General features: G+C 41.1%; 5 protein-coding genes and 1 long non-coding RNA gene across 8 annotated transcripts; 2 read left to right on the plus strand and 4 right to left on the minus strand.

Moving 5' to 3' along the window:
- Positions 1 to 2,528: 2,528 nt before the first annotated feature.
- Positions 2,529 to 49,699, minus strand: DCAF10 (DDB1 and CUL4 associated factor 10). Its single transcript, XM_068553268.1, has 7 exons — positions 48,450 to 49,699; positions 34,671 to 34,784; positions 21,451 to 21,648; positions 11,922 to 12,124; positions 10,144 to 10,257; positions 7,656 to 7,801; positions 2,529 to 6,727 (listed from the first exon to the last, which is right to left on the minus strand). The coding sequence occupies exons 1-7, from the start codon at positions 48,998 to 49,000 to the stop codon at positions 6,359 to 6,361; spliced, it is 1,695 nt and encodes a 564-aa protein (XP_068409369.1). The 5' UTR covers positions 49,001 to 49,699; the 3' UTR covers positions 2,529 to 6,358.
- Positions 49,700 to 49,757: 58 nt separating this feature from the next.
- Positions 49,758 to 57,161, minus strand: LOC137770538 (uncharacterized). The gene is made up of 3 exons (XR_011075186.1): positions 57,022 to 57,161; positions 51,361 to 51,670; positions 49,758 to 49,899 (listed from the first exon to the last, which is right to left on the minus strand). It is a non-coding gene; the product is annotated as an uncharacterized lncRNA (long non-coding RNA).
- A 114-nt stretch (positions 57,162 to 57,275) lies between these two features.
- EXOSC3 (exosome component 3) lies at positions 57,276 to 61,999 on the plus strand. 2 transcript variants are annotated; one of them, XM_068553271.1, is made up of 4 exons: positions 57,276 to 57,617; positions 58,367 to 58,516; positions 60,407 to 60,558; positions 61,643 to 61,999. In XM_068553271.1, the coding sequence occupies exons 1-4, from the start codon at positions 57,294 to 57,296 to the stop codon at positions 61,842 to 61,844; spliced, it is 828 nt and encodes a 275-aa protein (XP_068409372.1). In that variant the 5' UTR covers positions 57,276 to 57,293; the 3' UTR covers positions 61,845 to 61,999. The 2 variants fall into 2 exon arrangements, with proteins under 2 accessions (XP_068409372.1, XP_068409374.1); XM_068553273.1 differs by lacking the exon at positions 58,367 to 58,516.
- A 1,757-nt stretch (positions 62,000 to 63,756) lies between these two features.
- TRMT10B (tRNA methyltransferase 10B) lies at positions 63,757 to 77,522 on the minus strand. Of its 2 annotated transcripts, none has more exons than XM_068553269.1 (9): positions 77,463 to 77,522; positions 73,988 to 74,190; positions 73,422 to 73,530; positions 72,672 to 72,796; positions 69,959 to 70,111; positions 68,719 to 68,797; positions 68,001 to 68,068; positions 64,714 to 64,837; positions 63,757 to 64,117 (listed from the first exon to the last, which is right to left on the minus strand). In XM_068553269.1, the coding sequence occupies exons 1-9, from the start codon at positions 77,470 to 77,472 to the stop codon at positions 64,011 to 64,013; spliced, it is 978 nt and encodes a 325-aa protein (XP_068409370.1). In that variant the 5' UTR covers positions 77,473 to 77,522; the 3' UTR covers positions 63,757 to 64,010. The 2 variants fall into 2 exon arrangements, with proteins under 2 accessions (XP_068409370.1, XP_068409371.1); XM_068553270.1 differs by having other exon boundaries at positions 73,988 to 74,185; positions 77,463 to 77,508.
- Positions 77,523 to 82,119: 4,597 nt separating this feature from the next.
- FRMPD1 (FERM and PDZ domain containing 1) lies at positions 82,120 to 127,365 on the minus strand. The gene is made up of 15 exons (XM_068553086.1): positions 127,265 to 127,365; positions 113,010 to 113,167; positions 112,055 to 112,157; positions 108,457 to 108,502; positions 105,019 to 105,126; positions 101,286 to 101,381; positions 96,840 to 96,965; positions 95,636 to 95,755; positions 94,647 to 94,783; positions 93,492 to 93,618; positions 93,253 to 93,348; positions 91,297 to 91,479; positions 90,318 to 90,465; positions 87,267 to 88,073; positions 82,120 to 84,503 (listed from the first exon to the last, which is right to left on the minus strand). The coding sequence occupies exons 1-15, from the start codon at positions 127,363 to 127,365 to the stop codon at positions 82,120 to 82,122; spliced, it is 4,740 nt and encodes a 1,579-aa protein (XP_068409187.1).
- A 102,704-nt stretch (positions 127,366 to 230,069) lies between these two features.
- TOMM5 (translocase of outer mitochondrial membrane 5) lies at positions 230,070 to 233,790 on the plus strand. The gene is made up of 2 exons (XM_068552789.1): positions 230,070 to 230,282; positions 233,452 to 233,790. Exons 1-2 carry the CDS (start codon positions 230,162 to 230,164, stop codon positions 233,484 to 233,486), a joined length of 156 nt encoding a protein of 51 aa, XP_068408890.1. The 5' UTR covers positions 230,070 to 230,161; the 3' UTR covers positions 233,487 to 233,790.
- Positions 233,791 to 240,340: the final 6,550 nt, after the last annotated feature.

The following is a 240,340-nucleotide window of genomic DNA, read 5'->3' on the forward strand; positions in this document are numbered from 1 at the left end:
ACTCCCTTAATCTAGCCCCAGGTGGTCTCCTAATCTTTTTTAAATTTATTTATTTTATTTATTTATTTTTGGCTGCTTTGGTTCTTCGTTGCTGTGTGCGGCTTTCTCTAGTTGTGGCGAGGGAGGGCTACTCTTCGTTGCGGTGCGCGGGCTTCTTGTTACAGTGGCTTCTCGTTGCGGATCGTGGGCTCTAGGCGCGCGGGCTTCAGTAGTTGTGGCGCGTGGGCTCAGTAGTTGTGGTGCACGGGCTTAGTTGCTCCGCGGCATGTGGGATCTTCCCAGACCGGGGCTTGAACCCGTGTCCCCTGCATTGGCAGGCAGATTCCTAACCACTGCAATGCAAGTTTGCCATCAACCTTTTAAATAGGTTAACCACACACAAAAAGTGTGGCAAATGTTTCAAAGTAGCATTTATTTTTTAAAAGCACATTATGAGGTAGACTTAAATTAAAATATTCAGTGCATATATTAATAAAAGGTTTATTAAAACCTTAAAATTGTATGTAGGTATGTATGTAGATAAATTCACCTACAATTCTACCATCCATTTGAAAAACAACTCAATTGAAAAGGTAAAAACTTGTCACATTTTTAGAAAGCTTTTCTAATTCTGAAATAAAGAACATTTGATCTGTTAAAAAAGTTTGTGGGAGGGAGGTAGTTTTGTTTCAGTTTTAGATTTTAGAAGTTATTTTACTAAATCATTCACTTTATGGCTAGTTTTCAATGAATGTGAATATCTTTACTAGAAGGTAGGTAAAAGGTACTATAATGCAATTAAGAATTTCAAGATGGCTTCAGCAGAGCATTAAACCAAGCATGGGGCTTTTCTCAGCGCAGGCCCTCAAATGACTACATAGGTCACATACCCATGAAGCCAGCCCTGCATCTAAGTCTATATCAACTGCAGTTATAGGAATACTAAAACCTTAGTTATCTTTGTCCCTTGAACTCTAGACTAGGCATCTAGTAGGGAGTCACATGTTTGTTGAATGAAAAACTGAGTCTTGGCAGTTTTCCAAATCAGTGAGAAATGCTTAGTTTTTCTGACCTATGGTCAGAACAAAATCTTACTCCCATGAATAGTCTGTTCATTATAATAAATGATGGATTCCTGTAGTACTGAATAATTTGCACATCACAATTCTGGCTTCATGGAAATTTGAGGCCACATATGGTGAAGATTCACTTGATTCATTCAACAAAAATTTATTGATCCTGCTGGGCACTGGGAATAGAAGAATAAATAAGAGTCCCTGCCCTCAAGGAGCTTGCAGTCTGGCATGAGAATCTAGTGAGAAACAGCACCTCAGAATCTAGAGAGAAAACTTTCTGGTGTCTGGCATATTATCTGGAATACTCCAAATGTCCTGAAAATGTGAATCTAAAATTTATCAGAAAGCACAATTTGGAAATGGAAGATGCAATGAAATTTAAAAGAAAATTCAAATATTCAACTTCTAGTGTAAAAACCATGAAATCTAAATGAGGAAAAAACTCGGGAAAGCTGAAAATTCTATTTTAAGTACTTTGGACCAGATTTAAATTTTTAAAATTATTTTATTATCTCTGGCATTTTCATTTATAGTGACATTTATATACACATGTATAGAGGAGGTGTGTGCATGTGAGATGTATTCCCTGGAGCTTTTGATAAAACCCATTTTTCTATCACTAATTCATTTACAACTAAAAAAGCGGCATACAGGTAAATTTGAGACTTTCCTTTTGATATTAATTTCCATTATCATTTGAACGGAAGAAATTCTTAAGAATTGTGTTCAGGGTATAAATTTCGGTACACTCTCATTTTGCACTGAGACTTAACTGTGTCTTTGTACAATGTGTGATAATTTAACCATATATTTTATTTTTTAACCATATATTTTAATAATTACTGACAGTTTAATGGCATCAAAAATACTCTTAAGTCTATCTGGATTTTCACTGGTTTTTTTTTCCCTCTGCACTCTTCTTTTTTCTTAAAAGCATGAAAGACCCCTGTGCAACTACAGAGCCTTTGTTTTTGCTTCCTTGTACTTTGGTACATTGCTTCTCCTTAATCTAGCAGCATCCTTAGCTTGTAGTATTTTACTTAGTGGCAACTGAAAAAAATCACTAGCTTGGGCTTTAACTGGGAACTATTATCCAGAAGGTTATTGTGAACCTGTCAGGAAGTTGGTGAGCAACCAAAAGAGCTGTCTCACAGACTGTGCACCCAGAGCTCATCCAGCCCATTAGAAACTAAGCAGGCTTGGTTATCTCACGTCCCAGCTCATAACAGATGAACACAGCACATTAGAAGGAAGTGGGGAACCTGTTAGAGGCAGGTATATTGATAGTGTGGTAGGAGACCACTATATAAGCAAAACAAACTGCTTAGCAGATACAAAATTTTTTAAATTAAAAAAAAACAAAAACCACACCAGGAATCTGAGGCAAATGATTATATATACCTCAAGGCTGAGGGAATCACTTTATAATAATTAATATCAATTTGTTATAGCCCTTTACAATTTATGAATTATTTTACATACATCAGAGCTCATTAGATATTTGTAATAACACATGAATATAACTTTTACTTTCATCATGAAAAAGTGAATTGTACTGAGCATGCTGTTTAAGAAGAAGGCGGGTAGGTATACTGACATATCTGAAAGACTTGCATCAAAAATAATTACAAGTTTTAAATTTTGGCACTTAAGATATATGCATTAATTATCCCAACATTAATATATATGCTTTCCTTCATGACCAACACTGTGTTACTGAATTTTCTTAGCTCTCAGTGACTGCTGGTCATTAAATGGGGATGATTGTCATCAGTAAGTTATCAGACCATTTCTCCTGTTAAACACAAGCTTAACAGATTCTTATGGATGCCAACACCATATATTCTAATATGGGAAACACTAGGCTCCTAAAAGAGTCTCAGAGCGTTTTTGCTATATTGCACTTTCTAGAAAACAGCCTTAATGATATGATGTGATCTTGGTTCTAGACATAGGAGTGAGGAATATGTGATTTACCTTTTCCATGCTTGTTTTCCTAAAATTTTTGGTATAGCCTCTTCTCAGGGATGTAACAAGGAGAAACAAAATATACATGCTCTTTGGGCTTCTGAGAAAAAAGACCACAGACATTTTCAAAAGATAAAAGTAGAGGTCTCTTCTGCATCAGCCACTTCATTTTCACAGTTGAAAATAAGGAACTACTGTATATTTGATGTTTTTAAACTCATTCAACATAGCTTTGCCATAAATATACTGTTCTGCAGAAAGCTTTTTAAAACAGATGTATAATTTATACTATACTTACCAACAATTATATTATCAATTATAATACATTTACCAATTATCATGAATAAAAATGACTAAATAAAATTTTAGAGTTAAAAACACCAGATTAGATTTTATACACTAAGTGAAATGGGATCTTGAAATTTTAAGTGTAATCTCCTCCAATAGTATGGCATTCCTGATGCCCCTTAATTCCTTGATTAATATCCCCTGATGACTTTCTAATCATGACAATACCTCAGAGAGGACAAAGGTTTTGTTGAGTTTGCTATTAATTTTTAATTCTTATCTGTGAGGCTCTGTTTTTGTATAAGGCTATTAATCCTCCATTTTTCTTTATTTTATAGCTACTTACCCTACACGAGGGTTTTTAGTTAGGAACGGACCGTGTGTGTGCCCTGCAGTTTATGGCATTAATTCTAATGGAAACTGTCTATCTTGTAAATGTTCTTTTGCGTGGTGCAGAAGATGAGCCAGCTCTGAAATAAACCACTTCCAGAGGGTGTTAAATAAGTAAATTAACAGGCCAGTTTACCAGCCTTTACAAACTAAAGGGCAAAATGGTAGAGTAGTAAGCACAGGCTTGGAACTAAAACAAACATTGAGTTTGAATCTCAGTGCTGCCACCCCATGCCAGCTCTGTGACTTATGGCAAATCAACCTTTCTGACCCTCCATTTCCCCCAAAGTACATTGGTGCTCATGCCACCTACCTTGCAGTTTTTGTGAGAGTTAGTAGTAAAGTATGTACATTATTTGACACATGATAGATATTCTAGAATCATGGACTGAAATTTATTAGAGTTGGGCAACATTTGGGCCTAGCATCTGACGTGGAGTGCTCTCCCAAGGAGATGCGATATATGGAAACTTCTTTTGATTATCAATACAACCATTGTACTTAGTAGCTTATTTTTAATGTCAACATTAGGTGTTTTTGTCTCCAAAACTTTATTTTCTTTTAAATATTTGTTTTTAAGAAAGTTTATGGCAAACCTGTGTTTTCACTGTGGGTACTTTTTTTGATGACTAAAAAATTTCCAAATTTTTTTTAATATCCATGGTAAGAAAAATCTAATTTTTAAAATTGGTCCCAGAGCCAACATTATCCAAGTGAGATGTAACCTCTGTACATGTGTGAATGGCTGTCTGGCAGGTTCTACAAAAAGTGTCATTTTTATTCATGTATTTGGGTTGCTTAAACATTTCTATAAGATTTAAAACACTTTTCTTCTTATGGCTGGAATTCTCAGCATTGATACTCCCATGCCTCCCTTTTTCAATCTACTGGCCAGTTTAAAGGTATTCACAATAATACAACTTAAAGACAAAAAAAAGTGTTCATAAGTCATTGTTTTAACAGCCAGCATAATACAGTAGAAATTGCCCTGAGCAAGGAATTAAGAGACTTGAATTCAAGTCCTGGCTCTGCCACTAATTTTGCAGGATGACTTTAGGCAAGTCACTTAACTTCTCTCATTCATCTAATAATGAGATTGAGTCCATTTCAAGTTACTTTCTACCTCTAAAATTGCTTTTATTTGCTTATTTTTTTAATAATCAAAACACCTTCTGGGAGTTGTGTTAAGCACCTGATGGGTACAGAAATATTTACTGATGTTTAAGGTAGTAATATTTGAAGCTGTGATCCAGGAACCACCTGAATACAGATTACTTGGGGTTCGTGTTAAAAATACAGATTCCTGTCCTCTCCCTGGCTGAATCAGAACCTCCTAAGGTGAGGGCCAGGTTTCTCTATTTTTCACAAGCTCCCCAGTGATTATAATGCACCCTAATGTTTGAGAACCACTGGCCTAAGAGAATGTGTTCTAAGAGGGAAAAAGCTAGCATGTGGCTCAAATTACTCCAGCCTCTGGCAAATCTCTTCTAAGGACAGTCCCATTCAAAGTGGAGGAGACTAGAAAAAAGCTGCTTACTTTTTTCAAAAAAGCAGAGTAGTCAGCCTTATGCCTGGCCCTGGCGTGATGCTTTTTACTTGCTGTGTTCCATAACAAAACACAACAAAAGGTCTTAGTCATGACACCCAAGTCACGGACCACCACAGTTATGACAACAGCTTGAAGACAATCACAGTTCTCCCTTCATTAATGGTAAGAGAGTTGAGCTCAAGGAAGATGAGAAAAACACAACGTCTTTACTCTCGATTTTCCGTCCACCTGTCATCCTCTGTGATTCAAATAATCTGGCAGAGGAAACAGAAAATCTAAGCCACATTGTTCTCATCACTGTGTGGCCAGATAGAGAGTATAATCTAATAAACAAATCCTCTTCTATACAATAGAAATGACCAAAGCCCATTCCTTCTCTTTTCCTTTCTAATGCTGTTGACAGGAACAAAATACCAAGTAAGGACACATGCTACAGATTTAAAAATTCATACAAATAAACTACAAAGAGAGGTGGTAATTTTTTTTCTAGAATTTCACAACAAAATCCCTCTCACGGTGAAAAATATGTATAATTTTAACAGGAAACTTAAAAGACATTTTGCTGCAAAACTATAACAGCTGTAAGAATAATGCCATTATCTGTGCTCATTATAGAGAAACAACAGCAACTTTAAAAGGCCAAGTATACTGATAAGATGAAATTTCTTTTCAACAACCAGTATGCCAACATCAAACTTCTGGGTTTTATTCAACACTAGCATCACGAGTTTCTCCTAATCCAACCAAAACTCCTGCCAAATGTCCACAAAATTCACACCAAAATCAAAAAACAGAAAAGAGAATTAAAAGAAAGAAATTTGACAAGAGCTACCATGCAAAACAACCAGCAGAACTGGAGTTCAGTGGCACAGATCAGCAGGAGCCTAGGAATGCTGCAAAAAGATGGTGCTGCCTGGAGTCTAACTTGGCGATGCCCCTGTGATGCTGGACGACCAAGTACTCAGGTCACAGGTGTGTTCATGGACCCATAAGAACTAGGATCTTGACCCAAACTTTTAAGATCTTCTAAAAAGAAAATACTTCACCTAAATTGAAGTAATATATAATTCAAACACCAGAAGAGTTCCTTATTTGATGTAAGTTGTGCCTAAAACTTTGGCTGATACAAAGAAACCCGTCCACTAAGGCACCCGGAGGCGATCTGACAATGCGTTGGAGAGAACTTTGTCGTCAGTACCACATCATTATGAGAGTACAGAGAACGGATCACCCGCAGGGGACTGGCTTCTTTGGGCAAACAGTCAATAAGTTCACTGCACTGTTTGTCAAATCCCAACAAGCGAATCCCGTAGCCATGTGGGGAAGAAATCATTCGCCCATCAGGGCTGAAGCAAAGTTCTTTGATATAACCCCTGCCTACATTGGCTTCTTCAATGTAATGAGTCAGTCGTAGAGAACAGCGAGGTGAGACTGGTCGCACGGGGGCTCCTTCTTGGAATTCATAGACACAAGTCCACTAGAGGGAGAGAAGAGAGATAAATCATAGAGCCTCATAAATGGAGTATAACCTTTAAAAATTGTGAATAACTGTACTGTCACCTGAAACTTATACAATATTGTACAGCAACTGTACTTCAACTAATTAAAAAACAAAAAGTTACAGAGTCCCAAACAGTGCTAAGATAACCTTTTTTTAAAAAAAAAGCTCCACAGAATGCCAAAGCTACAGAGTTGTTGCAAGAAATCATTCAGATGAATGCTACCCCTCTCCCAACTAACAAAACTTGTAGGTCCCATACTGTCTTATCTACATTCATATCAAGGTTATTCTGTACTATGACACTTTAAAGCCTTTTATTCCCTGAGGCCACTGTGACTTCTGAAGTAATAATTCCCTTTTCTGAGAGTAACAAGAATCTTGATATTTTAGGGTTAAGACATCTAAGCCCTAGAATACCTCTCCTCCTACACACTTCAAAGACTCTTCTCTCCTTCTGTTAGCTGTGGCTTCGAGAGCTAGTGACTAGCTAGCTAGCTAGCTAGCTCTGGAAAGACTCCTGCTTTCCAGAGTAAGGAGAATCATAAGGTCATATAAGATCTTTTCCCCTAGTTATCAGTTCAGTCCCTTCCTTTCCCAAAGCTTTCCCTGGTTTTTAAAAAGAGGAAATCATAATACTCCATTGGCTTATAGCAAAACCTCCCATTTAGCCAGCTTAGCTTAGTCCTATGTTTACTGTATAAGGGGTTTTTTACAATGAGATGAAGGAGACAAGAATTAAGCTGGGCTCAATCTGAGCTGATGACTCCTTTAAAGTACTTCCTGCTTGCCACACACAGGCCAGAGAGGAGGAAGGATTTTGAAGGGATAAAGACACCATGAGCACACATGGCAATGGCAGTTTGTTCAGTCAGCCCCATTGAAGGTGGAGTGCTGCTGCCCATACCTCCTGATCATCAGTGTTGCTTGAGCACCGAAGAAGAGTGGCCCAGCCTTTTGGGTGCAGCTGTAACGATGTGATGCAATTTCCACGGTCTCTCTCACCAGGAACTTCAGGGGTTAAGACTTCAAGACTGTTTCGTGGTGAAATTCCTGAGATATGAGAAAATTAGGATGTGGAATTTGTATTATCAAAGGACTAAGGTAGCTCATCAAAGCTTTGATTTCTGGCAGCCACCCTCATGCCTTTATTCCTTCATCTGCCCCTTATGCTACCACATGTAAAAAACCATGGTGCCCCTCAACGTATGGGGTATGTGTCTTTGGGGTGGGTATGGGGGAAGGGGTATGATAGAACTGAAGAATCCAAGTTCCTGCAGCAGGAATCAGTAATAACCTAAGGCTAAGGTGTTAAAGCTGACTAGGAATCCTTTTGATTTGGATCTACATCTCAAGTTATGTGACATGAAAGGAATCTGGAAAAGTAAAAGACAACAATTCTCATCTCAGAGGACCTGATGCTCTCTAGTCCAGAGAAGGAAATACCTGGAAGCCATGAGGACTGCCTTTATATAGATGAAAGATGTGTGCAAGGAGCAGGACTTATGGCCCCCAAGGACAGTACTATAAACAACAAATCAATGTATAATTTTGGAGGTAAGAGAGGACAACTCACACAGAGACATGTCAAAACAAGGGGTGGGAGATACTGCCAATTGTACATATTCCTGGTACTCTGCTATGGCCCATCATTTCTTTCTACCTGGCCCCCAATGAAATTGACTGCTGTAGTGAGCCATTGTTACAAATGGGAGTATGTCATATCCCTCAAGTATGTGGAGAACCACTTTCATACACATTGTAAGGAAGCAGCTTAGAAATTTATTATCAAGAGAAATATTTCAACACTTCTCTGCCTATAGAAGGAGTTGCTTTAAAGATAATGAGCTGCCTCTGTCAGACCCTTCATGAATTATTTCGCACTTAGATGTGTTATCTTCTTTTAAAAGCTTCCCTTTAGATTACTGTAGCATTGACAGAAACCTGTGACAATCTAAATTACATTCTCACAACCAAATTATACCTAAATAATTATTTCACATGTGATTGAACCTTAACAACAATTTTAGAAAAAAAAAACCCTATTTCAAGAATTTTGAAAATCTATAACAAAAGCAGAAAAGAAACCCATTCTGAATAAGTAAGCAGTGGTTTCTGAGCTCTGCTCCTTGGAGGTTGCTCAAGAGCTGGCAAAAGGGGGAAACCATACAGGGCCAGGGTGGAGATGGGGTAGGGAAGACTGGAGGGTCAAGGGCCTCCTTAATTTTACTTGAACCAAAGTTACTTCACTTTTATTTGTGCTACATCCCTAAGAATCCACAGGAGAAATGTTACATATGTGGGCATAAATCTCTAAGAGGAGGAATATTTAACCTTAAAATGAGACATCATAGTCTTCAACATCCAGAGGACAGGATGGTGGATAGTCTATAGGTTTAGGTTAGGAAGGTCTCTCAAACCATTCTTGGAAGTAGTCAGGCAAAGTAATCAAGAATGCATTTATTGAGCACTTACCAGATGAGGCCCCCCAGGGAAAACACTAACTAGAAGTCTAAGTATAGTCCTGCCTCTAAATATCTAGGTAGGAGATATGCTTATCTCCAAAAGGTGACCCAAAATTATAAAAATATATATATCTGGCCATCAGTCCATCAAGAGGAGAACAAACAAAAAGTGCTATAAGAGCTAAGATGTGAATTAGTACGGAGAGGGATGATGAGTGAAATTTGCATAGGTAGAAAGCATTTCAATTAAGGGGTGGATAGAACAGATTGAGCAGCTAGTTCTCCCAGACTGGCTGGGGAAAAACTGGCAAAAGTAGAGTGGGGCCAGATTATAGCTCCTTATCCCACAACGCCTCTGAGGCTGCCAGGCATTGCTGAGATAAGGAAATGGCAAAGCAAAAAGCCTGCTGGGCTGGAACCAGGCAACTTTCACAAGCACCTGATAAACTCATCCCTTTATATTTACATAGCACTATCACATGCATAGTCTCATTTAATTTCTATAACAACCTTGATTGGAGTCTATATCTCCCAACTATTCCCTCTCCAAACTAGACCAAACTAAATCCAGAAAATAAAACTAAAGTTCAAATTCCAACAAAAATGTAAGCCCAAGATATTCAACCCTAGAGACTGGTTAGCTTTTTGGGGTTTTGTTTGTTTGTTTTTTGTTTTTTTTGGCCACACTGTGTGGCATGCGGGATCTTAGTTCCCCAACCAGGGATTGAACCCATGCCCCCTGCAGTGGAAGTGCTGAGTCCTAACCACTAGACTGCCAGGGAATTCCCTGGTTAGCTTTTTGAAAATGTTACTGAGGAGCAAGGAATAGCCTCATCTCTATTGGCTTTTATTTTTAAGGATTAAAATCAAACCAAAAAAAGCTATTTTAGAATCTATATTCAAGATTATGAAATCCAACTTTTGACCTACCTTCTCTTTGTGAGGCTCGTGACATGTGTTTCTCAGAAGATGAATTGGAATCACTATGATGAGAAGGTGAACCAGAAACTCTAGGACCAGATGAACTCGACAAAGTGGTAAGATCTTGAAAATACAAAACGTTCCGACAGTAAAGCTAGCAAAACTCTGGTAGTGTCTCTTAACTTTTTAATCATCTACTTGAACCATATTGTTAAAGTTCATCTGAAACATGGCAAGTACATATCCACCTAAAAGTGCCCTATAAAAAAGACTGAGGTGGGCAAGATAGCTCTTTGGAATGTCCAATCTAAGGCCTTTACATCAATGACTTCCTTAAGTGAAATAAAAATGAAAAACCAAATAAACATAGGAACATCTTAGGTTTCCCATCATTTCTGTAGTGAAATGGAACAAGAAAATTCAGCAAGAATGAAAACTGAGCTGTTCAGCCTGTTGTTTTATGTTAGAATGGCATCCAAACAACAGGTCCATTACCGAGAACATGAACAGATCCTTCTTAAAGCATACCAACAACTTCTATCATCATTACTGAAATTATGTGAATACTATCTTTGAAATGCAATACAAACTTAACATTGAAATCTGGGAAAATAAAATGAATATCAGATAGGTGAGTCTGATGTCTCACTCCAAATAGCAGTCTCTATTTCACACTTTTCTTGTGGCCGCACATTTCTGTGGGGACTTCTTATTAATCTAATTTCTTTGGATCGTATTAAGTATCAGAATTACCTTTAGAAGACAGAAAACCTTCCTGGTTTTTAAGCAAAACATGCCAACTAGACCTTCTAAATCACTACTTCTCACTAAGCTAAAGTTGATTATTAATGTTTAACCTAAAAAAAATCTGAAATGAAAAGGACTGTACTTGCATATTAATGAAATCCCTTGCTTGCAAATAAGTTGGTAAAACTTAAATTTCTACTTTTAGCAGTGAAATTAGGCAACTGCAGTACAATGAGGCCTGCACATTCCCAAAGGAGTCTTCAGAAGTGGCCCTGTGCATAGAGAAAGATTCCAACCATTTGAAGTTGATTTTAAACAATAATTTATGAACATTATGTTTTCCAAATGCTTAAGTATTTTTTTTCTGAGTTCTTGTTCATAAACACAATACTATAACTAATGAGTATGTTCCTATATCAGCCCTCTTCTTCCTAAAGGTTGATATAATATAGTCTCTATCATGTAATGTAGTACAAAGTTTTCCTGAGCCCCCATTTCGCTTAAGTCCAATGGAATTGGCAACAGGAAAAGGAACAGGGCTTTAGCAAGAGGATGTTTATAGGTCATGAGATAAGATGGCACCAACTACCTGTGTCTGGACATCTGAAAGTCTAGGATGCAATACAGACTTAAAATTAAAACTCTATATTGACTATAACTTAACAGCTCTGCTGGGTTCCAGAAAAACTTAAAAAAGATTGACAGTACTTTGGGCCATCACTAATTTTTGAGATAATGATGATCTACAAATACTGATGAAGACTTTCTGGCTAGCAGAGGGCTAAAAAAATTTTTTTTAGAGTTAGAAGTTATTCTTCCTAGATCATTTGTGATACAGAGGCACAAATTAATACTATGTCAGAGATACATGTAGATCATTATACTTCCTTGGGAAAAAAGCTATTACTGAGCTTTCCAAAGAATATCTTTTAACTTTCTTCCCTTCTTTCTGCTATCATTCTCAGAATAGAAACATATACCATCCCCATGTCTGAGATTATTTAGAAAAAACTTTCTTTAATCAAAAAAGGAAAGCTTACCTGAACTTGATGTTGTTCTTCTTGCTCTCAAAATGGGATAGCTGCCTACTTCTAAAGACTTGGTTAAGTCAAGATCATGCAAAATCAAGAGATATCCAGAGGACGTTGAGATCAACATTTTGGAACAATCTGGTGTTAATCTCATTCGCATGAGAAAACGTGTGTGAAAGAATTTCTTATGTGGACACCCATCTTCTGTACACCTACAAAAGAAATCAAACCAACAAAACCTAGAGTTATCATAAATATAAGCGTTCAGTGATAGTCATATTTTTACCCTTCAAACTAGAATTTACACTTGATGTATACTCAGACTTATACACATGAAAAATTTTTGCTCACCATTCCTTCTTCCATCTCTAACTTATTTTTAAAGATTATTATTTCTTTCTGAAGTATATTAAAATTTTGTTGAGATAAACTCTCACTTTTTATTGTTCTGAAAATCTTTATTTCACTCTTTGATTAAGGGTTTAGCTGAGCCTATAACTTTAGGTTGATAGTTACTTCTTTCTGAATATTGAGGATAATATTCCAGTGAGTTCTGGCTTCTATTGTTGCTATTTTTAAGCCTACTATCAGTCAAATTGTTACTTTGGATAATTTTTTTCCCTTTGGTTGATCTTCTCCTTGTTTTGGAGTACTGCAGTTTCACTATGACGTGTAAATTTGGATTTCTTTTCATTTATCTTCATTGGGATTCATTTGACTTTCTAAATCTTAAGATTCATATTATTTATATATTCTGGAAAATTTTCCATCATTATTCCAATATTGCCTCTCACCTATTTTCTCTATTCTTTTGGAGCTCTAGATAGATATTTGAAACATTCCCATTTGACTCTCCTTGTCTAATAACTGCTCTTTCATGTTTTCTATCTCCTCATTTGCATATGTTGCCATCTTGTTAATTTTTCAATATCTTTCTTTTTTTTTTTTAATTATTTATTTATTTATTTATTTATGGCTGTGTTGGATCTTCGCTTCCGTGCGAGGGCTTTCTCTAGTTGTGGCAAGCGGGGGCCACTCTTCATCGCGGTGCGCGGGCCTTTCACTATCGCGGCCTCTCGTTGCGGAGCACAGGCTCCAGACGCGCAGGCTCAGTAATTGTGACTCACGGGCCCAGCTGTTCCGCGGCATGTGGGATCTTCCCAGACCAGGGCACGAACCCGTGTCCCCTGCATTGGCAGCCTGATTCTCAACCACTGCGCCACCAGGGAAGTCCTCAATATCTTTCTTATACCTGTTTTTTAAGCTGTGTCTGCTACTTGTTTTTATAAACTTCAGTAGTTCTGTTTCCTTACTTTAAGTTCTATTTGGCTCTGTTTCAAATCTGTATGATCTTTTGAATAGATTTTTATTCCTTGTCTATGTTTTTTAGTCCCCATTTTATTTCCTTTTTTATTATTTTTAAAACTGTGAACTTTGTCATCCCTACAGAAAAGTACATAAATAAAACATATGTAGAGTTTAAAGAAAAATGAACAGCTGTGATTCATCACCCATGTTAAGAGGTAGAACAATACCAGTACTTTAAAAGTTCCCTCTGTTTCTCTCTTCTGTAGCATCCTTCAGTCAGCATGCAGTGCTTCAAGCATGCAATAACTTTTCCTATCTCTCTGAGGATATTGATAGGTTTTTAAAATTTTAAGTTTTCTTCTCCCTATGTAGTCTCTACTTTTTCCAAGATATCTCCCCATTTGTGTAAGTCTTTTCGTAGAAACTTTTGTCAAATGTCTGATTATGTTTGGCTGTCTGCTCATAATTAAGAGTGGGGAACTAAAAAGCTGACTGGGAACTCTGAGTGCAAGGGTAGGCTTGAGCTTCACTAAATAGGGTGAAGCCATTTTTTGAGGAACTCCTAATGTCAGTACCTTTAGTTCATTAACCGAAAGAACTTGTGAGGATCTCTAAATTCAATATTCAGTGTGCGTATGGTCACTCAATCCCCCTGATTTTGGTAAGGTACCCAAGCTTTCAACTGTGTCTGGCATCCTTTAATACAGATATTCTCTATTTTACCTCTTTAGAGAATAAAATTCAAAATTCCTGCTGAAATGCGAGGAGGTAAATAGCCCAGCAGTGTGGATTAAGGGAGGAGATATAAGTTCTTAAATATCTTTCATTTGAATCCTTATTTTAGCTACCCTTTCTGATACAGAGTACCGAGAGTTGCCAGTTCCTGTGATTTTTGAGGATTTTGTATAAATATTCTTAAGTTCTTAACTTTTTCCCACTGCCAGTTTAGGATTCAGCTTTCTTGTACTTACTAATAAGTAAGTTTAAGTGAGTTGCTGAGTCGGTTGCCACTCATCTTCCTGCCTTCCAGATTTTAAAACTTTATTGTCATTGCTTCCTTTCCTATTTCCCCATCTTATGAGTTTATACCCTTCATTTTAAAATTTGCTTATATTTAATTTTAGAGGAATCTTCTCATCCATAGATTCTACTTAGGTCTTACAATAACTTAAATGAAATTTTACAGTTTTCTCCATAATGGTTATACAGATCTTCTGTTGCAATTTATTCCTGTGTACCAACTAAATTTTTTTAAAGAGCATTTATTTATTTATTTATTTATTTATTTATTTACTTACTTACTTACTTACTTACTTACTTACTTACTTAATTTGGCTGTGCCACACGGCATGCGTGATCTTAGTTCCTCCACCAGGGATCGAACCTGTGCCCCCTGCAGTGGAGTCATGGAGTCTTAACCACTGGACCACCAGGGAAGTCCCCAACCAAATTTTTTAATTACTAAAAACTATGTACTTAAAAAAAATTTAAGTTGTTTGTAGTGATGTATAGGAACACTACTGATTTTTACATTTTGATCTTGTATCTAACAATCTTAGTTAATGCTGATTAATTCTGATAATCTGTCAGTAGAATTTCTAGGGTTTTCTATATAGACCAGGTGTCTAAAAACTGTGGCCTATGGGCAAAATCTGGATCACTGCCTGATTTTATATAAAAAGTTTGTTGGAACATAGCCATACCCATTCATGCATTGTCTATGGCTGCTCAGAGACAATATAACAAAGCCTAAAATATTTATTACACAGTCCTTTATAGAAAGTTTGCCAGCCCCTAATACAGACAATCATATCATCTGAGAATGATATTGTTTCATTTTTTCCTTTCCAATCCTTATATATTCCAGTCCTTATTTATTTTACTGCACCAACTAGGACCCTGCCTCCCTCCAACCCAAAACAATAGTGAACAGCAGTAGTAATGGCAAGCATGTTCTCCTTCCTGATTTTATAGAGAAAACTTCTAAAGTTTCACCATTTAAAACTGTGCTATAGGTTTTTAGTGCCTACTTTTGATCAGTTTCCTTCTATGTCTAGTCATCAATACAATCCAATTTTAGAACATTTTCATCACTCTAAAAAATCACTCTTGCCCATTAGCAGTCATTCCCTTTCCTACTCCCAGCCACAGATAACCACTAATCTACTTCCTGCCTATTGCTGACATTTCATATAAATAGAATCATACAATAAGTTGTCTTTTGGTTTGGCTTTTTCACTTAACTTTTTTGAGGTTCAGCCATATTGTAGCACATAACAGTACTTTGCTCCTTTTCAGTACCACATAGTATTCTATTGTATAGATATACCACATTTTGTTCATCCTTTTACAGTTGATAAGTATTTAGATTGGTTCTATTTTTTTGCTATTATGAATAACACTATTATAAGCATTCTTTGTGTGGACATATGTATTCATTTCTCTTGGGTAGATATCTAGAAGTGGAATTGCTGGGTCATATGGCAACTCTATGTTTAACATTTTAAGAAGCTGCCAAACTGTTTTCTAAAATGGCTGTACCATTTTATATTCTTACCAGCAATATATGAAGTTCCACTTTCTCCATATTCTTGCCAATATTTGTTGCTGTCTTTTTTGTTAAAGCCATCTTATTAGACGTGAAGTGGTATCTCATTTTGGTTTTAATTTGCATTTCCCTTAAGACTAATGATGTCAAACATCTTTTCAGGTGCTTATTAATCATTTGTGTATCACCCTTGGTGAAATGTCTATGTCAATATCTCGCCCATTTTTAAATTGGGTTATCTGAATACATATAAGTGAGTTAGAAGAATTCTTTATTCTGGACACAAATCCTTTAGCAGATGTGATTTACAAATATCATATCCCATCCTGTAGTTTTTCTTTTCACTTTCATTTGTTGAACAGACTATCCTTTCCTGAACTACTGAATTACTTTAGTACCTTTATTGAAAATCAGCTGATCATAAATATAAGGGTTGATTTCTGGACTCAATTCTGTTCCCTTAATTTACATTAGACATCTATCCTATGCCAGTACCACACTGTCTTGATTACTATGGCTTTGTAGAAATTTCTGAAATCAGGAAGTGTGAGTCTTCCAATTTGTCCAAAAAAAAGGCAGCTGGAATTTTGATAGGGATTGCCTTGAATCCATAGATTAATTTGGAGAGAACTGCCATCTTAATGATATTGAGTCTTCCAATCCATGAGCATGGAATGGTCTCTCCATTGGTTTATATCTTCTTACATTTCTTACAGCAACGTTTTTGTTTTCAGCGTACAAATCTTGTACTTCTTTTGTTAAATTCATTCCTATGTATTTTATTCTTTTTTAATGCTATTAGTGGAATTTTGTTCTTCATTTTTGGACTGTTCATTGCTTATGAATAGAAATACAATTGATTTTTTTATATTAATCTAGTATATCTTATGACCTTGCTGAACTTATTAGTTATAGTAGTTTTGTGAATTCAAGATTTTTGATATATAAAATCATATCTTCTACATATGAAGATAGTTTTACTTCTTTCTTTCCAATCTAGATGCCTGTTATTTTTCTTGTCTGTACTTCCAGTGCAGTTGTACTTCCAATATAATGTTGTATAAAAGTGGTGAGACCAGACATCCTTGCCTTGTTCCCAGTCTTAGGGGGGATGTATTTAGTCTTTCAACATTAAATATGATTTTAGCTGTAGGTTTTTCATAGCTGTCCTTTATCAGGTTGAGGAAGTTCCCTATTATTCCTAGTTTTATCACAAATGGGTGTTGGATTTTGTCAAGTGCTTTTTCTGACTTTATTGAGATGATCAGATATATGGGCTTTGACCTTTATTAATGTCATGTATTATATTGATTTTTAGATGTTAAACCAACCCTATCTATATTCCTGGAATAAATTCCACTTGGTTGTGACGTATAATCCTTTATATATTTTGCTAGGTTTGATTTGCTAATATTTTGTTGAGGACTTTTATCAAATTTTTGGGAGAGGGATATTGGTCTGTAGTTTTCTATTCTTAATGATGTTTGTCTGGTTTGGTATCAGAGTAATACTAGCCTCATAAAATGAGTTGGGAAGTGCTCTCCCCTCCTCTATTTACTGTAAAAGTTTGTGAAGGATTAATATTATTTATTCTGTAAATGTTTGGTAAAATTCACCAGTGAAGCCTTTTGGACCAGGGCTTTTCATTGTGGGAAGATTTTAAAATTCAATTTTAAACCAATTCAATTTCTTTACTTGCTATGTAGGTCAGTAGATCTATAGATTTTCTATTTGCTCTTGAGTCAGTTTAAGCAATTTGTGATTCTGTAGGTATTTGTTTATGTAAATTGTCTGATTTGTTGCCATAGAGTTGTTCATTGTATTCCTTTCTTTTATTTTTTTATAAGGTTGGTAATGATGTCCCTTCTTTTTTTAATTATGAACAAATGTTGAATTTTATTCTTAAGTTGAAACAATCATATGGATTTTTCTATTTAACCTGGTGTGATGAATTATACTAATAGAATTTCTATTGATAAGTCTTTTCATTTCTAGAATAAACCCAACTTGGTCATGATATTTTTTTTTTTAAACATCTTTATTGAAGTATAATTGCTTTACAATGGTGTGTTAGTTTCTGCTTTATAACAAAGTGAATCAGTTATACATATACATATGTTCCCATATCTCTTCCCTCTTGCATCTCCCTCCCTCCCACCCTCCCTATCCCACCCCTCTAGGTGGTCACAAAGCACCGAGCTGATCTCCCTGTGCTATGCGGCTGCTTCCCACTAGCTATCTATTTTACATTTGGTAGTGTATATATGTCCATGTGGTCATGATATTTTGATTAATATCTTACAGGATCCAATTTCCCTTTTATAGAATATTCACATCTACATTCGTAGTACAGACTGACCTTTCATTTTGAGTTTGTATATCAAGGTCATACCTGAGGTAAGAATTCTATTTTTCTGGAATCTGAACAGTTTAATAAGATTGGAATGTTCTGTTTCTTGTAATATTTGGTAGAAGTCACCTGTAAAATTGACAGGCTGCTGTTTTATTAGTAGATAGGTTTTTTTTTTTTTTAATATTTATTTATTTATTTGGTGGCACTGGGTCTTCGTTGCTGTGTACGGGATCTTCATTGCAGCATGTGGGCTCTTTTCTTTCTTTTTTTAAAAAAATCTTTTATTATTATTATTAATTTATTTAGGCTGTGCTGGGTCTTAGTTGCAGCATGCGGACTTCTTAGTTGCCACACATATGTGGGATCTAGTTCCCCATCCAGGGATTGAACCCAAGCCCCCTGCATGGGAGCGTGGACCACCAGGGAAGTCCCAGTAGATAGGTTTTAATTGATTTTTTTCATTTCTCTAATAGCTAAGGCAGAAGTGACATTCGAAATATTTAAATAACCAGCCCTGCATGAAAACTAACTAGAGCTGATGCAGGTGGCAGTGCTGGAACTGGATCCTGCGATTAGTCTGCTATGTAAGGGGGGCTTCAGCTACTAGATCATAGGGAGAGATCTTGAGGAAAGTATCTCTAGAAGAGGTGCCACAGTACCCAGAAGGTGCCAGGATATGACACGTGGGGATGATTCATGACAGTGACTATTTATCAATTAGTATGGAAGAAGTTCAATCTTTTAACAACCTTTTCAGCTGAACCAGTGCATAATGGTTAAATATCAGTCCTGGTAATAAGTCTATTTCAGGTTTTCTATTTCTTCCTCGATCAGTTTTGCATAGGTGTATTTTTTTGTGTAAACTATTTCATCAAAGTTTTCAAGTATATTGGCAAAAGCTGATCTTATTATCTTACTCTATAGTTTTTATTGTCTTCTTTCTCATTGCTAAGATTGTGTCCTCTCTTTTTTTCTTAATGTATCTTATCAGAGAAGAGCAGGCTTTTAAAAAATCTTTACTGTATTTCATTTTCTATTTCATTAATTTCTGCTTTTTTAAAAAAAGATATCATTTCCATACATCTACTTTCATCAGGTTTACCCTTTTTTATCTTTTTCAGACTTTTTGAGTAAGATGTTTAGTTCATTAATTTTTAGTCTATCTGTCTCCTGATTTCACTATGATTTTTTTCTTTGAACCATGAATTATTTAGGAAGTAAGTTTATAAGTCTCCAAACCTGGGAATTTTTATTTACCTGTTGTTCATTAAACTGTACTGGGATCAGGGAAAATGGTTTGTGTGGTAACAATTCTTTGATATTGGTTGAGACTTACTTCATAGTCCAGAACACGCTCAATTTTTGTACATGTTCAAACTTTGCTTTAGAGGATGTATTCACTATTTGGGAGCAGAATTCTACATATGCCTACTAAATCAAGCTTATTAATAATATTAAAATCTTCTATAGACTTACTAGTTTTTTGGTCTATTTTATCTATTAGTAAATGAGAGAATGATGTTAATATTTTCCACTGAGATGGAGATTCTCACTTTTTTCTTGTCTGTCCGTTTTTGCTTTTTATGGTTTGAAGCTATGTTATTAGGTACACACAAGAATTTTTATGTTCTAGTGAAATAAAGCTTCTAATATAGTACCTTTTTAAAAATCACTAATAATGCTGTATGCCTTAAACTCTATTTTGTCTGCTATTAATGTAGATGATATAACTATTTTTCTTTGATTTGTATTTATCTTTTATTTTTTCCCATCATTTTACTTTCAAACTTTCTGTGTTTGTATGTTTTAGGTATACTCCTTATGAAGAACACAGAGTTTGTTTCTGTTTTTTAATCCATCTAGTACTATCTAACAACTGACTACATTAGTCCATATATACTTATTCTTTTTTTTTTTTTTTATAAAGTTGGGCTTATCCTTTTTTTTTTTTTTTTTTTAAATTTATTTATTTATTTTATTTATGGCTGTGTTGGGTCTTCGTTTCTGTGCTAGGGCTTTCTCTAGTTGTGGCAAGCGGGGGCCACTCTTCATCGCGGTGCGCGGGCCTCTCACTATCGCGGCCTCTCTTGTTGCGGAGCACAGGCTCTAGACGCGCAGGCTCAGTAATTGTGGCTCACGGGCCCAGTTGCTCCGCGGCATGTGGGATCTTCCCAGACCAGGGCTCGAACCCGTGTCCCCTGCATTGGCAGGCAGATTCTCAACCACTGCACCACCAGGGAAGCCCCATATATACTTATTCTAATTGATATTCGATTATCTACCTATCATATTTTTGTGCTTCCTAATTTACCTGTCTTTTTAAAAAAATGATTTTCCCCCCTTCTTCTCTGCCTCTATTGGATTGATTGTATTTTTTAGCTTTTATCCTTCTACTAATTTGGAAGTTATTTATATTCCTATTCAAATTTTATTTCTAAACTAAAAAATAATTAGCCCTAAATTTAAACAGGTACGCTTGTCTTAGTTTAAAGATACTCAGTAGCTCTATGCTTTGCTCAAACAATATGAATAACTAGAAATCTTTAAGAATATCCCCCTAGTTTTACATATGAGCTCTAAAAAGAATATTTCAGAAACATTCCTGGTATATTACTGTACTGTCATTTTACCAAAGCTAGCAACAGGAATATTATAATTATTTCCCAAACTTCAACTCTTTCAATTCTCTATAAGGAGATAGTCTACTGAAGTGTTTCACAACACAGGCATTAGTGACATTTTAGATGGGATGACTGGTCCCCTGTGCAAACTGTCCCATGCACTGCAGAATGTTTAGAAACTCTGATCCCTGCTGACTAAATGCCAGTAGAAATCCTCCTCTCTTCTCCTGTAGTGACAACTAAAACTGTACCACACATTATTTCCAAACATTCCCCTAAGGATCAGTACCACTCCAACTGAGAAACCACTCTTTTAATGCATGAAAACAAAGTGCAAAAATTACAAAATAGATTTAGAATTGAAGGACCAAAGAGTGAAAAACATTTCAGTTCCACAAAGGAAATAATAACAAAAATATTTTTCCTTAAATTCCTTAAATTCACGAAACTCATCTTATAAACCAGTTTTCATCATTAACTATATTACTTGGTCTCCTTTCCACATAATTTTCTCCAAGTTTTTTAGTCACAATATGTGACTAAGTGCAAGGAATAAAAGATGGAATCACTTTCTGATTGTTTTTTCCCAAAGCCAGTTTCTTTCTCCTAAAGAGATATGAGAGCTAAGACAGAACACTGAATTTGTTTACCATCTTAAAAACATTTTTTTGTTGTTCATAATCCTAACATGATCTCCTATTCACAAACCTGTTGGTGTCCCAAATAATGACATTTCCATCAAATCCTGACGTTACTAAGAGTCTTGTATTAGTATCATATTCGATGTTCTTCACCCAGCTAGTGTGACCATGTAAAGTGCATACTTTGCTGTTCAGTTTTCTCAGATCCCATAGTGCTATTGTAGTGTCATCAGAGCAGGTAGCAAACAGCCGGTTATCAAGAAATCTACAAAGCAGAAAAGAAAAACTAGTTCATTTAATCTCTTATTAAAGAAAAACTGAGAAGCAGTCTCTGTATTAGGAATCAAGAAAACAAATCAAAAAAGGACTACAAACTCACTGTATAAACCCAGTGATTCTAATATATAATAAATAGTAAGTATAATTCACATAACCACAGAGAAGGATATTATGATTTAGTGAGGGCCATGTTGCAATTTTATCTGTTTTACATTATTGCTTTTTATTCAAAACTAGAAGTAGGGGTGGGTGTTTAGAGAACAGTGCTAGAGAAAACGAATTTTAGAATCTGTATAGGAAACACAAATGGTGAGAGACAATTTAATAGGAGACAGGAGATTTTGAACACTTAATTGCAAGTGAAACATGTTAAGCATAAAGTGTTCAAAATTATGAGAAATATTTACTCTGCTACCAATAACATCTCTATTTAGAGTACATTTCTCTTTAGAATACATTTACATACAAAAATTGCTACTAAAGTGCCATAATTTTTAATCTATTAATTCAAAGCCATTCCCCAAATAATCTCACTTCTAGGACAACCAAGAAGAAATGGAAAAATTCTTAAAAAGGTACAGTTTCCCAAGACTGAACCAGGAAGAAGTAGAAAATATGAACAGATCAATTACCAGCAATGAAATTGAATCAGTAATTTAAAAACTCCCCACAGGGAATTCCCTGGCAGTCCAGTGGTTAGGACTCTGCGCTTTCACTGCCGAGGGCCCAGATTCAATCCCTGGTCTGGGAACTAAGATCCCGAAAGCTGTGTGGCGCAGCCAAATAAATAGATAAATAAATTTTCTTTTTTTTAATAAATTTATTTATTTATTTATTTATTTATTTATTTTTGGCTGCATTGGGTCTTCATTGGTGCACGCGGGCTTTCTCTAGTCGTGGCGAGCGGGGGCTACTCTTCATTGTGGTGCGCGGGCTCCTTCTCATTGCGGTGGCTTCTCTTGTTGCAGAGCATGGGCTCTAGGCACGCGGGCTTCAGTAGTTGTGGCACGCGGGCTCAGTAATTGTGGCATGCAGGCTCTAGAGCGCAGGCTCAGTAGTTGTGGCGCACAGGCTTAGTTGCTCCGCGGCATGTGGGATCTTCCCGGACCAGGGCTTGAACCCGTGTCCCCTGCATAGGCAGGCAGATTCTTAACCACTGCGCCACCAGGGAAGTCTGATAAATAAATTTTTAAAAGGTAAAGAGTAAAAATAGGGCTTCCCTGGTGGCACAGTGGTTAAGAATCTGCCTGCTAATGTAGGGGACACGGATTTGAGCCTGGTCCAGGAAGATCCCACATGCCGCGGAGCAACTAAGCCCGTGCGCCACAACTACTGAGCCTGTGCTCTAGAGCCTGCGAACCACAACTACTGAGCCCATATGCCACAACTACTGAAGCCCGTGCACCTAGAGCCTGTGCTCCGCAACAAAAGAAGTCACCTCAATAAGAAGCCCATGCACCACGACGAAGAGTAGCCCCCTCTTGCCGCAACTAGAGAAAGCCCGCACGCAGCAATGAAGACCCAACGCAGCCAAAAATAAATAAAATTAATTAATTAATTAATTAAAAAAAAAACAAAAAACAAGGAACCTGTGCTACTCTATAGCACAGGGAACTCTACTCAGTACTCTGTAATAACTATATGGGAAAAGACTCTGAAAAAGTGTGTATATATATATATATATATATATATATATATATATATATATATATATATATATATATATATATATAAAATTAAATCACTTTGCTGTACACCTGAAACTAACAAAACTAACAAACTATACTCCAATATAAAATAAATTTTTTAAATTTAAAAAAATTAAAAAAAACGACTTAGGGTGGGAAGCTGTTGTTACTTAGTGATTATATATATTTCAAAATAATTTTATGGCTATGCATAAATTAGTTTGTAAACTACATTAATAAATTAATAAGATTTTTAAAAAAACTTAAAAGCTTTTGTACAGCAAAGGAAACTATTGACAAAATAGTTTGAAAAGACAACCTACTGAATGGGAGAAGATACTGCAAATGATACAACTGATAAAAGGTTAATATCCAAAATATATAAACAGCTTATACAACTCAACATCAAAAAATACTTTTGGCCAACCGCATCATTGTGATTAAAAAAAAAAATACTAACAACCCATCCTTTAATTTTTAATTTTTCCAAAGAGAAAATGCAGATGGCCAAAAGGCACATGAAAAGATTAAAAAACCACAATGAGGTATCACCTCACACCTGTCAGAATGGCTATCATCAAAAAGAACACAAATATCAAATGTTGGTGGGTATGGGGAGAAAAAGGAACCCTCATACACTGCTGGTGGGAATGTAAATGGGTACAGGCACTGTGGAAAACAGTATAGAGGTTTCTCAAAAACTAAAAATAGAACTACCATATGACCCAGCAATTCCACTCCTGGGTATATATCTGAAAAAAACAAAAACACTAATTCAAAAAGATACATGCACTCCAATGTTTACAGCAGCATTATTTACAATTGCCATGGTATGAAATCAACCTATGTGTCCATCAACAGATGAATGGATAAAGATGTGTTATATATATACAATCGAATACTACTCAGCCATAAAAAGGAATGAAACTTTGCCATTTGCAGCAACATGGATGGACTTAGAGGGCATTATGCTAAATGAAATAAGTCAGACAGAGAAAGACAAATACTATATGATATCACTTATATGTAGAATCTAAAAAATACAACAAACTAGTGAATAAAACAAAAAAGAAGGCAGACACAGATATAGAGAATAAATAAGTGGTTACCAGTGGGGAGAGGGAAGCAGGGAGGGGCAGGAGAGGGGTAGGAGGGAGGAAAAAAAATGGGGTTATTATGGGATTATATGAAATCATCTGTGTGAAACTTTTGAAAATTGTAAAGCACTACAGAACTTTAAAAAATCTTTCATTCAGTAAAAAAAGAGAAAACATACCATCATTTTTTATCTATTAATTCAAAAGCATTCCCCAAATAATCTCACTTAGCAACATTTTATTAGGACCAGTCAAGATTACAAAATAGGTAATTAACAGTTTTCCAAGGCAATAGAAATAAAAGCAAAAATACATAAATGGGACCTAATCAAACTTATAAGCTTTTGCACAGCAAAGGAAACCATAAACCAAATGAAAAGACAACCTATGGACTGGGAGAAAATGCTTGCAAACGATGTGACCTCCAAGGGCTTAATTTCCAATATATACAAACAGCTTGTACAACTCAATAACAAAAAAACAAACAACCCAATCAAAAAATGGGCAGAAGACCTAAATAGGCATTTCTCCAAAGAAGACATACAGATGGCCGGTAGGCACATGAAAAGATGTTCAACACTGCTAATTATTAGAGAAATGCAAATCAAAACTACGATGAGGTATCACCTTACAAAATGGCCATCATTAAAAAGTGTACAAATAACTAATGCTGGAGAGGGTGTGGAGAAAAGGGAACCCTCCTACACTGTTGGTGGGAATGTAAATTGGTATATCCACTATGGAAAACAGTATGGAGGTTCCTTAAAAAACTAAAAATAGAATTGCCATATGATCCAGCAATCCCACTCCTGGGAATATATCAGGAAACTCTAATTCAAAAAAAGACATGTACCCCAATGTTCATTGCAGCACTATTACAATAGCCAAGACATGGAAGCAACCTAAACATCCATGGACAGATGAACAGATAAAGAAGACATGATATATATGTACAGAGGAATACTACTCAGCCATAAAAAAGAATGAAATAATGCCATTTGCAATAACATGGATGCACCTAGAGATTATCATACTAAGTGAAGTAAGACAGAGAAAGACAAATATGGTATGATATCACTTATATGTGGAATCTAAAAGATGATACAAATGAACTTATTTACAAAACAGAAACAGACTCACAGCCCTAGAAAACAAACTTATGGTTACAAAAGGGGAAAGGGGGGTGGATAAACTAGGAGTTTGGGATTAGCAGATACAAACTACTATATAGAAAATAGATAAACAACAAGGTCCCACTGTATAGCACAGGGAACTATATTCAATATGTTGTAATAAACCATAATGGAGAGAATATGAAAATATATATATATATAACTGAATCACTTTGCTGTATATCAGAAAATACAACATTGTAAATCAACTATACTTCTATAAAAACAAAAACAAAATAGACAATTAAAATACTCTATAATTCAGATTTTTAATTATTTTACACTAATTTCTCAATCCTTAGTGAGAATACATTGTATACAAACACTTAAAAAATAATAACCTACCTATCACATTTTAATTTCTGCTTAATTCAACATTAGGATGCTTTCTCTAACATATTCTTTTATATATAACTACCCAATCTCTCACAGAAGAAATGAATTCTGGAGTTTCTTCTAAGATGTATATATATATAATTATTTTGAATTATTATTATTTAGAATTATATATAATTATTTTGTCTCAGAAATCAATCTCAATATCCACAACACCATAATGGCCTTCCTGAAACTAACACGATTTTAAAATCCCAGGCTTTTGTACAGGCTGTTTCTGCTACCTGAAACCACATCCTCCCTACCTCTTGACCTGGATAACACTTGCTTTCTTTTTAATAGCCAGCTATCATCCCTTCCAGGAAGGCTTCTCTCTCTATCCAGCCTGGGCCAGATTTACTGATCTTCTATTTCCCAAAGCACTCTACAGTTCTATGGTAATACTTAATGTTACAGTGTAAGGAATAAATTTACAAGGCTATAAACTCCTTGAAGGCAGGGGAAACCTGTCTGCATAATTCATGATTAGATCTGCAGTACCCAACACACACAGTCCCACTCACAAATATTTATTAAATGAATGAATAAGATAGAAGTTCACTGCCTAGTGGAGAAGACATTATAAATACATAGTTATACAAAATAAATGTGTGGGGAGTAAGCAAAGAAAAGAGGATGGTTAGGACAGGTTTCATGGTGGTGTCATTTGAACTGACTTTAAAAAAATGAGCAGGAACCCTAAGTGGCCAAGGGGTAAGCAAAGGTACAAAGGTGTGTACGGGGATGGTGTACTCTGAGAGGCAACAGCAGTTAGAAGTGCTGTGTGTGGAAAAGTAGAGACAAGTAGAGAATATATCATGGTATTATTCTATAGTGGTTCCCAATAACTATTTCTTAATTATAAATACATGCCCATTGAAAATATTTTTTTAAATGGAAAAAAATCCACCACCAAAAATAACCACTGTAATTGATATTTAGCCTAATTCATGTATTTCAAGCCTAATACTATTTCATAACTATTTTGCCATGTCATTAAAGATTTATTGACAAAATAATTCTTTTTTTTTTTTAAGGAATTCCTTTATTTTTATTATTTATTTATTTATTTATTTATTTTTGGCTGTGTTGGGTCTTCGTTTCTGCGCAAGGGCTTTCTCTAGTTGTGGCGAGCGGGGGCCACTCTTCATCGCGGTGCGCGGGCCTCTCACTATCGCGGCCTCTCTTGTTGCGGAGCACAGGCTCTAGACGCGCAGGCTCAGTAATTGTGGCTCACAGGCCCAGCTGCTCCGCGGCATGTGGGATCTTCCCAGACCAGGGCTCGAACCCGTGTCCCCTGCATTGGCAGGCAGATTCTCAACCACTGCGCCACCAGGGAAGCCCCAAAATAATTCTTAATGGTTGAATAGCATTCACCGTATGAGTGAACCATAATCTTTTCTCTTTTTTAAACTAATTTGCAATTTTTGGATGTTTAGATTGCTGCCAATTTATTACTATTCAAAACACTATGATGAATATGCTAACAGCCAAATATTAATCACATTCCTAGTTATTTTTCTAAATACATTTCCAGAAAAATGTATTGTTAAGTAAAAAGGGATTTTTTTAAAAGGTAAGGCTTTTGCTACATATAGACAAATTGTCCTCAAAAGAACATACCAATATCTAGTTCTACCAGCGGTTACAAGAGTGTCCGCTTCTCCAAACTCTTCCCACACAGGTATTTTTTTAATAGGAAAAAAATATCATCTTGTTTTAAGTTGAAACTTACTTTTAGTAAAGTTGAACTTTTTTCAGATTAATTGGAAGATTATATTTCTTTGGGGAATTGCTATTCATGTTCCTTGCTGATTTTCCTCTTGCAATATTATTTTTATTGAGTTACAAGATCTGTTTATAATATGACTAATATTCTTCAGTTTTTCAAATACAGTATGTTGAATATGTTTTCCATATGTTTCTATCTTTAAATGTGGTTCACATTGAAATTTAATTATTATATTGTCAAATCCATTTTTTCCCCTTATAGTTTTACCTTTACTGATGAGGCTTTTAAAAGTAAAAATATTTCAATGACTTCCACACTTGACAGGAATTAGACGATTTAAAAAAATATAAAATAACAAAGGCTACTGGAAAGTCAAGTCAGACTTTTAAAATAAATTGATCATCATCATAGAAGCATCTTTATATATTTGAAAAATTTAGGGAAAAAAAACACTAAGCTATTTTATTTCGTACAGAAAATAATGCACATATGGATTCAAAATCCCAGTGGGATTATATTGCTGTAGGCCGCAGTGGTCCACCCTGAAGGGTTTTAAGCAAGAAAGTGACATGATTGGTTAAGACTTTCAGAAGGATCTCTGAGCTGGCTAGGTTCCAAAACTATATTCATAAAAAATAAAATAAAGGGAGGGATTGGTTTAAAAATTTTTGTCAGTAAGGCCACTGAAAAAAATTACTATTGTTGCATGGATATTTTAATATCAGTAATTCATAAAATATAATCATGGAACAAAAGTTAATAATTTTTAATTGAATAAGTTTACTTTAATGAAAAATTCAATACTTAGACTTTAGTTTTCTCATTTTTGCCTCAAAGTATTACCTGTTAAAAATTTTGGTACTGGAGAATCATTGGTAAAGAGAGTAGATAAATTATAGAAAATTAAGAATGTAGACTAGGAGACCAGTTAAAAAGCACCCTCAACAATTCTTATCCCAAAGTAAGCAGACACAGAAAGTGTAAAGTGGTAGGTAAGTCTTGGAGGTCTGGCCCAATCCTCTCAAATTAAAACTTAGTCTACCTAATAAGTTAATAATTATAAAGTATTTTTAACTACATGGTCTCTAATAAACAAGAGACACTCCTTCACACACACTGAAATCTCTGAGTTTCTGAATTACAGAACTTTTCCATATGTCTCCATTAAACTCCAATATATGACTATAACAGCTCTGGATAAATTGAGGTCTTCATTATCAGAGGATGATTGGTAAAGGATAACAGCAATTGAAATTGAATTTTCTTAAAACAGGTACCAACATTTCATTGTACAAGGGAAAGAAAGTGTTGTATATTAAAAAAAAAAACTAAAAATCATCAAAAAAGGCCTTTTTAAATTTATTTAACTATATGCAAATTCTTAGAACAAGAATAAATTAAATGTTTGGGTTTTTTGCATAATCTTTCCAATGAAATTATGAAGCACAATATGACATCCTTACTTCATATCTGAATTTTGTACTATAATAAAAAGAGGGCCATTTCTGTATAACATTCAAGGTCTTTATCAATTTTCCCAAAGGCCTTTCCTTAGTCCTGTGGGATAGTCACATAATTCTTTGAAGTTTCTATCATGTCATCATTTCTGTCGTTCTCTTTTCTCTAATTGATAACTAGTCTAACTCGGTCAGATCCTCATTTGCCAATGATTTTCACCAGTTCTCTAACATCACTCTCAAGGCCTTGCAAAATTTTACATCCTTTGCAAGATCAGAAATTTCATGTTCCCCATGATAAGCACTGCTCCTACATTATATTGTTTGAAATGTAACAATCAGGAAAAGACCAACAAAGACAGTGGGAGGGAAAAGCAGATCCTGGAATATTTAAATGGGTACTAATTTTTTAACTGCCATATCACTAAGTAAATATTCTTAGGATAACCTCAGTTCCCCCTCTAACCTCATAACTGGGGGACCTTGATTATTAAATGGACTCTTAAATCTTCATACAGAGTCCTCATGAATGAGAAGTAAGGCTGTGTATTGGGCTTAAGAATTTAAATTACATATTTTTTCCCTTACTTTCATATGAAGCAACAGAAAATACTCTCCACAACTATCAATATTTTTATTTTACAATATAAGCAAACCTCAAAACTAAGAAATGAACAGAAGACATTACTAAGTATGTGGAAAATGACTATCTAGAACCAAACCAGGAAATGCATACCCATATCTCTGAACAGTACAGTGAGGTGGTCTAATGGAACTGAGTATGAATTCCAGCTCTACCACTTCCTATAAAAAGACCCCGGGGAAATCTCTTTATCTGAGTTGCAGTTTCTTCATTCCTTAAAATGGACAATATCTGTCTCACATCGGGATACTGTGAGGATTAAACAATATAATGTATCAAATGTGCTTCACAAAAGGTTTGGCACATGGTAAGCACTCAAAAAATTAATAAGTAATACACAATTAAGCTCATGCTAGAGGACCCTTCAGATCTTACTCAAAACATTTAAGTGATATGTACTTCTAAATAGCTTCAAAATCTGTTTTTCTAACAAACAGATAAGAAGCAAATTCAAATTTGTAGGTGTGGGGTACTAGGGCAGGCACATTGATAGCAGCAAATGAGAAATGACATTGAAAAAGAACACAAATTCTAATAGCAAATTAGAGGTCATTTTGAGTAGGGGCAAACAACTTGACATGTCTTTTTGAGATAAGAAATTTTTAAATTGTAAAATATTAGAAACATAAAGAAAATTATGAAGAATATAACAAACATCTGTGATACCCACCACCCAGCTTTATCAAATATTAACATTTGGTTATATTTCAGATTTTTTTTGAACATTACAAACACAATTGAAGACCCCTGTATATCCCTCCCCAATCCCACTCCCCTCCCTCCCTCTCCAGGGGGAACCACTATCCAAAATTTGTTGTTTGTCACTCCCCTTGCAAGTTTTTAATACTATGAATTCATAAGTATGTATCCATAAGTAATTTACAGTTTTGTTTTGCATTCAACTTATTCTGTAAATATTTAATGAGCACCCACTATGTGGCACAGTTCTAGGTGCTAGGGATAGAGCAGAGAACAAACAAACAAATACATGCCTTCATCACGTTTATGTTTATTTATTTTTAAACTTTATATAAGTGGTATCACACTGTACAGCTCATTCTACAATTTGCTTTTCTGGCTCGACCTTGAATTTCTGATATATCTCAGATGCTGATGCTTCTAGTTCATTTATTTTAACTGATGTATAGTATTCCATCGTATGAGTATACAATTCATTTATCTTCCTCTTGATGGAGATTTGTTTTCAACTTCTATTACTAACGATGCTGTAATGAACCTTCTTTAGACATTTCCTTGTTCACATGTGCTTTAATTTATTTTAAACAATCGATCTTCAATTTTACCAGATATTGCTAAATTGCTCAAAATAATTTTACCAATTTATATTCCATCAATAATGTCTAAGAGTTTCTATTTCTCAGCATCTTTGTCAATATTTGATATTTCTTCATTGTTATTTTTATTTGCATTTCCATGATAACTAGTAAGCTTGAAAATCTTTCCATATTTATTGCTCATTTTAGGCATACTGGAGTAAATAAAATATATTATTAAAAATTAATTTCAGGGGCTTCCCTGGTGGCGCAGTGGTTGGGAATCCGCCTGCTAATGCAGGGGACACGGGTTCGAGCCCTGGTTCAGGAAGATCCCACATGCTGCGGAGCAGCTAGGCCCGTGTGCCACAACTACTGAGCCTGCGCTCTAGAGCCCACGCACCTAGAGCCGGTGCTCCAAGACGAGAGAGGCCACTACAATGAGAGGCCCGCGCATGGCAATGAAGAGTAGCCCCTGCTCACCGCAACTAAAAAAAAAAGAAAGCCCACGCACAGCAACAAAGACCCAACGCAGCCAAAAATAAATAAAAACTTAAAAAAAAAAAAAAAAGAAATGTATTTCCAATAAAAATTAAAAAAAAAAAAAAACTTCTAAAAAAAAAAATTAATTTCATGTCTTTTTTTTAATGTTACTAGACAATTTTTAATTTAAAATTATAATTTTATTGGATAGTGCTAATCTAGAGTTTTCATTTTAACTTTGTTTTAAATGCACCCTCCCCCACAAAAATCCTAAATTATTATCTTTCTGCTATTAATAATTAATAACATTTACAATTTCACTGAATCAAAATTCTTTATTCTGGAATAACAATTTACCTGGATATGAAATGGTATTAAACATTACTTTGTCTTAGTATTTAAGATATTACTCCTTTTTCTCCTAGCATCAACTGTTGTTGATAAGAAACCAGTCAGTTTAATTATCGTACCTCTGTAGGTAATCTGGCCTCTAACTTTGGTGGCTTTTAAGATTTCCTCTTTATCTGATATTCCAGAATTTCACCACAACCTGTCTAGATGTAGCTTTATCTTTGTTTAACCCACTTGATTCTAGAGTTTACTTTTTTTTTATTAATTAATTTATTTATTTTTAAATTTTTTTGGCTGTGTTGGGTCTTTGTTTCTGTGCGAGGGCTTTCTCTAGTTGTGGCAAGCAGGGGCCACTCTTCATCGCGGTGCGCAGGCCTCTCACTATCGCGGCCTCTCGTTGCGGAGCACAGGCTCCAGACGCGTAGGCTCAGTAGTTGTGGCTCACGGGCCCAGTTGCTCCGCGGCATGTGGGATCTTCCCAGACCAGGGCTTGAACCCGTGTCCCCTGCATTGGCAGGCAGATTCTCAACCACTGCGCCACCAGGGAAGCCCTAGAGTTTACTTTTGATTCAAGGATTCAGGTCCTTCTTCAATGCTGAAAATTCTCAGCCTTTGTGTCTTCAAAATTTAGTTCTCCTCCAATCTCTGCAACTTCTTTCTTCTGTAACTGAGATATTATACATCTCAATCAATCTCTGGGTGAATTTTTTAGTAATATTTTCTAACCCATTAATTCATCAGTGATGTAAAGGGTAATATTTATCCCGTTTATTAAGTTTTTTGATATACCAACTATATTTTTAATTTACAAAAGTTCTAGTTGGTTTTTTTCCACATTAACCTATTTTTTTTCCATAATTTTGAGCTCTCTATTAATGGGAAGTATCCCTTAACTTATTTCTTTGAGCATCCTAAAAATGCTTTAAAGTTTCTTCCAATCAATGGAATAGTATGCAGCCATTAAAAAGAATAAAATCATCCCATGGGTACAAATATGGAATGATCTTAAATATGTCATTAAGTGAAAAAGCCAACGTATATAATAGTATGTGCAGAATGCTACCACTTATATAAAAGTTTATGTATATGTGTGTACATATGCTTGTACATGCATGAACTATCTCAGAAAGGATAGCAAGAAACGTAATAGTGGTTGCCTCTGGGGAGGGGAACTGGGTGGCTAGGGGACAGAGGTGGGAGACAGACTTACTTTTCACTGTTTACCCTTTTGTACCTTTGAATTTTGTACCACGTGCATGTATTACCTAGTCGAAAAAAAATAAATAATTCATTTTTTAAAATAAAGTCTTTGTTGGACTACTCCAAAAAATTAATTTCATCCAGAGAAAATGCCTGTTCTAGTTGCTGGTTTTGTTATGATATTAATATTAGATATCTTCATGAGTTTGGGAATTTTGGTTATAGGCTTATTTTGAGCAAGAAAGATTTAAAAATTTTTTCTCTCTCTTTCTTCCTATTTAATGGTTTTATAGTTGCCCCCACTTGGATTTCTGGAACCAAATCCACTACTAGGCCTCATAATGACATTAAGGCCTCCAGTTTCATGATAATATTGCAGCTATCACATATATACCTTCAATCACTGACTCAACAATGGCTTCATTCAATTCCTGGTCATGAAGCTGTATTTTTATCATCTGAAACCTACAGCCCCAGGTAACTAATAGCTTTTTCCTTTTTTCAGCCTCATTCCAACTAAACCCCTGGCTTCATATAGTAATTCTGGCTCTGGTTCCTGCCTCACATGAAACAATTTTAGCATTTTTGATTCCTGACAGGAGCTAAACTACTATATGTCAGTGCCTGACTGAAAACCCAGTGGGCTTATGGTTTCAACCCTGTAACAGCTTTGTGTCTGTGTTCCAGTCTGGCCATATGGCCACAAAGACGTTTATGTTGTTTCAGAGCCTGGCTGTATCTTTTGTGCTATTTAATCTATTGTTCTGTATGTTTGGAGCCAGAGGTTACATCAAAATTCAATATGTCACCTTGACTGGAAGTAATTTCCTCATTTTTTTTGAACATTAAAAGTAATCATTATGAAACTCATATAATCTCATTATATAAAGTTTAGAAAATAGAAAATTACTCATAATCCATTCATTCTAACACATCCACTGTAAGCATTTAAAAATATTTCCTTCTAATCTTTTTCTTCTGCATCATGTCATATTTATATAATTTTTATGATTTTAACCTGTACTATCGCAAGCATTTGTCCATGCTGATATGTAGTCTCTGTAACCATCATTTTAATGACTCCATATTAGTCCACCAAGCTATTCAACTGTTATTTACTTCCCACATTATTGAGAATTTAAGGAGCTTCCAACAATGCTATAAAGAAGTTTTTCTGTGCATATGTGTTTTTTTCCCTCAATAGTATGAATTTGGGGGCTGCTAGTGAGAGAGGCTAAGCAATGGGACTGCCCAAAAGCATTACAGGACTATTATAATACATGGCTGAGATTCATAATGATGACCCTAATACACAAGGAGAAAAGGTGAGATCATATGGAAGTGAAAATGTATTTCAGAAAGATTCCAATCCAAAATGGTTAACAGTAAGTTTTGTAATTAAAGGGATAAGTTTCACAATTCCAAATGTGTATCACTTAGTACTGCTGGACAAGGCATTATAAATTTTCATTAACTTCCAAAACAGAATATTTTGGGTCACATTAATAAAGTTCACTTTTTCACTACAATACTAACCTTATATTATTTACACAGTCTTCATGAGCTTCAGAAAGTGTTTTTATGTGCTTTGAAGATATAGGATCAAAAAGCAGAACTTCAGTCTGTTCACAAGCAACTGTCAGCACTGACCTGGAAGCAAATGACACATTTCTCTTATTTAGTTTTTTAGCATTCTCTGGTTATTGATATTCAACTATTTATAACTACACAAGTTATAGATGAATAACTTCTTTTTGTCCACATTAGTAGCAGATATTTAAAAGACTGACACTATTCACTGTTGAAAGTAGTAGTAGGAAATGGTACTCTCATACATTATGGTGAAGTGTAAACTGGTGCGGCTTGTGTGGAGAGTACCAGTATCTATCAAAATTTTAAACATGCATACCTTTTGACTCAGCAATTTTTTTCTGGGAATTCGATCTAGAGAAATAATCATTTCTAAATACAAAGAAGCACATTTAAAGATATGCTTCATTGTAGGGAGAAATTGAAAGTAACCTAAATGTACATAAAAGAAGGAATGGTTGATTATATAAGCCATAGTATATAATACTTTACAATATAGTACAACATTTAAAAAGAAAGGGATAACTTTATGTGGATATGAAGAACTCTAAAACATATTTTTAAATGAGAAAAGCTGGTTGCAGAAAAACATGCATAAATGAGGCAACTTAGGAAAAAAATCATATACAACAAAATTAGGTATTTCTTCATCAGTATCTATAAAAATGCACTGAAAAGGTCTAGCATATACCCTACCAAACCAGTTTGATATAGTCAAACTTAACCTTTTCCTTTATGGATTTTTAGTATTATCTCTTGTTTCAGCCCTTTCCTATTACAAAGTTGTATTTTTATAAACCTTTTATAAACCCCATTTTGATTTCTGAAAATCTATTGTCATTTATTTTGCCTTAGTTTTCTGTAGGCGCTGATCTTTCAGATTCAGACCTAGCAGATGAAATCCTGAGTCTTTGAAAGTTCAGGTCTTCTCAATTTATAGTTCCAATAACAAATGGTATTTTTACACTTTAAGATGAAAGTGCATAAGATGGAATTTTAAATGGCCAAATTTTTCTATTCAGAACAAACTTTTTAGATAAAGTGGGGAGGGAAAAAAATCTACTAAATTGAAATCTTTTCCATATGTAGTAATCATGAAATTATCCTTTAAAGGGTGTCTGCATAAACCCTTTTGTGAGGTATCTGGATTTCAAAAATTTACTAATATGTGAAGGATTTTTGTAGGATTTTTGTGCTAGTTGACCATCATGAGGAAAAGTATTCAAATTAATATATGTAATTTTAGAAGATGTATAAATAATCATTTCTTTTTGTTGGTCAGAAGAGTCATGAAATGAAATTTTCTCCTTTTTGTGCATAAAAGTAATGAATCAATGATTCTGGGAGAGTCTTAATCTTAAACATTGTACATAACAGACCTATTAAAAAAAGGAGAGAGACCTATAAAACTGATAGTCTTTTTTTTTAAATTAATTTATTTTATTTTATTTATTTTTGGCTGTGTTGGGTCTTTGCTGCTGTGCGCAGGCCTTCTCTAGTTGCGGTGAGCGGGGGCTACTCTTCGTTGCGTTGCGCAGGCTTCTCATTGCAGTGGCTTCTCTTGTTGCAGAGCACGGGCTCTAGGCACGCGGGCTTCAGTAGCTGTGGCTTGCGAGCTCAGTAGTTGTGGCTCGCGGGCTCTAGAGCACAGACTCAGTAGTTGTGGCACATGGGCTTAGCTGCTCCACGGCACGTGGGATCTTCCTGGACCAGGGCTTGAACTCGTGTCCCCTGCATTGGCAGGCATATTCCTAACCACTCTGCCACCAGGGAAGCACCATTTTTTTGGTTTTAATACCAAAAAATCTATTACAATAGATTACAATCTATTTTTGTACATGGCATGATTTGTAACTTTTTAAAATGGATGTCATTTGTCCAAACATCAAAGCCTATACTTTTCTAAATGCCACCTTTATCATATACAAGTTTTTTGGGGGGACTCTATATTCTAGTCTATGCAATACCAACACACTATTTTAATTTCTAAAAGGTTTGACAAGTGGCAAAGCAAGCCTCTCATTGCCCTAATAAACATTTTTGGGGGGTGCTAATGTCATACTTTCTCTTTCAAATGAATTTTAGATATAGCATTATCAGGTACTACTAAAAAATATTGTTGGTATTTTTATTGGGATGCAGTAACTTTACAAATTAATTTGGTAGAATTTATATCATACAGTATTGAATCACCCCATCAGTAATATGCATAGTTTCCCACATATTCAAGATTTTCTTAGCAAGAGTATTGTAACAATCCTTGGACCTTTGAACATCCTTATACATTTAGAATTGACTTAGGAAGTTATGTGTACACACACACACACACACGCACAGATCCACATGTGGATTTTTTTTTTTTTATTTCTTTTCTTTTTTCTTTTTTTTTATTTTTGGCTGTGTTGGGTCTTCGTTTCTGTGCGAGGGCTTTCTCTAGTTGTGGCAAGTGGGGGCCATTCTTCATTGCGGTGCGCGGGCCTCTCACTATCACAGCCTCTCTTGTTGCGGAGCACAGGCTCCAGACGTGCAGGCTCAGTAGTTGTGGCTCACGGGCCTAGCTGCTCTGTGGCATGTGGGATCTTCCCAGACCAGGGCTCGAACCCGTGTCCCCTGCATCGGCAGGCAGATTCTCAACCACTGCGCCACCAGGGAAGCCCCACATGTGGATTTTAATTGAGATTGTAATAAATCTAAAGAAAAGTTTGCATAGAATTGACATCTTGACAATATGGAGTCTTCCAATCCTTGAACATGTCATATCTCCATTTACAACAGAGATTTTCTCCATATGGGTCATGCCTATCTTTTGTTGTATCTATTCCTGGGTACTTGAGATTTTTTTTTGATGCTTTTCTAAATGTTCTTTTTAAAATTGTTTCATTTGTTGCTAGTGTACAGAAGAGCAACTGATTTTTAAAATATTATTTATCATCAATCTTGCTATTTAATACTTTATCATAGGTTATTTTAGGTTTTGTCAATAATCATATCATCTACATACAGTTGCTTTGTTCTTTTTTTTAATATAAATTTATTTATTTATTTTTGACTGCGTTGGATCTTTGTTGCTGCGCACGGGCTTTTCTCTAGCTGTGGTAAGTGGGGGCTACTCTTCATTGTGGTGCGTGGGCTCCTCATTGCGGTGGCTTCTCTTGTTGTAAAGCATAGGCTCTAGGCACATGGGCTTCAGTAGTTGTGGCATGTGGGCTCAGTAGTTGTGGCTTATGGGCTCTAGAGCGCAGGCTCAGTACTTGTGGTGCACGGGCTTAGTTGCTCTGTGGCATGTGGAATCTTCCCGGACCAGGGCTCAAACTCATGTCCCCTGCATTGGCAGGCAGATTCTTAACCACTGTGCCACCAGGGAAGTCCCTGCTTTGTTCTTTTTAATACTTTTTTTCCTTGTTGCACTGGCTAGGACTTTCAGTACAATGTTGAATAGAAATGTTAATATAGCGTGCACTCTTATCTTGTTCCTTATCTTCAAGAATACATTCACCATTTCATCATTAAGCACAATGTTTGCTGTAGGGTTTATTTGTTTTGGTAGATTCCTATTATTGGATTAAGGAAATTAATTCTCTTCTACTTCAAATCTGCTGAGTGTTTTTTTCCATTAATATACATTAAAGTATATAAAACATTTTCTAACACTTATTGAAATTATCCTATAGTTTTCTTTTTAATATGTTAATGTAGTGATTTACATTAATTTATTTTCTAATGTCAAATCAATCTTTCATTTCTACCATATTGCTAGATTCAGTTGGCTAAAACGGTGGGTTCACATCTCTGGCTACCCTCCATTTGCAGATCTTGGCCCTGCAATTTCCTCATTGCCTCAATTCTCTAATCCCTTCAAACATAACTTTTTATATCTTACATTAGATACTTATGTTTTTCTCTAGCTTTTCTAATTATTCTCAGTTGGAGGGTTGGTCCAAACCATCTACTCTGCTACTTCTGGAAAGCTACAATCTCTACTTCTTGTATCAGAAATTATGTCCCCCTTTCATTCTGAATATTGTTTATTTGGGTATTCTCTTGATCAGTCTAATGAGTGTTTTTCATTATTCTTTGTCTTTTCAAAGACAGATGTTTCTGTTGAGTATTTCTACTTAATTTTTAGAATTTCACTAATTTTACTCTTTATTGCTGTATTTCTTTCCTTTTACTTTCTTCAGATTTACTTTACTATAACTTCACTATTTTTACTATTTCTTGAGATGGATACTTAGCTAACTAATTTTCCTTGTCTTCCTTTCTAGTTTATTAAAGATTATAATTTTCCTACTAAGTGAGGATTTACTTATATCCCACAACTTTTGCGACATGGTACTTTCATTATCATTTAGTTCTAAATATTTCTAATTTCCATTATCATTTCTACTTTGACTTATGAGTTATTTATAAATGTTTCTTAACTTGAAAATACATGAGGTTTTTCTAGTTATCTTTTTGTTATTAATTTCTAGCAATCACATTATACTGAGAAACTACTTAATGATAATCTTTTGAAACATGTGGCCTTACAAGAGAGCAATTTTTAAATCCTTGTATGTTTGCAAAAAAAAAAACCATGAGGCAGCTGTTACATATAGTCAAATGTGATACTCAAAAAAATATTAAATATTCAATAGTAATATAAATTAACATGAATAAAAATTTTAAAACATTAAAAAATTAAACTAACCTATAGGTTATAAAAATGCTTGCCAAGTGGTATTAGTTCTAACTCAAATTGTTCATCAAATTATTCTAGTAATTCCCGATCATTTATTAATTTTTGGAAATTGTACCCATAATCGTTTTTTTGACCCAAATGCCTTTGTCTGAACCATGAACTGCCACAGGAAATTGCATAAAGCCCCTCCAAGAATTTCCACATTAAATAGGTAGTCATTCATATAAAACACACTTATGGTTACCAAAGGGGAAAGGGAAGGAGGGACGGATAAATAAGGAGTATGGGATTGACAGATACGAAAAACAGGTAAGCAACAAGAATTTACTATATAGCACAGGGAATTATATTTAATATATTGTAACAACCTATAATGGAAAAAAATCTGAAAAAAAATATATAACTGAATCACTTTTCTGTACACCTGAAACTAACATAATATTATAAATCAACTATACTTCAATTTTTAAAAATTCCTCATAAATAGGTAGTCATCAAGTAACCTGTAGACTTGATAAGTAAAAAAAATCACTCTTAATAGCAACAGAATTGTTGATGGGAGCTGAATTCTCTTTTCAGCTTTTGCTGCAGTTAACAGTAAGTATACTAAAAATTTTTTGGCCCTTATAATGCTTGCTGTTAATTTTTATATTCAATTATATTAATAACTAAGTCACAAAATAATTTATTGATACATCATATTTAATGATATCAAACCTAATCCCTCAGCCCAAATGAGACATAATGTAATACAGCAGTTAACAGCATAAACCAGAATACAAATCCTTTATGTTTCATGACCTTTCAGCTTCTCAGTTCTCTCAACTAAATGTTTCTGGTAAAGAGACTACTTATGTTGGCAGTCAAGTTCATTAATAGAGTGTTATTAATGTCCATGGTGGGCATGTATTCAGTGGCTTTTGGCAAACTTATCCCACTAAATAAAGGTGAAATTCAGTTAAGAATGATAAAATTAGGGAAGTACATCCCAGGAGTCATTCATCCATAAACCATCCTCATAGACCTCATTCACCTGCCATGGATTGTATCCTGCAATGGTCATGCACACTTTGCCAAGAGAATTAATGTTTGGATGGTGCCTGCAGTAGTGCCATTACTCTCATCTGACTGCTCTTTTCATCTCTCTGGATCTCCCCAGAGGCTGCAGTTCCCACAAATGACCATGTGAGAATGACTGGGAGAGTGTGTGAGAAAGGCAGGCAGCCCCACACTAAGGGGAGCCAAATGGTCGCTCAGCATTTGCCTATGGATTTTTTTTGTGTGGGGGAGGATACCTGGCATGGGGAGAAGAGCTTAGAGTGGATGCTAAAGCTCTCTAGTGAGATGTTTCTTGGCAGCTTGCTGTGCCAGTTCTTAAATCTTTAGCTGCTATATAATGGGTTACTCTGGGAGATCCTATGGAAGGTGCTTAAGCACTAGGAAGGCACTCAGTGAGCTTGGAGCAGTAACTAACTACTCAACCACCATGGATATATATTAATATTTTAACAACTGGTACAGCTGAACCAATGTGTACTAGCTGAATATCAGGCCTGAATGCAGTATTCTATACATGCCCTTTAGAGCAAGATTTTAAGTGGTGCTGTTTCTATCTTGTGTATCCTTATGTTTGTGTCTGCCTGTTTAACTGAGGTATGCTGTGTATTAAGATCATCCCCTATGATGATAAATTTTTCTCTTTTCTCCTTGAAGTTATCAATTTTTGATGTATATAAATAAAAAAAACTCAATTTCAGAACTGTTTTATCTTCCAGGTGAATTGAGCTATTATCATTATGAAGTAACCTTCTGTCTCTAGTAATTTTTTTTTTTGCCTTAAAGCCTATTTTGTATATTAATATAGCTCACCAGCTTTCTTTTGTTTAGAATGTGTTTGATATGTCTTTCTCTATCCTTCTAGGATGTGTTCGATATATCCTCTCTATCCTATGTACAAGAAGTACTAGTACTTCTATATTATAATTAGTAATATTTGGATTTATTTTCAGCCATTCTTTGTGCTTTTTGTTATACCTTTTCTACTTTTTTCTCCTTTCCCTTTCTTGACTTCTTTTGGAATTATTTCTTCTCATTCCAAAATTTTTCTTCTACTAGTCTGGAAATAATATATTTACTTGTCCTTTGGTGGTACACACACATTAAAGCCTAAAGTTAATATATCACAATTCTCCCTCAAAAAAAAGAAAAAAGGAATTTAGAGCATCCCTTCATAATTTATATGCTATTGTTGTCTACTATTTTAGCTACATCTTTGTTAATCCCAAAAGAGAAAATCAGATTTAATTTTACATACAAATTTTCCACTTCCTTTGTTCTTCATTCCTTCTAATATCTCTGACCTTACAGTTGCGATTGGGTGCATATGTATTTATTTCATCTTTGTTCTTGACAAGAACAAAGAACCTATCTTTGCTAGGTACAGACATCTAGATTGGCAGTTTTTTCCAGCATAGTAAAAAATAATCACGACTGTCCTCTAATTTACATGATTATTGATGACTAATTGGCTTTCACTCACATAGTTACTCCTTTGAAGGTTTTTTTCTCTAGCTTTTATGATTCTATATTTGTTGTCCTGCAGTTTCACTACATGGCTAGGAAGAATTCCTGCTTGGGGTGTGCTGGGCTTCTTAAATCATGGTTTGGTACCTTTCTTCAATTCTGGAAAGCTCTCAGCTATTATTGCTTCAAATTTGTTTTACCCTATTATCTATCTCATTTTCTTTAGGAACTGACCAAGTACATGATATGCATTTTCTCTCTACGCTTCATGTCACTGAGCCTCCTTCATATTTTCAGTCTCTGTCTCTCTTGTCTGCATTTTGGATAACTTCTTCACTTTTATTTTCCAATACACTAATTTTCTCTACAGCAGTGCCTAATGTGTTCTCATAGAGGACAGCCTAAGAAAGTCCCATATTATCTAATCTATTAACATCATATTTCTTTTTTCAAAATGTCATTTTTAGGAGGTGACAGATTTATATTGACAGTGTTGCTATTGCTTAAAACATTTTTGGAATTCTTTAGAAATTACCCTCTAGTCCATGTATCCTTTCTTTTTTTTTTTTTTAAAGTGCCAAATTCTAGTCTGGTCTCTATCGAATTTACAATTTTAATTCTTACCTTCTGTATCACCTCTTCTTTTTGTACTGAGAAGTCCTTGTGACAGTGGTTACGGTATCCAGTAAGCTGATTTAACTCATATATGACTGAAGGATATGAGAAATCATTTCATTTAACACAGTATGTCATTTTCTATAAAACCATTTTTAGTCCTATAAAAATTTGGGGCGTATTAGTAGATGTAGTCAAAAGACCAAAAAATTAAAACACTGAACCATTTTCACCTACCACCTTGACATAAATGAAAAAGTATGGCAATGTGCAATATTGGCAAGGGTATGGGAAGACAAGCACTTTCATATGGGACTGATAGGAATAAGAATTGGTACAGTCTTCACAGAGGGCAATTTAATAATAAGTATCCAAAATCTTCATAACCTTTGACTCATTCTAGGGACTTACCATAAGGGCATACACAAATCTAAAATATTTGTTTAGAGAGAGTTTATTTAAACTAATGAAAAATTTTAAATAATGTTGTAGAAATATATTCATTAACATAAATAATTTGCAATATATGAAAAAAAGCAGGCTACAAAATAGTTGATTCTATTTTTATGTTAAAATAAACATACACAGGGAGTTCCCTGGCAGTCCAGTGGTTAGGACTCGGCACTTTCACTGCCATGGCCTGGGTTCAAACCCTGGTCAAGGAACTAAGATACCACAAGCTGCACAGCGTGACCAAAAAAAAAAAAAAAAAAATTTTTTTTAAATAAATAAAATAAATATATACAAGGAAAAAATTTCCTTAGATAGCCATTCAATCTCTGGGATCATAAATGATATTTAGCTTCTTTTAGTTCATTTACTGCCTATGTTTTCTGAAGTAAGTATGTATTAATTGCATAATTACACATTATCAAATTATTTTAAGTACTAGAGTACCTAACCACCTTTTACAAAAATGTTACTATAGGAAAATGTAGCCCAGATTCAAACAAGAACTATCAGTAATATACTCCTCATTCTAATAGAACTGGCAATGAGAATTCCTTCTTCATAACTCATTCTATCCCTCTCACCCTCTACCTAAAATCCCACCTCCAAAGAGTAGAAACAGCTACTTCTGAAGGCCAGGGGTTGGGAGGAGAGGAACTGGGATATGTTGAAGGGAGGAACTGAAGGGTTATGAGGAATAGACTCCTGGTATTTTGGGAGAAGCTTTAGGAATAGGGCTTGAGGAAGGAAGTGGGGAGAGGAGGTTCCATGGATAAACTTCAGCAAAATAGTTTCTCCCCTCACCAATTTTCTCTGTATTCAGGTGCACAGTCACTGTTACAAGTCAACTGCTATAGGCAGAAACCCCAGAGATCCCAGAACTGAGTCTGATTAAGAAAAAGCATTTGCAACAGTGAAAGGAAACAGGGTGTACTTGCTCAGTGATTCCAGATTCTGCTGCTTTGCTCCTTTGTTAGCACATTTTATGTCTTTCTTCAGCACAATTTTTTACTTTGTTAACCTATCTTCTTTCAGCTTCTCTAACATGACATGCTGCTCCTCCAACCACAGGTCCTTTGACATACCAGTTCCTCCATCTAAAGTATTTCTATCCCCTTCCAAACACTATCTTGACTAATTTATCTTCTACTCATTTTTCCAATCCAGCTCAAGCGTCACTTTCTCAGGGAAACCTTGAAAACTCTAATCCACAAGATTCTTTCAAGCCTGTATCACAATTTGTAAATATACATTAAGAAATGATTTAGTATGGTTATTAATGTCTAGTTGAACCAATAGGTCCCAAGACCAATGAAAGCGGTGCCATTAGCTGGTTTGCTCACCATTGCCACCTCTGCCTCTGGAGCACAGCAAGTGCTCAACAAATATTGGGTTGGCCAAAAGGTTCGTTCAGCTTTTTCTGTAAAATGGCTCTAGTAGCCCTTAGATGTCTTTAACTTCATTCAAAACAATTTTGTTAGATTGTATGTGACAGCTGTCATATCAGTGTGCATTTTTTAAAAACTTATCAAAATTGGTGAATTTTTGTGTAGCCATTTTATTATTGAAGATGGAAGAAAAAAGCAACATTTTTGGCATATTATGCTTTATTATTTCAAGAAAGGTAAAAACACAACTGAAATGCAAAAAAAAGATTTGTGCAGTGCATGGAGAAGGCGCTGTGACTGATCAAACGTGTCAAAAGTGGTTTGCAAAGTTTCATGCTGGAGACTTCTTGCTGGATGATGTTCCATGGTTGGGTAGATCAGTTGAAGTTGATAGAGATCAAATTGAGATATTAATTGAGAACAGTCAACGTTACACCATGCGGGAGATAGCCGACATACTCAAAATACCCAAATCAAGCAATGAAAATCATTTACACCGGCTTGGTTATGTGAATCGCTTTGATGTTTGGGTTCCACATAAGTTAAGCAAAAACACCTTCTTCACCGTATTTCTGCAGCATGCGATTCTCTAATTATACGTAATGAAAACGTTCTATTTTTAAAACAAATTGTGACGGGCAATGAAAAGTGGATACTGTACAATAATGTGGAACGGAAGAGATCGTGGGGCAAGTGAAATGAACCACCACCAACCACACCAAAGGCTGGTCTTCATCTGAAGAAGGTGATGCCGTGTATATGGTGGGATTGGAAGGGAGTCCTCTATTATGAGCTCCTTCCAAAAAAAACCAAACGATTAATTCCAACAAGTACTGCTCCCAGTTAGACCAACTGTAAGCATCACTTGATGAAAAGTGTCCAGAATTAGTCAACAGAAAATGCATAATCTTCCATCAGGATAACGCAAGACTGCATGTTTCTTTGATGACCAGGCAAAAACTGTTAACAGCTTGGCTGGGAAGTTCTGATTCATCCACCGTTTTCACCAGATATTGCACCTTCAGATTTCCATTTATTTAGGTCTTTACAAAATTCTCTTAATGGAAAAAATTTCAATTCCCTGGAAGACTGTAAAAGGCACCTGGAACAGTTCTTTGCTCAAAAAGATAAAAAGTTTTGGGAAGATGGAATTACGAAGTTGCCTGAAAAATGGCAGAAGATAGTGGAACAAAAGGATGACTATGTTGTTCAATAAAGATCTTGGTGAAAACAGAAGGCACTTTTTGGCCAACCCAATAGTTGCTGAACGAGGGAGGGAATGAATAAATGAATGAATGAACAGCTAAGCAAATGACTAAGAATCCAGAGGCCTTGATGGGGTAAGAGTTGTATTATCTATGTCCGCTCATGGTGGAACCATGTGTAAATTTTTTCCTTTGACTGCTGTTGAACTTGTTCCTGTACTCACAAAACAAAGTTTAAAAAAATATATATCACTTTGAGCCTCCCGCTCCAGCTCCACGGCCCAGCCAGCTCCCTCCCTCCCTCCCCTGCAGCCCGCTGCCTGCCCTCCCCACTCCGCACCCCCCCCCCACCCAAAGAGCAGCTGCAGGCAGCCGCTGCCTTTGGAGGCTGAGTCATCACTAGAGAGTGGGAAGGGCAGCAGCAGCAGAGAATCCAAACCTCAAAGGTGGTATCACAAAGTACCTTTTCTCCAAGTTGGGGGCTCAGAGGGGCACCATCATGAGCGATGTTACCACTGTGAAAGAAGGTTGGGTTCAGAAGAGGGGAGAATATATAAAAAACTGGAGGCCAAGATACTTCCTTTTGAAGACAGATGGCTCATTCATAGGATATAAAGAGAAACCCCAAGATGTGGATTTACCTTATCCCCTCAACAACTTTTCAGTAGCAAAATGCCAGTTAATGAAAACAGAACGATCAAAGCCAAACACATTTATTATCAGATGTCTCCAGTGGACCACTGTTAATAGAGAGAACATTTCATGTAGACACTCCAGAGGAAAGGGAAGAATGGACAGAAGCTATCCAGGCTGTAGCAGACAGACTCCAGAGGCAAGAAGAGGAGAAAATGAATTGTAGTCCAACTTCACAAATTGATAATACAGGAGAGGAAGAGATGGATGCTTCTACAACCCATCATAAAAGAAAGGTAGAAAAGAACATCTTACTCCCCTCCTCAGCACAACATTTATGTGTGTGGAAGAAATATGTTAACAACTGCCATTTGCAAAAACTGTTAGCCAATTATCTTATGATATGCTATTATATTGGTGTGGATGGTTTTTAATCAGGTGAATCTTAAACCTGTCATTGTTTAAAACCAAATAATTGAAACATCACTTTATTTCAGTGTTTCAGCAATTAGCACTGAATGTTGAAAGGGCTTGTTAAGAAGTTGTGATTGCTGTGCCGTCATACTACTTTATAATTTGCATTTTTCCCTTATTGTTTTAATACTATTTTAGAAACTTGGAAATAAAGTGTTTTCCCTAATGATATGGTCCTTTTCTATTTACCATTCTATGTTCTCCTGAAAGCAGAAGCTGAAATGGCTCTGGTGTACTTCATGCTTGGTGCCCCAGCCTCACTAATGTCAGCAGGAAAGCCAACAATCTTGGAAGTTATAGCTTTTTATTTTAGTAGCTGCTTCTGAGCCAATGAGGGAAACAGATTTTTTCTTCCCTCAGTGCTCCAGAATAATAAGCGCCAATTTATATATTTATGAGAATTGTAAATTATGTTTTTCATTGCTACAGAAAATTGAAAAGCAACTCCCTATTGAAAAAGTGGTATTTTAAGATTAACAGTACAAGTATTCAAAATAGATGAACATGCCATATTTAATGTTAGAATATATTTGTTATAATAGATTTTAAATTAATCTTCAGGTAGGAAAATGCTAATTCTTAAGGTAATTATCCATGTAATTTGGTATTAGTACAGTGATTATGAACTCTTTGGAGTTAGACTGCCTGAGTTCAAATCCTCTTTTTCCTATGTGCTAACCATGTGAACTTGGTGAGCTTTACAGTTACAACTTCGATTTAGTTAATCATCTTTTCCTTACCTGTAATTTCTATTCTAATTAGAATAATATTCTATACTTGATCTTGGCCAATTTCTGAGAACCCTGTATGTCTTCCTTGAAGACTAATCCTCTATTTGTTAGTTGAGTTGTATCCCTCTTTTCTTTTGAGTCACCTTAACCACGCTCTGCCCTTGTTCCTCAGTTACTGCAAAGAGAAAAACACAATCTAGCTTTACCACCTTCTCAGAGAGAAAAAAGCTTCTTTTGCTCATGTATGTGCACATGTACAAAATTAATTTGAAATTTGACTGCGCTCATAAATATAACGTCATATCCTGATTATTCTCACCCTTTGAGTAATAAACTACCTCGTTCAGTAAAAAAATATATATATACATACATATATCATTTTGAAAATTCTCCATAGCCCAAAGTAAACCGAGGCCAAACATGAAATTTTAGTCAGCCAGGAGAAAGGCTGGATACCCTTAACAGAAGAATGTAGTCTAGCCTGGAACTTCACAGATGTCCCACATCACAACATACCTCTCTGCAGTGTCTTAGTATCTTACTGGAGCAAAGGAACGACGGACCGCGCACTTGTCCCCTCAGGGCAAGTCAGCACAGGGAACAGGGAGTCTGCAGGCTCCGTACCCTTGACCAAGCTTAGGTGGGAAAAACACAAGCCTAGTGTGACAGGGAAAGAACGGGCATTTATTCAAAGTGTACTTATTGAGCATCTACGGTGTGCCAGCAAACCCTAGCTCTGGACTGTCTCCGACAGACCTGTCGGGGGGGCTTTTGGCACTTCTCCTTCACAGAGCGCCGGTCCTGAAGGGGAGCAAACCAGTCCCGGGCTCGCCTACCTCCAAGGGCCGGACGGAGCCTGCAATAGCGACAGAGCGCTTCATAAAGAGCCAGGGGCACGAAGGCCGGCCGCCCCAAACGGACTCGCAAACCCCGGCCCGGGCCGAGCGAGCGGGCCCCGGGCAGCCGCCCACCGGCAGCCGCGCCACGCGGAGGCGGGTCCCCGCCCTCCGATGGGCCGCGCTTACCCGTCAGGCGAGTACTCGAGGTTGAAGACGGCCCCATGGGTGCGGGTGCTGAGGTACACCGCGTCCGCGGGATGGATGGAACCATAGAGGTTAGTCATGGTGCGGAAATTGTCTCGCGCCGGATCCACGAACAGCCCGCGGCCCAGGCTGCGCTCTCTCAGCCACCCGAACAGCCGGGCGCCAGAGCCGCCCAGGCGGGCGCTGAGGCAGTGCCGGCCCCGGCTCCCGGCCCTGCAGTCAGGCCCGGGCTGCCGGCGCGGCGGGGAGGGCGGTGACTGCTCTCCCTGGGCGGAAGCGGCTGAGAACTCTAGAGCTCCGGGCGGCCGGAGCTCCCCCGCGCGCCCAGCCTGGGGCTGCGAAGGGGCGCAGGGGCGGCGAGGGCTCCCGCAGAGCGACGGGGGAGGGGCTGCGTCAGCCCCCGGCTGTAGCGACGGAGGCGGAGAAGGGAGCGGCCCGGCAGCTCCCCCCTGTCTCGCATGGGGTGCCGGCTCCTCAGCCCCGGCTCCGGCCGCCCTGTCCCCTCCGGGGCTACCGGGCCCGAAGGGAAACATGGCCAACGCCCCGACCCCCGGCTCTTGGCTGCTGCCCCGCCCGCCGACACCTCAGCGCTCCCGCCCCAGCCAACACTTCCGGCGTGCGGCGGCCTAACCCCACCGGCTGGGAAACCCGAGCCGCCTCTCGGCCATCATCCGCTGGGGACCAAGAAAGCGGGGACACCGCCCGACTGTGGGTACCGCGTGCCGGAGGGTTGGAGGTCTGGAGCGACTAGCTGCGTGGGCGCGCAACTGAGGATGCCCAGGGCCTGGGCTGCATGGAGTAACGTTAGCATCTGGGCACCGCTTGCGACATTGTCAGTATGGGGTTGTCAGTGACCAGACTGTGTCCTTGGGGATGACAGGGCCTGACTAGTCAGTCCAAGAGGCTGGGTATGATTATGTACTGTTTACATAATCATCTCTACACTGAGACCAGCGAAGGTAAGAAATGACCATATTATGGGCTGCTCACGCATAGTAAGTAGCATGGTGTACTGCCTACACAGCCTGAGAATCTAGGGACTCGGATTAACTTCTGCACTAAAAAGCCCTGGTTTGTACAGTGCCTGGAAAATGGGGCTTACTGGTGCGCTGGAGCTCTACCCAACTCCCAGCTACTTGACCTACTAGGTCAAGACTTTATCAAGGCCAAAGCCTTCCTCTCTGCAGGAAGGAACATATATCCAGTCAGGAGTCACTGAAGGGAGCTGAAGACCTGAATCAATTCAACCTTACAAGCAATAGAGCCCACCGTCAGTCCTGCTTACCTCTGCCAAGCAGGGCATGGAGGGCATAACAGATGCAAGGCCCTTCACTGCTGTTGAAGATAAATACATAGGACTTGTTTGCAGAAAAAGATTAACGAACTGGTGTGCTTCTTCGGGAGGGAAGGAGAGTCTTCAATGAAGGGAAGCCTGAGGTATAAGAAGAGGTAGGTATAAGAACTGACAACCCTTCTAGGCCTTGATCAAGACCTGAGTTATAGAAAGCTCCCATTTGGTGACTGTTTAGGATAGTCTGAAAGACCTCAGAAGTAATGGAATGAGATTCAGAGAGGGCTGAACATTCAGCAGTTCCTCCCACCAGCAAAGTTAGTATTCAACTCTCCTGTCCATAAGCTGACTGAAAAATGGCAAGAAGCAAGTGTCCAGTGTTCAGAGAAGATCAAGGCAGCCATTACTCTGGAGATATTCCCCATGTTAGGGGTAGAGGTCTATTTTATAATTAACAAATAATGTCCCTTAGTGACCTACAACTTCTGGCTGCAACAAATAATAAAGGCCCTCTACTTGATTCCCGAGTTATGGCCAATGGCTAAAATTATTTTGGTGTATAAAACCTTGACCATGATATATTCACCAATGTTATTAACTTTCTCAATAAGTAAAATAAAACTCAATTTTTTTCCTTTTTTTTTCTTTTTTATGCCCCTGCCTCCTCCCCTCAAAAGTCAATTTTAAAAGGTTACATATTCCAAGGTATTTAAGATATAGTTCCAACAGAAAAACACAAGCTCTGCAACAAGAGTTGTGCTGTCTCAAGATAACCAGGTTTCACTGTTCAGGCAATTCAAAATTAACTCACTATTGCCCTCAAACTGATTAAGAACTATTCCCTGGCAATTTAGAGAATCTAAAGTCAAATGGAAACAAAAACATTTTGTAGGTTTGCATGTACCTCTATCAGATAGATAATGAAAATGACTCCTGAAAAGTTAAGACAGCCACACACTTAAGGCAGTGGTGATTGTAACATGCAGGACGAGTCGCTTAGTAATGTCAGGGTCGGTTTTTTCTTACACTTCTGCTTAAAATATGAGCACCCTCTTGTTCCAAATAATTTTTACTAAAACCTAAAATAAGGATAAACTACATAAGGACTAAAATTCTATTGAGATGACCATGATTTAAACAAAAATCACTGGAGGTTAATGGAGAAGGCACTAAAGATAGAACAACTTGGTGCCTGCTTCCATTTACCCACTGCCTTTCAGAGCCTTTATATATCACCATGTTAACACAGAATTGATTTCAAACCACAGTCTATATAGACCAATTTCTATGTAACACTATTTTTAAAAGCTAAAATATGTTCAACTTCAATTGCTGAAATTCACAGATATCAGTTCATCAGAAATGCCTAAAGCATCCTCTGAACTCCTTTGTCCCTGATGCTCCTTTCAGATCACAACAAAAGTAAAAAAGTAAAAGGTTTCCCCGAGGCCCAGATATCACATGTCCCTTAGGATCTATCTCATCAAGCAGGCAGGGAACAAATTTATTTACTTTCTTCCCTATCCATTGACTAAACATTTAAAAAAATTACTTCCCAACTGGTGTCTTATAATGCAATGTTCTGGAAATGTAAACACTGGCCTTTCTGTTCAGGCTTTTATACTTTGGGAGCAGCAGGTTCACTCCTGATGTCTTTGACATCATTGGTTCTGCCCATCAAATAGAATTCTTTGTTGGGAACAAGATTGACAAAATGAGCAAGGCAGTTGGACATGGCATAAAAAGCTGAAATTGCAGCTATATCCCAGGCATCTTCTTGGTTGAAGCCATGCACCTCGAGCTTTTTGAAATGGTCATCTGTTATGTCATCAGCTCGGGAAATAGCAAGTGCAAATTCCAGCATTGCCTTTTCCCAGGCAGGGAGGTCAGACTTTCTCCAGTTCACACAGACCTGCAAGAAAACACACAGTTAGAAGCAGAATCTCTGTCCATCACAATACAGCCAATAAAACACAAGGCCTAACAGAATAAGCATTAATGAAAACACCCAAGATTAGAGTACAGAGGCAAAGTCAGGCCAAAATAAACTTTCCAGACAGGTAAGTATCTTGGTCAAGTTTAATATAATGCAAACCTGGAACTCTAGCTCTGCCGGGAAATCTTCTTTGCTCACTCCAACTACTTCTTTCTCCTCTAAACACCCATTGCATCAAAAACCTCAGAAACAAGACTCAGAGACTCTTAATACATAAGCACCCCCAATTAACAACCTTTTTGTATGAGAAAAGTGAAGCTTAGATAATTATCCCTTTGTCCCCACTTAATCCTAAACAAGACACAATATTTGCAAAATTAATAGCTGATACTTAAGCAATGAATATGTGCTAAGCATGTACTCAATGCTTCATATTCACTATCTCATGTAATTCTTATAAAAATCCTAGGAAGCAATGCTTTTTATTACTCCCCATTTTATTGGCAAAGAAACTGAAGCTCAGAGAGGTCACACACTTCCCCAAGGTCACACAGCTAGAGAGTGACAGAGCTGGGATATGAGTCCAAGTGTATTTGATTCCAGTGACTATACTAATAATCATTACCCTTGCTGAAGCAAAATACTGGAAACCATTAACCACCTAAAAATAGGAAGAATAGTTCAGCAAACCACGGTGTGACAGTATATCCTATGGTCATTAGGGAGACAATGCTTGAGAGATTGATCCTGGATGAGCAAAGGTCTGGCGCGTAGGCAGGAGGATCTCAACAGGGAAAAGGGGATGATGCACCTATCTCGTTTAGCTTCTGGTTGGCAACAGAGGCCCTCGGAACGATTTTCAAGGTCTCCACTCAGGTGGGGTCAGGAGGAAAGGCTGGGGGATAGGAAGACTGAATCTGAAAGTCAAATTAAGAAAACACTCCCATTTACCATTACAACAAAAAGAATAAAAAATCTAGGAATAAACCTACCTAAGGAGACAAAAGACCTGTATGCAGAAAATTATAAGACACTGATGAAAGAAATTAAAGATGATACAAATAGATGGAGAGATATACCATGTTCTTGGATTGGAAGAATCAACATTGTGAAAATGACTCTACTATCCAAAGCAATCTACAGATTCAATGCAATCCCTATTAAACTACCATTGGCATTTTTCACAGAACTAGAACAAAAAATGTCACAATTTGTATGGAAACACAAAAGACCTCGAATAGCCAAAGCAATCTTGAGAACGAAAAACGGAGCTGGAGGAATCAGGCTCCCTGACTTCAGACTATACTACAAAGCTACAGTAATCAAGACAGTATGGTACTGGCACAAAAACAGAAATATAGATCAATGGAACAGGATAGAAAGCCCAGAGATAAACCCATGCACATGTGGTCACCTTATCTTTGATAAAGGAGGCAAGAATATACAGTGGAGAAAAGACAGCCTCTTCAATAAGTGGTGCTGGGAAAACTGGACAGCTACATGTAAAAGAATGAAATTAGAACACTTCCTAACACCACACAAAAAATAAACTCAAAATGGATTAAAGACCTAAATGTAAGGCCAGACACTATCAAACTCTTAGAGGAAAACATAGGCAGAACACTCTATGACATAAATCACAGCAAGATCCTTTTTGACCCACCTCCTAGAGAAATGGAAATAAAAACAAAAATAAACAAATGGGACCTAATGAAACTTAAAAGCTTTTGCACACAGCAAAGGAAACCATAAACAAGATGAAAAGACAACCCTCAGAATGGGAGAAAATATTTGCAAACAAAGCAACTGACAAAGGATTAATCTCCAAAATTTACAAGCAGCTCATGCAGCTCAATATCAAAAAAACAAACAACCCAATCCAAAAATGGGCAGAAGACCTAAATAGACATTTCTCCAAAGAAGATATACAGATTGCCAACAAACACATGAAAGAATGCTCAACATCATTAATCATTAGAGAAATGAAAATCAAAACTACAATGAGATATCATCTCACACCGGTCAGAATGGCCATCATCAAAAAATCTACAAACAATAAATGCTGGAGAGGGTGTGGAGAAAAGGGAACCCTCTTGCACTGTTGGTGGGAATGTAAATTGATACAGCCACTATGGAGGACAGTATGGAGGTTTCTTAAAAAACTAAAAATAGAACTACCATACGACCCAGCAATCCCACTACTGGGCATATACTCTGAGAAAACCATAATTCAAAAAGTCATGTACCAAAATGTTCATTGCAGCTCTATTTACAATAGCCAGGACATGGAAGCAACCTAAGTGTCCATCAACAGATGAATGGATAAAGAAGATGTGGCACATATATACAATGGAATATTACTCAGCCATAAAAAGAAACGAAATTGAGTTATTTGTAGTGAGGTGGATGGACCTACAGTCTGTCATACAGAGTGGAGTAAGTCAGAAAGAGAAAAACAAATACCGTACGCTAACACATATATATGGAATCTAAGAAAAAAAAAAAAAGGTCATGAAGAACCTAGGGGCAAGATGGGAATAAAGACACAGAGCTACTAGAGAATGGACTTGAGGATATGGGGAGGGGGAAGGGTAAGCTGTGACAAAGTGAGAGAGTGGCATGGACATATATACACTACCAAACGTAAAATAGATAGCTAGTGGGAAGCAGCTGCATAGCACAGGGAGATCCGCGCAGTGCTTTGTGACCAGCTAGAGGCGTGGGATAGGGAGGGTGGGATAGGGAGGGTGGGAGGGAGGGAGATGCAAGAGGGAAGAGATATGGGAACATATGTCTATATATAACTGATTCACTTTGTTATAAAGCAGAAACTAACACACCATTGTAAAGCAATTATACTCCAATAAAGATGTTAAAAAAAAAGAAGCCACCGCAATGAGAAGCCCGCTCACCGCAACTAGAGGAAGGCTGGGCGCAGCAACGAAGACCCACCGCAGCCAAAAATAAATAGATAAATAAATAAATTTACAAAAAGAAAATCAGCATGCAGTTCATTTGTAATTTTTAGAATCCAGTGAACTAAAAAAATTTAAAGATTCATTCAAATACTACTTCCTTCAGGACCCCTATCTTGACTCCTACCTTCCTCCCACATAGAGGCAAACATTTCATCCTTTGTATTCTCAGGGCTGACACCCTAATCAGGTTGTTACAGATATCATAACACTTGGTATTTTCACATGGTGACAGTGAACTCCCCCAGGGCATGGATGGTGATTCAGCTGAATTTCTGGCTCAGAGCAAAAGCTCAATTAGTCTTGTTGATAGAAAGTTACAGACTTCACCGGTCAACAAAGAAAAGGAACCAAGAGATACCACTTTTCCAACTTCTCAAGTAGCACAGAGTTCTAAAGAGGAAATTTTGGGAAAGAGTCCAGAAGGCCGTGGTCCGGCCCAACCTCTCCGAAGGGCAATTCAGTCATTTCCCCGAGGGAAATACTGAGAAATGGTAAGGTGTATCCCAGAGGCAGTCGAGGGCAGCACCGCCCCTGCTGCACTGGCTCCAGGCCGTCAAGCCCCCCAAACAAGAAGCGGTCCTAATCCCCCCGGGGGGATCTGCTGGGAAGACCCCACGCTCTGGCCGAAAGCAAGGCGCAGCCTCGACGCTGGAAGGCGCGCCGCCGACTGCACTGGCCCGGGCCTCATCTGCATTCCCCAGTCACAGCGGCCACTTTCACACCAAGAAAAGGCTGCACACGCCGTTCCGAAACGCGAACTTCTCAACCGTGGCCCAATCGGACCCCAACACCGCACCGGCGCGCTGCCTTAGTCCGGGTCCGCGGCTCGGAGCCGGTCTCCGCACACTTGCTTGCGGTCTTGGCTTCCAGCCACTTGCACGTGGACGGACCTCTGCATCCCCGGGCCTGCCCGCCACCCTGGCCTCGGCCATGTGCGCTCACTCACCATCGGCCGCACGACTCCAAGGCGGCAAAGCACTGACACGGCGGCACGCGGCGTGAAGGCCACGTGGCCTTCCCAAGTGCCCAGCACTCTGGGCCCGCCGCGTAGGGCACCGCCTGCGATATGCTTTCAACCCAACCCCTCCACGCCTGAGCTTCAGGGCTCAGGTGACTACTCTTCTCCAGGCCTCTGATTTCATCTGTGGACTTGGGAATGAGCCAGACAGATGCCCACGTGCCGCCCACAGAAGTGCCCTTGATAGGCCTCCTCAGCCAGGTTTGGGCCGAGTTTCTGACAGAGACTCCTCTATTGACGTGGGGGTGCCTGAGGGACAATCCAGGGACCATTTCCTGACCTCTCACTCTGGCCCAGACCCGACGTCATTGAGTACCATACAGGCATGGCCTTGGGTCAGCCGCGATCAAGGTAGTCTTGGTCACCGAATACCTGCTGGATCCAGACCCTCTGGAACTGGGTTGGAGTGGGGAGGAGAGAAAAAGAATCTATGCCATCCCTTCTGCAAAGGTAACCGACCAAGAACAGCTCCTGCGATAATCTGACTGCAAAACAACAGTTACACTTCAGTTGGCCTCTATTATCTTATTCAGTTGGCTCAGCAGCATCTTACAGAATTTCGAGGGTATGTTAGAGATCGTCTGTCTTAAACATCCTAAAAATCTAAAAATTAAGGTTGGAAGCAGATACCTCAGAGATGGGCAGAAGAAATGGAGGACAGCTAAAAGCCATCGGTCTGAGCCAAGCCCTTCCAGTCCCCAGGAGCTCCGACTCCTACTGGATTATCTGACTGAGTGCTAATTGGAGGTGCCAGTTGACAGATGAAACTGTTATTTCAAGTGAGAACCCTGAAACTCAGAAGGGCAGACCTGACGTGCTATTGCTTTGCAATTCAGCTGCTTCTCACATAGGCAACTAAAGCGTGCTCCAGGGACAGCAGCAGCAAGGATTTAACTGCAGTTACTGATTTTCCCAGGCCATGTAGGGGTAGCTCAATTATGTGGAAATATGCATGTAATATGTATATATTTGCGGGGGGGGAAAAAAAGCCTAGGGAGAAACGCACATCAAAATGTTAACATTCATTCATTCACCAGGTATTATCTATTTCGTGCCAGAACCTGCGCTACCAAGAATGAGAACTAGCTGACAGCCTAGCAAGGGAGACAAACGGGGCGGCAAGACTAACACGTTTCATTTTCTTTTGATTCTTCTCTGTGTCTTCCACAATGTGGATAGATACAAGTTTCCCACTGAAAAAGAAAATACTTTTCCTGGCAAAAGGTCAGCAGTCCTTCTGAGGCCGGAGTCAGAGGAGAGAGCCAACTACTGAAGGCCCTCTGCTACCTTCCCAAGGTTCCCACGGAAAGAAAAGTGGCGGCGTCTTGTACCCCACTGTGCGATCCAAGACACCGGAAGTGGGGGCTCCGCGACTGACTCAAGCTGCGCGTTTCTCCTGCGGACCTGCGTACAGACTGCCAGACAGGCGGCCGGCTAGAGACACAATCATGGCCACCTTGGGGGAACCCGCCGGCCCAGAACTATCCGGCTTCACAAACAGGTTCAAGTCCCACAGACCTGTGCTGCCGGAAACGGAAAGCCTGGGGCGGGCTGGCGATTGGACGCGGAGCCGGAAACCGGAAACTGTGTGGGGACGCCCGCTATGGCTGAGGCGGCGGCTGTCGTTGCGGAATCCCTGGCGGGCTACAGGGCTCGGGCGGCGCGTGCGGTGCTAGAGCAGGTGGTGCTCCCGGGTGAGGAGCTGCTATTGCCTGAACAGGAGGACGGAGAAGGCCCAGGAGGTGCAGGGGAGCGACCGCTGCGCCTGAACGCCGGGGCGCGCTCCCGGGGGCGCGTGGTGTGCGGCCCGGGCTTGCGGCGCTGCGGCGACCGGCTGCTGGTCACCAAGTGCGGCCGCCTCCGTCACAAGGAGCCCGGCAGTGGCAGCGGCGGTGGCGTTTACTGGGTGGACTCGCAGCAGAAGCGGGTGAGCTGAGACTCCGGAGGGGTTGTACGGCTGGGAGAGGGCTGGGAATACTCTTCGGATGAAGCACGGAAGGGCCCCTGGAGCCCTCCTCTGTTAAAGGCTAGCCAAGAGCCACCGTAGTCCTGTGCTTACCTCTGCATCTCCTTTAGAGGGACCGTGAACAGCTGGAACGTGGCCCGAGACGGGCGACCAGGAGAGAAAGGAGTCTGGGAATCTTGGCATGTAAGGGGATAAGGGCTGTGAGACATAGTTATTGTCTTCAAAACCCCATAGGCCAGGGAGCAGCAGACTTGTCTTTCGGGGTCCCAAAGAGCCAGGCTTAATGAATAGATGTCACAGGGAGCTCAATTTCTCTTAGAATAAATAAGAACTTTCACATAGGAAAATATTGTCTGACAATGGAATGGCTTTCCTTGGTTGTAAGGACCCCCTGTGTCACTGGACTCATATGCAAACAGAAGCTAGGGAGTTTCTGATAAGAATACAGAAGAGGTAAGGGATAGTGACTTAAATGAACAGACTGTTAGAAGCTGGAAACCCGAGAGTTTATCATGTGATTGTTTTCCTTTTACTGAAAGTGACATAATCAGGTTTGTTGTAAGATTTTTATTGATTTGTAAACATGGATTTCAAAATATTTTCTAAATATTTACAATGACAAACATAAAGTAACCACTAAGGACTTGGTGAAGATGTCTTAAAAATGATTGTCATTTGTGGTTGTGCTCTCATTCTGTTTCCTTTTGTAGTATGTCCCAGTGAAAGGAGACCATGTGATTGGCATAGTGACAGCTAAGTCTGGAGATATATTCAAAGTGGATGTTGGAGGGAGTGAGCCAGCTTCTTTGTCTTACTTGGCATTTGAAGGTGCAACCAAAAGAAACAGACCAAATGTGCAGGTAATGACAGGACCTTTGGTTTCAAAAGTAAGAGAAATATCCGTCCCCTAAACACTCAAATATCCAGAAGGCTACCGGAATGATCCTGTTTCCCTAGTTGTATAGGATGATCTCGGAGGATCTGTGTAATCACTCCAGGCTTCAAGGGTTCCTTCAGATGCTCCAGCTCTGGGACCGGAACCACATACTTATTTTACATTTGCTATGTTGTTGGATGTTTTCATCTCTACTGAGTTGGAAGGTTATATGTGTTCTCTCTTTTTTTTGTTATGTCCATATACATCAGACAAGGAAGTAAGCCATAGGCTCAGAGAGGAAGAAGAGTGGTGGAAATTGCCATATCAGCCATCCATCTATCTTGGATGTGGGTCCCAGGACTGGCATTTCACAGCTTCAGTCACATCACTGTTTCCCAACAATCCCTTTTTGCAGCTGACAGAGGAGCAGTCTTGTTACCTCAAGTTTTCAGTTTGGGCTTTTCAGGTAGCATGGCCATACTCTTCCTGTCCATCCAAACAAGCCAGAAATTTGGTGGTTTCTTTGCCCTTTCTCCCTCACCTCTCTTGTGTCTTTAGTTGCTTTATCTTACTGATCCTTTTTTGAGCCTCTCTGATCTTCCACATCCACCCCTTTATTTCCACTTTGCAAGTTCAGGCCTTAGCTATCCCTTGATTGGATTTAGTCACTGACCTCCTTAGTAAAGCCTGCCTGTACACTTTTGCCCCTCCCTTTAAGAGCTGACAGCCTCATACACCCCTTTCTCAAAAAAAAAAAAAAAAAGTTCTTCAGAGTCTACATGTTTCCTTGGCATTATGCTCCAGAGGTCTTCCCTCATCCGTAATTATATCCTCCATGTGGCACTGCCTGAACCACACCAAACTATTTAAGAGCACTACTGAATTCATAATTTCCTGCCCTTGTACCTTTGCTCATGCTGTTCCCTCTGCTTGGATTACTCTTTCCCCTTCTTAGCCTGTGGAATACATGCTTGTCTTTCAAGACCCAGGCTGAGCACCACCACCTCCATAAAAACATCCCTAATTTTCAGTCACTTTTCTTATTTACTAGATTCAGCCTTGAATGAAGTTTGTTTATATGTACATCCCTACTGCCCTCCGAAACCAAATGCTTCTAAAGGCAGAGAATGTTTTGTTCCTCTAGTTTCTTGAGGAACTAACAATACTAGGTACTTAACAGAACAAGTTTACTCTCCCATTTCCTTAGTTTTGTCATTTTGAAGTTCAACTCTTTGAGGTTTTTAAAGTAAAATTTTTTTAAAATTTATTTATTTATATTTATTTTTGGCTATGTTGGGTCTTCGTTGCTGCACACGGGCTTTCTCTAGTTGCGGCGAGCGGGGGCTACTCTTCATTGCGCTTTGCGGGCTTCTCATTGCGGTGGCTTCTCTTGTTGCGGAGCACGGGCTCTAGGCACGTGGGCTTCAATAGTTGTGGCGCAGGGGCTCTAGAGCGCAGGCTCAGTAGTTGTGGCTTGTAGGCTCTAGAGCGTAGGCTCAGTAGTTGTAGCACATGGGCTTAGTTGCTCCACGGCATGTGGGATCTTCCTGGCCCAGGGCTCGAACCCATGTCCCCTGCATTGGCAGGAAGATTCTTAACCACTGTGCCACCAGGTAAGTCCTATTCTCTGGCTTTGAGATGGCTCCCAGTCTGGGGATTTTTCTGGTGGGGGAAGGGTGGGGGTACATGCGTTAATTTTGCCTTCTTTTAAGGCACAACTCCAGAGTGACTGTGAGAATCCTGGAGCGTAGTCAGTCATTTAGCCACAGAACTGCAGGTGGCTGGCATTGCTGCCTATGGAAAAGAACCAACAGCAACACCTATAGCATGGTTTGCTGAGAGGAAATGAACTGTTTTTTAATTATCATTGTAGGTTGGAGATCTCATCTATGGCCAGTTTGTGGTTGCTAATAAAGATATGGAACCAGAGATGGTCTGTATTGACAGCTGTGGACGAGCCTGTGGAATGGGTGTGATTGGACAGGATGGTCTGCTTTTTAAAGTGACTTTGGGCTTAATTAGAAGGTAAGTCCTGATGCCTTCTGGCTTGCCTGTTGTCTTTTGTATTATACCTTCTTAGAAAGCTGACTTATCTGTGGGATTTAGGTTCTTCATAACAATGGCTATAGCTCCTCAAAGTTAAAAACCAGTATCCATTTTAGCACAGTAGTAAACTCATGCATTTAGTCCCATCCTCTCAATGTGAATACATCAAATTTGGATGTATTTGGCATTATAGTTTCTGTGTTGATATGGAGTCTGGATTTCTCTGCTGGAAGGTTGGTTGTTCCTTATAGCTGATATACTCAGACCAAATGTGAAAACTGGCCTTCCCCCACTTCTTAGTCACTTGTATACAGGTGCAATTTACTATTGTACAAAATCATCAAATTTCTCTTATAATGGAAGCCAAATGAAGCTAGGCTGACATGATCCTCAAGCTTATACAGACATTCACAGAAAGCTCCTGCTTTTCTGTCCTGGTAGATTTAATAGTTCCCAGAAGCAGATTCTCTTTGTTAAGTTTAGACCTTTACCTACCCAAAGCTATGCCCTATTAAAGGGCTTTACTCCTAGAGCCACTGAGGTTCAGAGCTATCTTGCATATCTCTTTGCTACTTATTCTGCAGATTTGCAGAATTAGTTCAAGACATTAAAGAAGTATGTTATTAACCAAGCAGCACCTTTGTGTTTTGAAAGAGTCAACACTCCTCTCCAAGTATTGAATTTAGTACCAAGGAATAACTTACATGGTCAGGAAAATAAGGTTAAGGTGTTCTCTTAGCACCATAGACAATAAAAAAGCTACAGTTTGAAAGTCCAGAATTAAGGTGTTCTGACAATGTGGAAGAAGAACTTTATACATTTTTTGTAAAGGTGACATAGGGAGTTTGATTTCTTTGTAGAGGATAGTCCACCGTTGTGACCTGTGGTAAGCTTCTTGGAAGATAGAGGGCAGCAAACGTCGTCATGTGGCTTGTTCTTGGGATGATGTTGGTGGAGCTCTGAATAACTGTGGAGAACTGCTCAGAAAAGGAGACTTCTAAAGGAAAGTCAGGTCACACCCTGCCACTTTATTAAGTTTCATTTTCTTTTTCTTCCTCACCAGGCTGCTAGCTCCAGACTGTGAAATCCTACAAGAAGTGGGAAAACTCTACCCACTGGAGATAGTATTTGGAATGAATGGAAGAATATGGGTTAAGGCAAAAACCATTCAGCAGACTTTGATTTTGGCAAACATTTTAGAAGCTTGTGAACACATGACAGCAGATCAAAGAAAACAAATCTTCTCCAGATTGGCAGAAAGTTGATCTATGTGGGCTTTTTTATGGGTCAGTTGAGCCAAGAGACTCTGGGTTTTCCTGGGGGGAATGTTTCTCAGGTGAACCTCTCCCCATTAAATCTTCAGAAGACAAGATGTCTTATTAATTAGAGTCCTAAATAAAATATTTTTATTAAAAAGTTACTGGCTGCCACTCATGTTCTTGTGGGTGAGACAAATCATTATAAAGTAATGATGTAGTTTTTTGTTTTTTACAATAAAGTTTACTAAAAGTTACTATTATGGTTTATTTGATGTTCACTCCCTTAGTTTTGCTAGAGTGCAGCTTCTATAATAAACTGGAAGTGAGCATTAAAATAACAGTTATTTTCTGATGATAGTAAAACATGTTCACCAAAGAAAATGTAAACTACATAGAAAATATAAAGCAAACAAAAACCACCTGTAATCCTGTTGTTTAATGGGTGAGTATGTAACAGCTAACAATTACCGTGTGCTTACCACGTATCAAGTATTGTTCCAAAAGTGTTCTGCATGGATTAATTCATTTATTCTTAGTAACTGCAAAGACACTTAACCTCCCAGTTGAAGAAACCGAGGCACAGACTTTAACTTGGCCTACATTCTCAACTACTATTTATGAATGTATATTTTTCAAATTAGAACTACAGGATTATACTTTATATACTACTTTGTTACATACTTTGCTTCAAACATTTAATATATTTCTTTCACGATTGCTATTAAAAATTCAATAGTATAATATTTCATTTTCATGTTATAGGATATTTTGGACATGTCTAGTTTTTTGTTGTTCTGTAGAGAATACAATGATTAGGATCTCTGATTCCAAGTCTAGCCAAATCTTAACTTTGTTAGGATCATTTCCAGGAAGCCAAACAAAAGACTACCTGCCTGGGTTTTGAAAAAATAGTAGAGGTTTGTGATGGAGTTGGAGAGGAAATTTGCATTTTAAGCAAAGCCTTTAAAGGTGAAAATGAAGCCTGACAGATGATCCAGGTCAGTCGTTCTGGGGTCAGAGACCTCCCTGAGAATATATATGATAAGAGTTACAGACCCTGAAGCCTATCTATAGGAGGTCCCTATTGGATGACAGATTATAGAACTCATTCAATATGTTGATAAAGACCAAGCAGCATTATGTATTCCTAAAGATGTTTCCTGAAGACTGGGCCATTTTTAAGTAGTAAACTGATATAATTTAACAAGTGATCATAGCTCTGGAGGGAATAAATTGTGAAGGGGAGGGGACAGAGCAGAGAAGTAACCTTTTGGCTCTTCTGAGATATAGAATACATTTTCTGAATTTGCTAGCAGCTTAGTTATCAAGTTTACTAACCCAAACTGGCCAGAGTAACTGAAGCAACTCTACCTGACTAGGACATGAGAAAAGATCACTGAGATTTAGGTTACCTAACATGCTTGTGTCAGATGCAATGTATTTTCTGGCTCTTTTCAAGTTAGACTTACCAATACTGTGTTTTTGCTTTTCATTTTGACCTGTTAATCACAAGTATATATGAAGAATCTAGTTTGTACAAGGCTCAGAAGGATACAAAGATACTCCCACAAATTGTTAGGAGGCTACTTGTTCAGAAGAGAGAAGCCCTCCACGCTCATACTCAGAATAGGGGAGACAGAGTAGGAGCCATAGATGGAAAAAAGTGCTATGGGGGGCTTAAAGCAGGGCTAGGTAAGGAAAGGCTGATCCTGCAAAGCCTATGTACAACATACTACTTGAGTTGGGGAAAATCAGCATGATCGAGATGGCTGGAGAAAGTCATACAACTTTATGATGCCCGTGTAGTGAAAATTAGACTCAATAGAGTAATACTTACTTGATTATTTAAGCTACCTCTAAAGAGTAGGTATTTCACAAATAGATGTACAGAAGATGAATTAACACATCCAAAGCCATGTAGTTTTAGGGCTAATTCATTATTATGTAAACTTTTTAGTTAGTCAACATATATCTGGGCACTTCCTGTGAGCCAGGCACTATGGGAGATACAAAAGAGCATAAAATATGGTCCCTGTTAGTAACTCCTATCCCAGTGAAGAGCCAAGATGTCAAGTAAAGGCAAATGAGTACCACCACCATCCTCTGATCTGTTCTTTGGTCAAGGCAACTCCAGCAACTTCGCCTCCTGCAGCTGCAATCTTAGGCTGTCCATCATTCCACTGAGTTCTGAAGAGTATAGCCTTTTCTGGAAGAAACTCCTTTCTTCAATGCTTCAGGCCAGTTTTGAGTCTCAAAGTAAGTGGACAGGATATCAAACACTGTTAGAAAGGTAAACAGAAAACATAGTGACCACACAGAAGAAAAAGAACTAGTAAATGACTAATGAGGAAAAAAGTGTTCTGGAATATTTCATTCAACAAACTTACTCTACCACACATGGTACTAGATCCTGGGGAGACAGAGGCAAAGACACAGGCCCTGCTTGCCTACAAGGACCTCAGCCTACACTGAGAGATACAGGCCTGTGAATGGACAATGCTGCAACAGAGAGGAACACAGTACAGCTGGAACAAAACAGGCCCTGACATGGCCTGGGATGTGGAGGGGAGCAGCCAAGATGCCTGTGAACTGAATCCTGAAGGACAAACAGGAATTCACTGTTCAATGATAGATTGAAGGCATGGCATTCTAGGACAAGGGAACAATTTCAACTATCTTTAACATAGTTGGGAACCAGGAAGAAAATGAAAACTGCTTCTGAGAGGCCAGAATACATGTCACAAAGCACATACAATAAAGTCCAAGCACATCAGTCACAGGGGAGACTGCTTCAAGGGCCGTTTATACTGAAACACAATGCAAAGAAGCAGCAGCAGAACTAATACACGTTAAGCATGGGCCATGTGAGCAGTACCTTGATTGATGGCCAGTATCTCTGAATGATAGTTTTTCCCATTCTGGCGTCTGACCATGTATTCCTGGATTGGTAAGCGAGCGGTCTTGACAGAGTGTTCTTGGGCCTTTTGAAATGTCACCTTCTGTAAATCACAAATATTTTTCTTATAAAAATAATACACAAGGATAGTCTCATTGTAATATGCAGAGCAAACTGTAAGAATCCTCATGTACCACCACCCCAATTTCCATCTGTAATCATAATTAAATGATAAGTGTATTAAAATTAAGTAGCCTATGGTAGAATGGAAGAAACTGTAGATAAGGAAAAATGGCTTGTGCAGCAACACCTCACTTATTTGGGATTCATTTATCTGCTGGCTTCCACTCACTGCTACTTACAACCAAGAAGGAAATAAGTAAAAAGAGGCACATCTGCAGCCACAATCTGCATCCAAAAATCCAAGCCGTCTAATCAATGAGAGGAGAACACTCCTAGCCCTAACTCAGTAAGACCCAATTCTGGACATCTGGAGTTTTCAGTCATAGCCAATTGGTAGCAGCAGATCAGAAATAAGGGAGACAGGATTCGAGTCAGGTATACCACCAGCAACAAGACAGCATTAAGGTATGAGAGCATATAGCCCAATGAAAAGGAAAGGCTCTGAAAACTACAAAAAGAAGGCAGAACTCAAAAAATCCAACAATCTGAGGCCATTTAGCGTCAGAGTATAGTAACTAATGTCCCTTTAAAGATGTCCCTGAGTCATGGACTGAAGTTTAAGTTATACTCACTACCTTGTAAGAAGCTCTGGGAAGGTCCTCTACCTATTTGTAATTTCAGGATTAAAGGTTTAGATTACTGAGAAAATTAGCATACTTAGGTTTGGAAGGGACCTCGGTAGTTAACTATTCCACTCCAACCACCCATCCAATGTTTGTCTATCCTCTATGAACTTTCTCCCAGATGGCCTCTGGCTTTAAATGGACAACCCTTGTGACAGGGAGTTCGTGCATCCTAGGGTAACCCATTTCAATTTTGATAGTAGCAGTTAATAGGAAATCTTCTTGATATTGAGGCAAATTTTCTATTTTCCCTGAGACTTCCAGTCATCTGTCCTAGCTCTGTTCCCCCAGGGTCACACCAGGCAAGTAAAATGGCCCTTCCACAAGACAGCCATTCAGATACCTGAAGGCAGGGATCATGCCCTATGAATCCTCTCGTCTCCAGACTGACAGCCTCAGTTCTGTTGACTTTTCCTTGACTATGATTTAGTTTTGAGTCCCTTCATTATTCAGGTCAACCCCTTCTGAACTTGTTCTAGCTTGTCAATGTCTTTTCATTTACTGTCCCATATTGACTGGCCACCGTGAGAATGGTCTAACCAACTGGAACAGTGTGAAGCAGGCCTAGCACCTTCTTTGTTCTGACACTGGACTACCTGCCTCTCAGATTCACATGAAACACAATTCCAAAAGAGAAGGTCCAAAAATGTTTTACGTGATGCAATTCAGATGGGATAAAGGTACAGCTACTCAAAGGACTTCTTTGAAGGATAACAGTCCTTTGCATATATGAGCTATGATTATGTTTTAAGTCTATTCCTTTATAATCACTTTGAACTGAAGTACAGAATTCAAAGTTAGTAGGAAACTTGGATGCTGCCCTGAAGGAGTTTACAGTCTAGTTTCTGTTCTCTGAACATTTAAAGATAAAATGACTCCCCTTGAAGAAATCTTGTTCTTAGCATATTTCTGTGAAGAAGCCAAACTCTTAAGTAACAACTAAACAAATCTTTGTGCCAGTTATTTTTCAGTTTAAATGTTGGTGGAAAATAAAAAGAGGACAGTGTGTTAAATTTGCACATCTATAGATCATACACTGCTCACTGGCCCTCTAGAATTGTCTGCTTCAAAAAAGGGGATGTCACTCTGCTGTGGAAGACTGTATTTGGTTGTTATGTCTCTTTAATCTCTTTTAACCTTAAATAGCCCCCATGACTATTTCAGTTTTCACTACATTGACTTTTTTGAAAGTCTGGTCCAGGTGTCTTGTAGAATGTCGCACATCCTGGATCTGTTTATGATTAAATTCAGTTTAAACATTTTCTAATAAGAATACTTCACAGGTGAGATTCCATCACATCAGGAGGCACATGTCACTACTGGTGATTCTAAGTTTGATCATTTGTTAAGATGGTGACCTCCAGATCACTTTATTGTAATGGTACACTTTTGTGGGCTGGTACTTTGAGACCACTTGGAATAGTCAGTTCCCTCACAACCTTTCGTTCAGTCAATTCCCTGAATCAATGATTACTCTGAGAGTGACAAAATGATGATTTCTCAATTCTATTATGCATTTCTCATTTATTAGCTGGCATTCTTTAGAGCTCTCTCCTCCCCCCACCTCCTGCCCATTTTTTAGATTATCACTATGGAGTCATGGAACTCTGACTTTTTTAGAATAAATGCAATTCAGTTAAGTATCATCTGTGTCAAATATGTGTATGTATCTCATATATACATGAAAAAATACACTCACATATATTAAAAAGTATATATATATAAAATATACCCATAAACACATACTTGTGTGATCACAGACTATATCAAGAGGGATACACAAGAAAACCATGGTTGCCTCATGCAGCGGATACTGGGTGACAAGGATGAGAGGTAGACTTACTTTTCACTGTGCTCCTTTTTATACATTTTAACCATTATATCATTATTTATTAACTATGCAATATGCTACTATTAAAAAATTATCTCAACAAATATTTGTATAAGAGAAACATATTTCAAAACTCCAATTATTCCAATAAAATTCCAATTCAACAAAAGAAATCTGGACGGTCCTACTAAGGTAGAGATTATGGGATAAGACTTCTGTCAACAGGGAATATGGCCTAAGAAGGAACAAACTGCTCTTTCACAAAGAACAAACAGCTGGTAAGAATGCTGAGTCAAAGCTTCCTTGGTCAAGATCAGAGTCATCCTTGCAGAACCGAAGAGAGGAGAGAAGAAAGGAATTCAATAATGGTTATTTATGTAATTACCAAATACTTCCCATTCCAGTCCCTGACTGGATTCTGTCAGGTCAGTGTTGCTGACATTGCTGATGAGAAGAGAGAGAAGTTGGCAAGTAGGAGGGCCAACCTAGGCAGAATAGGCTCCTACTTCCTATTGCTTCTGAGCTTTTAGGCCCTTTGGCCTAAGATTACGACAGGGCAAGGATTTCTTTCTCTAAAAGAAAGCGCCACTTTTCAAAATGCAGTTGTCAGGCCTAAAATGTACACCTACCTTCTGAATGCTTTCGTCCACAAGTCCACCAAGGATGTAAACTTTGTTTAGATCAACATCTTCAAGAGCTAATGAAAAAATGAAGGCCACTGAGGTCAGTCTGTTTTATAATTTCTAAATCCAAAGACTGTAAAAGGAAAGAATTATTAATGATAAAAGTAGAAATTTAATGAAATAGAAAACAAAAAGATAGTAGATTTGCTAATTAGATTTGCTAATTCCCTGAAAAGATCAATTAAATGTCAATTAATTAGACATATCTAATAAGATATGCAGACTCAACACCATTAGGATTCAGAAAGGAGGCAAAATGTCAAAGGAAGGTTAAAATTGAAGAGAATACTGAGATCAACTTAATACAATAAAATTGAAAATTATGCAAAAATAGATGATTTTCTGGGAAAAAAAAAATTTATCTAACATCAATCTGAGAAGGGTCGATGTGAGGAGGTGACAAGGAAAACTCACGAGGATTACCAGGTAACTCACAAGCTCCAGCTGAGGAAGGAGACCCTAAATCTGTGCAGCTGTGTGCACATGGCAGGACAAATATGAAGCATTCAGTGAGGTCTCTGTCCATAAGAGGTGTGCAATTAACGTCCATTCCTTTTTTTCTTGGATACACCTTGGGTGGCTTTAACAAACTCTGACCCCGGGAATAATGAAATAAAGGGCTGGATGCAATGTGCTACATGAATGCATGCAGTAAAGTACATACCATGTTCTGAGTCAGGAGTCAGGTACACAAGGGTTTCCAGAGGAAATAAACTAAAGCAGTCTTCTTCTGTTATGTCTAGCTGAAAAATGTAAACAATCCAATGTAGTGTGAACTAGGTTAAGACATAGCCCACGCTGCAGCAACTAGTTACAGGGCGTGTAGTTTCTATCAGGCATGGCTCCAGGTACATCAAGAGGATACATGTCTGACAACCTGTTCTCAGAAAGTGCTCAGCTGGGTAGCGGAAGTAGAAAGGTACAGACATTCGACCCTACAAAATGAGACAGAAAGTGGTATGAGGCCCTAAGAGACATATAGGGAGCATGCCCCAGGACTACAGAGAGGGAATGACAACACCAGGGACAATGTTCTAGCAAAGGGAATGCTGGAACTGGGTTTCTGAAGAGGTGAGATTGACACACGTACAAAAGGAAGAAGTATTCAAAGTGGACAGAATCACCTAAGAAAAGCATGAAGACAGGAAGCAAGGGGACTGAACTGCGTGGCTCTTAGGGTGGATCTGTTTGGCTCACATACAGGAATCATAAAACACATACAGAAAAGTAAAGCTGGGAATGGCTGTGTTACAGGAGGGATCGTTAAGGTAACAGCAACCATGACTAACTGTGCAGCACCACACAGGGCGCTTTTCACACTCGGTGCCTCTGAGGACCTCCCTGGAAAAGGCCACACTATCCAGTCTCAGCTACATAATGCAAACACACAAGGGCACTTTTAGTGGCACTTCTTAGGCACTGATCTGGATTCTTGCCTGTATATCAATCACTACATTTAAGAGATCCTAGGGAAAGTATTGAAAGTAACTTAGTACTCCCTAAAACTCATCTTAAATCCATATTACTTCCATAAGGATTCTCTCTCTTTCCCCCAAAATTCATGTTCCCTAATTCTGCACTACTAAGAACAAGAAAGGAATCATGGCATGTCCCTAAAACATTCCTGGTACATAGTCTAGCATACAATACACTGGATACAAAATACAGCCCTAGATACTGGTAATATTAGTTTGCCAATGCAGTGGAAGGATGAAAATTTTAAAACATAAGAACTGATGAGAGGTTCTAAATTTTTAAAGATTGTAATAGCGAAAACATATAACATATACACATAAGCATATTTTTTTTACATTGAAATGTGAAAAAGTAAAAAAAATTTACTATTACCCCCTCCAACCTACTTTTCACATGACAATTTAAATAATATGCAAAATGAGGCTTACCAGATAACTAGAAAATCCATCATTCATCCTCAAACACTCTTCATACAGGGGACTGTCTGTGGTGAATCCAGTGAGGCAGATCCAAAATGGCCTGTCAGCTTTTTTATTTGAACCATACAACCTTCGGATCTGTCCAGCCAGTCTACTTAATTCCTTCGAAGAAGTAAGGACAACTTATGGTAGGAACATGCCCACTCTTTCTAAATTCATTATCAACAAATGGTTACTCAGTAAGTTCACTGAATATTACTCTGGGAAAGCTCATGAATTCAATGGCCCTTTTACTCCAGGAGTGAGTACATGCATGTATGCACGTGTGTTACATCCCATGGTATCACACCTTATAGATGAAAGTTAAGGTAATGATACTAGCCCAGAAAACCAAGACCTCTCTCTCCTTCTGGATCTGCTGATATATATGTATATATTTATATATATACATATATGTATATATACATATATGTATACATATATGTATATATTTATATATATGTATATACATATATATGTACATGTATACATATGTATATATGTATACATATATATGTGTATACATATATATGTATATATGTATATATGTATATATTTATATATATACATATATGTATATATAAAATTTATATATGTATACATGTATACATATGTATACATATGTATATATGTATATGTATATACATATGTACATGTATATACATATACATATACATATGTATATGTATATACATATACATATGTATATATACATATGTATATATGTATATGTATATACATATACATATGTATATGTATACATATGTATATATGTATATGTATATACATATACATATGTATATGTATACATATGTATATATGTATATGTATATGTATATATGTATACATATATACATATATATGTATATGTATACATATGTATATATGTATACATATATATGTATATATGTATATATATGTATATATGTATATATACATATATGTATACATATATGTATATATTTATATATATACATATATGTATATATAAAATTTTTCTTTTAGCTTTTACCTAAAATCTTACCATGTGGGTTTCCCTGGTGGCACAGTGGTTACGAATCCGCCTGCCAATGCAGGGGACACGGGTTCGAGCCCTGGTCAGGGAAGATCCCACATGCCGCAGAGCAACTAAGCCCGTGCGCCACAACTACTGAGCCTGCACTCTAGATCCTGTGAGCCACAACTACTGAATCCCACGCCTAGAGCCCATGCTCTGCAACAAGAGAAGCCACTGCAATGAGAAGCCGTGCACTGCAATGAAGAGTAGCCCCCGCTCGCTGCAACTAGAGAAAGCCCGTGCCCAGCAACGAAGACCCAATGCAGCCAAAAGTAAATAAGTAAAATAAATAAATTTATATATTAAAAAAAATCTTACCATGTGATGGTTACTGTTTATTAAAAAGAGACTAGATTACTGTGCAGACATTTTTATACTCCATCAGTTAAACTTGGCACCTTCTCCCTAACTTCAGGAGCTGTCATAGGTTTGGAAGTTTTAACTTTCCATCCTGATTTAGAGACATCACCCGTATAGAAAGGTAATTTCACAATCTGGCCTGATTTGGTTCAGTGCAGGAAAAAAAACAAAGCTTTGGATTTGATTTAATCTGATATCTCAATTAATATAAACATTAGAAAATTCTTAGTTGACCTTTTCAGAGGGATATAATTAGAGGTTCCATGGAAGAATCCCAGATCCTAATTTCTCTGAAAAACATGCAAACACTAGCATGTATAACAGGGACGTTGGAAAACACAGATTTCTTTTGTGGTGTAAGGCCTAAAATCAAGGCCCAATATTGTGTGCCGCTTTGATATCTGGTGAAAATGAGAGGCCTTGAATGGCCTAACTGCAAGTTCCCCTCCCAATTCTGCTCCCATGGGTAAGGTTCACTAGCTAAACAATTTTTTTAATTTTTTAATCAAAGGGATTCCTTTGATAAAGGGTTCCTGCTATCTCTGAGTAGTGGGTTTCAATTCTCTGCCAGCCCATGGAATTATTCCAGCAAACCAATCACATCTTCCTGTAGGAATCTAATTTCTTGATACTACAAAACCTACCCCCCACGGCCCCTGGTTGTTCATTCTGTTCCCGAGTGCAATCCCATGTGGCCCTGCATGATATCCAGTGTCATCCTCCCCTCGGGCTGAGTATATGTGACCAATAAACTGCTATCGATCTTATCTGTCCAGTGTCGAGTGTTGTGTGTTCAGCCATCCCCAGAATCATAGGGTGAAAAATCCCTCCTTCACCAACAGGGTAAATGGGCGGCTTTTAAAAACACACACACTGTAGAAAGAGCTCCCACCAGGTAATCTCCCCACAACATGCAACCAGGCAAATATTCCTCTCCCTGGCAGAAGGCCAAAGATCTCACCTCTGGAGAATTAAACCTGAAAGGCTCCATCTAGACTGGGGATACCATAAGCACAGAGGCAAAGGCAGTGGGCTCAAAACAGAAGATAAAGGAAAAAATTTTAAACTAAACCATATGTCTATTCTCTTCCTGATTCTTTACAACAGCCATCTCAGAACTTAGTAGCCATGTGTAGAAAACTAAACACATTTGCTGGTTTACTAGAGAATCACAGAAGCTGGAGCTGGTCATGTTCTTTGTGAAAGCCGTTCCCACCTGGACCTCCCTCATGTGAGCAGGAATTCAGAGTTCAGTGGATGTTTTACCTTCTTAGACATGTGGTGGGTCATACTCAAATCGATACAGAGTCTTGGTCCTGAGTGTTTGGCTTCCAAAAGTCTTTCCTTGGTTAAGGATCTCAGAAAACGTTTGCTGTGCTGGGGGTAGATGCCTAGAGTAGAAATATCAGAAAGGAATAAACATGGAAAAACTGAAAAATGTTATTCAGTAAGAAATAAATCTCCCCAGCCAGGTGAGTACTTTTTGCATATGAAGAGAAACTGGAAGCTCATGCAAGGTATTCATTCATTAGGCAGTTTAGGTATAGCAGAACGGTGAAATGAGTGCTCTGGAGCACACTGCTGGATCTAAGAAGAGTTCAGTTTGTTCATTTATTACCTATATGATCTTGGGCATGTTATTTAATTTCGTTGATCCTCAATCCCTTCACCTAGAAAATGAGGATAATAAAAGCACTTACCCTTATGGTAATCCATGTAAAATTCTTAGCACTGAACCTAGCACACAGTACTGAATAAACATTGGCTGTTGTTGGTATCATTCTTTCTACTTCTGGGCTTATAAACACATACATGCACTAGACAGCTTATATTTGAAAGGCAGCCTCAAATGTTGCTCTCTTTGATACTTTGATTCCAAGCAAAATAGGCTAATAGGTCCTATCTCCCAGATGTTTGTTTTACTTAAAAACACTATCCCTACTCTCCTAGGAACAGGCAGATACCGGTTTGCTAAGAAATAAATATAATTACACCAGCAATCTGATTTATTGTTACCTGAATTTTCTACACGGTTGGCTTTTCTTCTTTCTTTCTCTTGTTTTCTCTTACTCTTCTTTGCTGCAACTATCTTTTCCCAGTGTCTCTGTTTTCTTTGGACATTTTTCTTATGTTATCCAGAAAACAAAATTGTTTGAGAACTTCATAAGCACCAAAAAGGAAAATGAATATTAGAAATAGTTACTTAATTATTTTTTAAATTTAGATTAAAGTTAGGAGAGAAAAAGGGTATTAGTCTTAAAAACAAAAATGGACTAGATTGCGTTTAGAGAAAGCAGAACCCCAGAAAAGAGATGTGACATGCCCAAGGTCACAGTAAACTTATTAGGGACAGAGTTGAGATTTCCTGACCCTTCTGAGGTGTACAAAAATTCCTCTTAATTTTACTTACTTTTTCTATGACTCAAATGGAACTGAAACCTTAAACCAGGAAACTCATCCCTGGGAATACACCTAACTCATTCCCAGTCTTTTTTTTTACCAATATCTATCCTTAGAACAGGGGTCTCTGGGACATTCTGTCGTCTCAAAGCCCGTGACCATAAACAATCCACTCCACTCACCGAGCGCCACACTGCATTGCTTGTAGGCAGGGTCATCTCTTCTCGATGCTCACATTCCACGTCAATCTGTAGAAGCTGGAAGCTTTCAGAGATGCCATCTTCACCTGTGTCCTCTAGGGTGACTTCTTGCTCCTGCAGCACGTGTGACTCTGTTTCCTGAGCGCTCCCTTCTAACTTCCAGTCCATGTGCTTAGTCCTCTGTCCTTTTCACCCAGATTAGGAAAAGGTACAATTATGTGAGACATTACATTATTGAACTTGCAGAGGTATTTCCCTATATCCAAATGACAAACAGGGTTACTGCGTTACTTAAGGAGTAGAGAAGTGTGTAAAATACTAACACAGATTAACTGAACTGAGAAAAGCATGTGTGTCTTCTAGAGAAATAAGTCAGCACAGAAACCTTTCAGGAGTAAGGAAGCCAAATTCACTTCTTAGAAGACAAGCACAACTCCTGACAACCCCAAGAAATCAATGATTATTCACTGCTGCAGTGACACAGATAATGAGTTCATTTATTGTATTCTTTGAAATGCACGTATGAGTTGAGGGCAAGACAGAGATGGCAAAATCCACCTATCCCATTATGTTTCTGTTTATTTTCAAAACCATTCCTTTAGCAAATATTTACTGAGCACCTACTCTATGTAAAGTCCTGTACTAGAAACATCCTGGGAGGTTTAGAGCTAGCCAAAAATTATGGTAAAGAGCAGCCCAAAACCAATCAAGAATTCTAGGTTGCACATATTCCCTCCCCCGACTCAGTATCACTGCAGCAGAAAGCCACAGTCATAGTGGAAACGGCTAATATCCATCAGAAGTGCCAAGGTAGAAAAATATGAAGAACCATTGTTACAACACACTTAACTAATGTAATAATTTCAAAGTGGTGTTCAAAATCCTTGAGGAAGATATGACTAAGAAGTGTTCTAGTCTACAGCTAAGTGTCACAGACAAAGAATGGTATAACCATTGCTCACAGCTGCTCCTCTGAGCCTAGTGTGCTACCTACATATTAGGAAAAGTGTATCTTTGAAAAAGTAAATCTATGTAATATGATCCATGCACATGGTAAAAAGACCTAGTTGTAAGAAAAGTAATGATCAATTCTCTGACCCCTTCCACCTCTAGGGGGCAACGCTTGTTAACCAGGTGTTTTTAGTTCTTCTGGTAATTTACTCCTTAACCTGAAATCATATGCTTACATCATTACTTCTTTTTTCATCATTACTTCTTGATTCATCAACTTTCCCTATGAAACACTAAAATTCAAATCACTTTAATTAGCCCCTTTTATTTTTAGCTCTTCTCTTAGTTACCTTGACCTTTAAATTCTTTTGAGGTATAATTTATACACAATAAAATGCCAAGATTTTAAAGGGTGTAGCTCAACAAGTTTGTGTCGGGAGGGATGGTGGGGGGGGGGTTTGAAGGTGTGGGAAGTGAGGGATGGGAATATACCAGCTCAATGAGTTTTTGACAAGTGCATAGGGCCTGTATTACCCACACCCCATCAAGATATAGAACATTTCCATCACTCCAGAAAGTTCCCTTCCTTCTGCACTTTCCAAGTCAATCTCCATCCCATTCTCACTGCTTTCCAAACGCAATCATTGCTCTTTTTTCTATAACCATAGATTAGCTGTGCCTTATAAAATGTTATTTAAATGGACTCAAACAGTGTGTACTCTTTTGAACTTGACATTTTGCCCCACAACTTGTTTTTGAGATTCATATATATTGCTTCATGTATCAGTAGTTTGTTCCTTTTTATTGCTGAGCAGTATTCCACACATGAATATACCACAATTTGTTTATTCTCCTGTTGACAGACATTTGAGATTTTTCCAGTTTGTGGCTTTTACGAATAAAGCGGCCAAGAAATTCTCATACAAGCGTTTTTGTGGACATATGTTTTCATATCTGTTGGCTAAGTACTAACAGAAGTGCTGGGTCATAGGATGGGTGCTATTTAACTCGTAAGAAACTGCCATCAGTTTCCCAGAGTGATTTAACATTTCACACTGCTGTCAGCAGTCTGTGAGAGTTCCAGATGGTCTGCATTATCCCCAACATTTGCTGTTGTCAGGATTCTTAATTTTAACCATTTTTGTGTAGTGGAACCTCACTGTGTTTTAATTTGCATTTGTTTGATTATTAATGATATTGAGCTTTTTTTTCATACAACTTATTGGTAATTCATAATATATCTCTGTGAGATACCTGTTCAAGTTGATGACATTGAAATTAAAATGGAGTAGTAGTTCAGGAATACAAAAATGGGGTTGGGTGGCCATTGAAGATCTGGTCTCAGGCACGTCTGCATCACTGAGAACTTGAATTTTCTCTGAACTGTACCACACCCAAGGACACCATCAGTCATACTCAGAACAACACTGGCCAGCTGCAATATTACGGTCTCAAGGTCTCCCCTTGTAACTATGCAACCATTTCAGACCCCAACCAATCCTTACTTAATAAGCACCCTTACTTCTTGCCAGCTCCAATTACAATTCTTGATAAATAACCCATTTAACTAACTGTAACCTTGCAGTTTTTGCCTTTATAAGCTTGCCCCGCTTTGTAGCCTGAAGAAACACAATTCAAGTGCTTCTTGAATCTGTGTCTCCCATGCTATAGTCCTCAATGTGGCCAGAATAAAACTCTTTTCTATTCCTATTATAGATTGCTTACTGATTATTTGTCTGGACACTTACAATGGCCTATATTGATCATTAATGATCATCCATTGTTCTCTGCAATATCTGGTCTACCTGCTGTTGCTGTTCCTTAAACATACCAAGGATATTCCCACCTTAGGGCCTTTGCACTTGCTGGTCTTTCTACCTCAATCCTCTTCCCCTAGATAATTATATGACTACCTTCCTCACTTCATTCAGAATTTCATTATCCAACATGGCACACTTCTTACTTATTTTTTTTGTCTGAACTTTCCCCTTCCTATAATGTAAGCAAGTGTTCTGTTTGCTTTGTTCACTACATCCTCAGTGCCTGGCAACGAGCTTCGTACATAACAGACGCTCAATAAAGACTTGCTGAATTAATAAATCCTCCACTCCACCACCTCTGCGTTGACAGAGGCCTCAAAACTTTTTTCTAACCCAAGTCCCACCTGATGAGCATATCCCTGGGCGCTAAGTGATGGAGGCTTCTCTCATCTCCTCATTCTAAGTTTTAGCCACCAAAGCCGGCTCCACTCCTCTGTCACCTTCAGCACTAGAACACCCTGACCCCAATCTCGAGTGTACCCCGCGTGCAGGCCCAGCCTGGTCCATAAGCTGAGGGTACGACGGGAAGCAGGAAGGAATAGCGCCAAGAAGGTGGGGGACATGAGGCCACACGACTGCTGGGCGGGCGCCTGCTCCCCAGGCGTCTGGCCCGCCCGCGAACGAAGCGGCACTCCCAGGCCGGACCCCCAGCCCCCACCCCTGCCGGCAACGAGGCCCCGGCGTACCTGAACCCATCACCTCACGCAGCAGCAGAGGAACCTACCAAACCCCGCCTCCGACTTTACTTCCGGTTCCTGCCCCTCTCCGAGTAGCATTCTGGGAGTTGTCGTTTTCAGCCTAGCGGCTGTGTGTTCCGCGAAGACTTGGGCTTCGGCTGCCGTGCCCACGGTGGTACTAAGGAGCTGCGTCCCGTCAGAAGCTTGCCGCGCCTCACTGAGCCTCCGTTTCCTCGCATGTTAGCTGGGCATACAATCCCAGCCGCTCGCCGACCGCACAGGGCTGCTGCAGGTGACCAGGCGCTTTGATGGCTGTCAAGGGCTGGACACGGCGAAGGTGGGCTGAAACCAGACTCGAACCACCCCTCATCTCGCAACCTGGGGGCCTTGCCTTCCCCTGGTCTCCCTGGGCTTCCCCACAACCAGAAGAGCCCACGAGCTGACATAGTTCCCCTCACCACTAGCTGGCCATCCAGGATCATAACAGATATCCCGGCTTGGGCAGATCACGAATGAGTCTAGCCTCTGACCACTCTCCCTCCTCTTTCTCGCCTCACAAATCCACGGGGAACCTTGTGTCTCAGAGACCTGAAGCGACTTGTCCAAGCCTTGGCCTGATAAAAGCTATCAACCACTCTTCCCTTTATTCCTGCAGTCCTAGGGGTCTCACGCTTTCGAGAGACCCTACCATGAATGAACCTGAAATACTTCCTGCCCAAGAAACCACAGCCTTGTTGGATCCGTCCTTGGCCTCACGGTTTCCCCTTAGGACTTTTCTTTCCACAGCTTCTCCAGCACCTCCCACCCCATCCCCAGTCCATGCTTTAACCCATCCTTTATAATCTGCTACTGGAGCAACTTGTAAAATACTAAAACTAAACATGCTTTCTTCCTCAAAGGGCTTTTTCGGAAACCCAGCTGTCTTCTCTGCTCAGAAGCTGGCCTTGGCTTTCCACTCAGCAGGACCTGCAAAGTGGCTCAGATGGTCTTCAGTTGCTCTCACCACACCTGCCAGTCCCTGCACCTTGCACTCAGCTGTACCGAATACCTTTCCTCCCTCCCTGCCATTGCTCTGGTGTCTCTTCACTTTTCAATGAGCTCATGAAGCTCGTTCAAAAGTGGGGCTTTTCCCCACAGAAAAGGCCACCTAGCTGGTATCACTGCCCAGCCCCCTCCGGCCTCCATCCATTTACCGAATGATTATGTGTCTCCCTTACTCCAAACCCCTCAGTGGTTTCCCATTGTAATTGGATGTAAAATCTAACCTCCCCAAGGCCTTGCATGGCCTGGTTCCTGGCTGACCCTCCGACCTCATCTATCACTCTTCCTCCAGCTTGCTGTGTTCCAATCGCACCTGTCTTCTTGAAATGCTTTAAACACAACAAAAGCCTTTGCAGTTACTGTTCCCTTTTCTCTCACTTTTTACATGGCTGGCTCCTTCTTACCCTTTAAGCTTCTGCTTAAACCTTCCCTCTTCAGAGAGGCCTTTACTGACCACCCCGCCCCCCCTCCGCCCCCCCGACCCCGGGGAAGATTGGGTCATCCCAGCCCCATCTTGGCACTCTTCGTTTTCTTTATTTCAATCTTCACCTATCAGTAATCTTTTTTTTTCCCTATGTCTTTCCTGCTGATAAGTTCCTTGAGGGGACTTACATCTATCATGTTAGTGATTGTATTCCCGGTGCCAATGCACAGTAAATATTTGTCAACAGGATAAACAAACAAGTGATTTTTCTCCCTTCTTGAGAAAAACTTACCTTCCTATCTACCAAAATCAGGACCTGACACAATAGCTACTCAATCAATACTTCTTTTTTTTTTTTTTAAAAACTACTTTATTTTTATAAATTTATTTATTTATTTATTTATTTATTTATTTTTGGCTGCGTTGGGTCTTCCTTGCTGCGTGTGGGCTTTCTCTAGTTGCAGCGAGCAGGGGCTACTCTTCCTTGCGGTGCGCAGGCTTCTCATTGTGGTGGCTTCTCTTGTTGCGGAGCACGGGCTCTAGGCACGCAGGCTTCAGTAGTTGTGGCACACAGGCTCAGTAGTTGTGGCTCATGGGCTCTAGAGCGCAGGCTCAGTAGTTGTGGTGTATGGGCTTAGTTGCTCCATGGCATGTGGGATCTTCCCAGATCAGGGCTCGAACCCGTGTCCCCTGCATTGGCAGGCGGATTCTTAACCACTGTGCCACCAGGGAAGTCCCGAATCAACACTTCTTGACATACTAGTTCTAATTAATGCTGCCTCCTACAGGAAGCCTTCCCTGATCACCACTCCCCCCCAACACCCCCAAATTACTTCTCTCCTTTGAGCTCTCACAGCACCTTATCTGTTCTCTTTGGTGGTCCTGAGCACACCATGCCTTAGGTGGGTCTCTATCTCTACATGTCGTCTTACCTCTTGGACCAGGAGCCCTTGCAGATAAGATTCTCACCCAACTATTTACATCCATAATCCTACATCAGGCACCCTGGCATGGGTGTACCATAGATGTTTGTTTAAAGAAATAAATCCGCCAATATGACGGTGGGTGCAAAAATGAAGGAGTGTAAATATCCAGTCGTTTCTCAGTAATTAAACAATTGATTCTTGTGTTGGGGAGTAGGCAGTCCTGTCCTGCTCTCATGTAGGGAGCTGTGTATCTCAGAGAAAGTGCTAAACATGGCAAACCCCCTGTACTTTAGCTTCTCAACAAGCAGTGAGGGGTTGCTTCAGAACTTCTGGGACTTAGTACACCTCATGGGGGCTCAGAGCAAAAATGCCAGCTCCATACAGTAGCAACCCAAGGAAGCTAACGGATTTGAGGGGAGAGGAAGCAAAGGAAGAAGGAAACAAACATCTGAGTGCCTGTGCCTGAGGCTTCACAGTCTCCATCCTGCCTTCCATGAGAATTTATTTCTCACAATAATGCTGAATGTGTATTATATAACAATCTCTAGTTTAGGGTGTTGTGTTGATAAGAAAATGTATTCAAGTTATCTAAATAAGGCATCTGGCACGTTGTAGGCCGTCACTGAATGAGACGAGTGTTATTTCCTTTTGTCATTTGGGGAAAATGAGGCCCAGAGAAGCAGCTATAACAACACTGCCAGGATTCAAGCTCTGATTGAGTTGAAGTCCTGAGCTCCTTCCCTAAGCTTGTGAACACAGTAAAAGTATTCAAGTCCTGTTTAGCATCATACAATTTTTAGTATTTGGGTGTCCTATTGTTCCTATTTTCCATTGTCATGAAATCACTTTAAATCTGTTTTCAAGAGCCTTATTTAAATTTTATTCAAAGTATTCTGTGAAAAGAAACAGGCCTTTAAGAAAATAAATCTTTTCCTGGCACTAGTACTGGTTAACTGGCTACTAGTTAACAAGTAACTGGTAACAGGGGATGGGTAGATTCTCTTCTCTTCTCCCCAAATATTGCTTTCCTTCTGATTGGCAAGAGCTTGGGTGTGTCACTTAACACCCTCACCTTTGCCCTGCTTTTGCTGGGTGAAGGAGAGAAATTAGGGAGCTTTAGAGGAGACAAATTGCAGAGGAAGCACTGAGCCCACAACTGATCAGGAGCCCCAGAAGGACCCCTTGAGTAAACTCTGATAGCCCAAAGTGAGTGTCTAAACCACCTTTTGCCTGGACAGAAAAGCCAGGGGAAAAAGGCCTCCCAAGGCTGTCTTCAGGTCAGTTTTCCTGGAGTCTGAAAACAAAATGCAAGGAAGGGTTTCAGACTAGGAGAAGAATCCATAAACTTTGGGGATTATTACTAACTTTTATTGAGTATTTACTAGATTTCTACCCTACAAAGCAGGCACTAGTATCCCCAATATTCAGAAGAGAAAACCAAAGCACTGAGAGGTTAAGTAGCATGTCCGACCAAGGTCCCACCAAGATTAACAGGGATTAAGTGGCTCTACTGGAATTAGAAAGGTACTGAATATATTTCTTTTGCTCTAATATTATTCTTAAAAGGGCAAATCTAGTTCAGGGTTTTAATGTTTGCCTTTTTAGATATTTAAAACGGATAGAGGGTGGAGTTAATTTCAGGTAAAGCACAGAGCACACACCTGGATATGGGGGGCCATGCAACTAAGGTGCTTACTGCCACCTAGTGGCAACCTATGCTTATCGCAGCGAGGCCGCCAAGAATACCAGGCCTCCAGGCGCAGGTGCTGCAAACCAAAACTTGTGAAGGTGGAATCTATCAAATATCCCAAGTGTTCACTCCTATTTGCAGAGGTTATTGCCAAATCAGTGTGATATGAGAAGTCAAGACAATTTTTCAGTGACTCCACCTTCCTCCCTCATCCCTGCCTTCTTGGGACAGTTTGTGACTTCTTGCTTCCACACTCGCAGGGTATGCTCCTCCTAGGGTACACACATTACTGATGGCAATCTGCTTATCTGTACCCACTCAGAGGGGCTGTGAGCATCCTGGCCAGGGGCAGGGGCTCGTCTTACTCATCTTTATGAATAAGCCAGTGAATGTTTGTTGAACAAATATGAGCGGATGCTTTTGACCCAAACTTGTCATCACTCTGTATGATTCAGGCAAAGATTAAGCAGCAGTTTATTTGAACACTCTAAATAATAAACATTTGAGAGAGGTGGGCAGAGGAATGGTAGGAGCTGCTCAGGGAAGTGTCCAGGGCAGGGCAGGGGGTCTGGGCAACTGGCCTGCTCACAGGGCAGTGGAGACCCAGAACTTCTGGGTCAAACAGAATACAGCGGCTGTGAGGGCCGTACACTGACGGGCCAAGAGTTTCACACTCAGGTCATGGTAGCCTCTCTCGCAGGTGAGCTTAGCGGCCTCCACAAACTGGTGGTAGGTGTACACCACATCCCTCAGGTTCCCTGCTGCCTCTCTGTGTCGGGTGGAGCAGCGGCTACAGGCTGTGAACTGGAAGCACAGGCTGGCCAGCTGGACCAGGTGCTGGAAGGTGTCGCGCACAGCACCCTGCATCTCCTCGGGGGACTGGTCCATTCTGATCACGTGCTGACAGCTCAACAGGAGCTTTTGGGAGCCCACGCAGAGGCGGCTCCGGCTTTCAGAAAAGTGCCAGGTGCACTTCTCGGAAGGGTGCGTGTTCCCATTTCCCCAGGAAGCTTCTAAAATGTCCTGTAATTCCAGCAAGCTCTCCGTGAGTTGGACGAATCCCTCGGGGGTGCTGGCAGGGGCAGCTTTCAGCTGTCTCAGAGCCCTGGCGCAGTACTCTGGCCAGATGTGGCTGTTCCTCGAAAGGGGCTCAGTACTGCAGCTGTGGGCCCGGGCAGGCCTCCAGGGCAGGGCCAGCTGGCCTCCTGCAGAGGGTGGCGAGGTGAGGGGGGCTGTGGGGTGTGCTTCCAGGCCCCTGTCTTCCTCCTCCGTCTCTGGCTGCAGGCCACGGAAGCACGTGGCATAGGAGAACTGGCAGCTGCACTGCTCCATCCCAGTCCTAGGGGCCACAGTCTCATTCACGCCTGCAAACCCCGAAGATGTGGCCGTCCTGAGACTGGCAGAAACTTTAGGATAGCTTTCTGGGGCAAAGCACAGGAAAGACTTCTCATTAGGAAGGCACATGCTAGGGCTTTTATCTTTGCTTTCTGGCAGTGAACAATGATTTGAACCTTCTAAGTGGGGCTCCTCTTGGGAACACGGTAGTGGCTCTGGCAGAGAAGGCCCTGGATTCAAACAGACCTGCTGAGGAGTGTCCCTAGGGGTGGTATCTTCCCCTATCACATGGTTAGGTGCCTCTGCCTTGACCTCCTCCAGAGGGAAAGCTGATGAAATGGTCTGGTCCCTAAGCAAGAAACCCGGGTCTAAATCCAGCTCTGCCAATAGTTTTTGTTCTTGGGCCTGGCAGGCTTGGCCTGGGGTTTCTCTGCTTTGTCCTTGGGGGTCTCTGGGGGAATGTGGTGGGGTCTGTTCAGTCCTTGTTACAGGAGTCTCCAAGGAGAGGGAGGCTACCATGCCACCAGCTGGAGCACTGACACCAATAGTCTGTGGAACAGCATTCAACACGTCACCCTTGGGGTCACTTGGATCCTTCTCAGATTCATCACGAAATAAGTTGGTGCCATTTTTGTTTGTAACTTCTCTATCATGTTCCAAAGATAGTTGTCCTTGCTGCTCCTCCTTCGTAGGGAAAGAAGCCATCTTCTCTTCTGAATTTATTCCACATTCACCACTTCTAGGCCTGTCTTGAGGAGACAACAGAGACCCTGTGTCCTGGGGGGCAGTTTCTTGCATATGATTTGTAAACAGAGATCCCAGTCCTCTTTCTATCTGGACCCCTCCCAGCTCTAGTGTGTCTCCTTGAGAGATATTATGTGGCCCTGGGCTGATGGTCAGGCAGATTCTGTCTGGGTTCAAGTCAGCACTGGAGAGGGAGGAGATGCTGTCCCCAAGCTCCATGGCAAGTTCTCGGGGGGCACTGCCATCCGAGTCCTGAAATGGAGATAAGGTCTGGGGAAGCCCTAGCTGAGCCGTATCTGGGCCAGATGAGCCTGGGTTGGGACTGTGAGGAGTGTTTGCTGGGGAACTGGCAACACTGGCGGTCAGAGGGGCAATCCCAGAATTCTCCTTATGGCTGGGGTCAATCCGGAGGCGAATGGCAGAAATAGAAAACACTCGAGAGTCGATTACCGACTTGGTTTCCATGGTCTCAGGCTCCATCTCCATGGCCCGGGTGGCTGGGTTTTTGCTCTTGGTCTCCCTCAGGGGAGCCAGCAGCCCCAGGGCCTTGGTCTCCAGGAGGCCAGGCTCACCCTGCACGTCTTGCAGACAGGACACAGTTGGGGAGGGTGCACTGAGGGCCAGGTAGGGCTCCCGGTCATAGTAGCACACGTCGTCCACGCTCTCCAGGGAGGCTGATGGCATCAGGGGAAATGAGACCTGACAGGTGTAGTCGGTCTGTAGGAAAGACCTTCTTTTCCTCAGGGTCTTGGCATACTTCTTCACCCCTCCCCTTCTGCTTGGCTCTCTTCCCCCTGGCCCAGGATTCAGGCTGTCCTCAGGGCTGCAAGTGCTGGCCTTATTCTGTGAGCTTGTGGCACTGGTGTCTGCAGCAGAAGCAGCTCTGAGCCCTGAGAATCAAGAAAGGAAAAAGAACATGAAAAGCAGAAAAACAAAGAGACTTATAGATCTTGGGCTCAGGACTCAGGATTGCCTGGGTTCAAATCCTGGCTGGGCTGTGTAACCGTGGGCATGTTAAATCTTGAGCTCCTCAATTTCCTCTTCTGAAAGATGGGGATGATCACCGTGGTAGACGTTTTTTGGTTCTCGGTTGCCCAAGATCCATTGCCTTATCTTTTGGTCACAGTACCCCAACTTCCTTTTGGGGAATGACATCTCCCCAATGGTTACAGTCTGCTGGAACTATTAATGAAGGGGCCCTACCCACATCAGCCAAGTGGTCAGATTTATGACCTAGAAAGTCAGTCACAAAATTTCCTAAAATTTCAAACTCAAACACATTGATTAAAAAAACAAAAACCAAAAAACAGTAGAGCCCATTCTTTGCAGCCACAGTATCCTGACAGTACAATTAAGAATCCTGCTACCCCACCCCCTGATCTGGTTGCTGCCTGTGTCTGAACCAGGTCTTCACCTCTGCTGGCAATTCTCTAAGCTATCTTACATCCTTCCAACACTTTCTCTCTGTGCTTACATTAACCCAAGTCAGTCAATACCAGTGGTGTCAATCAGCACTGCCATGCTGGTTAGATGACTTAGTACGTATCAAGCTCCTAGCACAAGGCCTGTGCTTAATGGGTGTTCACTAAAGGGAGCCAGTACTGTCATTGTTATGATTGTCACTACATGGGTGAGGGTTCCAAGCGAGCTTTCTTTTGACAAAAAGTGGCTGTGACTCTCAGTCATGGGCATGAGGGGTCTTGTGCATACCAGGATGGATCTTTCTGCAAGGAGACGCACTTTTGTGAAGAAGTCCTGGGAATCAGCCAGAAGGAATTAAGATCACAGGCTAGCACCTGAGAATCAGAGGGCTCTTAGACCAGTTTTTTGCACCCTGGCTGAACTTTATTAAAAACTTCATCAAATCCTAGGCTGCTCCTCAGACCTCCTAAATCAGAATCTCTGAGGCTGGGATCTAGGAATTTACAGTATTTTAACCAGGTCCCTTGGGTGATTTCGATGTTTTGGAATTCCAGCCACGTTTTGGAATTGCCGCTCTAGGCCACCTACAGCCACTGACCAAGGGTGTTTCTGAAGCCTAAAAAGGGAGAGGCTCCCACAGTGAGTCAGGGGCCAGACCAGACCCCAGGCTCAGGAGTCCCAGGTCTGGGCTGTCTCCCCAGCACCTCACTGGCTCTCTGTAAAAGAGGGAGTATCCAGTGTGGACCTTATATCCCTGACTGGACTCCCATAAAGGAAGGCCTTGACTGATGGTCTGTCTCACGCCCATCTTGCCTCTAGCACAATGGCTGACCCAGAAGGGCAAGGCTGGGGGCATGGATGGCAGTTGGCTGGGTTCTGTGGGAAGCAGGGCACAATCTGGCCATAGATTTCTAGGTCAGTTAATGAAGTCAGGGTAGATGGTGGAGAGTGCATTCATTCATCCATTTAGCAGCAACTGCCAGGCACTATGTGCCAGGACACAGAGATGAGTGTGAAATGCACAGTTCCCACACTCAAAGGAGTTTTCGGTTTAGTGAAGGAGAGAAATGTCAATACAAAAATCACAGAAATAAATATGCAACTACAGGCAGTGCTAAGTGCCAGGCAGGAAGCACCCAGGGTGTGTGACAGGGATGGGGAGACCTGCCCTAGTCCTGGCAGTCTGGTTAATATTCCCAGAGGAAGTGAATTTCCAGTCGGGGCCTGATAGATGGATGGGCATCAGCAGCCAAAGATCAGGGTGAGGAATGTTTCAGGTGGAAAGAGCAGCATGCGCAAAGGCTGGAAGTAGAAAAGAGCTGGGCACTTTTAAAGAATGGCAAGGAGGTCTGTGTGGCAGGAATGCATGGAGAGGACTCAGGGGGAAGGAGAGAAACAGGCAGAGGCCATGTCACAGAGGGCCTCAAGAAACCTTGCGGGGGCTGCTAAGAAGCTGGCCTTTCTCCCACGAGCAACGGGAAACCACTAGAGGGCAGGGAGCAACAGGAAAGGGCTGGAACAAAGAAAAGGGCTGCAGCTTCCCCAGCTCTTAGTAGGTCACCCCTAATGTCTGTGTGCTATTTTCCAATTTTTTTCTTCAGAGTGCAGAGTGAGAGTGTGTGTGTGTGTGTGTGTGTGTGTGTGTGTGTGTGTGTGTTTGTGTGTGTGTGTGTAAATGTCCCGCAAGGATCTCAGGTCAGCTTAGGAAGTCATTCTGTGTGGAAAGACCCCCCACACTCTTTGTGGAGGAAGGGATGAGGATCCTGAAAGAAACATGATCCCCCTGCCTTATGTCTGGGTCCCTTCAGGGCCACCAACAGCCTGTCAGTTAGGTTCTTTTTGTTTCAAGGCCTCATTTAAAGCTTTGGGGTCAACAATGGCACAGCTGCTTCCCTCTGCTGGGCTGTCAAACCCTTTTCTTTCTGTGTAAATTCTGTCCATCTTACAATGCCTGGCCCATTTGCTGCCTCTTCTGGGAAGCTTTCCCTGATTCCCACTGTTGAATTAATGCCACCCATCTCTGCCTGCCCACAGTTCTCTGAACCTCCCTTGTAGCCCTTACTTGAAGTCGGGATGCCCGTAATGTGATCCACTGAGCCCAGCTGGCCCACCTCAAAAGAGAACAAGGACCGTGCTTTACCTACCTGTTTTCCCATCAAGCTTGGCCCGGGCCCCCGGTGGGTACTGAGGAGCTGCCTGCACAATCTGCAGATCTACGAGGGAGGGCTCACCTGAGAAGGCATCTGGGGGTGTGAGCTTGTCAGCTGCATCATAGTATTCCTCATCCGAACTGCCATCCTCCAAGGCCAGCGGCAGGCACGGGGCCAGTGCTTGCAGCATGGAGCTGGGCTGGGCCTCAGGCCCGCCCTGCTGGGCCCAGGCTGCCAGGCCCCGACCCTGCCGGGAAACTGTGCTGTCCGAGCTGTCGCTCAGGTGGCTGGTGGGGGAGACATTGGTGCACAGGTTGTAGTAGTCAATCTGGCTGCCCTCGTACATCCTGGGGTCCAGCCTGACCGCGCTCAGTTCCGGTCCCCAGCTGAAGGTCTCAGGAGCGGGACTCTCAGAAAACTCTGTCTTCTGGCACTCAGGGTTGGCTCTCTGAGCCAGGTCCAGGAGACAGAGAAAGCCACTGGTTTCGATCCTGCTTCTCTCCTCTTGGCTGTCAGAATCAAGATTCTCTGGGAAGCCTACTGAGCCCAGGTGGAAGAAGCCGGACCTGCTGGAGGAGCAGGCGTCCAGGTCATCCTCTTCCAGGGCATCCATGGACTCGCTCGAGCCACTGGTTCTGCAGCCTCGGCTCTCAGTGTTGGCCGAGTCCGATGCCTCCGACTCAGCACTGTCTGTTTTGCTGCTGGCCCCGCAGATGCTTGGGCCTTTCCCGGCCACCTCAGGCGTGGAGCTGTCCCCAGGAGGCTGCTCCTCTTCTACAAGTGGTCTGCAGGGGCCCAGCTTCAGCAGGTGTCTGTCAGAGAGGGGCTCCAACACGAAGTCCACTTCAGAGGACTCCTCGGAGTCACTGCATGCCCTGGATTCATAGCCTGCAACACAGGAGACACCAAGGGTTACAAAACAGTATTTGGGGACAGGCAGATGCTTATGTGTCCTCCCGCCCCCCTCTCTGCCTGCCCTCCCAGTTTCCAGATGTGAGAACTGAGGTTCAGAAGGGTGACAGGCCCAGATCATGCTACACTGACTGACACAGCGTCCATGGGACTCCAAATTCCATGTTCTCCCCACAGTGTCAAGTCTCCTTTGCCACATCTATCTGAACAACCACTAAAGGACACAGGATTACCTCCATCTCCAAGGAGATCTATCTGTCCATGGAAACATCTGGGTATTTAGTTGGTTTGCTAAGCCCCTCCTAAAACTCTCAGCTCTGTCCTGACTGGGCATCAAAATCAGATAGGGAATCATATTAAAAAAAAACAAAACAAAACAGATCCTTGGACCTAGCCCTGATGAACTGAGTCTGATATCTAGGGAGTGGGGCCCAAGAATATGTATTTTAGCAACTTTATGGGGACTTCTGAGGCTGCTAGGCTGGCACCATTCTGAAGCCTGGCCTAGGGACCTACTGGTGCTATAGGACTTCTAGGAAAGTGGAAAGTCATCCACTGCTGGTACTTGGGAGGGATTCATGGTGAGAGGGTTGGGGGCGGGCATTGAGCCAGGTCTCCAATTTCTCATGCACCGTAAGCCTCCAGGTGTGATCCTTCTAAACTTCTCTCTTATCACATTACACTCTATTTAAACCCTCTTTTGGTTTCTCTTGTCTACAGGGAAGCACCTAAGCTCTCCTACTAAGGTTGGGGCCTCTCACAGGATGGCCCTGATCCCCTCAGCAGTCTGGTCACCCTCTAACAGGATGGCCCATATCTCTTCTCAGCAACTTTGTCACCCTGTCACAGTGCGGCCCCCAGCCCTTCTCAGCAGCCTGGTCACCCGCCGCAGCCTTCCCATGCTCCAGCCACTACAGTGAGCTTCTCACACGTCACGACCTTACCCTTTGTGTCATGCCTCCATTGTGTCCCCTCTGCTTCAAAGGATCTCTCCTCCCTTCTTTGCCTGGTTAACTCCACCATGTTCTTCATGACCTCTTTCAAATACCTCCTGCTCTGGAGGCCTCCTGTGACCACTGCCGCCTGCCCTGCACCCCCAGCGGGCCTCCACAACAGCACCACTCCATGGGGTGCTGTCTCCCTGACCATATTCAGAAGTATCATCCCTTGTTCATGAATTGTGTCAAAGACAAAGGTAACAAGCACACAAAATCTTCACTTCCTAATTATTTTACTTTAGTATCATCCAATATCTATGATTACTTATGCCTATTTTATCCACATGGAGGAAATGCCATATAACGGTGCGCTACTGAGCACCTCTCCCCACCTTCATGTTCAGTGACAGCACATCGGGGGCTTGAAATTAGTCATGGTGGGAGTGTTTATGCCATGGAAATAGGCAATTGCTTCAAATTAGAATTCTGTTTTGTTTTGTTTTTTCCCTGCAGAGACAGTTGTTAAACATTTATCAGCAAACCACTGGGAAAATGCTGCATCAATAGTGCTGAAGCACCAAGGGAGGAAAGGGGGGATGGGATGAACTGGGAGATTGGGATTGACATATATACACTAACTAATATGTATAAAATAGATAACTAATGAGAACCTGCCATATAGCACAGGGAACTCCACTTAGCTGCGCGGCAGAAACTAACACAACATTGTAAAACAGCTATACTCCAATTAAAAAAAAGAATAGCACTGAAGCAAAAGCCTGGTAGAAACTGGGAGTTGGCCTGGGAAAATGTTCATCTCATCTGGCCTCCCCTACTTCATTCCTTACATCATATGATTTTCCCTTCTATCTCCAGGTATCCCCTTCTTCTAAACATGTGAAGTTGAGAATTTTTATTATAATTCAAGAGAATGCAATAGAGTACCCAGGAATGGGATGAGAAGCTAGGTCAGCTGTATTTTCTGAACAAATAAGTGACATCTTGTTTTACTGGCAAAGAAAGATAAAATACAGTGGATCTTAGAGATGATTTTAGAAAATACTACAGGGAATCAGAGACCTTCCATAGCCTTCTTTGGCTTTAGGGGACTCTCAGGTACAAAGAAAGCTTCTCTATTTAGGAATTTGGAAAGATCAACTGCTTACTTCCACTTGAGTGGGAGTCTCAGCTCCATTCAGTGCACCACCTCCTTTTAGGATGCCCTGACCTACAAGGCAGTGAAATGGGCCTGTCCTGACTGGGGCAAGCCTCAGCACCTCACCTTCTTCAGCGGATACCCGGTGCACCTGTTGTTTGTTTCCCGGCCAGAGGAAAACGGAGGTAACTGGGTCGACATATAGCCTGTAGTACCCAGCAATCAGGCAGGCTAGGTCTTTTGCACTGTTGGATTCCAGCAGCAAAGTCAGAACCTTTGAAGGTAAAGAGAGCTCTTATGCTTATAAAGGGCTAAGGGATAGTCTGAAGACTGGCAACAAGGCCATGTGGCGCCAGTGAGAGATTCCAACTAAATCCAGCCATGGTCCACAGGCAGGCCCCCTGGTGTCCCATTTTCTCATCTACAAGACTTGAAATGAGTGTGCACACGTGTGCACACCCACAACCACACGTGCATGCACACACACTCACACATGCACAGTGGGTTCCTCCCATCCAACCTCCACAATGTCTCCTGTCCCTCTATCCCAACCACAGCCCCCTATCCCAACCACCCTACCCTGCTCATTCATACCATGGGGCCCCTTCAAGACCTGACCTAGAAAAGGAAAAGGAGCAGGAGCAAGTAGAGAAGGAGGAGAGGGGGATAAGAAGAATCAAGCACCATCCCTGAGCATGTTGGGATTAAATCAAAGGAAGGCAGGATAACTGTAGGACCTTCCAGAGAGGCTCAGGAAGTACCCCACACCATTTACCCATTTTAATTGCTGCCACCCAAAATCTTGGGCAGCCATTCTGGTCCCATGCATGTAATAAAACCCTCTGGTGCTCCCATCTAAGTTTCTGAACCCATCAGGAAAGTACATGGTCCAGCTCAGTTTATATAAAAAACCTTCTAGGACCTGTCCAGGAAAATGCACCCTGTTCATCACTTTCCCTTTGATGGGACAGGATGGACAATTCCACCTCTTAAGCAAATGTTGGACATTAGACTTTCTTAATATCCAAACTCATATAAACTACCCTTGAATATTTAGCCCCAGATTCCAGAAGCTGAACTCAAAAATCTCTTCCCCATGTATTACCTTGATGTCCTGAAGATGCACTTTGACCATGCTCACTTTCTCAGACTCTTCTGTCAGCTCTACACGACTGATGTTTGCAAACTCTGCCAATGTGGACATGATGTTGAGTTTGCTGTTGATAATGTGGCTAATGCCATACTTGGCTCCAACTAGAAGGGCAATGTAGGATTCTCTATCCTGTAACTGCAGAAGGGGGGAAAGGGAATTAGTTTCCATTCACAAGCTAGAGAAAAAATACATTATACATGTAGGACATGATACAAAACCCCTTGATTCTTATTTCAGGTCCTCACCACCACTCCCCTAGACTACCAAGTTAGGTGACAGCCTAACCTGGGCCCCATCTACAGAAAAATTAAGTATAAATTTATCTCCCATAATACACTAAACAATAGAGAATCAAACCACAGGACTTTGACCTGTTCCATAAACACAACCATATACTTTCACACCTATGTGCCTATATTCATGCTGTGCCCTCCTCTTGGAATCCCTTGCCTGTCATCACTACCTACTGAAATCCTGACCCTTCTTTAAAAGCTTCCATCAGAACCTACTGCCTACAGAAAACATCGGCCTGACCTGCTCCTCAAACCACAACAGTCCTTTTCCTCTGTGTTGTTTTCACACCACATCCTCTGCACTTCTCTGATAGCACTGAGGTAAGACTTCTTACTGTAATTTTTTGTATTTAAGTCATATTCCATGCTAAGGTCCCTGACAACAGAGTCTGCATGTATCTACATTTGTAACCCCCAGTACCCAGCAAGCACCCTGAGCTAGTTCAACGTGGTTGGTTTCTTCTCCCACTACCAGTTCTTTCCTTAGACAGGAAGGGTAAAGAGGGGCTGGGGATGAGATCTAGACAGTTGGCAGAGGTCAGGTTTAGCCCTTGGGAAAAGTGGGTAGTTTTTCTTGTACTTTCAAGTTTCCTTGCTGTGATCTAGTCTCTTTTCTACCATTTAGTCCTCTACTTGTACAAAGACTCAATCTATTTTTCCCTTCTTCTGACTATCTGATGCTCTTCCTTTCTCTCAAAACACTGATTCTCTTTTTCCATCTACATTGTTAGGTCAGCAGTCTGATTAAATTGACCCATCACTGCCGTAAATGACTGAGAGGCACACCAAATCCACTGAAAGGAGCTTTGCTATTATATATATTTAAAAAAAAAATATATATATATATAAAATTGGTAAATTGTCTGGCTTTGTGCTGGAGAGTTCTGGGGCTGACTGAGTGGTGAGGGAGAGTTCCCTTAGGCCACACCCCCCATCACTGACTGCAGCAAAGCACATAGCTCTAGGCCTAGGCTCCAAAAAGCAGGCCAGGGGAGGAATGGGTAACACAGCAGGGGGCTCTTTTGCTTCTCTTTTCCCTTCTCACCCTTCCACCCCTCACTTCTTCCCTTCTTCTAAACAATCGGGGCCCCAGCATGGCAGTCAGTCTAACATTCTTATCTTTCCTTCGTGATTTCCATTTTTTCCTCTTTACCTTCATATACCCAAAGCTCCAGGGTAAACTTCTTACAGTACCCTGCCCTCAGAACACCTTTCCTCTGTACTGAAATCTGGCCAAATCCAACCTTCTTGCCTTTCCTTAACCCCTTCTTCCCCACTCAACCTGAAGCTAGCAGTGGTGGCCTCTGTCATCAAACCCCACAGCAATGGTCCTGTGCCTCTTGTGGCTTTGCTCTGTCTTGTTGGATGCCTTGCTCCATCATTTTAGGGTGGGAATCACGTCTCATTCAGCTCTGCCTCCCCCAGCATCTGTCAGAGGGCTGGCTCTAAGCAATGGCTTGACAGACACTCCCCAATGGCGTAATATTTAGTTTCCCAAACAAATTCTAGTCCATGACCCAGTCCTCAGGAATTTTAGGCTAAAAGATACATTGATCTTCAGAGAACCTCTTGCATCCTTTATAAGGGTAGGACCCCACAGTTGTTTAATACGTACCATTAAAGTAGCATTAAAGATTTTCCCACCGTATGTCTTGAGTTCCCCAAGGATCTGTAGGTAATTTAAACGTAGCTGGGCAGCAGAAATAAGTTGCTTAAGTAAGGAAAAAAGAAAATGAAAAAGACTGTTGAAGTCAGAGTTTTCATTTGCCTAAAATGCAGTCAATGTTGAAAATTCTTTCCCTGAGGTTTCACAACAGACAGCTGTGTGATCGACAGGGGCCGTGGCTACATTACCTTCTGTCTGGGTTCCAGCAAATTCTGGTTCCTCTTCATGTGGAAGCTAATGGCTTTCTTGATGTCTTTTCCTTTCATGTTTCGTAGCAAAGTTGGAGATATAAAGTTCTCTATTCCCCAATCCTTCCTGCCACAAGACATTGGAGACAAGGAGGCCCATTTTTACAGTGTACTTGACTCTAATGAAGGGCATAATTGTATTTGATTCAGTACTTAGTGTTCTAAGAATATTGTAATTATGAGCTTCTTTCTCAGCAGAAGATATATATGGCTGGTTTTGTGGAGTGTATGTAAATATATACATGAAGAGTGTGTGTTTGTGTAATATCTATCTATCTATCTATTATCTATCTATCTATCCATGGATTCAAACACACAAACACTCCACAAAAACCAGCCATTCAGGAATTAAACCCCATGATTATTCTAGGAGCTCATTACTCATCACACCTGTATAGCACACTCTCATGGGGCAACACACAGCACCTGTGAATCCCTGAGGCCATGCTTCAGAATGATGCCAGCCTAACAGCCTCAAAACCTCCCAACAAACTCATTAAAAATACAGATTCTCAGGTACCACTCCCTAGAGATTTGACCTAGTATATCAGGGGTAAGGCCAAGGATTTGTTTTATTTTTTTAAATATAATTCCCCATCTGATTTTGATGCTCAGGCAAGAGGTTAGCAAATCGGGGTGACACCACACACAGCAAGGTGAAATTTTAAGCTGAGAATCAGGAGGTATCAGAACCTCAGGACTTGAAACTACCCTAATAGGAATCTAATGCAACACAACTGGTTCACACCAAATGAATTTTCAAGGCATTCCTGCCCTCAGAAGAGCTTTATGCTGAAGTTGTCAACTGATTTCCCGAGACATCCTCCCAGGAACTGGGAAATTACAAAGGGATCCTGTGTCATTCCATCTGGAGTTGGTTTCTGCCCCAGAGGGAGCAGCCAGGTTCTGATATCTGGGGAAGCCAGGCTGGGTTGGACAGGGTGGAGAGGGAAATGAATGGGAAGACAACAGACAGATGGGTAGGTGGGTGACTATCAGCTTTCTGTGAATCTGGCCATCCTGGCCCAGGGCCAGCCAAGTTACAAATGCAACACAGCTGCTGCTGGCGGGACACAGAAGTCCCCTGCCACTCACTCTATGTATTTCAAAGAGATCTTCTGTGGCTGGGCACATGCGTAGATCCGCTCCTGGATGTGCAGGGCCGCGAGCCGGAGCGCAGAGCTGCATTTCATTTCCACGGCAAAGCGCTCCTGGAGCACATCGCTGCAGCTCTAGGAGAGATTAGATCAGAGGAACTGGGAAACAAGAACAGATTGTGTTCCTTGTTCTCTCAGCTGAAAGGCAGCTTTGAGACCTGGCTCTGCCAATTCTGGGCTGTGTGACCTTGGTTACTTGACTATCTGCGCACTGGTACTTCCCCTTGATAAACGAGGATCGTCACATCTACCTTATATAGCTTCTCTGAGGTTTAAATTAGATAATGCATTTGAAAGCAGGTATAGGGACGCTGTGTTATTCAAATATAAAGTACTGCTGCTGTTGTTGTTATTATTTGCTGCCACCATTTTTATAAGACTTTGGGCAAGTCAATACACCTAGTTATCTCATCTGTAAAATGGTGATGTCTCCCAAATGATTTTTTCATCAGAATAAAAATGACATAATAAACCTCACCTAAGGAAGTACAGCAGGTGGAACACCAGTCCAGGAGATCAAGGAACCCATTTTTGGCTCCACCACCAAATGGGTGACCCAGGCAAATTATGTGACCTTTCCAAGACTCAGTTTCATCATTTCTGAAGTAAGGCTCTGAAGCACTAATGCCCCTTTTAGCAATAAAAACTGTAACTCTGAAGATCCTAAATGGTATTAGAAAATGTATCATCTACATTGAGGACTAAGCCTTAATTTCATTAATATATTGCAAATCTCCTAACACAGCAACTCAGTGATAAAAAGGAATGCTGAGGGATAATCAGGCCCACTCTCCCTCAGATAAAGATAAAGATAATCCCTACCAGGGAGTTGCTTAATTGCCTTGAGCTCATGTTCAAAATAACCCACTGTTATAAATAACCCACAAGAACAACCACTGTTATTTTAGGAAGGGCAGACCGGGTCACCTGCAAATAGAGGTATTCAAAGGCTATGGGGTCTTCTTTCAGGAGGTCCAGGGGGTCCTTGGGAACAAAACACACCCTGAAGAGGCAGCGGTAGTCATGTGACTCTTCCCTTTGTACCACCTGGGATGCGTAAGAGAGACACCATTCATCTTCTGCTTTTGTTCTCACAGTTATTCCACAAAACAACTTTAAAAAAAGACAATGAAAGACAGTCCCCGGAGATTTCAGTTTTAGTGCTTCCCAAGTCAGTGCAGACCTTTGCCACCAATTTAACTTTCCCATGGGTATAAAATGTAAAAGGCTCAAAAGAGCAAAGTTTCCCACTGATCCCATCAACCCCTTTCCAGAAGAAATCTCTGTATCTGGTTTCTTATATACTGTTCCAGAGACAGTCTATGTGTATATATGCTCCTATAAATGTACATTCTTTTCTTTTCCACAAATAATAGTATATTATACATTATATATATACATATGTGTGTGTGTGTGTGTGTGTGTGTGTATCTCTCTCTCTCCTGTACCTTACTTCTTTTTCACTTCAACGATCTTAGTGATTTAACTTGATTTCTTTTTCCAATGCTAATGGAACAGAAGTGATTTTAAAAAAAGTTTGTAAGCAGCAGTATTAGAAGATGAGTGACCATGGTAGGAATTCATCTGCAATGAAGAATGCTCAGAGCGGCTTCCATGAGCTCATGCCTTGCTCATGCTGTTTCTCTTCTTAAAAATTATGGAACTGACCTGTGTTTGGCTTTAAAAAGCTGGTATGACAAATCACTGAATGGTTGAAAGATTGAGTGGTACAGGTGGACTGACTGTGTTAGCCCTGTCCTGCCGTCAGGGACAAGCTCAGAGGGCAAGTCTCACAAAAAGGGCTTAGACACAGCAACAGATGCTCCCCTGACATCTCAAAGGCAGCAGGTTCAGAGGAAGGTCATCAGAATTGGAAGCAAAAGATAGAGCTCTATTGGCTGTGTTACCTTGAGTAAGTCACCTTACTTCTCTAAGTCTCTGTCTCCTTATCTGCAACATGGGGGCCTGCCTACCTCATACAAAAACCAGGCTGAGTGAGCTCTGTGCCTTCTGGGCACAAGAAAGCGCATCAACCCTGCAGATGCACTCAGCCCTATACCCAAAGGTTCTGGCTGAGGCATGCAGCTTGCCCAGCCCAGATCTCCTCACCAGGAGCAGGAGCAGGTGGTACCTGCTGGATGAGCTCCTCCTCGTGCAGCAGGTGCAGCCGTGAGATGTTGTACTGCTCCTCCAGGGCCAGCGCAAAGTACTCCATACTTCGGATCGACAGCTTCTCCTTCACCGTGAGGATGATGTCCTGCAGGCACAGAGGCATAAGGGTCACCGAGGAACAGGCCAGCCCTCACGTTCAGGCACAGAGCAGGGGGGACTCCCTTCACTTTCCCTCTGCTCCTCGGTGCAGCTGGGGAGAGAAAGGCCTATACTGACTGGGTCCACTGCCAACGCAGGCAGCCAAATCTTGACGGGCCACATGTGGGACTTCTCATTGCCCCTCAAGGTCCTACACCCACCGCTCCCCTTCCCTCAAGGCTCCAGCACCACCCATACGGCCACCCTCTCTTGCTTTACTCCAAAGGCTGAAGCTATCCTTTGGGGCCTTATGCCTCTCTTCAAGGTCTCCAGATTCATCCTCTCTCTGGAGTCTGCATCATCAACTGCTTACCAGACAGAATCACACCACCTACTCTCTATGCAACTATGGGAAATCAACCTGATGCTTCTGAACCTGTTTCTTCCTATGAAATGGAGGATAAGGATGCCTATTCAGAGGGGTTGATGGGATGACATGATAATTAATACTGTGCCACCAGAGTTGCCATGCCACGTTTTCCTCGTTCACTACAGTGGCCCCTTGTCTTTGTTGCCTCAGGGCATTCACAATGCTGTTCCCTCTGCCTGGCACACTCCTCCCACACTCTTCACAAGGCTGTTTCTTTCTCTTCAGAGAAAACTTCTCTGGTCGCTGTGTCTAAATGTGATTGTCCCTGTTATTCTCTGTCCCGGGTCCTGTTGACTTCCTTCATCATTACTGGATATGATTTTCTTCAACGACAGCTCTGTTCTCTAGTAACAGATAAGACAGTACAGTAAAGTTAAGTGAATGGGCTCTAGACCTAGACTTCCCCTCACTAGCTGTGTGTCCCTGGATAAAGTGCTTACTCTCTCTATGCCTCAATGTTTTCATCTCTAAGATGGTCATAATATTCACACCTCTCTCAGGGGTTGTGTGCAGTAAATTAATTTCCCCATATATGGCATTTAGAATCGCACCTGGCAGATGGCAAGTGTTCAATACATGCTAGCTGCTGCTATTTGTTTTCTTGCTTATTGTCATTTACCCCGCTAGATGCTAACCTTCCCCAGAATGTGAACCTTGCTTGTCTTGTGCTCCATTATATCCCCAAAGCTTGGCACTCAGTGATGCTCAATAAACTTGCACTCAGTGAATAAACAATCATCATAGACTCATCATAGATGTCCTGCCAGAATCTCAGATTTAGTAAGTGCCACACCATCAGGTGCTACCTGCTCCTCACAGCTCCCAATTCTGAATCCTCTCCCCACTTGCTCCATCGCCCTCCATACTGACCAGTGACTAAGTCCTGAAGGGTCTATCTGCTTCTGTAACCCAACAACATTAATTCAGTGCCCACTGTGAGCTGGCCATGATGGAGAGCCCCTCACTTGACTCTGTCCCCTCTCTCCATTCTCCATTTGGCTTGAGTTCACACATTTCTCCTGGCTCTGCTGAGTGGTGCCCTAAGGACCCCACCCCGCTACCCATCTGACCTCCACCTTGCATCTAGAGCAGGGGTTGGCAAACCATCACCTGTGGGCCAAATCTGGTCCACTGCCTGTTTTTGTAATTAAAGTTATATGGGAACACAGCCATGCCCATTCTCTACAATGGCAGAGTTGAGTAACCATGACAGAAGCCCCATGGCCTGCAAAACCTAGAATATTCATTATCTGCCTCTTTACAGAACAAGTTTGCTGACCCCTGATCTAGAGGAACTTGTCTAAGCCTTGTACTTCTCATGCTCTCCCTGGCTCAAGAATATTCAGTGGTCCCCATGGCCCACTAACCCAAATCCAAACTCCTTAGCTTAATATTCAAGGCTCTCAAGTATCAGGTGCCAGCCCACTTCTCCCACTTTATCTTCTGCTGCTTCTTCCAATGCACCCTGCTTGCAAGCCCCATATACTTGCCAAACTTTCCCATCACTGGATCTTTGTTGGTGTCATTCCACATGCCCGGGAAGCTGTCTTCACCTACCACTCCTGACCCATTCCTGTCCATCTTTCCAAGTCGGCCTCATAGGCCATCACATCCTGGGGGCCTTTCCTTGCCACCCAGTTGGAAGCTCTCTCTTCCTCCACACCATTTTCACATCCCGATTTCCTGGTTCTGAGCACACTGTACCCACCACAGTCTCCTTGTGAAATAACCCCAGGTCTCATCTCCTCACCCCAGCCCCATCCCAAGACTCTAGGCTCCCTAAGGGAGTGACCCGGGATAACTTATTTCTGTATCACCAACAGCTTTGCCGGCACACACAAAAGAGTCACTAAATGTTCACTGGGTCAAATGACATGTTATTTTCCTTGATTTAGAGAAAGAGGTTTTCTAATGTAAGAAATTTGCTTCTCTTGATAAGGGAGTGGGGAAGAGAAGTCACTGATGAACTGACAGTGGTTTTTCCCTTTTTTACCCATTTGGGGACTTGTTTATATCCCCCCCTCTTTCTCTGTCATAAAGAGCTAAAAGACTTGCTTTTTAAAAATTTGGCTACTACAGATAAGTAAAATTAACTAGTATTATACCAGCTAACTCCTTGCCCATTTCTCCAACTCCATCTGTCATCTTGGCTTTAATTCCCCTGTGGTGTGTGTAAATCATCTCAAAGTCTTTTTGGCCACCAAAGGGGGACTCACTTTAAATAAATCATCCCCTCCATTCCAATGCACTTTGCTCAAAGATGACAGAAGTAGACACCTTGTCTAACGCATTTACACAACTTTCATGCAGAATGGCAGCGTGGCCACCTCCAGTGCAGGGTTCAGAGACAACAGACCAAGTTGGAAGCCGGCTAGAAGCTAGCTGACCTTGACAAGTTTGGGATCTCTTGGGCCAGTGTTCTCATCTGAAAAGTAGGTTAATAATTGTCACTTTACAAGGTTACTGGGGGCATTAAGTGAGATAGTGCACGAGGAAGTACCCAGGGAAGTGCCAGACATGTAGTGAACACTGAACAAATCCAAACTCTCCTTTGGGTTTGAGCTTCCCAGGGTCAGACAGGTTTTCTCCAGCTTCTCCTCAGTCACACCAAGATAAGAATGGGATAGGGCATTTGCGGCAGGCCTAGGAACTGCCAAAGGGAGGTGCCAGGGAACACTGGTGTGTGTGCGTGCATTGAGTATGCACGTGTGCACTCAGGTGCATGTGCACATGTGTGTGTGTGTGTGTGTGTGTGTGTGTCTATCTTGGCTACTGTCCGGTACCTATAGCTGCACATGCCCACCTGAACCTGCTCTTCCCCCAGTATCAGAAGAGCTGGGCTCAGTGTTGACTCTTACACGATTTTTAATGTTTGAACAACTCCTTTGTTTGCTTCTTCCCTGGTGCCTCCCTCTAACACTATTTGCTTCCTTGTTCAGAAACTATAGTGCCATCCCTTATTGTCTATGGATAAAATCCAAACTCCATTGCCTGCCATTTGAGGCCGTCCCCAGCCAGCCTGTGCTGTCTCCCACTCCTCCCATGAGAAAATGGCCTGTGTTCCAGCCCTGTGGGATGGTTTACTACTTCCTCGGCAATGTCGGTCTTACTGGCTCTCCGCCTTAGTTCATGGGACTTCTTCAGATTGATGTGCATCCTCTAACCCCTCAAAAACCCCGTCCCCACCTGTGCTTGTTGAAGTCTGAGAAACCCTTCAAAGCTCAGCTCAGGTCCAGCTTCTTTGCAAAGCCTTCTCTGACATCCTGACAGGACAGAACATGGTCAGAAGGAAAGATGGTGCTCTTTCCCTTGCGTGCTGAGCACTTCCTTGTCCCTCTCTTTACAGCCCTTACTTCGTCCTGCCCTGGACTACTGGGAGCTCCAAGAATGTCCATCTTCCCTCAACTAGACTGCAAGCTCCTGGGAGACAGAGACCACTTTCTACCTCATTCTGTACCACCTGCCTCAGAGTATCTCCTTTGGGGGAACTTGTTAAATGTAAGTCAAACTGACTTCCATCCAGAACAGAATTCACAGGGGTCTGGACCTGCCCGCACACCTTGCCTGGGATTTTAGCGACTCTAGTCTTTTGGGTAGTAGGTGGAGTCCCATACAAGAGGCAGGGAAGCCCAGTGGTTAAGGGTGACCGCTTATGAGTTGTATTGGGTACTTCATCTCTCTGAGCCCTGATTTCCTCCCCTGCAAGATGGTGATTAAAATACCAGCTTGCTGGGTGTTTGTGCAACTAAATGAGATAACACAGTGCTTGGCTTACTGCAGGTGCTCAGACCATGGTGGTTGTGAGATCACCAAGGTAGCTGCCTGGCAAGATGCCCCCGGGGTCCTGGGAGCCAGCAAATTCTCACTGGGAAAGAGATTCAAGTTTATTCCGAATACCTTCACAGTCGTGTGTGCCTCAAACTTGAAAGCTTTGGTCTGTCCATTCTCCAAGTACACCTTGAGCACGTTGGGCATACACAGCAGAGAATTACCCTGGAAAACACAAGAGTAGTGTTGAAACTGTCCCTTCCTGTCCCTGGGTGTGACAGATCCTCAGCTTCCCTGGCCTTGCCTGGTGCGGAGAGCAGGATTCTCCCCAACCTCCTCACCACATTGTAGATTGATTTTTGACATTTGGAGATTTCTCCAATGGATGAGGTCTATGCCACACAGATACAGGCGTGCTTTGTTCCAGGGATAGCCACTAGAACTGGAAGACGGTGAAGAGTGAGCCCTGCCACGAGCATACTGACAGCACTGTGCGAGCCTGTACGATGTCACGCGGCCATCAGCTGACACTTCACTGCTGGCTGCCTCCCTTATGGGATGCAATTTGGCAAGTCAGGTGACAAGCAGGCACAACGTCCCAGATGGGCCTTTCTGAGATTCTTGCACTGTGCCTTGTGGGGTTGGGTGAAATGGGGGGTAGGAAGCTCCCTCAGAGCCCCCTCAACATTTTACTGCTTCATTCCCTACAGTAAAGCAACACCAAAGGGCAGAGGGCTGCTCTCTGCCTCTACTCATCCCAACCATCACTCCGGATTTATGCAATCAACTGCCCCCATCTCTAATCTCTGCAAAGAGTTTGGGTACAAAGCCCACCTGGGTTAGAAGCTTACCATCTTTCTTCAAAAACCTGACAGCCTTTTTCAGATGAGAATTTTGTATCTTCTAAATAGAAGGCCACTTGTATCGTTTAAGCAAGACTCACATTCATCACTCTACATCACTTTTTTTTTTTTAAACCACAGTACTTTTATGGAAGAAAAAGGAATATGGTCATATCCCAGTGCCGTTTCACACTCAGTCAGGGATGAGGGATTTCACACCACTCATGTTGTCATCTCACTACTCTGGTTTAGGGTATTTAGAAATCTTAATCTTTGGAATTCCCAAGTATGACATGCTTTCCTTGATACTTTATTATTTGTGATTTACCAAAAAATACATCCATAACATCATCACATAACTAAGGCTTTTCTCCAAGGCTTCTTCCAATTTTTACCTATACCTGTAAATAGCTTTTAGAGAGCCGCACTAATAGAACATGCACTATTCTATGTGCATTTTTACTCAACACATATACACTTCTTCATGTGGGTTTAATGTTTATAATTTTAATGGACTTATAAATAGTCTGTTGAGCTGAAATATCAGAATTTCTTTAACCATTCCTCTGCCCTAGACATTTAACATTTTTTCAAATTTTTTGCAATTTATCTATCAGTAAAACAGATATCTTTAACTACATGGATTTTTGCATTTAAATTATTTTATAGTCTTAAATTAATGAGAATGTGATCCTTGGCCCACTTTTTTTTTTTTTTTTAATTAATTTATTTATTTATTTATTTTTGGCTGTGTTAGGTCTTCGTTTCTGTGGGAGGGCTTTCTCCAGTTGCGGCAAGCGGGGGCCACTCTTCATCGTGGTGCGCGGGCCTCTCACTGTCGCGGCCTCTCTTGTTCCGGAGCACAGGCTCCAGACGCACAGGCTCAGTAGTTGTGGCTCACGGGCTTAGTTGCTCCGCGGCATGTGGGATCTTCCCAGACCAGGGCACGAACCCGTGTCCCCTGCACTGACAGGCAGATTCTTAACCACTGCGCCACCAGGGAAGCCCCCCCTTGGCCCACTTTTATGGCATTCATTAAGTTTTGTTTTCTTCTACTCCCAGAGATTAAATCAATTTACAAAGCCACCAATTAGTACATGAGTGTAGCTACTTTCTTGGCATCAGGGCTTACATTTTTCTTTATTTGTGTTCATTTACTAAGTATAAAGTAGCAGTTCTTAATATTTTCCTTTGCATTTATTTAACAGTTAGCAAAGTTAAGCATATTTGAAGTGTTGGTTTCCTTAAGTCAGACAGAGAAAGATAATACTGTATGATATCACTTATATGTGGAATCTAAAAAGTAAAACAAACTAGTGAACATAACAAAAAAGAAACAGACTCACAGATATAGAGAATAAACTAGATGTTACCACTAGGGAGGGGGTGGAGGGGCAAGGTAGGGGTAGGGAATTAAGAGGTACCAACTACTATGTATAAAATGAATAAGCTACAAAGATATATTGAACAGCACAGGGAATATAGCCCAAATTTTATAATAACTATAAATGGAGTATATAACCTTTAAAGATTGTGAATCACAATGTTGAAACTTGAAACTTATATTGTGTATCAACTATACCTCAATAATAAAAAACCCCCAAACCCCCAAATGTTGTTTTCCTATTTCAGATTCTTCTAGGGCCTTAGTATGTTTCAAGGGAGAAAGTTTAGCAACTGATTTTATCATCTTTTAAATACTTGAGAGGATGAAAAAGTCGGTCGCAATGATGAACTCTCGCTGGTTTGGCTGTCTCTGCCTCACGTGGCTGATACAGAGACTCGGTACCCTGATCTGCAAGTCTCCCCAGGGGATCTGGTTCACATCTGCAGAACCCTTATTCTCTACCTGTTCTGTTAGTTGGTTCTAGCTTCTACTTCTCTTTACTATGTACTACTCTTAAAAACACACGTTGAATCAAAATTTAATTTGCTGAAGAGGTTTGATCCATCTTCACAAACATGGACACACAGAGACTCAAATACTTCAGACTGACAGGATCTCAGGTCTTTTCTGATTAATACACTAGGCCTCCCACCAGACCTTCCTGAACAAATCCAACTTTTACTCTGAGGTCTAACGGAAGGTGGAGTCTGTTAAGCAACAGGACAAGAAGAAAATAAGGGCTCTCCAGATGTGAACCAGATCACCTGAATCCTGTGTTAAAATGGCCGTGACTCCCCATTCACTGGTCTCTATGCTAAGAAAATCAGATAAGGACAAACTCTGATTTGAAAGTTTCAAAATCTATTATTGATCACTGAATTCAGAATGGTAATAGTTACAGACCATCGGGTGGAAAATATTTAAATTATGAATATATGAGTCTTTAACAGTCCACATTGAAAACATCAAACTCTAGCCAATATTTTCCCTTCACAAACTTGTCTTCTGAACCCTCATGTCCAACCACACCAATCCTGGGTATTCCCATATCAAAAAGAACTAGACAGCATATCACAGTGGAAAACAGAAGAACTGAAGTCACACAGACCTGTGCTCCTGTATTTCTAGCTATGGGATCTCAGAGGTTAATTCTCTTAACCTCTCTAAGCCTCTGCTTCCTCTTTTGTTAAACTACCTCCCATGCAGGATATGGTGATGACTAAGGATTATGTACCCAAAATTCACGCAATAGAGGTTCAACAGATGATGAACTCTTTAAAAAAACCAAAGCCCCCCGCCCCAACCCGGCCACCATCACTACTATCAATATATCACCTTCAGAGGAAACACTAAGTTTGAAGATTTAGAATGAGAAATGAACAATCGGAATCTGTTGAAATTTCAAGGGCAGAAAAATGGAGTCACAGAATGACAGAGCCACACCCAGTGCGTCTCTCCCTGTCCACCGTTTGCAGGTGCCTCACTAAGGGGGCACAGAGCCTCCAGCAAGCCCGCTGCACTCCCTCTGCATCCCCTCTGTGCTGCAGATTCCAGAGTCTTCAGGAGATACATGCCAGGAGGCAGCTCACCCACTTCATGAAGAGTCATTTCAACCCCCTGACCAGTGACGCACCTGGCTGTGTCCGCTGACGAGCACTTCCTCTGCAAAGTGCACCTTCACGGGGTTAGTCTTCAGCCTGGCTCGCTTCTCCTCCGTTAGGAAGGAGGACTTGGGGACTCCCTGCAAAACATTAACACGACACACTTTAGAAAAATGTGGGACTTTCATAAAAGCCATGTACATCTTCTCATTTCTTAAAAACAAAAGCAAAAGCTTGACAGCTGTTGAGAATTCAATTAAAACCCACAGAGAAGGACGACATCCCATTAAAGATCTCTTCTCATAAAATTTAGGGATCTCAACCCAATGTTCTTATGCGTCTGAGAACAGCTCAAGATTCAATACAGTGGCCAAAGGCTGTGGTATGATGAAGACAAAGAGAACTGGCCTGTGAGCAAAGAGACCTGAATTCCAACCCAACTTCAGCTACTTAACAGTTCTGAGAACTACCTCAAACACAAATTGTTATGGAAGAAAACCAGTTGTGTGTTTGTGTGTGTGTGTGTGTGTGTACACACTCCTTTCTTTGGCCTTCAGTCTTCTCTTCTGCACAATATGGGAACTGGACCAGGAGGCAGAAACAGCATCATGCTAACGAGCATGGGTTCTGGAGTCTAACTACCTGAAAAAAGCCCAGCTCTACTGATTCCTGCATGTGAGACCACGTGTCTGTGAGGCTATAGTGTCCTCATCTGTAAAAGGGGGATAACCAATATATCTACCTTGTAGGATCTTCTTTTGGCACAAATTAAATAAGACATTAAATATTAGTATTAATATTATAATAAATAATGTATTATAAATAATTAATAGAAATACAGATCTATACAATTAAACCAAAACATATTTTAATCATAAAATTCTATGTCCTAGAGAAGCAGTAATTAATATTCCAACTTAGGATTTTATAATTCCTAATAAATTTCAAATCATTTGAGGACTCTAAGAATCCACTCGGACAAAGATGAGCATTCTTGCTGAAGTAAAATATGTATGATCATTTGTCTTACAATCATATAACTTCTGGTGAGAGGCCCCAGTGGGCTAGACAATATTCAGGGCGTTTCTCAGGGGCGCAGGGGCCATCACCTGGGCTAATATCAGCTTTCCCTGCAGGACCTCCAAAGTACAGTATTCATACTCCTCTTTTCTTGGGAACCTCATAGGAATCTTAGGAATGGTACTGGAACATGTTAATTTTCCTCTCCCTATACTTTTTATTTTTTAAAAGGAGGCAGCTATATGCTGTTTCCCTCTCTCCTTACTTAACAAGTGCTAGCTTTTGCTATCATTTCTTGGAAATAGAGTAGGAAAAGAACTACCTAATTAAGATTAAGATGTTCTCCACTGAGATGATAATCAGCTAAATGAAAACAATCTCTCAACACCTGCATGATCATTTATAGCGATTAGCTTTCAGTATACTGTTATTTTACGTATTGGTTTCACATTATTTCATAGATAAATTCTTCTATTTAGAATAGAAGAATCTCCATTTATCTGTGCATAAAACACTTGGTCTGTCATATTTATGGCAAACATCCTAGTCCTATTTAGGTGGGGTTTTTTTCCTGTTCTACTTCTAAGAAACAAACAAACAAAAAATAACACTTCAAATAAGGAGAGGAGGCAACAATTTCTTTGCTTTTTAGTGTTATGAAGTTTTTGGACCACAGAAATTTAATTTTTTCCACATAATCAAATAGCTGTTTGTTCCACTGTACCTTCTCCCACTCCCTAAATGCTTAGGAATTCTTTCTGCAACTTACGACTGGATAGACACCCATCCATACTGTTGACATTTTTATGGTTTGTTTTTTATATTTAAGTCTTTAACATCAAATGGTGTGAGATATGTCCCAGTACAATTTCTTGAATAATCATGTTTTCTCCCACTGATTTGGGATGCCATATTTATCATATACTAAATTCTTATACTGATATCTATTCTTGGACTTTCTATTTGATTAGATTGATATAGCCAACATTTCATCAATATCACACTATTTTAATTACTGCAGCTTTATTAGTTTTAAAATCTAGTATTTCAAGGCCATTCTCATTATTCCTTTTAAAAAAGATTTTCTTGATAAGTCTCACCTTGATATACTTTGTCAAAATCCAAATAAAAGTCCCACAGGGAGTCTGAATTTTCCTTAAGCATATACATTAACATGAGAAAATCTGACACATCAGTAGTCTTCCCATCAAGGAACATACTATGTAACTCCTTTTATATTAAAGAAAAATTTTACTTCCTTCAGTATTATTCTAGTTTCCTTCATGTAAGGCCCACATATTTCTTTTCCCTAAAGTTCTCCTATTTTTAAATTTTTTCCTGTAAAGAACTAGCCCTTGGATTTATTTATCAACTTTCCAATTTTTTCTGTTTTCCAAAGCATCATTTAGATTTAAATTTTTATCATTGTCTTTAATCTGCTTTATGCTTGTTTTATTAGTCTTTTCTTCCTACTTCTTGCACTGAATATTTACTTAACCTGTTTTCTTGTTAAATAATAAAATCACTTTTAAGGTTATGAATTTTTCTCTGAGTATAGCTTCAACTGTATATAATAAGTTCTAAGAAGTAGAGTTCTAAATTTTAATTATTTTCTACCTAGTCTATAATGGTAATTTTTGCTTTTCCATTTGATTTTGTCTTTACTTAGGAGATTGCATTTTTATTCCAAATGACTGGGTGGTTTTAATTAAGTTTTTGATAGCTATCAATTTGTGTTTTATTATATTCTGGAAAAGAGACTTATACAATTGTTTCTTTGGGGAATTTAGTTTTTTTGGTGGTCTGGTATGTGGTCAGTTGGATTAGATTATTAAATGCATTATTAAAATTCTCTATGCCCCTATTTATTTTCTTGTCTATTTGTGGCCAAGGCTAAGAGGTATGTACTAAAGTCTCTCAGAATGAGAATTTTCTGTCAACTTTTCCTCCTTGGTAGTTTTCTCTTACAATCTGATTATATACTTTCCTCTGTATCATATATAAAGGACTCCTAGGCCTACAGTGGTTTAGGATGGCTGGTGCCTTTCTGTGCATCATCTGTGCCACACCTTGCCTTGCGGCCGATAAAACACGTTCACATTCAACACATTGTTGGGTCCTCAGAACAACCCATTAGATAGACAAGGCAGTTATTGTCCTCATCTCTGTTTTACAAAAGTCAAAACTGAAACTAAATGACTGCTCCACAGTGATATCACTCAGACCTGTCTTGAAACTCCTAGTTTGGTACCCTTGTCATCCCACTCTGCATAATCACAGGTCTGTCTCCTTAGCTGGACCATGAGTTCTTGAAGCCTGGACCCACATCTGTGTCCTCCACAATACTGGCATACAGGCTGTTTATTCTACGGGGGATATTCTGCTGGGGGTACAGGGTGTTGGGGCCAAGAAGGGTGAAACTAACACACAAGACATAAAAAGAGATATACCGATGTGCAGCGAACAACTGTGATTGAAAGAGAATCTTCAGCTTCCCTGAAAAAAAAGAATAAAGGTAAAAAAAGTCATCATTCTGGGTGATACACGTGTGTGTGTGCATGTGTGTGTGTGTGTGTGTGTTAGGGTCAAAAAGACTGCTAGAGGGTTTCCCTGGTGGCGCAGTGGTTGAGAATCTGCCTGCCAATGCAGAGGACACGGGTTCGAGCCCTGGTCTGGGAAGATCCCACATGCTGCGGAGCGACTAGGCCCATGAGCCACAATTACTGAGCCTGCGCGTCTGGAGCCTGTGCTCCGCAACAAGAGAGGCCGCGATAATGAGAGGCCCGCGCACCGCGATGAAGAGTGGCCCCCACTTGCCGCAACTAGAGAAGGCCCTCGCACAGAAACGAAGACCCAACACAGCCATAAATAAATAAATAAATAAATTAATTAATTTAAAAAATTAAAAAAAAAAAAGACTGGTACAATTACAAAGCAGCCTCTCTTGCCTCAGCTTCTTTGGCTCAGCAAAATTGAGAAGGACACTGAGAAAGCAGTGATCTGTGAAGGAACTTAAGCTGACCCAGATGCCACTGCTACCTTAAGAAAATCTTCAGATACTTGCCTCTACCATCTAGTCCATACCTACAGCCACTAAATTAAGTCACTTATCTTTCTTTTTTTAAATTTTATTTTATTTTTGGCTGCACTGGGTCTTTGTTGCTGCGTGCGGGCTTTTTCTAGTTGCGGTGAGCGGGGGCTACTCTTTGTTGCGGTGCGTGGGCTTCTCATTGTGGTGGCTTCTCTTGTTGCAGAGCACAGGCTCTAGGCGTGCAGGCTTCAGTAGTTGTGGCACATGGGCTCAGTGGTTGTGGCATGCGGGCTCAGTGGTTGTGGCACAGGGGCTTAGTTGCTCCGCGGCATGTGGGATCTTCCTTGACCAGGGATCAAACCCGTGTCCCCTGCATTGGCAGGCGGATTCTTAACCACTGCACCACCAGGGAAGTCCCCACTTATCTTTCATTTAGTCTATATGATGGAAAACTCATCCGGTTGCTATGACCACTAGCTAGGTTTATGTCCAAAAAAAAAAAAAAAGAAAAAAATTTTAAGAGAAAACAGAGCAATAACACAGATAACTTAGGTTGCTATTTCAGAAAACTGGCTAAACATTCATGAAATAGAATAAATGAATGTGGATAACCATGATCAGATAAAAGCCAACAAGTTTACAGTGTTTGGGCACACAAGGTTGGTGGGCCCAATCATTTAATCAAATACTAGACATTTTTGTTTTGTTATATAATCTCTTAGGTTCCAAAAGTGACCAAATCAACCAGATAAGTGCCAAGCTTCCACTTTGCATTAGAGGACAGAACTGAAAAATCGATTCATATTTTCCTTTATCTCTGCCATTGCTAGAGAAGCAGTTTGCAAAATAATTTCATTTGATTTCTTGCAATATGAACATTTAGGCCAGCTGCTGCCAGTGTGTTACTTCCTCTAATAGATAAACTCAACCTGAGGTTTCTAAGTGCCTGGGGATTGCCTCTTTTCCATTTTATATAAGAACAGGTCTTTTTCAAGAGAATTCACAACAAACCAACGTCCAAGTACTCTCAAAAGGACAGTTTGGCCTCACAGATAGATAATCGGAGGAATTAGAGAGATTTTGTTGGTTTTTTGTTTGCTTGGTTTTTTACTTTTATAAATGGCAATGACACTGGGAACTAAGCTAAAAAAGTAAGCAGTTCCGGGATTCCCACACAAGGCACGTAGCTGAGAGTGCAGATGCAAGCATACATCAGGTCACATCCCCGCTCACGAGTCTTCAGTGGCTCAGTCTTCCAGGAGGAGAATAACCCCTGAACTTGCTGTGTCAGCACCAAGACCCTCCATCATCTGGGCCTCACTTCCCAGAACTTTTCTCTAGGTATCCAGTGCCTTAGACAAATTGAACCGCTCAGTGTCCCCTACTCCCCAGCCAGTCACTCCTCCTTATCACTTTGCATGCATCATCCTTCACCTCCGTCTTTGTGGCCCAAATTCCACCCAGCATTAAAGGTAGAACTTGGCCAGCTGAAATACTTCTGTACTCTCCTCTGTTTTGTCAGACCACAACTTCCCCACAAGTTGAAGGAATCTCCAGCGTTTACAGCCCCTTTCCCCTGCTTCTCTTGAGGCACTGTCTGCCCTCAATCTTAGCGGGGTATACACGAGCTGTCTCTGCACTACCACCCTGTAAGTGTCTGGGGAGTGGAGTCCCTTTGCCCCCCAGGGTTCCTTGCCCATTGAACAGATCAGGGTTCAATGTTACCTAAACATCCAAATTTTGGTCTACTGTTTTAAATTGTGAATACTTTTGTTTATTAGTCAGAGTTTGATCTATCTAGCCTGGCAGAGATATTAGTAGCAGTGAAAATCTAAAATTCATTTGCTGGAATTGAGAAATTCTTTGAGAAAACCACCCGGCAATTGGGAAAGCAAACTTCATGATTTCCATAACCATATTTCATTTTTTAAAATGAAATAATCAAATCCTTTCCTGGCTGTCCCACCCACTCACCTTATTCCCTGGCAATCTTGAAGCAATATTGGGCGTGGTTGAGAGGATTCTATTTTCTACACTATGATGGATTCTCTGTAAATCTTATGTCTCTCCGCAGCGAGACTGTGGACTTCCTGAGGTTGGAGACTGCATCCTGCATTTTCATTTTCTCTTTCTCTGACTTTGTTATTGTTGCCTGTTATTCAGTGTGTGCTGCACACGATAGGCCCTCAGAAATGAAAACCACCACTCACAAAAAGGCACAGACTAAAGTACAAACTTGAAGTATCTTCAAGCTGGCTTTCCTCTAACTCTATTTCTCGTTTCCCTTTATTTATATTAAAGTCATTAAAACAGTGTTGGGTGAAAGTCTTAAAAGACAAAGGCTGCACGTGCCTATAGAACATCTGTCAGGCCTCCTCACTCCTGTCACTCACTTCCTCTGTTTTAAAACCAGGGTCACCAACTGTCAGTGCCAACCACATTCACTCATTCCACTGAGCACCCACTGTGTGCCTGGTCTTAAGGAGATCATGGTCAAAGCAGAAAGTGAGACATTTACAAAAATCACCATGACACCAGGTAGAAGTTTGTAGGTGCCATACCAATGGAACTACATATATGCCTACCAGGCTGCACCAAGAACATTTAGGAAGAGATATTAAAAGGGTTAAAGAACAATAAGCAGACTTAGTGTCTAATTTTTGGCATATGTTACAACAACCCTATACATCCTTAAGGGGTAGGGCCTATGTATTATTCATAATTACATTCCCCGCAGCGCCTAGCACAGTGTTTTGGGCATTGCAGGGGGGTGATAAATATAGCACCCTGTGCCTCCCCATCACTTCTGTAGGCAGGTGAAAGACGGCAGATAGTAACCGAGATGGAATTCTAAAACAAGGCTGTTATTGCTGCTTTAAAGGAGCCTGGACTTTACTTAAATCCCAGGGATATCAGTTATGCCCTTTCTGTCTCCCATCCTTGCTCTATAATAATCTGTGCAATATATATAATAATATATATAATAATTCTGTGGATGACGGAAGACAATTTAGTACCTCAGAATATCCACCGCTCGTTCACAGGAAAGGTCTTCAGCAGGCTCGTTGTTCATCTGGAGGATCTGATCACCAGGGAGAAGCTTGCCATGAGCGGAGCCTCCTGTTGAAGAGAAAAGAAGTAACGGGTGTTCATGCCAGAAGGGCCCAGACCTCATGTGTCACAGCAGCTCACCTGAATGGCAGCCTGATCCAGTCCCCAGGGCACCGGCTCACCTCCCCCCTGGCCAGACTTGGGCTCACGTGGATTTCAGTTTTCCTGTTTACAAAGCATGGATAACGTACCTACCATCCATCACCTTCAAAGGATGTTAGGAGAGTGTCCAGGGAAAGAAGACTAGCAGAAACTCCCTGAATCAACAGAGCTGGCCAGTGAATCTACTACATTCATTGCTAAAGAACTCTGGTGTGTGTGTGTGTGTGTGTGTGTGTGTGTAAATTCAAATTAATAGATTTTAACTAGTCCCAGATCTCACATCAATACATAGCTGAAGTATGACAAAAAACACTACATATTCCCAGCCTGCTCATCTTCACCCTGATACAGCCTATATTTTACAGAGACTCAAGTGAAAACAAATCAATAATTTCTATTACTGTCTGCCCAGAAACTCTCCCCAGCTCAGAGCATGCAGGGTTCAGAGAGGAGGGCCTGCTGGTCCCAGTACTGTCACTGTCCCTGAGACTGGCCGGGGGCCACGGGTGGGCAAATCCCTGGCTGAGGCCAGTGGACCTGGGGTGCAGATCAGCAAGTGCACTTGGAGCTCCTCCCTCCCAGCACCACAGGAAGGCGCAAAGCCCTAGACAGAATTAGGTCGAAATTAGATGTGCCCTGTCTAGCTTTCTGGGGTAGCATTTTCTACATTATGTTATAGCACAGAGAGATGGGAAGAGAACAAGGGATATTTCCCCCCAAGAAGCCAAAATCCTTTCTTGTTTCCCAGTCAGCCCCTACCTGCTGTGACGGCCACCACTGTGAGGGGAAGGGTCTCAGAAATGTGAAATCCATAGTCCTGGAGGAGATCGTCTTTGTCTATTTTTACTGTGTGTTTCACAGGGATGATGGTCTGGGTTGGGATCCCAGGGGGTCCATCAGCTGCAGCATCTTTAGCCCTGGAAGAGAAGGAGTGTGTCAAAAAGACAGAGAGGGGAGTCTAGTTGGTGGCCACAAACTAGGTCAGCCCTAGGCATTCTGGAGGAGGAAGATGCAGAGCTGAGTGGACACCAACTCTCCTCTTGAGAGAGAGAGACGACACAAACGTCAGTAGATAAGGCAGCAGGACGTAGCACCGTGCTCTGAAAGAGAGGTCGTGAAGTGCTGTGGGTACTCAGAGAAGAGGTAGAGCAGTTTTAACTTTGTGGGCTAGAGGAGAAGGAATCAGGGAAGCATTTGCTACCTAGAAGAGGTGGCATCTGAGAGATGTCGAGGGTATATCTACACAGCCCAAATCCTGGCACACAGAAGATATTCAGTAACTGCGGCTGAGTGGATGGATGCATAGATGCATGGATGGATAGATGGATGGATGAATGGATGGATGGATGGGTGCATGGATGGATGAACGGATGGATGGATGGACAGGCATTCCAGGCAGGGGGCACTGCTTCAGCAGAGGTACAGAAGAGGAAAAACATGGACTGTGAATAGGAACAAGGAATTGCTCAGTTTAGATGTCTAATGATGACTAATTTTTATAGGTGAGTTGTTTCTTTGGTGATTTTTTTCTTTTTTGCTTTATAATGAACATTGCTTCCCCTTCAACTTTGTAACTGTGAGGATTCCAATATAAAATCTCAGATACTGCAGACTCCCTCTATATTAATTGTTAAAAACATGTATGTTCTCTATATATCTAAAAGCAGGTAAGTTGAAAGTTGTATTTTCTATCTCTCAATACCACAAAGCAAATTTATGAGCTATTTTTCATTTGTCTGTGGCAAATGATTTTTTTCCTTCTAAGAATCAGTGGTTCTTTCTGAAGAAGGTCAAATAGTGATGGGGTAAGGTATTTACTGTCATTATAAACAACAGAAATGTGGAGGAGTAACAGCTCCCTCGGGGCTCTGCAGCTAAGGTTTATCATTTATTCTCATCTATTTACCAAACACTGTCAGGAACTCTGCCCAATGCAATAGGACCTCGGTTATCTGAAAATCACCTCTCTGTCATTTATAATAATCTCAAGTTTCAACAAGGACCAGGAAATATTAAAAAACTACTTCGTGGAACCAAAATGCGGTGACAAGTCCCAGCCTTATTATGCACATTATCCATCAAGGAGCTCTCTTAGGAGTGAGGAGAGGATTTCTCCTAGGTGAGCATATGGGTAATACTGAGAAGTGTTAGAAGACAGACTTAACAAGAGGGAAGAAACAGAAATCTCTGATAATTTATACTGAATAAAACCCATAGTTATTCCTGATTTAAAAAAAAAAAGAAAACTTTAAAGCTCTGAAAGGGCCTTTCTAAGTAAAATAAATAATATAGTGCACTGAAAGGCAAAAATCAACATCTGTGGTCCTTTGAAAAAGCAACAGGAGGGACACCCTAGACACTACTCCTATTTAATGTGGCAGGAGAAATGCCTGGAATACTTATCAGAGAAGGAAAAATGATAAGAGGAATAATAAGCATACCTTCTTTTTTCCAAACAGCTGATGATCTACACCTAGAAAATGAATTCACAAAGAGAATTGCTAGTGCTTGAAAAATAAGCTTAGTGGAGTTGCAGGATAAACACATAAAACACAGCCACAAAAAGCATCCAACAATTCATTAAAAACAGAGTAGCTGAATGTGTATTAGGCGCTAGGCATTCTTAATAAGCTGATGCAATAAAGGAAGACACAAGTAAAACTGAGGCTGGATTCCTGGTTGGGAAGATTACATATTGAAAAATGAAAGTAAGTACTGAACGAAAATATAAATTTGATGGAATACTGGTTAAAAATCCTTCCAAATTAAAAAAAAAAAACTTGATAAATTGATGACAGTAATAGTAGCAGTAACAACAACAACGATAATCATTTGTAACATTTATTGAGCACTAACTATGTACCAAGGAGTGATCTAACTTGTTTTCATGGCTCATTTGACCCTTACAACACACTTGTGAGGTAGGTATGATTATTATCCCTATTTTATAGATAAGAAGACTGAATCTTGCTTTGAGAGACTTTAACCTGCTTAAAGTCACATAGCTGGGGAGGGAGTTTCAAACTGGGGCTACTTTCTTCAAAGGCACTGCAGCACAGCTGTATAATGCAAGTCACATTTGTAAATGTAACTTTTCTAATAGGCACCTGAAAAGGGGGGAAGAAATGAAAAAGAAACAAGTGGTTTTTAATATATTTTTATTTAACCTTATATATCCAAAATACTATCATTTCAACATGTAATCAATAAAAAAATTATTGATGAGCTATTCTGCACCCTTTTTTTCATATTATGTCTTCAAAATTCAGCGTGTATTTTATACTTACAAAGCATATCAACTTGGATGCTATATTTTCAGCAGAAATTCTCAGATTTCATAAAATTTACATTTAAAAAGTAAATTTTCAGGCCCAAGTCCTTCCGAACATACTTAAAATTTTCCAATAACTGAATGATCAGTCTTTACACCTAAATTAATTAAAATCAAATAAAATTAAGTATTTAATCTCTCAGTCATACTAGCCACATTTTAAGGGCTTAACAGCCATCTCTGGATAGTGGCAACCATATTGGACAGCACAGATCTAGAGCCTATGACAATGTATGAAAAATATACGAGACTCTCATATACAAAAAGAAAATTTCTAACTTCAAAATTGTATTAACAGATGTTAGAGCAAATACCTTAAAAGGTACTTTATGTCAATTTGTCAAATCTTATATAGTTATATAAAATATTTGTTGTGAGATGTGGGTACATTTTAATGTAGAGTGGGTCTCCAAAATATGAGAAAACTTGAAGCCTAGAAGCCTTAAAAGAGTTGTGCTTGAACCTAGATTATTTGACCTGGGAGCCTGGGCTCTTGAACACTAAATACTGCTGCAAGAATGAGGGTAAACAAGATGTGCAAGCACACACTCATGTGTGGGTACACTTGTGTGTGCATACACCCATCTTCCTCTCTTCTATAGATCACAGTCTTAATCTGCTCCTATCAGACAGAGGCGATGATCAAAACTGCATGGCGTGGTCTTCACCAATGAAACGGAATAGAAACTTTAGAAAATCTTTTAAAATATTTGGTGGCTAGCCAGAAATAACTCAACATGGTGACATAATCACCACACTGCAGTACTAAACACCATACAAAGTATTATATTTCAAAAAGGTCAAAAGAGAATTATAAAAGCTAGAACTAAATATGGACCCTTTATGCCAGCCTCCGGAGAGGAGGCACATTTTTAAGGATTAGAAAATTAGAGACAGGCATAAGATATAAGATGGATGGTTTGAATGTGAATTTCAATAGCTAATACATAAATACAAATAAATAAAAGATTAGATAACAGAATAGGACACAAGGAGAAATGTTAAGTGATAAAAGTTTATAACTTCTTCATCTTGTACACAAAAATTAACTCAAAATGAATCACAGACCTAAATACAAGAGCTAAAACTATACAACTCTTAGGAGAAAATATAGGAATAAATCTTTGTGACCTTGGTGTCATATTAGATATGCACAAGCAACAAATGAAAACATAGATAAACTGAACTTCTTCAAAATTAAAAACTTTTCTGCTTAAAAGGACATCACTGTGGACTGCCCTGGTGGTGCAGTGGTTTAGAATCCGCCTGCCAATGCAGGGGACACGGGTTCGAGCCCTGGTCCGGGAAGATTCCCACATGCCGTGGAGCAACTAAGCCCGTGCGCCACAACTACTGACCCTGTGCTCTAGAGCCCATGAGCCACAACTACTGAGCCCGCGTACCACAACTACTGAAGCCCGCATGCCTAGAGCCCGTGCTCCACAACAAGAGAAGCCACCGCAATGAAGAGTAGCCCCCCCTCGCCACAACTAGAGAAAGCCCACACTCAGCAACAAAGACCCAACACAGCCATAAATAAATAAATAAATAAATAATTTTATTAAAAAAAAAAAGGACACCACTCAGAAAGTGAAAAGACAACCCACAAAATGGGAGAAAATACTTGCAAATTATATATCTAATAAGGACCTTGCATCTAGAATACATAAAGAATTCTTATAATACACTTAAACAAAAAAGACAAATAACCCAAATAAAAACTGGGCAAATAATTTGAATAGACATTTCTCCAAAGAAAATATACAAACAGCCAAGGAGCACAAGAAGAGATCATTAGCCATTATGGTAATACAAATCAAAACCACAGTGACATAACACTTTACACCCACTAGGATGGCTATAATCAAAAAGATAGGTCAAGTGTTGGCTAAGGTGGAGAAAATGAAACCCTCATACAGTCTTGCAGTTCCTCAAAAGACTAAACATTGAGTACCATATGACTCAGCAATTCCACTCCTAGGTATATACCCAAGAAAACTGAAAGCATATGTCCACACAAAACTTGCATGCAAATGGTCACAGCAACATTATTCATAATAGCTCCAAAGTGGAAACAACCCAAGTGTACATCAACTAATGAAATGACAAAGACAATATTCCATAGTAGACTATTATTCAGCAATAAAAAGGAATGAAATATTGATATATATTATAACATGGATAAACCTTGAACACATTATGTTAAGTGAAGGAAGTCAGCCACAAAAGACTACAAATTGTATGATTCCATTCATGTGATATGTCCAGAATAGGTAAATCTATAGAGACAGAAAGTAGATTAGTGATTGCCTAGGGCTGGGGAAGGAGGGTTTTGAAAGGAAATGGAGAGTGACTACTAATACGTATGGAGTTTCTTTTTGGGGTGATGAAAATCTTCTAAAATTCATTGTGGTGATGGCTGTACATCCTTGTGAATACACTAAAAACCAGTGACTTGTACATTTTAAGTGGGTGAACTGCATGGCATGTAAATGATATCTAAATAGAACTGTTGAAAATAAGTAAATCAATTAAAAAAATAAAATCCTAGAGGGAAAAAGCTTACAATAAAAATATATGCAGAATGGGCACAAATACATGCAGTAAATACCCAGATTTCACATGCTCAAAGCAAGTGAATTGACAACTTGCACATGAAGACATAAAGCTGGTAAATAACAGAAAATGTACAACCTTAGTCATTGAAGAAGCACAACTGAAAGGACTACAGAGAACTATTACATGTCTACTAAAGCACCAAATATGAATAAAAATAATAAAGCCCAACATGTGTGGGCCCTGGTATTTAAGGCTGACTGTATAAATTGGCTATTCAATCTCTCTGGAAAATAATCAGGGAAATTATAATATGAATTTAAAATTTGATCATTTTCTTTGACCTTCTGTTACCATTTTGACTGACATTCCTCAAAGTAATAACTTCCCTCCCCCAAAATAAAATATTATTTGCACTAGACTATGAATTCCTAGAAGATAAGGGTGACTTTTATTCATCTCTGTGTTCCCTGTGCCATAAAGTCCTAGAACAGAGTACGAACTCAAAAGACCCTAGCTCTTGAATATTCAAAAATATTTACCATAGCTTTGTTTAGAATAGTGGAAAAACTTGAAACCACTCAACAGAGAACAGATAAATCAAGCACAGTAAGGAATTGCCCCAAGACTCTACATCAATGAAGTACCACAAGCCTGTGAATCTTAGACATACATGGAAACACAGCTTAGAAAATACCCTTCCAGAGCATCTTCTAAACTGTGGTTCAAACCCCCTTCTTAAGGGGTAGATCAAATTATTCTGTCCCCACAGCTCCCCATCACCCACAGGATAAAAGTTAAACTCCTCAACTTTACTCTCATGTTCCTTTGTCTTTAAGTTTCAGGCCCTGGCCAACATTCCCTACCCACTCTCCTTCCCAGGCCATCACTCCAGCCTAATCTTACCTGCTGCACCAGTTTTGCATCTGGGCCGCAGTTCATGCAGCTACCTCACAGGAAAACGTGAGGCCAATCAAAGCCCAGCTCAAATGCTGCCTCTTCCAAATGCCTTCTCTGATTTCCTAGCTAGACACAAGTTCTCTCAGCTCTGAGCTCTTCTGGCCCACAGCACCTCAACTTCAGTGATAACTGATTCCATATATCACCACCCCGAATAGACTGTAAATTCTCGGAATGCAGGAACCACTTTTTACCCACCTCTGTATTTCTCACCGTACCGAGTGAAGAACTTTGCCCACAGAAAGCATCTGTGCTTATTAGGTGAATACATGAGCAAAATACTATATAGAGAGAGCATGATGCAAAATAGTACCTCTAATATGATTAGCAAAGGTGGAAATGTATATTTAACCACTAATAAATAGCAGACAATTTGAATGTAAGTGACAGAGTTCAATGTTTGTCATTTGTCCTTTGTTTGCTTAATTTGAAATATAGCTCAGCCTTATGACAATCGTCCTAATCAAGACCCATCTTTTCCATGTCCCAGAGATCAGTAAATGGTATCAGGACGAGGCTCAGTTGCTCAAGCCAGACTCCTGGGAGTCATCTTTGACTTTACCCTGCTCTCACCCCTAATATCCTATCCGTCAGTACTACAAAAGATCTCCAAGATGTCCACTTATCTCTATCTCCATGACCACCATTCTATTTCAGGACCCTGTTACCTGTCCTGAAGAAGATTTCTGTAACAGTCTCCTAGCTGGTCTCCCCACTTTTCATTCTTGTCTCACCTGAATGATTCTCCATCCAGCAACCAGACTGATATTATAAATGCAAACCTGCTCATATATCTGCCCTGACTAAATGGCCTAATCCAAAATCCTTAATATGGCTTAATACAGTGCCTGCCCACCACTGAAGCCTCTACAATGAAGCCATTTGTTCTCTCGATATTTTTGTTCCAGCCAAACTAATATCCTTGGAGCTCCCCAAATACACAAGGTCTTCCCTCTGCCTAGAATACCGCCCAACCCCTAACATAACACTCTTTAGAAATTTCCCAAAACACCCAACCATACACTATCTGCCCAGCTCCTACTCGATCTTCTGATTTTGGCAGAAATAGTCCTCTCCCTCTGCTGAACCTGTACACAGAACCTGTACATCCCTTTTTGAAACACACATCATATTTGAAATGACCAGTGTGAAGTCTCTTGTCCTTTCTAGACAACAGCTCATATGGCAAAACCATGTCTTTCTTGCCCCATGTGCTGAACTCAATGCTAGGCATAGAGCACGGCTTAATAAATGTTTGGAGACCAAAAGAAAAACACAGACCTTACCATGTTTAGAACAGAATCCATTTTGATGCTTTTCAAGTGGGTAGGCTTCATTAATCTGACTTTTCCATTTGGAATGGTGTGCTCCTCAACAATGGTAGACAAATGAAGCCCTGCTGTGTTGACTAATCCCTGGATGGTATCAGGAACTTTGGTCCAAAGTCTGTTTTTTGACATTTTCCCCAAAGGCCACATTTCAGCTTTTGTTTGGAAAGGGATTGCTTAAGAACAGGACCAAACCGTGGCCTCTCCTCACAAAGAATGTTCAATATTTGACAGAGAACTGAAGGAAATGATCTCTGTAGCAAAATTTCCTCCTCTGAAGAACCTTATAAATATCAAACTAAGCGCCGACAATCCAAAAACCTATGTCTGATGCCTCTGTAATGGTTTCAAATCATAAATCTGAGGTCATTGCTGTGATTTTACTTTGGAACAGCATAAGACCTGGTGACACTAATAGAATTCCTGTCAGATAACTGGATCAAGCCTAAGGTAGAACTAGAAAAAACATGTAAAATTTATCATGAAAATAGCCTCGTGTAGACTAATTCTGTATTTTATGGGTCATAAGTTCATACTGAGCTGATCAATAATGCTGAGAAGAAAAAATAACAGAGATAGATTAGGTTTCAAATATTCTCTGGCTTTTTATCTGCTCTCTAATACGTTGGAAAATATATTTTGCCTCTATCTTGTAACAACAAAGAATTCACCTTTGAGTTCCAGCAGGATGTGGAGAAACTACTTTGAATCTATGGTTAAACACTGTATTATGTTCAGCTTGAGTGATTTTAAAAGCTAATGTCTGGTATAAGCTGGCTTTTTAATCTAAAGTTTATTCAAAGAAAGAAGAAATAGAAGTAGCAGCCTGTACCAGAAAGAAATTTATCATGTAGTCATAATCATAGGACTATGCTTGTGGCTGTGAAAGTTTCTAGGGGACCACTGAATGTATATATTGTAAGTACAGTGCAAAGGCCTACAGTTGAGAGGAGGAGAAATTATTCCACTGTTACTTTAAAAAGGAGGTTCAGGAGACAATGGCAACCCTGCAGATGCAGCACAGGAGCCTTCTAACCTGTTCTGTTTGAATCTTTCTGCTTTTGCCCATGGGTCAAAAAGCAATAAAAAATTGGTACCTGAAATGGTCTTTCTACATCATTAGGAGTATTATAAAGGTCAAAGATACCATCCCTATAATTAGTAAACAGACTATGGTTATAATGAACAAGTAAATTTGTAAAGAGTGCAAAACCAATAGCCAGGGCTCTGATACAATGATGCCATGATGCATGTGTGTGTGCGTGTGTGCATATGTGTGAATATGTATGCCTGTGTGTACATGTGGGTGTGTGCACATGTGCGTAAACATGTGCATGTGTGTTCACTAGTATTAAGATTCAAGATAAATTGAAGGAAAGAAATCTTTTTAAACCCTGAGGATAAAACCAAGCACCAAGAAGAAGGCATCAAATTCATCAAGCTCTTTATTTTTTTTAAGTCTTGCTCTATAAAACTATTTCTGATTAAGCATAAGAGAATTCAGTAAATCTTATGCAAAATTGTTTTAATAATACAATAAAATTATTCTAAAGTTCACATGGAAGAATAGGTAGGTAAGAGTAAAAAAGTGGAAAATGAAGGGTGATAAAAGTCTAGTTTAATAGATAATAAATGTAAATAGTTTTAATACAGGTGTGTGAAAACAGGCCGTTAGATCAATGGAACAGAACAGCTAGTCCAGGAAGAGATACAATTTCCCACTTACAGACACAAGAATTTCATATATAATAAAGTGAAGAAAGGAAAGATCACTCACAGTTAATGGTGATGCAAACATTACTTATTTTGGAAAAAACCAAGTTAGATCTACATCTCACAACCTATACGAAAATAAACTCCAAATTTAAAAATTGAAAATAAAATATCTTAAACTATCAAATTGAAAACTAATTAATTAAATTATTTATTGGGTGAGGATTTTCTAAGCTTAGAAGCAATCAAAGAAATCACCAAGAGAATATCATTTATATAAAAATTGAAAATTGTAGGAGACAAAAAAATGGCATAATTAAGTGGAAAAGTATTCTATAACATGTCATTCTCAGTTTATCACCTCCCTAGTTATACAAAGCTGTTAAGAAGATTACAATTTAGTTCAAAGCCAAATGGTTAAAAATTAGTTTATAATGTAATGTCACTATGTTGCAGCTTTTATTAAGTAGTTTGTATTACACTATTTTTACAGAAATTCAAAACATGTCACAGAGACCACTTGGGGGGTTAGTTACTTCTAAAAAAGCATTGATACTGTAAATGTTATTTTTATATTGGAATGTGAAATTAAGTGGTAAGAGAGTAGTCATCTTAATAATATCTGAGTAATTCTGTGTTTCTACAATTATAGGTATCACTAGGCTTCCAATCTACACAAGCACACACATACATTCAAACTGAGTGCCACTATCCGAATTTGACTAGTGATTTTAACAATAACCACCCACTGAAAATTAATTTAAAATTGAAGAAATCAAAGCAACTTTAAAAGTTGACGCTCTTCCCCAGAAAAACATCCATTTTAAGATGCATTATAAAGCTCTAACATTACCAAGGTTCATAAAAGTTAACAATTTGTTTAATAATGTTTGGAAATGGAAATTGTTATTTTTGACTAATTTCCTCCTAGACAATTCAATTAGTGTCAGAGATAAAGTTTAACTTTTATGGAAAAAATGGCAATTACAAGTGAGCAAGTACAACTGGCTGAAATGAGTGGAAGCTTTTAAAAGTCTGAAAAAAAAACAGGATTGCTAAAAGATGCATGTAAAATTATATGACTGCAGATTAACTTCTGTTTCCTTTTATTTAAAATTTATTTTATTTATTATTATTTTTTTATTTTTGGCTGCGTTGGGTCTTCGTTGCTGTGCATGGCCTTCCTCTAGTTGCTGCAAGCCGGGGCTACTCTTCATTGCAGTGCATGGGCTTTTTATTGCAGTGGCTTCTCTTGTTGTGGAGCACAGGCTCTAAGCGCGCGGGCTTCAGTAGCTGTGGTACGCGGGCTCAGTAGTTGTGGCTCGCGGGCTCAGTAGTTGTGGCTCACAGGCTCTAGAGCGCAGGCTCAGTAGCTGTGGCGCACAGGCTTAGTTGCTCCACCGCATGTGGGATCTTCTCGGACCAGGGCTCGAACCCATGTCCCCCGCACTGGCAGGCGGATTCTTAACCACTGCGCCACCAGGGACGTCCCTATGTTGCCTTTTTTCTGGACTATAAAAAACACTTCAATGTACTTCTTTCATTTCTTGACCTGGCTATCAGGAAACTCAGAGCCAATGTTAGTACTCAAATGCTAAATCCTACATCTAATTGGTTTGCAATCTATTTACAAAATTTCCAGTCTTTATTTAAAAGTTTTTATGAGTTTTAAAACTATAAGCCATCAAAAATTCCTCTTGGAAGAAGAAAGGATGTAAAATTTAAATATATTTTAAATAAATATAAATAAATAATATAGTCCCTTACTATGAAAGCCCTTAATCAATAAAAATTCATTGAACATCTACTACATACTATGTATGCACTCTTCTAGGGCTGAAGATACTTTGTAAGACAAGGCAGTCATGGTCTTTGGTCTCATATGTGGCAGGAGGGTTGGAGGAGAAGAGTCATATAATAAACAGGTGGGGGAGGGTAAACAAAGAACAAGTAAATAAATGGATATGTTATTATAAAGTGTGGTGAGGCGGGTAAGCACTCTGCCAAGGAAGCAGGAGGAACAAGATGAAGTTGGAGAGTTAGACCAGGAACAGATCATAAAGGGACTTGCAGGCCGTGGCGCAATGGCAGGTGGGCCACTGAATGGTTTGAGGTGGGGTAGAGCCTGGGGCGAGAATGTGGGACACGAGCAGTTTGTATCCCGAAGAGTCCACTATGGCTTCAGGGTGGAGCAGAGAAAGAGTGAGTGACCACGGCAGTGCCCTCCAGGGACAGAGAGGTGGACAGATCGGAGATATGTTTGAAGGTGAACTGACAAGAGTTGCTGATGGGGTGGAAACAGAGTGTGAGGAAGAGAGGAAAATTCAGTTTGACTCACGGGTCTCTTGATTAAGCAACCGGGTGGCAGGTGGTACCATTTACTCTACTCCAGGGAAACTGCAATTATTTATGCTTTCCAGTTCTTGATCACTTTCAAGTAATCTGAGGACACCAAGAACCCAGCCTGAATCAAGGTTGCAGGATTAGAGATGAGAAACAGTTTAAATAAGGTTACATGTGATTTATCCTAGAAACACAGAAATGATGTCTTCCATGGACACTGCCAGGAAGCTTTCCCTCTTTTTCTGCTCTCTCTCAAGCACTTGGAAAACAAACTTCCTACTAGACTCATGGAAAGATGCTCAACATCAGTAGCCATCAGGAAAATACAGATCAAAACCACAATGAGATACAGTACCACTTCACACCCACTAGGATGTCTATTAAAAAAAAAACAGATAATAACAAGTGCTGACAAAGATGTGCAGACATTGGAACCCTCATACCCTGCTGATGGAAATGTAAAATGGTGCAGCCACTTTGGAAAACAGTCTGACAGTTTCTCAAAAGGTTAAACATCAAGTTGCTAAATTACCCAGCTATTCCACTCCTAAGTACAAACCCAAGAGAAATGAAAACATATGTTCAAAGAAAAACTTTTACACAAATGTTCATAGCAGCATTATTCATAATAGCCCCAAATGGAAACAACCCAAGTGTACATTAACTGATGGACATAGAAAATATTCCATAATGGAATATTATTTGGCAATAATGCTACATGCCAAACATGCTATAACATGAGTGAACCTTGAACATTATGCTAAGTGAAGGAGCCAGGCACAAAGACCACATATTGTATGGTTCTATTTATGTGAAATGTCCAGAATAAGCAAATCTATAGAGACAGAAAGTAGATGAGTGGTTGCCTAGGGCTGGGGGAGGGGCAAATGGGGAATGACTGTTAACAGTTATGGGGTTTCTTTTTGGGGTACTGAAAGTGTTCTAAAATTAGACTGTGGTGATTGTTGCATAATTTTGTATATATACTAAATATAAACTGTATATACACTAAATAAATCTGTACATTTTAAGTGGGTGAATTTTATGGTATGTGAAACATATCTCAAAATAGATGTGAAAAAAAAAAAAGCTTCCTAGAGGCCAATGTTGACTTTTGTTTACATTCTGTGAGAGAAGCTAGATATTAGAGAGTTCCAAGGTCAAATATTCAGGCAACATCAAGTTAAAGTTACACAGGTCTTTTTCTGCAGGACTTCTCAGAGCCTTTAATGTGCTAAAATGCACTATGAATCACCAAGAGTGGGTGGGTAGGAGTGGGATATAGGCTGTATCACTTCCTAAATATATCTAGCCATGGAACATTTTTTTAGTAGAGAGCATCACACAGGACTAGGTTTTGCAGAATCCACTTTAGAAAACAATGTACCTAGGAGTTTTCCCATTCATTCACCAAGCACTACTTGACTACTTGCAATCTCCTGGAACTCAATCATCTCTGGGCTATGAGATGTGGCCGGTACTTTCCCTGCCCTCCATAGAGCTTGTGGTCTAGAAGAAAGAAAAGGGATGTGCTCAAATTTAAGTTGAACACACCAGAAGAAGCACAATGCTGATGCTACAAACCAAATACTATGGGGCCCCCTGGGAGAGATTAATTCTGACTGTGGGCTGGGGAACACTTCATGGGAGACCCAGCATTTCAGCTAGACCTTGAACTGTGAGTGGGTTCTCGACACATGGAGATGGGAGGAAGGGATGTGGCACAGAAACCCAGGTCTAAGGGGTGGAAGGGGAAGTTGGGTGCTTGTAGTAGGGGAATAGCAAGTAGATCATTTCAGCTGGAGTATGATGTTAATGAAGCAGAACAGTAAGACAAATAGCTGTAATGGATTGTGGGTCAACCATGGAGCACCTTGAATGTCTAACCAAAAAATGTTTAAATTCATACTATAGGAGATGAGGACCCATCAAAGGTTTCAGAGCAGGGGGTGGGGATGGTCATAAACTAGTCACTCTCTGAGCCTCGGGGTTTCACCTGTAAAATAGGGCTAATTCTCCCAGCCTTATCCCATCCTAGCGTCTGAGGATCTGAGCACTTGGCCAGAGGGCAGCGCAGCCCTGAGCAAGGTTTATTGCTCAGCAGCACAACAGCTGTTTCCAGTTCCTTTGGAAGAATATGTGTCTCAGAAACACCTGACACGTGATATTTCATCTCTGTGTCAGCGCCAGATGGGAAATCTGAGACTGAAAATGAGCGCTTTGAAACAGAACATATTTTAAGTTCTCTTGTAGCAGTCAAATCAAATCTGTATTTGATTTCATTTCATTTTGTTTAGAATGAAATAGGGACTGCAAGGAAGGAACAGCTGCTGTAAACAAAGACAGGGCAAGAGTATAAACAGCAGATTGCCTGACATCAAGTACTATGACAAGGGGCGTGTGTGAGACAGCCAGAGACTGGGACAGTGATCATGTGTGAGTGTGGATTCAAAACAGTGTGTGTTCCAGAGTGTAGGCACATGTGTGCGAGTGTGTCAGTGTGTATAAGTCCATCTGTGTGTGAACGTGCGTGTCTCTGTAAATGCATGTGTGAGTATCTCTGTGTGTCTATGGGTGCCCCTTGAAGGATGCAGGGGGAGGGACAGAGAGAAAGGCACTCCAGCGAAATTGCTGACCCATTTACACTTCTTCCATCACAGGGTGTTAAGAACAAAGCAAGCCGGAGACAGTGATCCCCAGACGCTGCCAAGACTGCAAAACTTCCTCCCACGGGGACACCGAACCCTTACAGACAGAAATCTCTGTCAGCCCAGGAGCCTTACCGGGCCGAGCTGTCCCGGGAGCGCCGGAGCCACCTTGCCACCATTTGTTCTATTCTGTGTGCTTTCCGTGTCAGGAATAAACTGGTCTCCAGCACTTCCATTTACCTAAAAGGAAGAAGAGTTTTCTTAAGAAGCTAATCAAAATATTTGGAAGAGGATTCTGACAAATCACTATGATGCTTCCTGTATTTGCCAATTTTAAGACATGCTGATCAAATAACTAGGGCTCTCTTTCTATCTGAAATTAACATACACAGATGCTCAGTGTCTACAGAGAGAACAACGTTAGCAGCCCTCTGCCCTAAGGAGTCCACAGTCTTGTGGTACACAGATAGGCTTTACATCTTAAACGGTTCAACATAAGGATTAGGGAATAAAATAGATAAGCCTTCTCAAACTGTGACTGTGACCCATTGTCAGAGACACACCTTCTGTGTGACACTGCTCCCCCCACCTCAACTAAGTGTGCATCCCTGGACGGCACAGCTCCATTTTGCCTGCATCAGGAACTGCATGGACATGGAAGCATTCTAATCACATTGTGCCAACTCTTCTGAGTGCTGCTTCTTTTGCTCAATATTTTATATCTAATTTTTGAATAGGAAATTTTGAATTTGTATAATTCAAACCCCAGATTGTAAAAAAAAAAAAAAAAAAAAAAAAGGATACACAGTTACTGTATTGTGCACTTAAAAATTTGTTAAGAGGGTAGATCTCACGTTAAGTGCGTTCTTACCATAATAATAAAAAAAACATTTTTGTACAGTGAACTTTCTCCTCTCTATCCTTCCCTGCCCCCAGCCACTCAGTTCCCACACCCATACATAATCACTCCTCTCCTACTTGAGATATTTGTCTTTCCGGAGTTTCTGTATGCCTATACAAGCAAATACAAATATAGATTTTATGTGTCCTCTTCTTAACACAAAGGATAGTACACCATACACATTGTTCTGCACCAGGCTTTCTTCCTCGATATCTTTCCACATTAATACAAAGAATGCCTCTTCATTCTTTTTGACAGCTGCTGAGCATTACATTGTATGAATGTACTGTAATTTAAAGAGTAGTCTTCCCTTAATAGACATTTGGGTTATTGCCAGTCTTTTGCTATTGTAAATAATACTGCAGTGAGTTATGTTGTACAAATATCATTTCTGCATATATGCAATTATATATTTGGATAAGTTTCCAGATTCTGAATTGCGAGGTCAAAATTTATAAGCATTTGTGCTTTGATAGATATTATCAGGTTACCAAGAAAAATAGTATATATGCTTGAGATTAAATTTTCCTAAAACAATATATATTTATATTTTTCTATTTACTTTTTTAAATACTGGTCTCAACTCACCCAATTAATTTCACAACCCAATAAATATCCACACAAAATAAGATATGACATTGTGAAATAACCATGGATAGAGAGAAAATAAAAAAGAATTATAAGAGATTATGTTGCTTAACACTACACAAACACATTTGGAAAACTTAATAACACGGATGGTTTTCAAGGAAAATATAAATGATATAAGATGACCCTAGAAGAGATAGAAAATCTAAAAAGACAATTATCATAGAAGAGAAAGTTGTTAAAGAGCACACTCCAAAAAATTCCAGGCAGACAGGTTCAAAGGTGAATTCTTACAAATCTATAAGACATAGCTCACCCTGATAATTTTTTTGTTTTATTTTAAATAGAAACTTTTAATTTTGGAATAATTTTAGATGTGTAAAAATGTTGCAAAGATAATACAGTGAGTTCCAATATACCCTTCATTCAGCTTTCCCTAATGTTAGCATCTCACATGATCATTGTAACTTTGTCAAAACTAAGAAATTAACATGGGTACACTAATATTAGCTAAGCTATCAATTTTATTCAGATTTCATCAGTTTTTCCATTTATGCTCCTTTTCTGTTCCAGGATCCAATCCAGGATATCATGCTGCTTTTAGCCAGCTTATTTTATCTTCCCCAATGCTATGTTAGCTATCCTAGAGCATAAAGAAGGAAATCTTCCAAATTCTTTTTAATCAGTCAGTATAACAGTGATACCAATTCTGATAAAAACACTACAATAAGGCAAAAATACAATCTCCCTTATAAATATTAAAGTAAATATCCCAAATAAAATATTAGCAACTAGAATCTATCAGTAATCAGCAGAATAATAGTGGGATCTATACTAGGAGTGCACTAACCATTTTCATATAAAAATGAAAGCAGGACACCCAAACTCATCACTTTAGAAACCCGGAGACTTACACTTTTTATCAAATGGCAGCCAAATACAAATTAATGGGTGTAAAACATAGGCTGCAACCAAAAATAAATTCTATTTAGATCAAGGGATGTGTCAGTCTAGATTTTTTCTCCAATGGGGACAGCAGACCTGAATACTGTCTTCAGTTCTGTACAGCTCACTTTTTAAAATTATAAAAATGAGAGTAGATTTCTGGATAAACATGGTGAATTGAAACAATGTCTTAATCTCTTTTCTTTCCTAACCTTATAAATTAAAGGAATAAAAAGGGGATAAACCAACAGAATAAAGAGAACAAGAGAGAAGACCATAGACGAGAGATGTCAACAATGTCTGGAAGATAGAAATTGTTTGGAGGAGATATAACTGAGCAGAGCAAAGGAAACAGAAACAATGTGCTTGCAGAAAGGGATTCTGATGGAAAATGTGCTCATTTGCCCTATGATGGCTCAGGAATTAGAGGCAGCAGCTATAGGAGAAAGCAGGGATGAGGCATAGGGCTGAAAACGTGGAAACAGGTCTGCATAAAGCAGCAATTATATTCACAGGCCCCATCCCACTGCACTTGCCCACCTAGACAACCATCCCTTCCCTAGCCTTCTGGGGGCAAAAGACTTATTCTTTAGAGAATCCTCAAGAAAGGCTGCACATTTGGGGAGACCAGGCACAACAGAGAATACAGGAATGAAAACAGAAGGATTAAGAAAAATTCTTCTTACTAAATGACAAGACCTCCTTTGCCCAGTTCCCAGAATACTGGCAGCTAGGAATTTCCATCCAAAGTAAGAGACTAGAGAATCCTTTTGTGGAGAACTAAACAGCACCAGAGAAAAGACCTTCAGATATTGATGCTTATGGCAACTTGCTGCCAGATCACCCTGCCTTGAAATCTGTCAGTGACCTGTCAGTGAGCCCCACCCATCATACAAAGCTTCCAGTCATTTGTTTTTAATGCTTCACTCTTACACATGAATGGATATTTGAGGAAACTTGTATTATAAAAATCAGATCAAAACAAACAGAAGGAACAGAGACAATGCAGGAAACAGAAGAAAAAATGTTAATCTACAATTCAGATCCTCAGAAAGATAAGGTATTACATCCATGAAACAAGAAGAGAATTTTCTTTGAAATAGAACAAACAGAGAACCTGAATTTGGAAACTAAAAATAAGATAGCTGGAATAAAAATTCAGTTGAAAAGTTGAGAAATGTAGTCAATGAAATATTATAGAAAAAGTAACCAAAAGCCAAAGACAGGGAAAAAAGAAAAAATTAGAAATGTATAGTTATCAATCCAGAAGGTCCAATATTCATCCAACATGAGTTCTGTAAGGAGAGAGTAAAGGAAATGGAGGTAAGGAAATTGTTAAATAAGTCAGTAAAGTTTCCCTGAGAAGCCTGTTTCCAGATTAAGAACATTTACTAATTGCCCAGCATAATGAATGAAAAAATACTCACATCAAGAAATAACGTTGTAAAAATTCAGAAACTAGAATAAACAGAGAATATCTTCAAAGCTTTGAGAGAAAAAAATAGATCACATACAAATAATTGAGAATAAAAACGGCATTAGACTTCTTAGTAACAACAATGGAGGCCTGAACACATGGAAGCCATGCCTTCAAATTCCTGAAGGAAAATAATTTTCAATCTAGAATTCTATACCAAGCCAAACTACCAATCAAATAGTAAAGACATTTAAAAATGTTCAGGTCTCAAAAAATTTACCTCTCATATACACTTTCTCAGGATGCTACTAGAGGATGTATTCCAGCAAAACAAGGAAGTAAATAAAGAAAGAAGAAATGGGATCCAGGAAACTGGGGAAGAAATACAGACAAGAGGCAAAGGGAGCACCCAAGATGACCGTGAAGGGATGTACTATGGTATGCCTGTATATAAGACCTAGAGAGCAACTTGTATAGACTGGTGCATGAAGACACAGGTCTTAGGGAAAAGAAATAAGAATGGATAGGTTATCTAATGTGTTTCTGCAGAAAATTTCACTGAGAGGCTGTTGGAAGGTGTGAAAAAGTATTAGCAATAAGTATGTGGAAAACTAAGCAAATCAAAACCAGGGAATTATGAAATCCAAAACAAAAAGTTGTACAAGAGAGGAAACAAAATTACAGTTCACTACTTGGCTCAGCACTGAATAATATTTACATTGCCATAATAATTTAAACACTGAAAAATGATTTCTCAAAAACAGTGACATAATGATGCTGGGAGAACATGGTAAAGGAAAGCTAGTATAGTGGTATAAGAGTTAAATTCTCATCTACCATAAAAATTAGATAATATATAAAATTAATAAATTAGGAAACAGTAATTCAAGCATATTTCTCAGATATATGGAAGAATAAAACAGAGGAAACAGCTAGAAGAGCTGTAAGAGGTTGCTTCTAAAATAAGAAATTAGAAGCTGAGGAGGAGTGGGGCAGGGACTGCTGATTTCTATTGTAAGCCCTTAGTACTATTTTTTAGAACTATTTAACTACTTTTAATTATTTAATTTAATTTTAAAAAGTGAATATATGCTTGTAGTAAAACACACAGAAAACTATAAAAATAAACTCTCCTGTAATTCTACCACCCAGAGTTATCAATTGTTAATTTTCATTCTTTTTCTACATTTATACATGCTATATATTTTTATTAAAATGAGATATTATAGATTTCCCACTTAATATTTCATGAACATAATTCCATATTAATTTAAGCATTTATATCATTTTAAATTGCTACATAGTATTATTTTCTTCGGCCATATCATAATTTATTCAATAAGTCTATCATTGGATGTTTGTGCTGTTTCCAATTTTTCACTATTATGAAAGCTTTACAATGAATATCCTTATTCATGGTAAATGGCTACTTCCCAGGTATTTTCTTGGGATAATTCCGAGAAATGAAATTACTGGATTTAAGCATATGTTCATTTTTAAGAATTTGGAATGTGTACTGTCAAGTTGCTTCCAAGAAGGTACCAATTTGCACTCCTGCCAGGACAGACCTTTGTAAATACTGAATACTATCATTTTAAAAATATTTGCTAACAGGATGGAAAATAGTGCCTACGTATGATTTAAATGTTTATATTTTGAAAAATACAGAAGACAAAAGTAAATACAATCCACATTCTCATATATATTGGATATTTTTTTTTTAAACGTTTCTTTAATTAATTTATTTATTTATATTTATTTTTGGCTGTGTTGGGTCTTCGTTTCTGTGCGAGGGCTTTCTCCAGTTGCGGCGAGCGGGGGCCACTCTTCATCGCGGTGCGCGGGCCTCTCACTGTGGCGGCCTCTCTTGTTGCGGAGCACAGGCTCCAGACGCGCAGGCTCAGTAGTTGTGGCTCACGGGCTTAGTTGCTCCGCGGCACGTGGGATCTTCCCAGACCAGGGCTCGAACCCGTGTCCCCTGCATTGGCAGGCAGATTCTTAACCACTGCGCCACCAGGGAAGCCCTGGATATTATTTTTAAAATATTTGTTAATGGGATGGAAAGTAGCATCTAATTATTAGTTTAAATATATATTTCTTGAGAAATATAGAAAACAAAAGTCAATGTCACATATAATTCCATCACATTAAAAATTATATAAATTGAGTAGCTTTCTTCAAACATCCAATCCAGTTCCCAGAGATTATCACTGTTAACAATTTGGTGGGTATTCACTCTAACTTTGCCCTAAATCTATAGAGACCTATATTACGTATATTAAAATATATAGGCCACAAAAATACAATCATGCTATGCTCAGTGGTCTGCATCTTGCATTTTTTAACTGGTGAATATATCACGGACATATTTCCAGATCAGAGCTCATTATATCAATAGTTTTGATTTGAAGTTATTTGATTACTTGTATATCTGGACATTTTTTATGCACTATGGCCATTTATGGTTCTTTTTTGTTACTTTTTTATTTCTGGTTTTTCCTTATCTTTCTACTAGACTGTCTGCCTTCTTGTTATTGCAAAAGCTCTTTTATAATAAGGATTATTTAATGTCCTTTTGCCAAGGACACAAAACCACATCATATTTCTGTGAGACTTACTAGGGAGGGTCAAGAATGTAGGTTCTAGTGTCCTGACAACACAGAGACTAATCACAAAGGATACAAAAATAAATGTCCAGTAAAGCCTACAGCATATTGTTTTCAAGTATCAATTGCCTCAGTCAGGCCCTTAACAGGAGTGAGTCAGCTAGCAATTATAGGATATGGAGGTTAACTTGGTTTGCCTTATGTCTCAGCATCACACTTTCAGCACCTTCCTGTAGGGGTCTGGGATGCTAAGGACACTTAAAACCAAGTCATATAAAGACTCACTGAAAAATCAGAGAATGTTTATTCAGCAAAGATTTGGAGGTGGCCTATATGATCATGGTTCCCAAGTGGCCAAAAGACCACCAGGTAGAAGAGACATATGCCATATGTTTCTGGGGTGCAGAGCCAAGATTAATGGGGGAATGCCACAGAGAGGGAGACTCCAGCTCAGGCTAAGGCTAGACCTCTCTAGTGTTCCTAGTGATCCAAGAACAGGATGAGTTTTCTCAAGAATTAGCAAGATCCTGGTCACTGAAGGCAGTCAAGCAGAGGCTGGATAACTAACTCTGCATGGATGTAGAAGGGACCTTACAGTGGAGTTCAGGGACCAGATGACTTCTGCAGTTTTTCCATCCATGTGACTTGAGGTCTCTACTAGATCTAAAAAGCAGACAAGATGATATTTGTTGTGCTCTGTCTCAAAATTCAAAGATCCACATCCCCTGGCGTAGCTGGAACTCCTGAAGTCACCACATCTCTGTAAGATACAAAATCTCTGACCACTATGTTGTTTCAATCTCCAAATGATCGCAGTGTTGCCAAGGATCTCAGACTCATCCATAATGATTTTCCATTCCTTTCGAAGGTCATCAAACTGCAGTGGTTACTTACAGAGGATTATTAAAAACACAAATACAGCTTAGCTAATTGATTTCTGTAAACATATATGGCTCTAATTAAAAGAATTAATTTGCATTATATATCTGGACTGTGGGTAGGGACATGCCTTCATCTAGGAATCCCCGAAGACCAAACAAATGACATCACCCAAGCCATTATAAGTGCTCCCTGACTCAGCAAAGCCTGAGCAGGACAGTTTAAAGTCAAGAAAATGACCTGCTAATGGTTTTAATATTTGCCTCTGGATTGCTGAGCCAATGGAAGAAAATAAGAGCCTAGATAATTCCCAAACATTTGAATCTTCTCTACAATCCCATTGCCAAGAAGTCATCCGGCCTCTAATTGTTCTGTCATTCATTGTTAGACCAGCTGCTTTACAGAAAGCTAAATTCCACACCTCCGTCTCCGCAGCTTCAGTCCTCCACAGTAATGTTGCGCTCCGAGCACTCTTCCTCGCCCCACCACCAGTGCACCCTCCAGAATAAATCATCTCCCTCTTCTATACATCAGACTTTCTGGACCTGAACATAGCAATCTTGCCTCCTCTGCCCTGGACTAAACATCCTCAGTTCCTTCAGCAGGTCTTCATAAGACAGGATCACTTTAGATCACCCTCCTGTGGGCACACGCTAATTTGGCAAAATCCCTTAAAGAGCGTAAATCCTCAAACGGAACACACTTCTGGTTGTCTGGAACAAAGTACTAAGAAGAAACAAACTCAAAATATTTTGCAAATGGAGAAGAAGACCAAATACATTAGGGTGATAGCTATCTTACAAACAGACAATTAAGGATATAAACCCTTCAAAAGGGATACAAGAGGTGATAACAAAGAACTTCAGGAAACCATTAACTGCTAATGAGAAATGAAAAACATCAAAGGAGGCAGCAATGGATAGAAGAGAAAGTGAAGAGTTAAAAATCACTTACACTAAATTGAAATTAAAAAAAAAACAACCAGATAGCAATTTAAGTGAAACTGTCAGAGCTACAATCAGATTGAGGATATTCAATTTACAAATAATAGGAGCTAGCAGAGAAAAGAGAAAAGGAATGCACAAAATTGTAATCAAAGAAATAGTTAAAGGTAAATTTCTTGAGCTGGAAAATATGTTTCAAATATGAAGAGCACAAAAAGAAGCTCTCAGATATATGCCTCAAGGAAGGTTCCTTACACATCAGCTCAAGTTCTTAAATGTCAAAGACTAAGGAATCAGCCTTGAAATCAGTTTTACAAGGGAAAAAACGGCTTCCCTGGTGGCGCAGTGGTTAAGAATCTGCCTGCCAATGCCGGGAACACGGGTTCAAGCCCTGGTCCGGGAAGATCCGCGGAGCAACTTAAGTCCGTGAGCCACAACTACTGAGACTGCGCTCTAGAGCCCACGAGCCACAATTACTGAGCCCACGTGCCACAACTACTGAAGCCCATGCACCTAGAGCCCAGTGCTCCGCAACAAGACAAGCCACCGCAACGAAGAGTAGCCCCCCGCAACTAGAGAAAGACCGCGTGCAACAACGAAGACCCAATGCAGCCAAAAATAAATAAAAATAAAATAAATTTTTTTAAAAAAGTAAAAGAGGAAAAGAATATGATAATTTGAAAAAGATTAGGTTCATATGCTTTGTAGCATATTATTTAGGTACAGATGTAGACTCCGTTCATTATTTCTCTCTTTGGGGAATGTAAAAGCTTTACAAGAGTCTGTTCTTGAAAGATATCCCTGGGAGTCATTCTGTGATTTTTTTAACCTACTAGTGAAGGTCTTTTGTCAGTTTAGTGGTTTTTTTCTTTCACTATTTTTCCTCTTATACTGTCATAAACTTGAGCATAGAGAACATGTCTTATCCCTTTTAATTCTCTCTCAGGACCTGTCACATAGGCTCAATAAATGTTTGTTGAATGACTGAATGAACAAAATTAAAATAAAAGCAGAAATAAACTGGAAAATTAGAATAAAGTTTCACTTAATAAAGAAAATTAATGTGGGTTCTTTTTTTTTTTTTTAAAAGAAGACTGTTTTTTTTCACACACACACACTGTATTTTATTTTTACAAGAGATAAATAGACTGACACCAAGCATTGTACATGGATGACCACAACAAAAGCAACAATGATTGCAATTACCAAACATGAAACACACTCATACTATGTCATAATATTGACATTCAGTCCAGTAATCCTCCACTGTAACAGCTCCCTTACTTTGCAGTGAAAATTGATTTCTATATTCTTTGCCTCTGAGTCCTTGTGGGATTTTTTTTTTTTTAATTCAAACAGAAAGTCACAAAAATTATACTCATCCTCATCAGTTCACTCAGTCCCATGTAATTAATTTTTTTTTCATCTTGATCTTTTGTTAGCACTTTTATGAGTTCATCAGTTTTTCATTAGAGTTCTGAAAATGCTTATTCATTCAGTGGGTTCTTAAAGATTGACAAAAACAGTAAGCCACTCTGATACAAGTTATTATTAACAAAATGAGAAATGAGCAAAGACAAACATTAGGGAAAAAACACTAGGGAGTGTCATACATGTTGTACACAATTTAGATAAGCTAAGTAATATGGGTGGTTTTGGAAGATATATTTGGAATGCATCTTTCTAGAGTCTTCCTGTTAAGTCCTTCAATTTTCCTGAGGGGCAGACTCCTGGGTAACAAGGTCAGCCTCATAGAATGGTGTCTCCCAAGATTTCCATATCAACCCTTTGGTATATAAGTGCATTCGTACCTGTGAAGGGATTTTCCTAGACCAGTTCCTTGGGCATAGTGGAAGAAATACTTTCCACGTAGGGTGTTAAAAGGAGAAGATTCTAATACCCATACTGAAAGATGAAAATAGGATTCTCACCAATGAAACACCCTGGTTGTAGCCTCTGGAAATCCAAGATGTTGATCTTTCCTGGATGTGCTGAAGATTCCATTTACTTAGAAATAAATCTAATTCACTAAACACACATTCATTGAAAAAACACTCACAGGGAGATCAGCTTGGTGCTTTGTGACCACCTAGAGGGGTGGGATGGGGAGGGTGGGAGGGAGAGGCAAGAGGGAGGAGATATGCAGATATATGTATATGTATAGTGGATTCACTTTGTTATAAAGCAGAAACTAACACACCATTGTAAAGCAATTGTAAAGATGTCAAAAAAAAAAGAAAAAACACTCAGTGCAGGTGACCAAGAATGAGCGATGAGTAAGATGCAGCCCCTACCTCAGGAAAGGGTCAACCCCCTTTCTGTTCTCTGCCTGCTGGTATGAGATGCTTGGCAAGGTGGTCAGTGTATTTGGCTCATTTATTCTATGGTTTCCACAAATTACTTCTATCTGCAGCTATCCTAAGGCCGATCAGCTCCAGGAAACTGAGGTACTTCAACACCTTTACCCCCCAAAGCAAAGAACCAGAACTAAAATTAAAAATTTGAGTAAATCTATAACTGCAGAAGAAATTTTGAAAGCGAATTTTTCAAAAATCTATTAAAAAATCCACACAGAACTTGAAGGTTGTTGTGTTTATCAGAGAATTATTTCAAACTCTCTCTCAAAAATTAATAGACAATATTCTTCAACAAAGAAAAATGATAGCATGCTACCAAGTTCTTCTAATAATGCAAAGGTAGCCCTGAATTTAAAATCTTACAAAGCTTACACTAAAAAGTAACATAGAGGCCAATCTCACTCACTAAATACAAAATTCCTAAACAAGATCCTGGCCAGAAAATGTTAATAATTCTTGAAGCTAGGAGATGGGTATTTAAACTTCATTTTACTATTCTCTTGACTTTTGTGTACTATAAAAATTCTTCTTAATAAACTCATTTTTTAATTAAAAAAATTACCTCCAGCAAAATCCAGCAACAACACATTACAAGGATAATACACCATAATCAAGTTGGATTTAACCTAAGAATGAAAAGTTCAATTTAAGGAAAACTATTAATATGTTTTAGCTTACAAATAGAGAAAATAATAAAATAGGTGAGCATATCATAAGATGCTGGAAAATCATTCGTTCTATGTAGTTTAGTCTCCTTGTTTTGATTTAAAAAAACAGAAATACCAGGCAGTTCAATATCATTTTAGAATGAAATATAAAAGCATTCCACTTAAAGGGAAAATAAAATTACAGTGTTCATCACTACACTATAGTAGCCAGCAAGTGTGATACAACATGAAAGAGAAATGAGAGATAAATACAGCAAAGGAACTTAAACCACCAGTGCCTACAGGTGACATGATTGCATATGGGCCTCAATTTCAACATATCGGAGATAATAACTAACCTGGGCAAAATTGTAAAGTTGTGAAGACTTAGGAGACTTTACAGACAATCACAAGTATTGAAAAGGACTGTATGTGTAAAAGGAGTCTGGACTTGTTCTGAATGAAACCTAAAGTAAAAATTTATCTAAGTTCAAGAAGACAAATTCAATTCAATGTAAACAACTTTTCTCTTTAATTTTTCTTAAGGGAAATTTTAAAGCATACACAAATCAGACAGAATAGAATCACGAATCTCCATGCACCCATGGAGTTAGCTTTAACATTTAACCATTTTGTCCATCTTGTAAAAGACTTTTCATAATCAGAGCTATCAAAATGGCACTGGGCTACCCAGGTGAAGAGAGAGCTTTTCATCACTGAGGTGTGCAAGAAATATAAAAGATATTAGCAGGTCAGGGATCCTATAAGGGGCAGTCAAAATTGGCTGGGGACTAGATCAATATGTGCCTTCCAAGCCTGGGAGTCTATGATTTAGGAGGTGAAATGAATCCAAATTGTGTGCTGGCCTGGACCAGATAATAAACAACTTGAAAGCAGAGTTTCGTCTCTTAGTCATCTTTGTATCTCCAGTTCCCAACATAAATAGATATTCAATAAACTTAGTGTTTGTTAAATGAATAAATGACAAATGAATGAATGGAACACAAAATGCAATGGTGGAACTTCTACACACCAGTAATAAACAAACTCTCTCTCTCCCTCTATATATCTTCTTATAACATTTAATCTCCAATATACCCAAGGTCTGAGGATATAAACCAACTGATGACACAAGGAAAAAACCACGAACAAGAAACCAAAATGCATGGCAAACATCCAGCCTTTCGAATAATGAGAGAAAATAAATTACCAAACTAGCATTTTCTCTTAAACTAACATAAATAATTGTTAAAATGTCTTGACCTTCCTCCCTTGGCTCCTGTGACATCTGTCTTCTCACTCTCCTCCAGCCTCTCAGGCTACACCTACTCAGCTACTCCTCTTCCCTCCATCATCTAATTCTAGGTTCTAGTTCTCAGCTCCCTTCTTAGCTAATTAAATGTGACACCTATTATTTCTAAACCAGTAGTTCCCAAACTTCATGGCACATTAGAATCACCTGGGGAGCTTTTAACAATCCCAGATCACACCCTAGACCAATCAAATCAGAATGTCTGAAGGTGCAAGCCAGACACTGGTAGTTTGGCTACCAGTTGTGGTCCCCCACAACCCTGCCTGGTGATTCCAACGTATAACAAAGTTTGAGGTTCACTGCTCTAAACACTCTCCACGGGCGATGTCATTTACTCCCCCAGTTTCAGCTGCTTTGAGAATCATCTGCCTCTTTAGGATCTCTACCAAGATGTCCCATAAGCACTTGAGTCAGTCATATCTAAAATAGAATTCACCATCTTTCTTTGCTCTGCTCCTCAAATCCTCTCCTCCAAGGTGGAACATCTTGTTGAAGGAGACCACCATTTAATTTTCTAACTGCCCAAGTCAAAAATCATTCTTGACTCTTTCCCCCTGTTTCATGCCCCACATTGAGCCAGTCACCACGTTCTATTGACTTTGCTACCAATTACCTTAATCTCTCACCAACTCTCTTTTCTTAGTGCTACAGCCATTGTTCAAACTTTGATCCTGTCTGAAATACTACGATAATCTCCTAGCCAGTCTCTATGCTTCTAGACTTACCCTCCATCAATCTATCCTCCATATGGCTGCCAAAATGATATAATGTAATTCTAATCATGTCACTTTTATTTTTAAAATCCTTTAGTGGTTTCCCTTCATCTTTAGGATAACATCTGAGCTCAAGAATTACAATAATATTAAAAACCCAACTACATTAACATGCTATCATTTACTATGTGCCAGACACTGGGCTAAGTAATTTATATGTGTTTTCTTATTTAATGCTTATTACAATCCTCACTTACAAAAAGGAAACTGAGGCATGAAGAAGTTAAGTAATTTGGCCAAAAGTACATAGCAAGCAAGTGGCAGAACTGGAATTCCCAATCAGATTAGCTTGCTTGTCTCTGGAGCTAGACTCAACCACTCCCTCCCACTGCCTCCCTCCCAGCCTTGGAGCAGCAGTCAAAGCCTTTTGTGACCTGGCCCCTGCCTACCTGTCTGTCTCATCTCCCTCACACTGCACACACCATCAGATCTGAATTATCCACTGTTCCCCAAACAGGCCCTGATTTCTCACACTGTCATGCCTCTGTAGATGCTGTTTCCTCTGCCTAGTCCACATGCCCTGCCTGTCACCCACCAAATTCCTACTTGCACTTCAGTGAGCGGGCACAGTAGTACACTGGTCGAGTACCAACACTCCCCTCTCTGGCTTGTTTTCTCATCTGTAAGAACAATTACAATGATCCCTGCCCAGCTATGTTCCAGGGTTGGTGAAAGGTTTACATTCCATTATGTTGTGACAATTCTTTGAAAACTATAAAGTTCTATGCAGATGTGCCCATGAGAAACCTCTTTTTCTGAGGTAGTGTAAAGCTAAGTTGTATGACCAAATCTGAGACAAAAGTTTGAAGTATAAGAAGTTTATCTCTGCCATAAAAAGGAATGAAGTCCTGATACGTGCTACAGCATGGATAAACCTTGAAAACATTACACAAAGTAGAAGCAGCCAGTCACAAAAGGCCACACATTGTATGATTCCATTTATACGAAATGTGCAGAATGGACAAATCCATAGGGACAGAACATTGATTAGTGGTTGCCAGGGGCTGTGGGAAAGGGGAAATGAGGATTGAGTGCTAATGGGTAAGGGGTGTATTTTGGGGGTGATAAATGTTCTGGAATTAGACAGTGGTGATGGCTGTATAACCTTGTGAATATATTAAAAACCACTGAATTGTATACTTTAAAAGAGTGAATTTTATGGTATGTGAATTATGACTCAATTTGAAAAAAAGAAGTTTCTCTCTGGCACCTAGCTTAACCCTTCTGCCCCCTTTCCCCTGGTGGTAAGTAATATCCAACTCCAATAAGGAACCTGTTTTTCCTCATATCCTTCCCCCCATTCTTTCTTAGTAAAACCCAGAACACTGGTTCCCTAAAAGCATTAGAAGCATCTGGAGGGCTGGTTAAAACACAAATTGCTGGGGCCCCAGAGTTTCTAATTCAGTAGGTTTAGAGGGCCCAAGAATTTGCATTTCTAACATATCTCTAGACAAAAGCTAGGGACTCTTTTTTTCTTTTTTAATATTTATTTTTATTTATTTATTTATTTTCTTTATTTTTTTGGCTGCGTCCAGTCTTAGTTGCGGCACACAGGATCTTCGTTGTGGCGCTCAGGTTTCTCTCTAGTTGTGGCGCGCAGGCTCCAGGGCATGTGGGCTCTGTAGTTTGCGGCATGCAGGCTCTCTCGTTGAGGTGCGCGAGCTCAGTAGCCCTGCGGCCTGTGGTATCTTAGTTCCCTGACCAGGAATCGAACCCGTGTCCCTTGCATTGAAGGCAGATTCTTTACCACTGGACCACCCGGGAAGTTCCAAAGCTAAGGAATCTGAAAAGACCACTGGGCTGAAAGTCAGGAGACCTGGATTCTCTTCCTGACTTTCACCCTAATTAAGCCTGGAATTGTACAAGTCTCCAAACCTCTGGTTATCTCTTTTATCTTAACATTGAATTTCTCTAAGAATCTGCCAATTCTAAAATTGTATCATCTCATCAGTTCCCTTCTTATGTCCTCCAGTGCTTCCCATCTCTAATATCCAACCTCTGCCCAGATGTCCAACTCAATTTCTCACCTGACAAGTTTGGAAAAGGAAGGGAACTAACATATGTATAACTGATAGCATGTTATTTACTTCTCATGACTGTCCTGCATGGTGGGAATCCATAACTGCATTTTGAGGACCAGGAAGCTGAGTATTCTAGAGGTTAAAGAACGTCCTCCGGGGCTTCCCTGGTGGCACAGTGGTTAAGAATCCGCCTGCCAATGCAGGGGACACGGGTTCAAGCCCTGGTCCAGGAAGATCCCACATGTCGCACAGCAACTAAGCCCGTGTGCCACAACTACTGAGCCTGCGCTCTAGAGGCCTTGAGCCACAGCTACTGAAGCCCACGCACCTAGAGCCCGAGCTCCGCAACAAGAGAAGCCACCACAATGAGAAGCCCGCGCACCGCAGGGAAGAGTAGCCCCTGTGTGCCGCAACTAGAGAAAGCTGCGCTCAGCGACAGAGACCCAATGCAGCCAAAAAATAAATAATAAATAAATAATTTATTTTTAAAAAATTATTAAAAAAAAAACTTCCTCCAAGTGGCCAAGGGGACCCAAGGCCCCATCCTCCTCCTATCACGTTATTTCTGTTCCAATGCTTCTCTGTCCCTCAAAACAGCCCTAGGTGGCCACTCCTGTGCATTTGTTCATGATATCCTCACTTTCTGAGACTTATTCGAATCCTATCTAACCTTCAAAACCCAGCTTCAGCTCCACCACATCCAGGGTGGGTTCCTGCCTACCGGTGTACCATGAACCACGTGGTTCCCCAATCGCAGAGCTATTGTGTTGTGTCTTACCCTCCATTAGCCCCTGACCTCCTTGTCTATGCTCTTGTCTTGTGTTTCCTAACTTCATATGGATTCAGATCTTGTTTTTTGCCCCCTACATAGTGAACTCCTTGAGAGCAGGAGAAAGGCATCCTATTTCTTCACAATCCCTGCAGGGTCCAGCAGAATGCCTTGAGCTCAACCAACATTTGTTAAATTAATAATGCAGGTTATAGATGTCTGAAATGCTACGGTAAGCTCAGAACACTAGAACAATAGGCAGTTTCAATTCTTGAAGTTCTAGGCCAAAAGAAAAAGTTATTTGCAAAGATTTTAGGGAAACGCATATTTACGTTTCTATGTCAAAGATTTGACGTTGCCTTGGTTCATTACAGTGATCCTAGCTCAGTGAGAGAGAATGGGCTGCTTCTCACACCTGCATTAATTTTCTAAAAGGAGGGGACTTCCCTGGTGGGCCAGTGGGTAAGACTCTGCACTCCCAACGCAGAGGGCCCGGGTTCGATCCCTGGTCGGGGAACTAGATCCCACATGCATGCCACAACTAAGGAGTTTGCATGCCACAACAAAGATCCCGCGTGCCACAACTAAGATCCGGTGCAGCCAAAATAAATAAATAAATAAAATTTTCTAAAAGGAATTCGGATTAAGATGATGCTTTATCAGAAAAATGACAGGTCTGAGAAAGTGTGAAAGGCAGGGGGACCATGTCAGCAACTGCCAGACTACCACACCTGTAACATGCACAGTCTGCATAAAAAGATTCTATAGTACAGCGCCTCTTACTTTACCTTCAGCCTAAACAATAATATTCATCAAATCACAGGTCTGATCATGCTAGATATGGGTTTCTTCCCGATACACATTAAAGTAAATATACAACTATTTAAAGAAAAATGTTTGTTCCTGTATCACCTAAAACCATCTTGGGTTCCATGTGGTACAAAAACAAGCCTTTGGAAAACATGGGTTCAAGGCATCACCATGCCACCCAGATTTCACATCTGCCTAACAGGATTAGACGTCTCTCAGGAAGGGCATAGCCTCTTATCTACCTCAGTGCAGATGGCCTCTGCATGGCCCTCTGGGAGCAACAGGGTGGCAGCAGGAACAGTCAGCACGATGGGGCCCCAGCCTGTGCCTTTCTCTTGCTAGTGATCTAAGGGCCCCAGGACCCAGGAGACTGGAAACTCATCACACAAGTCATCTACTTTATCAGATGGACAGTGAGCCCTGGAAAGAACGTGGGAAAAAGCTGCCACCAACAATAACACTATCTGCAAGGCCTTACCTTACCACGGCTATGCTTGAAGGGGCCCTGTAGGCGGCCCCAAAGGTGGATGGCAAAATGACATTGCTGAGTTGGCTGTAGCTGCCAAGGCTCTTGGTCCACCCTGGGCAGGAACAGAAGCACTTCAGGGAGACAGAACACCTGCAATCAGCCCTATCAGCAGGACACATGACCCAAGTCAAGTACATTCCCTCTCTGAGTTTCAATTTTCCTACCTGTAAAGTTAAGGGTCAAGCATGGATGTACCTTGAAAACACTGTACTAAGTGAAAGGAGCCAGTCACCGAGGACATACATGTTATATGATTCCATTCATATGAAAGTCCAGAAGAGGCAAATCTAGAGTGACAGAAAGGAATTAGTGCTTGCTTAGGTCAGGGGACTTGGGGAAAGAGTGTAGCAAAATAGACAAAACTGACTACCCTCATGAAGCTTATGTTCTAGTGGAGGCTCCCACTAGACAAGAAATGACAAACATAATAAAGGAAATTAATTAAGGATGTTAAAAACTGGTAAGTGCTAGGGAGAAAAAAGAGAATTAGATTATCAGTGTCATGGAGCTGGAAGCCAGGGGTCAGGCCAAAGTTTGTTCACTTTTTGAGATCCCCTTATGGGTTCTCCCATTCATATCTCCAGAAGGCCACAGAGTTCCTCTCTTTCTTTCCAATTCTCTAAGTCGAATCTCTAGTCAAGCCCTTAGCTGTGACATACCTGGACAGACATCATCTTGGCTCCTGTCTCCCTTTCCTCCTGAGTCAAGGCTAGCATCCACACATTCATTCAGGAAACACTCACTGATCAGCAGCAATGTGCCAGGTATAGGGGCTGAGGGGGACACTGAGACAAGTGAGCACAGTTCTCACTCTCAGGGAGTTTGTAATTCACTGGGGGAATCAGAGCTATAAACACCTAATTGTAATTCAGAGCAGAATGGAAGTAGTGATCTGCTGGAGAGACATGAGCAAAGTTTGTGAGGGTTTTGCAACGTCCTCTGCAGTTTTCAAAGCAGTCTCATGGGCATGGAGATCTCATGTGGTGGTCACATCCTCATCCTCTCCTTCTGTGCTTTGACAGTGCTGCTCGGCTCAAGGCTCTTCCCCAGAGACCTCTCATGTCAAGTGCACAGGCCTGGACATGACCTGGGTTCCAATCCCAACTCTCACTAACTTGTGCATCTTTGGACAAGTACCTTAGCCTCCCTGAACCTGTCATCTGTGAAGTGAACTGACTTCACCTACCTCACAGTAAATTAGATAATATAATTATCTAATTATATAGTACAGGGGCTTGGGGGAGGAGGGAATAGTGTATGTTTGTTTGATGGGTACAGGATTTCCTTTTGAGGTGATGAAAAAATTCAGAAACTAGATAGTGATAATGGTAGCACAACATTGTGAATATACTTAATGACACTGAATTGTGCACTTTAAAATGATTTTTTAAAGGTAAATTTTATGTTCCGTGTATTTTGCCACACACGCACAAAAGAATATGTGACCAACCATTTCAAATACAGTCAAGACAGCCAAAAGATCCATCCTGAAAAGGGGCCTTGGGGATTGGGACCTTCATGATAATACGTTTTCCCTGGGGCTACCTGCTGCTACACAGGTGCACAAAGTATCCAGGTGCTGGACCAGAAGCCCATTAGGGCCTTTCCATCTCAGAGATCATAAGATCCTGAAGCTTTTAGTACCCCCTTTACATTCAACGTGAAGTTTTTTCCCTCTCCATAGACTTGTTGGTTATTACAAATGCTCTGAACTGTGAAGAAAAATTCTCTTGACAACCATTTGGGTATAATTCAACAAAATTGCGGAATGTAGACTCAAAGGCTAGATTTGTTTTTCTTACTATCAAATCAGTCATCAAATGTCATTACATGCCAACTCATTTCAATATCCTCTGGGCACGTTTGGTACCACAGGCACCAAAAACAAAACCCACAGCAAGAAGAGTACTTGGGAAGTTCATACTGAAGACTCCCAGCGTGGCTCAAATGAAGCAGCTTGCCAGCCTGGTGGACTGAGATGTGACTCTATGTGTCTGGGTCCAGAGAAGGAAGGCAGGATTCCAAATCTATCAAGCTAAAAAAAACAATAACAACCACAACTATAGCACAAAAAACTAAGAATGGCTTCCAAAGCTGGGCCTAAGACATGCCTGCCGCATGACCTGTTACATCAGGCTCTGTCCTGGCCAGAGAGATCTTGAGGTCTTCTTTAAAAGTCTTCACCCTTCCCACAGACTTGGCACTGGGGGCTTGTGGGCCCCCATGTCCCTGCATTTCTCAAGTCTAGTCTCTGCAACCATCTCAAGCCAAGGGATTTGGTCCAAAAATCAATGCTTTTCATTCAATTCATATCTAGCACCCTCTTTTCTGCTGGGCCCAGTGCTGTGTGTGGTAGAGGAGGCTGAGGTTAGCCAGACACAGCCCCTGCCCTTGGAGAGTTCATTGTGTTATGGAGAGGATAAGACACCTAGATAAACAACTCACATAACAATGTGAGGCAGAGCCTGGGGCCCATGAGAAAGGGATGTCTAAAACGCTCCAGGGAGTCTACAAAAGGGCTCCTACCAACCAGAGTGGCAGTGTGTGTCTTGCTCATTTCTGCATGGGGCTTGGGAACAGCTGATAGCTGTCAGACAGCCAAGAATGCCAGGTGCCGCCTGCCAATCAGGACCCTGTACAACGGTTCAAGCCAACAGGCCACTCTGGCCGTCTTAATTAAGCCTTGATTAAGCATTCTGCCCATAAACCTCCTCTCCCTCCTGTAGAATTGCCCGGTTTATAGCAAACGATTCAGGGAATCGGGTCAGCTGTTCGGAGATGGCAGCCATTAGGAGCGGTGCCGACAACTGTGAACAGATGCCAACTCGAGCCAGAGATCAGTGAAGACGGCAGGGCCCAGAAACCCAGAAACTCAGCCCTGATTAAGCCTTCTGCCTTCTGTCCCTGACCTCAGCATAGAAAAGGGTCCAGTATGGGCCACTCCACTTTATTTTATTTATTTATTTTTTAACATCTTTATTGGAGTATAATTGCTTTACAATGGTGTGTTAGTTTCTGCTTTATAACAAAGTGAATCAGTTATACATATACATATGTCCCCATATCTCTTCCCTCTTGAATCTCCCTCCCTCCCACCCTCCCTATCCCACCCCTCTAGGTGGTTACAAAGCACCGTGGGCCACTCCATAGTTTCCCTCTCTCAGAACCATGTATATATATGTCCCCTGCTAGACTATAAGCTCCATGTCAGCAATGACCATGGTTGTCTGAGTCACTGTGATTCTTCAGTGCTTAAGAGATGTTCAGTAAATATTGGTTGAATGACTGAAACCAATGGTACTGACTAGCCAAAGTCCAAGCCCTATAAAGATAGCCCTACTGAAAAAATCAACAACAGAGTCTTCTCAATACTACAAATACTAGAAGTAAAAGCACATTAAAAAATTTATGACATTCAAGTTTCCTACAACTATTCCTACTAGAGCCACCATTGGAATAAGGCAGATCCTTGTAAAATGAGTTTGATTCAGGTGCGTTAACAAAGTAAGGCCATGAATGAGAGGGAAAACTGCTTTAGAGGCTGAGTAAGAAGAAGCAAGAAAGATCCACATTTTAGGAATTCGGTATTTATAGATTTTTTTACAAATTAATTAATTAATTAATTAATTTATTTATTTGGCTGCGTTGTGTCTGTTGCTGTGCAAGGGCTTTCTCTAGTTGCGGCGAGCGGGGGCTGCTCTTCATTGCAGTGCGTGGGCTGCTCACTGCAGTGGCTTCCCTTGTTGCAGAGCATGGGCTTAGGCACGCAGACTTCAGTAGTTGTGGCGCGTGGGCTCAGTAGCTGTGGCTCACAGGCTTAGTTGCTCTGCGGCATGTGGTATCTCCCCAGACCAGGGCTTGAACCTGTGTCCCTTGCATTGGCAGGCGGATTCTTAACCACTGTGCCACCAGGGAAGTCCAGTATTTATAGATTTTATGTGACCTGGCATTACCGGGTCATTACTGAGTAATATGAATACAAATACTTTTTGTTAAAAAGAAAATGTTAAGAAAGAAAACAGGACTTCCCTGGTGGTGCAGTGGTTAAGAATCCGCCTGCCAATGCAGGGGACATGGGTTCAAGCTCTGGTGTGGGAAGATCCCACGTGCCGCAGAGCAACCAAGCCTGTGTGCCACAACTACTGAGCCTGTGCCCTAGAACCCGCAAGCCACAACTACTGAGCCCACGTGCCACAACTACTGAAACCCGCGCACCTAGAGCCCGTGCTCCGCAACAAGAGAAGCCACTGCAAGGAAAAGCCCACGCACCGCAACGAAGAGTAGCCCCTGCTCGCTGCGACTAGAGAAAGCCTGCGTGCAGCAACAAAGACCCAATGCAGCCAATAAATTAATTAATTAATTAATTTTAAAAAGAAAGAAAGAAAACAAAGAAGTAAGAAAGGAGTTCTGGAAGTTTTCTATAAATCTACTCTGTTAAGCAATTTCTACTTTCTTGCAGATTCCTCATTATAAAATTAGAGCTGTGTTCCCCTGGACAATAATCTATGCCCTGGGAGCTTATTTCAAAATCCAGTGACTATCATAAGAAAAGCAATTACTTCCTAAATAAACATTGAGATGATTTTTCCAATATATCACCATACTGCTGTAAAATAGTTACAGAATAAAAACAAAAGCCTCCCCTACTCCCTCTCACACATTTCAATCTACTTCATACACTGATGGCAGATTAGACTTACTAAAAGCACAGCTCCGGTCATGCCTTGCCCTCATTCAAAACCCTTCAATGGCTTCCCATTGCCTTCAGGATAAAGAACAACTCCTAAGTGGGTGTTTGAAGATCCTCCTCCTTTTGGCACTGACCTACTTATGTAGCCTCATTTCCTCCTAGTCACCTTCACATAACCCCTGATGCAGACAAAAATGCACTGAGAGCCCTTGCCATGCCTTTATCTTTTTTCTACCTCTGCCTAGAATGTTCTTTACCCACCCCCAAACTCCCCATGTCAAAAGCCTACCTCCTTTTAAGACTCTCTCAAATGCTACCTCCTCCGTGAAGTCCCCCGTGATGTCCTCCTCCATAACATGCTCTCTACCACCTCTATGCTTCCACAACCCTTTTACTGGAGATGATTCTCATGTATTTATCAATGGCTGACATATTACAGTTATATCTGAACATAGTCTCTACTTCCTGATAAACTATAAATTCAAATACATTTTCCCCTCACATTTACCACATGCCATGCAAATAGAAGGTACTAAGATATTTGTTGAATGAATGAATAAAATAACAAATGATAGAAAACATAGCACAATACAGTCAGCAGTAGTCTAGTTTATCACTGTCCTTAGAGAGGCAGCAAGTCTTGAAACTTAAGAAATATACCTCGGTGGTTGGGACATTTTGTCTATCTACAAACCTGCTTCTATTGAAATCCCCTATTTACTTTCATTATTTGCCCACAGATATTTCACTCCTGCTAGATGTGTGTGTGTGTGTGTTTTGTGATGATGAAAGGAAGCAGAATGAAGAAAGGGAATTATTATTAAAAACTGGCAACAGAGAAGCTCCTTCTTCGGTGAAGAAAACCCAAAATCTACCAAAGAGCCAAAATGTGTCATTGCACTGGCTGTCAAACGCGGTGGGCGGGGGTGAGGTATGATTTAAGTCCTGTCAGGCAGTGGTTCTCTGACTTAGTGCTGAGTATAGGATCACCTGGAGGGCTTGTTAAAAGATGGGTCCCACCCCCATAGTTTCTGTGTCTGTAGGTCTGAGGGGTGGGGCTGAGATTTTGCATTTCTAACAAGCTCCAGGTAATGCTGATAGGGACCACGCTCTAAGGATCACCCATGCAGACTGGAAAATGAATCAAAGGATTTAGGGGAGGAGCATTCGCTGTGGTACATGGCAGAGGCATTCCTAAAGCTAGAAAATTCATCTTTAACTAGATTAAAACACACGGAAAAATTAAGTTGGAGAGTGATTTTTTTTCCTTCTCACTTGTAATTCAGAAGTTAAATTCTACAGGATAAACTAGAGAGTTTTGGAGAAGGGAGACCTGGGTTCAAGTCCTGACTCTGTCACCACTTAGCTGTGTAAGCAAAGACCACTCATTACCTTCTCAGGACATCATTGCACCATGTGAAACACCCCAAAATCTCCAGTGTCAGGTTTTACATCCTATGATTTCACAATTTTGAAAAACTGTTGGCAGTTTAGTTCCAAAAGTATTTAATGATTATCCCATCTATATATAAAATGATTAAAGACGCTGCAATTTCAAAACATAAAACATGAGAAATAATTACCAATTAAATTTGAGAAGAACCTATAATAAAGTACAATTATGAAGACTGAAAGAACTTTTACTTAAACAGGTTTCATGTATAATAATAAGTGCTCAAGAACAAATATGCTATAAAAATAGATTAAAAATATACAGTAAAGATATTACAATTAAAAAAAAACAAACACCATTCCCTTTCTGAGAACAGTCTAGAGAAAATAGGACAGGTTACAGAATGAGAAAACATCAACTCACCAGTCGAGCAGAGGTAAAGCAAGTCCTCCAAGGAAAGAAATCGGCCCCTCTTCCCAATGCTGGCACCTCCCTCCCATCCCAGGACACTGCTCCTGGGCCTCCCAGCACACAGCTATTTTTAAAGATAAAAGGCCACATTCCCAAGATTGTGGCCACAAGAATGTGAATATCAAATGACCTTCCCAAAGCTCGTCAATGAGCCAGAGTAAAACCGATTGCTGGGCCATGTGGGCAAAGTTGGATGGTCTCTGTGGCACGGGTCCCACTTATCTGCTGATACTGCACAGCTGCAGCTATGCCCTCAACATGAGTCTGGCCTCTCTCTTTTCAGCTCAACAGGCCCAGAAGCCCTCCAGATGCCATCGTCATCCTCAAGACCTCAAGCCACTTGAGCTGGCTGAGAGAGGAAACCCTAGAGGTTCTTGAATAGCAAACTGGCCTCCTCTGTGCCAAGGGCAACACGGAAGGTGATGCCCGAGGTCTCATGAGGCGTCTATTGGATGGCTGTAGAGTTTATTCTGTGCCTGGTCTCTCACTGTTTCTGCCCAGCTGTCTTCTGTTCAACTTAATAGCAACAGCATTAAGTCGATAAGTCTCACAGCATCCCAGGGAGGCAGGTCACCCTCAAGCACATTATCCCCCCTTAACAGACGGGGAAATGACATCACGGGAAGATTAAATAACCTGCCCAGCCTCAAAAGCCTGCCACAGGTGGAGCATGAGACGATCCCAGCCCCCATGCCAGCTCATGAACAGAGACGCTCTGGATGAAGCCCTTTGAAGTTCTAGGGTCCCTGGCAGTGTGGATGATTTGCACAACAGAGGTCAAGAAAGAAATGAGCACAGAGGTAACCTTCTTAAAACCACTCCAATTGTCTCTCTTCCTGTGTCTCCCTAGAAGGCCATGAGGGAAGAATGATTTTTAATACACAAGTATTAGCTGAAAGATGGTGTGAGTGTGGGTGCAGGAAGAGGACAGAACAGGCCTGTAGGCAGCAAGGGGCCTCAGTGGTTAGGATCAAAGGAGGGGTCAGGCCAAGCAGGGTTCTATCAATGACCTCTGTCCTCTGTACCCCGCAGGGCCCTGCACAAACTGGTGAACTCTGGCCTGAAATTATGCCCATTTCGTTCCTCTATACAAGTACTTGTACGTCTAACATGGGCAAGTCACTGAGAGAGACAGAAAGATGAAATGGACCATCTCTGCAGTCAAGAAGCTAGAAATGTCATTAAGGAGTGCACATAAATTACTAAAATGCAAAGTAAAAATTAGTAAGGACCACAACAGAGAGGCTGGTAGAATGCCTGGGTTTGATGGTGGGAGGTAACATCCACCTGTGGATACAGTAGGATGATATCAGGGCAGGCTTAGTGGACAAGGTGACCAGGCTGTGAAGCATAGGAGAGTGAGGCCTGCAGGGGTGGCCAGAAGGGCACTGGGGCTGGAGAAGGGCAACGAGAGTGCATAGAAGGGAAATGGCACAGGGCTATCCTGGAGACCAGCTCAGGAAGAGGGATGTGGGGGACAAAGGGTATGCGAGGTAGGGTTGAGGGATTTAGGGTAGTATTGGCAGGTAGAAGCCATCTCACCAAAGGCCTTAAGTGTGAGATTAAGGAGGTTAAATTTCACTGCTAGCCGTAGTGCTCAGCACTGTACCTTGCTCACAGTAGGCACTCAAATGTTGGTGGAACAAAATGCAGGAAGGCAATTTAAGCCATGGAAGATGCAGGATAACTGTGAAAGAAGACACCAAAAAAAGATGCCTCAACTTTTTAAATCAACGGATATCTAGTCAGGACAACTCCTAAGTTTAACTAAAATATATGCTATATTCTGCCCTAAATGGAGCCCACAGTACCTGCCATCAGCTTCTCACTCAAGAACACTATGAAAATTAATGATGAGGTAATGTTTGTGAAATGCTCCAAGCTCTTTGGAGATGTGTGGCAAAAGGCATCACTATAATTAATATTTAAAGAGATTCTACCCAGCTCTGATCTCTTTTTCTGCAGACTAATGTTACGTCCACAGGATAAGGTGATGCCAGATTGGCCTCTAAGTAAACCTTCCCAACAGACAGCACCCAACACAGATGCCTCCTCCTGAGTCCCTTGCATGTGGCTGATGGCGCCCATGATCACAACAAGGCAAAGGTGGTTCCCGACTTGGTTATCTGGGGTTATCCAGGGTTATCCAAGGATAAGGGGGCAAAACATTCAAAAGGCGGTCTTTCTTGGGACCCCATTTTTTAAGCATGACAGAGAGTCTAGTGAAGACTTCAAGGGGGATCATTTTAGCAAAACCCATATCTAAGCCAGTTAACATTTTTAGATCTAACGCAGTGCCCAAGAAAGGAAGAAATAAGAATAGCTCCCTGGGCTCAATTACAAATGGAGTGGAAACAATAATTTCAAAAGTTCAAGGGGAAAAAAAATCAATCTATTTCCTTCCCCCAAAGCTTTCACTTCTATAAATACACTCACATAAATGGACCTAAGACCACTCTTCCTTATGAAAACACTACCTGTCTGGAATTTGCAAAATAAACGATGTGCCCGTCTTGCTTTCAACCCACTGAAGTTCAAACAATGCTCTCCAAAAGCTTCTCTCTTCTTCTTAAATAACGTTCATTTTCCCCCTCTGATAATTAAAGTGATATGTGTGTCTGGTAGAAAATTTTGAAATTTTTCTTGTTTGGAAAGAAGAAAATAAAAATTGTCCACTATAATCTACAAGTTGCGAATTACCCTTCTGGCCTTTTTGTGTGAAAATACACATTTTTGACATAATTGGGAACTTACTGTATATACTGGTTTATAGCCTGATTTTCCTCTTAGAACAATACGCTATAAACATTTGCATGTCTCTATTATTCTATGGCATTATTTTTTATGTCCTATAGAGAGGAGTGTCATTTGTAAAGCTAATCCTCTACTGCTGGACATTTGGTTTATCTTGTCAGTGTCTGTATTACAAATAATGTTGAGATAAATATCTTTGCATAATACATCTTCAGTTATTCTCTTAGGATAAATTCCCAGGAGTGGCACTGCTGGGTGAAAGCCTGCTCAAGTTTGTAAGGCTTTAGATGCAGTCAGACTGCCCTCCAGAAAGGTTATCCCAGGCTCACTCCCCAGCAGTAGGAGAGCTACTTCCTCCAGTTGCTCACTGATCCCTAATTTAGTAGATTTATGAAGGGGGTGTTGCTGCTTTTATTTGCAGTCCTTTGAAAGGCAAATTTTTCTCCAAATTTTTGTGTCTACAGTATTTTTGCAGAGTTTTTTTTTTAACTGTGTGCTTCTATTCATCAGAAAGCCAACGTTCTATTCCCTCTCCAAAGAGTACTTTTTCCGCCACTCCACCTCCAAGGGCAGCCCCAGGGTCTCCCTGCTCAGCACCTGCCACCCACATTTTCACCTTGGTGCCCTTCACTCCTTTCTCAACAAACATTTCACAGTTCCAGCATTAAGTCAGACTAAGAACCCAATAATCAGTCATTTATTCACTCATCCATCTATTCACCTGCTATCTCTTGGGGGTCTGCAATGCTCTAGGCACCGAAGGATAAATGGAACACTATGAGAAACCAGGAGAGGGAAAGTCAATGAGGCCCGGAAAGCAGAAGTATACTTGAATTGAAAGATAACTCGTAGTTTTGCTGGTAGGAGAGGGGAAAGAGCAGCCTAGGCAAAGGGAATGGCATGAGCAAAGGTCCTGAGGCATGCTAAAGCGTCATGTGTTGAAGGAATATTTTCATTATTAAGGCATGAGAATGAGGGGCTAAGGACGAGACTGAAAAGTTAGCTCCTTATGTATAGCTGATTCACTTTGTTATAAAGCAGAAACTAACACACCATTGTAAAGCAATTATACTCCAATAAACATGTTAAAAAAAAAAAAGAAAAGAAAAGTTAGCTCCTGCTGAATTCACCTGCTGAACTGCTCTCTTCCCTGCATCTCAACTCTCCCTGGCCCATCTCCAATGCAGACAGACTCCTCCAAAAGCCTTCTTGAGAAGCATCCCCACCATCCATTTCTCCACACCTCTCTGCTTGGGACAGGAATCCTGGCCCTCACACCAATCTCCTCAGCAACCACCAACGAATAGATGGCTCTGTTCACTGATTCCTGAGTATAAGACTTATCAGTCCAGCCAGAAAGAAACCTCTGGATAGTAGTATATTCTCTTGTACCCCTAGCTTTTCAACATGGGGCTTAACTTATAATTGGCAATCAATATAAGCCTATAGAATCTAACCAAATTAAATTGGGCAGAATAAATACAAGAGAAGGGATGAGAGTGCACATGTATGCATCTAACTATCATCCAGACAGCTGGGAAATGGAAATTGTCTTTGTAAATTAGCTTCTGAACACAATCGTGGCAAAAGATGGATTAATTCTCTTCAGGCCTGTAATTCTGCATCTACCTAGACATTTCGCTGGCACACGAACAGTACTTGTTAAACTATGCTGCATATCTTAGAAGCTTCCGTGCATAAAGGTCAATATATTCTGGAGATTTGGATTTTTTTCTTTGCAGGGAGGTAGGAGGAGAAGAGAGAAAAGAAGGCCCCTACTATATGCCATCTCTGCTAGGATTTTCCATACTGATAATTCCCATTCAAAGTGAAAATCCTAATGCCACCTGGGAGGAACTAGTCTCCATCATTCATGCAGGCAACATTTCTAGATAAGTCTTCCCTGAGGGCAAAGAGCCCATACATCCAGTGGCTGGTCTCTCCCTGTTCTAGTTCGTATCCCCCCAGCTCTGAATTCATCTACAGCCTTCACCACACTGCTTTGCTTGTCTGTCCCCACACTGGGCCATGACCTCTACAAGGCTGATGACTTTTTTTCCAGCCCTGTGCGCCCTGAGGCCTAGAACATCACCCTCCACACAGTGGATGATCAATCTATGTTGTGGAATTAAATGTCATGCCAGGGCTGGAAAGGACCGTAGAAATAACTCAGTCCACATATAGGAAGCGGAGGGCCAGACAGGGGATGCAGCCTCTCAAATACACCGAGAGCTGGTGGTAATTGGCAGGTGGAAGAGAGAAAGAAATCAAAGATATTAGCAATGCTTGAGAAATTGGGAGGCTTAGGGGTTTGATGGAACTTGGAAAGGATGACAACATGGGGGAAAACTAAGTTTGGTTTTGGACAGCCTCTAACACACAGAACAAGTTTTATCTCTCTTCTCCGTGACAGCCCTTCAGATAATATAAAAAGGAAATGAACATGTATTGAATAGTTACCTCTTGCAAGTGGAAAACAGCAATCCTGTCCTCCCTGTGTAAGTTTAACACTCACAGATAATCAATTACATAAACAAGTAAATAATGTGCCTCAGGTCACATAGCTAGTAAACCCAGGTCTGACAGAGTCAAAAGCCCAGGTGCTTTCTCCTGCACCCCACTGCCTCTCTGACCCTAGTCCTGAGGCTACAGGGTACCAAGGAAGAGCCAGCTGGACAGAGAGAGGTCACAGGTGGCCTTGGCCATGTCCCAGGGTGACAGGCAGCAGCTCCAGAGGCTGAATGTTAGGCCTGCAGCCTCCCCACCCTCTGAAAGGGCAGAGAGCGGGCACCACCCCTCGCTAGCACTTGGCTGACAGGCTAGACCCACTGCAGAAACAGGTGTAAGATGGAGAAACACAAGAGGCCCACATTTGCCCTTGACTTAGCTAGGATATCGCTGACGACTGTAAAAGCAATGAGGGCAGCTGGGAGCCAGATGCAAGTAAGGCAGTCGTCATAATCACAGTTCTTCATTTCATTAGTCAATACTGTATGCCGAGCCTCTGCCCAGGACCCCGCCTCTTCTCAGTTCTGGACTGAACCAGGCCTAGTCCCTGCCTGGGAGAAGCTCACGGTCAAGTGGGGCAGGTTACATGGAAACACCCCATGACCACATAGCCTGGGGAGTGTTATCGTGGAGGGATGACAGGGTGGGGGAAGGGAGCTCTCCCAGCCTGGAAGAAATTTCCCAGACAAAGCAGGACATTTTGATGTGGGGATATTTCCAAGCAGCTACATTAAACAAGCCTTGTCAAAATGGGAAATCTTTGTTCTTTAAACCCAGTAAGCAAAATGAGAAGCAGAAATCTCTGAACTGCTCTCCCTCCCCTGCCCTTAGGGCTCCGAGCAGTGCAGTGGACTAGCTGCTTTACTAGATATTAAGGTCCCTTTCAAACCTGAGGTTCTTCCAGGTCAGGTCTGGTGGGGTGACCAGGAAGGGGGCAATCTGGGGCCCTGGTGGGGACACAACTGAGGGCAACTTTGGGTGGACTGCTCTATCTGCCTGTCCCCTTAGGGCTCAGTTCAAATGCCAATCCCTCCCGGAAGCCTTCCTGGATCTCACCTGAGGCATGGCCAGCCCTCTGCTGGGCTCCCATTAGTCTCTGTAACAGGCAGCACCCTGCGCCACACTGACTTGCTGCAGGCCAGGCAGGGACCATCGGATTCATCTGTCTCTTCCCTCCTCCCCACCCACTCCTGTCCCCATCCCTGTGCAGGCCTTTCTTAGCAAAGCATATTGACCTGAGTGGAGGAGCGGTCTAGGAGGATGCTCTGGGCGGTTGTGAGCCGGTAACCCTGGAGCAGCACTGACAGCCATGAGCAGAGAGTCTGGAGCTGCTTGGTGCCAGATCCTCTCAGGTCACTCTCTTCGCTCTGCTTCCTCTCAGCTCCACCACCTGCTTCACCAGACCCAACACGGCCATTTGCCCTAGGCCTCTCTGGCACTCTGGAATGTCAAGTGCAAACAAAGTGGTACACACACTTTTTGGAGAAAAGCATATTTTATTGTGCATTGCATTTGGAGAGCTCATTAGCCAGCAGCAGATGGAAGACCCCACTTAAAGGACCATGAACTTCAGCTAGCTGAAGGGCAAGAAGATCACACTACAACGCACTTTCAGGGCTGCAAAGCAGCATTTCCTCATCTCTTACAGAAAGAGATATGTACTTGGGCACTGAGAATATAAATAATTTCCCTCGAGTTCAATGAACCAATCTTGGACTAAATTAGAGGGGAAATGCAAGGACATTAAGTCTTCCTCTATATGTCCCTTCTCTACCCAGAGCACATTCACTGTGGGATCGCCCATAAGTCTAAGAACTGGTAATGAATATTTTAATAGGCACAGCTTCTCCTTCCCATTGATAAAAACTCCACTGACCAGCCAGAGCACGCTAGTGAAGATGAGGGTGTGGACCAGAAACACCTGCGTTTGCCTGGGCAGCCTAATTCCTGAGCCCCTCCCACATCTGTGGGGCAGGGATGATTAGAGCAGCCTCAGCACCCTCAGAGTAGCAGCCATGATGTTGAAGGAAGAGACGTGAAACACGCAGAATGAAGACCCAAGGCTGCCCCTGGAGAGCTGGGTCCAAATATGATTCAAAGAAAAGACAGTCACATAAGTAGAAAAAGGAAAGAGCCAAAGGCTGAATGGTGGCCCACTAAAAAAATATGTCCACACCCTAATCCCAGGAAATGAAAATGTTACCTGATTTGGAAAAAGGGTCTTTGCAGATATAATTAAGGATCTTATCCTGGATTAGTCAGGTGGGCCTTGAATCTAATGATGAGTGTCCTTATAAAAGTGAGGCAGAGGGAGATTTGACAGAAGAGAAGGCGACAATGTGACTAAGGAGGCAGAGACTGGAGTGATGCAGCCACAAGTCAAGAAATGCCAGGAGCTACCAGGAGCTGGAAGAGGCAAAGAAAGAATTCTTCCTTAGAGCCTCCAGAGGGAGTGTGGCCCTGCTGACACCTTGATTTCAGACTTCTGGTCTCCAGAACTGTGAGAGAATAGATGTCTGCTGCTTTAAGACAAGGTTGGGACGATTTGTTTCAGCAGCCACAGGAAACGAACAAAGCACCTTACAAGCAATGGGACTGATGAGGGATCTGAGTCCCAGAGAGGGGGCCGACTCACCCAGAGCCACTCTGCGTCAGACACTGGTCCGGTACACTCCTCCACGGCCCACTAGGTCTCTGTGACACCGACATGCACACAGGTCCCCAGTTGCCCAGTGTAGAGCCCAGAAGAGGAAGCTGAGAGCAAACTCTAAGGGGGCCCCCCAGGGGGCCTAACTGGTCTGCAGGCTGTGCTGATATAAGGACAGACTGAAGTCAGGCTCCTCAGACCCCACCTGCACAGCTGTGTCCAATTCTTAGCTCTGTCTTTTTCAGGGGACTGGATCAATTGGGGGCATTCTGACTGAAGAAGTGAAGACTCGGGGACCTAATCCCTGTGTTTGAATGTCCAAATGGCTAAAAAGGCTGTCATGGGGAAGAAGAAATGGATTTTTGTGTGGGGCTTCAAAGGGCAAAATCAAGGCCGATGGGACAGCCGTTGCCTGGAGGAAGAGCTTGATTCAGCATAATGAAGAACTTTCTAACAGTCAGAGCCAACTAACAAGGGACTAGGAATGCCTGGGGGATGGGCAGGTCCGAGCACAGAGGCTGGGTGTGCAAGGGAGATTCCTGTACCAGACAAAGGCTGCACTTGATCTTCTCCAGAGTTGGCAACTTTGTTTGAAGGTCTATGCCTTTTGGCTAAAATATCCTGTGTGAATCTAGCTTTTCAGCATATAGACAGGGAATGCTCTCACTGAAACTTATGACACAGCTTTTGTGAAGAACTAAGTACTGCAACTACCCAGAAATGAGCTCCAAAAAGAAATAATTCTTCCTGATTCTATATTCAAAATGTCCCTCATCCCCAGGGAGGAAAGGAAAAGGAAAAGCATATACCTCCATATGGACATCACCTCTAAGCTGGCCAGGAGCCAACAGCACACCGGTACCAGAGGAGCTCTGGACAGCCTGGGCTTGATGTCCTTCTCCAGGGAAAACCAGAGAGAACACACACTCCAGCTACCAACTGAATTACTTTCATAAGAACAAATCAATGGCACCCTCATCTTGATTTTGATAATTGCTTTTCCTTTTGCATCCTTCTGAATTCTACATGTGGAACAAAGTAAACAACAAAGCAGTAACTCAGAAGCTTAACCACATGACGCTTACACGTTAGCCTTGGAGAGGTTATTTGCAGGGATGGCAGTTGGCATTGTTGCCACTGGTTGCAACAAGTTCTAACCTACACCCTACATTCTGGATACTCAGAGAACAGGAAGTGCAGCATTTTGCATCTGCCTGCACATCTGTCTTCTCTTAAAATCTCAGAGAACTAAGCACTGTTGCATCTGAATTCCTCTGAAGCTCTTTCCAGTCAGGATTTTGAAAGTTTGCCATGTTACCCTTTTACTGAAATGGCTGAGCTTCTCTGATCATTCGTCAAGAAAGGTCAAAAGAACACACTTTCATACTTTCAGATTTACCACCGTACCCATTTCTAGCTTGTAATTAGAGTTTTCTTCTTTTTTTCCATAAGAACCAGTGTTAAGCGCACACATCATTTAGCAGCCAGCTTGTGAAATGATCGGAAGCCAGAACCATTTCTAACCACTGGCAAAAAGGTCTCCAAACACCAGGTGGGTCCCTGAAATTACTGTTTCACTTTAGTGAACATAAATGGCTACTACCCTCACTTCAATCGGCCAGGCACTAAATCAAGCTTCCTATTGTCCTTCAAGCAGATAGTTAATTTTTTTTTTTTAATCCTCCCATTTGCAGAGCTGCATAATGTAATCTGTAGTTACCGAAACAAACTTAAGACTGTGTTACCCTGCTTCCGTGAATGTGTGGTAAGTCTGGTGTATATCTTTGACTATGGTAGAAGTACAGCTACAACAGCTGTGCATAAATCAGAATTTTATATACTGATTGGTGTCAAGTATACATGCATGTTTGGTATTTGAAAGCTTTCCATACCAAATCTTTTTGGTATAGGGCAGAATCCTTCTACAATATGAACAATTACTGCCAAGTCTGTCTAGCTTGAAGGTTCAAATTTCACATAGCATATTTGTTAAAATAGGCGATCTTGAATAGCTAAACTCAAAACTCAGACTCATCTCTGAGGTTACATCAACTCTTCATCAAATGAAGGGCCTACATTTCGAGGCATCTGAATGCCGCAAGTGAGTTCAGCTGAGGACCACACCCCCTCTGCATTAGCAGCATGTTTCTGGCCTGACTCAAACCATTTCAGAACTCAGGAAAATCCCCAGCTCCTGTCACTCCAGTACAGCAAACGCATATCACTAGGGCCGGGCTCTGTGAGAAGGGCTGTGGGCTAGAGGTAAGAAGGGTGTTATGCCCACCCTCCCAGGGACTTCTCAAGGCCATGGCTACGTACACAAGTGGCCGCACACAGAATCCTTCAAGGTTGACAGCAATGCTGCTCCATGAGAGGTACCAAGTGCAGAGGTGGGACGTCAGGTGAAGATGAAGACCCTGGGACAAAGGGTTCTGGAAGACAGTTCCCAGGGCAAATAGGATTTGAGCTGGGCCTTCAGGCATGGGCACAACCACCAGGGCTGAGGCATATGCTAGGCAGAGGGGCCAGATGGATGAGCAAAGCCCTAGAGACCTGGGGGGTGGGAGGGATTAAGTGCGGAGGACCAGGTGAGGGAGGAGGGGGACTGAGAGACAGGATGGAGACAGCCCATCGTGTCTGCCAGGCTAAGGACCCTGGACTTCATTCTCCATACACAAGGGACCCACTGAAGGCCTCTGGGCCACGTGTTAGAAGAAACAAGCCTAACATTCAGAGAGAGAATGGAAAGAGAAGGACATATTTGGGAGAGATTTTAGAAGTAAAAATGACAGGACTTGATGAGTGATTAGATTGCAAGGAGGAGGGATCAAGGGAGCTGGTAGGTCACAAAGGACTATGCTCCCCTGCTGTGTCGTTCCCAGCGTGGAGTGGGAGGGGTATGCTGGCCATTGGGTATCCCACAGCGAGCGGGCAAGGCTAGCTTTGGTGGCACCATGGGCTCAGCCTCACTCAAGCTTCCCTTTGGCACATCAATGAGCATCTCCACGGGCACTGCTCTTCAGGCTTGCAGTGAGAGAGAGGGGATGAGGGGAAAGGAGAAGAGGGGAGGGAGGAACAGAGAGTCAAGGAGGAGGGGCCAGGAAAGGGAAGGCAAGAGAGGGTTTTGTGTTTTTTTTTGAGGTGAACTGTCAACAACTTTAATAGACTTGGATGGTGTCCACCAAAGCAGACCGACTTGGGGATCCCCGAGGGCTCCAGCTTCTGTAGTTCAGTGTGGCCAAAGTTCTCTTGGACCAGTTCCTGCCTTGCCTGCAGAACGGAGCCTACAGTGAGATGTCCCCAAAGCAGCAGCAGCTCACCACACCACTCAGGGCCTGATCCTGCAGGTGGGAGTGCTGTGGCTGGGTATTCCTCTTTTCAAAACTCCTGAAACATAGTTTTGTACTGAAGAGGCAGAGTACCTGCTCCAGAGTCTCCTCAACAACTGTGGGGATGACACCTGTACAGACAGCCTGCCTGGGCCTAGAACACACCAAGCCCTTTCAGGCCTCCAGGCCTTTGCATTGCTGTTCCCTCTGCCTGGAACAGACCTCCCCCAGCCCCCGGCTCATTCCCCTTAATTTAACTTTCATTTGGTGCTTGCTACATACCTGGCTCTATTCTAAGTACTTTACATACAGCAACGCATTTAATCCTCATAGCAACCCTATCAGGTAGGGTTATTATCCCCAGTTTACAGATGAAGAAACTGAAGCCCAGAAGATTAAATAACCTGACCGTGAAATATATTTAGTTGTCAGAGGGGCCAGGATTCAAATCCAGGTGGTATGGCCCCAGGGTCTGCATACTCATACACAAAGTTACCCAGCCTCTTCCAGTGCTGGGCTACCCGCCCTCAGTTCTCGGCATGACTGGTTCCCTCTCTCTACCTCTCCATGGTTCAGACAGGCCTTCCTGTCTGAAGGTTCAGGCCTTCCCCGCCCACCCTCAAGTGGAGCACCCCCCCTTACCTTCTCTCACATTACGCTGCTTATTTCCTTCCCAGCCCTTTGCACCACCTGTAACTATTTATGTATTTACTTGTTTATTATGTTTCCCCAACTAGAATCTATACTCCAGGAATGCAGGGATCTTGCCTTTTGTTCCAGTGTATTCCTGGGGTACCTGGAATAATTCTCTGGCACAGAGTAGGTGTTCTATGAATACCTGTTGAATGAACAAATGAAGGACAGTACTGTGGATGCTACATGGTGCTACCCAGGGACGTAAGGTATTGCAATGTTGTTCTTTACCCCCCTGTCCTAGTCTCCTTCCTTGGCTACTACAAATGCCCCTGCCTACGCTAAGGCAGACGGGAGCGGCACCCAGTTTCCCAGTATACATGGATAAGGCTGATCTATTTATAACTGTGTCTGTCAAATCCCCCAGACTGGGGTCCTTGAGCACTAATGATAAGCTTGTGGAGGCAGGGATTCCATCTTCCAATTAACCCCTCTGTGGCCTCCCACCACTTAACAGTATTTACAAGGCATTGGCTGCCGTTAATGTCAGTGTTTGGTCTGAGCACGCACCATATAACAAAAAGCCCCTGCCCCTTGAATCAGGAGGCATCTTGAATACAAATCACACTGTCACAGGAACTCCATCCTGGTGGTGAGGTTCTAAGTCAACACAGATTGCTAAAACAAAAGTACTGTTTATATACTCCAACACTTAGGGAGCTTGCCTGTGAACTTGCTAATAAGAGGAACTAACTTATCAAACACCCATTGTATGCAAACACTCTGTTAGACACTTTTACACCCTGTGATCTCATTTAACTCTGTGAGTTTGGAATTATTATTACTCCCACTTTACAAATGAGAAAAGTGAGGCTCAGAGGTCCAACATCCCCAAACCAGTGTGGATTCCAGCCCAGGGTCAGAGCCTCCTGAACCTCTTTGCACTGTCCTCTGAAGTGTTCTGCCTTGTCTTGTGCTTCCACCAGACTCGCTCTTCTCCATCCGGGTCCTGTGCTTTCCTGCCTCCGTACCTGTGCTCATTCTAGTTCCGTGACCTAAGGTGGCCTTTCTGCTTTTCACCACCTGTTGAATCCTCTTCTTCCTTCCACCTTCCATGGTGCAGACTTCCCCAGTCTCCCCAGTTAGAATTCACCCCCGTCAGTGTTCCCAGAGGTCCCAGGGTTTAGCGCCCAGAATGCCCTGTGGTATAATCCTCTTTATTCCTCACTAAAATCTGAGCTCCTTGAGGGTAGAGCCTGTCAGTATTTTTCCTGTTTGTTTCCTCCTGAATAAGTTGAGAAAATTCTTGCTGAACCATTGAAGAATGAAGAGGAGAAAGACTGGTGGCATTTGAATGCATCTGAGAGATCAAAGGCTCTGGACAAATTAGCTTCAACTATATAGTTCAGGAAAGGCAAACTTATGTGCCACAACTCTGCCATTTTCCTGCTCCAGTCACAAAACACTCTCACTAGTCCTCTGATTTCATAAAGCTTGAAACTTAAAACCAGGAAGTCTAGGAAGGAAATAAAATAATAAAATCACTTCCATAAGAATCCTTTCATAGTAATGGATTTCACCCACACACTGGGTAGAAACTAACTGCAGCACAAGGGGGATAAGAGATTGGACAAAAGCACAAAGTTCACCTTCTAGGATGTCGCAGTTAACTACCTTGTGTTTGTTCTGCTGTGGCTGCACCAGAATTCACCTGTCCTAGAAAATATGCACTTGCGGAACTGTTGGCCTCTCCAATCACTGCTATGTTGAACACCCACCAAAGGATGCCTGACCTGTAAGTTATTTTGATTCGTCTTGATTGGAAAACATCTCAGCCGTGGCTTTAGACTAGATAGGAGAAGATGCTGGCCTCTGTGTCAGGACCTCTAGATCAGTGCATTACTTTTCCCCCAAACAAGTATTTTGAGGTTTTTACTAAAATAACTGACTCACAAACAGAAATGCTTCCTGATCTATAAGCCACTTTGAAAACAAATCATTATGCCGTTGAATATTTTATGATGGTCCAAAGCACTGAAGGAGGGAAGGCGAGCATTCACCAATCCTTACCATGTCTATTTCGGGACTCCCAAAGCAAACTGCAAATACCTCCTTTATTTTCTTAACGCCCATTTGCAAGTGCTGGGTGGATTCTTGGTGAAATATTGCCTCTGTGCAAACTGACCCCAAATTCAGAGACCCGGACATTTCACTTCTGCACGTTTACCGCGGATGTATCTCAATGATGATCTAGTGCACAATGCCTCCCCGCCCGCCCCATTTTATAGGTGGCAAAACCGGGAGGGGTATTTGCCCAAGGTTACCTAGTCAGTGGAGGGCAGAGGAGCCACCAGGAGCCAGGGCCCCAACTCCAAGCCCTGGGAGCATCCTTTATTTCCAGAGGCTGACTCAAAACCCCTCCTGAAGCTCAGCCAAAGCTGCTGCAGATAAGCTACGTGAACCCCGATACTGACTTCTGTAGGTCCCAACATTCCTCTCCACCCCCAAGGAGCTGTGGAGCTGAGACACTCAGGGTTGCCCCTCGACTCACAAAGTGGCAACACAGGCAGGGCGGTTCAGGTGATCGTCCCTGGCGAACCCCTCCCGGTCCAGGTGTAGCCGTCGAGATCCAGCAGGGCAGGCTGGTCCGAGGTCACTCAGAAAGTTGGCTCTGGCCGTGGCCGCACCTGAACCCTGGTCTCCCACCGGCCAGTTTGCCGCTCTTTGCACTATACCATGCAGATCTCGAAATCTTAAGCAATACATTGATGCTGTGTAAAGATTTAACCTTTGCAGGCCCTGAGCGAGACCGCGGACGCGCCCCCCGCCGGGAGTGGGGGCACGAGGACTGGAGGCGGGCGCGGGTCACCGGGGGCCGGAGGTGCAAGCGGAGCGCACGGCGGAGGGCGGCGCGGAGGAAGCCGCGGGGCAGGCAGTCTGCAGTTCCCGGAGGCGCAGGCCCGGAGCGTAGGGACCGGCAGTCCCCCCAAAACTTTGCGGCGCCGGGACCTCGCCCTTACCTGCAAGGAGGCGCCACCCGCGCGGACGCGGACCTGGCGGGCTTGACGCTCTCGGCGAGGGGCGGCCCCGCCCGGCGGCGGGCACGGACGCGGGCAAGGCTCGGCCAGCGGCTCGGCTCGGGTTCGGCTCGGGCTCCGCCTCCCGCGCCGCGGCTGCAGCCGGAGGGGGGGCGCACAGCCAGGCCGCGCCCGCCCGCGCCGTCTGGCCGCGGCAGGTGCTGAGGCTGCAGCTGCGGGGCCGACAGCTGCCGGCGCCGCGACCCTCGCCCCGGGGGAGGAGCCCCGCGCGCCGCCTCCGCGGGCCCGGGAGGTCCCGGCCCGCCGCAGTGGGCGGTCCCGCTCCCACCCGGGCCCTGCCTCCGCCGGCCTTCCCCAGCTCCCGCGTGGGCACGCAGCGTCCGCCGGTTACCCACCGGGAGACTGAGGCCGGGAGAGGAAGGGGCTCCTCAAGGTCACCCGGACCGGCGGCGGTGGCGCCAGAACAGGAACCCAGGAGAGTGCCAAGGAACGACCCCCCTTTCTCACACCTCCCTTCCCCTGGCTCTTGTACTCCAAGGCGTTTTGAAGAGCTCCAGCTACACGGGACTCTGCGGGACGCAGATGATCCCGACTGCCCCCCCTACACACACACACACACACACACACACACACACACACACACAGCCCCTCGGGCTGAGGGGAGGTGGAAGGGGTGGGCCCACATATGGCACTATGGTCCACCTACCCTGCCTCTGCAAACTCCTTCTGCTCTGGGGCACTGGTTCCTCCGATCTCTCTAGCCACTCCTTCCTAGTCTTCTTGAGGGCTTCTCAAACCCTAAAACCCTAAAATGTTGGGGTGCCCTAAGGACTCTGCACTCAGCCCTTTTCTGACTCCCTGGGCTACCCACCCACCCCTCTGGCTCCTGTGCTACCACCTCTCTATCCATCCCCGCCCCCCACCCCGTTTGCATGCTTCTGTCAAAGAATTCTTTCTTGTCGAAATAGCTACTCAACACCTACTAGGTCCCTGTACTGTGTTAGACGTTGGAGATACAGCCTCGAATAAAACACAGTTCCTACCTTCACAGAATGTACTGTCTAGCAGACTGCTAATACAGTGCAGTTCCTGTAACCATTGTGTGATCCTAGGGGGCCAAGGGGGGCATGGCAGGTGGTGCCCACACTGGCTGAGGGAAGACTGCCTCCTGGAGAAGATGCCCTCCAAACAGAAACCTGAAAGGCCAACGGGGTTGCCAATGAAAGGGACCAGTGTGGAGAGAGCCTTCTAGGCACAGACCGCAGCCACAAAGACCCCCAAGGTGAGAGAGAGCCCAGTGGGGAGGGTCAGGAGCCCAGAGCTGAAGCAGCAGAGTCAGCAGGGACCATGGGAGGAGTTTTTGAGTAGGGAAGGGGTGCCATCAATGTTCGATCATTTTGGTGGTGGAATGGAGCACAAATATAAGTTCACAAGTGTGTCCTCCTTTCCCGCCCCAACCCAAAAAACCCCCAAAAAACAAACCAGCAGCACTGCAGCAGTTGGAGCTGGAGCCCAACTGGCCTGGATGAAGAAAGGCCCTCCAGCACCCACCTCCTCTCATCCTTCATTCTCAAATCCAGGCCTCTATCCAAAAACGGTCTCCTGAGAGTCTCCATTTTTAAAAGGCCTCCTAGGTACCTCCACCCAAAACTCCCTTTTCTCTCAGTGCCCCAGCTCCTGTGCACCCAGATCTATGGGCTGAGATAGCCCTTCACTCCTTGGGGTCTGCTTCCATCACCTGTCTCCTCTCCAGTTAGAGTGTACAGAGTTCTGCCCCCACAATAAGCACCATTAGGGAAAGTGAACAAAGATGGAAAATTCTGAAGCCATGAGGAAATAAAGTAAGCTTCTAAAAAATTAAATGTTGTACCTCTCCATATTGTTGCTTATAAAACTGCATGTGAATCTACAATTATCTCTAAATAAAATTGTTTTAAAATTATGTGTTGTAGATAAAGATTAATAATCAAATTACTCTCCCAAATGCATATTAAAGACCGAAGAGTTCACTTGTCAAAAAGGAAAATAAAAACTCAACCCTCTTGTCCAGTGAGTACAAATTTCGCCCATGGAATTTTGTCCTGTCCTTCACAATGTCCTAGCTGCCCATGCCAGAAGTGTCTGCATCTTCAGGTGCTTTATGTATATTTGTGTCAACAATTTCACCTTTGGCCCCTGAGTTCCCACTCAGCCATTCTGATCCCTCATCCCCCTTCAGCCTTCCTTGTCTGCCTGCTGCTTAAATACCAAGGCTGCTCGTGTCCCCTCTTGGTCTCTTTTCTCTCTTCACCCTAACTGAGCAGTTCTATCCACTGCAATTCTGTTCTTCAGCTCAGACCTTCTGTGCTCCAAACCCAGAGACACAACTGGCTGCTGCAACTCCTGAATGCCCCTCAGGTGCCACAGTCTCAACAGAGCCAAAACCAAACTCACATCTTCCTTAAACTACCCCTTCTGCATTGCTTCCATATCTCAACTGGTAGTGGGACTTAAACCAGAAACCAAGGGAACATTCTAGACTCTTCCCTCTTCCTGGCCCTCATATCCTACTGGTCACTAAATCCAGTCAACTCTGTGTCCATAACATCTCTTATACTCATCCCCTCCTCTTTATCCTGCTGCCCTTGCCTTAGTTGGAGCCTCACCATTTCTTGGTGAAGCTGTAGTAAAAGCCTCCAGTCTTGCCTATTAGCAATTCATCTGCCACATGCTGCCTGTAACCTTTTTAATCCATAAATCTGACAAGTCACTCTCCTGCTGAAGGTAACTCCATTGTTCCTTCTTAGCCTGGCAATAAAGCTCTAACTCCTTAGCATGGCATGAAGCCCTCAGCCATCCAATGCATTACTGCTGCAGCCCCATCTCCACTTCACCCCATACCTGCACACCGAAAACCTCATGTTCCTAGGGCAATTGTACTTTATAATAGTAAAAATAGCTATAACTTATGCTACAGGTCACTTTTTTAAGTGCTTTACATACAATATCTCATGTAATAAAAGGCATAGAACACTGTGCTAAAACAAACAGTCTCAAGCCAAACTGCCTGGGTTCAAATCCTAACACAGCCACTTGTTAACCTATGTAATCTTGGGAAAGTTCCATAAGCTCTCAGTTCTAGGTTTCTTCCTCTGCAGAGGGAACATAATAAGATGACTTGCAACCTAGGCGTGATCTATAAAGAGTTATTAGAGATGAAACAGCATTCATTACCTGCTAGCCAGCACTATTAGTGATGCTTATAATCAGTATATGCCGTGAAGATTACTATGCTCCTTTTACAGAGAAGGAAACTGAGGCTCCAAGAAGTAATGCCACTTACCTACGAATCCACGGCTTTAAAGTAGCTGCACTGGTATCCATCTGGGATTCTAAATCCCATACTGCCAAATACTTTGCATAAGCTACTGCCTCGCTCTGGGAGCCTTCCCTATTTCCCCATGTTTACCACAGCCTGCCAGACAAAACTCTTCTTCCTCCTTTAAATCCTGGTCAAAAATATCTTCCCCTCTCTGAGGTCTCACCAGTCCCTCCTTTGTGCCTGGGCTGTGCTTGGTATATTCTTTTTTTTTATAAAAGAAAAACGTTTATATATTTCAAAAGCTTAGATAAAATCAGCAGAACCAAAGGCTGTGCTTGGTATATTCTTCACACCACACCTCACCACAATGGTTTATTTACGTCTGTCTTTTTTGAGACCTCCCTGTAAAAGACATTATCGTCTTTATTTTCATCTTCGTAGAACCCCATAGATACTTGTTAAATGAATGAATACATGAATGAATAAAATATACATTAGATTCTCAAAAGAGTTTTACCCTAACAGCTGTCATTTCAATATAGATCACTTTTAATCTCTGTTTTTGTCATTCTGAAGTCATTTTTGGTGAGAGGATTACATCTAATGATCCAATATTCATATAGAGCAAGACACAGCAAGACTGAAATTTCTCATATTGCTATTTGGTCATGTCTTGTCCCTCTCAGATGTCTCTCCTTTTTTTAGTGACACTGTGTAATAACCCATGATGAGAAGCTGTGTTGCATCCTAATGAGACTTCCTGACTAAAACATCTGAGGTTTGAATTTATTTCCCATAAGTACCATTTCAGCTAAAAGTCTGCTTTCCCTATGGCATGAATGTGTTATTATTTGTCATCTGCTAAGTGCCCATACCTTCCCTTTATCTGTATTAATCTCCTTTGCATTCAAATACTTTGGAGAGCTGACTTATTAGTAAGCTTTTCTATACAATTTCCTTCTTAGAATGCCTAACTCTTCCTGACTTCATATCTATTGTTCCCAAAATAGAATAGTTTACTGCTTCAAATTTCAGCTTTACTGTCTTCAGTGATTTAGGACAAGTTTCTGCTCTTCCTCAGAATGATCAAATTCCATACAATAAAAACAAACAAACAAACAAACAAAACCCCAAACCTGCCCTGTCATTTTGTATGGAGTAGTGTTTTAAAATTAGATGTTAGAAGCACTTCTTTTGTATACCAGAATACAAGTAAACTGGCAATTTTAATGCCTTTGTATCAAATTAACTGAAAGCAGTGCAGGTGGAAAAAAGAATGCTGGTCTGGGAAACAGAAAAAAAAGGGAGGGGGTTCCAGTGCTGTCCTCCAAATCCCCTCACTCTTCAGGCTACAAAAGAAAGGAAAGGAGGAGTGGGACAGGATGACCTTCAAGGTCTCTTTCAGATATAAAATGGCATGGTTCCTTAATGAGCCTCCAAGTGGTCATTCATTCAACATTGTTGAGTGCCCTCCTATGAACTTATGCTTTTTGAAGTATAGTGATTTAAACATCAATCCAGACTGGATAGAGAATGGAATGTTTTGGTTAAGGCAGTATTATTATACTACATAAACTGATGACATGTTTTTAATATTCAAGCTCTAGTTAATAGTGAACTATAATGAAGACAGTTTCATTGAGATTTAGGTGAGCCAAGACTCATGGACTGTTGGAGTATTGCAGCAAGACCACTAGGAACATCCATGCCAGCATTCGTGGCCAGCTGCTTGTAGAAAAGCAGTGCCCTAGAGTTCTAGAACTTAGTTCTGTCCTTAACCTTGCCACGTGGCTATGGGAAAGTCACATGACCTCTCTGGGATGCAGTTTACTCTTTTGTAAAAGGAGGGAATGATACCTTGTAACTACCTTAAGGAAGTTAAATATTAAGTCAGAAAGAGAGGTTCTGCTGTTGTCTGAAAAAGAGACTGGGTGCTTATCAGGAGGATTATACTACCTCTTGAGGACAAGTAAATTAACAACAAGTATATTACCTCTTGTTGCCCTACAGGGAGAAACGATGGCATAACAACAACATGTTCTTACTCCCAAGACTCTAGGGCACAGAGGCAGACATTCACTGCTCATGTCTTAAAAATGAATTGTCCAGTTCACTGTAAAATACTAAGAATAGGGAGTTAGGCTAGAAAGTCCACTGTCTGTGTGTTAGTGAAGAGAGATCAGTCTCCCAGTACTTTCCAAACCTTACATGATCTCCTGTCACAGTCATTCTCTCAAAGATGACCTATTTTTCCTTTTGGGGGAGGGGTGAAGGGTGGAGGTGTGGAAGACACATCTTCCTTCTGGATTGCTTCCTTAGCTCTCATATAAGCCTTGCCTGCTTAATCTCTTTTCCTGTTCCTAATTACATTCTCTGCTCCTTGATAAAACTGGTATTTGAATCTATTGCTAATGCAATAGACTTAATGACTTGGTTGGAAACAGAGAGAAAGGATGGGATATTTGCATAGGGTTGGGAATGGTTATCACAATTAAAAGAAATATATTAGAGATCTTTATGTCTCCTGTCAGATGTTTTTATCTCATTCCTTACATGATAAATCCTTCAGTGTTCTGAGGGACAGCTTTGAAACTATATGAGTGGCTTTAGCATCTTTTACTCTTTCCTTTTTACCTCTTTTTAAAATTCTCTTTTCTTCTGCTAGTTCAGCTTTTGGAAGATCAGCTCCTAAGAAGAAGACATGCCTTTGAGGTTGTGGCCAGTGTCTGGCATGGCCCTACTCTGGTCTTGCCAACTATGTCTGCTCCAATTCCCACAGGCTTGATCCTGCTCTGAACCTACTGGATGACTGCAACTTCACACCACTGCTCTGCTCCCCACGGCCCCAGGAGCGGATGCCACCATCTCTCCATCACCACTTTATTCATCTCCTTTACCTTTTCATTGCACTTTACCGTTTGGAAAGCACTAGACAGAGCAATCATCTCATTTTATTCTCTCAATAGCTCCTTGAGACAAACATTATGACCCTCGTTTTACAGACAAAGAAAACTAAGACAAGCTCAGAGAAGTCAAATGATTTGCATGAGGTCATAGAGCTGGTGGTAAATGGGATCCAAGTTCAGGTTTATCTGGGTAATACAGCTCTATCCTATGGGGAAAAAAGATGACTGCAACAGAATTGTAATATGGAAAAATTTCCTAAATTATTTTAGGATGACTATCCAAGGGGATTCTTGCACCTAGAGATGGGGGCTTGCACCTAGAGCTGACACTGTTTCTCTCACTCAGCTCTCTGTAGAAGTCACTCAAACTGTGAGACATACAGTGAATAGAGAGGGTAGGATGCTAGGGCCTACGGCTGAAGCCTAAAGGAAACCTCACACATCCTGGGGAGACCGAGCCAGTGCAGGACTGGTGAAGGATGGTGTCTCTGCCACACTGTTTAAAATTGCAGGGAGGACCAAGGCCCAGGAACCTGGGAAGTACCTGCTTCACTAGTGAGCCTGCAGCAAAGGCTTTCAATTCCGAAGCTACCTGAGGGGCCCAGCTGGCCCCAACTGAATAGGACCCCTTAGCAGGTGAGGAGGAACTGTCCCTGCCCACTTCCTGCACATAGCCCTGAGTGAAGGCCCCGATTCCACTGGGGCTCACCTCCCTAGAAGGGAATGCCACAGGTGGGCCAGACTACCCCTCCCAGGGCCACTACTAGCTTGTACAGCATCTTAAGGTGGATTAGAAAAAGGCATCCCCCTCAGCTGCTCTTGTGCAAATGAGGAAGTAATGTTTCCTTCTTTCAGGCAGATGTAGCTCCACACCAGGGTAAACAGCTCAGCAAGTTGATTTTAGCTCTTAATATTCTCTCAACCAGGTACCCCTGTGTGGCAAACAACTTACACATTGGCACGCAGCAGCCCAACCCTTTCCCATTCATACCAGGAGTGTCTGAAGATCCTAGAAGCCTCTCCCACGTCACCTCAGCCTGAGGGACCCAGCTGACCAGCTTTGTTCACCATTAGGTCACTGGAGAAAAGGCATCTTTCTTTCCTTTCACGATTGCTCAGCTGTTGCTATCCAAGAGGCCACAAGAGCCTTACTTGCCCAGGTGCTGGTATGAGTAGCCAAAGCAGATCAGAGATCAGTTAAGGGGCTCAATCGCTTAAAGGAGAAAGACCAAGCTAGATAACTAAAAGAGAGGACTCATATTCAGATAGATTTAAAATAAGAAAAAGTAAGTTTTGAAAATAAGAGTTTTAAGGAGATTCAAGTAGAGATTGGGGGAAAAGTGATAAGAATGAGGGAAAATGGTTTTTGGAAGTAAAAAAAAAAAATTTCTAAATTTAAACATTTCAATTGTGGAAGCAAAGAATAGAATGAACACCACCAAAAATTGATTTAATGGTCTGAAAGATGAAAAAGGAGAACAATCCCACAGTACCAATCCAAAAATACAAAGAAATGGAAATTATGAGGGAAAAATTTTTTAAAAAACATGGATGAAGTATCTAGGAGATATGCAAATAATAGGAGTACCAGATGGAGCGAAAATAAGAAGAGAGCAATGCAACAACCAAAGAAATAATAGGAGAATTGTATAGGCTTCCAGAAAATTGAATTTTCAGATAGAAAAGACTCATTAAATGCTACAGAGTAGTAATTTAAAAATACATACCTAGGAATTCCAGTTCTGGACAAGATGCAGGAGATACATTTCTCCCTATTCCTCCTGAATCCCTAGACATAACGTATAAAACAAAGGTAAGAAAACTCTGAATGATGGAGAAAGCAGACTAGTTAGGGACCTCAGGACTCAATGAACAACATGACCATGAATTCCCTAGATTTTCTTTTTGCCTCCTATATACATCCCAGACTGGGCACTAGAGAAGCCCACAGCTAAGAAATGCCAATAGGTACAGACAAAAACAGCCTCAAGAAAAGTCTGATCTCCATTGTCAAAGGAATGGGAAAGAGCAGCCTAATAAGACAGAAGCCTTTGTGATAAAACCAACCCTATTCCAGACAAACACCCTAGAAAAAAATGACACACAACACTCCTACTCTCCTACCCCTGGTCAGTAGAGGCTAAATGGGGAACTTAGACTTTCACTGCTGCCCATGAGGTAATGAGGCAGTGTTCCCTTTCCCCACCAGTACAGTGTCAATTGAGGCTTGCTAAAATAGAAGATGCAAATAAGATCCAGAATCCATAACATGATACCTAAAATGTCCAGGATACAGCTTTTAAAAATCACTCATCGGGCTTCCCTGGTGGCGCAGTGGTTGAGAATCTGCCTGCCAATGCAGGGGACACGGGTTCGAGCCCTGGTCTGGGAAGATCCCACATGCCGCGGAGCAACCGGGCCTGTGAGCCACAACTACTGAGCCTGCGCGTCTGGAGCCTGTGCTCCGCAACAAGAGAGTCCGCGACAGTGAGAGGCACGCGCACCGCGATGAAGAGTGGCCCCCGCGCACCGCAATGAAGAGTGGCCCCCGCTCGCCGCAACTAGAGAAAGCCCTCACACAGAGACGAAGACCCAACACAGCTGAAATAAATAAATAAATTTATAAATGAACATCTAAATATAAAACTTAAATCCCTTCCATCCCATTTGTGCACTCTAAACAGGTCAAATTACATAGCTAAGGCCATGCTGCCTCTAACACAGAATCTTATTAGATGTTAAAAAAAAAAAAAAAAAATCACTCATCATACCAAGAACCAGAAAAATCTCACCTTGAATGAGAAAAAGACAATCGACAGATGCCAAAATGGAGAAACTACAAATTTTGGAATTACCTGACAATGCTTTTAAAGCAGCCATAATAAAAATGCTTAAAGAAGCACTTATTGATTCTCCTGAAACAAATGAAACTATAGAAACTATCAGCAAAGAAATAGAAGTTATAAAAAATAACCAAAATAGATATTTCATAACTGGAAAATGCAATAAAAGGAGTGAAAAACTCATTGGACAGGCTCAATAGTAGAGTGGAGATAACAGAGGATAAAAGTCAATGAACTTAGGACAGATTAATAGAATTTAACCAGTCTGAACAACAGAGTGAAAACAGACTGGGGGAAAAAATTTAAGAACACAGTTAAGCTAAAATTCATATCATCAGAGTCCCAGAAGGAGAGGAGAGAGAGCGAGAGAAGGGGAGAGAGGGACTGAAAAAGTAGTTGAAGAAACAGTCTCTGAGAATCCCCCAAATTTGGCAAAAGGCATAAGCCTAGATTGAAGAAGCTGCACAAACTCCAGAAGGGAGAAGCTCAGAGAAAATTAAAGAAATCCACAGACTTAAGTCCTAACATTTCAATAATTATAGCCATCATAATTATACTTCTAAAAGCTAAAGACAAAAAAGAGTCTTGATAGCAGAGAGAAATGACACATGACTCAGAGGGGAACACCAATTCAAATGACAACAGAATTCTCATGTGAAACCATGGAGGTCAGAAGGAAGTGGTGCGATGTTTTCAAGTGCTGAATGAAAACTGATGTCAACTCAGAATTCTATATTCAGTAAAAATATCCTTCAGGAATGAAGGTGAAAAACTAAGATGAAGAAAAACTAATATAATTTGTGACCAATAGACCTACCCTAAAAGGATGACTACAGGAAATTCTTCAAACAGAAAGGAAACGATAAAAGAAGGAAACTTGGAATATCAACTGTGAAGAAAGAATAACAGAAAAGGTAAAAATATTGGGTAATATAATAGATTATTACTTTCCTCTTAAGTTTTTAGATTTATGTTTGGTGGGAGCAAAAATTATAATATTGTCATATGTTCTTGGTGTATATAGAGGTCATATTTAAGACAATTATATTTAAAAGGAGAGAGAATAAATAAAGGGAACTAAATGCACGTTTTACTCGAAGTGATAAAATGTCAGCACCAGTAGACTGTGACAAATTGTGTATGTATAGTTTAATACTTGACCAACAACTAAAAAACTATACAAAGAGATATACTCAAAAACACCACTGATAAATCAAACTGGAATTCCTAAAAATGCCCAAGTAATCCACAGGGAGGCAGAAAAAAGAAAAGAGAAATGGAAAGGGGGGAACAAACAGAAAATAAGTAATAAAATGTCAGACTTAAGTCTTAACATTTCAATAATTACATTAGAAGTAAGTAGTCTAAATACACTAATTAAAAGACAGAGATTGACAGAATGGATTTTGCCACGTCCTGGTAAATTTTCTGAACTCCAAGAATAAAGTATAAATGTCATAAGCTTCTAGACAATGTAAATAGCTTACTTGTGACAGAAAGAGAGCTCTCCAAAATTATTTTGTGGACCCTACTGTCCTTGTTAAGATTTATTGAGACCTAATATTTGTTAGTCATAAGCATTTATGTTATCTCATTTTAACATAATTCTATGAGGTATATATTATTAGTACCTTTATTTTATAGATGAGAAAACTAAGGCTAACTTTCCCAAGGTCACTTAATTAGTATGTGTGGCAGAGCTTAGATTCTAACCCAAGGAGTCTAATGAAAGAAACTAAAGAATAAGTACAAGTTAGCTACCTGGGGAGGAGAGAGAAGATAGACCTCATAGGCAGAGAGAACAGCCTATAGGAAGGTTCTGAGGATGGGAAGGAAAACCTATTATATGCAAGGTGTTTAAAATATAATATTAATAATCACAAAACTCCAATAAGCAGATATTAGGGTGTCTGTTATGCAGATGAAGAGACTCAGCAAAGTTAAGTAACTTGCTCAAAATCCAGCTAGTAGGCAATGAAGCCAAAATTTAAATCTGGGTCAGCCACCATCCCCTATTCGGTCAACAAACTGGAAAGGCTCTTGTAACATACTTCCCATGGTGATTGGCTTTGTCACCCCAATAGTTACCCTGTAGTAACCCAGCAATTAAAACCTTAAAGAGAAAAGAGTCTGTCCTACATTTCTGGGTGATTTTGTTCAAAGCTGCTCTGGGTCTGAGTGTCTTCATCTATAAGAGAGAGAATCGGGCTACATCAGTGTTTGTCTAACTTTGGCGGAGGGGAAGACAGTGGAATCCTTCATTCAGTGCAAATCCTATTAAACGGAGCCCAGTGTGGAAGACAGGTAAAGGCAGAGCAAACCTGATTGAAGGGGCAGTGCTAGCCTGGACCCTCTTCAGTTAAAACACTCTTACAAACCTAACTTCTGGAAATGGTGCATGGAGAGGCTCCAGGCACAGGGGAAAGTCTTGGAGGCATTCTCTTCCATCTTTAGTGTAGGCTAGGGAGAGAGATGGATGACCTAGATTTTCCTAAAAACAAGGCTTTATTCATGTTTTGTTACTATGTACTGTGTACTGCAACATTGTATTTCAGTCTGTTTTGAAACAGACAGGGATGTTCACAGGGATGTTCTGGGAAGGATGTGTGGTAGAGGCTTGAATTCCCAATTCTGTCCCTTGCTAGCTTTGTGACCTTGGACAACTAATGTAACCTTTCAGTTTTCTCATCATAAGGAGGAGATAATACTGACCTTGAAGAGTGTTGTGAAGACTAAATTAAATAATAAGGACAAAGTACGTAGCATATGATTAGGGGTGTTGTAGACATTCGATAAAATGAAGGTATTATTATGCACGTTGAAACTCCCAGATCCTGATACTTTAAGTCTGCTGTGGAGCGTGGGTCTGTCTGCTTTCTTTTTTCCTTTTTTATGAAAAAATTTTGATATGAAAAGAGATACTTTTTGCAAAGGAATACTGGAGGTAACAAATTTAAGGTGGTGAATTATGAAAAACTGTGTACTTGTTAATGACACTGAAGATATGTGTATTTTCATAAGCTAGACCCTGAATAATGACTGTTACACATGCTAATTAGCTTGAAACCAAACAGCAAGAGCATTCACCAAATAATCCATTATTAAAACATACATTTTTTTTTAAAGTAAAAGATGACTTTATGAGCCTAGAAGTGACAGACAAGGTTAACCTGACTTTACAGACCTTGTCTTATGCATCATCATGTAGTTGGGGGCATGGCCTGACCTCCCAGGGCCTAGGAGATCTAGGAGTGTGTTTTACTAGAGTCTAAAGTCATGGCAGGTTTCCTATAATGGACCCTGAATTCCTGCTATTTCCCATGGAGCTTAATGGGAGAACATTTCAGAGCATATGGTACTTTGTCAACTGATACTAATGTGTCCATTAGTGTGGCTCCAGAGGGAATTTCAGTTTATGCCCAGAGAATGAACACTTGGGGAACAGAAATATCTACTTATAGCCCCTGCCTTCCCCACAACTCTGTCCTCTGATCAGCCTCCCCCTCTTCTTTCAGTCCTACCAGAAAAAGATGTATGATAGGGGTGTGCCACTAGTGGTATCTGCACTATCCACACTTGAACCATAATCCCTTAAGGCACACCATCTTGATGTCCTTCAGAGCCCTTATGCAGACAATTTCTCATTTGACCCTCACAGTACTCCTCTGAGCTATGTATTGTTATCCCATTTCACAAACTAGGAAAACAGAAGCTCACAACAGTTAAACTATTTGCCTAGAGGTCAGAGGTAAGTGGCAGAGCTAAAGCTAAGTCCACTGTAATAGCCCAACCCCATGCTGGATGTGCAGACGTATCAACTTGGCCTGACTGGATCCTACGAATTGCTCACCTGAATCATGTATGGCCCAAATTAAATATATGCAAATTTATTCATTTATTCAAGTAACGTTGACTGGGAGCTTTTGGGTAAGGCACTGTGCTAGATGAGGGGGAGTATTGTCCTGGCAAGTGCAAGGGCTTTGGAATCATTCAGCACAAGGACATCCTGGCCCTAGTAGGTGCTCATTAAGTGCTAGTTATTATTAGTGAGAGACAGTTTGGAGCATAGAGAGATGCATCAGATGTGGTCCTGACCCTCAAAAGGCTCTAAAGTTTAAATAAATTATATGACCATCTGAAAAAATTAAAAAACTGAACCCCTTACTTCCTATATCTTACCCTTTATTCCTAAATAAAAGCCAAATGAATCAAATATTTAATTGGTGAAACCATAAAAGTACTAGATGAAAATATGGGAAAGGTTGCAAGCATTAAATAGAAGATGAATAGATATTATTACATAAATAAAAAATCCCACATGGAGGGGAAAACACTATAAACATATTCAAAAAATAAATGAAAAACTAGGAGGACTTCCCTGGTGGTCCTGTGGTTAAGAATCCGTCTTGCAATGCAGGGGACACCAGTTGGATCCCTGGTCGGGGAACTAAGATCCCACATGCCGTGGGGCAACTAAGCCCACACACCTCAACTAGAGAGAAGCCTGCGCACCGCAACAAAGAGCCCTCGTGCCACTATGAAAGATCCCGCATGCCGCAACTAAGACCCAACACAGCCAAAAATAAAAGAAAACAATTTAAAAAAGAAAAATTAGGAAAAATATTTGCAATACATGTGCCAAACAAGAGGATAATATCCTTATCCTTATTATATATCAAGTTTCTAAAAATCAATAATAAAAATACCAACAACCCAGTAGAAAAATAGGCAAAAGATAGGAATAGATAATTTATGGTAAAGCAATTATAAATGGCTCTAACATCGATAGAAATTCTCAATCTCACTTGTGAGAGAAATTCAAATAAAGATAACATTGAGATGTCATGTGTTACCTATCATAATATCAAAGATCAAAAATGTTCATAATACACTGTGTTGTTGAAATGTGAAGAAACAAACTCTTATACTTTATTGGTGGAAGTATAAATTGTTACAATCTCTGTGAAGAGCAATCTGGCAATATCTTTGAAAATTTTTAAAATGTGCATTTTAAACAACCTAAATGTCCATCATTAAAGGACAGGTGAGTTATGGTACATCCATTTAATGGAATGCCGTGTAACCAAAAAAAAAAAAAAAAAAAATAAGAAAGCTCTTTCGTACTACTGATTGAGAATGGTTTTCATGATATAGTCTTAATTTTTCAGAAAGCAAGGCACAGAATCATGAATATAACGTGGTACCATATGTATATGAAAAAGGAAGGAAATGGTTCTTTAAGAATAGATATGAAACTGATAACACTGGTTGACTCAGGGAATAGAACTAGAAGGCTGAGGACAGAAATGAAAGTTAAACTTTTCACATATACCCTTTGAATCTTATGAATCTTGAACTCTGTAATGGTGTTAAATATTTTAAAGTTTTGTTTGTTTTCCTTTTTTTTGTTTTGTTTTTTTTTGGTTGCACCGGTTCTTAGTTGCAGCAGGCGGGCTCCTTAGTTGTGGCTCGCCTGCTCCTTAATTGTGGCATGTGAACTCTTAGTTGCGGCATGCATGTGGGATCTAGTTCCCTGACCAGGGATCAAACCCAGGCCCCCTGCACTGGGAGCTCGGAGTCTTAACCACTGCACCACCAGGGAAGTCCCAATATTTTTAAGTTTTAACGCTGAAAAAAATCTTTTAACTCAGGAATTCCAATTCTAGGAGCTAATTCTATAGATGTATTTACACGTGTTCCATATGTACAAAGATATTCACTGCAGTATATTATATAATGGCCAAAGATTGGAGACATCCTAAATGTTCGCTAATAGAGGAGGGCTTAATAAATTATAGTACAGTCACACAAAGAGTTACATGTGTTCCTTAAAAAGAATAAAAAAAATTAACTTGGTAGCACTATGTGGGCTGATAGAGAATCATCTTAAACAGCTTTGAATGAAAAAAGACTGTATGTAGAATAGTCTGTATTATCTGCTTATGGTATGCTTGCATATGCATAGACTATTTATGGAAGAATATACAAGAAATTGCTAATCTTGGTTGACAGGGAGGGGGACTGAGTGGCTGAAGGACAGATACGGGAAGACAATTTTCTTTTCACTGTATATCCCTTCGTAGCTTATGAATATTTTACCATATGGCAAATACGACCTAATCAACAAAAAATGTTTAAGCACATTATGTTCAAAAATAGGGGAGTGAAAAAAAAAAATAGGGGAGTGTCTGGGGGGCTTCCCTGGTGGCACAGTGGTTAAGAATCCACCTGCCAATGCAGGGGACACGGGTTCGAGCCCTGGTCTGGGAAGGTCTCACATGCCGCAGAGCAACTAAGCCCATACACCACAACTACTGAGCCTGCGCTCTACAGCCTGCGTGCTACTACTGAAGCCCGCGCACCACAACGAAGAGTAGTCCCCGCTCGCCACAACTAGAGAAAGCCCACATGCAGCAACGAAGACCCAACACAGCCAAAAATAAAAAAATAAATAAAATAAAATAAAAAATTAAAAAAAAAATAGGGGAGTGTCTGTATTGAGTTGAATCTTGCCTCCCTGTGGGTTCTGCTTGTTGATTCAGATTCTATCATTACAGACATATGTAAACCAGCTTTAACCCCTCTCCTACTAGACTCTCTTGAGATATCTGGACACTCTGAGTCTTCACTTCCCCAGCCAAGCACCCTCAGAGTCCCAAACTGTTTGTTATACGAGAGTTCCTTCCTCATCCTACTCTCCATCTTTGGACTCTCTCAAGTCCTAGGGTTTCTTGGAAAGAGCATTACCCAAAACCAAGCACTGCTCTTCATGCAATGTAGTGGGCTGCTAATTTTGTAGGTAACAAAATGGAAATTTAATTTTTTAAAAAATGCATTTGCATTTATTTGATTGTAAGTGAAGCTTAAATGTGTTTTCATGCATTTATCAATATTTAATCAATAGTTATTAGTTTAAGTTTGTGGTCTTGGGTCCTATTTGAATATTGCTCAGATTTCAGGAGAGTTGTATCAAGTACCTGCTCAGTATTATTGCTGTTAGAACTTAAGTTAATCGGCAACATTTTGATTATTGTGTTTTTATATAAGCACTTCACCCAGCACTTGCTTCTCCATGGAGCAGCAGTGTGAAACAAACAAAAGGTGTCTAAACAACTGCTCATATATTTAAAAATACAGACTTCCATTGCCCTCCATTATCTTATGAGACTAATTGAGCCTAAAAGGATCCTGGTATGGAATATCAGCATTACAGAAAATGAATCCCCCTGTTCAGAATAATTGTTTTATAATACGTGGTTCTGCAAAGGCAAGGAAGGATTCTTTCTATTTCATTGTGTGCGTGTGAGACCAAGCTAGGAGGCAAGAGGCACATGCCTGGCCCTGGGCTGGGAGTTGGAATGCCTGGATCCTATTCCTCCATCAATCTCTGACTCTAGTCTCACTTGCCCTGGATCTTGAAACAGGTCCTGGGTATCTTGAGAACATCTCCCTCAGCCAAGGTGATGAGTTTCTTTTCCATGGGAAACAACTGTTTTGAGAAGGCAAAAGAATGGGTTATTTGGTCTATATGACTGGTTAGAGCAGCTGGTGTACTAGAACAACTATGGATGTAACTATGCATCATTTTCTCATCCAGAGAGCACCCAGATGATCCCTGGGGTTTCTTCTAAGCTCTGATACTCTGTGAGTCAGTTATGGGAAGGTTATCTTTGTGTCCCGTGCATGGGCTGAGTCCCAATCTGGGATAAGAGATTTCACAGACTGTAAGTCTCTGGAGGAACTAGCCTGTGGATGTTTGGATATAACTAGCCTGTGGATGTTTGGATATAGCTTCTCACCATTACCAGAAAAACACATGAAAGTTTCTGTTCGCCTCATGGTGTGCCACCCTCACAGTGTACGGTGAGCACTTTTAGATTGCTCACAAACTGCCCTGCAGCTTTAAAATCTGGACCCAAATCAGCAAAGGAAGCCTGATCAGCAAACCCAGAAAAGTATGGGGGCTCTCCATCCGTGGGCCTTCAGCCTCTGCAGAGGCTGCTGCAACATTAGCACCCTCCATTCATGAGGATGTGCTCCTAGGAGGTATGTAAAGTGACAGCATTGTATCAAACCCTGCAGAGGCTGTTTCAATCTTCAGTGAACATCTGCAGATGTCCTCTGTTATGGAAACGCATTATTTCAGTCAGAGGGGAAAAGTCAGAAATATGAGGGAAGATGATGGCTGTTTTCAACTCTTTGGAGGCCCATATGGTACAAAACAAAATTATGTGTGTTCTGTGAGCCTCACAGGGCAGAGCCACAACCAATGGGAGGAGGCTGGGAAGTGGGGCTGGAATCAATGGATGGAAGACTTCAGGAGTTAAGTCAGCCTTCTGTGTTCCCCAGAGCCTGTTCCTTGATGGGGCACATAGAGAAGGCCACATCTTGCTTCCTGGGCCTCAAGCTCAGGCACTAATAGCAATGCTCTGAGAATGAGGGCTGTGCTAGGGTTCCTCCTCTCATAGACTGGCAAATTTTCAACCAACGAGAGCAAAATGGGGCCCCATCAACTGTAGTGTTGGTAGACACAACAGAGTATTATCCGTAGAGGGGAGCAATTTGATTGGCATCCACCTCTACTCAAACCTGAGTCCCCAGGAATCCCTGACTCTATTTCCTTCTCTTACAAGGAAAACTGATGATGTGCAAGGTCCCTCTGAGCCCTACAGTTCTCAGTCTACAATTCTGTGTACTTGTAGCTACACCATCCATCCCCATCCACAGACAAATTACTGTATTACTCTAATACTGCTGCATTCCTGAAACACTTGAACAATACTACTCTAATAATCTGTGTCCAAATTATTAAAAGAATCTCTTGCCTCAAATTTTTTGATGACAAATCAAACCAAATCATTATGGGAGATGGGGAGAGAAGGTGTAGAACATTGTTCTTTCCTAAAGCCAGATGGAGAGCTTTGTTCAATTGTTTACTTTTCTATTAGATTTCAACACTGAATTTTCTTCACAACATAAAAATGTGTTTTAGAAAGGAAACAGAGAATTTTCATTAAGGAAAAAAGTTTGCTAGTTTGTCTTTAAATTATTAAGAAGGCAGAGAGATAAAAGTTTCTTTGACTATACTTGGAACTCTTAAACTGCCTGAGATGTTGTCTAGTCCAACTGCCTGCTTTTTCAGATGAGGTCTAAAGAGGGAAAGTAAGGTAAAAACTGCTCATTGCCTACCCAGTATCCATTCTGTACTTCCTCCTTAGTAGCAGAGTCCTGGGTATTGTGCCTAACCAAAACCTTACATTTCCTAGCCTGTACCTCGGATAAAGGTGCGCATTAGGATTTAAGAAGAAGTCGTGGGAATCTAAGGGAAAAAAAAAAAAAACCTAGTGGTAAGACGGGAATAAAGACACAGAGCTACTAGAGAATGGACTTGAGGATACGGGGAGGGGGAAGGGTAAGCTGTGACAAAGTGAGAGAGTGGTATGGACATATATACACTACCAAACGTAAAACAGATAGCTAGTGGGAAGCAGCCGCATAGCACAGGGAGATCAGCTCGGTGCTTTGTGATCACCTAGAGGGGTGGGATAGGGAGGGTGGGAGGGAGGGAGATGCAAGAGGGAAGAGATATGGGAACATATGTATATGTATCACTGATTCACTTTGTTATAAAGCAGAAACTAACACACCATTGTAAAGCAATTATACTCCAATAAAGATGTTAAAAAAAAAAAAAGAAGAAGAAGTCGTGGGAAGAGAGTCCTAGGAAAGATCTTTAATGGCATGCTCCCTTTTGCCCTTCCCCCTTTCTCCTTCCCATTGCTTGGGATGTGGATATGATAGCCGGCACTCTAACAGCCATTGGGACCATGAGGTGACCTTGAAGATGGAAACCTATGCTAAAGACTGTGGAACAACAAGATAAAAGAAGTCTGGATCTATAAGAAGTCGAGGTTATATATTATAATCTCTAGGGTAGCCACTAAAATGAAAGAATGTATAATTAAGAAATTCAAAGAGGGAAAAAAATGGAACAATAAAAAATAGTTGATTAATCCAAAATAAGGCAAAGAAGAATAGGAAAAAGAATATAACAGATGGGGCCAATGGCATAAGAATAGTAAAAAGGTGGCAATAAACTCAAATAAATCACAAGCCTAAATGGCTGGAGCTATCATACCTACACACAGACGTAAGATGGGATAATCTGAGCCTCAATAAGGATAATAAAAGCACTGGGTTGAAGCTCACTCAACATGTTTAAATCCATGAATTCATAATGATATATTTTTAAAACCTATTTGGTCACCTTTGGATGATGTTGGAGTAAACAAACAGGAAGAATCAAGTACTTATCCTGCCTTTCCTATATGAACTGTACCAGTTATATGCTGGTGAAGGTTTAACAACTAGCTCTCTAGGGGTGAAAAGCCCTAATTTGCATCATTTGCCAATTTCCATGGTGTAAAGGCTACCATGGCCAATTTCGAGCTAGCAATGTGACAGGTGAGCATGGGGTTGGGAAGAGATGTGTACAATCGGGTCTCATGAGCTGGCTGACTCTATCCCTGAGTAACAAAATACTAGTCAGTGAAGGAAAACATCTCTTTATCAAAAATATTCCACCCTATATGTGAAAAAGAAATGATGGAGTTAGAACATCACCATTTTGCAACTTCCAGTGAATTAGTGGATCTTGGCATTTGGCTCCCACAGCTGCTAACATCACACTAGGAGACACAACTGAACATTACGTGCCTCCTGATGAAAGAATCCTACGCTGCTTAGGGTCTTGCCAGTGGGAACAAACCCAAGTCTGTAGAGCCTCTGGATCCAGCTGCCAGTTTTGCAGGAAATGCAAAGAACATTGCATACGGGAATACATTGAACTGCACCATGAGTGTGCAATAGGCAAATCTAAGCTGTGGGAAACTTGATGGGTCAAATGGTCTAGGTTCTTTAACAGATAAATTGTTAGAAAAAGAAAGGAATGGAAGGGAGGCTGGTAGATTAAAAGAGATTTAAATGACATAACCAACTTCTTTTAATGGGCGAGATTAAAATATAGTGTCTAGGGATGCAGAGCTGGGTGATAAAACTATAGGAAGTGCAAGGACATGGTCATTCTAAAATCAGGAGAGTGATTATTTATGGAGGAATGGCGTTCAAACTGCAGCAGGGCACAGGGAGGGCCTCTGGGTTGGCTTGCATTCTGTTTCTTGGCCTAGGTCATAAGAACTCATTGAACTACATATTTGTATGTAGTTTTCTGGAGCTATGTATGATTTTACAATAAAGAGGTTAAAACAGAAGCCAGACAAAAATAGCACATACTAATAATTTCATTTAACAAAGTTCAAAACCAGACAAAACTAATTCATGTATGTTAGAGGTCAAGACAGTTGCTACCCTTGGGCAGGGCTAGTGTCTGGAAAGAGGCATAAGAGGGGTAATGTTCTACTTTTATATCTGGTTGCTGGACACATGGGTGAGATCATTTTGTGAAAATACAAGAGAAAATTAATCCATTGTGTGTTAATGCCACCGTTATTTTGGAATGTCTGTTATACACAGATGAACCTAATCCAAAATCCCAGGATGAGTTAATTGCAGGGTATCCTCTCTCCACCACTATCACTATGATGCACCTGCTCTGCAGATCCTAAATGACTAAACACAGCCCCAGTTGCTAGGGTTTGCATCAGTCTCCTCTCCGGAAAGCAGAGGGTCCTGAGCACCAGGTCTCCCACTGCCTCTGAGAATCACTCAGTAATTCCACGAGTATTACCGAGCCTGGACTTCTAGAATTACAGAGGTGAGTGACAGAGTCGCCGTCCTCATGGACTCAGGAGTTAGTATAAAGAAATGCAAAATCCGTGACATTATTATTTTAAACTGTGTTGTTCAAAGACCCTGATATTAAGATACACTTTAGAAATTCCTTAGAGTTTAGCACTAGGAAAACAATTTGTCTCTTTTGAAAAACTGACATACTTCCCTTTATCAGTTAATGAAAGCTATCTAACTCACCATGCATTTCTTTCTGCCTGGGCTGCCAAGAAAGTTAGAGTTACATTTAGTGCTAAATGACAGCAGCTTTTCCTGCCCAATAGCAACAACTCCCACAGCTTCACAGACCATCCCGCCTACTTCCAATCTCCGTTTTCTACTCAAAGCTCTCTCCTAAATTTCTGTCCACTTAAATTTCTTAGTAAAACAGATAAAACTTTACAATCTCATTAACAACCAAACGTTTTGCCTCATCTCTTACCGCTCATGCAAGCACCCTCTTTGCTTGTCATTTCATGATTTTCTCGTCATTTCTCAAATGTACCCTGCACTTGAGGCTCTAAGCATTTTCCTTTAAAAAAATTTTTAAACAGCTTTATCGTGCTATAATTTACATACCATAAAATTCACATTGTCAATGTACCCAAGTGCTTCTGAACATGCTGTTCTTTCCTTCCTTTTCCATTTAGTCATCTCCCATTCTTCTTGAAGACCTGGGCAGTGTCACCTCCTCTGTGAAGTCACACCCAGCAAACCCAGACAGACTAAATTTCTCCCTTCTGTAGAAGTTTATATTTGCCTCTATTATGTCATTTAGCCTATGACATTATTATTGTTTGTGGACATTGATATTGTGTCCACTAGTATGTGAGCTCCTTGAGGGCAGGCTGTGTGTCAAGGCCTTTTCCACCCATTACACTGTCTTCCAGAACAATAATCATTCCCCAGAAGTAGTCAAGTTGCCCAGAGGAAGCTGCTCACCCAGCAATGAATATCCTAGGGGCCACCACAGCCATGGGAGCTTTACCAAGAACCAACTGGATACCTTCTGCTTGAGTGTGCAGAATGCCTGAACTATGGTGCACACTGCACATGATTTCTAATTCCAGACACAGGGGTTATAAGAGAGTTTTAGACTTCAGAAAAGGATAGGGGTGAAAGCCTGACACAGAATGACTTCTAAGGAACATCAACAGTGCCAACAATATACTATATTTCATCGGCTCTAAGGCACCATCAATCGTAAGACACATCCCAATCTCAGAGGTAAAAAGATATGCTTTTTAGAGTCTGAGAAGTACGGTAAGTTACTTACTGCAAACCTCAAGGAAAAGCAAGGAGAAAGGCAGGGCAGGATGGAGAACTTTAAATACCCTAAACTTTGAAAAGGTTATACAGAGCCCACCATGTCCCCATCCCTACCCTGAGAATTTCAAAATTAAAAAAAAAAAAAAAGCCCTAAGCACCAAACTAAATATAAAGAGGTCTTAACAGTGTTCTGATTTTTTCCTATGAGGACTATGTACTTAATGTTTTTTTGAAAACATGAGATATCAAATGTTTCTAAACAAAAATAACATTGGTGGGTGCTTTGCTAGTGCCCTGGGCATGCACTTAGTGTGCCTACGATGGGCCACTGGCACTGGAGGGAGGGAATGATGAGGCTGTGACTCATATACAGCAACCTCACGACACTCCACAACCAAGCAGCTGTGCATTGGCCTAGAGCACCGACACCTGCCTCAATTGCCTGCATCTGCTTTGCGTGTGCTTCAATTACTTCATTTACAGAAACACAGAATAGCTAGTCCAGTGGGTCTCAAACTTGAGCATGCATCAGAATCTCCTGGTGGTCTTTTAAAAAGACATAGCTGGGCCCACCCCAGAGTTTCTGATGAAGCAGGAATTCACATTTCTAGCAAGTTCTCAGATGATGCCAAGGTTGCTGGTTCAGGGACCACACATTTAGAACTACTGACATGGTCTAAACTACTCATCTTACATAGAATAAACTGGAGCATTAAAAAGGGAAGAGGTTTGCCGAAGACCACACATTAAACCATGGTAAAGCCGGGCCTGGACCTCACCCCCTTCTCCTTATTATGCGAATGCCATGTGACTGCCCCTCACGTAGCTACATTAGTTGCCAACCCAGAGAATTAACGGGTCTGATAAGCACTTTGTATCTACAAAATTTGTTTTATATTTAAAGTTTTAATATAATTTCTAATAATCAAATGAGACTCCTGTGTCATTAGGTTTATTAGTGAAACAAACACATCCAGTCTAAGCTATTATTTCTGTTTGCTTTTAAAACTTCATTTCTCCTTCCTTGCCCTTTCTTTTTCTCCGTCCTTTTTCTCTCTGTATACATTCTTCAGAGCACTTTGCAGTAAGATTTCCCCCAAGACTAATATGTTTACAAATTCTCTTTTGTCTACATTCCAAGTGTCTCCTTCACATTTTCCAGTAAAACTCCATCCTGCTGCTGCCCCATCCATTATCGCAGAAGCGGAAGGAAGACAACCAGAACTGGAAGTAATGGTGCGCACAGCCTTGCAACATAAAGCACTACAAAAACCGTTCTGTGAAACCCAAATTCACAGCAACAGATAAAAAGACATATAATTGAAGGCATGTTAGTCTGAAAGTTATTTTCTTCGTTTAACAAAGATTTTTCTTAAGTGTCTACTATGAGCAGAGGAGCAAGCCTCATTAGTAATTAGGATCTACCAGTATTGGGTTTTCCTTTTTGTCTGAGCTTATGCTGCTTTTAACTGTGCCATATGTCATGGTCCTATTCCTGAGCACCTAATAACATACATCCTGTTCGTTGTTTAGGCTCTCAATAAATGTTTATTTAATTGAGTTGAGCTTAAGCCTGGTTGGACTCTGCTGATAACTCTTAGGAACCTCCTATTCTTCCCATTATTTTGAAGGCAGAATAGGCTATATATTTTCCCAACCAAAATCTGTCAACCTTGTGATAATGCCCAAGTACTTATCCTCCTCCACCCAGCATTCCAAAACTGGAGAGATTAGAAGTCACCCACTTTGGGGGAAGGCATGATGAAATAATATGAGTTGTTTAAAATGGAAATGATATAGCTGATTCCTAACACAACATTGTAAAGCAATTATACTCCAATAAAGGTGTAAAATAAATAAATAAATAAATTTTTAAAAATGGAAATGATGACTGGAGATGAAAGGAGAGGACTCTGAATGCTAAAACTCTCATGGACAGTGATGTGGGAAGATGCCACTGATATAAAAGTAAGAAACAAAACTTTGTCAGGAGAATTATTATTTCAGAAATTGAAGAAGGCAGAAAACAGAAAAGAAAAACTTAAAAGTTTCTCACGGATTTAATGCAGCTCTTTAGCCAGGAAAGAGAAAGACCAGGGAAATCCTGAAACTCAGGGAACTGAGATAAAGGGATTGGGCTGGAATTCAGAGGACCTTGAGACTGCAGTTTCAAACTGGGGTTGAAAGCGTGGAGAGTAAAAGAACTATGCTTTTTTGGGACCATCGGAGCTGAAATAAACAACTCTGGGCAAAGGTAAGAAAAGCCGGATTAGCAAAGATGGCCTGGAAGATGGAAGAACTGACAATGACAAGCCCAATTCTGTCTGAATCTCTGTTATGCTAAAGGGAATGAAGATAAACTTACAGTCACCTCTCTGCATATGATTTTACCCTCAAGATCTTCACACTCTTGGGCAAAGCAATCTCTACACCCTCAACCCATGCTTCTCAAACTTTAAAGTGCACACAAAACCCCTAGGGGCCTTGCTAAAACACAAATTTCAGGGCCTCGTCTCCCAGGGATTCTGATTCAGTAGGTCTGCAGCGAGGCCCGAAATCTGCATTTTTAACAAGCTCCAAAGGTGATGCTGATGGTGCTGATGGATGGACTGCATTTTGAGTAGCACTGCTCATACAGCCAACTTAGTGGGGTGGAGCATTCTGGGCTTGGAGGGCCAAAGCTGTGGGCACAAGAAGGTGTCCTCTTTGAGGGAGACAGCCCCCTCACGCCCTTCATGCCCAGAGATGGCTGCAGGGTGAAAACCACATCATCCTAGTTATCTCCCGCACACATCTCATCTTCATTCTCCACACCTGCAGTTCCTTTAGCTACTTACACGTTTTCTCCAGGTCCTTTGGCTCTGGAAGCAATGATATCAATAGGCCCTGGGGCAGGTCTGTGGCCAGGAGACCCCGTAAGCATTTAGGAGCTGCCCAGGGTTCAGGAGAGGTTTATTCGTGCTGATGTCGGAGACCAGCAATGGGGAGCACTCCCAAGAGTGCAGGAGTCTCCCAATGCTTGCCGGGCCAGCAGTCACAGGCCTTCCCTTAAATGACTTCTTGGCAGGCAGTTGCCTGCCTGCATTTCATCTAACAGACTTCAGCAAAATCAGAGCTCTGAATGCAAAATCATAAGTACTGGAGATGGAACCAGTATATAATATCTCCTCTAGGGTCTATCCCTGAGGGCCAGACTAAGAAAAGCAATTACAGTACAAGAACTGAGTCTTTTCACACATGGGATTTAGAGATTTCATACTGCTTTGAAGGGCTTTTCATCTTTCAGACTGTACCTCCTCCAAATCACAGTGTGTGCAGCGGTTTTAGGCTGTGAAAGGAAACTAGTAAATTCAGGGAAGGAATCCTATGTCCAGACCTGGGATCCTTGGTCAAAGCTACTAACAATACTCACTCTGAGAACATCTGAAGGAACTTTCCCTTGGTGGCGTGAAGTTAAATATTTTTTAATCATTTTAACTCTGAATGGTCTTTTTTTTTTTTTTTGCTGAGCTGCGTGGCATGTGGGATCTTAGTCCTCTGACCAGGGATCGAATCCATACCCCCTGCAGTGGAAGTGTGGAGTCCTAACCACTGGACCACCAGAGAATTCCCCTTAGTTTTTTCTTGACAGCTTATTAGCGGAATAGAATATGTTGAAGAAGGTAAAAAGTCCCACAGTAACAAGGTTGATTGAAAGAGGTTGTGCACGAATCATGAGAGAAAAGGGATGTGTGTTCAGAATTCAAGTTAATTCAATGCTGTAAATGTCAATGGAGCAGCCCCCTGGGCCAGACACTGTGCTATGGAGTGGAGAGCACCAAAACTGAAAAGGAACGATCCCAGGTGATAAGAACAATCCTTCACATCTTTCAAGTGATTTACGTCAAAAATTAATTTTAAAAACACTTTTACAACATTTATCTCATTTTATTTTCATAGTTACCTTACAGAGTAGGCAAAGCAGGAATTATCATCGTTCTACAGATAAACTGAGATTCAACAGTTAAATTATATGCCCAGGCCCTCATCTTTCATTATTTAGATTTTATTACCAGCTTTTATTATCAAGTGTGTAGTAACGATCATATTGAAATCAGGTTTCATGGTGAAATCCCTCTGTTTGAAATCCCTAGGATTTAAGAAGCTCCAGGACACTAAATATCACCTAACATACAATACAGTTTAGCACTGTATGTTATTCTCCACTTGTCCCCCCTACTATCCCCTGTCATTATTTCTACCCATGTTTCCCCCTGCTCTGTGCCCTGAGAGGTCCACGCCTGTAACTGCGTTACCGAGGCACCTTTTCAGTTGAGTTTGGCCAATGAAAGGAGCCAGCAGACCAAAGCGCAGCAACGGGGAGAGGTAAGGGTATTTCTTTCCTGCTCCCTTGTTTCTCCTTCCTCCATGGCTGCAGCTCTCATTGGAAACTGGGAATACTATTTCCTCCCCTTGCCCTTACGGGTGTTAAATCTTCCTACTCTTGCTAATCTCTGGGTGCCTCACCACCTCTTGTTGGTTCCCTTAATCCCACCCACCCCTCTGCAAGTAGTGCCTTCATTAAAATCTCACCTCAGTTAGATACCGTTTCCCCCGGGACCCTGAATCATACATACCTCTCTCCCACATAGCCCTAACCTGTACCGATAAATCTAATGCTCAGAGGAACACAGCGAGCCTAAAACATCCACAGTCACAAACTCATGGATTTTTCCCTTTTAATAATTAATGTTTGTTTCTCCAGTGCTTATTTGTCACAATCCTACCTTGGGTCCTTCTTTATTCTGGCATGAACTTTTGCGATGGTCTCTAAAACCTCCCACCTCCAATCAGTTCTAACCAGAGCCTGCTACTGGATTAAATTTCTTGATGCACAATTCTGATCATATCATTCCTACCATGCTTCCCAAGTGCCTACGGCATAAAGTTCAAACCCTTTAGCCCAGCATGTGGTACTCTCCCGTGTGTGTCTGTGCCCTCCATCCCCCAACCCCTCACCAAAATGTACGATCTTCATTTTGCTTACACCGTTCCCTTAGCCTAGAAAAGCCTCAACTTTAAAACTGTTCACTGACCTCAAGGTCCAGCCCAAATGCTGCCTCCTGCCTGAAGACTTTGTTTCTTAATAAGCAACCACTTTCTCTTCTAAACTCCCATGAGTCTTTTGGCATTTCTTTCTTATGGCACTTAGCATGTTGAACCTCTCAGTATTGTAATGAGTGTCTATCCGATCCCACACCCTATTCTAAGCAGCTTTCCCAGCAGAGGCTGTCTGGTTCATGGTGGTCCCCTAATGAAGAGCATGGGACACAGCACAGAGTAGGTCTCAGCAAGTATGTGTTGGATGAATGAACGCATGAACGGATTGAATTCAACATCCGCTCGGCACCTGTGTGGTTAACCTTTAAAATATTTGAATAATCAGCTGAATAAGCTGGCTAATTTACGCTAAATGTCCTATATAAGATGCTGTATACAAACACATTTGCATATTTGCCGATTTTATATGACTATCTCTTAATATGGATATATACATTTTATCATATGCCATTTTAAAAAGGATCTCTCTTTGGAGAAAGTGGTGCCACACACATAAGCATCTTTAAAATAAAAATCCTAAAGGTTCTAAAGCTGAACAAGGTCCTAGAAGAGGTTTCTGAAGGGCAATTGAATGCGTGCAGCTTGGAAATATTCTACTTCTTTCTCATTTCCTATCGGTCAGCCCCATCCTCTCCTTGCATCCAATTTTGTTTAATGAGGCTACTGCAATGTATTTATTTTGGGGTGATTGAATTTAGAAAGACATTCATCTAACATGCAATTGCTGCCACAAGCTGAATGGCTGAATCATAACAGGGGTGATGGCATTAATCCGAAGACAGCTGTTTCTTATCATTTCTAACACACAAAAAAGCTCAGGCCAGGCAGGAGGCTTTGCCTCAGTTGCAAGGTGAGACTGATAGGATCTGAAGCAGAAATGCTTCTGGACAGGTGGAGGTAGACAAGGAGAAGGAAAAAATGCCTCGTGAGGGACTAAATCTTTGGTTTTCAGAACTATGTCCGTCATGATGTATGAGAGTTGCTTCTGGCCCTTTGGAATGCTCAAGAAATTCCAGTCAAAAGGAGATAATTTGGTAAGGACAGCAAAAACATCTCTGTGGGTAACTAATCTTTTAAGAAGAGCTTACAAGTCTCTTGTGAGTAGCTGCAGCTATTAAAGAATAATGATAATGCTGGCTCACTTTTGCATGGTACGTTATAGTTCACACCACGCTTTCACATTCACCATCTCAGGCAAGTTAAGCTGGAGTATGGTATGCACCTGCGCAGCCGCCCATGTGTCCTGAGACCAGGTTCCCAGGATGCTGAGGAGCCCCTTCCCAAAGAAATCTGTCAACATTTGCCTTCTGCAAATGCCCCAAATCATGCCACCATGAAGGCATCACTGCTTTGAACTCAGGCATTTCTACTACTAAAGCAAAAATGTCCCTGGAAATAAGCATGTAGCCAACTCTTGACTCTTCTACACCTGAGTGTGAATGAATTCTCCACACCTTCTCAGCAGAACAGCTGGCTAAGGTTTTGAGCAGGAAATGAATGTAGTAAGAGAGTAAAAGGAGGTGAGGGACAGACATTGGTGACCCACTTCACTTGCTACAGCTTTTGAGGTAACAGGAAACAGGTAGGGTGGTGTTAATTTCAATACAGGACCTTAGTATAGCTAAGAGCTACAGTAATCTCCACCTACAACCATACACCTTCCAAAGGTGATAAAATGTTACAAGAATTCAATTTTTAAAAACCCCTAAGTTTGAATCATAGTGCATCCTAATATAGACTCATCCATTCATTTTTTTCATCTGTTCATTTATTCATTCTGTAGCTGGTACGTTGAATAACCAGAATTCATGGAATATAACAAAAACACTATTTTAAATCTTCCACCGCCCTTTAAACTTATCAGGGATGGAATGGGGACAGAGCTTCCTCTGTCACTAGATATAAACTTAAGCATGCCCCTAGGCTTTGGTGGCCACTCCTAAGTAGACACAAGTCCTAGCTTCACTTTAAGTCACAGTTATAAACAGCTTCAATTCAGTAAATTAAAATATCCACATCCATGTAATAGTAATAGAAACTTCTAACTTCATTCAGGGGGCTCTCAGGTGGGAAACCAGGATCTAAATCTTCTCTTCCCTTCCTGTTACACTCCCATCTTGCTAAATGAGATTTCTGACTCCTCCTGGAGAAAGAGAGGTGGAGAGGGAAGGTGGGCATAAAGGGCTTGCGTGATTGGGACCCCGGTGAGATGGTGGTGTCATACTCTCCAGGCCTGGCAGTTGTCTAAAACTGACTTTCTCTTATGTGATATTATTGTGAGTTCCTCAGAGACCTTCTCTCCTCCCCCAACCCTGGTGGTCTCTCACTTGAGAGGGTCCCTTAACCTGAGCAAAAACATTCTTTTCAGGCAGGAGTTTCTTCCCCCAGCCCTAGAAAATGCTGCAGCCCTCATCCAGCTTCTCCTCTGCTGGGGCCTCTTCGAACTCCCTACTAAATGGATCTAAGGGGCATCCCACATTGGCTCTCCCCTGCGGGGCCCATATCTGCTCCTTGGAGCATTATTTGCCTGAACCAATTCTGGGAGCGTTGGCCAATCCAGAAGCAGCAGCAATCTCCTTTGCTCTGCTGCCAAAGCATCAGCCAGCCCTGCTCTTTTCCTGTAAATTTATAGGGAGGGAGTCAGACCCAGTCCCCGGGGCCCATAACTGCAGGAAACACAGCTCAAGCTCTGAGTGGTCTTGTTGCAGTGAGGTGAGGGGGGCACCCACATCCCTTAACCCCTGGGGCCACAAGTGGCACTTATACTCACTGCTCCCTCCAAAGAAATCCTCTTCAAAAGCTTCCAAGAGTGGCATTTTTGGACCCTCGATGGCAGTGACAGTGCAAGAGTCATGTAACCACTTTTCTGCTTAATTTTTTTGTTGGTTCTTCTGGATGGTCTGCCCCACAACTTTAGATATCTGATAGTTATTATGTCTTGCCTCTCTGTGGGAACTTCAGTCTAATGCTCTGTTACAATTCATTCACGTATCCAGCCAGCAATTGTCAAAGGTCTACCCCAGTGTAGACTCTGCTGTTCCCTACTTCTTTCCCTCTTCATTTATTCTCCTTCACCTTCCTGCTATCAAGTGTTATGATGTTATATCGATTATTCTCTTTCTCCCTTCCTCCCTCCCCACAAATTTCCAGCTATCACTGTATATACACGTGAGAAAATGTTTTCACTTTCTGTACCAAAATGGTTAACAAGCAAACTGAGAAAAATTAAAATGAAAAACTGCAATAATGAAAATACTGGATGTCAGATTATCTTACAAGCATAATAATTTTTTTAACCCAAAGCCTAGAATGTTGTCTATTTGGATTGGAGTTCTTCAAAGTTCAACTTGCAAAGTTCTTGCAAAGCTCTTGCAAACACCCACTCTTTAAAATGTTATAGAAAGAAGGTGCTTTATCATGTGTTCCTAGTAGGGCCTGGAGTAGTAGGAAACAAGATGAGGATAAACTGGGGTCAGGAAGGAATTTAATTATTGCTAAAGACACAACATAACTGTGCCATACTTTCTGTAGCATATAAATACAGGCACAGGAACGGGATAAAATAAAAACGGGGGGTGAAAGGAATACCAAGGGTTCTAAAACGACCCCACCAGACAACTAGAACATCTAACAGGATTTCTGAAATATAGAACAGCTGTCTACTTCGTTAAGCCCTTGAATCCTTACCCCGAATAGATTTTTAAAATAATCATGATGATCAATAGCTAACATTTACGTCGGGCTTTCTCTATTGCGGGTGCTGGACTAAGGTATTTATGGTACGTGTTATTTAATTCTCACAACAGTCCCAAAAGAAGACAGTATTTATTCCCATTTTATAGATGAGGAAAATAAATAAGCTTCAGTGATTAAGGCACTTGTCTTTTTTTTTTTTTAAATAACAGTGAACATTCTTTTTTTTTTATTTTTTAAATTTATTTTTGTTTTATTTTTTTTTGGCCTAGCGGCATGTGGGATCTTAGTTCCCCGACTCGAACCCACGCCCCCTGCATTGAAGTGTGGAGTCTTAACCACTGGACTGCCAGGGAAGTCCAAGGCACTGGTCTTAAGCTGTGTGCCTTGTAAGTGGTGAAACTGCTAGTCATGCCTGGCTCTCAGCAATGCCAGAGCCACTGCTCCTTCCACTATGCTGTGGCCCTCTGACTGGAGGCAGATAAAAGTGAATGTTCCACTCCTAATTTTGCCTATTTGTGTAAAAGTGAAGCAAAAGGAATTTCAGCATCAACTGGAAGCGGTTGATTTTTTTTTTAAGAGCTACCTTAACTTTAGTGGCCATTTGACTGGTCTTTGTGTTAGTGAAAGCTCCAGCAATCACAGCGACCCTCTGTTACAGAGCAGGCATGGACTGCAGCTGCCAACAGCCTCCTAATTATCTTCTATTGAGGAAAGTATCACAGTGCCAATTCCAGCATGTGGGTGGAAGAGGGGGACAAAAGGATCTTGGAATACAGGTTGGTTTTTTTTTTTTTTCTTATTTACTCAGTGCCAATTAGCACCTACAAAAAGCAGTATGTGAGAAGTGAGCACCTTCATTACAGTATCAAGCTAATCCACCAAGACAATTTGGCAGGGTCCCCATATATGACTGTATCCCTTTGGATTCAACTTCTTTGTAGCCTTCATCTTCCCCCATCTCTACATGAATAAGCCCTCCCTTCCCTCTCTCCCACCCTCTTTTTCCTCCCCCTACAAATATTTATTGAGCACCTACTATGTGCCAAGCTCTGGGCTTGGTACAAAAATATAACAGGGATAAAACCTTGGTCCCTGCCCTCAAGGATCTTCTAGTCTAGGAAATATATCAGACATATAAGCAAACAATTACAATACTGGGTTGTGAATACCACCATGGGGGCTGGGGGTGGGAGGTGCAGGAAGGACACAAGTCACAGAGAAGGAGAAATCAGGGAAGGTTTACATGAAAAAATGAAAACTTTCCCAGTCTTTCCTGCTTGGAATATATTCATCCCCACTCCAACGCGAATTTTATTCCACTTTGGAGCTCTGTCATAGAACCTTGTGGCATTTTGGCTTATGTTAGTCACTTTGGGCTGGGTTTATCTCCCCCATTCCATTCAGTATAATTCACTCTGCATGAGGATCGTGCTAGCTATGCTGTGGGAGAGGAAAATGACAAAGTCAATCCCAGGACCAGTTCCTCAGGAGACTGGCTGGAGGAAAACTCAGACGTGAGAGAAGGATAAACCAAGTGCAATGCAGGATAACGTGGGATTGATGACATCGTAATAGAGGAAGCCAACATCATGGGATGCTTTAGGGAAGAAGTGGCACTGGAGACGAGTTTTGAAAGGTGGGCAAGATCTCTCTAGTCAGAGATGGGAAGGGAAGCCATGCTGTGCCTTGTAACAGATTCAGGGAAAGCAGGAAGATGAGGAGAAAACGAAGACAGTGTGTTTCAGGAAACTGTAGTAGACCAATAAGGCTGGCATGGAGGAGAGCAGTAAGTTAGAGGAAAACCTGGAAGGGTTAATCTGGGCCAATCTGTAGGGCCTTTAATATCGGTAAGATATTTGTACTTAATGTGTAGGCAGTGGGAACCCATTTTGAGTGAAGTGTTATACGACCAAAGTTTGTTTGTATGGATTGTGGCTGAGGAAACACAGGAGATGGGGAGACCAGTTAAGAGATGATTACAGTAGTGCATGTGAGAGGAACTGTAGGTGCTGATAAGAAGTGGGAGTAGAGATGGAGAACTGACACCCTTGAGTCAGGGACTGAGTGTCACCCATTTGTGTCCCCATAATGTCCAGCACTGTTTCCTGCCCTAATTGTTTCACAAATATTTCTGAAATTGAACTGTATTAAAGATTCCATTTGAAAGTATGAAGTTATGTCTTGCAGGTTGTTGTCCTTTTTGTTTTAATCCTGTCACCTAAGTTATCCAGTTTCAAGTCATAGAAGGTTCCGGCCCAAGGCTGTCATTATCTGGCATGTACGTGGCACCTCAGGGAAGTGGCACCTCATTCACAGTCCTTAATTAGCTTATGCACCATTTTAATTGGTCTGTAGCTGTCTGTGTGGACAGACCTAGTTTCCTTTCTGGACTCAACTGGGGCTGCCCCACCCTTTCCTGCCAGCTCAGGTATCTGGAATGTCACTGGCTGAGAAGACTCAGGAGTCTGCTGAGCTACAAAGCAAGCAAGGAATGGGCTCTCTGGGGAGCACTAATGACCTGTGGGCTGCTGGCACCACATCAGGGCAAATCTCCAGTAAACTCACCAGTCCCTTTAGACAGGCATTTCTAGGAAAGGAGGGAGGAGGCTACAGCAGAGGCAAACTGTAGGGACCATCCATGGTATGACTCTAGAATTCTAGATGAAGTCTGATATTTACATCAGTAGGGATCTCTTAAAATGGTTAAGATGATCCCTTAAAATAGTTCAGATGGCCCATCTAGAAAGTGACCCACCCCAGCAGATGGCTTAGAATTATAGAATTAATGAGTCTGCAGTGTCTTCCACATCCAAAGAAGGGGTCAGACTGGATTGAGGTCAAGATCTCAGTTTAATCAAAAGATATTAATGGTTAATTTTATTGAGCATTTACTATGTGCCAGATACTCTTCTAAGCACTATAGTTATATTAATGTATTTGAGTCTCACAACAATCCTATAAAGTGAGTACTATCATTTTTTTTTAGGTAAGTACTATTATTTTCCTCATTTTACAAGTGAGGAAAAAAGGCACAGAGAGGGCATGACTTGTCCCAGGTGACACAGCTGGCAGGTGGTAGAACCTGAATTTGAACGCAGACTGTCTGGCTCTAGCATGTAATGAATGCAACACTTTTCCTGCCTTTCTCTTGTCTCTTGTTCTCACACTCTGACCAGCAGGATTGGAGGACAAAAAAGGCCTGAATTATAACAGCTCATTCTGAGACATGAATGTATTGAGGGTCAGCATGGCACAATGGGAAAAGCTTGAGTTTTACATCAAACCAAACTGCCTTAGAATCCATTTCCAACATATATTAGTGAGTGATCTTGGTCAAGTTACTTAACCTCTAAGGGTTACAATTTCTTGGGTGGAGGTTGGAGGCAATACACTCTTCAAGCTTGTTAGGAGCAAAATAATATCCCTAGCCCTGACCTGGCACAGGGTGGTACTCATTAATGGTCATTATCACAAAGGGAGGTGTTCTCTGTAAAGTCTGGGGCAAGGAAGCAAAGAGTGAGAATGTATCCTCCTATATCCAGCAGTGCTTAGAGGAAAGAGTATTCTGATTCCAGAAAGACTAAGAGGGGCCATTCACCCCATCTTCCCTGTGGCTTGGTGGCAACATCCTCAGGGATACCAGCCCCCTCTTTCCCAACTCTGGGCTCACCCATGGGCCTTCCAGTCTGTGATCTGGTCTTTGTTCCTATTGCTCCTGCCAGCTCTGCCCACAGGGGTCTGTCTAATCCCATTGTTCTGCCTCCTTGAGGTAGGGACAGGATTGGGCATTTCTACTGCTAATCAAGCCCTGGTTCTGACACTAGAATTCTCCATCATGGCTTTCATGCTAAACCTCAACACTTGACTTCTCTGCGCAACCTTCAAGTGGATAAATTAAACATTAGTGTAATTTGATTTTTCTTTTCAATGTATGTGGAATTTAAAAGAAAACTCCTCTATTACATGGTGAAGGAGTGGAATATACTAGAAAGTGGCCTGGGATCTGAGCTCTGTTTCTGCCTCTTGTTAACAGTGTGACCATGAGCAACTCCAATCCCTGCCCTCTTTACCTCTTGAGGTAAAGAATTTCATCTTAGAATGATAACAGATATGAACGTGTGTTTTGATTGCAAAAAAGCACATGAATGGAATGGAAAGGTTATTACCACTGAGGCTTTATCTAGTTTGTGACAATCTGACAATGTTAAATATAAGGTTGTTCTAAGCCATTGGAGGCTTGGCGTGCCCTAGAATCTCGAGACTGGAAAGTGTTGTCAGTACTAGGGGCAACAGTGAGTGATCCTGAAAGAATCAGAAATGAGATTGTCCTCTTGAGAGTTAAACTGGGACATCAACACAACATTGATTACAGCAGAGATTTGCTAAGTCATCCTAAAGAAACAGAATGGTTCTCAGACCAGGAGAACTTGATGAAATCCGATTGGAAGTGTTAATATAGTTAAAGAAGGCAAGTATCAGTCAGAAGGGAGGTTGACCAGCCATGAAAATGCAAGGAAAGGAGGTCAGACAAGCAAACCTTATCACTGTCCATCTAAAACCGTCCAGGGAAGAGGGGTTCTGGTTAAAAAGGTGACCTAGGTAATTATGGTGACAAGTACCTGCCTGTTATAGAGGACTAGGTTAGATGTCTCTAAACATTCTTTTAATGAGTTCCCCTTGTCCTAAACTCCAAGTTTATCAAGGAACTGATTGTAGTTTGGCTTCTCATGTAGATCCACCTATAGGAAATGACTACCTAGCCATTGGACTTGGGCATCCTTGGGCAATATATTTCTTGTGAATTAACAAACTGACACCTAATTATAATATGACTTCTTATGTGGTCTACTTACAGGGCTCTAGTCATAGGACTTGAACATTTGATACCTTTAGTAATGCTAGTTTTCCTTGTGAATTACTAAATTAGCATCCTGGTTATATACAGCAGCCTTGTGAGATTAGGTTAACCTTTGAGTGTGGATAAACAGATTTTCGAGCCTGACAGACAAAGGGCCAGAACCTGGACCCTATGAGATCCCTGGTAATTACACACTACTGTGAGGACCTTTAGGGAGACAGCCAGCTGGCCTTCTCCTGGAGTCATCCAATCCGTGTCATTGTCCACGCTATATCTTTTGGAACACTGTGAAAGGAACTGACCCCCATGCAATGCAGGGATCCCCTCTATGGCAAAGCTTACCAACAGATGAATAAGTCCAAACACTTTATCCTGCCTGTCTCAGTGGGATCCCAGCCTGCTTTCCCCATGTTATGTCCCATCACTCCTCTACATTCACTCTGAATTCCAAACTTGGCATCTTTGTTCATGCTGTTCATCTCTGGCTAGAATAACCTTTTCACCCTCCACCCCTTAGTTCCACATGCCAAATCCCATCTTTGATTCGGTACTCAGGTCAGGTGCCCTCTCTTACATAACCACTTCCACAATTGCTATTCCATCTCTGAAGTCCCATAGCTCATTTCTTGTTCACTTGCATTTCTACCTTACGTTAGAATCCTGCTGTAAGTGAGGTCTCCAAAATTCCAGAAATAAAAGTCATCTCACTGCTCAGGGAATCTTTCCCTTATAGGAAAAATCTTCCTGGGAAATCAGATTCATTCTGTCTTTCATTTATTTATCCAGTCGTTTAACAAATATTTACTGAGTACCTCTATGTGCCAGGCAATGGGTTATAAGGATGAATAAGACTGACACGTCTTCTATCCTCATTCAGCTTCTGGTCTAGTGGGGAAGAGAGATGCTAAGAAACAATAAATTACAGCTGTGATAAGTGCCGTGTAGGAGAAGTACATAGTATTGTGAAAGTACAGATGAGGCTTTTCCAGGAAAGTTACACTTAAGTTAAAACCTGAAGATAAGTAGGAGTCAGGCAGGAGAAGAGGAAGAGGTTCTTGAAAAGAGTATGAGTTGAATGATCTCAATGGCCAGTGTCACTGAGCTATGAAAGCCTGATGTCCTCAGTCCCTGGCCCATTACCTTGTATTCAGATCATGCTAGGAACAAATTCACAAATATTCTTCCTTTGACTCCCTGTCTTCTAGCTCCAGGCAGACCACCTCCTTTACACTAACAGTCATCACAGTTGCCAAAGCATGTTACGATTTGTTATACTTAAGCTTTCCTAGTTATATCCCCATTAGCCAATTGATTTTGTTTCATGTTAACTTTTCCTAATTTCAGTCTCAAAGGCTAACAATAACTTCATGCTTTAGGAGTTCTTATTGGCAACCTCATATACCACCTGTAAGACACATAAGTCTTTGCTTTGTTCAGTACTGTAGAGCACTCAGTGCTATGATACCTCAATATACAGTCGGCCCTCTGTATCTAAGGGTTCTGCAGCCACAGATATGGAGGGCAGACTATACTATTTTATACAAACTGTACTGTCCTATCTTATACAAGGAACTCGAGCATTCTCAGATTAGGTATCTGTTGGGGTGGGGCGTGGGAGAGAGGTCCTGGAACTAATCTCCCATGAATACTGAGGGACGACTATATATTCATTGGATGGTGGATGGATGGATGGATGAATGGATTTTATCTTCCCTCTTACATCTGTGCTAAAAGCACAGTACTTGTCTAGTTCACATTTGGGTTCCTCCAGCACTTAGCATCATGCCCCACATAGGGTAGGTAATCAATCAATAAATTATTTGAAAATAAAAAGTCATCTGGCCTTTCCTTGAACTTTTCCATGGCCAGGAAGAACTCCCTGCTTTTTCAGGCATTGGTTCCATAGTTGAACTGCTCCAGCTGTTGAAGTTCTTCCCACTCTTGCGCTAACGTCTGCCTCCCCATTTGTCCTAGTTATGCCCTCTGGGCCCATGAAGAACAAATCAGCAGCTTCTGCAGCCCTTCTAGTGTTGGAGACGGAGACCAGGTTCCCTGCGATCACAAACAGAATGCCTCCCCAGTGTAAAATCTAGTGCTTTACGACTCTTTGGAGTACTCCTAACATACATCAAAGGAGGACACATCCTTCACAGGTTTGTGGGGTGCTCTGAACCCACACAGAGGCCACTGTGCGAGCAGGTTCTCTCTCCAGGTCAGGAACCCAGACCAGAACTGACCGTGAAAACAATAATTAATGTTTACTTCACAATTAATTATAGTTTACTGGTTAATCCACACAACACCCCTGGGATATAGGTCAGGGTTTCTAGTCTATAAATGGTCGAGGGAACGATGCAGAAGACAATTGAGTGCTGGGGTTTCAGGGACCCAAGAGCCCATATCCAGGCTGACCCACTTGCAATCACTGCTGATCTCTCTCCTTGGCAAGAGAATCACTTTGGGTCCAATCTCATTTCACAGCTTGCTGATCTGTGAAATGCTACAAATTCTAGGATGAGGGGTAAGGGGAGAAGAGCATACAGAGACAGACATTACTCTGTGCCCAGCTCTATGTACTGAAATATGTAAAAAATGTTTCCAAATATAATACCTTACACATAACAGGCCCCAAACTGTGCATATAGGTTTGCTATTATTTAAAATAAGAGAACTGTTAGCTAGAGGCTCAAACATCTATTTGCTACACATAGATTTTATTGTAGCCTGATTTACTCTGAATCCTCTTAGAACTGATGCACTTGGGTCACAAAGAGTCTGCTAAAATAATTAAATATATTTAATTTCATTGTATTGTAAACACCCAAGACACTTTCAATGATTCCTTTTGTTAAATAAAGAATCCTTTCTGGGACTTCCCTGGTGGCACAGTGGTTAAGACTCCATTCTCCCAATGCAGGGGGCCCGGGTTCAATCCCTGGTCAGGGAACTAGATCCCACATGCATGCCGCAACTAAGAGTTCACATGCCACAACTAAGGAGTCGGAAAGCCGCAACTGAGGAGCACACATGCCACAACTAAGGAGCCCGTGAGCCACAACTAAGGAGCCTGCCTGCCGCAACTAAGACCCAGCATAACCAAATAAATAAATTAATTAAATAAATATTTTTAAAAAATAAATTAAAGGGTACAACTCAATGTTTTTTTTTTTTAAAAATAAAGAATCCTTTCCAAATCATTTTATAATTTGAATAAATGCCTTCTTTAAATTGGATTTTCAAGTATGAGGTTTCCTCCAAGCAGTGATTCTTAAGCTTTTGGGAGATTCTGAGTCCTTTGAGAATCTGGTGACCACTACATAGACTCTCCCAGAAGAACACACAGATTCACATATGCACAAAACACTGCATAAAATTCAGAGTGTGCAAACTCAAAGTAAAGATCAGAAAAGAAGCTGGCCCCTCATGAGGCTTTGTAGCCATTGTAAGGGCTTTGATTTCCACTCTGAGTCAGATGAGAAACTGTTGGAGGCTTCTGAACTTTCATTTTAACAGGGGCAGTCTGGCTACCTGGAAGAGAATAGACTTGAAGGGGGCGAGGGCAGACGGAGGTCACAGCAGCCATCCAGCTGAGACAGGATGGCAGTTTGAACCAGGTAGTAGCAGTGGAGGAGTGAGAAGTGGTCAGATTCTGATATAGTTGGAAGGTGCAGCATCAGGATTTGCTAACCAGATGGGATGTGGTGTGTGAGCGAAAAGAGAGGAGTCAAAGACGACTCCCAGGCTTTCGGCCTGAGCATCGTGAAGGCTGGAGTTGCCATCACCTTTGATGAGGAAGACTGAAGGGGTGGAAGTTTGTTGGAAGAAGGGGAAGGAGAAAACGAATGTTAGCAGCCAAATTTTGGACACTTTAAACTTGAGATGCCTATTAAATATCCAAACAGAGAGGTTGAGTAGACAGTCGATGTCTGGTCAGAAATTCTAGAGAGAAGTTGGGCTGTAATAATATTCATCTGTAAAATTAGAATAATAATATGATAATGCCTACGTAAGAATACTTATTATTGGGAGTATTAAGCAAGACAATGCATGTAAAACTCAGGGCAGGACCTGGCACACAATATGCCTTTGATACATTTTAACTATTGTTTTTATTCAAACTTAAATAAATACTCTCAGTATTTCTATCATTACTATAAAGTTATGAGTGTGGTTGCTTTTCAGATTGACAAGTTGTTTCTGATGACAGTTCCTGGGCATGATTTGCAAACGAAAACAAGGTTTTGCGCAATGGCAGTGCCTTGGAATTGGTTTCTAGCCCACAGAGTTTAAAATTTGGAAGACTTCTGCACACATTCAATAATCTTCACAGGTAGGTTATGTCACGTTTCTTAAATGATCAGTGTGTTATTTCATCAACCCAGAATTTACTTTGTTTTGAAGAGGATTTGATGTGAAGAATGAGGCAATTTATCAGAGGAAATTGAGTATCAGCAAGGACCCTGCAGGGAAACATTCCCAGCCCATTCGTGTGGCCCCTGTGACATGAATGTGACATGAAGGAAGCATGAGAATTGACTGACTACCCTGTCTCGACTTCAGTAGCTACAGATATTATCACTGGTCATAAGCTCATCTGGCTCCTTTTAAAGCTGATTCACAAAACCCACAACCCATGTCTTCCTGAAATGGCAAGCTTCTTAGGGGAATTTTCCTTGAGGAAGCACACCCTTGCTATCTCTTATTAATTTATTCAGTGATCTTTAGCTGTTTTATGTTGGGAAGGTGGAAACAAGAGCTGGCATGGTTTTCTAGAAAAATGGTACAGATGAACCGGTTTGCAGGGCAGAAATAGAGACACAGATGTAGAGAACAAACATATGGACACGAAGGGAGGAAAGTGGGGGTGCGGTGGTGGTGGTGGGATGAATTGGGAGATTGGGATTGACATATATACACTGATATGTATAAAATGGATAACTAATAAGAACCTGTTGTATAAAAAAATATACAAAATTAAAAAAAAAAAGAAACAAGAAATAAACACATTTTTAAAAAATTTAAGAAAAAGAGCTGGCATGGTTTTATCACACACTCCCAGATCTTTGAAACAATGAGCTTCTAACATCAAAACCTAAACAATGTCTCATCCTTTTTACGTCTCTTTGAATTTTGACTATAATTTCTTGACCCTGTAATTCCCTTCAATATCTATGACAGGCCTAATGCTCAATAATTGTCTATTTATATTCCTCCTAATCTCCATCTGTATCCAAAGGAACGAGGTGATGAAGCCATTCAAACAGTCCAAAAATGCTTCTGTAACAAACAGATGACTAAGGTTGAGTACAGTCACAGGTCTCGTTTGATGGCTTTAGCAATAGCAGCACAACAACACAGACACAGGTAGATGGACCAGTGAGGGGAGAGAGAGCAAAGGACACACAAGAAAGGCTCCTTCCCCAAATCCTTGTTTTCCTCCATCTGTAAAGGTGGTCACATAAACTGAGCTGATTGCTGCTAAAGAGCAAGGCGATGCTCAATTAAATTTCATGAAACACCAATTTCATTCCTTCTCCTTGATTCTTTCGCAAGTTTCTACTAATCACTACAGTCACAGTGACTATGTTTCAAGCAGATCTCCTCCCTTCCCCCGGGAGTCAGGAGATGATACCTCAAGGACTAGGGTCCTATAGAACAGCAGGACATGTGAGAGGCTGACAGGCTCCCCCCTACATCTGTGGTTCCCTACCAGCACCCCACTCCAGCCTCTGTGTGGCTGTGTGCCCCAGAACTCCAGGTGGAGGAAAGCTAAAAGATCCAAGAACTGATAACTCTAAATGGAGCCAGTCAAGTAGCTCTATGGCAAAAACTTAATGAATTTGTATCCTGTGTCTGTTTTTCTATTTTATAGGAGATTGGTGGTTGGGGGGTGGGTGTTCTATTGATTTTTAGAGTAAATTTTAGTTTTGTATTTTCCAGCCAAGCTAAGGGGGAAAGGATTGACTTTTGTCCATATTCAGGCATGGTGGTAACAGAGGAAAAGCCTATCTAGCAAGAGATGTTTATACTCCAACATCTCTTTGGCTTTAAAACTCAGAACTCAAGCCCACCAGAAAAATGCAGGTGTTTTTTTTTTGTCCTTCGGCAACATGACTATAAAATTTATCATCCAAACCAGGATACTTTTTAGAGTGAAACAAGGCAATTTCAATAATGCCACCAGTATAACAAGCATAAACCGGGACTATCCAGGCAAACCAGGCATCACCTTCATTGCTCATCACCAAATGAATCCTAGCCTACCAAAATTGCTTCATCACTCAAGAAACTTGACCCCAAAGCCGGTTCCATGGCTAACACAGAGAATAAATGTTCTCTCCTCCCTCTTGGGATAAATAGGGCCTAGTGTTATATGAACATAAGAACAGATGTCTTTCTTTTTCTCCTTTCTCTTATCCAACAATCTCTCTAGCCATTTTAATTGCAGAGTCCTTTCTCAAGTTCTGTCTACCCAGCCTTGCCACCACTTTAGCCCTACATTCTTTTTTTTTTTTTTAACATTTTTATTGGAGTATAATTGCTTTACAATGGTGTGTTAGTTTCTGCTGTATAACAAAGTGAATCAGCTATATGTATACATATATCCCTATATCCCCTCCCTCTTGCGTCTCCCTCCCACCCTCCCTATCCCACCCCTCTAGGTGGTCACAAAGCACCGAGCTGATCTCCCTGTGCTATGCGGCTGCTTCCCACTAGCTATCGATTTTACATTTGGTAGTGTATATATGTCCATGCCACTCTCTCACTTCATCCCAGCTTACCCTTCCCCCTCCCCGTGTCCTCAAGTCCATTCTCTATGTCTGCGTCTTTATTCCTGTCCTGCCCCTAGGTTCTTCAGAACCATTTTTTCTTTTTTTAGATTCCATATATATGTGTTAGCATATGGTATTTGTTTTTCTCTTTCTGACTTACTTCACTCTGAATGACAGTCTCTAGGTCCATCCACCTGACTACAAATAACTCAATTTTGTTGCTTTTTATGGCTGAGTAATATTCCATTGTATATATGTGCCACATCTTCTTTATCCATTCATCTGTCAATGGACGTTTAGGTTGCTTCCATGTCCTGGCTATTGTAAATAGAGCTGCAATAAACATTGTGGTACATGACTCTTTTTGAATTATGGTTTTCTCAGGGTATATGCCCAGTAGTGGGATTGCTGGGTCATATGGTAGTTCTATTTTTAGCTTTTTAAGGAACCTCCATACTGTTCTCCATAGTGGTTGTATCAATTTACATTCCCACCAACAGTGCAAGAGGGTTCCCTTTTCTCCACACCCTCTCCAGCATTTATTGTTTGTAGATTTTTTGATGATGGCCATTCTGACCCGTGTGAGGTGATACCTCATTGTAGTTTTTTGTTTGTTTGTTTTTTGATTTTTGCCATTTTGGTTTTCATTGGTGTTATACTTTTTGAAAGAAGTTGAAGTTGAAGTTGGATTTCTATGTTAAGTAATTTGTCCTTTTCTTAAACTTTCTAGCCTCCACCGGACAATGTGAAAATGCCTAACGTACCCAGTACACAACCAGCACTCATTGTAGTTTTGATTTGCATTTCTCTAATGATTAGTGATGTTGAGCATCCTTTCATGTGTTTGTTGGCAATCTGTATATCTTCTTTGGAGAAATGTCTATTTAGGTTTTCTGCCCATTTTTGGATTGGGTTGTTTGATTTTTTGATATTGAGCTGCATAAGTTGCTTGTATATTTTGGAGATTAATCCTTTGTCAGTTGCTTTGTTTGCAAATATTTTCTCCCATTCTGAGGGTTGTCTTTTCGTCTTGTTCATGGTTTCCTTTGCTGTGCAAAAGCTTTTAAGATTCATTAGGTCCCATTTGTTTATTTTTGTCTTTATTTCCATTTCTCTAGGAGGTGGGTCAAAAAGGATCTTGCTGTGATTTATGTCATGGAGTGTTCTGCCTATGTTTTCCTCCAGGAGTTTTATAGTGTCTGGCCTTACATTTAGGTCTTTAATCCATTTTGAGTTTATTTTTTGTATGGTGTTAGGAAGTGTTCTAATTTCATTCTTTTACATGTAGCTGTCCAGTTTTCCCAGCACCACTTATTGAAGAGGTTGTCTTTTCTCCATTGTATATTCTTGCCTCCTTTATCAAAGATAAGGTGACCATATGTGCATGGGTTTATCTCTGGGCTTTCTATCCTGTTCCATTGATCTATATTTCTGTTTATGTGCCAGTACCATACTGTAGCTTTGTAGTATAGTCTGAAGTCAGGGAGCCTGATTCCTCCTGCTCAGTTTTTCTGTCTCAAGATTGCTTTGGCTATTCATAACCCTACATTCTTGATCCAGAAAGTTCATTGAGAGATCTGAAAGTTATATAACCCATCTCCTGAATCCAGTTAGTGGCAGTGAGCTGAATTTTAAAACTCCACAAGAGAGACAATAGGATTGAGAATTAATTTCGTCTGGCCCTACAAAGTAGGACAGGAGTCCTAAGGCAATTTCCTGGCTCCTATCAGATAGGTAGCCTTTCCCAGTACTAGCATGGAGCTCCTCCAGGGCATGGAATGTGGACAATCCAACTCTGTATCCACAGTGGCCAGTGCCCAGTACAGGGGCTGGTGCAGTGAGTTCCCGTACATGCTATGGAACCAGCAGGCTGCTTCTTCACACCCCCAGCTCTGGGCTCCCGTGTACCCATGGTTTTCCTTCCTGTTTCTGTGCAGTGAGAGGGAATCCTGCCCATGATCCCACATCAGCTGGCTGGACTGGGCTTCTGCTGACAGCCCCCAGGGACTGGCTAGCATTCTTTTCCTCTCAAGTATTGTGCTGAGTCAAACAGAGCCTCCCACAGACTCCAGGTGGGCACAGGCTGAGTCTGCTTGGTTCCATTCAGTTCAGGAACACTCAACAAAGCCCATTACCTTCCCAGCCCCAGACCGGATGCTGGAGATACAGAATGAGAGTTGTATATGACCTTGAAAGGTTAGAGATGCACCAGGGCACAGGTAGTTAACAGCAACGACTCTGCAGCCCAACTACCTGAGTTTGTATCCCGGCTCTACAGTTACCACCTAATTTTCCTTGGGTGAATATTTAACCTCTGTACCTGAGTTTTCCATTTAGAGAATGGAAATAAGAGAGCCTGCCTCAGAGGGCTGGTGTGAGAACTATTAATAGTATAATTCTGATTATGATCATTATGATTTGGAATCCTGCTTGACACAGAGTAAATACTCAGCAAATTTAATTATTACTATTTTTGTGTTTTGGCTCCTCTTCCTGGAGGCCCATTTCTGCATCTGGCTGGTTCCCTCATTTCTCAGGAGGTGCTTTTCTTTGCTCCTGTCCCACCTCAATTCTGAGAGCTAAAAATGGCACTTCTCCACACCAACATTTGGCTTGTGCTTTGTCCACTAGGATTCAAATCCAAACACCTTCAAGAAGTTAAGCGATTATGCATCTATCTTTTCAGGACCAAAGTGAATCATTACACAAGCATTTTTCTAAGAAGCTGAGGAAACTCTTGGTCAACACAAAGGAAGGACCAGAGTTGAAAGGAGTCACCTTGAGCCAGAAGCTTGAGTTCCTGAGCACACCTTGTACTCATGTATTTCCAGTTCTTTCAGGGACAAAGGTGGGAGTTTCCATACACCTCTCAGAAATTCTGACACCAGTGAATCATGACCAAAAAGAATATTCCCAGGATTTTAAAAAATCATAATGTTATTTTTTTCTTTATCACCCTAAGTTTTCTGCCAAGTACTAGAGCTAATCTACTAGAAACAGTTGTTTATGAGTATTTATTCAATTAAGCACATATATATATTTTTCTTTATGCTTCCCAAGGAGTCTTTAATACAATTATCAAAGCCACTACCACCCATTTAAGAATTCAGAATAAAACTGGATTTTTTTACTTGGCTAAAGCAAATCTGAATTTCTATGACTTGATGGTTCATAGCTTCAAAAAATCTCAATTCACCCACTTAACAGTTCCGTTCAAAAACACTGCACTGCTGTCATGCCTGCCTCAGCTAAGTTCCAGGTGGTACTCTTTGAATCATTTCCAACACTTAAATTTTGGATAATTTCAATGCAAAGAAAATGATCAAAATTATTGGTCAATAAACATAAAAACTTTCCCCAAATGTGGTAATTTTACTGTTAAGTGAAAATTAACACTTCTCTGCCGCCCACCTACCCCCACTCCTATCCTTGGAAACGCTTCCTTCTGACAGACCTGACTTAGAGCCTTAAGACACAATGGTGAGCTATTGTGCCCCAGAGGTCTCTACTTCCAGGGTGACTTAAAGCAAATCTCTGTCCTAGCTTGGCTCCCTTTTGCTGAAGACTGCTGAAGGCCTGGAACTGATGGGTCAGTTGCCACATGCTCCTAATACACACTTACCTGCCTCCTTCCACTGATGTCTGCAGTCTTCACACTGATCACAGAATCCCAGAGCATCAATCCTGGAAGGGATTTTGGAGCCCAGCCAATCCAAGCCCTCATTTACAAATATGGACACTGGAGCCAAAAAGAGGAAGACACTTGTTCAAGGTCACACAGCTCATTAATGAAAGAGCTGGGACTAGAATTGCTGAATGGGAGATTCATCTCCCTGTGGTGTCATTCTTCTTCCAACCGGTTCCCATGCTCTCTGCCCTAGTTGGCTTTCGTGCACTTGACACACAGTCCACAGTCTCCTGAGGTGTGCCAGCAGCCTGTAAGGCTCACCCAGAGTGAACTAACCTAGCTCAGCTGGCCCAGGGCTCTTTACCTGCAGAGGAATGAGTGTCATGTGACTCTCTTGGAAACACACACTGCGTTCAGACGCATGCGATGTTCAAGTGTATCCATCATTGTATGTCTGCCAAGTCCATCAGGTTGAGAAGCAAGCAGAGCCTACGAGTCATTTGTAATGTCTGAGACTTTTAAGTTCCTTTTCCAAGCCTATAATTTCAGGTTACCCTACAACAAAAGCTTTGGTACTATTCCCCAAAATCAACTTATTTAACAATAAACATAACTTAGGAGATACTTACCGAACAGTTCCCATTTGCTAGGCACTATGCTAGCATCAGAGATTTAAAAATGAGCAAGACATGACTGTTATCCTTTTTAAGTGGCAGAGAAGTACACAATGGCAAGATATTGTGCTAAGTTCTTTGACACCTTGACGGGAGTAGGAACAGGTCATGCAGACACACAGAAGCAGAAGCTAAGCCAGCACAGGAGAGTTAGTGGAGGCTTTTTTTAATTTTTAATTTTATTTATTTTTAATGTATTTCTTCCAATTTTACTAAGATATAATTGACATATAGCAGTGTATATGTTTAAGGTGAACAGCATAATGATTTGACTTAATACATCATGAAATGATGACCATAGTAAGTTTAGTGAACATCCATCATCTCATGTAGACACAAAATTAAAGAAATAGAAAAAATATTTTTTCATTGTGATGAGAACTCTTAGTATTTACTCTCTTCACAACTTTCATATATAACGTACAGCAGTGTTAATTATATTTACCATGTTGTACATTACATCCCTAGCACTTATTATTTTTTGTGTGTGTGTGGGTTTTTTTGTGTGTGTGTGTGTTTGTTTGTTTTTTTTTTCCTAGCACTTATTTATCTTATAACTGGAAGTTTGTACCTTTTGACTGCCTTCATCCAATTACCCCGCCTCCACACTCCACCTCTGGTAACCACAAATCTGATCTTCTTTTCTATGAGTTTTTTTGTTTGTTTTTGAAGTATAATTGACCTGTAAGACTACATTAGTTCCTGTTACACAACATAGTGATTCAATATTTCAAAATGATCACCACAATAATTGATCTGTTCACATACAAAGACATTACATAATTATTGACTATATTCCCCACTTTGTACATTTTATACCTGTGACACATTTATTTTACGAAGGAATTTTGTACCTCTTAATATCCCTCACCTATTTCTCTCCTCTCCCAAACCCCCTCCTCTCTGGCAGCCACCAATTTGTTCTCAGTGTCTGTTTTGTTCTGTTTGTTTGTTTTGTTTTTTGGATTCCACATATAAATGAAATCATATGGTATTTGTCTTTTTCTTTCTGACTTATTTCACTTTGCTTAATACCCTCTAGGTCCATTCACATTGTCAGAAATGGTAAGATTTCATTCTTTTTATGGCTGAGTAATATTTCATTGTGTATATATACTATTTCTTCTTTATCCATTCATCTATCAATGGGCACTTAGGTTGCTTCCATATCTTGGCTATCGTAAATAATGCTGCAATGAACATAGGAGTGTATATACATCTTTTCTAGTGTTTTCATTTTCTTCAGATAAATACCCAGAAGTGGAATTGCTGGGCTGTATGGTAGTTCCATGTTTAATTTTCTGAGAAATCTCCATACTATTTTCCATAGTGGCTGCACCAATTTATATCCCCACCAACAGTGCACAAGGGTTTTCTTTTCTCCATATCCTCACCAACACTTGTTATTTGTTGTCTTTTTGATAATAGCCATTCTTACAGATGTGAGGTGATATCTCATTGTAGTCTTGATTTGCATTTTGCTGATGATTAGTGATGTTGAGCATCTTTTCATATGCCTGTTGGTCATCTGTATGTCTTCTTTGGAAAAATGTCTATTCAGGTCCTCTGCCCATTTTTTAATTGGGTTGGTTTTGTGGGGGCGGGGGGGATGTTGAATTGTATGAGTTCTTTATATATTTTGTATATTAACCCCTTATCAGCTATATCATTTGCAAATATCTTCTCCCATTCAGTAGATGGCGTTTTCATTTTGTTGATAATTTCCTTCACTGTACAAAAGCTTTTTAGTTTGATGTAGCTCCCATTTTTTTTTTCCTTTTGTTTCCCTTGGCTGAGAAGACATATCCAAAAAAATATTACCAAGACCAATGTCAAAGAGTATACCACCTGTGTTTTCTTCTAGAAGTTTTATGGTTTCAGGTCTTATATTTAAGTCTTTAATCCATTTTGAATTTATTTTTGTGCATTGTATAAGAAAGTAATCCAGTTTTATTCTTTTGCATGTAGCTGTCCAGTTTTCCCAACACTATTTATTGAAGATATAGTTGATTTCTAGTCTCATACTGTTGTGGTCGGAAAAGATACTTGATATGATTTCAATCTTCTTAAATTTATTGAGACATGTTTTGTGGCCTAGCATGTGATCTATCCTGCAGAATGTTCCATGTGCACCTAAACAGAATGTGTATTCTGCTGCTTTTGTATGGAATGTTCTATATATATATCTATTGTCTATTTGGTCTAATGTGTTGTTTAAGGCCAGTGTTTCCTTACTGATTTTCTGTCTGGATGATCTGTCCATTGATATAAGTGGGGTGTTAAAGTCCCCTACTATTGTTGTGTCACTATTAACTTCTGCCTTTATGTCTGTTAATATTTGCTTTATGTATTTAGGTGGTCCTATGTTGGGTACATATATATTTACAATTGTATACCTTCTTCTTGGATTGATCCCTTAATCATAATGTAATGTCCTTCTTTGTCTCTATAACAGTCTTTGTTTTAAATTGTATTTTGTCTGATATAAATATTGCTATCCTGGCTTTCTTTTCACTTCCACTTGCAGTGAATAGCATTTTCCATCCTCTCACTTTTAGTCTGTGTGTGTCTTTAGATCTAAAATGAGTCTCTTGCAGGCAGCAGTAGCATACTCCCCAGAACTCTATGCTCCAGGGGTGCTCCCTCTGTGGGCTGCATGGGCCCTTCTGTTGTGACAGGCTGACTGCTGTTGTGGGGGGCATCTGTTAGGCATGGCCGGGCCCCAGTCCAGTTTGTTGTCATGCCCTGCCTGTGCAGAGTCTTCCAGCTACTGGTGGGTGGGGCCCAGTCATGAGGTGGCTGACTACAGAGCCCCAGGGGGTCCCAGGGCTAGTGCTGGCCCAATGGTGGGTGGGTCCCATGGGTGGGTGGTTGTAAGGTTGGGGGGCTCCAGATCTAGTGTTAGCCTGCTGGTGGGCAGGGCCAGTTCCTGACACGGCTGGTTGTGAGGTCTGGGGTGTCCCAAAGCTGGTGTTGGCTCATTGGTAAGTGGGGCTGATTCCCAGCGTGGCTGGCTGAAGAGCCCAAGGTGTCTTAGAGCTGGTGTAGGCCTGCTGGTGGGTAGAAGCAGGTCCTGGGGTCTCTGGTTGCATGGCCCTGGGGGTCCCAGAGTTGGGGTCAGCCTGCTGGTGGGCAGGGCCAGGGCCCTGGGGGTCCCGGGGCTGGTGCTGGCCTGCTGGTGGGCAGGCTGGGTCCTGACATGGCAGGCTATCAGGCTGCAGGACTGCAGTGTTCCTGGGGCTGGTGTCCACCCACTGTTGGGTACAGCCAGGTCCTAGGGTCTTTGGCTTCAGGGCCCTGGGGGTCCTGGAGTTGATGTTGGCCGGCTGATGGGCAGGGCTGGGTCCCAGTGGCTGAGTGTGTGGCCCTGGAAGTCCTGGGGCTAGTGCTGGTGTACTGGTGAGTGGGGTCAGGTCCTGGGCATTGTGGTGTACAGATCTTGGTCCTGAGGCAACTCAGGGCTCAGGGAGTCCTAAGGCAGTGGACCTGCTGATGGGTGGGGCTTTATCCCCTCCCTGCTAGCTGCCTGGCCCGAGGTGTCCCAGTACTTGTTCCTATAGGCTGAAGGGCAGGTCTGGGTCCCATGCTAATAAGCTAGAGGGAGGATTCCAAAATGGCACTTGCCAGCACCAGTGTCCTTGTGATAGAAAGAGGTAGGGAAAAGAATTTTAATCAGAAAGAAAAGCATGTGCAAAAGACCCAGAACTAAGAGTTTGGTGAGTTCAGGTAACAGCCAGTAGCAGTATGTGGGGAAGGAGGTGGGAGATTTGGAGGGAAAAGAGAAGGATAGGGAAAGAGTAAAGAGACACCAGGTGGGGGAAGAAGAAGGGAAAGAGATGAGGTTAGTGAGGAAAATGGGACAAGATCAAGAAAAGGACTTCTAAACAGGGCCAAAAGCATTTGTACTTTTTTCCGAGGGCAACAAAAAATAAAGTATTTTATACAGGAGACTGACATCATAAACATATTTGGAAAGATCACACAGACTGTAGGGTGGCAAGTGTGCTATCAGGGATAAGACAGAAGAAAGAAGACCAGCTGCTGGATGGCCTGAGAAAAAGCAGTGGTGGAAGGTGTAGAAAGAATATAATGAATTTCAGATATATTAAGGAGATAGAATTGATAGAACTTGGTCGTTAACTAGATATAGAGCCTAAGGGAGAGGGAAGAATCAAGGTTGACTCCCAGATTTTTGGCTTTGGCAACTGGAGGGACTGTATGGTGGTGTCAATCATTAAGCAACAGAGCATATGAGTTAAGCTTGATTAGAGGGGAAGATAATTGGTTCCACTTTCAACAGTAGAGTGTGAAGTACCCATGGGACAACCAAGGAGACAGTGAAGTCAAGAGGTTGGTTGGATATACAGGTCTTTGTTTCTAGAGAGAAGTATTCACCACACATATGTGGTGAATTATTAGCTTAAGGATGGCAATTGAAGCCAGATTAAATTGCCCATGAGCGTAGAAGAGAAGAGGGTGCAGGAAAAAAAACTTTAGATTATGCTACCATTGAGAAGATGACCCTAGCAAGGTGTGGAAGGAGGATGTGGAGCATCCAGAGAGGAAAACCAGAAGAATGTGAAATCTCTTAGAAGGGGAGAGCTTTCCTGAAAGGGTTGTGTGACCAATAGTGTCAAGTGCTGCAGAGTGATAGAGGCCTACTTGGGTCCCTTGGATTTGGCAATAGGGACTTCCCTTAAAGGAGGCAGTTTCAGATAATAGGTGGGGCCAGAAGGCTGATCTGTCCTTGGGCTGAAGAATGAATAGGAGGTGACAGAGTACTGTGGGTATAGGCCATTCGATAAAAAAATTTACCATGAATCACAGGCCAGAGATAACACAAATGGGACAGACAACTGATAATAGATACTGTCGTAGTAGAAAATTACTTGTTCCACTTAGAGTGTGACTAAGCCATAATTTTCCTAGTGAAAAATTATTTCTTATTATTAGTAGCAGCTATCATTTATAAAATGCCCACCATAAGCCAGGCACTTGAAGTACATTATTTTATTTAGCCCTTAAAATGACACTCTGCAGTAGATATTAGATGCCTCTGTTACAGATGAAGAAACAAAAGCCCATAAAAGTTAAATATCTGGCACAAGGTCTCAAAACAGCTTCATAGAGGAGCTGGAATTTAAATGTAACCTTCACTCCAAAGCCTATGCTTTTTCTACTGCAGCCACACTGCCTCTCCTAAATACTTCCTACAGCTGCCCTTCACTTCATAGAGCAAAAGCCAGGAAATAAAATGGATGGTCAGGGAATTCCATTCACCAGTGAGAGAGACCTGAGGGAACAGACAGATTACCCAGGCACACACTTCTTGTTCACTGACAATCTCTGAGTAAGGAGTAGAGAGTCTCTGGCTTTCAATCCTATAGGTCCTTGCCAGGGACCCAATATGTTCCCTTTGGTTGCGGGGAGGGGGAAGTGGGGGGTGGGGGAGGGGTGGGGATGTAGGGCCAGAGAGCTCAGAGTAAATCAGTCCATCATTGCTAACTAGAAAATTGAAGGCTGTGGGTAAGGGAAAACTGCAAAGTTTTAAGAGAATTTTCAAAAATTATTTTTATCCTGGAGAAAACAAGTATCAAAGAAGACCCAAGCTGCTTTTACATATTCATGAGGAAGAATGATCAGATCTGCTTTTGACACTCTGGAGGACACTACTGGGACCAGTGAGAATATGGTATGGAGAGGCAGATTTTGGCTCTAACAAGAAGAGCTGCCTATCCAAAGACGAATGGAACTGCCCATTAAAGTAGTGAGCTCTTCATCACTAGAGATGCTCAAGCAGAAGCAGGATGTTGGAGGTGGGGGCCCAGCATCAGAGAGGGCATGGATGGCCTTTCAGGCCACTCCAGACCTGAGATTTTGAGACCCTCTGGAGAAAATGGTTAGGATAAGTTTTCACAGATTAAGGCCTGGCCTTTATTCTCCCCAAATAAATTCTAAATATTACACAATGGGTAGATTGGCATGTTCCTTCACTCACAATTTGTACAAACAACGTATAGCAATTCAACTTTGATATGCAAGAACAAAATGTATTCCTACCTTCAGGAAGCTCTGTGTTTTCTAAGATGAGAAAATATGCTTGTAGGTACCTACTTGTTGGCTTTGATCAGTCAGGTGTGTCATCTTGAAAATGCCGGGGGCAGGGTGTGGAGAATGGATATTGGTAGCCTCATCTTTCTTTCCTGCAGGGGTTAAAAATAAGGAGCTCATTTCCAGCTTTTGCAAAGGTCTTCTGACATGGGAAGAGGGAAAGTCTAACAAAGGTTGATCTGTGATCACTGAATCAATAAAAGATTCTTTCTTCCCTTCTACCTCTTTCTTTCACTTGATAAATATTAATTGAGCACCTATTATACAACAGGCACTGCATTTTTATTGATAGGCGAGAAACTATATCCAGCTGTGTATAAGCACATTTCTACGACATACTACGTGTGTTTTTGTGTAATGGGGATGAGGTGGGAGTGGTGGCAAAATCAACCCTCCAACCTCTGCAAGGAGATGGCTGGTAATTATTATGTGCTCTAAATACTGTCAATGCAAACTAAACCCTGGAATACATTTTACTTTTCCTGCTGCAAAATAATAAGAACTTACAGCACAAGGAAGAAAACTTCTTCTGAAGACAAACAAAATTTCCCATCCCATGTTTGTAGTTCCCAGAGGTCTAGAGATCTGACACATACATTCTTGGCCAGAGAGTGCTTTTTTCCTTAGGAAAAAAAAAAGGGTCACTGGGAAAAACTGAGAACTCTGAATTTAAGGTAATAATTATAATGATCAAAAAAAATTTTAAGGGTGCACAAAGATTGTGTTACAAGGATGTTCCTCGGAGTATTATTTATAGGGAAAATATGGACACAATCTAAATGCTCAAAGGTAGAGGTTAATTAAATAAATTATGGTACTTCCATATAAAGAATACCATAGAGCCATCATTAATGATGTTTAGAAGAATATATAAAGATGCAGAAAGATAGTCAATACAGCTTAAATAGAAAATGTAAGTTAAAATAGTATGTATCCTCCTCCTTCATCTTTGGGATGTGCATTTTGCCCAGTTTCCACAGTGGGAGCTACTTCAAGGAGGCAGCCTTGAGAGAGCACTGTGGTGTTGAGACCATCTGGACACAGTACACGTGACTCAAGGCAGCCGTGTGGCTGACAGGGTCTTGGTGCTCTGGCCTGGTGTCAGGCCTGAGCCTCTGAGGTGGGAGAGCCGAGTTCAGGACATTGGACCACCAGAGACCTCCTGGCCCCATGTAATATCAATTGGTGAGAGCTCTCCTAGAGCTCTCCATCTCAACGCCAAGACCCAGCTCTACCCAACAGCCAGCAAGCTCCAGTGCTGGACACCCCATGCCAAACAACTAGCAAGACAGGAACACAACCCCACCCATTAGCAGAGAGGCTGCCTAAAATCAGAATAAGGTCACAGACACCCCAAAACACACCACCGGATGCAGCCCTGCCCACCAGAAAGACAAGATCCAGCCCCACCCACCAGAACACAGGCATCAGTCCCCTCCACCAGGAAGCCTACACAAGCCACTGAACCAACATTACCCACTGGGGGCAGACACCAAAAACAACGGGAACTACGAACCTGCAGCCTGTGAAAAGGAGACCCTCAAATGCAGTAAGTTAAGCAAAATGGGAAGACAGAGAAATATGCAGCAGATGAAGGAGCAAGGTAAAAACCCACCAGACCAAACAAAAGAAGAGGAAATAGGCAGTCTACCTGAAAAAGAATTCAGAGTAATGATAGTAAAGATGATCCAAAATCTTGGAAATAGAATGGAGAAAATACAAGAAACGTTTAACAAGGACCTAGAAGAACTAAACAGCAAACAAACAATGATGAACAACACAATAAATGAAATTAAAAATTCTCTAGAAGGAATCAACAGCAGAATAACGGATGCAAAAGAACGGATAAGTGACCTGGAAGATAAAATAGTGGAAATAACTACCACAGAGCAGAATAAAGAAAAAAGAATGAAAAGAATTGAGGACAGTCTCAGAGACCTCTGGGACCACATTAAATGCACCAACATTCGAATTATAGGGGTCCCAGAAGAAGAAGAGAAAACAAAAGGGTCTGAGAAAATATTTGAAGAGATTATAGCTGAAAACTTACCTAACATGGGAAAGGAAATAGTCAACCAAGTCCAGGAAGTGCAGACAGTCCCATACAGGAAAAATCCAAGGAGAAACACACAAAGACACATATTAATCAAACTATGAAAAATCAAATACAAAGAAAAAATATTAAAAGCAGCGAGGGAAAAGCAACAAATAACATACAAGGGAATCCCCATAAGGTTAACAGCTGATCTTTCAGCAGAAAGTCTGCAAGACAGAAGGGAGTGGCAGGACATATTTAAAGTAATGAAAGGGAAAAACCTACAACCAAGATTACTCTACCCAGCTAGGATCTCATTCAGATTCAACAGAAGAATTAAAACCTTTACAGACAAGCAAAAGTTAAGAGAATTCAGCACCACCAAACCAGCTTTAAAACAAATGCTAAAGGAACTTCTCTAGGCAGGAAACACAAGAGAAGGAAAAGACCTACAAAAACAAACCCAAAACAATTAAGAAAATGGTAATAGGAACATACATATCGATAACTACCTTAAATGTAAATGGATTAAATGTTCCAACCAAAAGACATAGACTGGCTAAATGGATACAAAAACAAGACCCATATATATGCTGTCTACAAGAGACCCACTTCAGACCTAGGGACACATACAGACTGAAAATGAGGGGATGGAAAAAGATATTCCATGTAAATGGAAATCAAAAGAAAGCTGGAGTAGCAATTCTCATATCAGACAAAATAGACTTTAAAATAAAGACTATTACAAGAGACAAAGAAGGACACTACATAATGATCAAGGGATCAATCCAAGGAGAAGATATAACAATTGTAAATATTTATGCACCCAACATAGGAGCACCTCAATACATAAGGCAAATTCTAACAGCCATAAAAGGGGAAATTGACAGTAACACAATAATAGTAGGGGACTTTAACACCCCACTTTCACCAATGGACAGATCATCCAAAATGAAAATAAATAAGGAAACACAAGCTTTAAATGACACATTAAACCAGATGGACTTAATTGATATTTATAGGACATTCCATCCAAAACAACATAATTTCTTCTCAAGTGCTAATGGAACTTTCTTCTCAAGTGCTAATGGAACTTTTTTCAGGATAGATCATATCTTGGGTCACAAATCAAGCCTTGGTAAATTTAAGAAAATTGAAATCATATCAAGTATCTTTTTTGACCACAACGTTATGAGACTAGATATCAATTACAGGAAAAAAAAACTGTAAAAAATACAAACACATGGAGGCTAAACAATACGCTACTTAACCAAGAGATCACTGAAGAAATCAAAGAGGAAATCAAAAAATACCTAGAAACAAATGACAATGAAAACACGAACACCCAAAACCTATGGGATGCAGCAAAAGCAGTTCTAAGAGGGAAGTTTATAGCAATACAATCCTACCTCAAGAAACAAGAAAAATCTCAAGTAAACAACCTAACCTTACACCTAAAGCAGTTAGAGAAAGAACAGAAAACCCCCAAAGTTAGCAGAAGGCAAGAAATCATAAAGATCAGATCAAAAATAAATGAAAAAGAAATGAAGGAAACAATAGCAAAGATCAATAAAACTAAAAGCTGGCTCTTTGAGAAGATAAACCAGATTGATAAACCGGCCAGACTCAGCAAGAAAAAAAGGGAGAAGACTCAAATCAACAGAATTAGAAAAGAAAAAGGAGAAATAACAACTGACACTGCAGAAATACAAAGAATCATGAGGGATTACTACAAGCAACTATATGCCAATAAAATGGACAACCTGGAAGAAATGGACAAATTCTTAGAAAAGCACAACCTCCCGAGACTGAATCAGGAAGAAAAAGAAAATATAAACAGACCAATCACAAGCACTGAAATGGAAACTGTGATTAAAAGTCTTCCAACAAACAAAAGCCCAGGACCAGATGGCTTCACAGGTGAATTCTATCAAACATTTAGAGAAGAGCTAACACCTATCATTCACAAACTCTTCCAAAATATAGCAGAGGGAGGAACACTCCCAAAGTCATTCTACGAGGCCACCATGACCCTGATACCAAAACCAAAGATGTCACAAAAAAAGAAAACTACAGACCAAAATCACTGATGAACATAGATGCAAAAATCCTCTACAAAATACTAGCAAACAGAATCCAAGAGCACATTAAAAGGATCATACACCATAATCAAGTGGGGTTTATCCAAGGAATGCAAGGATTCTTCAATATATGCAAATCAATCAATGTGATGCACCGTATTAACAAACTGAAGGATAAAAACCATATGATAATCTCAATCGATGCAGAAAAAGCTTTCAACAAAATTTAATACCAATTTATGATAAAAACTCTCCAGAAAGTAGGCATAGAGGGAATTTACCTCAACATAATAAAGGGCATATATGACAAACCCACAGCCAACATCATTCTCAATGGTGAAAAACTGAAACCATTTCCTGTAAAATCAGGAACAAGACAAGGGTGCCCACTCTCACCACTATTATTCAACACAGTTTTGGAAGTTTTAGTCACAGCAATCAGAGAAAAAAAAGAAATAAAAGGAATCCAAATCAGAAAAGTAGTAAAGCTGTCACTGTTTGCAGATGACATGATACTAAACATAGAGAATCCTAAAGATGCTACCAGAAAACTACTAGAGCTAATCAGTGAATTTGGTAAAGTAGCAGGATACAAACTTAATGCACAGAAATCTCTTGCATTTCTATACACTAATGATGAAAAATCTGAAAGAGAAATTAAGGAAATACTCCTATTTACCATTGCAACAAAAAGAATAAAATACCTAGGAATAAACCTACCTAGGGAGACAAAAGACCTGTATGCAGAAAACTATAAGACACTGATGAAAGAAATTAAAGATGATACCAACAGATGGAGAGATATACCATGTTCTTGGATTGGAAGAATCAACATTGTGAAAATGACTATACTACCCAAAGCAATCTACAGATTCAGTGTAATCCCTATCAAACTAACCAATGGTATTTTCCACAGAACTAGAACAAAACATTGCACAATTTGTATGGAAATACAAAAGGCCCCGAATAGCCAAAGCAATCCTGAGAAAGAAAAACGGAGCTGGAGGAATCAGGCTCCCTGACTTCAGACTATACTACAAAGCTACAGTAATCAAGACAGTATGGTACTGGCACATAAACAGAAATATAGATCAATGGAACAGGATAGAAAGCCCAGAGATAAACCCATGCACATATGGTCACCTTATCTTTGATAAAGGAGGCAAGAATATACAATGGAGAAAAGACAGCCTCTTCAATAAGTGGTGCTGGGAAAACTGGACAGCTACATGTAAAAGAATGAAATTAGAACACTTCCTAACACCATACAAAAAATAAACTCAAAATGGATTAAAGACCTAAATGTAAGGCCAGACACTATAAAACTCCTGGAGGAAAACATAGGCAGAACACTCCATGACATAAATCACAGCAAGATCCTTTTTGACCCACCTCCTAGAGAAATGGAAATAAAGACAAAAATAAACAAATGGGACCTAATGAATCTTAAAAGCTTTTGCACAGCAAAGGAAACCATAAACAAGACGAAAAGACAACCCTCAGAATGGGAGAAAATATTTGCAAACAAAGCAACTGACAAAGGATTAATCTCCAAAATATACAAGCAACTTATGCAGCTCAATATCAAAAAATCAAACAACCCAATCCAAAAATGGGCAGAAAACCTAAATAGACGTTTCTCCAAAGAAGATATACAGATTGCCAACAAACACATGAAAGGACGCTCGACATCACTAATCATTAGAGAAATGGAAATCAAAACTACAATGAGGTATCACCTCACACGGGTCAGAATGGCCATCATCAAAAAATCTACAAACAATAAATGCTGGAGAGGGTGTGGAGAAAAGGGAACCCTCTTGCACTGTTGATGGGAATGTAAATTGATACAGCCACTATGGAGAACAGTATGGAGGTTCCTTAAAAAACTAAAAATAGAACTACCATATGACCCAGCAATCCCACTACTGGGCATATACCCTGAGAAAACCATAATTCAAAAAGAGTCATGTACCACAATGTTTATTGCAGCTCTATTTACAATAGCCAGGACATGGAAGCAACCTATATGTCCATTGACAGATGAATGGATAAAGAAGATGTGGCACATATATCAATGGAATATTACTCAGCCATAAAAAGCAACAAAATTGAGTTGTTTGTAGTCAGGTGGATGGACCTAGAGACTGTCATTCAGAGTGAAGTAAGTCAGAAAGAGAAAAACAAATACCATATGCTAACACATATATATGGAATCTAAAAAAAGAAAAAATGGTTCTGAAGAACCTAGCGGCAGGACAGGAATAAAGACACAGACGTAGAGAATGGACTTGAGGACACGGGGAGGGGGAAGGGTAAGCTGGGACGAAGTGAGAGAGTGGCATGGACATATATACACTACTAAATGTAAAATAGATGGCTAGTGGGAAGCAGCTGCATTGCATGGGGAGATCAGCTTGGTGCTTTTTGACCACCTAGAGGGGTGGGATAAGGAGGGTGGGAGGGAGACGCAAGAGGGAGGGGATATAGGGATATATGTATACATATAGCTGATTCACTTTGTTATACAGCAGAAACTAACACAACATTGTAAAGCAATTATACTCCAATAAAGATGTTAAAAAATAATAAAATAAAATAGTATGTACCATATGATCTATTTTGGTAAAAAACAGATATGTAAATAAGTATATATACACACACATACACACATATGTATAAAGAGAGACAGAGAGATAGCTATACATGTATATGATAGAAGAAGAAAGGCTGAAAGGATTATTACCAATGTCAAAGGTGGTTGTGGGATCATGGGGTTTATTACTTTCTTTTTTTCTCTAATTCTGTATTTTCTAAATTTTATGATAATAAACATGTACTTTTGTGTGAAAAGTTATTAAACATATAACATGGGTGTAATATAATTCTATTGCTAAAAGTAAATTAAAGCAGGTAAATCTTAAAGTTCATTCTTCAACTTTGCCTATGATATGTTAAAATTATTTAGATGATTTTTATGTAGCCAAACAAAAGCAAGTTGTACTGACATAATGAGAAATAAGTAACACTATAAAAATATGTAGAATTTTGGGTAAATTTCTTTCGCAGACAGTATCCTTTCAATCTAATATACAAAGCTACCAATTTTTTAATTCTAAAGGTTAGCATATGAAATTTATTCATTCTTTCATTCACTCAGGGGGTACTTGCTGAGTTTTCACCATGTATAAATACCTGTCCTGAATTGTTTGGAGGCTTAAAGTGCATGTTGCTTGTACTTGAGGTGCTTACAGTCTACTGGGAAAGAGATCAACAAAGTCCAGACAACAAAATCATAACAATCAGACAGAGAACAGGGTATGATAGAAAACAAATACCAGTGAGGTGAAGGCTATCAAAATTCTACTCACTTTTGAGGCTCAAAAGGCCTCTCTTCCTGAAGATACCTCTTGCTGGGCAGTAATTCCTAGAAGTGTTATCTCATCTGATGGGTGAGGACTCTGGTTAGCATCTGTCACAGAGCAGAGGGCCCAAGTGTCCTTTCCTTGTCCTGACCTTTGTTTCATTCATTGTGGGTCCAGAGTGGACTTCAAAGTCAAGTTTATTTTGGGAACACCAGACCACGTTCATCTCCTGAAGGAATGAGGAAGGTGAGGTGTGGAGCTAGATAATAACACAGCCCAGATTAATTAGTGGTGATGGGTGTGGAAACATGGAAAGAAGGGCTCCCTTCAGCCTGTTGATGAATAACAGCCACCCCTTATCCTGTCCCTTCCAAACTGGTGTTCAACAACATCCCATTCTTCCAATCCTTACTCCTGAGGGGAGGATTATCAGTGGGAATATCCTCAAAGTATCAAAAGCTGCAAGGCATGATAGGGAGAAGTGCTGAACTGGGAGCCCAGACTCCTACCCTAGCTCCAGCTGGCTCTGCCTCTAACCAGCTTCCGTCACCTCAGTTTTCTCATCTGAAGGGGTTGAACTGTTCAATTCAACTGTTCAACAGTTGAATTGTTCAACTGTTCAAACTGTTGAACTACACATTCCCTATAAATTAGAAACCACAAGGTTCCTGGGATTATATGTTGGAATTATTCCCCAACCATGAGTCATCTGTCAATCTCTGACCTTGCAAATATAAATTCATCTCCAGTGATAGAAATTAAAACACTTAATTCTCTTATAGGTAGGTTGTACACACTGAACGCTTGTGTGTAGTACTGCCTGGGAAGTCGAGGCAAAGGAAATGGCTCCTAAATTCCTCCTGGGATTGAAATGGAAAATAAGACAGGCTATGACATCAGCTACCATCTCCTCTGTGATCAGACTAAATAATACAAATATCAATATTAAATTATGCATGCATACTTTTTATTTTTGCCTTTCACGGCAAATCACAAGGCATCCTTTGCTTTTAGCCTTTAGTGCAAGGTTATGAAGGAAGAACAGGAAAGAATCTCAGCATTTTAGAGCTGCAAGTGATTTTAAAGATTAGACCCAAGTCCCTCATCATTCCAGTGAGGAACAAAATGAGGGGTCCAAGATGTGAAACAGCTCAGTCCGGTGTTAACTTCCTGAAGTATGTTCTCTCAGTTTGCTTCACCTAAGCCAACCATAACTGGACAATACCACCACCTACATGCTAAACAAACAAACAAACAAAAACCACTAAAAGAAAGGACAAGGAAAGTAGTCAAACCTCTTATAAAGTTTCCTCCATTACAACTAGAGGAACCATGCAAGGGGAAGAGAGCTCATCAGGATGAACATTTCTGAGACAGGAACAGTTCACCTCCTAGACTGCATCCAGAATCAATTCCTCACCCCAAGACACAGCTGCACCATATTTCCACCCACTACTTTCCTATCTCTCTATAGGGAGGCAAGCACCAGACCTTTTGAAGAGAATTGTTACAAGAATCATGTTGCCTTTAACAAATCAGCCATTTACAACCATATCATCAAGTAAACATTGGATGAATAAAATTCAAATGCTAAAAATCTGTCCTATTTCACCAAGAAACATGATTTTCTATTAATTTCTCCCCTCTTAGGTTCCCTGTGAATCCAGGGAAGTTACTTAAGAGCATCTTAGTAGAGAAAAAAAAAAATTGGTAGTTCCATATGAGAACTGTTTACCTAAACTCGGTCAGCATTGGGGATCTAAGTTACTGGAATCACGTAAGAACTCATTCCTTCCCAGTCCGTTTTGCCTCACTATTCAGATGGATGCAATACGTTACATCCTTCCTACCGAGGAAAACACACACACTGGCCTTTTGATGTTTCACCACATTTGATAATATTTTGACATCCATACACTCCAGACCAGAACATCCTAGATGACACAATTAGAATTCAAATGCATAGACCCTTAGAACTGAAAGGGACTCGCAAGAGAACTGAATCATATCTCCTCCCTTTACAACTAAAGAAACATAGTTGCAGCGAAACAGAGACTTGGGCCTCATCACATGGCTAGATAATGGCAGGGCTAGATAATGGCAGGGCCAGATCTGAAGGCTACGTCTCCAGTCTTCTTGTTCAAGTTCTTTCCACAGCCTCCACTGCTTTCCAGCATCAGTGCAGGCTTTCTAAACACTCTTGAAGGGTTAGATGGAGCTATTCCTTGGGAGTCAGCCCCTCCCATTCCAGAGCTGCCTCTGCTATTCCACTGGATGAATTATAGATGCAAGAGGTTACTAAAGCCTGAATAGGCAGACGAGCTCCCTTTCAGAATGTGTTACATTCTGTCAGTCAGGAAGGTGGGCAGCAATACTTACAGTTATCAGTTGCTCCCATAGTAAATTACTGTTCTAATTTATCTAAAATCCATTGTTGCTATGCAATGCAGGAGCATTCTGGTTTTGAATTATGTGAGCAATTCAGTCATCTGGTTCATGTCTAAGAATTATACATGGCTAGTTGGCATGCATAATTTGGGGCAGCAGCCTTCTAACAACTGTTTTGATGACTCTGTGACAGGAAATCTGGTTGCATTAAATTCCTACCTTCTGGCTCCAGGGATGCCCATCCAAGCAGGCACTAACGGCTAATAAAGACTAACAGGTGAACAACAGGGTTCAGGGGAAAGAGAATTCAACTTGACATTATAATTATTTGCATTAGAACCCTACCTCTGCCCATCACTAGCAGAAGGACTTTAAGCATTACACTTGGTTTCTAAGCCTCTCTGTCCTTATCTGTAAAATTTGAACAGAGCTAAATTTCATTTACATATACTGTATCACTGGGCCAATACTATAATTTGTGATGATCAGTTAACCCCAGAAATGAGAAGACAACAATAATACGGAAAATGTTAAAAATTCTGTGTCTGGGATGCTACCGGTCTAACTAAGTATAAAACCCTGCTCAGCCACTTACTAGTTGTGTAATCTTGAGCAAATTTCATCATCTTCGTCCTTTTGTTTTCGTTTATCATTCATTAAAAAGTTCAAAAATACTGAAAATAGAAGACTAGAATTAACTAAAATGATACACTAATCACCAGCTTAAGCAATTTTCAATATTTTGCTAATATCCTTTCGTCTCTCTTTCCCAACACTTTTTTTTCCTCGAGGTATTTTAAAGCACATTTGGGCAAGTTGTTGTTTTAAAGATCTCTGTGCTTCAATTTCCTCATCTAGGAAATGAAGATTATAATATCGAATTCATGGGGTAGAACTGTACTTCGTATTCAATAAATGTTAACTATTATTATTTATGGAGATACCTATGTGCACCGCCCCCTCTGAAGCGTAAAAGCACTTTGCAGCTCCGCGCGCGCCTCTCAGGACAGAGGTTGTTAAATAAACAGCCTGGAAGAACCCGAGTCCTGCGTGGCTAATATTACGTGCACCCCCTTCAGGCCGCCCTCGTTCAGAACAGCTCCGTTTAAGGATGAAGTTTGTCCTTCGCAGGCTCCCGTCGCCACGCGTGAAAATGAGGGGCGGGAACAGGAAATGGGGTTAGGGTGAGTGCCGGCGCTGGGAGGCAGCTGAGAAGAGCAGAGGGCTGCCGCTGGAAGACGTGAGGAAGAGCCACGATGTTCCGGATCGAGGGCCTTGCGCCGAAGCTGGACCCGGAGGAGATGAAACGGAAGATGCGCGAGGATGTGCTCTCCTCCATACGGAACTTCCTCATCTATGTGGCCCTGCTCCGAGTCAGTGAGTGTCCTTCCAGGCTGTGGCCATGAGACTAGCAGGGAGCTCGCCGACACTGCGCGCCCAACTCTGGTCTCACTGGCCTTTTGGGGTCCCTGGAGCGGAGCTAAGCGGTCGCGGATGCAAGGGACGTGCACGTCGAGGGCAGCGGGCGCATGCGCGCGTTGCTTAGGCTCTGCGGCCCTGGGTGGGGGTACCGGAGTGCAAGCGGCGGCGGGAACCGCGAGGTTAATCACCCAGCCTCGCCCTGTCTTAAGAGCGTTTGAATTGAAAGAGCCTGTAAGGTCATCCCCCAAAGCAAGTCCCTCGTTTTGCAGACAGAAAAACTGGTATCTAGAGTGGAGAAATGGCTGGCTCAAGGTCACTCATCGATTCTGTGAATGATCTTGACCTAGAATCCAGAGTTCTTAACTGACTGACAAGTTTCCATGTTTACATCACTGCTTACCTCTGAAATCCAAAAGCTTTTGTTCTTTTTAGTTGTAGAGGGTGAAGTAGATAATTACCTTTTTTTTCTTTCTTTTTTAAGAAGGAGAAGAAAGGATATGAGTCTATAGGATTAATAATAATACCTGAGGATTTAGTTGACTTTTACGTTTGGTAGAAACTGCATTGCCTGATCTTGACAATAGCCCTTTGAGAGAGGCAGGGCCTAAGTCTGTATACCCCCTTTGCAAGTGTGAACTCGACTTTCAGAGGGGACTTATGCAAAGTATTAGAATTGCAGGCACACAATATTAGGGCTGGATGCAGTTTTATAGATTAGTTCTCTAGTTTTACTGATAGGAATCTCAGAAGTGAATTGCCTCTTCATTTGCCGCTTCATTTTCAGTTCAGCATTCTTTTCATTGTTCCTTGCTGTACATTGTTGACAGGTCTGGATGGAGAGGCAGAGATGATTCAGATAGATGAAGACCATACCAAGTCTTCATGAGCCTCGTGGAAGACTCATGTTGGGCTTAAGGCCAGAGCTCTTCAGGTCTAGTCTCCCTTATTCTGCCCCTTTCACTGCCTGTGGTGTTATCTCTGGTTCCCCAGAGGAGGGAGCCCTGGTGAACGGAAACTCCCAAATCATCTTGCTCCTCCAACAGCTTTTTACAACTCCCAACTTTACTTATTTCCTCCTCTTACCTTTTTTTGGTTGACTTAGCTACCAGTAAAATATTTGCTTCTTCTCAGTGACCTTTGTATTTGAGATGAATCAAAATTTTTATTTTAAACAGAATACTGTTCCTTATCCCTTTTTAAATTGAGATATAATTTGCATGTTATTCAATTCACCCATTTAAAGTGTACAATTCATTGATTCTTAGTATAGTCAGAGTTGTGCAGCCATCACCACAATCTGTTGTAGAATATTTTCTTCCCCTCTGAAAGAAACATCATTAGCTGTCCATTAGCTGTCATTCCCCCATTTTCCACCGTCCCCAGCCCCTGGCAACCACTAATTGACTTTTTGTCTTTATAGATATCCCTATTCTGGACATTTTATATAAATCGAATTGTACAATATGTGACCGTTTGTGTTTAGGATAATTTTTCAAGGTTTGTCCATACTGTAGCATGTATCGGTATTTCCTTCCTTTTTACTGCTGAATAATATTCCATTGTATGGATATCCTACACTTTGTTTATCCATTGTTTTGATGACTGTTACTTTTTTTTCTGATAAGACTTCGTTTTAAAAAAAAAAAGTCTGGGCATACTGCTGACTTGGTCAGCTTCTGACATATTTAAATATCTTCAGTTTAATATCAACAAAATGTCTTAATTTAGTATGGGTATTGAGAAATAATCTGGCAGCTTTTTTGGTCACAACCTTTTTTTTAAATAGTAATCTTTTATTTATTTATTTATTTTTATATTTATTTTTATATTTATTTTTGGCTGTGTTGGGTCTTCGTTTCTGTGCAAGGGCTTTCTCTAGTTGTGGCAAGCGGGGGCCACTCTTCATCGCGGTGCGCGGGCCTCTCACTATCGCGGTCTCTCTTGTTGCGGAGCACAGGCTCCAGACGCGCAGGCTCAGTAGCTGTGGCTCACGGGCCCAGTCGCTCCGCGGCATGTGGGATCTTCCCAGACCAGGGCTCGAACCCGTGTCCCCTGCATTAGCAGGCAGATTCTCAACCACTGCGCCACCAGGGAAGCCCCTGGTCACAACCTTTTTTTTCCCAATATTTTTTAATTTGATAAAATACATATAAAATTTACCATCTTAACTATTTGTAAGTGTTTGGGTTAGTGGTATTAAATTCATAATATTGTATAATCATCACCACCATCTCCAGAACTCTTTTCATCTTGTAAAACTGAAACTCTGTAGCTATTAAACAGTAATTCCTCATTCCCCGCTCTTCCCAGCTGCTGGCAGCCACCATATTTTTTTTTTTTGAGGAACCACTATACTGTGCTCCATAGCAGCTATACTGTTTTACACATCCTTGCCAACAGTTTTTTTGTTAGTAGCCATCCTAGTGGGTGTGAAGTGGTATCTTGCTGTAGTTTTATTTTGCATTTCCCTAACGATTAATGATGCTGAGCATCTTTTCATGTGCTTATTTTGGCCATGGCACTGTTACACAGGGCAGTAATATCACTTCTTTTGATCCCTGTGACAACACTTCTTTGTTTTCTAGACATATATCTTCACCACCGTACTCATAATAACTGACGTAGGACTGTATCACATGTGAACAGGAGCATGTAAATGTCGTATAACTGATCAGTGGGGAACGAAAATATGTGTCCAGCTCTTCTGGATCCCTACTTCAATGTTTTCCCCCACTCTCTGTCTTTCAAATGTGTTTTCAAAAGTGATTTTGTTTCTTCTAGAGTTTTGTTCCTTTGACGGTTAAATCACAAAGTAAAGGCTTGTCATTTGAAGGAGGATTGGATTTCCTCTTTATCGTCCTAAAAGCAAGAACTACCTGGAGAAAAGATTTTATAGAATGAAAAATGAACTTTGTAATAATCCCAGCTGCATGACAATGGGATGGGCTACCTTGAAAGACAGTGATTCCCTTTGGCTGGGTGTGCAGGCAGAGGCTTGGCCACATTTGGAGTTGTTTTGAAAAATATGTTGAACTATAAGGTTTATCTCCCAATCTTGTAATTCCATATGTAACTTGTGATTATCTGGATCTAAAAACAAATTCTGGGTTTATTTTTCTTTCAGCTCCTTTTATCTTAAAGAAATTGGACAGCATATGAAGAGTGGGCTTCACGTGTGAATGCATGATATGAAGAACCTGGTTACAGCTTCTACTGCTATCTGCAGATGAACAGACCCAGAAAGATGTAAGAGACTCTTTGATTAAATGGACGTAAAAATTCTACTTGTTAAGAACAAGTTTGGCTCTGGTAACTGACCTTTATAGCTAAAAGATAAAACTATTTGGGAAGTATGAAGAGACGTACCTGTGATATTCAGCCTCGGTGAATGTTGGTGTTATTGTACATGATGTCAAACTCCGTTTTCTAGCAAGTATTAATTATAAGGGAATTATGTCTGCAATGGCACTGTCGTGTGAGTCATTTCTGTGTACTTTTTTTACTTCTGCCTGGAGTATATTTGTTGAAGCGTTCCTTTCCATTACTTATGTTTTAGTGAAGCCAGTGCACAACCATGTCATTTAAGCACGGGACCGTTAGTCTATATTTTTAATAAATGTACCAACTAAGAAAAATAGGGCTTTTATTTTTCTTAACCCACTTTTTGCTGCAAACCAACAGTCACTGGTGAGACTACTATAATGTTGTGACTATTACAAACTGCATTAAATTGAGTTCCTCTTGTTTTGGACTGGAGAATTTGCTAATCCTGATAAAACAACATGGTTTTATTCTTAAGCAATCTTTATGAAAGGCAACATTACTGCTTGATGCTAAGAATATGTAATACCACCAAAGGGGGAAAACGCTATATTTTTAAGTCAGGTAGTTCTCCAAGTTTGTTGGGAGAGGGGGATAGTCCTTAACCTTCTTCCCAGGTACAACTACATTCACTTCTTTTTAGCTAATTATATATATATATATTTTTTAATTAATTAATTAATTAATTTATCTTTGGCTGCGTTGGGTCTTCATTGCTGCACGTGGGCTTTCTTTTCAGTTGCAATGAGCGGGGGCTACTCTTCATTGCCATGCGCGGGCCTCTCATTGTGGTGGCCTCTCTCGTCTTGGAGCACCGGCTCTAGGCACGCGGGCTCTAGAGCGCAGGCTCAGTAGTTGTGGCGCACGGGCCTAGCTGCTCTGCAGCATGTGGGATCTTCCTGAACCAGGGCTCGAACCCGTGTGCCCTGCATTGGCAGGCGGATTCCTAACCACTGCGCCACCAGGGAAGCCCTTTAGCTAATAATATTGAGTTTACCTTCTTGTCCCGAAATAACATGATTGTTACTTTATGATTTTTCTGTTTTAGACATTGCCTACTGACTTCTCCATGCATGTAAGGATTTGTGTCTCTTCCATCTCCTTACCTCCATCTCTCATGCATCTCATTTCTACTTCCTTCCAGTGTACTTATTAGTGTTGATTTTGATTAGATTGATTTCATTAGGACTCCAAATGCTGTTTGTTGTTTTCTTTTCCTGTACATCTTTTTAATTTTCCTAGGCTTAGTTTTCTGTGAACTTATCACACTAAATCAGCTAAACTTTTTGCCATTTATCTAAATCGCTGATAGTCTTCTATGCCTGATGCATGGCTGTATTCTCGGTTCTCCCTTCAGCATCATCCTGGGAATTCCTTTTCCCTCTTCTCCCGTGTTGGGTCTCTTGTTTTCCGTATCTCGTGTCCAGTATGTGTCTGTTCACTGAGTCTCTATATTGAGTACAGTACCCGTACCCATAACTGCCTGGTATCTCAGAATCCAGAGAACTCTCTATTTTACCCTTTCCAGAAAATAAAATTCTAATTTGGGGAGGGAGTTGGGGAAGAGAGGCTACGTAAACTGTAGAGTTGCAGAGAGCATCCAAATACCTTCAACCAATTTTTTTTTTTTTAGTGTGTACACCTTCGTGCCCTACTTCCAAAGGTACATGAAACCACCAGTTCCTGAACCTTTTAGGGATTCTATGGTGTAAATTGGGTGTTGTTTGTTTTGCTTTTCCTATTGCTGACTCAGAATTCGGTTTTCTACCAGGTTATTTACTACTTGTCCACCTGCTTTCCAGCTTCTTACTTTGTTGCTATTGTTTCCTCTCCTCCTTTTCCATCCTTTCAGGTTTATACCTAAACAGTCTTTAAACAAACATCTTAAAAATCTTTGATGTTGTTTAATGGAATTTCTGGAGGGAGTGGAAGTAGTAACTGGTACTCAATCCACCATCTTTGCCCAGACAGCATGTATTTTAACCCTGTGATGCTATGTTTCATGTTGGTAATTTATATCCATCCCTGACTTACAGGGGTGCAGTATATAGTACTGTGATCATAAACACCTTATTTTGAGTCCTGGCTGCAACGCTTATGAGATGGATGACTTGTAGCAACTGAATGTCTGTATCTCATTTTCTTCATCTGTAAAATTAGCATAATAGAAACATCTGTCTACTTCAGTGTGTTGTAAGGATGAAAAGAGAAAATGCAAGTAGAGCACAGTGCTGACGTTGCGTAAACACTAGTTGTTATTAATGGTTTGTCTTTGGTATAAGGTGTTTATAAGTGATTTGTGCTGGCATTCACTCCACTAATAGATTTCATTCATATTTCCAGATACTATGAGATAGCATGCTTATCCTCTAATTATATTACAAACTTCAAAATTACTGAACACTTAAAATTCATTACCTAAAAACAGCCTTAATCCATCAGTGTTAATGCCATTTTACAGATGGGGAGTTTGAGACTGGAAGTTTCTGTGGCTAATAAATAGCAGCTGGCCAAGGTTTAGGGCCTTTTAATGTTTATTTATTGCACCCTGTCCTTTAGTGCTTTTCTTTGTGGGGGGTGGTGATTGTTACCCTGGTTCCAGCACATGTTCAAGTTACAATAAGAGAAAATGTGATGGTGCAGTTTTTTACAGCTGACTTTTAAAAATTCAGGCCATAAACTCCACCGGGGGTGTCTAATACTTGTAATTAACAGTTCTGAAATAGTAATTAGAAAACAGAAGTAGGAATTTTACTCCTAAATTAGGCTAGTGTTCTTCTGCTATCAGTGCATTTCATTATCAAACTGCTTTATCATTGCTCTTTGTAGTTCTTCTGTGAAGTGAGTTAGCATTTCGATTACAGTGTGTTCCATAGTTTGTAGGTGGGTAAACTTGGGCCTAGAGTTGGAATGAAGAACAAGTGAGGAATCAACTTTTTCTCTTCCCCCTCCTTTGCTTGAGCTGAGTGTCTCTCTTTACCTATGAGATCCAAGCACCAGAGAGTGCTGTAGATAGTATCAAAAGGAAATCGGCCAGACATTTTACTCTGTTTTGCTATGACTTGATCACTGGATAAATTCTGCTTGTAGCTTAGGTCATCAAAGAAGCCACTAAAGCAGGAATTGGCGAGCTTTCTGTTCACAGTCAGATGGTAAATACTTTAGGCTTTGTGGGCTCTGTGGTCCCTGTCAGCTCTTCAGTTGCAGTGTGAAAACAGCCTTAGACAATATGTAAGCCGACGAGCATGGCTGTGTTCAAATAAAACTATGCAGAATTGTGGCAGGCTGGATTTGGCTTATAGGACACCTGCTCTGAAGTGAAGGGCAGAATTTGGCCAAGTGTGAAATGGCCTCCAACATTACAGAACTGTTTTATTATTTTAAAGGTGAGACGTTTGTTCTGTTGCAAATTATATAGGGAAAATGATGTCACATAGGGTCTGGCTTTTTAAAGTCCCAGAGATTAATAATTCATTGATCGGTTACTGAGTTTCTATTATATGCCATGCTTTTGTGCCAGGAGCTGGGAATGGACAGTCATGGGACTGCCGTTTTAGTCTATAAATCATCGTAGGATTCCATACAAGTGGATGTCTGGAGGACCTCACCTTGCTGGAGGTTTAGACTTGAAGGATTAATGGTGGTTGTCTATGGGAAAAGGTTACAGAAGGGAGGGCCAGGCAGGAATCATATTGATTAAGGTGTTCAAACCATATTGATCAAGGGGAGTTCAAAATTGCTTACTTAAACCTAGATGCAATGTAGAGACTAGGTTTGAAGGGGAGATCAAGGAGGATGATTGAGCAGACCAGTATTGATTCAGATAAAAGTAGTGTAGGGGAAAGAAGGAATTCAGGGAAGGCTCTGGAGGTGTAGAGATTATTTCTGGATGGACCCAGTGTAATCACAAGGGTCTTATAAGAGGGAGAAAGAAGGTGCAGAGTCAGAGAAGGTATTACAACAGAAGCAGAGGTGGGAATGATGTGGCCACAAGCCAAGGAATGTGGGCAGCCTCTGTGTTCCAGAAGCTGGGAAGGGTGAGGCACAGATTCTCCCCTAGAGCCTCCGGAAGGACCACAGGTCTGCTGACACCTTAACTTTAACCCCTTAAGACCTGTTTCAAACTTCTGACCTCCACAACTGTAAGATAATTTGTGTTGTTTTAAGCCACTAAGTTTGAATAATTAGAGCAGCAATAGCAAACTAGTACATTTATAGCACTCCTTCCTCCATCTACTGTTATCATGGCCTCATCCTCTTCATATCTAGGGTAAATCCCTTACCTGTTCTACCATCTTTTGCAAACTTTATTATTCACTGACTGTGTGATCATTCTTGAAATACTTTCTGGTCCTGGATTATCTTCTCTTTATAAACTTCCAGCCCATTAAAGACCATGGCTTTAATTACCATCTATTTAGAAGAAACTCCCAATGTTTATTTCCAGTTGAAATGTTGGCCATGTTTGGATACCATATGCTCACTCAGCATCTCCATCTCACCGATATTTTCAGCTTAGCAGGTCCAAAACTGAACCCATCATTTTTCACTTGAAACTTGTTGCCTAATTCAGTAAATGGTACCATCAACACAGCTGCTTAAACCAGAAATCAGGGAGTCTTCCTTGAATCCTTAATTACATCTCCGAAGTCCCTCTTGCCATCTAAGGTACGTATTAAGAGGTTTGGAGATTAGGACATAGACATTTTGGGTGGGGGCATTCTGCCTACCATGTGTAATAAAGGTTTAGATGTGGTGGGGAAAAGTTGAGAGTTTCCTTCTGCCCAGATCTGCTTTCTCTGGAAAGACATTTGCTGACCTCAGTCCTCCTTAGTCTTAGTCACTCAATCCCACAGCCATAGCCTAGATTTAATTTCCTTCCTCCAAAACAAATAACTTAGTCCCACCAGACTCTATCATGGATCTATTCACCCTACCACCTAGTTTCTGTGCTTCACTGCCCTCATGCCTCAACTTACACTCCATTAGCCATCATTGTAATCATTCTTGCATACGCCTTCAACTCTCTTCCCTCCCTCTAGCTTCATTGTACTTCTCTAGCAAAACCCCACCTTGGTTAAATCCAGCTCTTTGCCTACTCTGTGCAGTGGAAAGTGTCTGGAAAGAAACATCCTGAAAGGTTCTACCTGGAAAATAATGACTGCTGAACCTCAGTTGGGTCCTGCAGGACCACTATGTTTCCTTAGTTCATTCTTCTCCGCTAGATAAACATTTCATACCTTCTCAAACCTCCAGGATCTCCCCTCATCTTCAAGCTCAGCTGATGATGTTGCTTCTTCTTTCCCTGAGAAAATAGAGGCATCCAGAGGAAAGCTTCCATAAACTTACCCCTTGATAACCCACCCACCAGCATTTGTACCCTCCCTCCTGTTAGGAAAGTCCGCTCCTATTTAAGGCCAGACCCATCCCACATGCACGCAATCAGTCCCACCCGCATCAACTACTCAAGGATCATGATCCAGCCGTTCTCCCTCACTTTTCTTTCTTTATTGGATCATTCCCAATAGTATTCAAAAGGGCTGTGATTTCTTCTATTTTAAAAAGAATTTTTTTTAAAAGCCCTGTTGCCAGTCTGTTCCCTGGAGCAGATGCTGAGATTCTGTGCAGGAGGTTTTGGGGGGAATATTTTTGGGAAAAACACTTTCGAGTGCAAGTGAAACAAGTTTGGGCAGGAGAAGTTGAACTGTGGTGCAGCTGCAAATACAGACATCTAGGACTGTCCCAGTTTTAGCACTGAAACCTCTCAGCCCTGGGCAAGCCAGAATGTTTGGTCGCCCTAGTTGCAAAAGCAGCTTTAGTCAGTCCCACAGGTAACTGATGCTGGGATGGCCCTTCAGAGAAGTCCTGAACAAGGCAAGAGGGCAGGGCCTTTGGACCCTTGCATCAACTAGCCATTGCATGGGGACTGGTGGGCGGGTGTATTTCAGTGGAGGCAGCTTCCTTCAGCTGACCTGAGGGGGATGCAGCTGTGAGGTGTCAGCAGCTAACACTCCTAGCCGCTGGGGGAATGAGTTCCTTCGTCCCAAAGTTGAGATCTGGGTGGTTCAGCACAGCATCTACCGTAGTCCTCTTGAATCCTCAGCCGTCTCCATCTACCATCCCATTTTTCTGCTCTCAGTTAAATGCCTCAATAAGGTGGTTTTTACTTTCATTCCTTCCTCTCATTGTCTCCTGAAACTACTCCAGTTAGGTTTGCATCCCCACGAATCTTGTGAAACTGCTCTTGTTAAGGTTAACACTGACCTGTCTTACCCTGTCAGCAGCATTTAACACACTACCTCTTACTATTTTAACCACCTTGTGGGCCTTCTTAATTTTCCTCTTATCCACCCTTTCTATTCCACTTATCCACCCTTCCTCAGACTCTTCTGCTGGTTCTTCATCTCTAACCTCTGAAACTTGCAGTGCCCCAGGCGTTACTCTTCAGACCTCTTTATTTACAGTATAGATTCTGCACTGACTCTTGGTGATCTCACTTGATCTCTTGGCTTTAAATGCCATTTATGGGCTGAGAACTCTCAAATTTATATCTCCAGCCTACACCTCTCCCCTTAATTCCAAACTTGTCCAATAACAAACTCCCAGTCTTCCCCTTTCATGAAACCTACTCTCTCAGTCACAGGAGATGATAATTCCGTCTTCCAGTTGCTTAAACTAAAACCCCGAGTGTC

The sequence above is a fragment of the Eschrichtius robustus genome, chromosome 10, assembly GCF_028021215.1.
Source record: "Eschrichtius robustus isolate mEscRob2 chromosome 10, mEscRob2.pri, whole genome shotgun sequence".
Lineage (NCBI taxonomy): Eukaryota > Metazoa > Chordata > Mammalia > Artiodactyla > Eschrichtiidae > Eschrichtius > Eschrichtius robustus.

Bases quoted from the DNA above. Each gene is read 5' to 3' on its own strand.
- TOMM5 (XM_068552789.1), top strand. From the start codon at position 230,162: ATGTTCCGGATCGAGGGCCTTGCGCCGAAGCTGGACCCGGAGGAGATG. The intron at 230,283-233,451 runs GTGAGTGTCCTT...TTTTTCTTTCAG, and splicing joins TGTGGCCCTGCTCCGAGTCA to CTCCTTTTATCTTAAAGAAA.
- TRMT10B (XM_068553269.1), bottom strand. The intron at 70,112-72,671 runs GTAAAACATCCA...ACTTCTTCGAAG, and splicing joins CCCACCACATGTCTAAGAAG to GAATTAAGTAGACTGGCTGG. The intron at 64,838-68,000 runs GTAGGTGTACAT...TGTGATTTACAG, and splicing joins TGGACGAAAGCATTCAGAAG to AAGGTGACATTTCAAAAGGC.
- FRMPD1 (XM_068553086.1), bottom strand. From the start codon at position 127,365: ATGGAAGTGCTGGAGACCAGTTTATTCCTGACACGGAAAGCACACAGA. The intron at 112,158-113,009 runs GTAGGGGCTGAC...TCTCTTCAACAG, and splicing joins AGTGGTGGCCGTCACAGCAG to GAGGCTCCGCTCATGGCAAG. The intron at 105,127-108,456 runs GTATATCTCTTT...AATGTTTTGCAG, and splicing joins CAGTTGTTCGCTGCACATCG to GGAGTCCCCAAGTCCTCCTT.
- EXOSC3 (XM_068553271.1), top strand. From the start codon at position 57,294: ATGGCTGAGGCGGCGGCTGTCGTTGCGGAATCCCTGGCGGGCTACAGG. The intron at 58,517-60,406 runs GTAATGACAGGA...TTATCATTGTAG, and splicing joins GAAACAGACCAAATGTGCAG to GTTGGAGATCTCATCTATGG. The intron at 60,559-61,642 runs GTAAGTCCTGAT...CTTCCTCACCAG, and splicing joins ACTTTGGGCTTAATTAGAAG to GCTGCTAGCTCCAGACTGTG.
- DCAF10 (XM_068553268.1), bottom strand. From the start codon at position 49,000: ATGTTTCCCTTCGGGCCCGGTAGCCCCGGAGGGGACAGGGCGGCCGGA. The intron at 34,785-48,449 runs GTAAGCGCGGCC...ATTTGCTTCCAG, and splicing joins CTCGAGTACTCGCCTGACGG to GTCAGTGCTGACAGTTGCTT. The intron at 12,125-21,450 runs GTTTGTGAATAG...TTTCTTTTGTAG, and splicing joins ATTATTTGGGACACCAACAG to GTGTACAGAAGATGGGTGTC.